We start from the raw sequence: 288,358 nt of genomic DNA on the forward strand, positions 1-288,358 counted from the left end.
GACCCACAAATGAGCTTGTTCTCTGAAGTCTTCATGAACTTTAATGTTAATAGTGCTGCTTAGTAACGATTTTGGAATGAAGAACAACACATACCATTGACTAAACCCCACATGTCATTTTTGACTACATTGTTGGTGGACAAAACCTTCAAAATCATTTTGACAGGTTGGACATAACACCCCAGTTTATCTTGAAAGGGTGGACAAAACATCCCAGATCATTTTGACATGGTGGACGAAACATCCAATATCATTTTGACAGGGTGGACAAAACCTCCCACATCCTTTTGACATGGTGGACAAAACATCTAAGACCATTTTGACAGGGTGGACAAAACCTCCCAGACCATTTGACATGGTGGACAAAACATCCCAGATAATTTTGACATGGTGGAAAAAAACATCCAAAATCATTTTGACAGGGTGGACAAAATCTTCAACATCATTTTGACATGGTGGACAAAACATCCAAAATCATTTTGACATGGTGGACAAAACATCCAAAATAATTTTGACATGGTAGACAAAACATCCCAGATCTTTTGGACATGGTGGACAAAACATCCAATGTCAATTTGACAGGGTGGAAAAACATCCAATGTCAATTTGACAGGGTGGACAAAACATCCCAGATAATTTTGACATGGTGGACAAAACATCCAAGATCATTTTGACAGGGTGTACAAAACCTTCAACAACATCATTTTGACATGGTGGACAAAACATCCAAAATCATTTTGACATGTAGGATAAAACATCCCAGAACATTTTGACATGGTAGACAAAACATCCAAGATCATTCTGAAACTCAAAGCTCATTAACAATTTGGAAACACTCATTTACATTGAGAAATAATTGAATTATTCTTAGAAACCACCCTTGTTCTGGTGATAAGTGTTTTCCATACTAACAGACATTTATTATGTCCAGGATGAGATGTTTTTTGAAAATGATTTAGGATGTTTTGTCCACCTAGTTAAAAATGACATGGAAGGTTTTGTCAATAATAAGTTTTGTACGGTTCCCACGATTTTGGCATCATTTTAAAGGTTCTTGTTTACTGATTATTTAAATGTAAAATAAATTACTGAAAAATACATCATGCATTAAGTTATTAAAAACAGTTTATGTATTTGCTGTTTATTTCAACTGCAATCGGATGCCCAAGAGCAAAAAACACACATTAATCCTTCCAAATGTTGCCCTTCCAAATGATGCCATAATAGTATGTGTTACAAAGCATCTAACATTCACATATTCGTGGGTCGAATACCTTAAGAGCGTATATACCAATAGCAATTACTGTGATTGCATGATGCCAATTTTGTACGATTTGCACTTTTAGCATACGCCGAAACAATGCGTTTTGCTGAATCCTATTAGTTGTTGTGTAACTTAAACAATAGAAAATACAGGGAAGTCCCAGTAGCCTGACATTAACCAAGGTCTTGTTTTAGGGCCTCAATGACCAAGGCCACAAGCAGCAAACAGGAGACACAGAACTATGACTCAACTGTTAACACACTGGCAATAGTAAATGTTTTTTTGACAATTTTCATTTGGATACAGTATGATTCTATACAACAAATCATGTATATATGTATGACACTTGCATGCTACTTTTATTGATATAAAGGAACTCGCCCATGTTTTTCTATCTCGAAAGAAAGAGTAGTAAATCATAGGGAGTGTTGGAACAAAGTTACTAGATACTGCCGACTGGAACCTTTCAACAAAAGTTGATATATGCTCAAATATTGTCTTTTTAGTTTACGATTTTTGATAGCGTTATTAACGCAATTCAACAAAACGCTTATAAGTTACATTATCCCTCGGCTTATGTACGAGTCCAAGGGAACGAGAGGTTGGTGCCTTTTTTTCTATGTTTCTTTCTTGACTGTACTGGCATGGGTTCGCTCCCCACTACAACTAGAGGTTTAATACTTTAATTTTATTTTTTTCCTGCTATTTCGGTATCAAAGAGGTAACTTGTTTAGTATTCGTGTTTTCAGAAGCATAAACATGAAAAGAATGGTCTTAAAACATGAGCTAGTCCCTCTAAAGTGGCTGTACAATTCAGTCTTTTGATGGACAGCTATAAAATAGTATACCAGAAGTAACTTTTAAACTTATTAAATCTATTCTAAATACAACCCCAGGCAAGCGTAATCAAGTGTTGTGAAGTAAAGTGAACTTCATTTCTAATAATCGAAAACGTAAACAAAGCTTTTGGGCATGAATACGGGCATAGATCCGTCAAGTAAACATTAACTCTTAAGATACCACCTGTCAAAATAGCGTCACATTAAGCCAAGCCTTAAATCTGACCAACGCTAGGCTATATCGTCGCTTCGAGGAGTTTTAAACTGTTTGCTGACATCTCAGTAGCCTCGTTGACGAAACCAAGAATAATATTTGTGATCGGCATTAGCAAGGTCAGCGTTGGGTAATCTTTGATGTTACTTTTTTGTTAAGGACATGAGACGATATGAGTAAGCGCCTTTCTCTCAGTCTTTCATGCCGACAAATGTGCTCTGTGTACCTTTCCCCAGTTGTATTTTACTACATGTATGTTGGCGTCCCCATTCTTTTTTCGTCATTAGGTTTCACGTTTGCGTCATTTTTGTCGGTATGTTTGCTAAAGCGGGGTCCTAGACGAGTCCACCGAAATGGCCGACAACGAGTCTTTTGGCGATTTTGTGACTGGCATATTCGAGACAGGGATACATAAGAAATGCAAAAAAAATAATAAAAAAGTATCCCTGAACTCTCATTATTGTAGCTAGGTCCTAGACTCGACTACAATACTAAAGTTAAAAATCATTTGGAAGCTAGACTCGACTTAGTTCAATATAGTTTTTAAAGTGACTCGCTCATGGTTTGTAAAATGCACTTTTTTGTTTACAAAATGAAGTGTGGCAAATCATAAGTGGCCATAAATTTCAGTTTTCTTTAAGCGTTATAAACAATATCGGACGTTAATATGAAAAACCTGCAATCGCACTGGTTTCCATACATTAACGCTAACATTTGGCTCATTCCAAGACCATAAATAAAAAAAGTTGTCAAAACGGTATAAGAAATGATTAGCAATTCCTAGTCCGAAATGATGCATTTTGGCGTATTTTATTACTTTATTTCTCCTACATAGAAATAAAAAGTAAACTTGGACGATTGGGGGGTGGGGGCGTATGCCGGGTGCGCTGGATCCGCTAGTGTTTTGATGGATGCCTTTCCTCTTAACTGGACCTTTATTGTTATCAACTGTGTAGTACTTAACGCGGTATGAAGCTGCAACAACTCTTAAGCATGTACAAAGCCATGATGGGATGCTATATAGTTCAATCTCCATTTAAATTGAACTTAATTTCACCGTTTTATTACAGAATAACATTCATCGATCTCTATCAAAAATGAGCCAACAGTTAGCCAAAGTGATCAAAATAGGTAATCAAATTCATTGCAGTGCACTGCCATGTAAAATCGCAATAAATACCCATGCACTTATTCGTCAATTGATTTCTTAATAGTGGAGTTACGGCTTGGTTCAGTCAATTGCTCATCAAGTTAACTCAAGAGACGTTAGTTAATATGGAAAGAGCCCTGTCAACGAGCCAAAGCATGTCAAAAGGCAATGCGTAGTTTCATTAAGTTGAAATATCATATTCTCACATGGTTGTGCACAATACCTTGACCGTTTGTTAAGCCATTGACCAGATGAAAACCGATATACAAGTTTATGGCTGTTGTAAGACGCCAAATATGCTAGTCGCGATATGTTGCTTCGATGTAAAACTCGTGTTCAGTATTTCTAGTTATGATATCTTAGACTGAAGTTATGATGGATAGCTACATATTCAGGCGCAATACATAAATACCCGTTTGCTGTACATACATTTTCACTCACTGTGGTTTATTATTAACGTCTCATATCCTGGTTCGAACTTGTAATGGCTAGTCCCTGCTTATTCAGGAGCAAAACGAATATGCCCGTCTGCTGCTTACCTTTTCACTCACTGTGATTTATTATTTACGTCTCCCATCCTAGTTCGAACATATTCAGAAGCAATACTTATATACCCGTCTGCTGCACAGTTACTTGGTATTTGGACTGCATTTTTTAGCCAGTCGAGCGATTGGTCCCTAGGGTGATCTCTTGGACTGAGAATAAAAAAAAATGTGTTTTAGTCCTTTATGATACACATAATAAACAAATAATCTACAATTGGTCGTTTATTTTTACATATTAAATATTTTAAAATTTCATACAATCTTTATCGTGAATGATAAAGATTGTATGAAATTTCGAAATATTTAATGTATAAAAATAAACGACCAAAACTTGATTACTTATTTATTATGTGTATCATAAAGTACTAAAACACATATTTTTATGATTCTCAGTCCAAGAGATCACCCTAGGGATCAATCGCACGACTGGCCAAAAAATGCAGTCCAAATACCAAGTAACTGTGGTCTGCTGTTTTTTAATATCGTTATACTGGTGAGTATTTATTTGGCTATTTCAGAGGTATGATGGTGTAATCAAATCATTCTGATGATTTAAACGTTGCTTAAAAAAGTCTTTCATGTTTTCCTACATAAGTATAACATCTGGTCAATTTTTCCTACATAAGTATAACATCTGGTCAATGCTACAAATGAACTAATGTTACAGTAGTTGAACGCTTGAAATATCATTGCTTTTAAAAAAATAGTATGAAAACTACAGGGACAAGCCGAGAAGTGAAATACTCAAATACATGAACAAGGGACGTACACGTACAATCGCAACATACACACGTGCAAACACCACAAATGGATCACACAGGCACCTTAATCCTTTTAACGAGTGCTATGAATGTTTGTCAGGGCTGGGACAGGGATAGACAAACTACAAATGGAGCAAGGACTTCCCTTTGTGTTCAAGGCATCAAACTCATTCGGATGTTTGCCCAATCAATCCTGGCCGGGACCAGTCGTTGCCTTATTAAGTCCATATATGCCTGCCGCCCAGGCGCTGTTCCAAGACACTAATAGGTGCATTGTTTTGGAGCTATATCGCATTGATCATTCGTTAATATCTTAAAGTTCTTCCAGTTCATGCGAACGTCTTATTGTTTTATTGCCACTGGACACTTTTCTGACCACTGTTTCTCCTATTGGATTGATCTTTTTTATTCGTTATTGAACGCTGGCCCTGATGAAATGGCGACGATTTTAAGTGTGAACAAGACATAGACACACCTATACGTAATGTTATTATATTGTCCCTACCATATTTTTCTGGGGCATATACATATGGAAATAACGCCTTAGCCTAAGAAACATATAATTGGTATTTCATTGTTTGTTTAATAACAAGTTCAGATATGTTTTTCTATCAAGGATTATAACATTATCATATGAAACTGCGTAATATATTCACTGCTTGAAAACTTGCCATTCTATTAAAATGTCCTTAAAGTGCACGTCTTACAAGGCATAGCATGTCTTAACTATACATCTGCAAAAAACACTTATGGCAAGATCTAAGCAGATCGCAAACAATTCCCACCATTTAAGAGATTTAAATCGTCTATTTCCATTTCTAAAGCTAGTCTTAGCTATTGCGAACAAACAATATTATATGAGTGAAAGAAATTCAAGTATCTATTGAAAAGAGCCCGGGCTTGTTTTCTGCATACCCTTTAATCTTAGAAGCAGCTTCTATGACGTGTCAATCAAAAGTCGACGCGGCTGTTTGTAAAAATAATTAAGTAACATTTTTGACGGCCGAAATAAATACGTTATGTTAATTCTGTCCCATTTTTATTTGCAAAATTTGCATTTATAAGACTTTAAAGCACAGCTCTTCTTTCGGCCACAATTATCACCTGTGTAAAAAGACCCCGCTTGTTGAAGTCAAAAGCTTAATGTTGTGCAAAGTTAATAACATATAATTAAATTTTAAGGTCGACAGACATTATATCACAATTACAACAAACGTCCCCATATTCTTCACTAATATATCAAACACATGTAATTTTAAACTTGCGCTCGTTATTTATTGCCAGTTACTGTCAATTTTGTAAACTTCTTATATATGTTTAACATCACCTTTTCTATACCTTAGTCATCATCAATGGAATACTGAAAACAACAACTACAGGGACATGCCCAGAAGTCAAACATTCACATATAAACTCTTTTTAGAGGCACAATATGAGCCTATATATACAGGGCTACCAATGAAATAATACAACGAAAACTTCAAGGACAAACTCAGTATAACAATCACATATTAGGTCGTTTGAGAGACACAAGGCAATGACGATCGATGTAATAATACAATGAAAACTACAGGGACAAGCCCAAAAGTAAAACAATCACGTATAAAGACGTTTTGGAGGCACAAGTCAATGATGACCAATGAAATAATACAATGAAAACTACAGGGACAAGCCCAAAAGTAAAACAATCACGTATAAAGACGTTTTGGAGGCACAAGTCAATGATGACCAATGAAATAATACAATGAAAACTACAGGGACAAGCCCAAAAGTAAAACAATCGCGTATAAAGACGTTGTGGACGCACAAGTCAATGATGACCAATGAAATAATACAATGAAAACTACAGGGACAAGCCCAGAAGTAAAACAATCACGTATAAAGACGTTTTGGAGGCACAAGACAATGATGACCAATGAAATAATACAATGGAAACTACAGGGACAAGCCCAAAAGTAAAACAATCGCGTATAAAGACGTTGTGGACGCACAAGTCAATGATGACCAATGAAATAATACAATGAAAACTACAGGGACAAGCCCAGAAGTAAAACAATCGCGTATAAAGACGTTTTGGAGGCACAAGACAATGATGACCAATGAAATAATACAATGAAAACTACAGGGACAAGCCCATAAGTAAAACAATCGCGTATAAAGACGTTGTGGACGCACAAGTCAATGATGACCAATGAAATAATACAATGAAAACTACAGGGACAAGCCCAGAAGTAAAACAATCGCGTATAAAGACGTTTTGGAGGCACAAGACAATGATGACCAATGAAATAATACAATGGAAACTACAGGGACAAGCCCAGAAGTAAAACAATCGCGTATAAAGACGTTGTGGACGCACAAGTCAATGATGACCAATGAAATAATACAATGAAAACTACAGGGACAAGCCCAGAAGTAAAACAATCGCGTATAAAGACGTTGTGGACGCACAAGTCAATGATGACCAATGAAATAATACAATGAAAACTACAGGGACAAGCCCAGAAGTAAAACAATCGCGTATAAAGACGTTGTGGACGCACAAGTCAATGATGACCAATGAAATAATACAATGAAAACTACAGGGACAAGCCCAGAAGTAAAACAATCGCGTATAAAGACGTTTTGGAGGCACAAGACAATGATGACCAATGAAATAATACAATGAAAACTACAGGGACAAGCCCAGAAGTAAAACAATCGCGTATAAAGACGTTGTGGAGGCACAAGACAATGATGACCAATGAAATAATACAATGAAAACTACAGGGACAAGCCCAGAAGTAAAACAATCGCGTATAAAGACGTTGTGGACGCACAAGTCAATGATGACCAATGAAATAATACAATGAAAACTACAGGGACAAGCCCAGAAGTAAAACAATCGCGTATAAAGACGTTGTGGACGCACAAGTCAATGATGACCAATGAAATAATACAATGAAAACTACAGGGACAAGCCCAGAAGTAAAACAATCGCGTATAAAGACGTTGTGGACGCACAAGTCAATGATGACCAATGAAATAATACAATGAAAACTACAGGGACAAGCCCAGAAGTAAAACAATCGCGTATAAAGACGTTTTGGAGGCACAAGACAATGATGACCAATGAAATAATACAATGAAAACTACAGGGACAAGCCCAGAAGTAAAACAATCGCGTATAAAGACGTTGTGGACGCACAAGTCAATGATGACCAATGAAATAATACAATGAAAACTACAGGGACAAGCCCGAAGTAAAACAATCGCGTATAAAGACGTTGTGGACGCACAAGACAATAATGACCAATGAAATAATACAATGAAAACTACAGGGACAAGCCCAGAAGTAAAACAATCACGTATAAAGACGTTTTGGAGGCACAAGACAATGATGACCAATGAAATAATACAATGAAAACTACAGGGACAAGCCCAAAAGTAAAACAATCACGTATAAAGACGTTTTGGAGGCACAAGACAATGATGACCAATGAAATAATACAATGAAAACTACAGGGACAAGCCCAGAAGTAAAAACTCACACATAAACTCTTTATAGGGGCACGAGACAATGATGACCAATGAAAATTTGAATAAAAACTACAGTGACAAGCCCAATAGCGGAACCATCTCATATAAATTCGTTTTAGAGGCAAAAGACAATGATGACCAATGAAATAAAACAATGGAGTCTACAGGGACAAGCCCAGAAGTAAAACAATCACATTTAAATTATTTTTAGAGGCGCAATACAATGGCGACTAATGAAATAATACAATGAAAATTACAGGGACACTATTTATGCGTAAAGCTACAGAAACAAGCTCAGCAGCAGAAAGTTTAAACATAAAGCCGGTTTAATGGCACTGGGTAAACGTCAAAGACATAGAACATAAAAACAAAAAATCACAAACAAGAAACATGGAAACAGCACAAAAGTCCACAAACAGCACATTCATACTATATATAAAAAAACTGGGTATGTTCAAAAATTCACATATAAAACCTTTTTTAGAGGCACAAGAGAAGGATGACCAACGAAATAATACAATGAAAAGTGTAGGGACAAGCCCAGAAGTAGTAAAACAAAAACATATACACCCTTTTTAGAGGCACAGGACAAGACAAGGGTCAAACCAACACCTAACTAGAGACAAAAACTCACTTACACCACACACACACGTACAAACATCACAGACAGAGCACACATGCACCACAATAGCTTTACCTATAAATTATACGATTAACGCGTTAAAATGGAACACGAGTTTACTTGGGGTTTAAACTAGTTTATATGGCCAAATCCTCACACTTATCCCAGCATTTATCGTGAATGTGGCGACAACTAGTTTATACGGCCAAATCCTCACACTTATCCCAGCATTTATCGTGAATGTGGCGACAACTAGTTTATACGGCCAAATCCTCACACTTATCCCAGCATTTATCGTGAATGTGGCGACAACTAGTTTATACGGCCAAATCCTCACACTTATCCCAGCATTTATCGTGAATGTGGCGACAGCTGCAAGGTATTTTCTGCTAAAGAAAGTGTTGGTGTCTTTTTCCAAAATCAAACAGTTACCGATACCAAAAACAAGCATAAGTCTAAAATTTAAACAGTCTTTGTAGTTTTGTCTTTTATTATTTTCTTTCAAATTAATTCACAATTGAAATGTTAAAGCGGTTGGACTGAATATGTATGGTTTAAGTAAGTTTTTACACACGCTGATTTATGTTCAAGAACTTGTTGGTGAAATAACAGCGAGTTAAACCTTTTATCAAGTACTCAACCTCACATACACTTCTGTTCAAACGCGTGTTGATGGAATAAATGCGGGCTAAACATGTTTACGAGTACTCAACTTCACACTCACCTCTATTAAAACACTTGTTGGTGAATTTACAGCGGGTTAAACCTCTCTTCGAGTAATCACACTCACACTGACCACTGTTAAAGCACGTGTTTGTGAAATAACAGCGGGTTTAACCTGATTACGAGTACTCATCCTCACACTTTCCTCTGTTACAGCACGTGCTGATGAAATTACAGCGGGTTCAACCTGTTGACGAGTACTCAACCTCACATTCACCTTTGTTAAAGCACGTGTTGATGATATAACAGCTGGTAAAACCAGTTTAAGAGTACTCATTTTCGCCTATGTTAGTCCTCGTGTTGATGGAATAACAGCGGGTTTTAACCTGTTTCGAATACTCAATCTAACACTAAAGCACATGTTGGTGAAATAACAGCGGGTAAAACTGTATTCGAGTAGTAAACTGACATTTTTCCCAAGTGATTTCTTTTTTAGGAACGCCTTGATTTCATTTCTTTAATTCGTTTTGTAATTGTTTGTTTTCTGGTACATTTGCTTCTATTTTAGTGTCTGCATCCATGTGTCTTTTATCAGGACCTTTGCTACTCGGCTTGTTCCTGTAGTTTCCTTTGTGAAATTTTGTGGATTTCAAATCCTGAGAGATGCAACCAGTATTTAAGATACAAAAACACACCACCAAGGTATTTTAAAGGTATATACAGACTGTAGCTTTGTGTTTAATTAACATCTTTCTTCACACCTGGTTGTGCCTAATGTGCTCGTCTAAATTTACGTTCGTTCCAATAAAACTAAGTTGACAGCCATGTCGTATATGCGTAGATAATTAATTCGAAGTGTAATTCTTATAAATGAATGTGTCATCAACCTTGCTATTTGTCATTGATGCAGAGACAACCAGAAGCATTTTCCTTTCACGCCTTTATTATGTTATTTTAACACTTATACGTTATTTATACGCGAATAATTATAAAGTGTATAGTATTATGTTTGATCTATATAACACTGATGTTGTAATAGAATACGGCTATCACTAGCGGATTCAGTGCACGCTCCTCCCCCCTTTCCGCTTAAAATAACCCCAGAGAACATTTCATGACATTATGGTAGATAAAATATGGCATGAAATGTATCATTCAAGACTATATTTGGCCAAACGCCTATTCATACTTATTGTATTCATATTGTACTATATAAATAGGCGTTTGGCTGTATTATAATACTCATAGACCATTTTTAGAGGATCATAAGGAAGGAGATGCATGTCCTTAGGTGCCCCCCCCTTTCCCCCCTCCCATCCTGTATAGTCAATTGCTGGACTGCCCCTGACTTTTCTTGGGTCGTTTACTCTATTTCACTATAAATGTGAAGCAGCACTATCAACATAGCGTCGCCTTCTATGGCAATACTCTGGTCTTATTTTGAGCTCCAAAAGGATCTTTCTTTCAGAAAAGTGTTATCATACCTAGCAGACCGCTCTTCTTGGAGCTTGTATATACGAATACAAAAGGCGAGCACGGGAAAATTGTTTGTCCGTTTTGTCTATTGTTGTCAGTTTTGTTTCATGTTAAGTAATAAGTGTTTGTCCGTTTCGTCTGTTTTTGTTTGTCCGTTTTGTCTCTTGTATTGTGTTTATACGTTTTGTCTCTCGTTTTGTGTTTGTCCGTTTGTCTCTTGGTTTGTGTTTGTCCGTTTTGTCACTTGTATTGCGTTTATCCGTTTTGTTTCTTGGTTTGTGTTTGTCCGTTTTGTCTCTTGTATTGCGTTAATCCGTTTTGTTTCTTGGTTTGTGTTTGTATATTTTGTCTCTTGTATTGAGTTTATCCGTTTTGTTTCTTGGTTTGTGTTTGTATATTTTGTCTCTTGTATTGAGTTTATCCGTTTTGTTCGTTGGTTTGTGTTTGTATATTTTGTCTCTTGTATTGAGTTTATCCGTTTTGTTTCTTGGTTTGTGTTTGTATATTTTGTCTCTTGTATTGAGTTTATCCGTTTTGTTTCTTGGTTTGTGTTTGTATATTTTGTCTCTTGTATTGAGTTTATCCGTTTTGTTTCTTGTTTTGTGTTTGTCCGCTTTGTCTCTTTTTTAGTGTTTGTCCGTTTTGTCTATTGTTTGTCCGTTTTGTCTCTTTTTAAGTGTTTGTCCGTTTTGTCTATGGTTTAGTGTTTGTCCGTCTTGTCTATTGTTTGTCCGTTTTGTCTCTTTTTTAGTGTTTGTCCGTTTTGTCTCTTTTTAAGTGTTTGTCCGTTTTGTCTATTGTTTGTCCGTTTTGTCCCTTTTTAGTGTTTGCCCGTTTTGTTTTATGTTTGTTTGGCCTTGATCCTTGTTCCTTTAAAAGGCTTTTGGTTAAATTTTAGTTTACTGAGTTTGTCCCTTAAAATTCATTTTCTTTCATACAAAATAAGGCCTTTTATATTTTTATATTTGTTTAACGAACCGCCAGGATTGAATATTTTCGTACGAGGAGAAAAAATCTTGTTTTTTTATGCCTGGCATGTCATTTAGTATTTCAAACCTTCCTTCTCGTTTATTTGCATTATCAACTTTTCGATAGCCACCTAATTTTGATATTCTTAGAGAGTGTTCGAAGGGGGAATCATTTTCGTTTATTTTGAAAAAATAATAGGCTTTATTTTACGTCCAAAGAATATCTTAACAGTACCAAAGTCGCCATATGTTTTCGAAAAAAGTTTGGGATTTCCATTTTTTTAAAAGGCATTTGTTTTGCTACGGGTTTGTTAAACGAACAAAAAAAACAATGGCCTTAGAAGTGACCGGTGCAGTTGTGCAAAATCGACGATTCGGTATAAAGCTAATATATATGCCTTTAAATAGAATAATTTAAATTATTTAGGCTCTCAGGTGCGTACGTGTCTCTATAGTTTCCTTTGTTTTATAAATGAACGCAAACAGCTTACAGAGTTAAATGAATATTTAACATAATTTATATATCTCTTTCTCTAATTACAGGGGCCCCACGGGGATGTCACAAAAAATGTGTGTTTTTGATTATACGATAATCCTAAAACATTGACACGCATGATCTTATCCAACCCGTTACTACACTTAAATCCCTCCTCGCAATAAAACAATTAACTCCAGTTCGTTTATGACCTTTTTTTATAAACTGTTGCTTTTGTACGCTAGAGTAAACATCGAAAGCATAAACTTGATTTTCTGACACGCAAAACAATTCATTTCGCCTGACATGAATATATGAATTATATCAATGTCAAACGATGTGATTTTTTTGTTTATTGTCCCCCAGGCTAAACACATTGTCGACATCATGAATTTTTTCAATTATCTGGCATGTACAGCAATTGTGAATCACCTTGAGTAATTAGAATTAAATGCTTGACGTTTATTATATTTATCTATTTGTTTAGCTGGATCCACGATTTTTTTCTTCTGTTTTTTTACGAAAAATGTGATATGTAGTGCAAGTTTTTGTGACAACGCAATTTAAGTTGTTGCCGTTGTTGCTGCTTTGTTGTCGTTTTTGTTGTTGTAAAATACTGTACTGAAAACCATACGCACACCGGTTAATATATCATAAAGTTTTAAATAATGTTAACCCCAAATGAGTGCATGCGTTTAATCCGACACATAAGCAAAGATCTTTGTTGTTGAATAGTGGGCTCTAAGTGTATGGTTGGGCGCTTGAAACCCAATTCAATCATTATTTTCGGTTTTGCCGACCACCCCAAGGCGTTGACCCATATCATGTTGTTTAACAAACGAGTTATTCGTGCGTGTGTTGCGTTGCATTACTTGTTGTGTGTCGATTTGGGTGTAGCGGTTTTTGGCCACTGTTCATTATTTTCAAAAAGGGATAAACAAACTTGACGTATCTCTGTACTAGTTTTCCTTGCGTAGGTATACGAGTTTCAGAACAAAGCTGCGCACTATTTGAGTACGATCATTTAAGCTAATTGTTTAAGTGCGATATGTGCAAGATGTCACCAGCCACTCAAAAGTACTTCATAACCGGAAAGTGTTCTCGCTTGTTGTTAGAAACGTCGCGAGACTCAACTCGCATTTCCGATGTTGAGATGTCATCTTTTTTCATGTATATAATTTTTATACACTTGAGTGTCATTTCCTGAACACACTTTGCTTTACTTATTTGTCATTTGAAATGATTCTTCAGTTATCACGTTACCAGGCTCTCCATAAAATAAATAAAGACACAAACAAACGCTAACTCTCGCCTGCTTCTTTCAGTCGAACAAGCGGCATAGCCAATCTGACTAAACGTTGCGATATCTTGCTTGCGCGAAGATCTGAACAACACGTAGTCATATGTATGTTCTGAATGAACTGAATTTCCTATATTACGTGATGATAATATTGTAATGGTTGTTGTTGTTGTTGTCAGGCTTAGGAATGAACTTAGTCGGCATCCTTTCAACATATTTTAACAACACATAATTTAACTAGGTATGCTTGACTTACAAAGTTTTCGGTTAAATGAATTTGTTACAAGAAAAGACACAAATATTGCCCGCGATTGAACTTGAAACTAACACGTTCAATCGCTTAACCGTGTGTGCTAGTTTGGTCTACACAAATAACTATATAAATGTTTGTTTAAACTATTAAATTCATTTCTCCCACCTCAGATAAGTAGATCCATAAATTTAACCATGCTAGATTTTCTTATCTTGCCCACGGGCAAAGATAAAATGCCCGTATGGAACTTCTTTTAATGGTCACCACATTGTAATTACATCCCTTGTTAAAGACTGTCGTCTGTAGCATCATGGAAACCTTGTCTTGTGGCAATATTTAGAACGCTTGTTAATTATTTCTCGCTTCAAATGTCACCAGAAGACAGTTTCCACGCACCTTTCAAGAAATAATGTTTCACTCTTCTTAGAACTATTTAAAGACCGATCAGACCATTTACATACTCTGAATCCCTGCGCGAATATCCATGGCAACCACGAATTATCGCATATCCGTACGCAATTATTTTCACTAAGCACAAAAGAGTTCCAGCAAAAAAATACATTTTTACTTAATTTTGTTTAACAGAGTTGGGAGAAAAGGCATCTACCATAGCCGCTCGTGTAAGATAGGTTCATCCCGACCCTCGCGCAGGGTGTTTTGCGGAAACTCGGTAAACCTCGTTTCCACAAAACACCCTACGCTCGGGTCGGAATTAACCTATCTTACACTCTCGGCCATGGAAGATACTTATAATCTTTGAAACAATCTTGGTATCCCAACTGATTATCGGATGCATTTAACTTCGTGGCTGACATACACTATAGTGGAAGGAAGCCTCTGATTGGCTTACGGAAAGGTCACCAGAAGATAACCTTTTCTCCCACCTCAGATAAGTAGATCAAAAAAAATAACCATGCTAGAAATTCTTATCTTGCCCACGGGCAAAGATAAAACGCCCGTATGGAACTCCTTTTTAATGGTAATCACATTGTAATCACCTCCCTTGTTGAAGACTGTCGTCTGTAGCATCATAGAAACCTTGTCTTGTTGCAATATTTAGAATCCTTATTAATTATTTCTCGATTCAAATGTCACCATAAAAAAAGTTTTCATGCGCCTTTCAAGAAAAAATGCTTCGCTCTCCTTAGAACTATTTAAAGACCGATTTCACTATTAACATGATCTGAATCACTGCGCGCATATCCATGACAACCACGAATTATCACATATCCATACGCATTTATTTCCACTACGCACAAAAGAGTTCCAGCAAAAATACATTGTTACTTAATTTTGTCAAACTGAGGTGGGAGAAAAATCATCTACCATAGCCACTCGTGTAAGATATGTTCATCCAAACCCTCGCGCAGGGTGTTTTGCGGAAACGAGGTTTACAGCGCTCGGGTCGGGATGAACCTATCTTACACTCTTGGCCAAGGAAGATAATTATACTCTGCGTGAACCTCAGATCCTTATACGGGGGGTATAATAAGGAACGATATCATTTTAATCAGATTGGGACATAGCTAGACAATTATTTATGCCAGAGTTATTGGTCTTGCTGTGTATTAGCGTATTGTCTCTGACAACGTGTGCACCGTGTGTTTTAAGTATCTTTAAACGGTAGATTAGTTATGACCACGGTTTAAGCTTTTACACGGCAACAACAACGCCTAAAACAACGGACCAAAAACCATACCTCACTTTTTCTTCGAAAAATGATATCCAAATAATTACAAAGATGACATAAATATTATGTGCAAATGTAATCATAAGGAATACCATGCACGATCTGAAACTGTTATATTTCCTGCTATTGATATTGCCATAGAAATATGACCTTGGCTAAGCTTTATATATGACCTTAATACAGCATGTTACTTTATCTATGGCCTCTGGCCTTGTGCAACATGAACTCACTAATCCGCGTAACATATGGTATGTGAATTATTATATATAGAATAGTTTACAATAATACTTCCTGAACATTTTACTTATTCACTACATACTTGTATACGAGTTAAAGGTCGACTGATTGTCGAAAAGGGTACGCACGTGGCCGAAGGCATTACGCACATGTATTACAGTGCACATAACTCTTGATTTAATAAGTATTGAGTCGCGCCCTTGTTTGACTTAATAAAAACAACAACAACAACAAATATATAAGAGCGTTGGCGATCGATCCGCGGCTTTATCGTTTTCAATTCACGTTCCCATAACAGTGTGTGTATACCACGTGATACATTACTTCATAAAGGCTACGTTGGAAGGCAATATTTTGCTTCAAATGAAGACTTTAAACAAAGATAACTTTACTATTTATTCACCAAATTAAATAAAACATGGCGCAGTCTACGCCGCTTAAATGCCCCGCATTCGGTCTTTTATTAGAGTTTGAGAGTTAAGTTTCTTAAAACACTTCGACAAACCTTTTCACGAAACCGCCGCCTAATGGACTATTGTCAAAACATTATTTTGGAAACAGGTTTGTCGAAGTGTTTTAGGAAACTAATCACCTAATAAAACGAAGGCAGGACTCTTTGAGTGGCATAGACTGCCCTTTGTTTTATTTAAAATGGTTAAGAAAAAAAGTTGTCTTTGTTTTAAGTCATCAACCGCAGCAAAATGTTGCCTTCCGACGTAGCATTTATGACGTTATTTATCACGTGGTAAACACACACTGCAATAGGAGCAGAAGTTATTCCTGTGTTTTTTTCTTTGCCGTATTTTAAAACCGCAAAAAACGAAAGAGCACAAAATGATTCTTTTATTTTCGTATTGAAGTTAATATGAATGTATTAGTGTTTGGGAAAGAGCAACATATACACTTATTTTTGTGTCGGACTTTTCCCTGGCCGTCTTAATACGGAACTCCCATTATTGATAAACCAACAATATATTAGTTGTTTTCATGTAAAGTTAAACTGTACATGATTTATTGAGTGTCGCTTGTCATCTCGTCTTCTTTTCCTAGAAAAATATATCAAGGTATTGTGGTTACCTTGTTGTTGTTGTTGTTGTTGTCGGCGCCGTCATCGTGCATAAACTGTAACCTTCGCCATAACAAAATAAACGTTTGGTTTTCAAACAAAACTTTGTATACGTATTGCCAAAAACGGTACGCTCATGTTTAGCCCATAACTCCGGCAATAATACGCACTGTGTTATGTCACTTGGTTCAACTGAGAAATAAACTAATACTCATGCCTCCGATTTTTTTTCTATTTAACAAGCGATTGTCGCTGTTCTTGTAAAATTTGCCATTGTTTTAAATAAAAATACATCTCTAAATGTAAACTACAAGTGCCTGTTGTCATTTTCTGATTCTATATAAGAATTGGCTTTGATTATTTATACACCCTCTTTACCCTTTTGTCCTATTTATCGCTTTGCACAGTATGATCGTTATGAACAATATAGTTTTTTTTACAACGTAATTATTTATTATTATCAAACTCAGCGTAACATGGTTGGTCTTGCCGCTTTCGCCGTTCGGTCATTTATCCGTTAATAAATGTTCAAGTTGTTGATTGCAACAATACTTACATTGATGCCAATTTTGGGCTTCATTGTGTGTTTTTTACCTTTTAAAAATAAAATAAAAGCAATCTGAGGTGTTTATTATTTCAACTGAGCGACATAAACTGTACAATGCGTGCAGTGAACGTTTCCTTGTTTGGCGCCTTGAAGCTGCCCGGTTGACAGGACTAGAGATAACACATCAGTTTTCCTCAAACAACAGTCGGCCTTGTGCTCGTCATGGGGACACAAAGGTTAGTTTTTGTTTGGTGTTTGATTGTCATGAGCTTGTATAATTATTATTGAGATTAATTGAGATCATTTTGCTTAATTCATTTTTTTCAAGTCGATGTTGGCTCTCGCAATGTTGTTTACCTGTTTTGTCCGGCATTATCAACACTCGATGCCCACCATTTTACATGTTGTTCGGAAATATTAATAAATGATGGGAGAGGTGGTTTTGGACACAGGATTAAATCTCCATTGTTTTAACCGGAATGCAAAGACGGTCGATAATCCAATTTTTTAGTTGCACTGCATTCGAAGCTGAAGCCTAGGGCCCTCGGTGTCGCTGTTTGTGGCGTTCTTGGCCATAGATAAATTATCGACCATAAGAATCAAATAAAAACTCTTACCAGAATCAAAACACACGCAAGCAAGGCCCGAACTATTTGCTTTGTTAATTATTGAGTTATTTCCCATGGTCGACTGAAAATACCAGACGAGCTCCCAGGGGCTCTTGTTATAACATGTGTTTGTTGCCCTTTGCGTCTCCTGTACAATAACAATAGACATTTTGCCTGTGACTCGTCTATGTAGACTCCGTTATATTATTCATACTTTGTATTGTTCTTGTACGCATATAAACAGTTATATTATACACCAGAAAGAACATTTTGAGGGAAATGGAGGTATATAGGTCTGCTGCTTTTGTCCGGACGATTTAAATACTATTTTGTACACATGTTTTTCCACATAAAATAAAACAGGTTCGAATTTTGTACAAACTATCAATTATCGGACTGAGTTATGGCCCCTATTTTTCAACTTTCTTGTTAACATTTTTACTGCAACTGCAGCTACTTTTAAATACCCATAAAAGTGACTTTCAGTTCTTTATTCTTCGGACTAGCCTTATTGTTTTTACAAAAATGTACTTTGCTATCGGGAGATAAACTCTTGTGAAACCCTGATTAAAGAAGTTAAACGTAGTATTTGACTAAGATCAATTTGATTAAAGTAAATATATCCTCTGTGTTAAGATGTTTTATGTATTATACCAGCTTAATCTTTCGCCAGACTTTCTAAATAAAGACGTGATTTCGTCTAGTGGTCCTTCGGGATCAATTATTGTAATTACTTTCTAACATTTTAAAGTGCAATTCGAGGATTTAGCGCAAGACTGCTGTAACACCTTCTATTTCTATAATGAGTCACGACGCTCTTGCACTTAGCCCATGAATTGTTCTGATAAATGCAAAAACAATGGACAAGTCCATGTTACACGTGTTTTGGAAAGTGATTGACTCTGTTAATAAAGGGAAGAAGAAGCTTAATAAGCTTTGTGTGAGCTTTATTAGCTAATCAATCTGATAACTCTAATTAACAGGAAGCAGTTTCTTGGTTTGCAAATCTCTGGTATTAAAGGCGCACAATATTGGTTGAAACATCTTTTATTATTTTCATTTTCATATTTAAATTATTTGACTTATATGAATTAAATGATTAAAACCAAAAGAAAGCATATCATTTAGGTACAGATTAAATTTTGTTTAAACCTTTATAGATGTCGGTTTTGTTTTTTAAAAGATACGTAGCCACACATTTCCCTGTTAAAATGCGCCGAATTATTTATATATTTTATCTGTACATAAATCATATGCCATTTTATATCTATCATTTAAGCCAAATGCATTTGACAAAATAATGGATTAAAATTTATTTAAAAAAAATTGCATCAACTTATACTGTGCGCCTTACACAGTACAAGTGGACGGTTGGCGTTTCGCGTGATCTTGGCCATTTCAAATATCAAGCCACGCTATGCGGCAATGCAACCAAGGCAGTATGCATGTAAAACTATCTACATGTCTCTGTATACAATAACAAGGAACGCAGGATTATGTAGACATTTAATATTTTTTCATCATATAAATAACAAAACAGTCTGTAACACAATTATCAATATACAATGAAACATTTGATGCCCTGATCTCGATATAAATGCTGAAATAGTTTACTCATAACATTATAAAACATGTATGACATTCACACTGAAAAATAAATTGACTTAAAGCATGAAACTAGCTAGGGACATGCAATGTACATTCTATTCATAACAGAAAGTAGAGTACGAATAAGGAAACATAACCACAAATAAGCTAGATCTCTTATAGCTCCATTAACAATAATATTTATTATTGACATTTACAATCATGTTAATTGTTGACATTAAAAATAATGTTAAATTTTGACATTAACAATAAAGTTGATTTTTGACATATGAATAATAATTTTTTGACAATGCTAATTTTAACAATAATTTAATTTATTTGTTGCCTGGTGAGCCCATATAATGTTGGTATCAAATGAAGGGTGTTTCTTACTGAATGAAACTATGTACAAAAATACCAAAAACCTCATACATCAAGTTATTACAGTTAGTTTATTTGCTCTATATATCTAGTGAAAATGGTCATAAAACGAAATGTTTTGCAATACTTCTATGCAAAACAAGCCTTTCTTGTTTTATTAGTTTTAGAAAAAAATGAATATTCTTTCTCAGCACATAAAACTCTTAAAATACCAACAAATAGGGTCACCAGGCAAAAACATATCATATGTACGCGTGTGTATCGAATACATTAATTCGTATACTAGTAACTAAATTAAAGTGAATGAAAATTTATAAAATGTTAGGAATAATGCTGATGTTGACATACGGCATGCTTAAGAAACGGGAGGTAAAGCTTTATTTAATGCCTTTAAGAAATAACGATAATTGCTTTAACAAACAGAGCCGGTTAATCTTAGCAATGAAAGGTGAACAAACGAAAAGGTAAACAAACCAAATGACTATGTAAACGTCAACATACTGATAAACAATTCTAAAGGGGAATTTGTCAGAGTATCGCTAACAGGTTCAATAATAGTGTATTGAAGCAATGCTTCTGAATGTGCAAATCCAAATTTATTTAGACAGGCTTTACTTTGTTAGATATACCGTAAATCTTCTGTACAGTTCACCCCTTATATACCAAAGCAAACATCGATTGAAACTGAAATGGAAGTATGAATTGATTCACTTATTATGGGTTAGGTTTGGCGTAGATTGTAGGAAATGCTGACAAGTGCTGCCATACCCCATAAATCTATAACTTTTACAAATAATTTAACACTATCGAACAAGCGAGTACAAATAAACAAAACGGTTTGTTCTTGGTTTTCTTAATACAATGGGAGAACATGAACAAAATCACTTCCTAATATAAAAGGAAATATAATATTAACATACCTTTACATGTTTAGCTTATTTATATTGAAATGTGGTAACATTAACAAACAAGTACAGAACAAGCAAGTTTCTATACTTTAAACCTGACATAGGTAACAGTTTTATTCAAGTATTATCCCATAAAGCGTCACAAAAATTTAATTACCATCATAATAGGGGAAGGTAATGAAATTGCACAGTTTTGTTTAAATCGCACTACTGAAATTTGAAGTCTTGACACTTTAAGATACATATCATACTTTTGTCGTTTAAATTCCTACCAACACAGGGCTTAAGTGTCGGATTTCGGTATTATACGCGCCGGAAAATTATGAATAACTTAAACAGAGTACATAAAAACACCAGAATAAATTAGACCTAATCTTCAAGATGTTAAAATGCGACAGATTGCGTAGCTATATTCATCTCTAAACTCTGCGTAATGCAGCAAGTTTTATTATATTACTTTAAGAACAGAAATAAAACTGTCATGTCTGCTTCGTGATGCTCTTTTGTTTGAAACGCTTATGTTTCCTTGTTTATATTTTATTCATTAACACAATTTCATAGATTAAACTGTTCAATTTAAACACAGCAATACGCATTCTTTGTTCAGTTTGATTCCGTAAAAAATACACATAAGAAGAAGTTAATCACGTAAAAAACAATACATTATGTATGCAAGACCATGTCAATTAAACTAATTAAGTCACTTATCATATGTATGAACATAAAGAATGTTAAACATTTCTCATCATACATACACACAGTATTTGTATACACCATGCTCTACATAAACGCTGTTATATTATATTACAAACGCTTGTTTAACGATAGTGAACAATTACCGACACAATTTTTAGACCGGAGCATTATTAAATGGTTAACTGAGAGTTCAAGTTCTACTGCTTGGAAAAAAACGCTTTAAAGAATGTTAATTTGACGCAGATTTGGAGAAAGGTTTCTAAACAAACTTCGAAAGAAAAATCAGGCTACCGCAGGAATGATATATAGAATTCGCGAGTAAAATGTCAGTTAAAAAGCAACCCGGCAGGGAACATTTACTGAGAATTTCCTCGGGAGAAGAAAACGTCGAAATTCTTGATAATTTCATGGAGAAAGATAAGATTAAAAGCCAAGAATAAACATATAAATTTAAAGCCGGTAATATCAGTGAAACATACCCCACCTCCAATGTGACAGGGCTCCTGTGAATCATGATCTCAAATGTCAAGAACATGTATTGATGTATTAAGAAAGCATGTTGATGCATGAATGTTTTTGTGTGGTATGTATGAATGTTGGGAGCTTCTATTCAAGTAAATACAAACAATACACGAGTACGATAAAAACAATTTTCGACAAAAATAGCAAAACAACTGCTGACTAGTATAACGACCAGCACTCTCAAATGTTTTTCTTTCTTTCTTATTATTCAAAACAGGCAGCAAAATAAAAACTAGTAAAACACACAAACGAGTTCATTTCACTGAGATTCGCAGGAGGTGGGAGTATATTTTGTTGGAAAGAACACATTAGAACTAAACGCCCGAGCTAATAGAAACTAACAATCAAAACAGAAAACAGACCGGTATCTGGGTAGTTGGAGCAATGAATCAAGACGTCTCTAAAACCACGGGGAGTTTCCTATCAGGGGTTCTGCTTAGTTACGTTGAAATACTATAACAATGTTATTGGTACTAGTACAGGTTTTTGGCAAGTGAAAAAAAACTGTCATGCTTTCTAATATTATGTTCGAAGTTTTAGAGGAGAAATTCAATTTCCGTTTTGCATTTCAAGTCTAGATAAGCACACATTGTAATCATTCAAGGTAAACCGAAGCAGGTAAATACACGAAAAGTATGAACAATATACCTAAACCAGGTGGTTAAGAAACAAACGTAAATGTGGTATACATGGCATTGCAAAACGTCAAGACAAACCAAGAAACATAAACCAGAGTTGCATAGGAAACGTTTACATGGTTTTAAAAACTGTTTATGATAAGAGTTAGATAATTTCATATTTCAAGATAAATTCCTTGGAGAACGAAATGCCATTAGCAAACACCAGACAAGAGGGAAGTAAAGTTTAACCCAAGAAAATTGGCCATGTGGCATATGCCAAATCGCAAAACCTAGTACAGCTCGCTTGATAACACATTTCATGATTTAAAGTTGAAATCTTTATGACGGCTTCATACTCAGTGACAGTCTTGAGAAATCTTTCTTTGTTTACAATAAATATGCAAATACCGCATTGAGTAGTTTCTCCTCATAGCTGGAGATAAAGATGATAACGTTGTTTGACAGATTCAGAACAATGTTTTATTTCTTAAATCCGCTAGTATAACGATAACACTGAGCATATTTATAATCATTCCCACTCCACAGCTGCGGATTTCACGGGTTAATCGACATAGTCAATATTCTAATCCCGCCCTACTTGCCAAACCAAAGGGCAGAACACGAATATGGAAGTCAGAGTACTACATAGTATACATACTGCACACACAGCCATCAGCAGTCACTCAAAATTAATCCGACCATAAATTGAGGCATCGCAATAATAATCTATCATGCTGTCAATAAAATAAACTGGCACTCTATCATTGCTAATTAATACCTCGTACAATAAAGCCATAGACAGTATCTGCGCTAATCCCAAGTATAAACGAAGTGCAATTTACCCTATTAGCGTGATGAGTATTCCTCACTTCATTCGGGATGCTTTCGAACGCCAATCAAGAGCGCACAAAGCAAAAGTTCTTAAGCTTAGTGTAGACAACACTAGTAATAAAACTAATAAAGTGCCGTTAGAAAAACATTCAGTAAAGATATCTGATGAATCTAGATCACAATAAATCCATCATTAATTTTGCTACGATCATTCATGCTAATAAAACACAACATGGGTGGTTCTTAATTGATTGCAAGGTTTTTATCTCTGATTAAAAAAGATAACCTGCATATTTCAATTAACAATAAATATTTAATTCAATTGTTATTGCAGAGAATTCGTTATTGATAGGCAAAAACAAGCTAGGTTTAGAGTGTCATTAGGACCTGACAGAAAAGGACACGAATCAATGTGAAATTGTGTGCAAACAATATACACAAAATTAAGTGAAATTGCGTATATATGATGAAACGGCAAGGCAATTAAAATACTTGACTTCATCGAAATGCTAATTTGCAAGTTTAAACCAGCCGATATGACAGGTAAAACAACGTGAAACGAGAGACAAATACATCACTTTATATTTGAAAACGCATCCATAGAAGGTATGCATTCAGAAAAGAAAATAATATAAGGGAACCATTATCCTCCATAAGCTATAAAGATTACCGTTCAAAGGAGCGTAGGATGGCAACAAAAATATTTTGTCCAAAAGATTCAAATGCATTCCTGACAGGAAATCGATTCATAGCCTTTGCAATCGATAAAGATTATGTCGATTTCAATGTAAAACCTTGAAGGGTATTGATCCCTTACGGTCGGCACTAAAAGTTCCAGACTTAAAAATGTCAGCAGATGCCGTAGCCTCCGACTCCCTATTAGATGGTAATTATGATAAATATACACAGATCAAATACGAGATAAATACGGGCTTTTGAATATCATCCATTTAAAATCCATGGAAAATCAATGAAATAGCCAATACAACGGTTCATGGCAATTACTCTGAAAAGGCAAATACCAATAACAGGGAAATCTCAGAAAATGTTGAACCGTTTATAATACGGCCTCGATGCAACTGCCAACCCCTAGTAAAGTGATGTAAAACAACGAAGTCCAAAAACACAAAAGAAATTGCTTGCTAACAGTCGAATGATTACTGGTAATTGAGAAACTGAAACCAATCGAAGCATGTATGAGGCAACCAAGAGATAATGTAACAACAGCGAGGTGCATGCCACCAAAAGAAGCAAGTGAAATATCAAGTTCGCAATTATAGCTAATGATATCCTTATATGCAGAGCTAATCATGAAGAGGAGCTTACACGCCCGGAAGAGTTTTATGAATATGAATATATGCGTGATTTAATAACACTGATTCCCTTAAGAATTATGCAATAAATATGGTTTTCCATAATGCCGAGATTTGTTTGGCGCGTTGAGAGTTATTTCTCGCCGAGGTACAATCACATTAATCCTAATGACCTGTAACTTTTTTTCCATCTGTCAACTCATCAATAGTTATTGATTTATGGAGCGAATGACAAATTTTAATGGCTATATATTTCTTTTCAATGTGATTGACAATAGTATGTTTTAAAAGAGTAAACAGCAGTAAGTGTTTCGCAGTTCAAAAAACGACCCATACAATTTGACATGGAATTTAAATTCTTTAGATATATTTGAATGAAAACGTATTTATCTATCCGCGAATGAATACTATACACTGTAGTACATAATTCTATAACAATTTCAAATTCACCAAATGATTATGGAATTTTTATGATAATGACTATGATTTATGTATTTTTAAAACTTGATTTCAATCCAAAAATAGAAGAATTAAGAAATATAATATTTGCAGCGTAGACTCTATAGAGCAGTACAAAAACGCAGCATTTCGCTTTATAACAAAGCATATCTTGACAAAACGGGGATCCATTGCTAACTAAACACTCTTTAATACCCTTCAACAAATTTTGTTGATTTTAAGAAAACTGGATAGAGATTGTATTTAAGCATATTGATAAAATTCCAAAGACTGAATTATTGTCAATAATTTCAATTGTTCTTATTGAAAGGAAAAAAAAAACTTGGTCTGAAAGCATTCATACATAAAAATATGGATTTGCACATTCTGAAGCTCGATGGATAAGAGAAAAATCAATGATAAGAAGAGGAAGGATAAAGCACCAATGGTACATGAATATAGATCGGTCAATAGAAATGAATATATGTGTCGATTCAGTTTTAAATATTCTTTGGTAAAATGTAAAATTGTTTCTAATAAGCGATCTATGTTCATTAAATAACGTTTGCAGAAATATACAAAACTAACATGAACAAAATACAAAATATTTGGGCACCTACATTTGATGAGGTTTTTTTAAAGTAATACAAAAATACAATAAGTAATACTTTTGAAATGTGTCAACATAACACTGGCAAATTTGTGCACTACACTACTGTACCATTACTTGTGTCAGACCGCTTGGATTTCTCGTGTCTGTGTGCTCGACAAATGTTTGATTTTGCTGGAATTTGTTGATAATGGTAAACTGGTATCGTATAAGATTTAGTGTGTTTTCTCTCGTCCCGACGAAAGCACTGTAATTTGTTGAAGAAATTTTGCCAAGAGGTGATCGTCTTCTGCGACCAAATCCACATTCCACTTGTAATTCCAACAACTAGGCTCATAAACACCTTTAACATAAACACAGCCATATTTGGTGAACTACTGCTTTTCGATAAATACCACGAATCTCTATTAAAATACTCATAGAATAAGCACCCTATTACACACATTGCCGGAACTGTATATAACACAGAAAATATGCCTATTCTAATCATTAGAACTTCTAGTTTATCTGTCCGTCCACCCTCTTTTCTTACCCGTCCCCGGATTTTAAACATTGCAACAATACCAGCGAGTATGAAGCTGGTCCCGACTACTAGGTACACCAACAACGGCGCTATGGCGAAACCAAGCAGGGTGTCATTATTTTGGTTTCCAACATAGCAAATGCCAGTAAGTTCATCAGCGTCGACATCACGCATTACCAGAATGGTAATTGTTTTAATGGCCGGGAGAGCCCAGGCGGCGGCATGGAAGAACGTGCTGTGGAGTTGAATTGCTTCATGACCCCATTTCAATCCCGCCGCAAGAAACCACGTTAATGTCAAAACAACCCACCATAATGAACTGGCGGTTCCAAAAAAGTACAACAATAAGAACACAATGGCACAGTCTGTATTTTCTAAACCCTCTTGAATAAGGATACTTGTCCTTCCGTGACTGTCAATGTTATCACAAGCAATAGATTCTCGTCCAGCTATTAAGCGAACAATGTATGCAATACTGTAAAAGTTGTAGCACATCGACAAGAAAATAATGGGTCGCTCGGGATATTTGAATCTTTGAGAATCTATGAGAAAAGTTAATACGGTAAACAATGTAGACACAAAACAAAGCCCAGCCCAGATGGACATCCATATGTCAGCAAAGTACTTGTCCTTTCCTGAAAAGGCTTCGTTTTTGTCACATTCAAGTGCACACCTTTGAGTTCTGTTTATATAGCGATAGTGGTCAGGATGACGGTACTGTCCACAAACCACTTGCTTTGGCTTTTCGATATCTATGTTTTTGTTTACATTTCCTTTGTTGAATTTTGAATTCACATAGCCTGGGGCGGGAGTTCCTTTCTTCGTATCATCTACTGTTTCCTCTGGACCTTTCATGCACATGTGATTTTGGTTATTCTCTTCCGGGAACTTGGAACAATTAAGGGCATCAGGCCATGGGAAACCGAAGTCTTCTAATACTGGTTTGCATTTACTTTTGACACCTTCACATAACGGTCGGCATGGGCCTATTGTTTCTTTGACCTTTTCCGTACACATCGGTAAATATGCTGAACACAAGAAGAACCGAAGTCTGCTGGAACACCCGTAATGAATGAGAGGCGAGAATGTCTGCATGATCAGCTCAGCATCTTTGACAGATTCGTGATTGGCAACATTTGGCATCCCCGTGACACTGTACTGCATGTCTTTGCACAGGTCCAGTTTGATGGGTTCACAACTACGTACAATACCGGTCCCCTCCTTTTTTTCCACTCGTGCACCTTGCGCCAAAAGCCATAAGGAGCCCATCAGCACTAGCACTACACTTACACCTGCACTGGCCATATTCTGTGCTCATCCGCTATAAATCAGTCATGAAATGGCAGTTAAGAATTGCCTTGCAAATCCTCTGAATACAATCACAGTTAGTGTACACATAAACATGGCATTAAGCCAGCTTCAGAACTACCTTCGTTAAATTCCATCCCGTCCATTACATTTGTAACACTGTGTTTAACGTGTCCATTGTCACTAGTTGTGTAACTACACAACACAACGTCTATGAGGAAACAACCGCCACAATAACAATGTATCAAGAATAAACTTATGTTTATATGCGAAACTTCACGTTAAACTCTCACAGTAAGATCTTATGTCGAGCGTAGCATTCAAGTATTATCTATCGTAAACCGTGTAAGCTGTATTAAAACTGCTCGGCATGCGGTGTTTCCTCTCTAGCGTGGATTTACCGTGCCTGTTTGCCAATAGTAGCAGCTCGTTGTTTTATTGCTCCGCCTACCGGTTTAACGCATTTAACCGCGTATTTCAATCAATCTTGTCAGCCGGTGTCAATCAAGCCCGGTGTCCATTTCGGCATTCATATCTCTACCACTGCGAGGATACGGCTGTATGCCATTCTATTATGTGTAATAATGCAGGCATTCAAGTCATTTGTTTGCATCAAATGATCCAAAACCCACCTCTTTCTTCTGTTTTATTCTGACTGTAGTTTAGTGTGATTATTTTAATAACTAACTCACAACCGGCTGAACCTTTGACAAAGAATTTCGACTACCGTGCACTAACTGAAAAAGACAAACTTTGTATTATTCTGAAATCCGATCTCTTGTCTTTTAAATCATGATTAATGGGAGATAGACAGAATCGCGGGGAATAAGTGATAGCAAGTGTTAAGAATTAAATTATATACGCGATAAAAATGGAAGTTGTCCTCATATTTCAATGCCCGTTTATGTGTTGCCCAAATTCACCTAGGCTATACCTAATCAGTTATTTTGTTCAATCGGTCGGTTAAATTATAGTCTCAAATTACAAATAATGGGTATAAGCGTAGCTTGTAGAAAGATCTACCACTTTACTTCCCAACCCACTTTCTGCCTTATCAAGATTTGGTAAAAAACTTCCCAGAGTGAAAGATATTGTAATCTAAAATCCCATCTCCACAGTAACATTTCTACAATTGCAAAGAACGCTTTGTTGGTGTATGTTTAATATCAATAAATCAAGAATTCCATTTTCTGATGTTGGTTATTACTTAGATTTTATTACTAGAAATAGTATACAAAATTAGCCTGGCCTGCCCTCAAATCAACTGAAACAAATACGGGTAATCAATTGAACAATTATCAAAGGGAAATAACTGGAAAGCACGCTCGTTGCTTTCGGCTATGCAGTTATCGAATCGACGCCCCTTCACGTATCTTAAATTAGCTTCTGTAAGAAATCTTCATTAGAATGTGCTGTTATTTCACCTGTTCGTAAATGCCATGCACCTGTGTGTGTTTTTTTGCACAGTTTTGTTAACTCTTGCTCAGTTATGGGTCCTGTGGATAGTAAACAATGGGGATTTCGGGGCTATCTAATCCGAAAAACTTGTTCGATTTTTCGCATTATTAATGCTTGGTCGTTACGGAATATATTTCGAAACATATAGTCAAACTGGAACTGTGAGACTGCGTATAGTCAAACTGGAACTGTGATACTACGTATAGTTAAACTGGAACTGTTACACTACGTGTAGTTAAACTGGAACTGTTAGACTACGTGTAGTTAAACTGGAACTGTTAGACTACGTATAGTTAAACTGGAACTGTGAGACTGCGTATAGTCAAACTGGAACTGTGATACTACGTATAGTTAAACTGGAACTGTTACACTACGTATAGTTAAACTGGAACTGTTAGACTACGTGTAGTTAAACTGGAGCTGTTACACTACGTATAGTTAAACTGGAGCTGTTAGACTACGTGTAGTTAAACTGGAGCTGTTACACTACGTGTAGTTAAACTGGAACTGTTAGACTACGTATAGTTAAACTGGAGCTGTTAGAATAAATATAGTCAAACTGGAACTGTGATACTACGTATAGTTAAACTGGAACTGTTACACTACGTATAGTTAAACTGGAACTGTTAGACTACGTGTAGTTAAACTGGAACTGTTAGACTACGTGTAGTTAAACTGGAACTGTTAGACTACGTATAGTTAAACTGGAACTGTTAGAATAAATGTAGTCAAACTGGAACTGTGATACTACGTATAGTTAAACTGGAACTGTTACACTACGTGTAGTTAAACTGGAACTGTTAGACTACGTGTAGTTAAACTGGAACTGTTAGACTAAGTATAGTTAAACTGGAACTGTTACACTACGTATAGTTAAACTGGAACTGTTAGACTACGTGTAGTTAAACTGGAACTGTTAGACTACGTGTAGTTAAACTGGAACTGTTAGAATAAATATAGTCAAACTGGAACTGTGATACTACGTATAGTTAAACTGGAACTGTTACACTACGTGTAGTTAAACTGGAACTGTTAGACTACGTGTAGTTTAACTGGAACTGTTAGACTAAGTATAGTTAAACTGGAACTGTTACACTACGTATAGTTAAACTGGAACTGTTAGACTACGTGTAGTTAAACTGGAACTGTTAGACTACGTGTAGTTAAACTGGAACTGTGAGACTGCGTATAGTCAAACTGGAACTGTGATACTACGTATAGTTAAACTGGAACTGTTACACTACGTGTAGTTAAACTGGAACTGTTAGACTACGTGTAGTTAAACTGGAACTGTAAGACTACGTGTAGTTAAACTGGAACTGTAAGACTGCGTATAGTCAAACTGGAACTGTGATACTACGTATAGTTAAACTGGAACTGTTACACTACGTGTAGTTAAACTGGAACTGTTAGACTGCGTATAGTTAAACTGGAACTGTTACACTACGTGTAGTTAAACTGGAACTGTTAGACTACGTGTAGTTAAACTTGAACTGTTAGACTACGTATAGTTAAACTGGAATTGTTAGACTACGTATAGTTAAACTGGAACTGTTAGACTACGTGTAGTTAAACTGGAACTGTTAGACTACGTGTAGTTAAACTGGAACTGTTAGAATAAATATAGTCAAACTGGAACTGTGATACTACGTATAGTTAAACTGGAACTGTTACACTACGTGTAGTTAAACTGGAACTGTTAGACTACGTGTAGTTTAACTGGAACTGTTAGACTAAGTATAGTTAAACTGGAACTGTTACACTACGTATAGTTAAACTGGAACTGTTAGACTACGTGTAGTTAAACTGGAACTGTTAGACTACGTGTAGTTAAACTGGAACTGTGAGACTGCGTATAGTCAAACTGGAACTGTGATACTACGTATAGTTAAACTGGAACTGTTACACTACGTGTAGTTAAACTGGAACTGTTAGACTACGTGTAGTTAAACTGGAACTGTAAGACTACGTGTAGTTAAACTGGAACTGTAAGACTGCGTATAGTCAAACTGGAACTGTGATACTACGTATAGTTAAACTGGAACTGTAAGACTACCTTTAGTCAAACTGGAAATGTTAGACTACGTATAGTTAAACTGGAACTGTTAGACTACGTATAGTCAAACTGGAACTGTTAGAATACGTATAGTTAAACCGGAACTGTTAGACTACGTATAATTAAATCGTTGGTGTAATACTACGTATGGTTAAACTGGAGCTGTTAGACTACGTATAGTTAAACTGGAGATGTAAGACTACGTATAGTTAAACTGAAGGTGTAAGACTACGTATAGTTAAACTGGAACTGTTAAACTACGTATAGTTAAGCTGGAATTGTTAGACTTCGTATAGTTAAACCGGAACTGTTGGGTCACGTATAGTAAAACTGGAACTGTTAGACTACGTCACGTACAGTTAAACTGGAATTGTAAGACTATGTACAGTTAAACTGGAACTGTTTGACTACGTACAGTTGAATTGGAACTGTTAGACTACGTATAGTTAAACTGGAGATGTAAGACTACGTATAGTTTAACTGGAACTGTTAGGCCACGTATAGTTAAACTGGAACTGTAAGGCCACGTATAGTCAAACAAGAACTGTAAGGCCACGTATAGTTAAACTGGAACTTTAAGGCCACGTATAGTTAAACTGGAACTGTTAGACTACGTATAGTTAAACTAGAACTATTAATCCACGTATAGCTAAACTGGAACTGTTAGACTACGTATAGTTCAACTAGAACTGTTAGACCACGTATAGCTAAACTGGAACTGCTAGACTACGTATAATTGAACTGGAACTGTTAGACTTCATATATTAATATAGTCAAACTGGAACTGTTAGACTACGTATAGTTAAACTGGAACTGTTAGACTACGTATAGTCAAACTGGAACTGTTAGACTACGTATAGTTAAACTGGAACTGTAGGACTACGTATAGTTAAACTGAAACTGTAAGACTTAGTATACTTTAACTGGAACTGTTAGACCACGTATAGTTACACTGGAACTGTTGGACCACGTATAGTAAAACATGAACTGTTAGATCACGTATAGTTAAACTGGAACTGTTAGACTACGTATAGTTCACATGAACTGTTAGACTACGTATAGTTAAACTGGAACTGTTAGACTAAGTATAGTTAAACTGAAACTGTAAGACATATAGGATCTGACACGAGTTGTCATTTAATACAAGATTTTATTAAACGAGTTCATGAAATTTGTTAGTAAGCGAGCCTCTGGCGAGCTTACTAACAACTTTCATGGACGAGTTTAATAAAAATCTTGTATAAAATGACAACGAGTGTCAGATCTTTTTTATCACATGCTTAAAACGGTGTTTTTATTACCAATTTTGTTTCACGTTCCACTTTCTAAACCCATTGTTTGACAGCCAAAGTACACTGAGTGGAATGTCAACGATGCGCCATATAAATAGTTCCAAATGAAAATGACAAAAACAGCTAGCAGTTATCAAGTTTTTATTCTGATAAAGCGCTGAACAAGTCACAAGTATAAACATGTGTAGTAAAATATCGAACAACATGAATAACGAACAATTTTAACCATTAAAACACAATAAGTACACAACTTGATGACGTCACACTGAGAGTACATGCTTTTACGCGGTTTATGTGACCTACATCGTCTGTCAAGTTTTACTGTGTGCACGGATTTAAAAGTTATTCGCTGTCGCTTTCTACGATGACTTTAAAGCGTTTTCTTAGTGGACATGGATTTTCACAACATACAGATGATTACGACGAAGCCTTACTCTGCACTGCATGGATGTTGATGTTGAAAAAGTTCCATCAAGAATGTTTCTAGAGAACAAGCTGTTCTTACCGTCTTGGGACGTACGTGTGATGAGAAACCTGTGCTGCGGAATTCGTATTTGTGTTTTGGTAACCGACAGCTGATTAAACTGGCAAGCAAATTTTATGGCATTGGTCGCATATTGCCTGTTAAGATGGAGATGTTTGAAATGTTCTCGTGTTGTTTATCACTAATGTGGCTGTATTTGTTGACTGATTGGATATTTCTGTGACTAGTAATCTGCATTATCTGGTTGGCGGAACATTGTTATCAGAAAGTTTTCGAACAAGATGCTTTCTGGCACTATGATTCGTAAGCCATTTGTCTCCCGGAAGTCCTTCCGCTTCATTATTGAGGTTAGTATTTGTTGGCGTTTAAACCATTTTGTTTACAAACAATGCGGAGGGATATCTAGGTCGCGTGTGATTAGTCTAGCCAATAGAAATGTCTGATATGTTATCTTACACATGTGTAAGATAAAAATATTCGTAATGGGTATATTACACGGAAAACAAGGGTAAGCATGTGATAAAAAGTAAAACTGGCACTGTTAGACTACGTATAGTAAAACTGGAACTGTTAGACTACGTATAGTTAAACTGGAATTGTTAGACTTAGTATAGTTAAACTGGAACTGTTAGACTACATATATTTAAACTGGAACTGTTGGACCACGTATAGTTAAACTGGAACTGTTAGACCACGTATAGTTCAACTGGAACTGTTAGACTACGTATAGAGCAACTGGAACTGTTAGACTTCGTATAGTTCAACTGGAACTGTGAGAATACGTATAGTTCAACTGGAACTGTTAGACTTCGTATATTTAAACTGGAACTGTTAGACTACATATAGTAAACCTGGAACTGTTAGACCACGTATAGTTAAACTGGAACTGTTAGACTACGTATAGTTCACATGAACTGTTAGACTACGTATAGTTTAACTGGAACTGTTAGACTAAGTATAGTGAAACTGAAACTGTAAGACTACGTATATTTAAACTGGAACTGTTGGACCACGTATATTTAAACTGGAACTGTTAGACTACGTATAGTTCAAATGGAACTGTTAGACTACGTATAGTTAAACTGGAATTGTTAGACTTAGTATAGTTAAACTGGAACTGTTAGACTACATATATTTAAACTGGAACTGTTGGACCACGTATAGTTAAACTGGAACTGTTAGACCACGTATAGTTCAACTGGAACTGTTAGACTACGTATAGTTCAACTGGAACTGTTAGACTTCGTATAGTTAAACTGGAACTGTTAGACTACGTATAGTTAAACTGGAACTGTTAGACTACATATGGTAAAACTGGAACTGTTAGACTACGTATAGTAAAACTGGAACTGTTAGACTACGTATAGTGAAACTGGAACTGTTAGACTTCGTATAGTTAACCTCGAACTGTTAGACAACGTATAGTTGAACTGGAACTGTTAGTCTACGTATAGTTAAACCGGAACTGTTAAACTACGTCTAGTTAAACTGGAACTGTTAGACCACGTCTAGTTAAACTTGAACTGTTAGACTACGTATAGTCAAACTGGAACTGTTAGACCACGTCTAGTTAAACCGGTTAAACTGGAACTGTTTTACTACGTATAGTTAAACTGGAACTGTAAGACCACGTTTAGTAAAACTAAAACTGTTAGACTACGAATAGTTTAACTGGACTGTGGGATTTTTGAATTTTAAATTTGATGTTTGCCACTTCTTTGTACTTTACTGCATATCCTTATATTAATTTATATTTTGTCGAACGTTCATCAAGTTTTGGATAGTTATAATATATGTCACAGTTCGAAGCAAGATTGAAACATGTTTTGACACTAATGATACTGTTATGTTTTCATCTGATGCCACATTACATCTATTTCAATATAAACTCTTTCTGAGTTGATTATCAATGAAAAACACAATAAAGATTCTGCTGTATTGGGTCAATAATCTTCGCTATGGTGACTAAGCTTTGCACCTTTGTTAAGAAAAAAAAATATTTTTGCAAATTCAACATCAAATAAGAACGCAACAAGTTTCCATTAAAAACTATGTTTGTTCAATTTGAATTTGTTAATAGTCGTTAGATAGTTAAAATAAAAATATAGTACATAACGAAATTAATACAAATAAATCGTTCAATACATAATATTTACACCTCAACTTCCGTTCCTTAAATGGACTGTCTTTCGGCAATTGCGTTCATCAATCGATGAACGCAACATCTTCGGATATGTTCGGATCGTAATTCATTGCATAACAATATACATGAAAGCTATTGATCTTGTTATTGGTTGTATTGTGTCTGCGGGTCCCGTAAAATATAGATCAACATTTTTAAAAGTGTAAGTTTATTATATTTTAAATATATATTGGTACCAGAAGTGTTTTAATTTTACGTTTTAAAGTGATTTCAAGTGGTTGATCTTTTCCCGCGTTATTGTGACGTCATTTGAAAAAAAATGTTTCCGGTTATAGTCGGGTCGTTCTATTTACAGAATGGGTAAGAACGGATTACTGAAAGGTTTTCTTAAATGAAAAGAAGTATTTTTTTAAAAATTCTTGAATGAAATAATGAACTATTGGTGTAAATATAAGGAATGAATTGCGGGGTTGATGTCAATATCGGGGATATGAACGCAATCGGGTTGGTCAAAGTACGCGTGGAGTCCTTCGGACTCCACACACATTCACCAACCCAATTGCGTTCATACCCCGATAATGACATCAACCCCGCAATTCATTCCTTAAATGCATCAGTTTTGAATAACAAATAAATGTCGTGCTGTTAACGACGAAAAGAACCAACACCTTCCATAGTATAATTTCGGTTTGGTATTTCTGACATTAACCCAACGATATATTGATGATAGCAGATGAGATATGTATATAAATATTTTGATGTTACGAACAACATATGTAATACATGTCGTCATTATAAGTATCTATCATGTGTTTCCATAGTATAATTTCGGTTTGGTATTTCTGACATTAACCCAACGATATATTGATGATAGCAGATGAGATATGTATATAAATATTTTGATGTTACGAACAACATATGTAATACATGTCGTCATTATAAGTATCTATCATGTGTTTCCGGTACGGATAGAAAAATCCGACCCGGGGGCACGTGCGTAAGCCAGTAACAAGGCTTACCGAGTTACCGGCCACGCAGCGTGCCCGAGGGTCGGATTTTTCGATCCGGACCGGAAAATCATGATTGATAATTTTTCTTACATATCTTAAATTATCAATTTGTGGAAAAAATGACGTTGAAAACGACATTTTGTACAATTACACCAAAAAGCGCGTGCGACGTTGTTTACTGACGTCATAGAGCGCAGTAACTAAAAACGGCGTTTTTTTACGATTATTTATTTTCGATTTTGATTAAAAGTCTTGCAAACATACATGTTTGATTGCTCTTTATTGAAATGGCATAATTTATTTTTCATAAACCATACAATAAATGAAAAAAGGAGTGGCGCGTTGTTGCGCGTGAATCATCTTACATGGGGTATGTAAGATGGGGTTTTTCCAGCACTGGTCACATGACCGGAAACACACGTCCGGTATGCAAGAAAATAGCGATCTATACATATCTCAATATGGGCGCTTATCATTTCGACATTTGAGGGCCAGTACCCTGTAGTGAAAATGGCGAAATGCCTGGTAATCGAGCCTAGTCGAGAAAATATGCCAATAAGAACTGCTGCCACCCTGTAGTGAAAATGGCGAAATGCCTGGTAATCGAGCCTAGCCGAGAAAATATGCCAATAAGAACTTCTGCCACCCTGTAGTGAACATGGCAAAATGCCTGGTAATCGAGCCTAGTCGAGAAAATATGCTAAGAACTGCTGCCAAGTTTTGTAATTATTTGAGAAAAAATGTCTAAGTTAGACAGTGGAATATAATTTGTGACACCGCGTACGCGGATGAGGACGATGGCGGACAAAATGATCCATGTGTCTTTCATGCTACGCCAGGGTCAGGGATAGAATAACGGACACGCTATAACAACCAAATGAATTTAAAAAATGTTTTATTCTCGAGAGATCGATCATAACAAGAATAAATATACAGTCATCGATATGCATAGATAAATAATATATCACAGTGAAAGAGTGTCTATTTAAAATAAACGAACAAACTAAATCTAGAGCCATTACACAAGAAAAATGTTGTTAAATATACTAGTAACAATATTCATAACAAAAATATATATAAAATAACAAAATTATCATTTCTAACTAAATTAATGAAAAAAGTTTCTTAAATATCGAAAATAGTTTAACAGATCGATTTTATTATGATAACCTATAAATAAACAACGCAATATAAAAACAAGTGATACTCTGAGAGCAAACAGAAATAACAATTAACAATATTTCATTGTATCGGTTACCGACTACCATTATTAAAATATGAAATAAAACGTATTTCGAAAATCATTTCTCCAAGTTTGAAGAAAAAAATAATATATAATTTTGCCATTAACCATAGGTAAATCCGTAACGTTCACGATTGTGAGAAGTAGGATGTGACATTTCCATGTGAAAACATTTGGTTATCTTCGACTTTTTCAAAAGAGAACATTCTCAGCCTGATTAACATCGCTGCTGTCAAAGTCCGCAACCCCAGAGGATTTGATGTTGTATTTTGCATTACGAAGAAAAAATCCCAAATCAGAACTGTCAGTCAGCCATACTAAAGAGTTTGCTGTTGTCCTTCAATGGTCTTTTCTTCAACGTTTCTTTCAGAAAAAAAGCCTCGCCTTTTCCAAAAGATGCGTTGTTAATATCGTCAAACTGTATAACAAGCTGACACTAGCTTTGAAATTGAATGACCGTTGCAAACGTATCTATGGATATTATTATTTTGTTAATAGAAAAATGCTTCGTCCTTTTCAAAACCGAAATTGTCAATGTCATTTACGCCAACGCGTAGCCCTGGCTTCCACATTGCAAAGCGACAGACAGTTTTTCGCGGGTGAGATCTTTGGTCGGGTAGTTGGGTAGTCTAAAAAAGTTGATGCTGAAAGAAAGATGGACACAATTCAATAAAACGTAACATACAAAGTTAGCCACTTGTGTCACGAAATGCTTCTGCTATAAGCTCGCTGATATTTTCATTAATATAAAATAAATCTATAGAGGATATTTGTTTATTTCAGTGTAAGATCGTATTTTATTTCACGAGTGTCATAGAAAAACATATTTTCACGAGTGGCGAAGCCACGAGTGAAAATGTAGTTTTTTTATGATCACGAGTGAAATTAAATACGATCTTACACTGAAATAAACAAATTTTCTGTTTCTTTTATGCTTATTTTCGGAGTTTTATTTGTTTTTTATTTATTTATGAATTACCCCCTTTTTTGAAAAGGGTGGGCTTTACGCCGCTACCCGTGGGGCGCCCCTCATGCATAATTATAGCTGTCAACTTTTCTACTTTCGGTTTGCTGAGAAATAGTTCTCTGCTATTCGTTCTTATTGCTTAATATTCGCTCGTTTTTTATTGCAAAGCTTTATGAAAAGTAAACATGAAGTATTATTAGTGCACTAATGTTCCAAAAAATAATGAAAACACTTTTTATTTTAACCAAATTACTACGCCGCTATTTATAGAATGAAAATTTGGAAGGTCAAATGTGTCAGCAAAACAAATGTGGATACTCATTGGATTTTAACCATTCTTCTTAATTTAAGACTGGATATACGCGTGTTTTTAAAGTAAGTTAATATTCAGTCATCTTACTGTCAGAGACCAGTCTGTTTCGCTTTAAAATGTTTGTTTTCCGGAAGAGTAAATGCCACGCTAGTTTGTTGACACATTTTGAGATGTGGGTGGGGTAAAAAATATCGGATCTATCTATAAATTGTTGTGTGAATTCTCCAGGAAGCTCATTTTACGTACTACAACGGTTAACAGTTCAAAATACATTTGAACGATGATATAAAATTTTATTTATGTTCGAACAGTTGTTTTTGTCTGTAATTTGTTTGGAATGAAAGCAAATGTTCGAACATTCGGCTTCAAAGATCAGTAAAATGTTTGATAAACGGGATAACCGGTAATAAACGGTACGTTGTTAATTTCCAATTATATATTTATTTAAATTTATAAAATATTTCTTTATTTTTTTAAACATTTTTTGACATAATTTACTGAAGTCCAGTGTTCTGTTTTGACGAAGGCAAGTACATGTAACAACAAAGGATTTTAAAAGTAGTTCTGAAAATTGATATTTTCACTCCTTATTTTGCAGTGAAAATATCAAATTGATATTTTCACTGTTGTTATTTCACTGTTAAAACCCCATATTTCATCGTAAAGCATGAAAGAAAGTTTCGTATTTTGGTATTATTTATCTTGGTAAGTATTGATGAAACCGTCCTACACATAAATGTGTTCATTTTCTTTGATCATTTAAAAGCAACAACATTTGGTATGAAGTTATAAGTCAACCATGTGCGCCAGTTTTCAACACAATAATCTATACTAAATAAAAGTAGGTTTTTAAACATTGTTCTTTACAGTACATTAATAATGTTTTGTATTTCCCTGTAAAAATACGGAAACATGACTTTCCATAGAGGGTACCAGAATAAATGCATTTTAAATTGTACTTAGCAATGCTTTAATACTTATTTTGCTCTAATAAATTTATACTAAATCCTTCCATACGGTTACAGATTTTGTCTTAAACAATTCTACTTATTTACAGAACCAAAAGTTGTGCCTTAGTAACGCTCAACTTTTTTCATCTGACTTAGTTTACTTCTTTCGTAAGTGGACCAAAATGGAAAAAAATACGGGATTCTTGTTAGCAAGTGTGACTAGTATGGAAAGGAAATACAGTATGATCAGGTGATAAAAAAATCTCCTTGAATAAACAGACTTGGTATTAAGTAACAGTATTGCTCTTTGTAATGATATAAATACATATATGACGCTCAAGGAACCCACCATGTGCTGGCAGACGGTAGGAGGTCATGTGTGTATGGCACAAGGCTGATAGAAAATTTCTGCGGGCCTCCTCCTCCAGCTAACTTGCTAAAACCACCAAACGGCAGCCTGGAACTGGAAATAATTAGGTGAAATGTATTCGTGATTTATAAATAAAGCGTTGATAATTGGTCAAATGTACGGCTGATGGATACTACGGACAACCAGCAACACGGTAGTTTGGGACAACCCATAATTAAGTAAAATGTATATGTAATCTATAAATAAAGCGTTCGTAATTAGTCAGATGTATGGCAGATGGCTGATGGAGACTTTGGACCTCCTTCTCCAACTAACTTACTAAAACACCAATAGGTTGCCTGGAACTTTATTTATACGTAATCTATAAATAAAGCGTTCATAATTGGTCAGATGTATGGCCGATGGCTGATGGAAACTACGGACCTCCTTCTCCAACTAACTTACTTAAACACCAATCGGTAGCTTGGAACTTGAAGGAGTACGTAATATATAAATAAAGCGTTCGTCATTGGTCAGGTAAATAGCTGATGGCTGATGGGTACTAGAGACATCATCTTCCCGCTTACTTGCAAAACCAACCAAACGGTAACTTGGAACTAGCCATAATTATGAAGAATGTGTATCATGCGTGATATTGTCTGATCAATTAATAAACCGTGCATGGTTGGCAAGATGAATGATAAAAGGCAAATGCAGATTTTGGTTGACCTCGTCCTCCTTGGAGGTTGCTAAAACCGTGATCTGAATGGAGTTTCTCACTGGGTACGCTTGAGTAAGTGATGACTTTTAAAAAGTGTATAATTGAATTAGAGATGATTTTTTTTTAAATCTGTCTTGAGTAAGCTTCGATTTAAAATATCTACGGACGCCGCAAATGAGGCTCAAGTATTTAAAAACGAATTATTTAAAAACGAATTGTCAAATTATTTAAAAAAAAACGTAGGCTTGATTATCGTATACATTTCATGAACAAGCCCAGTGCACATCAATATTTTGGCATGCTTGTGACACAGTGTAATTAGAACTGAAAGGTTACTCAGATATTTCGTACCTCAAAAAACAACAACACTTAAACAAAGGATGATATAGTTATTTCTTTGACAGAAATTGCACTTGCAAAAAAGCGGAACATTATGACGGAGACAAGTTAACGAAAGCCATTAAACAACATCATGATTATTTAAATCGTTCATAGTTTCGCAATAAAAAAAATTCTAGTAGTATTTCATTTTATAAAATCTAGTTACTCCACGTAATGAACAGATGAAAGCTTTGATTTTAAACACATAAATATCAGTAACATTTTCTCGGGTAATATCTGAAACAATGGAAGTAATGGCTGCATTTAAAGCTCAGCACATGCATGAATTAAAAACAGGACACTCTTTGGTTACCAAACAGCAGATACTAAACTCTTTGATCATGGCAAAGGCAACCTTTTATTTTCATTTACAGAAACAATTAAAACTGCGATGACGAGCATTGCTGACATTTCAACATTTTAAGTCATAGGGAATACAATTACAATATGTTTTATACCTTCCCGTGACAAACTGCAGCATTAGCACGCGCTCTTGTTCAGAAAATTCCGCCATCGACTCCCAAAACCACTGGAATAAAGAAGAAATACCCTTCTTTGATGTGAAGTAACATTAAAATGAAATGATGTCCTCTAATGTAAAATCGGGAATTGGTAAAGACGTTAACGATATTTCCATCGGAAAATATTGCAGCGATATCGCCCTTTGACGTAAAGTCTACCGTAATTTACGACAGTCGTCAAAGAAATCCATACTTTTAACCGATATACTTGATTTGCATGAGAAAATTTGAACCAGTGATAAAAGTTAATAATCAAAGGTTTCGGTAAAACTTCGGATGAACATATTTTATATACATCAGCAGTTGATACATGTTTATTATATATTTTTATATTTTTTATGATAGTGAATTATTATTTTCGTTTTAATTCAATGCATAACATTAAATGACAATATGAATTTATCCGGTATAAATGGAAGCGTTTTTTTATTATTTCTGACTAAGAAAGCAAAGCACAAGTAATGAACAAGTAATATCTAGGTAAAAGAAAGTAAGTTTTCACAATAATATGTGTCTATTTTTGTCTTCTTTTTAAAGTGATACTCTTATTCAAAATCATCATACACATGTATAACAGACATCAATTTTGACTGATAAACCTTTAACTACTTACTAAAGAATGCATTTATTGATAATATTAATTACTGATAACAAGATTGTAACCGTGTATTTAATAGCAGAAAGCGCAAAAATATTAAATGATTGGTGAATGCTTAAAGATTTACTGTAGTCTACTTTAGTCTCATAAGGTAAAAATACCGTGTATTATGCTCATTTCTTTCAAATAAAACTCGATATCCTTCTTAAGAACCATTTTGTTCAACATTTATTCATCCTTTTCGGAACATTAAAACAATATTATTAATTGTGGTAAATCTTATCTGGGAGTAAGAGCGCATCTTTAAATTGTTTCAAACCTAGTGGCATTAGCGTCATTACTAACTACGAGTTAAGTTATTTCACTTTATTTCCCCTTGGCTTGCAACAAACACCATGTCCAGTTCCAAAACAACTCATTATCACATTGGTTGTCAGTGTAATTTCATACCTGTACAACGGGCGTGTCAATATCACAGTCCACGTAGGTAGTATTTGCCTTCCAATCCGCCATGTCGATCTCTGGGATTCCTGAGAGAAGCAACTCCTTCAATATGGAAATGACATTTGCAATATTAAAATGAGACTTACACATAAGGAACATTGTCATATGTTTTTTTTGTTATTATTCTTAAATATAGAAGTGGAATTTGCAATATGAAAAAGAGACAAACAAGTTAAGAAACTTGTTTATGTGTCTTATTTGTTATTATTCTTAGATTTAGAAGTGACATTTGCAGAATGAAAATGAGACGAACAGGTTAAAAACTTTTTCACGTGTTCTATTGGTTATTACTCTTTTGTTATTATTCTTTAATATAGAAGAGGAATTTGTAATATGACAGTGAGACATACATTTTAGGAACTTTGCTACAAGATATTACATTGTGTGAGCCGTTAGCAAGAACATAGTTCATTGCATACAGGACAAGTGTTTCAAAGGCTAAAAAATAAATTGTAATTCCCATGGCTGAAGATGAGTCATGCGCAATAACGCTACAATTTGAAAAAAAAAATTGAATTATTTTATGCAATTTAATTTAAGACGTTTCAATTTTTTTTGAAACATTTGAAAGGAAAACGTCTAACTCAGTAAACTGCGACGTTCTTCGGACCATTTGAATATCAACTGTGATTCCAAATTACTGTGCGTCGATAAAGAATGACGCACGAGTGTTATTTTGAACTGTACAACACGGTATCTTATGTCAATCAGAAAACAATTTGAAAGTGAAAGGTTTGCATGAAAACAGTTTTAGGCATGTGCTTCAAGCACTAATGGGAAAATCCGATCCTCTGGCACGAAGCGTTACCGGCCTCGTCCGCCACTCTATCACATGAATTTTTGTGATAGGGGAATTTTGTTTTAAAAAAGCGTGTCCTTGTATTCATTCCATTGCCAGGTTATTCAATAATTTAGATAAATGGCAAAAATGTTCTAGCATTGCAATGACAACATTCTCGCACATTATTGTTTTCGGTCCATCATGCTACTACATGTATAATACGATGAAAACTAACGGGACAAACTCGGTGGACATAGCATTAACGACTATCCTGTTTGAGGTTACAAAGTCGACATGCGCTAAACGAGAGACGCGCAACGTACAAAACAACAAAGATTAAAGTTTATTTATTAATACATGTTGTAACTCACGTGGTATTTCAGTAATACAGCCAAATATGGCAAAATTAAATCAAGAACTCAATATCTGCTTTCAACTTCAATATGCAGTTTTTGAAGTGTTGCACCAGGGTGACAGAATATGTAATTAATAATTATGTAAACAATGCTCTATTAGTGTATGTGTTAAATACGGTATTGATAAATAAATATCCGTTTTAATATAATACTGTGTGCGGTAAAGTAGCTAACGTCTCAGATAAATTACAGAAGCTGTTTGAATCGACTAAGTCCCCATGCTGTCTTATTTTCGAAAGATGGTATTTTTCTGCCATTCAGATATTTTGATAATCATTTGTGACCAAAGAAAAATCATTTGGATCCCACAAACCAATTCATATTCGTCGAAAAGGCGCACGAGTTTCTGTGGAATGTACAGGTTAAAGCCTTCGAGGAAGCTGTCAATCTGCGGCTGGATGCCTCTCGTCATCCGTAGCTCCGTCACCAGTTGAACGTACTCGGTCTGGAAATAGTTTCGTAAATAACAGATTACACATTTAAATTAGTTATACGTAAAACGTCCGCTGTTGGGACAGATCAGGACATAAATACAATGAAAATTACAGGTTCACCCCCAGTAGGCATGACCTAATTTCACATTTAGTGTGAAAACTCATTTTTATTTACAATACAAATAAGCAAATTCATCACAGTCGCACTATTACAATCTTAAGTAATTTCGAAGGGGCCATCTGATCACGCGAACGTGTTGAATGATCTACTTTTCATCATAACATTTACTGATGGCTGCCGATATTATTTCAAAACAAAATAATGGTTTGGCAGAAAAGGTTCCAGTATGTTAAGTTGAATTTGCAAGTTGAAATTTTCAAATCGATTTCTGGCACTTGCGATTTAATAATCAACTGAATTCCTTGATCTAACAGATTTTGTCGTACGCGCATAAAAGAAAGACGCGGTAAAGAACGGATTGACGACGCTAACGTATACATGTACTCAATTTCCACATATAGTCGATATTTTAAATACTTATACCCTACTTAAATAAACCCCATCACAAGGTTAAACAAAACATCTGCTTTGTAAAAAGATGTTCGTAGTTTAAGCCTTTACTGCATTGTACAGGCTACATTACATATTTCTCTTGTTCCACAATACAGTTGCGCTTTTCAATCGGTCTAGGAGAATATTAGTATAAATGTATTGAGAAACTCCCACATTGGTACTGCGTCGCAAACACGGGACATTTCTATATATACTTTATTGTTGTCTGTGACGGGTATGCCCCTGCCCCCATGTTTGAGTTCCATCTCCTCCATGACCCCGAACACATCCGTCTCCACACTGAACGTCAGGTCAAGGCCAAGGTCACATATCTCGTGGTCCAGAATCCACTGCAAAAACACAGCACACAATTAAGTTGATAGCCGATCACCAACGATACATAGGTCACTGGGAAAAATAACATAATAATACTGCAGATATTTTCGATAGGTTACTGTTGTCATAACATTAGGTACGCTATAGGCAATGAATAGCAAATCATCGGATATAAAATAAGCAGCTTACTTGCAAGTTCTTCGCATACTCGGGGTCGATTGACGCAACATCAGTGTAGTTTACAGGAACACCTAAAAATGAAGATCTATGACATGCCAAATAGGAAATTTGGACTAGACAAAACTTGCTTTAATACAAATTGTTGGCTCTTGACTGTAATTATAAATGTTGTTACATGTTTCTGGTTTGTTGAGGTTTGTTTTGCTATTCTGTGTTATTGGCGTTGATCTGTGTTGAGCAACGGGGTTTTTGTTTAAACATTCGACAACTGGACTTGATTCTGTAGTTTTTCATATGATTATTGATGACTATTAAGTTAACTCCATATAAATATTGATGACTATTAAGTTAACTCCATATAAATATTGATGACTATTAAGTTAACTCCATATACATATTGATGACTATTAAGTAAACTCGATATAATTATTGATGACTATTAAGTTAACTCCATATAAATATTGATGACTATTAAGTTAACTCCATATAAATATTGATGACTATTAAGTTAACTCCATATACATATTGATGACTATTAAGTAAACTCGATATAATTATTGATGACTATTAAGTTAACTCCATATAAATATTGATGACTATTAAGTTAACTCCATATAAATATTGATGACTATAAAGTTAACTCCATATAAAGTTAACTCCATATAAATATTGATGACTATTAAGTTAACTCCATATAAATATTGATGACTATTAAGTTATCTCTTAAGCATCGAGTTAATTAGTAAGCAAAAATAAAAAATACACTTGAAAAGGAGTATAAATGTTTTGTCATTCAAAATACAAACATTCCACATTAGTTATCATTTTTTTATCTAAGACAAAGTGATTTTAAGAATTTGGTTTGATATTATAAAATTGAAATTCACCGAGGATATGTTTGTAGAAAGACCGTGTGAAGTAGGCATTGATGAGCTGCTGGTGGTAAAGGGCCAGGCCGAGACATTGGCCCGCAAACCGGAAATAGTTCAAGTGGTCTGGGTTCACCGCTGATTGGCTGTTCGGTTGAAATGTACAGCCTGGACAGAAATTAAAAGTGTTAATGATTAATACTGTTTACGGTTTTCAGTAATTTATGTTTGAATCATTTAAGATAAACAATCACATTTTAATGCATAGATCCTATCAAAAACAATGCAATTAGTCTACTGGATTGTACCCAATATCAGAACATATACAATACATTTAATCCAAAGACATTGAAATACTTATATCTAATTACAACATTTCAAACAAGACAGAACAGTCATACCATCAGCAGACTGTGTAAATAGTGCGTAGTCGGGATTGAGGATTTCTTTCGACAGCACGTTGAACCATTCTCTCACCACGCCTTGACCCTTACAACGTAAAACAAGTATAATTTTAGTTCTAAATATCGTAATCCAGTAATGTGGATATTTAGGTCGAATATAAAACCAATTTATGTTGGTAAATGTACATGTTGTGTATGTTTTTAGTATAAAATACACGACCAATTAAGCAATATATAGCCACCAAGACATTATTGGATTACATTTATTATGAAAATTTCAGCGAAATTGTAGGTATTTTATAGGTACTTTCCATATAAACTCATTCATTATAGTAAACATTCCTAATCAACCCTTTTACACCATATAACAAAACACAAGCCACAAATACCATTCCTTCCTCTCCCTGGAAACGTAAATTAAAGTTTCTTTTCAATCTATCCGGATTCATTTGTAGAACCTGGTCGCAACTGCTCTGAAACAAACTGTCTCTTTGAACGATAAGTAGGTCATCCTCATCTGGAGAGCTGGAGTTTGAATTGTCTCCCCTTGCTGCACTCTCCATCTCCTGTTCTTTTTTCAAATTTTCGTAAAACCATTGACGACGAGCTTCAAATGGCTGCAAAGGTAAATAAAGTGTATGTGCAAATCCACTTATAATAATAATCTATGTAGTTTTTATCCACTTATAATAATAATCTATGTAGTTTTCGGTGTATTTTAACATTTTTATAAAGCCATATCCTTGTTATATTCGTTTTTCTTCTAGTAATATTTTGTTAAGATCGATAATATTTTATGAATTGTACTACTTGAATTGCAGACGATGGTTTTAGATTCACCTAGAGGGGTCAAGCTACAATTATTCCCCAACTTAATTGTTAGTATTGAATTAAAAGAACAAACATTTTCAGTTATATACAATACCCATTTAAAGCTGCACTCTCACCGATTAACTGTTTGGCTACTTCTTATATTTTCTTTAATCTTGGAACAATCTTTGAGATCGGTCCATCTGTAAGGGTGCAGCTTTAATGATCTAATACAAATTAAGATTACCTGTTTCCTTATAATAGGTATAAAATGCGAGAACAGCTGGGGGATGTCCAGCAGAAAATGGAAGTGGTCAAATATAACAGTGGGATCTCTGAAAATAAAATAGTATTGAATAACACATGTAGGGATTTAGCAATGTATGACAACTAGTATAATGTATTTTCATAAGAATTTAATGATCTCAAATTAACAAATCGTTAAAGCAATTAACACGGCGCTTGTTGACATTCGACCATCCAACTGACTAATAAAGGAGTGATATTTCTTCTATATATAATAACCCATGGTTGAATCATCCAATGGATTACTTTGACCACCTCTAACAAACAACCTTTGACCATAGACTATATGTTGCTAAGCTCCCATGTGTGTTCATTTTTTTACATGTCAAGATCGCATGGCGTAGGTTTACCAGATAATCCATTGGATAATTTAAACATGGCTTTAATTTAGCTTATATATACTTTTAAATATAATGCTATTAATTATCAACTTGATTGTTTGGTTGATTACTGGCGACTGGTCAATTAGAAATTTAACCTTCAAATAGTCTAAAGGTTCTTGACTTGTTAAAAGGTAATATTACAACAAAATGGTATTTAGCAGAGACACCAGCATACCAGCTTAAATACGGTTCACCTCCCTTTATAAGGACAATAATTAATACCAACCCCTATTCATATATAGGATTGGATATCTTATAAGCAATACATAGAATGAACTTTCAAGAAAGTGTAAAGAAAGAAGCTCTGAACCTCTTCTCAGCTATTTTTGCTGCTCAATATGTCAACCATCAATACGCGTACATCAATATAGGAGTCCATCAAATAGTTCCATGCTTAATAGGTTTATAGAATTCAAATGTAGTTCAGACAAAACTTACCTTTGAACAAGAGACGTTAAAACATGTCCGTTTTTATTGACAAATTCTTCGAAAACTGTGGACACACTGTAATATAATACAGAACATGCACTGTCCATAAAAGAACACAAGAACTATGGAAAAATTGCAATCAGCCATCATACGTTTAAGCCAATGAGAATTGCGTATGTAAGACAATATATATCATTCATCGTCGTGAATAGTATTATGTATTTTAGTTTTACATCGTTACAAGATTTGATACCATTAATAATTAAATCATCTTCATAAAAGTTTCCGAAGTATCCAGGAAGCCAACACAACAACAACCTTACAACCAAGACTGTTAACGATCAACAAAACATCTTTAGCGATCAACAAAGATCAACAAAACATCTTTACCTGTCTCCTTTTTGCGTTGATGATGAACATACCACGTAAAATGCGTGTATAACGGCGCACAAACGAGGCGGCATCACCTCCAGCACATCGCGACTGTTCTCCGCCGCCTTGCTCAATGCGTGGCGTAAGGATGCACCAGAGTCTTTGTCCCTATTGCTAGTGACCTTTGATCCTGCTTACAAGTAAGAAAGATAATTGAATATATTATTTCATATTATGTTTCATTCGAGGTTTCATATAATCATTTTCATAGACAAAACGAAAGAAAAACAGAAAATACATTTTTGTGAATTTGATGTGTCGCCTGTAAGCAACGCCAAACTTACCAAATTGTATACATACATGTATTTTCAAACCATGACCTCGACCTTTGACCTCAAAATACATGTTGGTTATATTCTGGTTACGGTCAGTTATCTTATTACCCATGAGGATCAAGTGTCGTGTATATATAAAGCAAAACTCCAGAAAAGGTAACTGTCATTAACCTACTGATCCAAACTGTACATTGTTGTATTTACAAAGTTTGAATACTATTGAACAAATCATTCACAAGTAATTGGTATGAAACCTATTTCTTAATAAATGTCATCACGACCTTGACCTTTGACCTACTGGGCCCAAAAATAAAAAGGCGTTATTTACTGATCATGTGAAAACACAGTATGTGGACTCTAAATCAAGTCTCTCAAAAATGATTGATCGGAAAGTGACACCCACGACGATGCAGACGACAACGTAATCGCAATGTATCTGCCATGCGTCACAGGCGACAAAAATATAAGGAAACCCAAACAAAGAAACCATCCATAGCAACCAAAAGAAAATTATTAAAGTGATGTTGTTGTTTTTATCTGAAACCGCATCTTGCCTTCAGTTTCCTTATCCTCATGAATCTTCGTGGGGGGTAATGACTGTGTCCTTTCAACGTTGTCACATGTTCCGTCGATTCGCTCAGCCTCATTCTTGAAGTCCACTTCTAGCATAAGCATCCAGTTTCTTAACAACTCCCACAATTGGTTAAGTGGCTAAAAATGAAAAAGACTGACTGTCTTTAACAAATCAAATTTGGCACTAGCCTCGGCTTGAATGTAGTGGAGAACCCAAACAGTCTCTATCACTTTCTAATTTCTATGTAAACAACTGTAAGACATTATGAACACATGTAGAACAAACAGAAAATTTATAACACGATTGTAAGTTAATAGCAGAAAGTTCACTTATATCAAATGATCGGTGAATGCTAAAAGATTAACTTTGATCTTCTATCGTCTCATAAGGTAGAATAGTGGGTTTTCTGTACCTTTATTTCAAATTAAACTGGGTATCTTTCATTAGAACCATTGTTTCCGACATTTATTCATCTTTATGGTATATTAAAACAATTGTACTAAATATGGTAAATCTGATTTGAGAGTAAGAGTGCATCTTTAAAGAATAAGACACAGGCATGTATCACATTTTAATAATGCTTTTATTAATCCATTTCGTAAGAGTACAATACATTATTTAACAATACAATACACAATTTTATGGTATTTAATACAAAGTACACACAAGTTATTAAAGAAAGGAAACGTCTAGACAAAACTAAACATTTAATCTGATTTAAGAATTTGATTATTGAATATAAATAATAATCTCGTCATCAAAAGTTTATGTAAGGAGCATTAATGGAGATTCAGACAATATAAGAATGGTCCCATGGCTTGCATAACATTTTGGCACAATCGAAAATCAATGTTTTATATCAGGATCAGCTGGTTTTGGACTTGGCGATATCTAGTGGAGTCTGCATTTGCTCTCATTCTGTGCAGCCGCGCCGATATTCATAGCTTTACAAATTCGTTTCTGCATGTTTTTTGGACGGAAAGGATACTCTTGACATGTAACTGTAAAGATAGTTTGAGAGGCCATATTTTCAAATATTGTGTCCAGATCCTGGATAAACCAAGGTCCTTGGTGGAGCGAGTAAGATAGGGAAGACTTTTTATGATTTTTAAACAAAAATGATGGGTGACTTCGAAGTGCCAAAGATCTGTCAGAGACAAATTGTTCCATAAGTCACAAGCAGCGAATGCACGGGGCAACACGCCTTATGGATACAGACTGGTAGAGTGATGGGATTCGAGCATTTAAGCGTAGAAGTGGAGAATCCGAAGAGTGTACTTCGTGCCGAATGACGAACGGCGTCCAAATCAACTGGAGTTTTTTTTTTTATTTATGCTGTACACTTTCTAAATCTTTATGCGATGTAACTTTCAGTAGAAGCATTTTGAGTTCAAAGTTCTTTTACTATGCATTTAAGTATTGCGCGTTTCGATGCAACATATGAATAACGCCATTGTTTCGAATATCGCTGACATATTCTAAGTGGTGTGTTGGTGTGTGGATACAGAAGGACACTATCGTCAGCTTGGGTTAGAGCACACATATAAGAGTCATTGATACAGGATACATAATTTGAGATGTTGTTAAGCAGGTCGTTTACGAACACTGTGTAGAAAAACGGCGAACAAATGCTACCCTGGTGTGTTCCCTGTAATTATATGGAGAAAAACGTGGACATGTGTCCAAAGGCGTTGATGCGGCTCGTAGGGCCTAGTAACTAACCGTAAACAATCCTCAGACTCATTCCCTGTACCACTGGGTGATTCAACTTGTTTAGGAGACCGCTGGTCCATGCCCTATCAAACGCTTTCAAAGCATCCCAAAACTAGTTTACAAGGGGCTGCCCGTTCCAAGCAGTAGCCTTATGTTTACTGGTATAATATTTATACCGGTTTAAAGATTTGCCTTGTAGGAAGCACTAATGAAATGGATGAAACGTTTTTTTTTCAAAGCGCTTAAAAGACCATCTCGAATAAATTTGAAACCAAGGGGCAAAAGCGAATTGCTCTGAAGCTATCGAGGCTGTTTCTAGCTTTGCCATATACTTTGAGCAATGTCACAGTAATACTTTCTTTAAATTCCTTTAGTGTGTTTTTTTTTAAATTTCATTGAAGGTCATTCAATTACTTACTTGCCATTAAACTTCAAATGTTTATAAGTACTATTGTCAGTAGAACCACTTTCACCATTTGGCATACTGGAAACATTTTTTTCATTTTTTTTGACAACTCGTTAGATGTGACCGGGCTGATAATCCTTTTACAAAACATATTGTCCGACGAGTATTCAAGAAACTGTTCTAGCTCGTGTTCGACTTTTTCACAGACAACTTTATCAAGCTCATTCGGAACTCCACGGCCATTTTATCGAAAACAACCTCGGATGTATGCCGGTACATCTGTTGAAGTAGTTCGTAAAATTTTGAATTATATCATTAGTTAAATGTAGTGTTTTAGAGTTGTATTTATTGATCTAAGTTTAAATTTATTGTCATTGAATTGTATTATAGCAAACATAATGAAGAATCCCAAGAGTTAAGTCACAAAGTGTAACTGCTAAATAAAATTACTACGCGATCTACTTGCAGCGGACTTAAACGTACCACTTTTTGAGTGTGTAAACCATCCTTATACATCCGAGGTTGTTTTCGATAAAATGGCCGAGGAGCTCCGAATGTATCAAGCTGCGGGTTTTTTTTTCGAAACAGCATAGAGCGTGGCCGAGTACTGACTCCAACCGGTCGAAATATCGTCAGGGGAAGTAACTGTTTTTATTATTTAGCTTCATTTCAACAGGAGTTGTATTTCTTTTATTGGGTTTGCATTAACCAATTTAGTCCAACAATCAAATTCACTTCATTCGAACTCATTCGCCGCTCTTCGTAGGCGACAGTGTATGTACACGTCAACTTTTCGAGGACAACCAGCATTTGTCCAAACTGTTCGAGCGCCTTTCAAGGGAGAATAAAAAATCGCACTGCAGTATTCCAGTATGGAAACAATTGGCTGGTGCATAAGTGTGTGTTTACCACGAGACAAATTGCGTCATAAATGCAATGTCGGAAGGCAATATTATGCTTCGAATGAAAACTTTGAACAAAGATGACCTCACCATTTCTTCACTATTTAAAATGAAACATAGCGCAGTCTACGCCGCTTACGAAGCCCCGCCTACGGTCTTTTACCAGGGGCCGTAATAAAAAATCATCTTAGTGAATATTTTCAACTAAGTGAGAAATTTGTAATTTTGACAACGAATGTTATAAATACCCGCTCTTTTTCATCCGATTTATTCATATGCATAGCAAATAGCATAGACTGCCCCTTTTTCATTTAAAATGGTGTAGCAAAAGAAAAGTTATCTTTGTTTCAAGTCTTCATTTTAAGCATCATGTTGCCTTTCGAGGTAGCATACATGACGTAATTCATCACGTGGTATACACACACTGGTTATATGCATTTGACGAAAAAATCATGTATAGTTATTAAAGTAAGACAGACAGTTTGTAAATTGTTCATTTAAATATTCATTTATGCTTTATTTATTATATGCAATTCAGAAGTCAATGAGGAGGTCGATGAATTTTTCTATGATAATGAAAAGAAATACGGACATGTGTCTGTAAACATTTAGAGGTGTAGCACGTTCAATGAAGCAATCGCGGGCAGACGACACCATATTCTCGTCTACGATGGTGTGGCATTCAAACCAGTGATGAAGGTGAAGAAGCTTCAGGTATACATTTCACTGGTCATTTCTTACTTATCTTCGATATGTATGTGTTGCGGTTGCGTATAAAATAGGGTCCGATGGCGAAAGAGGATAAAAGTCGCACATTAAATAAGTCTTACTTCCGGTTTCGAATGTAGACAGCAAATCGTTTAGATGATCACTTAAATTTTGATAAAATCCATCGGGTCATTTGAGCAAGGAAAATACACTTCGCCCATATAGATGCTGCGAATGTAGTTTCATTTCAACGGCGCATGCGGTTGTAGTTTCATTTCAACGGCGCATGCGGTTGTAGTTTCATTTCAACGGCGCATGCGGTTGTAGTTTCATTTCAACGGCGCATGCGGTTGTAGTTTCATTTCAACGGCGCATGCGGTTGTAGTTTCATTTCAACGGCGCATGCGGTTGTAGTTTCATTTCAACGGCGCATGCGGTTGTAGTTTCATTTCAACGGCGCATGTGGTTGTAGTTTCATTTCAACGGCGCATGCGGTTGTAGTTTCATTTCAACGGCGCATGTGGTTGTAGTTTCATTTCAACGGCGCATGCGGTTGTAGAGATTAATTTTTATGGCGCATGTGGCTGTAGAGTTTAATTTCAACGGCGCTTGCAGTTATAGTTTCATTTTAACGGCGTATGCGATTAGAGAGTTAAATTTTAACGGCACATGCGGTTGTAGAGTTTAATTTTAATGATGCATGTGGTTGTAGATTAACTGTGCCTTCAAAGGCACTGCTTAAGATTTTAAGCACGTAGGAATAATGCCGTAAAAGCCAATGTTCAGACAAACTACATAAGAATACATATATGTGTCGAGCTTGGACTTAGTTCGACAAATATGGTATCAAGAAACCCAATCTGTATCAACTGTATCAACGTCAGAGTATTGTATTGTTGAGTGCTAATACTGTCGTCTGCCGAATTTCTGATATTGCATAAATCTACATTGTTTGTGAAGTTATTTTCTCTCTCTTGCGAAACGTATTTGCAGTTGTTGCTTCGTTTTTTTTGTCTACTAGCGCAATTCAAAGAAAGCCAACATGTTCATGTGTCAAAGTGAAACGCAATCTTAAAGGTACTTGTTTTTGGACCAAAAAATATTTTTTCCCTGTAATGCTTCTGAAAACACTTATCATTTTACTCTATGAAATCGAAATTGCCAAAAAAAATACAATTATAGTATAAAAAAGTAGTTTGGTTTAAGTAGGGTGCAAACCCACGAAGGTAAACCTAAAAGCCTAGAAAAATTTAGAAGTGATGGATATTTTGACCTTTTAACAATACATTGATAACATCACATGATGATGTCAATCAACCAATCAGGCAACTACGAAACTGTAATTAAGTGACCATTAGCGTTTGGTCTTCAGCATTTGCTAAAGGGTTCCAGCTTTCAGTATCTAAGTTATAAAATTCCAAATTATTAGCCAAACTTTATTTAGTCAAACAAAAAGCACATGTCAGAGCAAGTTCCTTTAAAACCAGCAACTTACAGTTGTGAAAATATTTTTGATGACAATTTATGGAGCATACCTCAAACACTTTTTCAAGCTGCTTGCCATTAATGGCACTTGGTGTTGATGAAACTGCAGCCTGGAGCATGGACATTACCTGAACACACCTCAACAAATTGCTCTCTTCAGATTTTGTGTCTGTAGAAATACTGAAACAGATAAATGTGGACTATTGCATAAATCCTCTTTTTTTCCTACTTTAAGTTTCACAGGGATGTCATTTGTCGGCGGATTCGCGGAATTCTGCGAATCTGATGGCCCAAGGGACCCCTTCCCCATAAAAAAATGTAAAAAATGTTTTTAGCTGATTAAAAAAGATACTAGTGTGCTTTTGGTTGTTAGAGTTGATATTCCAGTTTGCCTCAAATTTGAAGTCAGAAGAACCCTCAAAAGAGCTTCTAAAAAGGCAGTTTTTCTTCTACGGCAGTGTGCCTTTGACCCCAAAAGTACCCCAAGAACCCATGGCCGGAATGGGTTCAGCCCTCCAGCTGCCAGGTCAATCACATCCCTGTTTCATCATACCACAGACCTATAAACTTTGTTTTATAGGTCCAATATCATACTAGGGGTAATAAATTGTATTTGTTTTCGACACAAATCAGAAATCACTAAATGTTTTAAGAAAAATCATAGATCATTAAAATTATGAGATATGATGATCACCTTAGATTTAATTTATATAGAATATTTATTTCAACTAATAAAAGTAAGTACATATGGCGATCATACCTAGAAGAAAATGAACCCTGGACCAATCACAAACTACTCCCAGTTCGAACTAATAAAAAATATTGAGTATGATGATAACATTAAGTTCAATAAACATAGAACATTCATTCAAACTGATAAACTGTCCAGTAAATTTTGTTAAATTGATAAGCTGATCTTACTGAGAAAACTTCATGTATTTACAATATAAAATACCATACCTGAGCACAGAATGTCCGAAGTGTAAAGCAGACTGAGAGATGTTGGAGAGGAGTTTCACAGTCATTTGGTTACCATGGTGAACACAGAGGTATGTAAGCACCTTCAACACCTATATAACACATATGTAGTGAAATTAAAATTCAATATTTTTTAATTATATGGCAATTTTTCAACTGGCCCAATGTGACATTTATATTCTTTTTCATTCTTCAATGTACATTTAAACCATCAATTCAATGCAACACTTTATAACTATCAAATAACTTGTGTAGACATTATGTAGACATTAAATAATGAAATATTAATTATAGTGTGTTTTTTCAACAGCTAACAAAGCTTAATTATACTACAAAAACACAAGAGCGACGAGGAGTGACATGATTGTCTGTTTTGTTTTTTATCCTTTAAAAACAGGTATAACTGAACAAAAACTAAATTCAGAATTATGCGCCTTGCTGTATATAACCATATTGTCTCTGATAACAATCATTGTATACCAAGTTTCATTAATAATATCTGTCATGTGTTCTCGTTCCGGATAGGAAAATCCGACCCGAGGGCACCTGCGTTGCCAGGTAACGAGGCTTGCCGAGTTACCGGCTACGCAGCGTGCCCGAGGGTCGGATTTTTCTATCCGGAACAGACACACATGATAGATATTTTTTCTAGCATACCTTAAATTCTATTTTTGGTGAAGAAAATGCATAACGAAGCTCAGTTTTGTACATTTCACCAATAAGCGCGTGCGATGATGTTTACTGATGTCATGACGCGCAGTAATTTGTATTCACTGCATACGTCAATAAGTTCCTTCGATATCAAGTCTTTTAAGGGTTATTTTGTTTTGTTATGAAGATATATTTTTGTAAAGTTAATGTTTATGGCACTCATCTATTGAAACCTCATAATTATGGTTACTTAAAATATATAATAAAAGAAAAAAAAAGTATTACGTCACAGCGATTGACTCATCTGGCATGGGGGGGATGCCAGATGGAATTTTCCAGCACGGCTGACGTCACCGGATATGCCTATCTGGTGTGCTAGAATTGAATATCTGGAATGGTTTTTGAGTTATGGCAAAGGTAAATGTTTTTTGCAAACAGACGAAAAACAGACGTGCATATAATGAAACAAACACACTGCAATTGTGTTCTTTTCCTACCTTATTTTCAGGAATATTACTGGAAGTTAATATGCTGTAGAAATGTTGGTAAACATTTGGCCAGTATTGCAAAAGTAGATCACAAGTTTCACTGTAACCCCCTTCGAAACAGAGAACAAGCGGGGTCTTTGTGAGCATGTGACCCCTGGCTTCGCTCGCTCTCCTGCTTTCTGCTGTAAGGCTGGGGCTATCTGGTGTGAGGTTGGGGCTTCTATTTGGTGTTGTAGGGTGTGGGTTTTCCCCATCCGAGATCACTGCACCCCGATCTAACAAGCACTTGGCCGTCTCATGCTGGCCATGGCTACAGTTGGAAATACAAATTCCTTACTTATATATATGTATACAAGTTATACATTGACACACTGAGAAAGTTGATTCACCTACAAGTATGTTTACAGATATTATATGCATTTAATTATTCTACAATATTAATCTTCATTAAAATATATAAAGAAATTAGATGGTACATGTAGAACTTTATAGTAGATAAAATTTAGTCTCATGGTATAAATGATATATACTGACAAAAAAACAGATTAAAGGGAGGATGGGAAAACAATCAATTTTGGGGAAAGTTCTGAACAAACAGCCCAATATCTTTTATACCTGCAAGCAAAATGAAGTGGAGTCCACCCAAAGTTTGTCTGTCTGTTTATGTCGGCTTTGTAATCAAGAAGGCTTTGGACCATCTGAAGACACAAAATTATTATGTAAAAGTTTGATGACATGAATTAAAACCTTAATAATTAAGAATGGGCAGAGTGAGCGAACTGACTTAGAAAACAACCATATTGGCTGATACATTGTCAAAGTATAATCTGACGCAGGGATTGTGTATTAGATGAGTGACAGTGGGCGGACCTTTAAACACCCATGAAAGTTGAAATTCTTAATGAGTTAGCCTAGAACTTAATGATTGCCTATCTGCAATAACATTTGCTGTAAATGTAAGATGTACATTTAATACTCAGATAATTATAATAAACTACTGCCGAAAATCCTCTCGCATGTCACATGGATTAAATAAATAAACCATGATTAAAAAAAGATTTCAGCAAACAAAAATATGCTGACATCTGTGGTTTCAGTAAAAAGGCATTTGTAATTACATAGAAGATATTGATGTTACTGTTATACATACAGAAAGATGACCATTCTGAGAAGCCACATGCAAAGCTGTCTGGCCCTGAGCATCCTGAAATAGAAAACCTATCATTTATAGAACTGCCCTGTTATTTATTCAGCTGTACCATATTCAGACCTGTGCTTAAATCTTGCAGTCTGCAGACTTACAGGGAAAGTAATGTAGTATTAAGTTGTCAATAAGAATCAACATTATTCAGACTGACAATTGAAGTATTCCTCTGGGCTGCCGTTCCTTTTGGCTGTTTTGTCCACCCAGATATGTTTTTTTGGAAAACTTTTCAAAAATACCTTCTTTGATACATAATAACAGTTATGGCATTTTAAATAAATGCCCGTTTTTCATTCAAGCTGTGTTTGTTTTCCTTCACTCCATACTAGTTTGACTATGCCTATATACATGTAAGCTTGACCTTGGACAATACATAAATACAATGTATGTACTTATTTTCGCACCTTCAGGCCGTATGAACGCTAATTTGAAGCCTGTTAAACACATCTTGGGGAATTTGCAAAATCATGACTAAGCTTCATACTGCATGAACGCATGAAATTAAGAATCAATCCTTATATTGACAGTTTTTCTCTGTTTGTTTCAAATGTTATTAATATGAGATACAATGTATTTTCGGTATTAAGGAGAGAAAACTGTTATTGGCAATAAACAGTTTGCCATTTGTCAAATGACATTTCACATGTCTAATCAGATTATTGGAGTGCAACAATGAGGTACCTAATACACATATATATTGACGTTGTTTCATTGTTATTGTTATTGTCATTGTTATTGTTATTGTTATTGTTATTTGATATGTATGTTTTTTATTCATGTCGGAAAATAGCTCATTGAGCTAATGTTTCTTGTTAACACATACCCAACTTTAAATAAAGATTCTTGTATCTTGTATCTTGTACTGTTCAACTGACCTTTGATCAGGATGTGAGAACGGGCTAAAATTTCAAACAGTGAAAAGTTTCAAACTAATTTCACTGATAAATCTCTATAAACCACTGGAAAGTATATAATAAATATTGATGTTATTTCATGATTGTGATTGTGAAACCATTTATGATATAAAAAGATCTATAAAACTAAAAGCTAGAACTGACCTCGATGTCAATGTTGCCAATCAGTCTGTACACATCGCCAAGAATCTCTGTCCTCCCATTGGCTGCCAGCCAGTGTATCTGTAGCATTCAAAATCAAGCTACACATCACTTAAGCATACAAAATTACATTTCTAATGTCACCATTTAAAAAACAACCAAATACGTACATATCATATTCAGAGATATCATTTTAAGCAGAACATTAAAAAATACATTTAGTAATCTGCAATTATCACTGATTTTTTATAACGCCTAAATGTAACTCAAGTGCAATTGAAACAAACACCTGCAAGACTTTAACCTATTTATACATGCATTGAGCATTGAAACGTTTTTTGACGACAGAGACTGCCCTGTGTTTGACGACTGCATATCAAAAGTACATTGCGTGACGTTAAAGTCATTTTTTCTATTATATTTACTCAATTAAGATTTACCTGACGGGAACATACATTGCAGCAGTTTACTTAAATCATATTTTTATGACAGCAACAATCCTATATTGGCTTTGCCAGTAATTCTCAGGGTACGTATCAGCAATAATTGACCATTGCGTTGAATGGCCCAGATCAAATGACTAGCCATGACAGAAGTATGCCTTTGTGTTTACTTAATTAGAAATGTTAATTCCTATGCTATTTATAGGGAAAATAATTGTTCATTCATAAAAAGCTATCAGCATTACCTCCTATAAAAGTGCAAAGTTATTCATAGGTGAATGTTCTTAGCAGTTCAGGCCTTTTTCAAGCCATTCCATGGGTCAGATATTCCGACTCATTCGATATGACAATTTTTTTATAAAGTCATGCAGAATTCCCAATTTACACATGAGGTAGAAAATGTTTTTTTATTCCAAAATTAAGGGTTTTATTAAATGATAAATGTTCCCAAATATAGCTCAAAATGCCTTGAAAAAGCCAGGCAATTAAACAAATTTGGGGCATTAAAGAATCTAAAGTACCAACTTCAATTGTCTTAAATCTGTAATAATGTCAGGCCAGGCAATTAAACAAATTCAGGAGCATTAAAAAAATCTAAAGTACCAACTTAAAATGTCTTAAATCTGTAATAATGTCTTAAAAGTAAAAAAGTAGATTTTTTTTTTAATAATTCCCCAATTCTGTGTCAATTGTCTAATATTCGCCGGTTAAATTCCCACCACCATCACAGCTTATGTAAGAAATTAAGGAAAATATGATGCTAAGATCACTTAAGATCTTTCTTGAAAGGGGCCACACGCTTTAAAGCTGCGCTATCACAGATATACCATTTTTACAACCTTTTTTGTCTTGGAAGGAGCAAATTTTTGCGTAAATATCTGCAAACCAATGATATAAGATTGCTGACAAAAAATTAGATCGTAGATTTTCATATTTCCGTTCAAAAATTAATGTTTCATGGCTTTAACCGTTACTAACAGTTAAAGAAAAATGCATAAAACATCTTTTTTTATCTTAAATATAAAAATTTGTGATCTAATTTTTTGCCAGCAGTCTTAAATAACTGGTGTGCATGGATTTTTGCAAAAAATTGGCTCGTTCCAAGACAAAAAATAAAAATAGTTGTCAGAACGTTCAATCTGTGAGAGTGCAGCTTTAAGATTTTCTTAACCAGAAAAAACCTATCGACGTCTTACCATTGTAAATCCTTCATTATTTCGTATGTTTATGTTGGCCTTGTTTTCAAGAAGTCGCACTACACACCTCTTGTGCCTAAAAAGAATAGACATAAATTTGAAACATGTAAGGTTTATCTGGTTGTTTCATGCATTATATTTGAAATAATTCAGGTTTTCCAGTTTATGATTTGTTTATCTTGATTCTGTGATGTCTTTATGTTAACACTTGCTGCAAGCCCAGTCATCACAAACATAAACCCTTTTTAGAGGCACAAGTAGCCTGGGACCAGCGGACGGACAGGTACCTGGTCAAACGCAATGCAGGACAGGTCTCTACAAGGCAAGGGCCCAAATGACACTGAACTAGAGACACAAACATACAAAAATACATACACATGAACAAACACCATAAAATAGCTTCACTGATAAATGATGGGTTTTCGGTTTAGAACAGTCAGTTAAACTTCAGTTCACTGGAACACTTTAATGTCTATTTTATATTTCAGTATATAAGAATACCTCAAAAGTATCAGAGACATGACTGCCAATCCATTCTTTTTTTAACATAATTAGTGCGATTTTGGAATGTTTATAATATTATAAGTGTCACTGTGTGTGAGATAATTTAGGTTACATTTGATTTTTTCTTTAACATAGGTAGATTAGGCTATAAAATGTTTACACGTTCATGAGGAAGAAACCAGGCAGCATTACCCATTCCTGGCAGCGAGGTGGAGAGGGTTGTTGACAGACATGTCTTGGGTTGTTACCTTAGACCCTTTCCTTAACTTTGCTAAATTGTGGCTATTAAATCTTTACATATGAGGTAGAAACCAGGGAGCATTACCCATTCCTGGCAGCAAGGTGGAGAGGGGTGATGCCAGACATGTCTTGGGTTGTTACCTTAGACCCTTTCCTTAACATTGCTAAATTGTGGCTATTAAATCTTTACATGAGGTGGAAACCAGGGAGCATTACCCATTCCTGGCAGCAAGGTGGAGAGGGTTGTTGACAGACATGTCTTGGGTTGTTACCTTTGATCCTTTCCTTAACATTGCTAAATCGTGGCTATAGAATCTTTACATATGAGGTGGAAACCAGGGAGCATTACCCATTCCTGGCAGCGAGGTGGAGAGGGGTAATGCCAGACATGTCTTGGGTTGTTACCTTAGACCCTTTCCTTAACATTGCTAAATTGTGGCTATTAAATCTTTACATATGAGGTGGAAACCAGGGAGCATTACCCATTCCTGGCAGTGAGGTGGAGAGGGTTGTTGCCAGACATGTCTTGGGTTGTTACCTTAGACCCTTTCCTTAACATTGCTAAATTGTGGCTATTAAATCTTTACATATGGGGTAGAAACCAGGGAGCATTATCCATTCCTGGTAGCTAGTTTGAAAGGGGTGTTGCCAGAAATACCCTGGATTATGTAACATCTGACCCTTTCTGTAACATTTCAAAATTGTGGCTATAGAATCTTTACACAAGAGGTAGAAACCAGCATTACCCATTCCTGGCAGCAAGGTGGAGAGGGGTGTTGCCAGATGTGTCCTGTATGTTCACATCCGATCCCTTTTTTAACAACTGGCACAGACACTCGTATGATCCACAGCTGAAACACAACAACCAACATGTTACTGTAACAGTAGACAAAGAGCATAGGTGTCACAGTATTGGTCAGGGTTGGTATAATATTATTTATACATGATATTTATGATAATCATATATACTTTTTATTTCCATTTTTTTCATATAAAACTTATTTTTTTTTTTTAAAATGTCAAAACGGTCCATCTGTGAGAGTGGCCAGCTTTAAAAGAGTCCTACTCGGCAGCATGGTGTAAAAGGTTTTGAGTTGACAATCTTTTTTGGTCACTTAAAGTTTAATTACCTGGTACTTTAATTAACAGATTAAGCATAATCATCATTTATGAGTTAAGAAGAAAAGAAATCTACTTGGCAGCGTGGTGTAGGAGAGTCTTATGGGCCCGTAGACAGCAGTAATTTACATCAAATTTGGAGCTCGATAGAAGATCTGCGATGGACCTTTGAAACAATAAATACAATATGGAATATGTGATAGGAACTTTAATTTATGATATAAAATCTATTTACACAGAGAATATAAAGCCTCAAACATTTATAATTATATATTAGTGCATCACTTTAACACAGGTACAAAAGTTTAACCTTTTAATAAAAAGATAATTGAAGTAGAATAAAATTACAATGATTTCAGAAAAGTCAATGGCTTTATGGTAATTGTGACCTGTTATAAGGTATGATGAAATACATGCAGTTGTTTATATCAAGCATAAAAATTAAGATTATCCTGAATAAGCCCTAATTCTATTTATTCGTATAGTGATAAGGCTATAAGCTACAAGACTATGTATATAAACATAACAACACTTTTTTTTTTATATTAGCCCTGTCCTGCTTTGTTTACGGGCTTGTGCTTATTTTCAATCACTGTATACACTGTATATATAACTTACTTGTGTTGATTTCCTATAACCATTGACATCAGCATGTAGAATGCAGCCTTGTCATCTGAAAAGTAATATGTAACATACAATACTTGGATAAAAACAATTTTGGATAACAATATTCATTACTTAATGCTGTTCAACACTTCAAAAAAGCAAGACGACAAAGAACTATAGACCAACAGCTATACACATTTGTAGGTTCTGACCTATCAACAATGAGCATTCTGGTAAATCTTTCTGCCTTTTTCGTTCCTTACAACCAAGGACAAAAATCTTCAAAAACTCTTGTTAGCTTTAGGAAGCCCTATTTGAGACTATAATAAACAAAGCTGGCATCGTGAATGTATTTGTAGCCACAGCCTTCACAGTGCCGGAGATGATCATTACTTTACTTACAGCTAGGAGCCAATATTTTAAATAGAGATTGGACAGCAACTAAGTAAAATCTAAGTAAAATCGTAGACTTTGATGATTATACATGCATATTATGTACATGTTCATGTACAATAAAAAACAAAGCACATGTACTCGGGACTTGGCATGGTACTCAGGAAATCTAAATTTGGCATATAGTAAAAAAGTAATACTGTTTATTTTTAAGGAAAAGTGTGCCCCGTGTGGGGCTCGAACCCATGACTAAAAGAACACTAGCACAGCGCTCTATTAATAATAATAATAACTTTATTTAAAGAAGGTAACACATTAAGACAAAGGCATCATATTATGAAAAACATAACACACGTTTTATTTACAATGCGGCCTTCTGAAAGAACATACAGAGACAAACACACGCAAACACACACACACACAACTAAGCTAACCGGGCGGCTCATACACACTACACTCCTCCCCAATTCACTTTTCAGGCGGAACAAAGCACTCTCTCTTTTTACTGCTGACACCAGTAAGATAAACCTGGGAGGAAAAGTCCATCCAGTGTGGGGCCCGAACCCATGACTGCTGTAGCACATAGTCCAAATAATTGTACGTTGGCGGATTTTTTTTAGATTTTTGATATGGCAAATCCTTAGGGATTGGAAGAATCCCGTATAACACGTCTATTATTTTAGACTACTGTAGCACAGTGCTCTAATCAACTGATCTAATCGAGCGGCTGGTTCTGATCCACACACACTACACTTATTTGGTAAATGGTCTGCAGATTTGCAAAAAAGTTAAATATGATTTGTTACGAAAGATTCAGATAAAAAATGTCAAAATATTTGAAAGATAAGTTCATGAAAGTTACCTTCAGGAAGTTCCACAGTCCGGGCACTTTTTAGGCTTTTTCTAAGCCTTTGGATAAATGACATCATGGATAATCAAGTTAAAGGTATAATAATGGTCGTTCAGCTACGACTGACACAAAATTATACTTCGATTAGTCATTGCTATTTGTAGAAAAACTTAATCATAATAAACCTTCAAAATACACAATCTGTTTTCCTGTTTACAAAGGGAGATTACTCTAACGGTTCAACGGAACATTTTCTTTACTTCAGTTTTTTTTTCTTTGGGGCAATACACAGGAAAGTTCAAAGCGTCTGCAAGATGTCTAAGGTGATTTTTGTTTTCTAAGAAATATATATATTTAATTATAATTATTAAGACAGTGTGTCACTGACTTGTAAGAACAAATCCCAATACTGCCACCATTACAGAAATGCATTGCTTAAATCATTTGTAAATTGAAGTGGCATGCATCACATTTTTTGTTTTAAATATCAAAAAAGTAGACAGTAATTACAAATTATTTGTTATTTATTAAACGATCATTCCACAAACATGTCTACTGAAGTCTTAACAATCACTCAAACAAAATGTAACATGTTGCGACATTGCAATCTTTGCAACTAAATATTTTACGGCACCTGAATTTTATCTCAAATGCTGTCATCATCTAAAATTTGTGAATCTGAAATATTGATGTACCGAAAAAAATTCTGGGTTCCGGCAACTTCAGATTAACAGTGTTTAAATGAATGATAAATTATAATTATTAATACAAAGAAGCAACTAAATCGGGACTGAAAGATAAATTTGAAATAGCGATATTTTTGACAAAGTGATCGGAATAGCAGTGTTTAAATGTACATGTATAGTAATTTAGACTATTAGTTATAATCCCTATTTCAAGTTTTTTTCAGTCTAGCCTGTAGTGTAGATATTTACAGAAAAATATATTGTTATGATCATAAGTTTGTTTATTTGACATGGTTTTAGAAAATTAGAACGTTTTTGAACAAGTGATACTGTAGGCAGAAAGTATGACAACTAAAAAAATAAATAACAGACATGGGTCCGTGAAAACATGAAGGAACTTATTGGTTGAGAATGACATAAGATTGAGTTCAATTAAAAATAAAATAACAAGTGTAATTAAAGTAACAAACCTTCCTTATGTTTTCAAATTTAGACTTCAATATTTCCATTCTTTAAATAGTTCTTATTTTGCAATCATTTCAATTAGTGAGCACATCCGTAGTAACCACAGGGGACAGAAGCAAACTATTTTTTATGTAAATTCCTATCCTATATATACTATAAACACGCAAAATCTAAATCTAGGTCCAAGTTTTATAAGAATATAATAAAAAAAAAATTATGCTTGAATGGCTTATGATGGCCATTTTCTTGAATAATTTACAACACAAAAAGTAAAATATTTGTTTTCACAACTTTTCAACCTATGTGTACGCACAGTGAACTTAACCAGACATAAACTTCTAGTGAAAGTGTAAAAAACAGTTTAAATCCCATAAAACGGTTTCCTTGTGGGATAATCCAAAATTCACCCCTGACATGCCATGATTATTTCACAGGATGGAAATTTTACTATATATATATATGTATATATATAGTAATACCAGGATTTCCCCCAGTGCCTTATCGGTAGTCAAAGCATTAAATGGTCAGACATGCCTAATCCAGGCATGCGACATGTCAAAAAAGATATGCAATAAACTGTAAAACTGGCTCGATAAATAACAAATAAATAACTCCTCGTGAGCCAGTACCAACAGTCAATCTCAGGACGCAGTGTTGGACCAGTACATGCTCCTCACGACCACCATGGTGCATGACGAGACCTTGAGGAGGCTGAAATTTCACAGGAATGGTTGAAGAGGTCATTTAGGTCCATTCAAAGTAGGATGGGAGGACCTGGCTGTCATAGCTTCGATCAGCTTTCTGATCCCAGCATCTACTGCAGACAGTGAATGTGAATTTTTTGCGTTGAAACAAGTGAAGACATGCCTGCGAGGTCGCCTAAGCAACGACTTCCTGAACACTCTCTTTATGATCTCCATGGAGGGTGCTCACATGGAGAAATATGACTATGAAATGGCCTTGAAGTGGTGGGCACAAGGTTAGAATCGGTGGCTTTCTGTTTAACCATGACGTGTGTAAACTGATTTATTGACTTTCTTGCAACTGTATATCATAATATGTCCATATTATGTAAGATCTTTTTATTATGAATCTATTATAAGGAGGCATTTAATTCTACTTTTCAGTAAAACTGCGATCGCTCGAGGATGCCTGGGCCCAAACTAAAACCTCTAGTGACCTGATGTTTCGAACAACCAAAGTTTCCATTTAGATGCATATTTGCTATTAATATGCAACGACCTGAAATGAAATGTAATGAAGCGCTCATAGCTAGACATGAATTGCAGCCACCAGAGAATATGAAGTGCTTTCTTATAATGTACCATTGTGTAAGATTAGTTCTTAAAGTGCTCATTTTAGCACTTATTTTCTCATCTTAACATTAGCTGTCCTAATGGCATTTAATATATACTATAAAATTGATTTTGGCTCAATTTATGAAGACAGAATAAAGCTGTTCTGAATCAATTTCACTTTTGACTTAATTTTCTGTGTAGAAACAAGCACTGGTATCCCTTTTCAGAGACCATAATGAAGTACTCCTGATGGTGATAGGACCCTCTGGGGTGATGGGCAAACATCTTATTCTAAACCACTAGACCATTCTTAGCTACACCCATAATAGCCATTGGCATACTGCTTGATTTGATATATTCAAAATTGCTAATATGAATTATAATTAATTTTATGCACTGACATTGTTGAAGGCTGGGCCAAGATGGATCAGTGGAATATTGTGTACTGTGATTTTTTTCAGGTAATGTAATGTGAATTGATATTAGACCAAACAAAAACAAATCAGTTAATATCCCAACAATTACTAGGTAGGGAAGGTAGGATTTTTGTTATTTTATTAAAAAAGATGGGCAATTTTTTTAGAACATTGTAGCTAGCAGAATAAGCCACCAGTGTTTTATAGTAAGTATAAATACTAGTGATGGGCAATCGGCTTGGATTTTCATAATCGATTAATCGGAGACCCTGATCGATCGATTATCCGATCGATCGATTATCCGATTAATCAGCTGTAATCGGACAGTATCACAAAAGCATCATTTTCTGATATATATACCAATAAGGACCTTAGTTTTCATGTGTATTTCATTTCTTATGCTTCAGTCAGAAAACAGGTATTATTTCTGGCATATTGAATAATGGGGGGGGGGGGGGCTTGGTTACAATTGACTGGTGAATTAATTAAACCGGTTTTGAAAATTAAATTGAAAAAAATGAGACATAACACAATGGTTTTGGATGGCATTAGCTATTAAAAATAACGAGTAATTGGAAATTTAATAAGCAAAACTTTCTCACGTATTTTCGCAGTTGGACGGCAAACATTTCCAATTCTTCAAACAGTTTTTACATTGATCTTGACGTTCATTTCAATATGTGAGCACAGCTGGGGTCGATCAAGCCTAGTTTCATAAGAATCTGGGCTTGAATGACCCTAACCATTTCGCTGGAATAATTTGCACTTGTCCAGCACCTGGACAACCGATATCCAGGATAATCAAATATTTTTAGATCGATGTCCCCTCTGGCCGTCCGCCATCATAAAGCTATTTAAACGCAAAGAAAAACTAAATGAAAGTTTAAACTCAAAGTATTGGTTACTTCCCTTAGCTCTAAGTTACTGCGCTATATAAAGTTGGAAATTTACTGGATTCAAGCAAACTTTTTATTTCGATTATTCGCTTATGGAACGATGAGGTCGCCAATCGCCAAATTACGAATGTCTGCCGATATAATCGATTATCGACGATCATCCGCCCATCACTAATAAATACACAAAACTCCTCTTTCTGAGGATGATTTTTCAAATTTGAGGGGGTATATGTGGCGGAATGAATCCAGTCACTATTCGAGAAAGGATGTGGGCCTTTAAGATTTATTCTTTATCTTATTTTTAAATCAGACACAGACAAATCACTAGGGCAGTGGCTTTTAGAAGGTAGGGTTGGGTTACTCTGAACAAACATTTCTTTGGTATGCCTTTGAAATAAAGACAACTAAGAAGAGTGAAACAGGGTAAAAAAAACAACTTCCAGGTGGACTATTCATCTTCTTGGCCAAATTTTATACAATGGATCGGTCTGACGTTGCTGTGGCTAAGAAATGATGATTCCAAGGTCATTGTTTTTAGGATTTCTTGAGAGTTTACTTTTCAGAATCAGATGTAAAGAAAATACAAACACTTTGTATTCAGAAAGATATTGTCATCTGTTTTTATCTCACTGCGGAAAATGGTTGAATATACGGGAAAGAACGGTCCCGTACATCTTGAATATACGGGTGTGTTCGGACCCGTATATCCACATGTACAGACCCCGTATATTAATACGTATACAGAACACCACGTGTACGGACTTCCGTATATCCATTCTCTTATCTTTGGATATACAGAGATATTTGTCAAACTTAAGAGAGTGTAACTTTAATGATAGGGCATCTTTATTGCAACTCCCTCATACCAATGAATGGGTCAGAGTCAACCGCTATCAATGAAAATCATGCAAACTTGAAATTAATAATTATTGTTCTTGATTTTAATAAGTATTCAGTCTAATTTCTTCAAAAACAGATGCCTCTTATTTTATATATGACATCAGAGCGGATTTTATCAGCATTCTTCAAGTCAGTTGTCACAATTGTTTAAATACAATAATTAGTGAGATAAGGAAGCTGGCTATTTATATATGTATTTATTTTTCATTATTTCTATTAATATTTTATTCGGTAATTAAATTTCCCGCAGTCTGTCGAATTAATTAATAAGATTTAGAATTTGTGTGTTTTAGTTAATGCATACTTTGATAAGATTTATCTTTTGCGTTTTATCTTTATTAAGAATTGTTGGGATAAGAGTGAGGTTTGTGCACATAAACTGGTTAAAACCCCCAGTAAATTTACATTTTACTGACCGTTCCAAGGCGGTACCTAACAATTCTTGATAAACATACCAATTATTTATATATATATATATATATATAGTATTTATGCACTGTGCTGTTTGTTGAGTTGTGTGCTGTTCTATGTTTCTTGTTTGTGAATTTGTGTTCTATGTCTTTGGCGTTGCCACTAAACCGGGTTAATGTTTAAACTTTTTGCTACTGAGCATGTTTCTGTAGCTTTTTGCATATATATTAGTTGTATTTCGTATAGTTTTATGACCCTCTGGCCATGTGGTTTTTCAAAGCAAATGATCATGTCACTAATTGACATAACGCGCGCTGTCAGTCAAACTAGCCGGCCAATACCCGACCGACCAATCAGCGTCCAAATAAGGCGTGGCTTATCAGTCGCCCTTTGTTATCCGCCATGTCCTCCGACAATCTGCAGTTCAGCAGTATAATACTTTTTTTTTTCTAAATATTTATTACAAATGAGTTCTTTATGATTGAGAGAAAGATTAAACAAATAACGAGAGCCAAAAACACTGACATTAACACAATTACATTGATTTTGACTTCCTCTGCATTTCTTTTACATACATAATAATAAATGAGTATTAAAACTGCACTCTCACAGATTGACCGTTTTGACTACTTTTTTGTCTTGGAATGAGCCAATTTTGAGTAATATTCTGGAATTCAATGATATAAAACTGCTGACAAATGATCAGATCACAATTGTTCATATTTAGGTTTGAAAATTGATGTTTTATGGCTAAAAGCGTTACAATAATACTAACGTTTTAAAAAAACTAAATATTTCGGCAGTTTTCAAAACAGTTGAGATCTGTTATACTGTGAGGTGTCTTAAATGACTGAAATGAAGGCATTGATGCCAAATTCATCAGATGAGACCAAACTTAAAAAAATGTTAAAATTGTCAATCTTTAAAGAGCATCTTTATTTCAACTCCCTCATACTCCCTCATACCAATGAGAGGATTAGGGTAAACTGCTTTTAATGAAAAGGAAGTTCATAGTAGGAACCAAACTATGAAGAAAGTAAGCTAACAATTAGAGACATTTTCAATAAAATTAAGATTAAAACAAATCTGGTTTCTTCAAAATTATAACTTAATGCAATTTTAATAAAATGCAATTAGAAAACTTGAAATTGATGAATATTTTTGTTGTGTTTAATAAGTAATCGGTCTCTTTTGACGCCTTATCTTAGATATGATCTTCTTTTATCAGCATTCATCAAAGCAGATGTCACAGATAATATAAAATCGTTTGAATACAATTTTAAATGAGATAAACCTGCTGGATATTTATTTACTTATTTTATTCATTTATTTATTTATTTATTTATTTATTTATTTATTTACCATTATTCAATTCATGCATAATATGATAATAATATTTTCCGCAGCTTGTCGATGAAATTAATTAATAATTTTAATAATTTGTGTTTCGTAGATTTATGACCCACTGGCCATGTGGTTATGAAAACAAATGATCTCCGCGCGACATGCACTAATTGAAAAGGCCATAAAAGTACCCGAGAAAAAGACAGTGATGACACTAAAATCTTAATTATATTAGGTGCCACCTTTAAATATAAAAACAACATATATTAGTTATGCACCCAATTTCTTCGGTCACCCATAAATTGAAACAGTCGTCTGTGGACTTATCTGAAAAATGTATTAGTTAATTCCTACGATTTACTAGAAGTGATATAGCCTTATGTGTTTATATATACGAGGGAACCGATGTTTCAAACATACCAATTTTCAATTCTCCAGTTATGAAATATATTTCAATGTATTTTAAGTTTGAAGTCGTCTGTTTACTAAGACACCGATTATGTGTTGCGTTGTGGAAATCGCTTATATGTTCAAAGGCTGTCATATACTATATGTATACTAAATATAAATTTTAAAAGAAATATCAATAATAAATAGAAATTTTATTTTTACAAAATGGCCATATTGCAAAGCAAAGTGACAAGTAGGAATTATTGTCATAGATTCCCATGTTGGATCGACATGGTAGTGTTAATTCATAATCTTATTACTCATTTACATTTCTCACAATTAACTTCTCGTCATTAGCTTCTCATAATTATCATCTCAAATGCCCATATCAACTAATATCGGTCATGCGTTAACAGTAATAAACGGTGTTTCACACCTTATCAAATTGAGTTTCAACTGTAATTTTTACAACTTGCGAAAATTTTAACACCTAGCAAATGTTTGTTTATTTTGGAACACGCGTTCGGGAAAAAGTGTAAAATTAAGACCTGGAGGGAGCCATAAGGTTATGTGCACGATTTGTATACTTGGGACCGAGGATATTGCTCCACTGCTCGACATAATTAGGTTTTGATGCAGCGTGGGTATATTCTATATTCGGGAATTGTTACTTTTCCGTACACTCACCGTGTACGGGAACTTGTATATTTCCGTACATCCATAATATACGGGAATTGTACACGCCTGTATATTCATCATGTACGGGAATTGTTACTATTCCGTACACTCACCGTGTACGGGAACTTGTATATTTCCGTACATCCATAATATACGGGAATTGTACACGCCCATATATTCATCGTGTACGGGAATTGTTACTATTCCGTACACTCACCGTGTACGGGAACTTGTATATTTCCGTCCATCCATAATATACGGGAATTGTACACGCCCGTATATTCATCGTGTACGGGAATTGTTACTATTCCGTACACTCACCGTGTACGGGAACTTGTATATTTCTGTACATCCATAATATACGGGAATTGTACACGCCCGTATATTCATCGTGTACGGGAATTGTTACTATTCCGTACACTCACCGAGTACAGGAACTTGTATATTTCCGGACATCCATAATAAACGGGAATTGTACACGCCCGTATATTCATCGTGTACAGGAATTGTTACTATTCCGTACACTCACCGTGTACGGGAACTTGTATATTTCCGTACATCCATAATATACGGGAATTGTACACGCCCGTATATTCATCGTGTACGGGAATTGTTACTATTCCGTACACTCACCGTGTATGGGAACTTGTATATTTCCGTACATCCATAATATACGGGAATTGTACACGCCCGTATATTCATCGTGTACGGGAATTGTTACTATTCCGTACACTCACCGTGTACGGGAACTTGTATATTTCCGTACATCCATAATATACGGGAATTGTACATGCCCGTATATTCATCGTGTACGGGAATGGTATAATCCCGTATTTTTAAAGTGTATGGAGACCGTACATGCCTGTACACTCAAGGTATACGGAGATGTACGGTACCGTACATCCATCAAAATAGTAAAAGTACCTGTCGTTAGTCAAATCACTCAGGATTGTCGTATTTAATTATTTTTTAGTATTCAGACCTCTTTCTAAAGTAACAGGGAAAAATGTATACACGTCAATGGTATAAATGTTGTTCGTATAATATATGCTGTCAAATGATAACAAATTTCCAAACTTTTTTGCAACATGGGTGTACGGGAAAAAGTACATTTCCGTATATCAATAGTGTACCGGAATTGTTACTTTTCCGTACACTCACCGTGTACGGGAACTTGTATATTTCTGTACATCCATAATATACGGGAATTGTACACGCCCGTATATTCATCGTGTACGGGAATTGTTACTATTCCGTACACTCACCGAGTACAGGAACTTGTATATTTCCGGACATCCATAATAAACGGGAATTGTACACGCCCGTATATTCATCGTGTACGGGAATTGTTACTATTCCGTACACTCACCGTGTACGGGAACTTGTATATTTCCGTACATCCATAATATACGGGAATTGTACACGCCCATATATTCATCATGTACGGGAATTGTTACTATTCCGTACACTCACCGTGTATGGGAACTTGTATATTTCCGTACATCCATAATATACGGGAATTGTACACGCCCGTATATTCATCGTGTACGGGAATTGTTACTATTCCGTACACTCACCGTGTACGGGAACTTGTATATTTCCGTACATCCATAATATACGGGAATTGTACATGCCCGTATATTCATCGTGTACGGGAATGGTATAATCCCGTATTTTTAAAGTGTATGGAGACCGTACATGCCCGTACACTCAAGGTATACGGAGATGTACGGTACCGTACATCCATCAAAATAGTAAAAGTACCTGTCGTTAGTCAAATCACTCAGGATTGTCGTATTTAATTATTTTTTAGTATTCAGACCTCTTTCTAAAGTAACAGGGAAAAATGTATACACGTCAATGGTATAAATGTTGTTCGTATAATATATGCTGTCAAATGATAACAAATTTCCAAACTTTTTTGCAACATGGGTGTACGGGAAAAAGTACATTTCCGTATATCAATAGTGTACTGGAATTGTTACTTTTCCGTACACTCACCGTGTACGGGAACTTGTATATTTCTGTACATCCATAATATACGGGAATTGTACACGCCCGTATATTCATCGTGTACGGGAATGGCATAATTTGATTACAGAATTCATGTTTTTATTATGACATTGATGTACGGGTTAGTACACGCCCATACATCAAATCCTGTATACTCAAGATATAGGAGTTTTGTGAATATACGGGTCCCAACACTCCGGTATATTCAACATCCCGTACACTTACCGTACACAATGGATATACAGGTTTCAGTACATTCCCGTATATTTACCCATTTTCAGCAGTGTCTGTACTACATTTTGTCTTAATTAATACTTGGCATTTAAGCACTGGAAAATATGCTAGGCTATAAGTGGGGGAAATTTAAGGTGACTAGATTTCAAGCTCAATTATTCAAAATAAATTTAAGGCAGAGTTTTGTTGTCCATTTTGAGAAAAAGACCCAGTAGACCATTGGGAAACTTTACGCCGTAAAATTAACAAATTTTGGGAGAATTTCTGGCCTTTATTTGTCAATTTTGCGATTAAGTTCCTGCTAAAATTGAGATTGTTCGAGTCCTGTAATAATTGACGATATTTGGAATATAAATCATCATCAAAATAATCACTTTGGCCAATATTTCTCTGTGAAATTAGTGTATTTAAGAATGAATGTCACCCAAAAGTGCTGATAAATGTATTTATAATTGTACAATATGAAGAAATGTTCCAAATGAGTTTTTCCTGTGCTTAGAAACTCTGCGCCAGTAATTAAGGAACACAGTGTTCATGGAAAAGTCAGGCTTTTCGTGACAATGATTTTATCTCATTTGGGATTTCTTTCTTGAAATTGGGGAAAAATCATACATATTTGTCATTTGGAATGGGTTATACATTTTGACCCGTGACATGGCCAGAAAAGGGACTGTAGCGGAATATTGACATACACTTGACCAGTCGCCAGTCGTCATTCAAATAATCAGTTCACTTATCATACAATTATAATTTCTAAATTGATATTTGCACATGCTTGCATTATCCAACTGATTTACTGGTAAACATGTCACAGTAATTGCTTTGGCCACTGGTCCATTAGAAACAAACATGACTGTAACATCAGCACAAACAGTAATTTCAAGTTAATGATTTTTAATAATTTTGGGAAGCAAAAGTGATGTCTAAAAATTGGACAGGAAATATGCTTTTTCAACTTGGAAGTAGCGGAATTTCAACCTCTGCAATAGAAGGTCAAAAAGCTTGGAGATACCAAAATATTTTGTCTTGTCAGGATATGATGCATTGATCATACAACTTAAGAAGATACAAATGGTATTGACCGAGTATTTTGCAGAATCTAAAATGATGCCTAAAACTTATTGATTGACTCTTTGTAATCATCAACAAAATAAGCAGCTTTTGCAAAAAAAGCACAGAAAGTAATTAAGTATTTTGGTGGAGAATCCAGGAGAAGTTTATGTCTTTGTCAGATAAGAGGTTTTCATTATAACTTATATGGGGTTATTATTGACGTCTGTTGTGAAGTCTGGTACCAATAAACTATTTTTTTATTATTTAATAATTATTCATTGAATATAAAAGAATTTCATTAATTTCTAGGCAATATATGGAGAAGAAAACAACAGAGAAACAAAGACATCCTTACTGATATTTATACCAAAAGTGGATTATTTCTTTCCAAAATTGTTAATAAATTACTTAATTTCATTAAAGAAAACCTTACAGTAATTGTTTCTCACCCATGCAACAAATAAAATCACCTGACAGGTTTACATATTTTATTGCTACAGAAAAAAATATTCCCAAAATAAACCCACTTTTTATCTTAAATTGAAATGCTAATGAAAACAATATATAAATTTAACTAATCTGAAATAAACTCTTTTCAACATGTTGATTAAAAAAAAATTGTGGCCTGTTGACAGTCATCGAAATTAGACTTTTGGATGAGCAAGCCCGAATTTTTATTGTATTGCTTGGCATAAAAGTTTTGAACAAGTCCTGCTATATAAAATTCAGAATTTGAGCAAGCCCGGAAGACATTTCACCAGTGCAGGGCTTGCGGGCTTGTGCTAATTTCGACACTGTGTTGACAGAATACAAACTAAAGTTTTTGCTATTTATATTAATGCATGAATGTTAGTCGTCCAAGCATATCCAAAGATGTTGCGTTCATTGTAAAATAGTCGCAATTGCTTAAAGACGTTCAATGAAGGAATGAAAGTTAAGTTGTAAATATATAATAAAGGACATGCAAAGGGATTGAGTCACAAGTGTTTCCAACATCAGTTACAGCCCCTTTCCCAAAATATCACTTGAAAAGCAAAATAATTACTATGGTTCCAAGTTCCTGACATTTTGCTTTGTTGCGCTCGCAATGTCTTAAACTAGTTTTAACCCCAAGTGAACTCTTGTCTGTTCAAAGGCAGTTATCCCTCTATTAATTTATATTAAAGAGACACTCTTATTCAAAATCAATAAATACATGTACCGTATTATATCATGTATAGGACGCTAGCATAGATAGGACGCAGGCCTAAAAATAGTTGAGAAAACGGGTAAAACCCCTTAATATATAAGATAGGACGCAGCGGAAAAATGTCAAAATCGGAGCCGAAAAATTGAGGTTGGTAATGTATTTATAACATGTAAAACAAACAAAAAATTGTATATATGGCATATTTCGATAACTGTCTTGTGTATTTCGATAATTATCGTCGTATTTCGGTAATTTAGCGTACACAACAATGATATATGTCTTGACATTTTGAGAACATTCACGCATATTATAAGACTTATACAAATGCCGTAATAGTCCGGACACGCATTCTGACTGACAGTCAACCGTTGCAATAGTCTCAACATGCCTTCTGAATGCCAGTCAACCGTTGCAATCATTGCAATCGCAACAGAACTGTATTGTCAAGACTGATGATTGTTTTGTTAAAGCTTGTTGCTGCGCGGATTAAACTTTAAAGCATGTCGGCATAATTAATGCTTGTGGGTAATTATCCTTGCCAACGGAAGGCACGTCGGGTAAAGTGCGAACAAACAACCATACGGTATTACCGTCGCAGTAGTTTGTTCTTTTGATGTTTTTCTAATGACAGACAGCGGGTGTTTTTCGCACATTTGAAAAGATTTGATAGTGACAATAATGCTACTTTGCGTTATGCACATTCCTTTATTAATTTTTTAAAACAGTAACATACAACAAAATGTTTTGTAAAATATGAAACATTAAAATCATGAACAACGATTAATTGATATTTACCTCCTTTCCCGATTTTCCGTTGTTATAACTCAATCCAGTTAAAGTGCTGACTCACATCGAGTTTTTGTGAGTAGCGTCCCTTTTGTAAAAAGATAAACACTCGTGTTTGTTTTTAATTTATTTCTCAATAAATCATTTTAAAGTAAACATTCAATATATTTCTGCGTGTGTTAACTTGCGTGATTTTACCTATGTCAGTTGTTCTCTTCGGTCAGACGCAGTACAGATACTTACTATTACCACGTTCTTCACCGGTCCGATATTTTCGACCTGAAAGGGACTTGGAAAAAACTTAGATGAAATTCTAATAGCATAGAAAGGACGCAGGCAATTTTTAAGACGAGAATTGGGGGTAAAAAAGTGCGTCCTATGCATGATATAATACGGTATAACAAACATAAATTTTGTGTGATAAACCTTTAACTCCTTACTTAAAATAATGCATTTATGGAAAATATTAATTAATGATAACATGATTGTAACTGTGTATGTAATAGCTGAAAATGCAAAAATATTAAATGATTGGCGAGGGCTAAAAGATTTACTGTGTTCAACTATGTTTTCTGCACCTTTCTTTCAAATTTAACTCGGTATCCTTCATAAGAACCATTGTTTTCAACATTTATTTATCCTTTTTGGTATAATAAAACAATTGTATAAATTATGAGAAATCTTATTTGAGAGCAAAACTGCATCTTTAAAAGATCTTCTTATGCTTATTGTTAGTTTAGTTCCAATGCTTGAAAAGCCTTATGCCTAAGCCTCAACAGTTAATACCAGTCTCTTTGTTGTTTTGTGACATTTATGGGACAATTGTTCAAATTTTTATTACCGTAAAAGTTAAAAATTGTGTTTACCACATCATTTGAACTTCTAGATAAGTAACGTTTCAAGTAACAATGACAACGTTAACAATATTGTTAACTTTAAAAGTTCTGAACAATTGGCTCACTTTTCTTTGCATAATAATATACCACGCTCATCCAGGGAGATGAAATTATTACCAGTAAACACCAGTTAAGCACCATCTTCAATTTTCTCAAAACGGTTGTTCCTCAAATAGTCTTAAATAGATCGTAGTAATGGAACACAGGCCCTTGTAAAATTGACATATTAATAATTGATATTAATGGTACCAACAGATGTTTTATATTGAAATTGGTGCATTTTAAACAATATTTTTGCCGGATAAGACCGGTATCTGTAGCTTTGTTTCGCTTTAATGGATGTACAATGTGGTACTCACTCATAGCACATTTATTTAAAATGTTGTCATTTCCTAAGCAAAATTATTTCCTGCAAAGTGACAAATAGCCGCGTTGGTTGACATTGTTAATACATCTATAACATTGGTTGTTTTGTATTTGCGTGCAATGATTCAATCAAATAGACATCCAGGAAGTTTCATGGGGTGTGCTTTATCTTTAGGAAATTGCTTATATTGATTTAATATCGCTTGGGAACGTTTTTCTTTGAAGGGATGCTTTTATATTAGCTTATCTGTTTGAAAAATATAGGTTGAGGTTACATCGCCATCGTTGGGTGTTGTTGTCCACAGAAGATCATAATTATACTGCTAGTATTTGTTATTTTCTTCATCAGTTGGGAAATGGGGCCGAGACATACAGGTTGAGGTTACATTGCCATTGTTTGGTGTTGTTGTCCCGAGCAGATCATTATACTGCTAGTTTTTGTTATTTTCTTCATCAGTTGGGGAATGGGGCCAAGGCATATAGGTTGAGGTAACATTGCCATTGTTTGGTGTCGTTGTCCCGAGCAGATCATTATACTGCTAGTTTTTGTTATTGTCTTCATCATTTGGGAAATGGGGCCAAGGCATATAGGTTGAGGTTACATTGCCATCGTTTGGTGTCGTTGTCCCCAACAGATCATTATACTGCTAGTTTTTGTTATTTTCTTCATCATTTTGGGAATGGGATCAAGAAATATAATTTGAGGTTACATTGCCATCATTTGGTGTTGTTGTCCCGAGCAGATCATTATACTGCTAGTTTTTGTTATTTTATTCATCATTCGGGGAATGGGGCCAAGGCCTTACTGACTGGTTAAAGATGCCTCATTTATGGTAAAGCTATGACAACTTCTTCTTTTTTTGTGATCATACTTTTGCGCAAATGTCTGAGAACCAGTGACATAAGACTTCTGACAAAGAATCAGATCACAGTTTTTCATATTTACTTTCGGAAATAGATGTTTTTTGCAAAGCTTTCAGCCAAAAAACTTCAATTTTCAAACGTAACTTTCAAAAACTGTGATCTGTTATTTTGTCAACATTCTTATATCGCAGGTTTTCAGATATTTACGCAAAGATTCACAGGTTCATTCCAAGACAAAAAATAAAAAAAAGTTGTCAAAACAGTAAAACTGTGAAAATGCAGCTGGAAATTTAACCCATTTCTCCTTAGACATAAACAAGAATGGTTTAAAGGGACTATATGGTCATGTTTTGGCACCAAAAAAAATGAACAAGAATGTTTTAAAGGGACTCAGTCATGTTTTGGCACCAAAAAAAATGAACAAGAATGTTTTAAAGGGACTCAGTCATGTTTTGGCACCAAAAAAATGAACAAGAATGTTTTAAAGGGACTCAGTCATGTTTTGGCACCAAAAAAATGAACAAGAATGTTTTAAAGGGACTCAGTCATGTTTTGGCACCAAAAGAATTGAACAAGAATGTTTGAAAGGGACTTGATCATCATAAAATTTTGGCACCAAAAATAATTATCCTGTTATGCAGCTGAAAATTCTATTAAAATTATGTTACTCCTTTATTGTAAAATTGCAGAATTAAATACAATTTAATGCGTTAAAGGGACTGTACACCAGATTGGCACCAAAAAAAGTTTTTTTCTGTAACGAATCTGAGGACAATTATCTAATAGAATGTGTTACGCTTTGATATCATAATTGTAAAAAAAAGTACCAAAATTAAAAAAAAAATTGTGTCGGAGACCAGGTTCGAACCCGTGTCGCCAAAATTGCAGTCCAGCATTGTATCCACTGAGCTACAACGGCTTACTCTAGTTGGGTGACATAATTAAGCTATACACCTACCTCGGTAATATCACGTGATAACACTGACTAGCCACTGCGGGACCACCTGAAAGGTAAAAACACGGCCCATTTCCCCCACTATCCCCGGTATACCCTCAGGGCTGGGGGGGGGGGCGTGGTTTCAGTTGGCTCGTGCATAACACCCCTAATGATTTTCCACACTTTATTTCGTAATATTTTTTTAAATGAAAAGTGCATTTTACAAACCCTTTAAAAAGTACAGAGAAAATTATGTACATTTTATTAAAGTTTGTAATTTGGAAATTGGACAATGTGTGTATGTGCAAATCTTTATTGCCAAGTTTGACTATCATCCATGTTGCCCAATCACTTCAGAGTTATGGCCCTTGAATTGCTTAAATTTCATAAACGTTTTTAAACAATCAAAATTTTGACATGGGTATCTTGTTTGACACTTTCCCACTCTTGTTAAACTTCTCTTAAATCGCTTTCTGAAAATAAGCTAATGGCTATATTATTTACCTTTCTATTCATCTAAATATAAAATGTTATTGCTGCAAAGTGTTACATGTTTGTTTTTTTCTGCTTCAAAAGAAGCACTATTGACATATAGTAAAGTAATTGTAAAGGTGCATTTGGGATTTTATTGACTCCAGCGCTTTAAAGGGGAAATGTTTTCCCTGTGACAGGAAGGCCGATTTCTGGAAATATTGATGTGTTTAGCGTATGGATAGGAATAATTACGTCACTGTAACTATGGTGATGAGATGGGGGTTATTTTTGTCCATCTCCCACACAACAATGTCAACACACCGGGACTAATTTGCTTATGACGGCTACCTTTGGGAATTGGGGAATAATTACCCATTTTATCCTTTTCTGCAGGCGATGTTAACATTTTATCAAGATATATTTAATATACATTGTTTGATTTGGGAGAAAAAAAGATATATATAGAAGAATTCAATTTGTTTGTCTGTTTTTCAAAGATTTTTTTACAGATAATTCTCATATCTTAATCGCTGAGGGAAATTCGAAATATTGCCCGTTTGATAGTTTATTGCATTTGACATCAACATTTTTATTAAGGTTAATACATTGATTTTTTTATGGAAATAATCATAATCACCTCAGAAAATGATTTGCCTTTTGGGTTATAAACCATTTGAAAACAGCAAATAGCACAAACTCACAAGTCCTCAGAGCACCTGATTTCTGGATTTTGAATATCAGGGCTTGTTAAAATTTGTGTCAAGCAGTTTTATAAGTATTCACTCTAGATTAGTTATATAATGCATTCGCTCTAGTTCATTCACATTTGGATGACTGTGACTGTCTTTTTTGTCATATAATATTATGTAACTTAAAGACCAATATGATGTAATTGTTAAATTTTCATCCAGATTCTTTTTAAATGGGGGTGGGGGTGGGGGAGTCATTTTACTTTTCTTTTTTCTTGGATGACTGTTTCACCGCTGAATATATCTGTTGAATTAGGGACAATTTACATATGTTTCTAGACGAACCATAAAAGCGATTGTAAAAATTCCCCTTTTTTACATGTATGATTGTTATTGTACATCAACATCAACCTATATATAGGAAAATGAACGCATTTAACGGAAAGAACTGGACTAATACACAGACCCTTATTCAACATTTTTATTAGCTCCACTGGCCGAAGGCCATGGAGCTTATGTCGTCACAGATTGTCCGTCGTGAGTGCGTGCGTGCGTGCGTGCGTGCGTGCGTGCGTAAACTTTTACTTTAAACGACATCTCCTCTGAAACTGATAAGCGGATTTTGACAAAACTTCACAGGAATGTTCCTTTGGTGGTCCTTTACCAAAATTGCTCAAATGGTTCCGGTCCATTGCACAATATGGCCGCCAGAGCTAAAAATAGCAAAATCTTTAAACGACATCTTCTCTGAAACGGTTCGGCAGATTTTGATAAAACTTGACAGTAATGTTCCTTGGGTGGTCCTTTATTAAAATTGCTCAAATGGTTCTGGTCCATTGCACAATATGGCCGCCACAGCTAAAAATAGCAAAATCTTTAAACGACATCTCCTCTGAAACGGATAGGCAGATTTTGATGAAACTTGACAGAATTGTTCCTTGGGTGGTCCTTAACCAAAATTGCTCAAATGGTTCCGGTCCGCTGCACAACATGGCTGCCAGGGCAAAAAAATAGAAAAACCTTTAAAGAACATCTTCTCAGAAACCGATGATCAGATTTTGATGAAACTTAACAGAAATGTTCCTTGGATGGTCCTTTACCAAAATTGCTCAAATGGTTCCGGTCCATTGCACAATATGGCTGCCAGAGCTAAAAATAGCAAAATCTTTAAACGACATCTCCTCTGAAACGGTTCGGCAGATTTTGATGAAACTTGACAGTAATGTTCCTTGGGTGGTCCTTTATTAAAATTGCTCAAATGGTTCTGGTCCATTGCACAATATGGCCGCCACAGCTAAAAATAGCAAAATCTTTAAACGACATCTCCTCTGAAACGGATAGGCAGATTTTGATGAAACTTGACAGAATTGTTCCTTGGGTGGTCCTTAACCAAAATTGCTCAAATGGTTCCGGTCCGCTGCACAACATGGCTGCCAGGGCAAAAAAATAGAAAAACCTTTAAAGAACATCTTCTCAGAAACCGATGATCAGATTTTGATGAAACTTAACAGAAATGTTCCTTGGATGGTCATTAACCAAAATTTGTTAAATGGTTCCAGTCCACTGCACACCATGGCTGCCAGAGCTAAAAAATAAAAAAAACTTTATACGACTTGTCGTCGAAACCGATGACCTTTTTTCGATAAAACTTGACAGAAATGTTTGTTTGGTGCTCCTTTACTCAAATTGCCCAAATCATTTCGGTCCACTGCACAACATGGCAGCCAGAGCTATTAAAGTAAAAAAATTTTTTAAATAACTTCTCCTCAAAAATTGATGATTGTATTTGTATGAAACTTGACGAAAATGTTCGTTAGGTGGTCTTTGCTTGAACCTTTTGGCCAGTGGAGCACAGGCACTGATGTGCCTCTTGTTAATGAAATTTAAGGGTTAGCGGAAAAAAGAGGGGAGGGAAGGGGGGGGGGGCGGAGATGTAAAATCTAGCAATGAATTTATTGTCACCTATTATGGATCCTGTTTTTTTAAAGGTCATTTTTGTTTGACAAAATTCAGTGATTTTGGTTGGATAATGTTCAATTGAAACTAAAATGATTAGGTGTGACGTCACTGCCCAATATTTGAAATAGTGAAGTACACCAATAATCAAAATAGAGTGCACAAAATATTTGCTCTGAAGCGATGAACCATAAAAACTTGGTGATCATGCTAACAAATGCTGATATTTATGCACCCCTTAGAAGAAGAGGGGTTTATTACTTTCCACATGTCGGTCGACAATTCCTTGACAGATGATCATCAAACTTGACATGAAGATAGGGCCTGACCAGAAGATGAACCCTATTTATTTAGGGGTCATCGGGCCAAAGGTCAAGGTCACAGTGACCTTGAATGGTAAAAGGATTTTAAAGCTTGTCCAAGTGATAAATCAACAATGCCTAGACCATGGAGGCTAGGCCTGACAACTAGATGACCCCTATTGATTTTAGGGGTCATTGGGTCAAAGGTCAAGGTCAAAGTGACCTTGAATGATAAAAGGTTGTCCGATTGGTAATTTGACAATGCCTGCACCCATGGCTCTCAATCTTGACTTAGAGGCTGGGTCTGATCAGTAGATGACAGCTATTGATTTTGGGGTTTATCGGGTCAAAGGTCAAGGTCACATTGACCTTGAATGATAAAAATTGTTCGAGTGGTAACTCGACAATCCCTTCATCCATGACCCTCAAACTTGACTTGGAGGTTTGGCCTGACCAGTAGATGACCCCTGTTGATTTTGGGTTTCATTGGGTCAAAGGTCAAGGTCACAGTGACACGAAAAAGTTAGCAAAGCTTCTCCCAGTGATATCTCAACAAAGCCTGGACCTATGATCATCAGACTTGACTAGGGGGTTGGGCCTGACCTGTAGATGACCCCTTTTAATAAAGGGGTCATCGGGTCAAGGTCACAGTGACCTTGAACGCAAACAGCTTGTCTGTGTGATAACTTGTCACTGCTTGCTTGCACCCATGGCCCTAAAACTTGATTTGGAGGTCCATGCATATTTCATTCAATTGTCCATATAATCCTGACAACATGGCACTCGGGGGGGGGGGGGGGGGGGCTTGCTTTGCCTTTTTGGTAATATATGAGTTTATTTTTGTCATATAATGTACCAAGGGTGTAGCTAGCCCTCTATTCATGCTCAGAAAATTTTGAATACCATGCACAGTCTGGTGCAGCTGGGCGTTCTGAGGTGCTTTATTTAGTATTTTTTTACACATACTGCACTTCTGGCTGATTTTTTGTCAGAATCATGTGGATTCAGCCACATAAAGGCAGCTACCCGCCTGTGTACTAATGTCATCTTAGCTACATGGTGATTATCATATATTTAATAGCAATGTATATTTTTTTCAGAATGCGAACGACCAAAGGAGGATATGGGGATTTCTTACTTATTAAGTATGTGATGATATGACTTGGCCGCATTAGAATCCCTCCAATGCTGTGAAAAGGTAAGTAAATATATATTGCACTAAATTGTTAATAATGATTATCATAACAAGAAAGCAAATCTGCTATCTCTGTTGGGCAGTGAAAAAACATGTTTGTTTTGTTTTTTAATGCCCTGGAATAAAAGACTATGTAGGTCAGGATGTTTTATTTTTTTATAGGTAAAATTGTGTATGAATATTATTGTAACACTTGAAATCAGTGTCATATCATCTGGAATAATGTTTAATAATTAGAGAGCTCTAAAAACAACAGATTTGGACATGAACCCAAACCAAGAAACTACTTAAAAGAAAAGAAGAAAAAATGTAAAATCTTGCAGAAAAAAATGAGGGTATAAATCCGTAGTCAAACAAAAAAATGCTATGTATTTAGTATGTTGCGATCATGTTATTGAGATTTACTAATTAATCCATTGGAAAATGCAGCCATGTGCTTATATTTATTTACAAAATATAATGATGCTATTGTTGGTCAACTGATTTACCAGTTAATCCATTTGGATAATGCAGCCATATTCTTATATTTTATAATTAACAAAATATAATCCTTTTATTGGTCATCTTATTGTTTGATTGACAACTGGCGACTGGTCAATAAGCATGGCACTGGTAGATGTCATTTAAAGCTGCACTCTCACAGATTGAACGTTTTGACAACTTTTTTATTATTTTTCTTGGAATGAGCCAATTTTTGCCGAAAATGCATGGAAACCAGTTATGAAAGACTGCTGACAAAAAATAAGATTGCAGATTTTTACATTTAAGTTCAAAAGTTGATGTTTTATGCATTTTTCTTAAACCTTTACTAACAGTTTAAGCCATTAAACATTAATTTTTTAACAGAAATATGAAAATTTGCAATCAGATCTTTTGTCAGCCATCTTTTATCATTGGTTTGCAAAAAATTGTTCTTTCCAAGCCAAACAATAAAAAAGTTGTAAAAACTGTATAACAGTGAGAGTGCAGCTTTATAACCATTCAGTTGACAAATAAAGAGATTATTATGTGTTGATAGATAATTAGCCTATGATAATAGATTAACTATCCAATTCTATTGAATACTAGAAAACCTCTAAAAACAACAACCTCTGACAACTGTCACAATAAGTATCATGTTAATTGTTATTTTAAAACACTGCTGTTAGGCATACGTATATCACAGTTTATTAGCAGCGACATTTCAGCGGGGTTCCTATTGCGCAAAACGGCCCAGTATTGACCAAAAAGAGAAAAGCGCTCATGTGGCTGTTTTTCCCAATAAGTACTGCATAAGATAGCCTGAATTGTTCTCCATCAATATGACGTTACCCAGAATCCTCCACTGCTGCCGTATTGATTATCTTCTCGCAATCGGTTGGAAATAGAAAAGTGGGGAACTTAACCACAAAATGTTTGAATTGCTCTACAAGATGTGACCGCATTTGGAAAATATTTCGGAGAATTATTTTGTTGTTGCTTGTCCCAGATTTCTAAACTCAGGATATTTTACCGGATTTTACTTAATTAAGGTGAGTTTTCAGTTTGTTAACTCCAATATTGTCAGGGTTATTATTTTCTTATACTGCTTAGTGAAGACATTTTGAATTCTAATGTTATTATGGTCAGAACATAAGTTCTTTGGAAAAATCACATTACTGGCTTTTGAATGCCTAGAATTTGGATAAATGAATGTTATTATATTAAATGAAGTAAAATATAGTGAATATTTGTATACAAAGCCTGACTTGGCTTGATATAACATTTTCAAGCCTCTGAGGTACATTTTGAGGCATTTTTCTTCATTTTCCTCGTTATATAATGTTTATGAAATTATGTGCTGTACAATTTAGGGTTCTCAATAAGAACAAGCTGGCGTCCAAAATGGATGGGCTCAAATTAGTTTTTAGCGTGAATTTATATATTTTTTGAAAACAGTATCAAAACATTAGGGAACTGGCTGGTAACATTTCGTTTTGGAATGTTCAAGCCCAAAGTTATTGAGAACCCTGCAATTTATTATTGAAAGTCAAAACATACATATTTCATGAGTTAATTATGTCTCCTTTTTAAGTACACAGTTATTCCCCACAGAATAGAATCAAACTTAATGCATTTGTTCTAGTTCTTTTTCCATATCCTTTTAAGCCTTTCAGAAAGATCTTGAAATTCATATTTTAAAAATGCAATCAGATCTTACCATTTTACCCATACCCATTAGTTTTTCTATTCTAGCATTTATATAATTTTCATTAGAACTATCGCTTTTCATCTAGGTGTCCATTGGTCAATCTTGGTTTGGGTGCAGACAGGTTAGATTATACTAATTTATTGATTTGATTGTAAGTACAACTGAAAGTTGATATGAAAATGGCTGGAGTCTGTTTCCTTGGTAGACACTGGTCCAGTAGTGTGTTCTTTTTGAGGGGCCTTGAGACAGTACTGCTGTGGGGCTCAGATCAGCTACCTCTAGGCTGCATACAGGATAATCAAAGCAATGCTACTCTACAAAGAAAGACCATCTTCAGCATTTGTAACATGATTGAGCGAACATGGTGTTGAAATAAAGGGGAAAAAAGACCAATTACTTGTTTTTACAATCTGTATAATAATATAATAACTAAACTTATAATCTACTCTGTATCTTTCGTTAAATTAAAAGTTTTCATTCTGACTTGCATTATTTTTCAAAAGTTATTTCTTTGATAAAAAAAGTTTTAGTGTACCTCTCTTTGGAAACGTTATATGTATCAAATAGCATCAAAACAATATGCAAAAACAGATATTATTATTATTATTAATATAGAATTGTTATGACTTGACAGTAATGATGTCCATTGACTAGCAAACACAGCTGGTGCTTTCTGTCATGTAATATTATACAAAGTCATTTATTATCTCCAGCAGTGACTGTCATGGTATTGCTACTTTACAGAGTTATAATTAGCTTGGTTCAATGTTCTTAGCCTCGTTTAAAAAAAATAGAAAAATTGTAAGGCTTAAAGCTGCACTGTCACAGATTGGCCATTTTGACAGCTTATTTATATTTTGTCAGGGAAATTGAGCCAATTTTTGCGTAATTGTCTGGAAACTAGTGATATATTTTAGACTGCTGACAAAATATCAGCTCACAATTTACATAAAAATTATATACATTATGCTTGAAAATTAATATTTTTTGGCTAAAAGCATTATGAACACTAAGAAAAATGACTTTTTCGGCATAAACATCAATTTTCATAAATATGAAAGCCTGCGATCTGATCTTTTGTTAGCAGTGTCTTTTATCGCTGGTTTCCAGACATTTACGAAAAAATTGGCTGATTCCAAAACAAAAAATGTCAAAATGGTCAATCTGTGAGAGTGCAGCTTTAAGGGCATTTATCGCATAGATTCTGCCTGTACTTTACAGATGTACCTCAGTACTCTTAGGCAGCGTAAGGTGTACGACTAAGATATCTCATTGAAACGGCCATGAGAAGCATTATGTAATAATGACGTATATATTTCATACCAGGTAGTTTGGTCTAAAAATAAAATAGTTGTTTGGTTTAAGGGTTACATCCTTTTAAAAAAAAGGAAGGGTAGGTAGGGTTTTTTTTGTATTTTTTTTTATTAGGCTTTTTATAAGAATATCATTTACATCATTGGAGAATGGTGTTAAGTTATCTTCTGTATAAGCATTTAAGGTTTTAAGCTACATATTAAAAAGGATTTTTTATTTTTTTTATTTTTTATCAGACTGACTATAAAAAATGTAGGGTTGGCGCCTATTAAGTATGTGGGGGTAGGTAACCGGAACCAAATATATTTTTTTTAAGCCTTGTCTGTTTTGCTATTTGGCATGATACATGTTATGTCGAAGCAATTAATGCTCTTTGTATACCAACTGTTACCTGAATCTGTCTGTCTCTTGGCCATGCATTTTGTAACAGTAGCTGCACTTGCATTCCATTAGTTTAATATTATATACGCTTGCTTGAGGGCGAGTCAGTATTAATTTCAATCATGTGGGAAGTGGGCGAAGTAATTAGATTGTATTAAGTGTTGGGAATCTGTTTCCAGTTTGTCTATCGATAATCAGTTCCACTCAAGTTACCGATTATCGATAGTACAACCAGTTTTTGAGCTCAAAAGGAGAAAAATTGGTGGTAGTAATAACCGATCGCAAATAACAAGAAAAAAGAAGAAAAATAACACGCCGGTTGAACCAATGATCGATTATGACCAAATACAAACGATTTTTGCCAATTTTAGGCTCAACCAATCAATTTTCGATTTTAATCGATCATCAGAACATCACTACTGTTTTGAACAATGTTTTCAAGAACATTGGTTTAAAAACTTATTTATGTATTAGTGAATAGCGTTGTCATTTATCCACACGCTATTTATTGCATGGTTAAGCTCCACCTACTTGGCATCCAGGTTGATATGGAAATTAATGTATAGAGGAAAACAAAGAAACGTGGTACTAATAATGCTGAAGTGTTCGTGTTTGATTGCAATGACTCTGGTAAGGGTAAAGTAACATCATTTGTATGACATAACTCTAAACCTAAGCTATATAATCATTCAGTAATCTGTTTCTGTGATGCAGATTATCATCCAGATTTATGCAGATATTTAAGGTGTAAGGTCAAGGTCAATTCAGAAACATTTGGAAGCTGAATCGAAACTTAAATTTCATGGATATTGCGGTTGATTGTGGAATTATGTGTTATATGCTAATTGAACTGAAGTCGTATAAAGTCGATTAATGTAATCCATCAAAGCTTTGCATGTTATTGCTCAATATAATGACAAACGAAACTAAAAAAGTCAGAGTTCTATTATTATTGGCCTAAAGAGAGATACAAAGACATTAAATTAAATGCAGTACTGAAGCTGGAACTATATTTATTGCTCATTTTCTATGGCTTACCATTTGGTGCCTAGAACTTGTGTTTTTTTCCAACATTTTGGGAATCGGCCAGAGCTTTGTGATTAAGAATAATGCGTCAATTTGACTTTAATTGGGAATCCAATGTTCTTAGGAATGACCAAGCATGGGTTTGAAAATACACAGGAAAGTTTCAAGAATGTGAAAAAGTTTGTGTCTTTAAGGCGTTTTACCTTTTAAAAAAAGCAATAAAATTTTATATATTTTTTCGAATCGTAAAATTGGGAATTTTATTTTCTCATTTGGAAAAAGAGTATGTTGTAGCATTGGGAATAAAGCCAAATTTCTTCCCCAAATTTGCTAGAAATACCCCACTGTAAGGTGACTTTTGACCCAGATGGTACATCATAATTATCTATGACTGGTACTTAAGCACACTCTTGATCATGCCCTCTTGAAAATATAGGAATTTTTCATATACATCTCTGCGATTCATGTCTCTACATCAAACAGAAGGAGAAAATCAATGATTGGCCAATCATTAGCAGGGTTCACGTGGTCCGTTGAGGGGAAATGTACATTACTTATTGAATTATTGGACTTTCCAAATATGGCTGAATTGATTCCTGGAGTAGTTGGGGTTGATAACTACTCCTTGATCATCTTGTGCTTGACTAAGTTACTATATAATTAATGTAGCTTTATTTGTTTCCAATACATACTGCATGGAAACCATTTTTTTTCATCATCTATTGATATTTTTCACTGATAATTGCACAAGAAAGTTCCATGATCATAATAATGGTATGCTTTATGAGGCCTCAGTGAAATTGCAGAGTTTATTGATCAGCTGATTTTAAAATCAAACTAGCAGTATTAATGGAAATATCCTTTGAGAATTAAATAAAAGAAGGAAAAAACAAGTCACAGGGCCTCAAGTAAAACAATCAGTGATAGGAAAATTGCAGTTTATCCATGTTTTTGCAACAACATTGCCATGTGCCTTTAAGGCTTTCAGCTGGTCTATTTTTGGAAGAACAGTATTGTCATATGAAGCATTGGTGTCCTTGTCTGTAAAAATGTGGCATGGTCCTGCATATATTACTTTACACACATGGGATTTGGCATGAAAGGCCAATAACTCTTGCTTAGATCACTATCAATATTGAGTTATGCCCCTTTGCCAATTGAAAAAACATCACAATTTCCAATGACACTTTTTTACCTATTAAAATGTAAAGTAAAATTCCCAATTTGACTTCACAGTCACAGTTTTATTATGACCTTCTACGTCTATTTCTTATAATAGCATTGTATATTTTATAATTTTTACTAAATTTCCAGGACAAATTTTCAATTTCCCAAATTTAGTCAAAACGGAGCAATTTTCTCAACTCAAATCCTTAACTGACGGAAAACAAATCTAAATGGGTACTGTAAATGTCCAAATATAGGGAGGATTTTTTTTCCCCTAGAATTCCCAAGCAAAAAATGCCTGCTTTTTATCTACGGTATTAGGCCTCTGACTTTTTTATTCAATTTCAGGCCGAATTTGTGTCTTCAGAGAAATTAATTTTTGAAAAAAAGAGTTTGTTTAATGAATTTCAAAGGGACATAACTCACCGCCTCGAGGAAGTTATATAACCAGTAGAAAATCAGGATATGGCATGTGAAAAAAAAGTTAGTTATATAAAAAAAAATGGTATATGGTATGATGAGAATATATGCAAAATTATTTTGTATTCAAATAATAAATAAACATGCATAGTGTGAATCATAACATCATAGTGCACGGTCAATGTGGTTCTCAATGTGTGACAGTGTGAAAAACTCCCTCTGTGCATATAAGCAGAGGACAATGATCTATAGTACAAACTGTTTTGATTAGGACATTTACCCTAAAGATATAAATAACAAAATCAAAAAGTATTTACAAATATAAACCAGGATGCAAGTCAACCCATGCATGTAACTTTTGATAATATGAATGTTTCCCTGGTCCTCAGGGTATATGTATGATGTATATATTGATCTGGTGTGGTATATGATTGGTTAAGTGAAAAGAATTCATTATTTTAGTAGTTTAAAATGTACCAATAAAGTTATCAGTTTCTGTCATGTCCTATTCCAAATTAAAGCTGCACTCTCACAGATTGACTCTCTTGATATTTTTCTTCTTTTTTTGAGCGAATTTTTGTGTAAATGTCTTTGAACCAATGATACACTAAACTGCTGACAAAAGATCAGATTGCAGTTTTTCCTATTTACATTCGAAAAAATTGATGTTTTAAAAGGCCGAAAGTTTAATTTTTTTTTAAGAGTTACTTTTTATGCTTTTAGCATAAAAAGTAACTCTTAAAGAAAAATTAAACTTTCGGCAGTTTTCCAAACAACTTAGATCCAGCTGGCCTCAATTTCTCGAAATTCTAGTTAAATTACCGTAGATTTAGATAAATTAAAAAACGTTTATTGTGATTATCATAAAGATAATTCCTGTCTAAAATATGAACACTTTTAAAGAAGTAGATCTATATTAAGCAAATTATTGAAAAACTTAAAAAGTGAGCTTTAAATTAGCTTAATCCTGTTATAAGGGACTTAAAAAGTTTGGGGAAATTCGGGCCAGTGTTCTTATATGACTGTATTGATAACTAATTAAATCAGCTGATTCTACGACAAAAAAATATTTCAAAATGTTAAAACTGTCAATCTGTGAGAGTGCAGCTTTTAGGGCACAAATTTCGTGACACTATTTAAATACATTGGAATACGTCATTGTCATTTTATTCTAAATCTAGCTTAAACCCAATAATGATAAGTAGAAAGAAAAACTTCTTCTTTGTACGCAATTGAATAGAGCATTGGATGGGGTGTAAATAAATCAGTTCAGTTATGTTCAGTTATATTTGGTTTACAACGTATTTAAGGTACATGTAGTGTAAACGGATGTTTGGAGAATATTGTATTTAATTTCAGGATGGATAATGGTATACTTTTTTGCTTTTTCTGTAGCGTTAGAGGTGAAAATTAATGTTTTTGTTTGTTATTAAACTAAAATTTTGCTTTTAAAACAATTCATTATTCATCTTAGATAGTGGTCAACATATTGTATTATGTCAAACGAGAAGGCACTGTATTTCTCAAGTTTTCAAACAAATTTACTTCAGTAAATCAGCATTTAATCATTATTGACTCTAATAAGGTGAAGCAGTAGATTTAAAACAGTGGCTGACTCAGTTAATGGGTAGTTACTACAAACTTTTATTTTGACCACTAAAAACAACAGTCAGATATATTATGAAGTCAGAATAAGACATTAAATTATAATTATAAGTACTAGCAGTTCCATAAAAACCGTCTTCTATTCATGCATTGTCTGAACAAAGAAAGTTTTTATAAAACTGCTCATTCTATATATTTAATGTCTTTTTTATTCAGACTTCAGACTATACGCTGTTAAACCATCCATTTTTGTAAGCAGGGCTTTTTAAAACAAACTGTTTGGACTAATTTTGACTACGCCAGACTGATTTCAGTAACAGAAAATGGCCAAAAAATGGTTCATTTTTTTAATGGTTTTGAATCTCATTGGTCATAAAGGAATTTCAATCCATGCACAAACAATGTTTGTAATTAACATGTCAGGTCGAGGGTCCATACCAATTGAGATTTCAAAATTTTAGAAACCCTGTTTGTAAGTACTTATTAACTTAATCATTTATTACTTAATCTTGTTGCAAATAATAATATATTAAATATATTATAGTACTTAAATATGCTCATATGTTTTTCAATTACATATCGAAACATTTGACAATGTTACTGTTACTTTTCCAAAGGCCGTAGGGCAAATAATCCTTAAAAGAAAATCATTATCATCCTTTAGCATCAACATTTCCAGTGGAAAGTTGTAAAAACACTTAAGTTTTTAAAAATTAAATAATTTCAATCAAGTATAACAATTCAGTACTAACAATTTGCCTGGTTGGAAAAAAGCAAGTTATATATACAAAAACTAAATGAAAAAGCTGAAGGATTGACAGGGCCGAAACATTTCATGCTCGCTGTGGACAGTGGAAAGAGTTTAATTTTTAAGTTTTCTCAGTGCTAAATAAATGTACGGTACATCTAAAACTGGCCATTATTTTTATTTATAACCTTTTTGGTTCTGTTTATTAAGTGTGTTTCTCAGTTCTGTGTATTAAATGATTTCTCAGTTCTGTGTATTAAATGTGTTTCTCGGTTCTGTGTATTAAGTGTGTTTCTCGGTTCTGCGCATCAAGTCTGTTTCCCAGTTTTATACGCATCAAGTCTGTTTCTTTGTTTGGTGCATCAATTACGTCTGTATCTGGGTTCTGAGCATCAAGCCTGTATCTGGGTTTTGAGCATCAAGTCTGTATCTGGGTTCTGAGCATTAAGGCTGTATCTGGGTTCTGAGCATCACGCCTGTATCTGGGTTCTGATCATCAAGTATGTATCTGGGTTCTGAGCATCAAGCCTGTATCTGGGTTCTTTTCTGCACATCAAGATGGTTGCAGTTCTGTGCATCTGAAGCCTGTATCTTGGTTCTGCACATCAAGACGGCTTCTCATTTCTGCACATCAAGTCGGTTTCTCAGTTCTGTGCATCTGAAGCCTGTATCTGGGTTCTGCACATCAAGATAGTTTCTCAGTTCTGCACATCTAGTCGGTTTCTCAGTTCTATGCATCTGAAGCCTAGCTGTATCTGGGTTCTGCACATTGAGACAGTTTCTCAGTTCTGCACATCAAGTCGGTTTCTCAGTTCTATGCATCTGAAGCCTGTATCTGGGTTCTGCACATTGAGACAGTTTCTCAGTTCTGCACATCTAGTCGGTTTCTCAGTTCTATGCATCTGAAGCCTGTATCTGGGTTCTGCACATTGAGACAGTTTCTCAGTTCTGCACATCTAGTCGGTTTCTCAGTTCTATGCATCTGAAGCCTAGCTGTATCTGGGTTCTGCACATTGAGACAGTTTCTCATTTCTGCACATCGAGTCGGTTTCTCAGTTCTGTGCATCTAAAGCCTGTATCTGGGTTCCGCATGTCGAGATAGTTTCTCAGTTCTGCACATCAAGTCGGTTTCTCAGTTCTGTGCATCTGAAGCCTGTATCTGGGTTCTGCACATCGAGACGGTTTCTCAGTTCTGCACATCAAGTCGGTTTCTCAGTTCTGCACATCAAGTCGGTTTCTCAGTTCTGTGCATCTGAAGCCTGTATCTGGGTTCTGCACATCGAGACAGTTTCTCAATTCTGCACATCTGAAGCCTGTATCTGGGTTCTGCACATTGAGACGGTTTCTCAGTTCTGCACATCAAGTCGGTTTCTCAGTTCTGTGCATCTAAAGCCTGTATCTGGGTTCCGCATGTCGAGATAGTTTCTCAGTTCTGCACATCAAGTCAGTTTCTCAGTTCTGTGCATCTGAAGCCTGTATCTGGGTTCTGCACATCGAGACGGTTTCTCAGTTCTGCACATCAAGTCGGTTTCTCAGTTCTGTGCATCTGAAGCCTGTATCTGGGTTCTGCACATCGAGACAGTTTCTCAGTTCTGCACATCAAGTCGGTTTCTCAGTTCTGTACATCTGAAGCCTAGCTGTATCTGGGTTCTGCACATTGAGACAGTTTCTCAGTTCTGCACATTAAGTTGGTTTCTCAGTTCTGTGCATCTGAAGCCTGTATCTGGGTTCTGCACATCGAGACGGTTTCTCAGTTCTGCACATCAAGTCGGTTTCTCAGTTCTGTGCATCTGAAGCCTGTATCTGGGTTCTGCACATCGAGACAGTTTCTCAATTCTGCACATCTGAAGCCTGTATCTGCGTTCTGCACATCGAGACGGTTTCTCAGTTCTGCACATCAAGGTGGTTTCTCAGTTCTGTGCATCTGAAGCTGTATCTGGGTTCTGCACATCGAGAGGGTTTCTCATTTCTGCACATCAAGTCCATTTCTCAGTTCTATGCATATGAAGCCTGTATCTGGGTTCTGCACATCGAGACGGTTTCTTAGTTCTGATCATCAAGTCAGTTTCTTAGTTTTGAGCATCAAGTCAGTTTCTCAGTTCATAGTATCAAGTCAGTTCCTTTAAGTTCTATGTATCAAGTCGGTTTCTTAGTTCTGTGTATCACGTCTGAGTTTCTCAGTTCTGGGTATCAAGTTGGTTTCTTGGTTCTGCACATCAAGTTGGTTTCTCAGTTCTGAGTATCAAGTTGGTTTCTTGGTTCTGCACATCAAGTTGGTTTCTCAGTTCTGAGTATCAAGTTGGTTTCTTGGTTCTGCACATCAAGTTGTTTTCTCAGTTATGCATATCACGTCGGTTTCTTGGTTCTGCACATCCAGTTGGTTTCTGGTTCTGCACATCAAGTCTCAGTTTCTCAGTTCTGCACATCAAGCCGGTTTCTGGTTCTGCACATCAAGTCTGTTTCTCAGTTATGCATATCAAGTCCGTTTCTGGTTCTGCACATCAAGTTTGTTTCTGGGTCTGCACATCAAGTCAGTTTCTTAGTTCTGCTTATGAAGTGTGTTCTGGGTTCTGCACATCAAATCTGTTTCTGGTTCTGCACATCAAGTTGGTTTCTGGGTTCTGCACATCAAGTTGTTTCTGGTTCTGCACATCAAGTCAGGTTCTGGTTCGGCACATCAAGTCTGTTTCTGGGTTTTGCACATCAAGTCAGGTTCTGGTTCTGCACATCAAGACTGTTTCTGGGTTCTGCACATCAAGTCACTGGTTCTGCACATCAAGTCTGTTTCTGGTTCTGCACATCAATTCAGGTTCTGGTTCTGCACATCAAGTCTGTTTCTGGTTCTGCACATCAATTCAGGTTCTGGTTCTGCACATCAAGACTGTTTCTGGGTTCTGCACATCAAGTCACTGGTTCTGTACATCAAGTCTGTTTCTGGTTCTGCACATCAATTCAGGTTCTGGTTCTGCACATCAAGTCTGTTTCTGGTTCTGCACATCAATTCAGGTTCTGGTTCTGCACATCAAGACTGTTTCTGGGTTCTGCACATCAAGTCACTGGTTCTGCACATCAAGTCTGTTTCTGGTTCTGCACATCAATTCAGGTTCTGGTTCTGCACATCAAGTCTGTTTCTGGGTTCTGTGCATCTAATTGGTTTATGGGTACTACGCATGACATCTCACAAGCGTTCCATCATAGCAGACCATTCTTCCCAAATTTTGCAAGTGAAATTGTGCCAGGGTTATTGATGATAATGCCCTTATTTGGCAAAAACTGGAGCAGCAAATGTAATGTATTGATTTTGCTTGTTTAGGTGTTAACCACTCGCCTCCCTAAGGGTGCTGGGTTGGGGAAAATGTACCACAAATTGACTGTTTTGTGACAAAAGGGTATAACCTGTCTATATACTAAACAGCCTTCATCTAATATCCAGATCCAGCATTATATATATATTAAACCTTATATAAATGTGTCCCTTCTTCTTTTATATCATAAGTTATGGGGTTAGTAGGTGACCTGCTATGGGATATACGGGGCAATGGAGACCATATTCTTATGGTTTTCTGCGCCCGCTGTAACAGTATATCCCATGTCGGATCACCTTCTAACCACCCCGTAAAGTATATATCACTTTGACAACCTGTTTACATGTTTAAATGTTTCATTTCTTCATCGTAATATTCATCGGGATCAGAAAAAAGACACCTTTTGGTACGATATAAATTTGGTGACACATGATGGAAAAATATGGGGTCACCGCGTGTACAGTCCTTGATAAATAACCACGTTTTATGATGTCAGTTGTCCATATTATATTTTTGGCCGGTCCAGATCTCGCCAAAAATATAAGATGGACCACTGACATCATTAATTAAACACATGACTTTCGGCCATATGGCATTGTAAGGATCGGTCAGTCAGCCCCCCGAAGTTGAATGGTCCTCAGCTAACGGCCTTGGTCCATAATTATACACCTTCAGGGGCTGACTGGTTGGTCCTTATAATGCCATCATCATGATCCTCATTGGTGTGTAATATTTCTTAATTATAAATATTTTGAAGCAATTTTGAGAGTCTGCAGATTGAATTATGTGAAACTTTCAGTTTCTAAAAATGCTCTTAAAGTCCTGAAGAGTCATTAAAACCCCTTTGAAAACTTTTTACCAAAAAAGGGGGGTTATTTAAAATAGCCTCATTCAATTCAGACTGAATACGCAAATGAATTATAAATGTTGTAATGATTATAATGGCAGACAAAATTGTGGGATAATATTTCACAACGGAAAGAACTATTGATAGTTATCATAGTGAAATTCTCACTTGTGATTTATTGGAAGTTAACCACTTTTTCCATCTCGTTTGCCTGATTTTATTTCTAGGGTCCCTGGTAATCTCTCGATTTCCAGCTTAAATCAGAAAATTAATCAGGAAAATAAATTCTCTGATGAACAAGCTGAGTGCAGTATTAAGTCATTTAATTGATATCAATGCTTATTGTTAAATTATTAAAGTGACACTCTCATTCAAAATCAATACCCACACATGTTAAACAAACATCAACTTTGACTGATAAAACTTCAACTTGTTACTAAATAATGCATTTATAAAAAATATTAATTTCTGATAACAAGATTGTTACAGTGTACTTAAAAGCAGAAAGGGCAAAAATATGTTTTATGCTCATTTCTTTCAAATCAAACTCGGTATCTTTCATAAGAACCGTAATATTTTAGACATTTATTCATCCTTTTTTGAATATCTGGGAGTAAGAGTGCATCTTTAAGCATCTCAGACATTTTTTAATATAAAATATGAAACAAAATGTCCAAGCATTTTGTGGGAAAGTGGTCGTTATGAGATTGCACCGAGAATTATCATCGTTATAATCGTTATGGTGAGAAGAGAGAGAAATTCTTCACAACAAGACACTTATATTGATTGCTGGCAAATCTCTTTGACGTCAGTACGCTGAATTATCAATATCACGATTTCTCCTTCGTCATTTTTGTCACATTTTTTCTGTGTCATAGGATGTGGACTGGAACATCTGTCATATTGCGTATATATAAATGTTCTTGTCCCTATTCCTTATTCTATGATTTATTCACAGATTGGTTATCTTTGCAAAAATCAGCAATCTTGCGTTTGCATGTCTAGTATTAGAAAACAACCAGAATGAATAATTATTATAAATGCTGATTCATAGTTGAAACAAACAAACAAACACATTTTCAGGAAGTGTGGAGCTTTCCATACAAGTTTTAATACTAGCATTTTTTTTTTAGCTTGAATGCTGTTGTATTGTAAATAAATACATAATTTTAATAACTGGTTTTGTTGTATACACATGTGGCGCAAAAGTTTTTTGTTTTTTCTTATGCAATTTTTTCATGGTATTCAGTTTCAATTAATTTACATGAAACTTGGATTGCAATGTACATGGGTGGAAGTGGTCTAGTGGTATATGTGTCTGCCTTTCACCCTACATGAGGTTGTGGGTTTGATCGGACTCAAGAGTGACTTTATGAGCTATCAGCTTTCATCACAATCGAGCTAAATAAATATATATAAACTAAACTAAACAATCTACATAATATGTGAAGCAAGTCTTGCCACTCTGGGCACAGTAAACATGCTAATAGAGTTGTGTCCCTTGATCAGTAAAAGCGTACTCACAACGAAACCTTGGTGTTGCAATTTCCTTCTTATATTGATTCAACCGCATCTAGCAAGGAAAATCTGATCCAATTTAAAACTGGTAAATGTGCTAGTAGAGTTGTGTCCCTTGATCAGTGAAAACAAACTCACAAACCTTGGTGTTGTAATTTTGTTCTTAAATTGAATCAACCACATTTATCAAGGATAATGGGAGCCAATTTAAAACTCCGGAAAAATGCTAGTAGAGTTGTGTCCCTTGATCAGTGAAAACAAACTTACAAACCTTGTTGTTGTAATTTGGTGCTTAAATTGAATTAACCGCACCAAGACAGGATTATCGGGACCCGATGGGGAAACATGTGTTGCATTGTTGATGAGATTGTTGTTCAGATCATCGTGACATCTGTGCTTTTATTTACATGGAAGTAGAGTGCTTCTTATAATAAAAAAGATGAATCAAGATAATAAATGGTGCCATAAATTTTTTTCATTTAACATACCACAGTCAATCTGTTGCCATGAAATCCATACATCCAAAACAAAAGAGGTCTTCCCATAAAGCCTTCAAATCCCTGGCTTATTTATTGCTCTAGATACAGTCTATGGGTTGGAGAATGTGCTATACAAATTAGGACTAGGATGCTCTTAGTAAAGTATAAGGGTTAATGAAAGTGCTGAACAAATTAGGATTAGAACATTCTTTATAAAGTATTAGGGTTAATGAAAGTGCTGAACAAATTAAAGTATAAGGGTTAATGAAAGTGCTGAACAAATTAGGACTAAAACACTACATAAATGAAAGTGCCTAACAAATTAGGACTAGAAGACTCCATAAATGAAAGTGCTTAACAAATTAGGAGTAGAACACTCGATCATTATAAAGTATACAGGTTAATGAAAGTGCTAAACAAATTAGGACTAGAACACTCTTTATAAGGCATAATGGTTAATGAAAGTGCTAAACAAATTAGGACTAGAACACTCTTTAAAAAGTATACGGGTTAATGAAAGGGAGAAACAAATTAGGACTAGAACACTCTTTATAAAGTATACAGGTTAATAAAAGTGCTAACAAATTAGCACTAGAACACTCTTTATAAAATATGCATGTTAATGAAAGTGCTTAACAAATTAGGACTAGAACACACTCTATAAAGTATACAGGTTAATGCAAGTGCTTAACAAATTAGGACTAGAACACTCTTTATAAAGTAAATGGGTTAATGCAAGTGAGAAACAAATTAGGACTAGAACACTCTTTATAAAGTAAATAAATGGGTTAATGCAAGTGAGAAACAAATTAGGACTAGAACACTCTTTATAAAGTCAATGGGTTAATGCAAGTGAGAAACAAATTAGGACTAAAACACTCTTTATAAAGTAAATGGGTTAATGAAAGTGCTTAACAAATTAGGACTAGAACACTCTTTAGAAAGTAAATGGGTCAATGCAAGTGAGAAACAAATTAGGACTAGAACACTCTTTATAAAGTAAATGGGTTAATGCAAGTGAGAAACAAATTAGGACTAGAACACTCTTTATAAAGTAAATGGGTTAATGCAAGTGTTTAACAAATTAGGACTAGAACACTCTTTATAAAGTAAATGGGTTAATGAAAGTGCTTAACAAATTAGGACTAGAACACTCTTTATAAAGTAAATGGGTCAATGCAAGTGAGAAACAAATTAGGACTAGAACACTCTTTATAAAGTAAATGGGTTAATGCAAGTGTGAAACAAATTAGGACTAGAACACCTATATAAAGTATACAGGTTAATGAAAGTGTTAAACAAATTAGGACTAGAACCCTCTTTATACAATCCAAGGGTGAAGGAATATTGTGCTTATGAGGAATTAGATAATCTTTAGATACAGTCCAAGGGTAAAGATGTGCGTAAGGAATTAGGACTAGCTACTTTCTAGATACAGTCTTAGAGTGAAAGAATGTGCTTAAGAAATAAGGAATAAATAATCTCTAGATACAGTCAAAGGTAAAAGAATGTGCTTAAAGAATTAGGACAAGATAATCACTTGATACAGTCTACTGGTAAAAGAATGTGCATTTGGAATTAGGACTAGATAATCTCTAGATACAGTCTAAGGGTAAAGAATGGTCTTAAGGAATGAGACTAGATACTCTCTGGATACAGTATAAGTGTAAAAGAATGCGCTGAAGGAATTATGACAAGATAATCGCTAAATACAGTCTAAGAGTTAGATAATGTGTATAGGGAATTAGGACTAGAAACATTCTAGATACAGTCTAAGAGTAAAAGAATGTGTATAGGAAATAAGGACCTGAAACACTCTAGATACAGTCTAAGAGTACAAGAATGTGTATAGGGAATTAGGACTCAAAACACTCTAGATACAGTCTAAGAGTACAAGAATGTGTATAGGGAATTAGGACCAGAAACACTCTAGATACAGTCTAAGAGTTAAAGAATGTGTATAGGGAATAAGGACCTGAAACACTCTAGATACAGTCTAAGAGTAAAAGAATGTGTGTAGGGAATTAGGACCAGAAACACTCTAGATACAGTCTAAGAGTACAAGAATGTGTATAGGGAATTAGGACCAGAAACACTCTAGATACAGTCTAAGAGTAAAATAATTTGCATAGGAAATTAATTAGTACTAGAATAATTCTAGATACTGGTGTCTTAGGGTATACTTATGTGCAAAAAAAGGACTAAAAAACTCTGATACAATCTGGATGTTCATGCTGTCAGGAAATTAGATCTAGAAACACCATAGATAAAAAAGTGGTAGCTTAAGGAATAAGGATTTTTAAAATTCTAGATACAGTCTTAGGGTAAAATAATGTGCAAAAAAATTAGGACTAGAAAACTCTATATACAATGGACAAGCATTGGCAGTGGCTTGCCAGTTCCCTGATGTGATAGACAGATTGGCAGTCTTTATTCCCCTCTTTGTATCCCTCCATAGACTCACTGTTTAGAGATGGATCTCCTGGGATTGTTTGCATGATTGATTATTACAATGAACACTGTAAAACCGGTTTCTTTCATGCATATTGATGAGTTGGCCAGAATATTACTTCTTTTGTAAACGTTCTTTGAGCATAAAATTGGTATATGTTATAATGCCTATAAATGGGCTTTTTTCTATCATTTAATTGGTTGTCTTTATTTCAGAAATCTGTAAATGGAACATTCAAAATGAATTCTTACTCCCAAATAAGCAATACCTGACAATTAATACAAACTTTTTAATTGACCGAAAAGGATGAATTAATTTCAAAAGATATTGTTCTTATAAAGGAGTTACCGTGTATAATTTGAAAGAAAGTTGCATAAAACATGGTATTTCTACCTTATTCTAAAGAAGATTGATGACCTCCGTAAATCTTTTAGGACCCACCTGTCATTTAATATTTGTGGCATTTTCAGCTATTTAATACATGGTTACAATCTTGCTATCAGTAATTGAACTTCAGTTGTGGTAGTGGTATATCACTCAAATTTTATGTTTGTTATATTATTATAAAGATGAGTATCAGTTTAAATGTTAATTTGAGCCTGAAGCCTTTCATAAAAAATTGTAGACCCTGCATGATATGTAAAATATAAATTTTGAACAAGATTTTGGAGCCTATGAAAAGTATGTGCTAATTAAGGCCCTTGTGTTGTTTTTTAATCCATTAATTGTGTTTCATCATCATAGAGAGCTCGATTAGTACATTATATGCCAGAGATAAGTGGTATTTATTTTGTACTCTGTGACAAATTGATTCATCAATAATTTCTCTTTTCTGTTGTTAGCAGCAAGGCAGGTGATAATTTATTGTGAAGAACTGGAAGGACACTCTAGATATTGATAACAGATATTCTCCGGACATGATATCTGGATGTTACACAACAGTTTATTGTGAAAATTCCATCTATGATAAATGGCCGACTTGTGCTTATGATATTGTGTAGTTTGTGCCCTAAAAGAGAAATTAGGAATAAACTAAGAAATTTAGAAAGATCTGAAGAAGAAAGAATTTTTAGGAGGCTTGAAGTGAAATCAAGAATTTTAGGAAAATATACAAAACGTAAGAATTTTAAGGAGGCTTGAAGAGAAATAAGGAATTTTAGGAAAATATACAAAACGTAAGAATTTTAAGGAGGCTTGAAGAGAAATAAGGAATTTTAGGAAAATATACAAAACGTAAGAATTTTAAGGAGACTTGAAGAGAAATAAGGAATTTTAGGAAAATATACACATTTTAAAGGTGGCTTGCACCAGCTTGCACATAATTTTATTTTGATATTTTTCGTTTTTTAAAACAGGAATCTAACCAGTCTTTGATATATAAATAAAGGACAGCAGAAACTGTCCAAAACCCGGGGAATAAGTGTTTGTCACATTTGTTTGCTGACCGTACTTTGATGTGTGGATATTTTTTGTTTCGCAACCTTTTGTCATATTTTTGGGTGTGATGGGCCTTACTTTGCAGGCTGACTCAAAAGAGTTTGTCCTATTTCATCAATCAATCTTCTAAAGAGTGGATATTCTTTATTCTTCAGGCTGATTTCCAGCATCTAAGATGGACACGTTACTAAGGTTTCGACGCGAGGCGGAGAACCCTGGTCCACCAGACCTGGCCACCACTGTGTCCACAGTGAAGGCCTCTACATCGGGAACAAATCTTGACGCGAGTACGACAACTGAGGTTGCCAAAACAGGCATCCACAAGATCGAGGCTGAGGTGATGGAACAGATCAATAAATGTAAGATTGAATGTAACAGATTGATGTTATAAAGTCAGTGTGTTTTTTTCTGCACATTTTGAGGCAGGCCCAATTTCCCTCCTGAAAAAATATGTAATTTTCCCTCCTGAAAAAAATGTAATTTTCCCTCCTGAAAAAATATGTAATTTTCCCTGCCCAGGTAAAAGAAACCCTCTTTTTTTGAGGAGCATTGACCTCATAATATTTATTATTGTAGCAATATTAGAGAGCCGTATACCTTTTTTGCAAAAAGGACGCTATTTTGCCCTTAACAAAGGGCGGCTCGCCACCATATTCCCTTAAAAGTGGAAAACAACACTGAAAGTAATAGAGTTGAGATAGAGGCTGAAGTGAATAAGCAGAACCAGAAATGTAATATTTAATGTAACGGATTGATGTTATAATTTAATGACGTATTTAAGGCGAGTCAAGTGTTCAGAATTAAAACACTTGGGTTAAATCTGACGACTATTATCATGGAATACCAAATATAATTACCAGAAATGTAATCTTTTAATGCCACAAAGTGACCTTTAGGTTTGTAAGAGTTAAAAGAAGTGTCTAGTACAGAAACATTATCATCTATAACAAATATTGATCAAGCTTGGCAGTCTAACAAGTCAGATTTACTGACCATTTCCATGCCATGGCAAAAATCATTAAAATCATGCAATATTTCCATTTTGATTTGATTAGTTGCTGTGGAATTAGCATATTTATGAGTTAAGCAATACTTTTCTCTTAAATAATGATGCAATACCCGGTCCCAATATCGCAATTATGGTTCAAGCACATTCACAATCACAATTAATTTTACAATATAACATAAAAAGGTTATTCGTAATCAAATATGTTTTTACACTTCTTAGAAGTAAATCTTTGGTCAATTTCTCAATGAGAACTAGCTCTTAAGCAAAAATGTTTTAGAGTAATTGTTCAAAAACAATGAGTTGTACTCAATTACAATTTTTTAATTTTAGAATTGAATTTTCTTTGGATTCTTAATAAAAGTTTTAATTTACACAATTTTGAATCATACTTTGTTTCCTGGGGTTAAATAAGTTGAGATTAAGTTTGATTTGAGTATATTTTGTGAAATAGGCTGGCCAGCCTGCCTATTCTCTGATGATTGACATTCAAAATTAGTATTGTCTGCCCAGCCCGAACCTGGAAAGACACAGACCGTTCATTAAACCTACATCGTCCATATTATGAGCCTATTATTTTGATCGCCAAATCAATATAGAATAATGTGCACTCTTCTTTATGGACACGCATTAAAGACTGAAGATTAGTTCTTTCGAGTTGCATTTCAATAAAGATTGCAAGGCTTATTTATAGTCATAACTTTCTATGTGTAACTGACCCTTTTCGGAGTAAGCTTCATGCCATTAAAAAATCTTATTAGGAAATGAATCGCATATATTCCAGTGTGTGTATACAATGTGATAAATTGCGTCATACATGCTATGTCGGAAGGCAGCATTTTGCTTAAAATAAAGACTTAAATCAAAGAAAACTTTTCCTTTACTACACCATTTGAAATCAAAACAAAGGGCAGTCTATGCTGCTTAAAGAACCGCACCTTCGTTCTATAACCGAAGTTTGATAAGGTGATTAGTTTTATCAAACACTTCGACAAACTTGTTTCCAAAAAAATGTTTTGACAGTGCTCCATCAGACAGCCGTATTGTGAAAAGGTTTGTCAAAGTGTTTTAAGAAACTAAACTGTTAATCAAACTCGGGTAAAAGACGGAAGGTGGGGCTCCATAAGCTGCGTAGACTGTGCTATGTTTCATTTAAAATGGTGAAGAAATAGTGAAGTTATCTTTGTTTTAGGTCTTTATCCGAAGCAAAATATTGCCTTCCGACGTAGCATTTATGACGCAATTTATCATGTGGTATACACACATTGATTCTGCCTGTAACCTAACAGTGGAAACTGAGCAATCTTAAAGCAGCTGAAGGTTTACGACTAAGATATTTTATTGAAACGGGATGATGGTTCTCATGAAAGGAATGCTTCGAGACTCTTTGGCTTTCAATGGTGTTACAATAAAAAAACAACCTAAAAAGCAGTGTCTGGGACTCCAAGATCCTGGTAATAAATTTGTCCAAGAGAATCAATATCACCATAATTAATAAATTGCCCAGTGCAGAGAGATTGGGGAAAAAAGCACTTCCCTGCATAGCTTTGATAATTGTCTTAAAGCTGCACTTTCACAGATTGACCATTACGAGTTTTTTATTTTTTTGTTTTTGAATGAGCCAGTTTTTGCATGAATGTCTGGAAACCAATAATATAAGACTGCTGACAAAATATCAGAATAGGACTGCTGACAAAATATCAGATCACAACTTTTTTTATTTACGCTCGGAAATTGATGGCTGAAAGCGTTACTAAACTTAGAAAAATGAGTATTTTAGCAGTTTTCTAAACGTTTGAGATCTGTTCGTTCGTGTGTTTATTATCTTTATAACATGACTGCGTTGAAGGCTTTGGTACCAAATTCAGCTGATTCTGAGACAAAAAATAAAATTAAAGTCAAAACTGTCAATCAGTGAGAGTGCAGCTTTAACAGGATTGATGGTCTGACAGACAAATTTTTATCATTGTTTTGGTAAGATGTTTGTAACGCAACTACAATAGATATACAAATTTAAATTGTTTCTGTCTGGACTTAAAGCCAAATACCTATTATCATACATCAATGGATTGAAATGACATTACAGGAAACAGAAATCAAATTATATACAGCCTTTGGCATATTGATAGCAATTTATAATCGGCCATGGTCACAATACAGGAATATTCAATGTGGTCACAATTCAGGAATATTCAATGAAAATTATTGCCAAATGTAGGATATTTGCAGAAATAATGAAGAATTGGAGATCAATGGTGAAGCTGGTGCTCTAAGAATAAACAAATGTCTTCACTACATTCCTCTGGAGTAAGATCTGTCTTCCGGAGATTCTTGGTTTTCCGGCATTTTTTTTTTTTTTTTATTCTTAAAGCTGCACTCTCACAGACTGTAGGTATTGACTTTTTTTTATGTTTTTGTCTCAGAATTAGCTCATTTTGGCATCCGAGTGCCTTCAATTTAGTCATATGAGAAAACTCAAAATAGAACATAACTCAATTGTTTTGTAAACTGCTGAAAATTTCATTTGTAATGCTTTTTGTCATAAAATATCAATTTTCAAACGTAAATATGAACACCGCGTTCTGCCCCTTTGTCAGCAGTCTTAAATCACTGGTTTCCAGCATTTACATAAAATTTGGCTCAATTTCCAAGACAAAAAATAAAAAAAGCTGTCAAAACAATCAATCGGTGAGAGTGCAGCTTTAACAGGATTGATGGTCTGACAGACAATTTTTTTTTATCATTGTTTTGGTAAGATGTTTACCCAACTACAATAGATATAAGAACTCTTAATTGTTTCTGTCTGGACATACAGCCAAAAACATATAATCATTTATCATGGATAAAAATGAGATTGTAGGAAACAGTAATCAAATCATGCACAGCCTTCGGTGCATAGGAAGCAATTTTGTATTCGGCCATGGTCACAATACACGAATAGTCAGAGAAAATAATTGCCAAATGTTGCAAAAATGCTGAAAAATTGGAGGGCAATGGTGTCTGAAACTGATCTCAGTGGTTAAGCTGGTGCTGTAAGAATATACAAATGTCCCAGCTACATTCCTCTGGTGTAAGATGTCTGAAACTGATCTCAGTGGTGAAGCTGATGCTGTAAGAATATACAAATGTCCCAGCTACATTCCTCTGGTGTAAGATGTCTGAAACTGATCTCAGTGGTGAAGCTGGTGCTGTAAGAATATACAAATGTCCCAGCTACATTCCTCTGGTGTAAGATCTGTCCTCTGCAGATTCTTAGTTTTCCAGTATTGTTTTTTTTTAATTCTTAAAGCTGCACTCACACAAACTGACAGTTTGGACATTTTTTATCTCAGAATCATCTCATTTTGGCATCTACAGTGCCTTCAATTCAGTCATATGAGATAACTCACATTTTAACATATCTAAATTGTTCGTAAACTGCCGAAAATGTCATTTTCGCCATAAGACATCAATTTTCAAATGTACATATGAAAATTGCAATCTGCTCTTTTGTCAGCAGTCTTAAATCACTGGTTTCCAGCATTTACATAAAATTTGGCTCAATTTCCAAGACGAAAAATGAAAAAAATCTGTCAAAACAATCAATCAGTGAGAGTGCAGCTTTAACAGGATTTGTGGTCTGACAGACAATTATTTTTATCATTGTTTTGGTAAGATGTTTACCCAAATACAATAGATATAAGATCTCTTAATTGTTTCTGTCTGGACTTATAAAGCCAAAAACATATAATCATTTATCATGGAAAAAAATGAGATTGCAGCATACAGTAATCAAATCATGCGCAGCCTTGGGTGCATAGTGCAAGCAATTTGCTTTCGGCCATTGTTGAAACAGTCAAAGAAAATTATTGCCAAATGTTGCCAAAACAATGAAAAATTGGAAAGCGATGGGGGCTAAAACTGATCTGTGAAGCTGGTGCCGTAAGCATAAACAAATGTCTTAGCTACATTCCTCTGGTGTGAAAACTGTAGTCCGCAGGTTCTAGGTTTTCCGGGATTTTATTTTTCTCTCTAATTCTTAAAGGGATTGACACCAGATGGTCAAAAAATCGGCAAATACAGTAATTCATCAAAACAAGACTAGAATTGTCAATATGAGTTAGTATGAGGCTGATAATATATATCACTTTAAATGATTAAAATAATATTTTGTGGCTGTCTTCGCTGAGTTGACCTGTTCAAAAGTAGTGCATAATGGTTTCCCAGTTTATAGTGTGTATATCTAGCATGTGAAAGTCATGTGATTGGTACAGATTATTATATTGACGCTACTTTTAAATTAGCTTGGATTAATGGGGTGCACAGAAACATTGAAATTTGAATTGGAAAAATAGGCTTTGGCGATGTCTGTTAGCCCACTGGCCACCAGGCATAAAACTGGTCTCCTCCCTGTTTCCTCGAAGGTGCTGCCTGGACCGGCCATGGATCCTGACTTGGTCTACTGGCCCCCAGGCATAAAGCCGTGCCCCCAGGCATAAAGCCGTTCCCCTCCCTGTTTCCGCTGTAACTCCCACCAAGGCCCTGACTGGACCAGCTAAGGATATTGACTTGGCCCACTGGCCCCCAGGCATAAAGCTGTTCTCCTCCCTGTTCCCGCTGTTATGTACTTGGGTCCATATAATGCAGTCTTTAAATGTTTATTTTAGGCAATTGCAGATCAATGTCAGTTAAATTGTACTCAAGGCTTGGCTTCAGTTGAAATTTTTGTTCCTTTTAATATACAATGAAAAAAGTTCTCATACTGTTTATATTTGAAGAAATTCTCTGGAAAATGAAGTTTTCTTTGTTATTAATATTATATTAATTATTGTTCACACAAATCTAAGGGTATTAGAAGAGTCGTGAATAACCAGTTTACAATTGATACTTCCCTGAACACTTGATAGAAAGATAATAATGAATATCAATACCACTGTTTGCTGAGAATCAATTAATTATTCATTAGTGGTATTGTCAAAGGACTTAATTAAATCTATAATAACGAGAGAAACATATAAATCTATAAAATAATGAGAGAAACATATGACATTGGTCCTGTTTTAAAATCTCCAGTGCTTAAAAAAATCAATCTTAAATAATGTGGATATTATTTAAATTGCAAATATGGTGGTCCAAATTCCACTCCAGTGCAATATGCTGTATTTCACTCAACCAACGTCGTCATATGTCATGTCATAACAAAAAATTATGTGTTAAAGCTGCACTCTCACAGATTGAACGTTTTGACAACTTTTTTTTTTTTTGTCTTGGAACAAGCCAATTTTTGCAAGAATCCATTGAAACCAGTTACAGTGAAACTGCGGTCGTTCAAACAAGTGGTCGTTCGAGAACCGGCGTTCCCTCGAGGTCGGAGCTTGGTCCCGAACTTTTTTCCTTCTATTTTCATATAAAATATACCAACGCTGCATTGAAACCTAATTATGTCGAGGAGTCGAGCAATAGTCTCGGTCCCAAGTACACAAATCATGCACAAAACCTTATGGCTCCCTCGGGACATTTCCTCGAGGACTGTTTTTTAAAACAGTAACATACAACAAAATGTTTTGTAAAATATCGAAACATTAAAATCATGAACAACGATTAATTGATATTTACCACCTTTCCCGATTTTCCGTTGTCGTTATAACTCAATCCAGTTAAAGTGCTGACTCACATTGAGTTTTTGTGAGTAGCGTCCCTTTTGTAAAAAAGTAAACACTCGTGGTTTTTTTCAATTAATTTCTCAATAAATCATTTTAAAGTAAACATTCAATATATTTCTGAGTGTGTTAACTTGCGTGATTTTACCTATGACAGTTGGTCTCTTCGGTGACGCAGTACAGATACTTACTATTACCGCGTTCTTCCCCGGTCAGATATTTTCGACCTGAAATGGACTTGGAAAAAACCCAGATGAAATTCTAATAGCATAGAAAGGACGCAGACAATTTTTAAGACGAGAATTGGGGGTAAAAAAAGTGCGTCCTATGCATGATATAATACGGTACTTGAAATACACTGAAATATATTTCATAACAGACTGGAGAATTGAAAATCGGGTCGTTCGAAACATCGGTTCCCTTGAGGTTTATGCTCGGTCCCCTGCGAGCTCGAGCGATCGCAGTTTCACTGTATATAAGACTGCTGACAAAAAAAATGATCGCATATTTTTATATTTAAATTGATGTTTTATGCATTTTTCGTAAACCGTTAGTAACGATAGTTTAAGCCATAAAACATTGATTTTTCAAACCGAAATATGAAAATCTACGATCTGATTTTTTGTCAGCTATCTTATATTATTGGTTTGATGATATTTATGCAAAAATTTGCTCTTTCCAAGACAAAAAATAAACAAGTTGTAAAACTGGTATATCTGTGAGAGTGCAGCTTAAAAATGAAGTCAGAACACAAAATAGTGTTATAATCAGGCTTGCTAAAATTTTGAAAATGTAAATTGTAATTCATAAAAAAAAAAAAAATTAAGATATCTGTGAGAGTGCAGCTTTAAAATGAAGTCAGAACACAAAATAGTGTTATAATCAGGCTTGCTAAAATTTTGAAAATGTAAATTGTAATTCATAAAAAAATAGATTTAAGATGAGATTCTAATTCCCTGCTGCATTTCCTACGATGAACGCCGTTATCGCTATTCTTCGGCCTCAAATCCCATTGAAAGCGTACAGACCATAAACTAATTGTTATGGTCATGAAACTGGGTCTTACACTATGAGTATACTGTACATGACTCAGGGTTCCCGCTCTGATCACTACTGTCGCCATTTGCCACAAAAGGCAACAACGAGCTTTTCATAATAGTTTCTTAAAATGACGTAAGCGGCGCATAGAGGTCTTCTATGATTTGGATTCAGTCTCTGCAGTTAATCAAGCATGGCCTTGTTGATATCCTATAACTAGGGCATGACTGGGTTAATTAATTCAGAATTTTATGGCTTTTGTCGAATTACAATGACATCTTTTAATTATAATGGCCCTTCATAGCATAAGTGTGAAAATTGTTTACATGAGAAAAAAAACGTCATAGTCGCCTTATCTTTGAAGTTATCAAACAACGAAGTCAATTAAGACAGAGGGAAGTTATCGCACCTAAGGATGACCCCTGTCCATTTGGGGGATGTGTGAATGACAAACAATGTTTGTCCGGCGTGGTCAAAATTGGCCCAGAGCAGCAAATTGTCGGTTTTTAGAAGCCCGGGGCACAAGTTTATGTCCTGACTTGCGTCACGCTTTATGAGGCCATTATGAAATTCCCTTTTTGGTGAACTCATTTAAAAATTTGTACATCGACTAATAAAATAATTCTGAACACAAAAAATCACAAGATCTCAAAGGTGAAAGTTCGGGAATGGAAAAATGTGCAGCTAATTAATGGGGATAGACAACAGGGATACTTTCCTTTAACAGAAAATCCCAGACTGGAAAAATGAGTACTGGTACCCTTAAAATCCATTAGTATTTAAAATTTAATGTTTTAGAAAGCATGCAGACACAAAGCAATCATCATGACATTAGTAAATGGGAACTGCCATTGCTATGCACAATATGACAGCCTTGAAGAGACTGGAAAAAAAAACGGAATAAAATGTTGGCCTTGACTGTTCAGTACCGAGAACATAATTCTTGATAAACAGGAAAGCAGTAATAATCGGAGGCGGAATGGTTAGATTAATGGCTGCGTAGATGTTATATTTACTGTCCTGGGACTGGGATGATTTAATGCTGTCTAATTATTGTATCTTTATACAGTAACACAGAGTTAAATATGAGACATCCCATGTGAAATCATTACGTAGCTTATCATATTTCTTTGTATGCGGAATTCTACTCATCTGAAAAAAGCTATGGTTCAGTGGCAACTTTGTTTATTTGTCATTGTTTTGTTCAGTATCGACTGAAGCTATTAATGATATATAATTTTTTATGAATAAGTATGTTTTACTGTACATATTTAGCAAATCATGGATCTGCAACACAGTCAGGTATTTTCACCATCTTGGGAAATGGGAATTGGGCCTTTTATAATGATTGGAAATTTTGAATAAAATTGGGACTTAGATATGAACAAGAACACTTAAAACTACATAGATAAGATGAAATCATGTTTATTTCTTTAAAGCTGCACTCTCACAGATTGAACGTTTTGACAACTTTTTTATTTTTTGTATAGGAACGAGCCACTTTTTGCGAAAGTCCATGGGCACCAGTGATATAAGACTGCTGACAAAAAAATAGATCACAGATTTTAATATTTAAGTTAAAAAATTCATGTTTCATGCATTTTTCTTAACTGTTAGTAACGGTTTAAGCTATAAAACACTAATTTTCGAACGGAAATATGCAAATTGGTCCTCTGATCACAAAAATTTGCTCTTTCCATTAGACATAGAATGAAAAAGTTGTAAAAACAGTAAATCTGTGAGATTGCAGCTTGAAGAATATACCAACTCTTTCTTAAATAAACTGTTAAGCCGTCCCAAATTTCTTTATTAAAATGAGGCCAAATGTTGTTGTTGTTCAGGAATACAACACTTAAATGTCAAGTTTTCAGTTCTTGAAACAATATTGCAAGCATAAAATACTTCACCCACAATTTGTGGAATCTTTTTCAACCATTTTTGACCATAATAACTTGCAAAATAATTATAAGAATACTAGATATTTCAAAATTAATATGATTGAAGGAGAAATATTCTCATGTTACTATAATGTACATGAAATGTGGATGTCCTCAACGAAATAGTATTACCTTTAACTTTCCATTCCCTGACTTACATTTGAGGCCCTGTGTGTTGTTTTGTCAAGATTTATTTTATTAGTCAGTGTGAAAAGATAATCAATAGTTTGATTTTGAAATTAATTCATCAACAAAGAAATTTCATCGGGGCCTTACGAATTGTGTGGCAATTTTGATAATGGAGCTTCTGCATCTAACAATGAAAACTATGTATACAAACACTGTTTTCTTTTCATATAGAAGTAAAAACCATTCTTAGTGACTTAAATTCCGTACATGTTCTATTAAACGTGCATGGGTCTTTTTTCTGATTCTGTGACATGAACAATGAATATAGTCACCTTAACCACCCAAACCAAAACAGCAAGCTTAATTTTTGCAGCAAGGTTGTGGCAAGATTGCAATGAAGTGAGTTGCAATCTTATTTAAGCATGCAGCTTGATTGCGAAAGGTACATTCATGCATTTTTAGCACACAGAGTTCTCAAAAAGACACATGCAGGGCATGTTTATTAGGTCATATACGGTACACACCCGCACACAAATTAGTTCTTACGTTTTCAGCTAAGGTAGAGTCATGTCCTTTGGTACAAAAATAATATTGTGTCACAGCAGTTAAGTAAATATCAAAAAGTGGTGTCAGTAAATCTTTCTTTTCCTCTTTTTTAGAAATAGGTTAAAACAAACACTTAAAAATACCTTCTTCCTCAATATTTTCAGTGCCAGTCTGGGCGTTGGTCGCAATATGTGCGGGAGCCATCCTGTTCCTACTGTGCTGTACATACTGCATCTGCAAGCGGTGCTGCTGCAAGAAACGCAAGAAGAAGGAAGGCAAGAAGGGCCTCAAAGGAATTGTGGGCCTCGAAGATGTGAAAATACTTGGACACTCCATGAAAGAAAAGGTATGCATAATTAATGTAAAAATATTTTGTAAAAGGTTAAAAAATTTTATGAAATGTCAGAATGAATGGCCTCACAGGAATAGCGGGCCTCGAGGATGTGAAAATACTCAGACACTCCATGAAATAAAAGAAAAAAAGGTATATATGCATAGGAGTACATTTCTTCAAAGAGAGATGACCCTTGCTTTATTATATAACAGAAATATAGGCTATTGTTGGCATATATATCTTTTTGTGTTCTTCAGACGTTTTATTTAATAATCGAAAGGTTAAGAAATCAATTTAGACAATTTCGTGGTTATAATGCATATAATTTGACTATTACTGACATTTAGGCTATGAAAGATAGTTTTTAATATGTACCTGGTCCATTTATTTTTCAAAATACATATTAATGACTTTTATCCATTACTAAATGACTGTGTGATCTTTATACCCCCACAAACGAAGTTTGAGGGGGTATATAGGAGTAAGCTTGTCGGTCGGTCGGTCGGTCTGTCTGTCGGTTTTCATGGTTTCCGGACGATAACTCATGAAAGGCTTGACAGATTTGAAAATTTTTTTGGTACACAGGTGTAACATCAGAAGATACAGGTCAAGTTCGATATTGGGGCTGGTGGGGCCAAGGTCAAGGTCACTGTTACTAAAAATAGAAAAACGGTTTCCGGACGATATTTCATGAAAGGCTAGACAGATTTGAACAATTTTTGGTACACAGGTATAACATCAGAAGATACAGTTTGGTACACAGGTATAACATCAGAAGATACAGTTTGGTACACAGGTATAACATCAGAAGATACAGTTTGGTACACAGGTGTAACATCAGAAGATACAGTTTGGTACACAGGTGTAACATCAGAAGATACAGTTTGGTACACAGGTATAACATCAGAAGATACAGTTTGGTACACAGGTGTAACATCAGAAGATACAGGTCAAGTTCGATATTGGGGCTGGTGGGGCCAAGGTCAAGGTCACTGTTACTAAAAATAGAAAAACAGTTTCCGGACGATAACTCATGAAAGGCTAGTTTTTCTTGTCAGCAGTGTAACTTCTAAATTACTCAATAGATTTAAATAAAACAATACATGCATGATAAAAGAAGATGCAGTGTGCAGTGACCTTGGAGTTATGGCCTCTTTTCAAAGGAATGGTTTGCCATTCCTGTGTCCAGGCGGCATTTGGGGGTATTCGTCACTCCTGTGACAGCTCTAGTTTCATTTGCAAGTTTCAATTTGTGTGAATTATGTAAGTAGAGTATTACGAGATTTTTGGACATATCTAGCTCTTATCATATCAAATAACAAGCAGTAATATATAGCTTAAAATTTTAAGACACATTTTTATTTGTTTTAAATTTAAAGCTATAACATTTCAAATAACATATATTCTTGTGATATTTTTGTATGTCTGAAGTTAAATCGAAAAAAGGTAAACGTTCTGCTTGTGAGATAGCTATGAAACTTGAAAGTGGTATGCGATAACATTATATAATTACGAAACAATGTTCTAAACATAGTCAAGGTACAGTACATTTATAAAAGCAACTGAACAAAACCATGTGACTAAACAATACAGCATCAATATGGTTACATTTAAGCGTGAAGTAGTTAATGTTAACACATTACCCATCATACAATAGATATCTCTCTTAATTCCATGGCCTTATACACATAAATGGCAAGATTTCTGTTTACATTAACATTTTGCAAATTATATAATAAATTTAGGTTTATTTGGTGCCGAATAATAATATGTTTCAAGTGTCGCTTAATCTTAGATCTTAATACAATTGACATTCAGGAAAATATGAAATCTTATAAATTACATGCAAGACATTATTTTTTTTCACAGTGCAATATTGCAACTTGTTTGTACCATCTGCAGGTTTCTATTTTTAATCTATCTCTAATGTACATACAGATACTCATATTCTTGACAAAGCAGTCTTATATTTACTATATTAACATTTGACAAATAAGAATAAAATTTAAAATCTGCAAACATTATGTATGATCTAGCTATAAGTAGCAATACTTAACTCAGATATTCACATTTATCTAAATATATCAGTTATTTGTTGTTTGACTGCAGACATAAATAAATTAACACCTCCAACACCTTGGTTCATCCACACATGATTAAAGCCTAAGGATTGGAGTAAATGTCTTACCAAAAAAAAGCCCATGATTTAAAGTTTGGATTATCATCTTAATCACAATACATTTGATAATAAACTATTCTGACATAGTCACCATTTGCACAATTTTCATCCAATATATTATTACACTTGTAGAAAATTAAACTAAAATGTTGCTGTACCTAACTCTACCTATACAAAATTGTTCTAAGTTTGTGTTCTAACACATAATAAATCCTTACAAAAATTCAGGTGTACTCTTACTAATTGAATTATATTCTGTAAATCCCAAACATCTGAACCATAACTTAAAATCAGAAAAAAATGAGTTTATCAAACAGAAACAGATCTAGTCTGTGCTTAATTGACAAAGAAGGGTATTTAATTAAACATCTCTTCAGTTTAGATATCATTTAAAGAGCTTGTCCTGATATTGTATCAAATGTGGTTGAAAATGACCATTCAGGTGTAAAAACAATACCCAGATAAGTAAATTTATTATTAACTCTTGACCATAATACAAAAATGGTAAATTCATCCTCAATTTTCCTCCTTTTTTAAAAATCAAAACTTTAGTTTCACAGAATTTACACTTAACTTCCATCTACCACAATAAGCTTCTAATAATAGTACTTTTGTAGTCCTACCTCTGACTCAGAAAAAAATACAATATCATCTGCATACAGTAACAAGAACAACTTAAGAACACCCATATCAATGCCACCAAAATCATTTGTAATCATGTACTTTTCAATATAATTTAAATACATGGAAACTCAGAAATGAGATAATGATTCCCCTTGACATACACCAAAAAAATTATCAAAGCCTTCACTGATAACATTTATTACCACACTTATCATGCAATTTAACACTTGTATACATATATCCTATTATATCTAACATTTTTCCTCTTATTTCCAGCTTTATAAGTATATACCACAGGATGTCTCTCACAACATAATCAAAGGCTTTAGTAAAATCAATAAATGCCGTATATATTTTTTAATTATTACTGACAATCATGAAATAGTGCCTTAGCTGCAGGACAAATATATTATCAACAGTGCCCATATTCTTTCTAAAGCCAGCTTGTTCTATGTTAACATGATATTTTTCATCCCATTCATTTAATCTATTATTTAAAACCTTTGTAAACAATTTTCCAAACATACTTAAAAATGTTATCCCTCCATAATTTCTAGCATTGTTGACATCACCCTTTATATGAAGGGGTATAATATATCACTTGAAAGACTATTTTTTTCTTGGAAACAAGTCACTTCAAACAATTTACTAAATAAATTACATTATAAAATTTGTACAGTGTTCATTCATTGAACAATATTTGAACAATTCATTCAGAAGATAATCAGGTCCAGCAGCTTTTCCATTATTCAGTTTTCTACATGCTTTTCTTCTTTCATGTACTTGTATTGGAACATCATCAATTCAGTAAACATAACATCTATTTCTCCATTCAAGATATATACATAGAGTTCATTACATCCTTGTAACCTAATAGATATAAGCTGGGTTAATTACACACTTTGTTTGCCTAATAGAAATAGATTCATGCCATATTTATCTGCTCTACTTTATTAAGAGCAAACAAGGTAATTATACTATAACTTATTATGCTTATACATAAATAACTTACAAAAATCAGCTAGGTCAAGGCTGAAAATGTTCTAATTTAGTTACCCTGCGGGTCTAATGCAATTATGGGTGAATTCTGCTAAAAGCCTGTATAGAATTAAATTATTCATAGAAGCAAATGGAAAAGCTGACATGGTGCTTCATTATTGAGTAAATGATAGTTGACATCGTTCTTCATGGGGTTCTTTAACCAGAAACATGTCTCGACAAACTAAATATTACTGGTAGAAGGTCCCTTGCAGGTCAAGAGAGAAACCAAAATTGTTCTGAACATTTTAAGTTTATGCTCAGTTTTATTTTAGTTCTTTGTAAAGGAAGCTGATGGCTGAAATGGATCACTGTAGAGTCCGTTTCCTGGGTAGAAACCAGTTATGGAATTGTACTAAAGAATGCCATTTGTTGTACAAAAAAAAAGACCATTTGGCCATGAAACCTCTATGAGATAGATGTAGTGAATGCTCTGTGAGAAAGAGTTATTATTTAGAGTTATCTCTCATTACTGAGCCCTCAATATGTCCACTTCCAATCCAAGAGGGTTAAAGATTTGAATGTTAACAACAATGAAGTAAACAATGTTGTTAACGTAAACATAGTTCTGAACAATTGTCCCATTATGTATAAGTCTGAAACAAAATGTTTGATAAGGTACATAACTCTAGCTGTGAAAATTGTCTAGATAATATATTATTATGGAACCCTTGTTCAACTTAAAAATTCCCACAGATGTTCCCTCAATGGCAGCTTGTTTCATTTGAAAGGTGAATAAACTGCATAGATTGTATACCAAAAAAAAACATGCCAATGTTTGCCCCAAGGCCAATCATTTGTTTTGAAAGGTGAATAAACTGTGTAGATAAAATGTATACCAAAAAAAACAGCACTAACATTTCCTCCATGGCAGCTTGTTTGATTTGAAAGGTGAATCAATAAGTAGATTGTATACTAAAAAAAACATCAATGTTTGCAACGTGGCCGATAGTTTCATTTGGAAGGTGAAAAAACTGCGTAGATGTATACCAGATATTTGGATTGCATGTATTGTAAAGGCTGTATGAAGCTGCAAGAAGTGTTTACTCTGACTTGTTGTAAAAACAAATATCAATAACAGGTAATATCAGTCACTTGACATCATTCTATACTCAGATATCAATTAAATAAACATGGCCCAAAATAGAAATATCTGTCATTGAACTGTATTTGTTCTACAGCAACTATAGATTTTAATCTCATAATTCTTGTTTCCATAGTTAATCCCAAAAGAGTTAAAGCACCAAAGCTGAAGATAGGCAGAAGAGAAGAAAAAAGTGATTATGAAATGGCAAAGTCTTTGACGCTGATATAAACTCGAATGAAATATCCGAAAGTCGTTTTATACCATCCTTAATATCCTTTGTGTCATACGCCATTGCCCGTTATGTCTGAAGCCAATCCTGAAATTATCAAATCTTTGGCTGACTGATGTTTTCTCTTTGCCCATAGACATTCCCTTTTTTCCATTTTTGTCCATTCAGGTTTCTAGAAATTTCTTGACCTTCATAGAAAAGGATGGTTAATTTGACAAAATAAAAAGAAGTCCAATTACTTGGCTATGATGAAAAGCTTATTGCAAGATCTATTATAGCTCATGATGTTTGTTTGTAACATTAAGTTAATTGAAGATTCACCCTTGAAAAAGTATAAATATTTCGGAACAGACTTTTTCTTGCTCATTTTAAATCCAGTCTGAGTAGCTGAAAGTTAACGTTGAGGACACAATGAAGATGCGGAAAACACCGAAGTAAAAGTTGCTTGTGGCTTGTTTTAAGATTCCCCTACTACATTTCAGGTCCAGCCTGACCTTGATGAGCTGGAGGTCAACATGGAGGACAATGAGGACGCAGAGAGCACCAAGTCGGAGGTGAAGCTCGGAAAACTGCAATTCTCACTCGACTATGACTTCCAGAAAGGAGAGGTACAGTAAAATCCCTTCATGCGACCACCCTGTTTTCATGACCAATCTGCTAGTGAGACCAATTTTTTTTCAGAACCAATCTTTTTCCTCTAAAATTCAATGGTTGTTAACCTTGAAAATAAATATTGACATCCCTTTATTCAGTAGTTCGACCACTTAATCCAGTCTCTTTTAATTAATCAAATGTTAAATTGATCTGTTAATGCGACCTCAGGCAATTTATCAACAGGTTAACATGGAAGTAAATAATAAAAACTTACTTGTTTTTTTTAAATTGTCTCTATTTTGAAGAAAAAAGTAGGGATATTGTGATAGCTACGGTGCTGTTGTTGCTACCCGCATTGTCTTTGTGCAAACACTTTAACATTGGCCATTACTCAAAAAAAATAATATTAAACTGAAACTTGGTACACACGTTGCCAGAGACAATACTTATGTACAGCAATTCCCAATGCAATCAAACAAGAAACTGATGGAATAAAGCATGATTATAATAAAATGAATAATGTTTGCCCGAACTATTGGCATTTTACCATATCTGTGTACTGCAGACAGAAAATCAGGAATAGTGCAGATTTGCCTGCACAGGATATTAGAAAAATATTTAGACAAATCAAAACAGGAGACCAGATAACACATTCTACAGACTTTCAATCAACAAAGCAAGACTCCTTTCCTATTTTGTTCGTGTTTCTGAGAAAGGTACATGGAAATCAATGCCAGGAATATTCTCTGGAGAAATAGCTGCCTAATTAGGGTGTAGCCTTGTTTTCATATACAATCTTTATATCATGCAAACTGTATCTGACTTTCCTAATTTAACGCCTAGGAAGAAACAAAAAGAGGATAGGTTTCAGCCTTGTTGTTTTCAAAGTTGTCATTGGCATTGCTGATGTGCAAAGAATTAAAGTTTTGCCATAAATAAAAAAAACTTCTATAAGTTAAATGGAACTTGGTACCAATATTGCCAGAGACAATTGCCATATCTCAAAAAAAGTTATAGATATTCTAATGAAACTTGGTACCAATGTTGCCACAGGCAATTGCCGTATCTCAAATACCTTTATTGACATTTAAATGAAATTTGGTACACATGTTGCCACAGGCAATTGCCATATCTCAAAAACCGTTATTTAAATGAAACTTGGTAGCCATGTTGCCAGAGACAATTGCCATATCTCAAAAACAGTTCTAGATATTTAAATGAAACTTGGTAGCCATGTTGCCAGAGACAATTGCCATATCTCAAAAACAGTTCTAGATATTTAAATGAAACTTGGTAGCCATGTTACCAGAGACAATTGCCATATCTCAAAAACAGTTCTAGATGTAAAAATGAAACTTGGTAGACATATTGCCGGAGACAATTGCCATATCTCAAAAACAGTTCTAGATGTAAAAATGAAACTGGTAGCCATGTTGCCGGAGACAATTGCCATATATATCTCAAAAACAGTTCTAGATGTAAAAGTGAGACAATACACAAATGTACAGCAAGGCACACAACTCTAGCTGTATATATTGTTGAGTTCTGTCCCATTTTTTAACTGTAAAATTACAGACACGCACTGTTGTTTTCTCCATGGCGTTTTTTTTAGAAATAAATTTTGATTTTGTTTTTGTTGAAAAACATCCTATTTAGTGTAACATGATGTTAAGTTAATCCCAGATCTTAAATATTACAGATACTCGTGGTTTACCAAGTTTGAAGGTCATACTAAGTTGAACAAGATATTTTTGGAAGTAATTAATTATCTTTAGCAGATTCCAGGATCAAAATGTATAAGCTATCAATCTTTTATATTATTAAATAATGAGATACTTGTAATTATACAAATGGTTTCAAGACAGACCTACGGCAAATTAATATTGAGATTTATCTTAATTTTGTAAATACCGCACAATTTCCATAAGGACTTATTATATAAGTATGTTTACAGAAAATGTCAACTCTGTCAATCCATTAAGAAAATTGGTTTAACATTTTCAGCCAGTATTTTAACTGTGGCTTTACACAAAAAGATAAAGAGTCTGAGTGAGTGACGCCATCAAAGTAATTGTTTCAAAATTCACAAATCTTTGACCTATAAACATATGAAAGGTGAGGTAAATCATGGATAGAATCTAAGATGTTCCAAGATTTCTCTCCCCTGGTGTAATTTAGGCTGAAACTAGGGCATTTGGAACGCCTCGGCCATTTTCCATTGAAAACAGCCTCAGATATTTCCCCGTACATCTACAGAAGTAGTTTGTAACTTTCTAAATAATTGAATTATTTAATTGTAGTGATTAACGTGTATTTTGTATATCTAAGTTAAATTGATTGCCAATTAAGTGTTTTATTGCATAAATAATTAAGATTCATTACTCATTAAATTTATCTGCTAAATTGAAATTACGACCCGATCTACTTGCAGTGTTTTTAATGTTAAGATTTCTGACATTGTAAACTGCCCATATACATCCGAGTTTGTTTTCGATGGAAAATAGCCTTGTTGTTACAAATGGTTAAAGGTTAATTTCCATGAGGATACCCTTTTAAATTTCTTGTTTCAACATGAGATTATGGCGGGAGAGTTTGGAATGAAACTGGGGACCTGGGCCAGTATTCAATATTGATCTTATCCTTATCCTTAGACATGCCTCAGTGATTCCATTCAGCCTATTGGTCAGCTAAATATACTGGCAAATCAAAACACTTAAATCCTAATTTTAAATTTAAGTTCAATCTAAGTTGCTTATTGAATACGGCCTTAGAGGTATCGTAGCATCTCAGGACCCAAAATATATTATGCAGGTAGCATGGAACTTCACACACACTTAATACTTCAGCTGTCAGCCTTAGTCATCGAGGTTGATGACCTGCGTGTGTCAGGAACGGCTTGTCCCTGTCTGCTTAATGTTACATTTCTCTCTATATATAATCCAATTGTTGGTATGAGTGATTGAGGCAGTCAACTACCGGGCAAGGCCATGTTTGGATTGGAATGAGAGATTCAGGAATCATATATGCCTAGCATGGCCAGGTTGGGAAGATCACTTCTGACCTACAGGTCGTTTACCTCCTCTTATTAGAATTTACAACATCTATATTCCAACTATGGGATTAATCAAGGCTGCCAACCTACCAGGAATGGACATTTTGGGAACGTCGGCCCCTTCCATCAAGGTCTAACTCTATAACCTCACACTCGTCTGTTTTCCAGCTGTCTGAAGGAGCTATCTAAACAGCCGACAAGATACATGAACCTTTATTTAAAGTCGGATATTTGTAAACCAGAGACATTAGCTCAATGAGCTATTTTCTGACATACCATGGGTGGATATTTCTTGATTGTCAGACCCTAACTTAAGGGTCTTCCTGCTTCTTAAGTAACACCTTCTATATTCCAGCTGTCTGTAGGAGTGATCTAAACAGCAGACCTACCTGTGTCAGATATTTCATGACAGTCTTACCCTAACGTTAAGGTCTTCCCGCTGATTAAGTTACACCCTCTATATTCCAGCTGTCTGTCGGAGTGATCCAGGCAGCCGATCTACCGGGGATGGACATGTCAGGAACGTCAGACCCCTATGTCAAGGTCTACCTGCTCCCAGACAAGAAGAAAAAACATGAGACAAAGGTTCACAGGAAAACACTCAACCCCGTCTTTAATGAGACCTTCATCTTCAAGGTATGTTGAGGTAACCAGTCAGGTTGTGAGGAATGTTGAGGTAACCAATCAGGTTGTAAGGTATTTTGAGGTAACCAATCAGGATGTTAGGTAAGTTCAGGTAACCAATCAGGTTGTGAGGTATGTTGAGATAACCAATCAGGTTGTGAGGTATGTTGAGGTAACCAATCAGGATGTAAGGTTTGTTGAGGTAACCAGTCAGGTTGTGAGGTATGTTTAGGTAACCAGTCAGGTTGTGAGGTATGTTGAGGTAACCAATCAGGTTGTGAGGTAGTTTGAGGTAACCAATCAGGTTGTGAGGTATGTTGAGATAACCAATCAGGTTGTGAGGTATGTTGAGGTAGCCAATCAGGTTGTAAGGTATGTTGAGGTAACCAGTCAGGTTGTGAGGTATGTTGAGGTAACCAGCCAGGTTGTGAGTAATGTTGAGGTGACCAGTCAGGTTATGAGGTATGTTGAGGTAACCAGTCAGGTTGTAGGGTTTGTTGAGGTAACCAGTCAGGTTGTAAGGTTTGTTGAGGTAACCAGTCAGGTTAAAAGGTATGTTGAGGTAACAAGTTAGTTTGAAAGGTATGTTGAGGTAACCAATCAGGTTGTGAGGTATGTTGAGGAAACCGATTAGGATGTAAGGTATGTTGAGGTAACCAATCAGGTTGTGAGGTATGTTGAGGTAACAAGTCAGGTAGTTAGGTATATTGAGGTAACCAATCAGGTTGTAAGGTATGTTGAGGTAACAAGTCAGGTAGTTAGGTATGTTGAGGTAACCAATCAGGTTGTGAGGTATGTTGAGGTCACAAGTCAGGTAGTTAGGTATATTGAGGTAACCAATCAGGTTGTGAGGTATGTTGAGGTAACCATTCAGGTTGTGAGGTCTGTTGAGGTAACCATTCAGGTTGTGAGGTATGTTGAGGTAATCAACCAGGTTGTAAGGTATGTTGAGGTAATCAATCAGGTTGAAATGTATGTTGAAGTAATCAATCAGGTTGTAAGGTATGTCGAGGTAATCAATCAGGTTGTGAGGTATGTTGAGGTAACCAGTCAGGTTGTAAGACATGTTGAGGTAACCAGTCAGGTTTTAAGGTATGTTGAAGTAACCAATCAGGTTGTGAGGTATGTTTAGGTAACCAGTTAGGTTGAAAGATATGTTGTGGTAACCAGTCAGGTTGTGAGGTATGTTGAGGTAATCAGTTAGATTGAAAGGTAAGTTGATGTAACCAATCAGGTTGTAGGGTTTGTTGAGGTAACCAGTCAGGTTGTAAGGTTTGTTGAGGTAACCAGTCAGGTTGTAAGGTTTGTTGAGGTAACCAATCATGTTGAAAGGTATGTTGAGGTTACCGATTAGGATGTAAGGTATGTATAGGTAACAAGTTGGCATGAAAGTAAAAAAAAACAACTATATTTACAGGGACTTTAAAAGAGAAGAAAAAAAGAAGAAGTTTCTTTCTTCTTACGAAAGAGGCCTTGCAAGGCATCTGTTATTTGGTGGTAAGACGCCATGCTTGGCATGCGTAAATTGGTTCTGAAGGCTTTTCTGTCAACTTGTAGCATATCATTACTGTTTCAGAACCAGTAATTCTGTCTCTGATATTGTATTGAACATGCCCATTAAGATATACTTCTCAGCAGCGTTCATTGCTTTTTCAGGAAACATTAAAGGCTGAATCAATACTGCATCTAAGGCTTTTTACTATCAGCAATCGTTTTAAAGTTTCAACAGTTTTTTTTAAGTTCTTGAAGATACTACTGATTTTGTTTATCTTTTATGTAGAGTTGAGTTTACTGATCGTTTTTTCATATTGAGGATTGTATCCCAGGAGATTGAACTTGCATGTTTTGAAAATGAAATATTTCTTTTTTGTTCCAGCGATCTTTAAATGCAAATAACATTAGAAAATTGGATTTGTAAGAAATAATAATGTGTCTTTGAGCAGTTATTTACGTTATGTGATTATTTACGGAATTTTCCTGGGAGAACACTGTTTTTCATCTTTCTTTATTGTCTTTGATGTCGGCAGCGACATCATTCTTACACAAAATATCTTTGATATGTTTCTATTAAAGATATTAAAGATGCACTCTTACTCCCAAATAAGCAATACCAAAACTACAATAAGAAAGGTGTGTAAAACACAGTATTTCTTCCTTTTTTAAAACTTAAAGCTGCACTTTCACAGACTAACGGTTTAAGCCATAAAACATTAATTTTCGAATGAAAATCTGCAATCTGATCTTTTGTCAGCAATCTTCAATCATTGTTTTGCAGATATTTACACAAAAAATTTGCTCTTTCCAAGACATAAATTAAAAATGGTATATCTGTGAGAGTGCAGCTTTAATAGAGTCAGTCAATTTTCCAAATTGATCCTCAATTTTGTTCAAACAACCAATAAATATATATAATAATAAAAATTATAATCAAGATTTTGTGCTCTTGTAGGTTCCATTTGCTGAGGTGGCTTCAAAGACACTGGTGTTTGCTGTGTACGACTTTGACCGATTCTCGAAGCACGATCAGATTGGACAGGTGCAGGTTCCCCTGAACCAGGTCGACCTCGGGAAAACCCTTGAGGAGTGGCGCGATCTCGCTAGCCCGGAAAATGAGGAAAAGGTCGGTCACTCAAGATAAAAAGTTTGTTAGTCTGTTTTTGAAAGAAAATCAAAAATATTGTACATTATAACCTTGTTATCTATAATGGAGTTCTTTTTTCTTGTTGTATTGTGAAATCTGTAATGTTTGCTGCAATTTGAAAAATTGGTACAAAGACCTTCATGAAACTTGATATATTTGTTTCAATCAACAATATGCACATCTGTAGTAATTTAAACTATAGCATGTTGAAGTCTTTGTCAAATCATACAGCTTTATAAATGACCCAAACAATTACTAATGAGTGTTAGCAGTTGCATTTAGACATGTTAAGTTTTACATCAATAAGTGCTAGATGTTTTAAGCTCGACTTTTAAAAATAATAAGGAGGTTTTACTTCTCGCCCGGGCGTTGGAGTTTATGGAGGACTTCCATGGGATTGCATTATGTTTGTATAAGTCCTCAGATGACCTATTGGCATGGGTACGCACCCTACTAAAACCATAATACTTAATTATACTATCAAAGAGTTAAATAATTATAAAATAATTGTTTTCAGTTGCAATATCGGGAAAACTATTTTTTTGTCCAAAAAAATGAGCGAGTCCCTTTAAATGTTTCATTTAACAATATGATTTTTGCTTATTTATTTTCATATGTACATTTCTTCTGACTCGTGGTGGTAACAGATTGTTTAATTAATAACAATTTATGGATATGAACATTTGCATGACGTACATTATGATAATGATTCACTGTCACTTCACAAATGGTTTTAGCCAGGTTTTATAAAGGGCAGGCTGCTGCAGAAGAGGGACAGGGTGAAAAGGGCACGTTGTATAGGGCTGAGAAGAATTTGAACTTGATGAATTTGACATAAAATATTAGGAATTGTGTTTAGATAAATATAATTAGGATTTATCTGCGATATTTAAAAAAGAGTTTGTATGTATTTATTATCATAGTATGGGACTATAGGTTTTAAATAAAACAAAATTATTTGATTATTTGAAGCATTTGCATGAAGGCAAAAGGGTGCCAATGCTGGACCTCCATGATGGCAAAAGGGTGCTACCAAAAAGCCTGTAGGGTGAAACACCATTCCATAACTCGAACCAAAACCCTACTTCACATAAACATAAAGTAAAGTTGAAGAGTTAAGTCCCTTGTTGGAGAGTGTTTTTTTTGTTTCCAGTTGTACATTATTATTATATATAATAAACTCTCATATGACAATGGTTATGAGTGGGCAGAGCTTAGCCATGCTATAACTAGCATGTGGATAAGTTACAACACTATTCTTTAACACAAATGCTAGGTATTGAATGATGTCCTTGACGCTATGATACAATACTGTTCACATCCCACCACCCGATTGATTGAAATTAAACACTTGTGCTGACTATTAAAGCTGTACTCTCACAGATATACCATTTTCACAACTTTTTTTTTTGTCTTGGAAAGAGCAAATTTTTGCGTAAATATCTGCAAACCAATTATATATGATTGTTGACAAAAAATCAGAGATTACCATATTTCCTGATTGGTTACCTCAAAACAAAAAATAAAAAAGTTGTCAAAACGTCCAATCTGTGAGAGTACAGCTGCTTTTAATACCAAAACCATTGTTCACTTGAAAAATGCAAATGAACTTGCATGTTATATAACATTTGTTGATTTTGTGTGAATACCTTTTGATTTAGTTAATTTTAAGGTATACATGTTATGCGTAAAGACATTTTGTACAATTTTACCACTGCTTTGAGAGAATGCTATTTGAAATTGTGTGGTCTTAGATAAGAAAAAAAATCAATAAATTTTTTATTCTAAATGCATGCTTGATAGAATCACAAAACTGGGATTGCAAGGCATGTTTTGGGATTTACATGATATAATAAGACAAATCTAGCTGTTGCATGCCATAAAGAAGGCATTCATGACATTTCGCTTACTATGACACTTTGTCGAATAAGACAATTCTTTGAATTTAACGTTGCCGTTAAATATAGCAATATTTAATAAGAATTTCCATGTAAAAAATTATTTCACAGGTCGCTTCATCACAAGTGAAATATATTTTATTCTTACAATCAAGCCGTAATAGGGATTGCTATGATATTTTTATGAACTAATACGTGAATAAAGATGTGTAAGACCAGTGAAAAATAACAAAGCAGATCAATAAGCATAAATTAAACACTTCAGTTACAAACTGTGATACCAATTCTCTATTAAGATTGCTAGTTTTTAACCAGGTTTTCACATAGTGAAACCTGGTTAATAGAATGGCGAACGTCGTTGTTCGGGTGGGCGGGCTTCCGGGCGGCGTCAAACTCACCTATGAAACTGAATAACTTTAGTAAGGGTTGACATATCTTGACCAAACTTGGTCTATGGGAAGAGTTTATGGAGACCTTTCATGGGATCGCGTTTTGGGTCCCTAGGGTCAAGGTCAAGGTCACTGTTACTAAAAATAGAAAAACGTTTGAAACTGAATAACTTTAGTTAGGGATGACATATCTTGACCAAACTTTGTCTATAGGAAGAGTTTATGGAGACCTTTCATTGGATTGCATTTGGGGTCCCTAGTGTCCAGTCAAGGTCACTGTTACTAAAAATAGAAAAACGGTTGAAACTGAATAACTTTAGTTAGGGATGACCTAACTTGACCACACTTGGTCAATAGGAAGAGTTTATAGAGACCTTTCATGGGATTGTATTTGGGGCCCCTAGGGTCAAGGTCAAGGTCACTGTTACTAAAAATAGAAAAAAGGTTGAAACTGAATTACTTTAGATAGGGATGACATATCTTGACTAAACTTGGTCTATAGGAAGAGTTTATGGAGACCTTTCATGGGAATGCATTTGGGGTCCCTAGGGTCAAGGTCACTGTTACTAAAAATAGAAAAACGGTTGAAACTGAATAACTTTAGTTAGGGATGACATATCTTGACTAAACTTGGTCAATAGGAAGAGTTTATGGATACCTTTCATGGGATTGCGATTGGGGTCCCTAGGGTCAAGATCACTGTTACAAAAAATAGAAAAACAGACACAGGCCGAAGTTCTTCTGTCAATCATTAAAAACCTGGTTTCGTCGCATTGCGGTGTTTCTTGTATTATTAATACAACACTTTATTATCAATATCTGATGTTGTATTTGTGGAATCATTACCAGTTATCACCATAAGACCAAATATCGCAGTGTTAATTATTGTTTTCGACACTACTTTATACAATGACCAATAGTCATAATACAACTATTGTCTTATTTAACAAACTGTCAGATTTGGCAAAGTTTTATTATCTCATTAGTTTTCCAATTTTGAACTTGATTTGTTTAAAATATAAAACAACCTTGATATTATGAATAATGTTGGTAGTTTTTTATATGAAATATAGAATTTAAACATGAAAGATGTAGTAAGTTATGCTTTCCACAAAAGTATTATTTGCGGCTTTTAATTACATGTACATGTACTGTGTCGGTTCAAAGCCTGTATTTTCTTTGACCTGTTGCACTCTCTGGTGTTTTCTCCAAAAGATAAAATATTCTTGCATATTAGAGTGTGTTTCCGGTCATGTGACCAGTGCTGAAAAACCCCATCTTACATACCCCATGTTAGATGAGTCACGCGCAACAACGCGCCACTTCTTTTTTCATTTATTGTATGGTTTATGAACAATATATTATGCCATTTCAATAAAGCGTAATCAAATATATATGTTTGCATGACTTTTAATTAAAATTAAACATAAATAATCGCTATTTTTAGTTATTCAAAATTACTGCGCCTCATTACCGGCTTACGCATGTGCCCTCGGGTCTGATTTTTCTATCCGTACCGCAAACACATGATAGATACTTATAATCCTGTTAATATGTGTAGCAATGTTTAAAGGCTCAATGTCTTTCAAAACTGCAGATCTTACATTCACCCCTTATCTGCATCAGGGAGAGTCCTGCCTAGAATCTTGGAATTCAGTACTTGTTGCAACATATGTCAAAGAAATTCAGAGCTAAATATATCTTCAAATAGCTAAAAAAATGTTTCTCATTTTGATTTATTTAACATTGTTGTTGCTTTTTCTTTCACAGGAGAATAAACTGGGGGACATTTGTTTCTCCCTTCGATATGTTCCGACAGCGGGGAAGCTGACTGTTGTCATTCTAGAAGCCAAAAATCTCAAGAAAATGGACGTCGGTGGACTGTCAGGTGAGAAAATGGCTTACCCTCTTGTAAAATTAATAAATGATATTAATATTGTTGTAACCAGCTGAAACTTGGTGTAAGCTGTGCTTGAACATTTCCTGGCTTGGAATTAAAGTACTGGTGTCCTTTTTGAGAGGCGAACAAAAAAACAAGTTGGGCTCAAACCCATGATCTCTTGGGTGAGAGCTGGAATTAACCTTTACTACATCGCAAGATGAAAACTAATTATTAAGACTATTAAGGTATAATTATGCGTCCCCCTCTCAGAATAGTCTTTATTATACCCCTACAAACGAAGTTTGAGGGGGTATATAGGAGTGAGCTTGTCGGTCAGTCTGTCTGTCGGTCGGTCTGTCGGTTTTCATGGTTTCCGGACGATAGCTCATGAAAGGCTAGACAGATTTGAAAAATTTTTGGTACACAGGTGTAACATCAGAAGATACATGTCAAGTTCGATATTGGGGCTGGTGGGGCCAAGGTCAAGGTCACTGTTACTAAAAATAGAAAAACGGTTTCCGGACGATAACTCATGAAAGGCTAGACAGATTTGAACAATTTTTGGTACACAGGTGTAACATCAGAAGATACAGGTCAAGTTTAATATTGGGGCTGGTGGGGCCAAGGTCAAGGTCATTGTTACTAAAAATAAAAAACGGTTTCCGGACGATAACTCATGAAAGGCTTGACAAATTTGTGCAGTGTGCAGTAACCTTAGAGTTATGGCCTCTTTTCAAAGGAATGGTTTGCCATTCCTGTGTCCAGGTGGCATTTGGGGGTATTCGTCACTCCTGTGACAGCTCTAGTTTTATAGTTCCAACTGTTGACTAATCGATTACATACTATTAAATTGTTCCCAAATTACAGATTTATTAGTACTCAAACCATTGTAGATCAGGTCATCTGCTGACACAGCCCCAACATTTCGTAACTGATGATTTAATTTTCAGGAATTATAAGACAGATTGCTTTGAATACAGATTTCTACAGTATTTCAGACGCTGAGGAGATTTGCAAGCAGAAATAATGAATATTTAACAAAACAGTTGCACTTTCAGTTTGGCAACCAGCCAGACGGTCAATCCTACAACAGCAACTTAATTTGTCTGCTGTAATGGCTGAAAGAGTTACCAAAGATAATACTATGTTGTCTTATTGAGATTTTGTCTCCTTATAGATTCTAACACAATCCAGAGAACTCTGTTACCAGTAATTGATAGCAGCCAATCGTATAAAACTTTGTTAAGTTTCGTTGTCCACAGGTTTACACCTGATGGCTAGTTTGTATATTTAAATGATTTGATTGGTTAGTAGCCATTATTGGATAAATCTTGACCAATCAATAAGCAGTTGTGCTAACTTCAACCAATCAAAGGTTTAACTTGTTTTATACCATTGGCTGCAGATTTCCTTGCAAATGTATCATGTATAAAGTTTTGAAACAATAACGAATCAGTTTGTTGGTATTTTTTGAAGTGAAAGATTTAGTTTTTTAGCTGCATCCACAATGATTTATACTGTATTTTACCATAATTTTCAGTTGATAGAGAATTATTCTAAAATTATGCAATCGATTATTGGCAAACTAAATTTATAAACAATCGATAATCTACAATGCTAGATCATTGTTTTATTCCTAGCAAAAGTATTTCAATATTTTATATTATGACCTTTAAACTTTAAATTTTAACTTAGTCACTAGAATAGGTTCAGAATTTTCATTTGTATTGTAATACTATTGTAAGTCTAATAGTGTTAGTACGTTTTATAACAAATGCATATTTTTTGAAAATATTTTTTTATGACTGAATTTAATTAGCATTTTAGTTTCAGACTCAGTTTAAGCTTGTATGCCTTTTGAAGAAAAAAGTTTGGTCATAGAACAAATGCTGTTTTTGTGTTACTTAAATATGAAACTTGGTATATATTATCACTTAATAATTTCATACATACGTGAAAAGTAAGTGCCATAACTCTTGCTAAAATGGTGCACATATTTGTATTATGTGATGAGAGTAAAAAACCCCACTAAAACTGTGAAACCGATGCTGTTCTTGTGTTACTTAAATATGAAACTTGGTATACATTCGCGCTATTCTAATACACACATTAATAGTAAGTGCCATAACTCTTGCTAAAATATTTGAACAGTTATGTCCCTTTCAGAAAAATCAACACACTTGGGCGTCCCCTAACAGTGCTTAATTGTCAAAGCAGTTTTATGCCAAATATTGATTTTTTAGTATGACATGTTTTGTTAAATTTTGATATTTTAGAAAAAATATTTTCATTTCATGTTTTTATATTTTTGACACATACATTAATTCTACTACATCATCCATGCAGATCCGTATGTGAAAATAGCTCTGTATCAGGGGACTAAACGACTCAAGAAAAAGAAAACTACAATTAAGAAACGAACACTCAACCCCTACTTCAATGAGTCTTTTACGTTTGAAGTACCTTTTGAACAAATTCAGGTATTTTTTTATCACTGGTTTCAGGGTGTTTTGTTTCTTCGTATATTTTTCATATTTTTTTGTTTGGTTTTAGTTACATGATTATATTCTTTATTGCAACTTGGCACAAACTTTTGGGAGATATATTTTAATATATAACAAACCTTACAAAAAGCACTGCTCTGACTGATACTCTTAGCCATGTATGTAAAAACAATCATGTACAAAGCGATCATGTATAAAAAAAATAAATAGTGAAACAGACTCGATAAGTTTGTGCCAAGGTTTTCATTACGTTGTTATTTTAATAACTTGCTTATAACGGTTTTCAGGGTTCTTATTGCTAAAGCATGTAGATATTTATGCCTCAAGCTGGGCGATTTCTAACTCCGCAACTATGATCACCCGTATTTTCTAAAAGAACAAAAGCTTTGCTTAATTTTTCTCAGAGAATAAAAGCCCACAAATTTGAAGCATGATGAACTGTCCACATTCTTTAGCACGTTTTTTCGGGATTTGGATGTGAAAACGTTGTGGCCACTTTGAGCTAAACTACACTCCACGGGTGGGTTTAATGACAGAACATGAACTTTGTCAACAAATTGTTCTTGGCATCATAGACATGACCTTTAATATTGGAAATTGTTTTGTACCATAAAAATCATGGTGTAAATGGCAAGCACTTTCTAAATAAAATATCGCATGTTTTGGTGCAAGTTCTGTTATTAAACACTGTACAGTGGAAAACCGTTGGCTCGATATTCCAGGGACTCAGGCCAAAATACTTTGAGCCTCGAGAATATCGAGCCAAGCGGGATAGTGTTTACTGAATTTTTTTTTTGTTTTGTTTGGTTAAAGAAAGTCGTGTTTATCTTGAGCCAACAGATTTCAACTGTATATAATATCTTACACAAATGAGATACCTTGACCTCTAAATGGCCACAATGTTATTTTTTATTTTCAGTGCATGCAATTTATGATATTTATTATTGTTCTTTATTATGATCTCAATTCATTATCCGTGTACACATATTATATATTATCATATCTCTACTGACGTCTAGCGTGTTTTCTCTCTGCTTTCCACCAGATCCTTATGTTAAGATTTCGTTGATGCAAAACGGCAAACGAGTGAAGAAGAAGAAAACTACAATTAAAAAGTGCACACTCAATCCGTACTATAACGAGTCCTTTACGTTCGAGGTTCCGTTTGAACAGATACAGGTATTCTACGTGTGTGAAAAAATAAGGGGTGAAAGCGAAAAAGGTTCTAAATAGTTTAGACAATGGGCTGATTGTTCAGAACTTTGTTAAAGTTAACAACGTGATTAGCGACATCGTTGTTAACTTTTAAACGTGAAATATTTAATTATGTGTTAATATATTGAAATAAAACAAGTTCAGCTGAAACCGTTGGCTCAAATAGTGTGAAGAACATTGGAAGATCAAAACTGTATACATTAAATTTCCAGAGCAGTAACAATTTGAAAGTTAACAACCATGTCATCAATCACGTTGTTAAATTTAACAAAGTTCTGAATAATCAGGCAAATGATTGTGAAACAAGTTATTACAAGATAATATTATTTACTTTGGTGACGTGTCATATCAAGTGAGAGTTAAGTCTTGTGTTGTAAGAGTACCCAGAAGAAACCCGCTCGGCTCAGCGACCACCAAACAAACATATATATTGGCCAGGAATCGAACCCAGGATGCCTTAGTGATAAAAGAGTGGGCTTAAAGTATAGCCTCAAGTTCGAAGTGATTTTAAAAGTAGAAGTAGATGGACTATTTTCGCTTTTATCCCGTTTAATGGTCCCTTGACAACTGCAGAACCTACGCGGGCATGCGATTTTTAAGAAACATGAAAAAAATCTCATTGTGCTTTGAGAACTAATAGAGCAGCATTTGAACATAGCTTCTGTCAAATTTAGCATTTAAAAGCTGAAGTAGTAAACATGAACTTTAATGGAGGAAAGTATGATCTTAAAGTTCTGGAACACAGAATACAATACACTTAAAAATCCATAACTGTCTGTACACTAAAATGTTTGTATTATGAGATTTTCATTTTTTCTGCTTAATTACTCTGTCTATCTTTTGGTGCAGATTTTGACTGTTGTATTAAACATATTGATTGATGTAAATCAACAATCTAACTTATGATTCATTTACTTTGGAAAAAAAAATGAATTAATTATTATCTGGCTAAATTTTAATTTTCACGTTTATAAATATGGTACATGTATCCAACCATTTAAATCCAGCTTAATCACCAGAAACATTTTGTTACAAAATGGATATGCAAACAAAAATTTATCTTTCAACAAAACCTCTCAAAATATAAATTAGCCTAGCTGAAAAAGATGTTCTGCAGTTGGAAATTGACCATTTAGAATGAGACTTGAATGTTAATTCATGGTAACCCCCCTGATAACACCTCCCTTGGTTTTTGTTTCGTGCACAGTCGGTCTTGAAATAGCTAGAATGTGGATGTTGCTTTTGCAGTCTTTGTACTAACCGGATTAAAATACTTTTCCTGCAAGGTGCATGTTGCCTTTCATTTAGTGTACAGCTGGCAGTGGCTTATAATGACCATTTACAAGAACTGGATTGTTGTGAGGTCTTGTGTCTTTATTCTCACATTTCCAGTCTTTCCTATTCCTGTTTATTATTGCACCCATTTTTTTGTTTAAGTAGGGGTGGGGATGACATTTTATTTTTCATGGATGACTGTTTCACTGAGGAATACGTGTTCGTGCAGTTTCTTATTGCATAAATTAACTGACCACATACATGTGTTTCTGTACAAACCATGAACATGATCGTAACAATTCTATTATACATTGACACCATGCGTATAAACGCTGGTCCAGGGGCGCGAGAGAAAATAGAGGGGGAGAGCGGGTATGAAAATCTAGCAATTAATTCATAGTTGCCTTATAGTTACTGGGGTCATTTCATCAACGATTGTGTAATAAAATATTGTGAGATCAAGAATGACAGTTTAATACTAATTAAGCGACACAATTGAAATTAAGATTGAAATTTATATGAAGTTTTTCTTGGCAAAACATAACACGTTGCCTAACCTGACCAAATTAGCTTCTATTTTCGAAACAGAGGGTATTACCACTTAGAAATATTAATTCGAAAAAGTGATTATTGATAAAATGACCCCACTATCTTCCTTTAATTTGTCAAGCCTCAAAAAAATATTTGTTGTTATTTGTAATTTGTATATTATTCAAAGGGTAGCTGCACATGAAAGTAACTTATATATAGAAGGACTTACTGGTACTACAATTTTACAGGCTCCCCTCGATATGTTCACTATTATGATACCATTTCAAAGATATATCTTACAATTTACTATAAACATACTCTTAATAAGAACCTACATGTACATAGCATGCAAAATTATAATGTATGATTGTTAATTATTATTTAATCTGCCATGGTATCCATGTATGTCATTTATAAATATGTATGTTAAGGACTGCCAATTAATTTTCATTGTTATAAATTAAATCTCTCTTACATAGCTTATTGATCCCATATATGTCTTCTCTAAAATTTGACTTTTAAAAGTATTAAAGATACTAGACACCAGATGATACAATTGCGCTGCAAGAAAAAAAGAAAATTGTCAAATCTTAATCTTATTCACTGATGTGTCACACCGCTTACGACACACGTTTCGAAGTTAATGCATATTTTTCCAATTAGAAAATTCATTAGGTATGTTTACCATGTAAATCCCAGTCAATTTAAAAATAATGTTGGTATATATATTTGTTACTAATCACATGACCTTCACATGCTAAATATACACACTATATACTGGGAAAACATTATGTGCTATTTTTAACGGGTGATCTCAGCTGAGACAGTGACAAAATATTCTTTTAATCATGTAAAGTGGCGTATTATCACCTTCATACTAGTTTGTATTGACAACTCTAGGCTTGTTTTGAGGAAATACTGTATTTGTCAATTTTGGAACCATCTGGTGTCTAGTCGCTTTAATATGACTAATAGTGTTTCAAACTGTCCTTAAACTAATAACTTGTCTTAAAATTTAATTAAAGCTGTTAATGGCAAAAGGTATTATAAATCAATAGTATTATTAGTAAGTATTATATATGATAATAATATATGGTAAGGTTTTCGTATCTTCAGGCTTTATTCTCTTTGAGGTATGTTCACAATTTTGCAAAAGCTAAATTTCTAATCTTTGGCAAATTTATTGATTTTTTTTTGCATATATAGAAAGTGACGCTGATCATCACTGTCGTTGATTATGATCGTATCGGAACGTCGGAGCCAATTGGTCGTTGCATGCTGGGATGCAACTCAACAGGCACAGAGCTGCGTCACTGGAGCGACATGCTCGCCAACCCGCGACGCCCGATCGCCCAATGGCACACACTACAGGAGGTTCCAGAGAAGAGTTAAGGAGAACCAGTCTGGAGAAAGGGGATATTTGAGAGTGAAAAACTGTGTACCAGTCATGTTGATCTTAAAAAAAATGGTGAAGTGTAAATATGGATACACAGACTTTTCAAGGCCCATTTTACAATTGTGTAACAAAATATTTTAAGCTAGTATCATTATTGTAAGTAACTCACTTAAGACAAGAAGACTTAAGCTGTAACATTGGTTAATATTAGAAATATATCCATATACAAAATCTTCATGTAGATCTATTAAGTCATTGATTTTTTTTTATTATTTGAAGCTATAAAACTAAAGGCATTTTGCATCTTGTCATTTATTCTGAATGTAAACATATTTGTTTTAACAGATTTTGATGACATGTGATCATCAAAGATGTTGTCTTTTAGTTTTACGTCAGTTTTGAATCTTGTATGAACATAAAACTATGTAAGACCTTTGTGAATTACAACTGAGGTACACACCCCTAAATTGCTTTGAAAAGTTAGATATGAACTGGTTACTATTACCAACATTTCTTGGAAAAAGGTTGAATTATTATTTCTTTCTTTCGTGTTGATACTGGTCATTATGAAGTATTTATGTATTTCATTTATGTATAAATTCCATGGTACAGAGACTAATAAATGGTACCATATTCACAAACACCTCAAGTCGGAGACTGTAATTTTATTTTGATTGTATTATTATTTTTGCTGCAAGAAAAATATCAAATATGTAAAGAATAACAATTTTCACCTTATTCTTTAAATCATTAAACATCTCTTGTAAAGAAACGGGAATGATATATTGATATTTGGAATTTAGAATTTTTAAAAATTGGATTTGTTTTCTCAATAAGTCATGCAAAACATTATATAATGAATAAATTTCCAATTTGACTGAAAACTTGAGTGAATATGATTGGCCATTTTTGTATTTATGTATTCATATTACTTTATGCTATGGATTGTAAAAGTCTTTAACATAATTCAAGACAGACCAAATTCCAAATGAATCAAATATACTTTGCAAATTTTATTTTTAGACTTTTATAATATAGATTTTAACTTCTAGAAACCGAAAAACATCTCACCTCTTTACATAAACAATACTTCTAATTCATAAATTGAATTTTGAAAACAAAGTAAGAAAAGTTACATATTTACATACATTCATTCCTTTGTTAGTAATTCATGTGTTTAGGGATATGTTACCGGTAATAGGGAATTTTACGGATCTGGGCCAAGTTCATGAGAGAAAGTGGACATATTATGGAAGCATAATATCCCTTTGTAATACCCTTTTTCCTTGAAAAATTACTATCCTTTATATAAAGGTACTGTTTCTTGTTATATTTTCAATAATATCATATTTGTTTTCATTATAAGTGTCAATGAAATGCTTGGATGATGCTTATCGAAACAACTGAAATAATTTAATTAATTATACACATATTTTGTACATAAACAGATAAAAATTTACTTTTTGGCGATACCTATTTTGTTTTCAAACTATTTTGTATCAAATTATCCCTCAAAGAAAACATATTACTGGTAAAAAAAAATATTCTTAAATGTAGACATGAGCCATTTCAAAAATTGGTTTCAGAATTTTAGATATTTAGATATCATGGGTTGGATTCATTTTTGTGAGGTAAATCCATTATCAGTTAGTAAAATTGGATAATTTTTTGGGGTTAATCCATTACTACTAAAAATGTGAGGTTAACCCATTCTCTGTAAAAATGTTGGGTAGGTCCATTCTTAGTATTGTGGGGTTGAAATTCATTCATATAAAACTTGAATAAATGTGAAACTAGAGTCATCTACATGTTCTTACATTCTTGTCTTAAATTTGACATGTATGAAAAACATATGTTATGGTAACACACCTACGTAGCGTTGTACAGTCTGTTGTGCGAGTTACATGACCTGTGAGTATTATATCTCTTTAGTGTAATTGGTATTACGATATCGTGTTATATGAAATCATTCCATTTCTGAAAACATTTCATAGGCTCTGTATAATAATGTTGTCTTCATTTGTTGCTGTGTTGTTGTTGTTTTTCTTGAAACATATGGGCACACTTCTATGATGTATAAAATATTCATAAATTTTTCTTTGTTTTGACCAACATAAAAACAGGACATTGTTTTTATCACTCATTGGTAATGTCATCATTTTTTGGGAATGTTATTGGTTGAAAACATTTTGTTATATAAATAGCAAAAAAATGAACTTAGTATTCTTGTGGTTCATTGAATCATTTAATAACGAGCTATTACGAAGATCAACCTAACATCTTATTTGCAAAGAAACACAGAAATAAATCATTTTTAATTTCTATTCACTCAATTTGTAAAAACAAAAACAAAAATGTTGATAAAAATATATTTCTTTGAAATGTCGTCCTTACGAAATTGTTTGCTTGCGGTTTCCCAACCAAATAAGTAACTTATAATGCTTACAAGTATGACAGTATATTTATTATAAATGTTATTTATTTAATTACAATTGTAAAGAAAGTAGTATAAACTAATGCTAAAACACTCTAAATAGCAAGATGTTGCGCGAAATTGCCACTCTTTAGTACCAGGTGTAAATAAATATGTTTTTTTAAGCATATTGTTCTCTTGTTTAAGGACATTATGATAACATACATACCGATCCACTAAAAGAATACCTGGGTTAGGTACTGCCAACAAACAATTCTTAAGATTGGCCTTATGTAACTATTATTTCTTTGGTGCATTTACTGCACTGTTTACGGCACTCACTCTGCAGCATAATACACCTGGTGTGGTTGTTAGATGTACATGTACCGTATACATGCACATTATACATGTATCATATAATAGTGTGTATTTTGTCACGTACCAAATTGGTCAGTGATATTTTAACACATGTACATTATACATGTACTGTATAGCTGTACCATATAATAGTGTATGTTTTGTCACGGACCTATCGATCAGTGGTATTTTACACATGTACATTATACATGTACCGTATACCTGTAGCATATAATAGTGTGTGTTTTGTCACAGACCAATTGGTCAGTGGTACTGCATACATTCACATTATACATGTACCGTATACCTGTAGCATATAAAAAGTGTATGTACCGTATATATTCCATGTTGTTGTTGTAATTTTTATGAAGTTGGTTTGTTTTTGAGGTTGTTAAGGATTTTGAACCCTTCAGACTTGCATGCTTTTTTAAATGATAACTGGTTGTTATTTTGACTTCGATAATTTATAAACTTGTATTTGAGATCTTTGGCATAAAAAGTGACCAGTATGGAAAAGACAGTTATTGAAAAAGTAAGAAGTACTATGTCAGGTATGAATATTAATTCAATCTTTTAATGTATCACTAATAATAATTATTAGATTTTTGAATTACTGCTTATGCATATGTTTTTTTAACTTAAGACCAGTAATATATTTAATATTCTTAAAGACCATACTCGCAAAAGTTAATTTAAACTAAGTAAATCATTTGATGCAGTTATAAAGGCCAAAATCCTATAAAGTTTAGGTTTCTGTGATACGTTTTGTTTAATTTGTTAATTTGTTTATGTTTTTTTTAAATGCAGTTTTAACAAAAGAAAGTTCCTTATGCAGGTACTTTGAAATATTGATGTGAAATAAAATAGTTCCGGCTGGTTTTCGGAGTGAGAAATTATGAATTTTACAATGAAAACTACAGGGACAAGCCCAGTAGTCAGACATTCAAACATAAATTCCGTTTAGAGGCACAAGGTTAAAGGTGCACTCTCACAGATTGAATGTTTTGGCAGCTTTTTTTATTTTTTGTCTTGGAACGAGCCAAATTTTGCGAAAATCCATGGAAACCAGTTATATAAGACTGCTGACAAAAAAAATAGATCGCAGATTTTTATATTTGAGTGTTTTGTGCATTTTCCTAAACCGTTAGTAACAGTTAAAGCCATAAAACATTAATTTTCGAACGGAATCATGAAAATCTACGATCTGATTTTTTGTAAGCAATCTTATATCATTGGTTAGCAGATGTTAACGCAAAAATTTGCTCTTTCCAAGACAAAAATTTAAAAATTTGTAAAAATGGTACATCTGTGAGAGTGCAGCTTTAAGGCCAAAATGACACTTAAAGATATCAACTCGCATTCAGAAATCCGCAGCTTTTTTTTACGAAAACATCCTTGGTTGTATGCCGGTACATTATTAAAAGTAGTTCCTTACATTTTGAATTATATTATTCATTAACTGTAGTGTTTAAGCTTGTATTTGTAGATCTAAGTTTAAATTGATTGCCAGTGAAGTGTATACCTAATTAAGATTCTGAAGAGTTAGGTCATTAAATTTAACTACTAAATTGAAATTACTACGTGATCTACATGCAGCGTATATCAAGTGTACTGATTTCTGACATAGACAGTAAACCGTCCTTTATACATCCAAGGTTGTTTTCGATAAAAATGGCAGAGGAGCTCCGAACGATCAACTCGAGGAAATAAAACCAGCTGTAGTGAAAAGAAAAAAAAAATAGAATTAATTAGTTACAAAAAAATGTGTACTAGTAAAATGTAATGCTATTTTTAACTGGGTCTGTCAGTTAATATGAGTTTTTGTCAATGTTCATGACTGAATGGAGAAAAGTGATCATCTTCATTTGTTTATCATATCAAGTAGCCATGGTTTTGTTTCATTGTTTATTGACATCAGTTATGAAAGGCTGTCACATCAAACATATAGGTGTATGTTTCATTGTTTGGTACATGTACCTAAACTCACAGTGGCCAGTTTCAGCAAGAATTCTAGGAAATGTTTCGTTCTTAGTAGAGATTTTTGACACAAGTACTGCACTGTTAAAAATCTCTCTAAAAGCTGCACTCTCACAAATTAAAAATCTGTGAGAGTCAGCTTTAAGTTTGAAACTGATTCTAGAATTTTTGGTGAAAGGCCTCCTGATAGCTGAAGAATGTGGCTACTATTTCATTTTCTAAGACAATTCTGGTCATATTTTAAAGCTCCATCATTTCCATAGTTTCATCTACTTGTATGTCAGTCATACATGTTTTAAATCAATTTCTAACATTCCCCAACATCTTATGTGTTAGATGTAATATCATGCTAAATACTTTAAGTGAGGCCAAACAATTTGAAACGTTTGTTTCTGAGTTTACAGCCAAAAAAATCATAGAATAAGTGGTCAGGATTTTTGAAAAATAATAAAATAACTGTAAATCAAGCTCTGTCTTAATATCATTGTCACACTTCAAAGTCTTGTCATTGGTCCATCACCATCAGACACCAGCCATGGGTATTTTGATGATGCTTTTGGTCAGGATTAATGTTAAACAGAGCCCCTATGAAAACTATGAATTTGGGCATATTTTGAATTTAAAAAAAATACCACAAATTGGAAGCCCAGATAAAAAAATGTTTGATGGCAATTGGAAAATAAGGTTGAGCGAAAAATTTGGTTAGGTTAGGAAACTGGAAACATATATTGTTTTTGTTAAGCCTTACAATTGAAAACAATGAGGAAATCTTCAATCACTCACATCACCAACAACAGTAGAGGTTTAGAAACTGGTTCTTGTGGAATTTTCTTCTTTTTCTTTGTAGTTCACACCACCTGACAATAATATTTATGTCATGCAGTTGTTTTGTTGGTGAATAAAAGTCTTTTGTCCAAAACTGTGTTTGGTTTATACCTTTTTAAGCAAGGTTAATATATACTAGTTACATCTCAACCCAAGTCATATGGGGTCATATTCATAGTCATTTTCTAACTTATGTCGATTTCTTAAAAAATTCATAGCCATATTAAAAGAAAGGTGCAAGTGGATTTAACATTGAAGTATATTTTTTTCAATAAGGCAATGAAAATAATGTTATTTAGAAATTCTTAAGATTTGATATCATTTTCATATGATAAAAAAGAGATAATAAATATAGGAAAGTGGCATAAGTTAGCAAATGACTTACATGTAACAAGTTTTATGAATACCTCCCATTGTTATATTCAATATCCAACAAATGTACAACTTAAGTTGTTCTAATGGTCATACCTTATTCCCCTAATTCACACTATTGGTCAGTAATTAATAACAAGTTATCCCAATAGCTACATCGTTCTTTGATGACAACTAATCCGATTAGCTACATCGTTCTTAGATCCTATTTAGCCCAGGGGCAGTATTCAATATTAATCTTATCCTAAGATATCGCTCGGTGATTTTCAATCACCATGTAGTGGGTGACAGCACTGTTTTGTACCTTATTGTTTAGGATATTAATAACTGGCGTGTGTTATAAGTAAATTGTGTTGTACTTTATCCACTAGTTAGTTATTGAACGGTTAAGATCTGTGCACTCGTAACTGTTAAGATATTGGAGAAAACACTCTCAAATATGGTACAAGTAGTGGGGGGTCCGTGGTCTAAATTATCTTCTTCCGAGAGGGACATTTAATGGGGTTTCGGGATGACAGTGCTTAAAACTGGTGCATGTCAAAGAACCAGAGTAGCTCTTATCAGGGCTACATTTTGTCTGAGCACAATGCTCCAAAAACTGTATATGACTAACAATCTTATCAGAGCACTCGCCGAATGGGCCTTGCCCGAGTGCTAGTGCGAGTATGGATAAGCTTATGTTTATCCTGATGTTCTGTAATGGTAATGTAATCAGTCAGCATACCATACTACGGGACGACATAAGCAAATATGGTTATACTTCCGTTAAATCTTGTGCCACCTGGGAGGGTTCATACACTGCAGTATTAGGTATTAAGTCGGTAGTCTGCCCTTGGCCAAGGGATATTTTTTCAGCATTCGGAACTCCTCGGCCATTTCTTTCAAAAACAACCTCGGATGTATGCAGGTACATCAGTTGAAGTAGTTCGTAAAATTTTGAATTATATCATTAATTAAATGTAGTGTTTCAGAGTTGTATTATTGATCTAAGTTTAAATTGATTGCCATTGAATTGAATTATTGCAAACATAATTAAAACTTCCAAGAGTTAAGTCACAAAGTTGAACTGCTAAATAAAATTACTACGCGATCTACTTGCAGCGGACTTAAACGTACCACTTTTTGAGTATGTAAACCGTCCAAATACATCCGAGGTTGTTTTCAATAAAATGGCCGAGGAGCTCCGAATGATTTTTTCAGGTATTGTAAAAGTCGGAAAAGAAAACAAAGATAAGTTTATTTTTCTGGAGTGTCACCGTGTCATGTCGAATTCCCAAAAGAAAAAGCTGTAACGGCTCTAAATTTGCTGGCGTTTTTTTAAACAGATGTACATGATCGTGAATTGTTGGACTGTCCTGTTTCTGCATAAAACAGCAAACCTATAAACAGGTTGGTGTCAGTTTAATATATTTATTGAGGGAATTAAATGAAGAGACCATTAAACAGTGTCATTCAATTTATTAAGTAAAATATCAAGTCAATATACTGGAATATTACTAGTTTTGGTGAAAGTTGTTCAAGGTTACCATTAAAAAAAAATATTCTTGATTACAAATACTAACTAAGCCGTGTCTCTAACCTTATCGCATCTGTCACATAAATTTAAGTTGTTATACTAGATAAACATAAGTTTTCATTAGAATACAAAACAGGAACAATCTCATTTTATTTTTTGGTGAAATTCCCCGCGACCAAAACTGTGACTGTTCCCGGAAATGCGAGATGAGTCAAAATACCCGGCTATTAAACTTTGCGTGACCTCATAGTGACCTCATAGTCAAGATCATTAGATGCTTGAAGTTTACATTCATATTGCGTTATACGACTTGGACAAGACACGAGCACAATTTTTCGACATGTCATGCACAAAAGTGTACAGTCATAGACTTCTAATGATTTATTTCTTATTCAACCTCGGATGTATTTAGACGGTTTACATACTCAAAAAGAGGTACGTTTAAGTGCGCTGCAAGTAAATCGCGTAGTGATTTTATTTAGCAGTTAAACTTTATGACTTTACTCTTGGAAATCTGAATTATGTTTGCAATAATATACTTCAATGGCAATCAGTTTAAACTTATATAAATAAATACAATTATAAAACACTACATTACTAAAATGATTTAATTAAAAAAAATACGAACTACTTTAACTGATGTACCGGCATACATCCGAGGTTGTTTTTGGAAAAAAAATGGCCGAGGAGTTCCGAATGTCGATGTTTCTACAGCTCGTAAGTCACGCTTCACATTTTCATGATTTTATTTTTTATCACATTCGCTTTTCTGTGGCACATTATTTGTCTCTTCAATGTGCACCATTCGGAACAACTCGGCCATTTTCCATCGAAAACAACCCCGGATGTATATGGACGGATTACAATGTCAAAGATCTTTACATTTAACTACGCTGCAAGTACAAAAAGATCGCCTAGAGTAATTTCAATTTAGCAGGTAAATTAATGACTTTTCACTTGAAAATCTTATTTTTTATGCAAGGATACACTACGAGATCTACTTGCAGTGAAGTTCAATGTAAAGATTTCCGACATTGTTAACCTTACAATTACATTTACATCCGGGGTTCTTTATGATGGAAATGGCTGAGGAGTTTCGAATGCACATATCTTCTCTCTTCCGTGCGCATAGATGTCTGGTTTTCTCAGCACTCTGCAACAGCCTTTGCCTTTAAAACAAACATAGTTTATATCATAAAATAGCATTATGGAAAAAGGACCGACAAGCATTTAAATTGATGCTACCAATAAGAATTGAACAATAAAATTTGATATACAGTCAAAACTCGCTGTGTCGAACTCTTTTATCTCGATGTTCCGTTTATGTCGATTGTTTTGGGGTTTTTAAATTCATTCGAGGACCGGTTCATTGGATTCGACGTTAGAGGGGGCGTTACTTAGGGGCATACCCTATTGAATTGCGTCCGTCCCTCAGAAACGATTTTATTTGGTTTAAAGTGTTGGCAGGGGGGTTTGGGTCCTCCCCCAAGAAAATCAATTTCGGGTCCGAAATGGCGCATTTTGGGCGTATTTTATTTCTTTTCTTCTCCTTTATTGAAATAAAAAGTTAATTAGGACTAGTTAACTGAATCCGCTAGTGCATTATACATTATTGTAAATCAGATACATAAATCGCATTGACCTACCCAGTTATACAAAGATGCTATTGCTAGACTTTTTGCCTTGACGGAATCAAGGTCGTATTTTGACAATATTTCCAGCGCCATTTTCTTCTTTTTGTCAGGAACTTCGTCAGGGTCCAGCCCCTGAATCTGCAAAAAAAACGTATCACAAAGAAATGATACGAGATGTATATTTACTTAGAAAAATATGAATGATCATGCATGCTATGAAAGGATTGATCGCATTTTCTTGCGTTTATGCTGTATGAACGCAGTAGGGCACGCGACCAAATTCATGATTTACATTTCAAATAATTATTCAATACGATTGAAAAACAGCAGTTTCTTCTGTTATTTAGTACTTACTCTTAGAGAGATGTAACCGACAACATACATTTTTTATTTAACAGTAGTCTGAGCAACAGAAAGACAACATACCATAACATACAATATTTTTTTTAAAGTGACACTCTTATTCAAAATCAATACATACACATGTATAACAAACATCAATTTTGACTGATAAACCTTTAACTACTTACTTATAATGCATTTATTGAAAATTTTAATTACTGATAACAAGGTTGTAACCGTGTATTTAATATCAGAAAGCACAAAAATATTAAATGATTGGTGAATGCTAAAAGATTTACTGTGGTCTACTATAGTCTCATAAGGTAGATATGTCATTTTTCAGTACCTTTCTTTAAATTAAACTCGGTTTCCTTCATACGAACTATTGGTTTAGACATTTTTTCGTCCTTTTCGGTATATCAAAACAAGTGAATTAATTGTGGTAAGTCTTAGTTGGGAGTAAGAGTACATCTTTAACTTATTGTCATCATAAAGAAGACGCGCTAGAACATTTGCAAAGTATAACCACAGTAATTTAAGAGGAATGAACTCCTGCTTTGGTATTATATGTAAATTTACTAACATTTAACCTATATTCATATTTTTCTTCAAATTTATCAAAGGGATCACTTCTGCTAACGATCTTGCATGAATAACTATGAATTTATGCTGTTTAACAATGTTAGAAAATCTCGGAATGCCTAAATATCAGATAGTTAGGCATTTCGAGATTTTCTGACATTGTTAAAGGGTAGTTATTCATAGTTATCCTATGGCCTAAAAAATGTTTGGTTAGGGTTACATCCTTTTCAAAAATAGGTAGGGTAGGTAGGCTTTTTATTTTTTTATTTATTTTTTTATTAGGCTTTATATAAGAATGTCATATTCATCATTGGAGAATAGGGTTAAAGTTATCTCCTGTATAAGCATTTAAGGTTTTAACCTCCATATATAAAAACCAAAAAAAAACCAAAAAAAAAAAACTTTTTTTTTTTGAGTTTTTCAATTTTTTTTTTCAAACTGACTATAAAAACGGTAGGGTCGGCGCCTATTCCGTAGGTAGGGTCGGGTAACCCGAACCAAATGTATTTTTTTAGGCCTTAATGCAAGAAGTGTCCTTTTTGATAAAAAATAATAATGGTTAATTGTCACTAAATGTTTACAGGTCATATGACACAAAAGCCAATCAAATGACTGTGGATATAACCAAATGTTGTGGCTCCTATAATTCACCGCCATATTTAGTGTACTATACTCGCCATAGCTGCCATTTCGCTAAGGCCAAAAAAATAAATGTTTGTTTAGGGTAACCTTTCAAAAATTTCTAGGTAGGGTAGGTAGGTTTTTTTTTTCAAAATCTGTCGTAAGTTCAGAGTGTTTTCTTGCACATGGCAGTCTTTCCTACATTACTGTCATTGCCTGACTTTGTTTTATCATATAAACAATAATTCTGATTAAAATCTGCATTTATCCGCCCTTCGTAACTCTCTATTCGCTAACGATTTTTTTTTTGCTCAGAAACGGAAAAAAATAGTTAGGGTCGGCGCAATTTTATAGGTAGGGTCGGGTAACCCGAAACAGACATATTTTTTAGGCCTAATAATACATTTAAATGTATTTGGAAGTAGGAATTAATATGATTGCCATATACACACCCTCTTTAGCCACTCACTGGCGCCCATCGCTTTCCTAGCCTGGATCCATGTATCTCCACTAATCTTAAAAAAAGTGAAACATAAAATACAATGAAATTATAAAATGGATGGCCCTTTTAACTTGCGCTCCTACGTCAAAAGTTAAAAGTATTTGGTTTAAAGTATCTGCGTGGTGGGGTGGGGTGTTGGGGGGGGGGTGATCCCTCAAGAAAATTTTAACAATTTCTAGTCCGAAATGGTGCATTTTTGGTGTACTTTATTACGTTTTTCTCCTTTATTGAAATAAAAAGTAAACGACAAAGACGATATTAGGGGGGGGGGGGGCCGGGTGCACCCCCGATGGATCCGCTAGTGGACTATATTTGTTTTTCTTATGCTGACTTGTCGCCATATACATAGTCATGACGTTATCACTTTAATGTTCAAAAAGGACCAAAAGATATTTAAAAAATCATTATTTCGAAAAGTGCATTTAAAAGAGAAAAAAAAATCTGCATCGTAATCCGCTGGAAGCTAAGCGATCGGATGTCTATAATAACTTTAAATAGCAAAACAATTTTAGCTCCTTCTTATTTCAACGTAACTTTTAATGACCAACAAAACCCTTAAAAAGGACCAAAATGTAAAAATCATACAATTAATACAAAACCATCATCTTCAAGGACAAGAATTATCCTAACATATATGTAGGAAGTAAGTTGATCAGTTGAAAGACTAAGTCGTGAGAACTGTTTTACCTTATTTTCCCTATATAACTCTATATGCACTTTCGCTTCAGCGGATTTCTCCAAAGTTGGCAATGTATCAAAGGATACAGTTCAAATGCCATTCGGATCTCCTCGGCCATTTTTTTCAAAAACAACCTCGGATGTATTTGGACGGTTTACATACTCAAAAAGAGGTACGTTTAAGTCCGCTGCAAGTAGATCGCGTAGTAATTTTATTTAGCAGTTAAACTTTATGTCTTTACTCTTGAAAATCTTAATTATGTTTACAATAATACACTTCACTGGTAATCAATTTAAACTTAGATCAATTAATACAACTCTAAATCACTAAATTTAATTAACGATATAATTTAAAAAAAAATACGAACTACTTCAACTGATGTACCGGCATATGTCCGAGGTTGTTTTTGAAAAAAATGGCCGAGGAGTTCCGAATGTTCAAATGCGAGTTGAAATGGGTTGATCTAGTGAAAGTGTCTTATTTTCATTTAAACAAAAGTTTGCTTACAACATGCCTTTATAAGAGACTTATCTTTTAAGTAAATGTGTGTAAACACATATGATGTTTATTAAAATAACCAGAATCCATAAATCAACATCCGGTATCAAATGCGTTGCATCAGCCCATCACTAAAAAGAAACCAGCACAAGAAATACTTCTTGAAGCTAAAGGTCCTTATATCTTCAACTCTTATTAAGGTAGAAAAACTGTACATTTTCATTATCACCAACCAAGAAACAAGAGGTTCTTGCTTTTTTGTAACCATTAGAAGCACAAGGTCCTTATATATACGTAAACATTTAGTCTCAAAAGATCGGGGAGGGGGATAGGGGCACATTATGAACGAGAAACACCTTATGTATCCTGTAAGCATAAGCTATTCGCACATACAAGTAAATGTCTTTCGTTTTCTTTATCACCCAGCAAAAATCTTTCACACTAAATTTCACATCTATAGGAGCTAAAGATCCGTACCTTTTCACAGTCTCCAAGAAGCAAGAGACATGCGCTCAGAACATCTTTGATTGCTTGGGGCGGCTTTGCAAAGGATTTAACCTCTGTTAGATCCTTCTTCGGTGTGTCTGCGACCATCTGACTCATCTGAGACACCAGGGAGAGTTTGCTCATACTTCGCTCACAATCCGCCATGTTGAATCTGTAAAGTATCAGATACAAACATGTATATTTTGGATGGCTCTTGGCCGCATATCATTCATATATCAATTGAAAGCGATTTGAATGTTGACAAATAATGCGCATATAAAACAGAAAGTATAATTATAAACCAGATTAATTGATCTTCAAAGATGCAAAAATAGTTTTGCTCACGTCCGCTGTCAGTTGCAATCAAGAGCAAGAATACAAACTGCAAAAACATGTATATTGCAACTTCGGTCATTTTTTGCGTATGGGTGATTAAGTGGAAGTGCCAGCCGGCATCAAAAACCAGCATTTAGACAAATGAAGCTATAACGGAACTAGCGTTTAGTCGATACGGGTCGTATTATGATACATCCTAGGAACTATGCCAGAACTTGCGTTTAAGTCGATACGGGGCCGTATTATGATAAATCCTTGGATCTATCACAGAACTTGCATATTAGTCGATACGGGCCGTATTATGATAAATCCTTGGACCTATGCCAGAACTAGCGTTTAGTCAATACGGGGCCGTATTATGATACATCCTCGGACCTATGGCAGACCTAGCTTAAATGTCAATACGGGGCCGTATTATGATACATCCTTGGACCTATGACAGAACTAGCGTTTAGTCGATACGGGGCCGTATTATGATACATACTTAGACCTATGACAGAACTAGCGTTAAGTCGATACGGGGCCGTATTATGATACATACTTGGACCTAATACAGACCTAGCTTATAAGTCAATACGGGTTTGTATTATCATGCATCCTCGGATCCATGACAACCTAGCGTATAAGTCAATACGAGTTTGTATTATCATACATCCTTTGACCTATGACAGAACTAGCGTTTAGTCGATACGGGGCCGTATTATGATAAATACTTGGACCTATGGCAGACCTAGCTTATAAGTTAATACGGGTTTGTATTATGGTACATCCACGGATCCATGGGAGACCTAGCGTATAAGTCCATACGGGTTTGTATTATCATACATCCTCGGATCTATGGCAGAACTAGCGTTTAGTCGATACGGGGCCGTATTATGATACATCCTCGGACCTATGGCAGACCTAGCTTAAATGTCAATACGGGGCGGTATTATGATAAATCCTTGGATCTATCACAGAACTAGCGTTTAGTCGATACGGGGCCGTATTATGATAAATCTAAGGACCTATGACAGGACTACCGTATTAGTTGATACGGGGCCGTATTTTGATACATCCTCGGATCTATGGCAGACCTAGCGTATAAGTCAATACGGGCCGGATCATGTTAAGAATATCTCCTAGATACACAATCACCCCTAGTAGGATTTTTGACGGAACGGCTCCCTGATTCTTAACTGTCTAAACTTTTTTCTCTGAATGTAAAAACCCTAAAAAACTTAATGTTCAAAACCGCTTTTGTGGCGGTACCAATTGATTTTCTCTTCGTTGCAAAATTACATTGTGAAAATGTCTTGATTAACCGATTGAAGAGTACGCTTTGCTAAATTATTTGCACACAGTAGTAGATAATGACACGTACTAAAGTGCTGGTCAGTTAGCTGACGATATAGAACTAATACTGTTAACGATATTAGGTTAAAGGGGTTTGAAAAGTGCTGACCATATAGATAAAAGATAGGAAATTCTTACTACTGAAATGGAGAGTTATTTTACGATTTACCATGTACTCATTAAGGCCGGATGGTTTGTGGTTTGTGGTATTTTTTATATATTTTGTGACATATAACTTTCATTCATGCATTCATTCATCATCGGGCTAAACAATTTAACATTCATTATGATATCACCGGGTATCGTATACACTGACTTCTCTCACTCACTCACTCACTCACTCACTCACTCACTCACTCACTCACTCACTCACTCACTCACTCACTCACTCACTCACTCACTCACTCACTCACTCACTCACTCACTCACTCACTCACTCACTCAAAGTCATGTAAAATAACCCAAAATAATTTGATTTTAAAAGTAAAAAAAACCCATCTTTATCTATGTGGTCAGTACTTTTCAAAACATTGTCAGCAGTTTTCCTCTATTTATATATCGTCAGCTTATTTGTTAGTACTTCTCTTCTTGTTCTATATTAAATAAAATCCGCTTAAAGTCAACAAAGAAGTGTGGTGAACGCTTTATTTGTTTATTTCTATTCATAAGAAATAGGTCTTAAAAAAGGAACAACGAAAATATTAAACTATGCATTATGTTATAAATCAAAGACTCTTTTTCCTTCTTTTTTTAGCCAAAATAACCTTGACATTGATTGTACCTACACTTCACACAATCTAAACAAATCACAATATACTTACATGTATAGTCTACCAACATATGTTAACATAATTGCTCTACTAATAATAAATGAAGAATTAAATGAAGATTTCAAGTTGAATTTAGAGCCTCAAACTTACACTAAGGACGTTAGCGGTTTGTTCTCTAAGGTTATAATGTTTACAAGTTCATAATAATACATATTGTTTATTATCAATCTATTAATAATTCCTTAAACGTTAAAACTACTTACTACCTTAAATGAAAAACAGAATTTACTCAACTATTTACTATATACTTATTTTACTTACGTATACTTGTGCTTCTATCCGATTTTAAAATATTGGAAAATGAAGAACCTGTTCTTTATATATACTGAATCGATATTGACTTACGATCGACGTATATTAATGGGGATTTTTGCAAACTATAGAATGGCCTACGCATATTTTCAAATAACCATTTAAAAATACCCTGTCGTTTGACTCATCTGGTTTGTCTTGTTCTGTTAAATGTTCCCTAAAGCCGACTAACTGTTATTTTCGTGATATGATTAATTTCTCAAAGGGTCATGGTACTCGGATGTCTGCCTGGCCATTCTTAGTTATTCAAATTATTAATCATAATAAAAATGATATATTGCAGTGTTTGAACGTGTATTTTATTTTACTAAGTTGAAAATTATTCCCAGAGAAGTGTATTATGGCCAATATCATTTATGTAAAGTTTCTGACACTGGGAACCGCCCATATGCATCCGATGTTTTTTTCGAAGGAAAGTGGCTAAGGTCCTTCGATTGGTTTTTGGGTGTAATTCACGTCAGCATTCGGAACTCCTCGGGCATTTTTATCGAAAACGACCTCGGATGTATGCAGGGACACCAGTAGAAGTAGTTCGTAAAATTTTGAATTATATCATTAATCAAATGTAGCGTTTTAGCTTATATTTATTGTTTGCAAGTGAAGTGAATTATTGCAAACATAGTAAAGATTTCCAAAGTTAAGTCATTAAGTTTAACTGCTAAATTAATCAACTACATGATATACTTGCAGCGGACTAAAAAAAACCATTTCTGAGTATGTAAACCGCCCATAAACATCTATAGTTGTTTTCGATATAAATGGCCGAGGAGCTGGCCGAATGTCACGCCAGCCTTGTTGCCTGCTGTATGTTGAAGTGAACAAAATATGCTTCTTTTCCCATTCGGAACTCCTCTGCCATTTTTATCGAAAACAGCCTCGGATGTTTTTGGACGGTTCACGTACTCAAAAAGTGGTACGTTTAAGTCCGCTGCAAGTAGATCGCGTAGTAATTTTTGTTAGCAGTTAAACTTTATGACTTAACTCTTGGAAATCTTAATGATGTTTGCAATGATTCACTTAACTAACAATCAATTTAAACTTAGATCAATAAATACAACTCTAAAACACTACACTTAATTAATGTTATGATTCAAAAAATTATGAACTAATTCAACTAATGTACCTGCATACATCCGAGGTTGTTTTCGATAAAAATGGCCGAGGAGTTCCGAATGCTTCTTTTCCATGCGGTTTTCTCAGATGACGTTCCCATACCATTGTGACTGAGTTCATACGAACAGAGACGGCATTTGTCCTTTCATTTGACAAACGATCGGAATTAAGCCCAAACTGTACTCGTTTTTATTTCTGACGACATGGCTACTTGGGTGCTTAATAAAAGATGCATTTATTATACTACACGTATGTTGTGTTTATTCGACTGTGTGAAATGTATATACGGATACCGGGATAATCTACGAGCGGGCACCCAGGTTCAAAATGTATCCCTTTCGATGCCCTAATGATGACCTGATCCAGATTTCTAAACATATTTCAAAACTTTGTTCGAATTTAAAGCTGAACTCTCATAGATTGACAATTTTGATTTTTTTTAGTTTTTGTCTAAGAATAAGCTTATTTTGGCATCAGTGCCTTCAATATAGACATATAAAAAAAACTCACAATAGAACAGATCTCAATTGTTTGGAAAAACTTCCTGTTTTAAGCGTTAGTACCGCTTTTAGCCATAAAACATCAATTTTCGAGCGTAAATATGAACATCTGCGATCTTAAATCTTTTGTCAGCAGTCTAACTCTTATATAAATGGTTTCCAGAGATTTACTAAAAATGTTTCTCATTCCAAGTAAAAAAATAAAATTAAAATAAAAAAGTTGTCAAAATGGTCAAATTTAAGGGTACCGGTACTCATTTTTTCATTTCATTTTTTTATTATTATTTTATGTGAAATTTTGTTACATCATAACATGTATATATGTATCTTAAATTCGGTCCTTCATTGTTCCTGATCCGACCATTTGTATTGTTATCAGTGTGTGTGCGTGTGCGGGTGCGTGTGCGGGTGTGTGTACCACGTGATAAATTACGTCATATATGCTACGGCGGAAGGCAACATTTTGCTTAAAATGTAGACTTAAAACAAATATACTAAGAGTAACTAAAATATGGTAAAAGATTGAAGGCGGGGCTCCGTAGGCGGCGTACACTGCGCTATGATTCATTTAAAATGGCGAAATAATAGTGAAGTTACCTTTGTTTTAAGTCTTCATTTGAAGCGAAATGTTGCCAACTGACGTAGCATTTATGACGCAACTTGTCACGTGGTATACACACACTGGTTGTGTGTTTAATCATAGTTTCATCAACGTCCCCTATCATATTCGAGCACGTATTTGTCAAGATTTGTTTAGAATGTTCTAGAGTTTCTGTTTATTCCATGTACAGAAATTTTAGAATAAAAAAACTTAAGTTGTTAAAATGTGAATACGCCTTTATATAAGTTTTACCAGTGCCAAAACATTTCGAAAATCTTAAATTATTCTGTAATAATTACATATCAATCTTTTGAAACTGTTGTTTGATTTCATTATTACTGATATGGCGTGTTCAATATTTATTGTGTATTTATTCTGTGTAGATTCAAAAAATATAAGATATTTTGTAAAGTTTTGGACATTATTCTCTATTCCGGGTATAAAATTTCCTAGATAAAGAACTTCAGCGAACACGTTATATATTACCTTTTAGGGACGTGTTAGCTGAAAAGAACGCCGTATCCAAACCCAACCAGAATTCGTGACATTTTTATGCCTCGCTGTTATTTCCCTTGTATGCATTGTACATACAAAATAACTATATTATCAGGTAAATGAAGTAAAATGTAGTTCACAATTTCAAAACCAAAATTCGCTGATTTACATCATATTCAACCGCAGTGAACATCCAATTAAAATAGTTGTGTTCAAATTTAATCACGTGATAACAATATTTCAGAAAATATCCATGTGGCCTACATTTGACCTCACAAGTGTAAAGTTTATCTTCCTGTTATTTTTCTATTTTGAATGATTAGAAATCTAACAGATAACACATTTAGAATATATTAATTGTTTTTATTTATTAAAATTTATTTTCAATATAACTGCAATTGGTTTCAACTAAATAAACAATGTGAATCCGATGCTAAAATTAGAATCAATCGTCGTCATCACGGTCATGTGATTGTGAGTCATTTAATTAGATCATCGTAGTCAGTTGATTCTGGTTGACTTTGGTAGGGGGTTACTTTAATTTGTAGTAAACATGAAACAATTATCTACATTAAAGTTATGGAAGCCAGAACTATAAATTTCCACATTATTATCTTATTGAAAATTACTTTATTTGAGTTGACCGGTATCCCAATGAGCCAAACGATATAGGTTTGAATGTTATCATTTGCTCTCTTTTAGTGCAAATATTTTATAAACAGTTATCAATGAAGGTTTATAAGTGCATCTATGTTCCAAAAAAAATAACGAAAACACTTTTATTTTAAGCGGGGCATGAATACATAACCAAATTACAACGCCGCCATTTATTGAATGAAAGTTTGAAAGGTCGAACGTGTGAGCAAACCAATTGTGAATAATCATTGCATATAAAACATTTTTCATAGTTTTAGAGTGTGTTTCATGATACATGTTATTTAGTCATCTTACTGTCAGAGACCTGTCTGTTTTTCTTGAAGACAAAGTCGTGTTCCAGGTTATGATGAGGACCACGCTAGTTTCTTGACAAATTTTGAGGCGTGGGTGGGGAAAATAAAAAACGGCTAATCTGTAAATTGTTCTGTGAATTTTCCGGGAAGTTCTTATTACGTATTACAACGACAAACAGTTCAAAATACATTTGAACGATGATATTTTTGTTGTTTTCGTCTGTAATTTGTTTGATATGAAGGCAAATGTTCGAACATTCAGCTTCATGACCAAGAAAACGTTTTAAAAACGGGGTAACCATTTTTTTCTAATAAACGGAAAGTTGTTAATTTCCAAACATGACTTTATTTAAACTTATGTAACCTTTTTTTTATTTAAAAAATGGCCAACATTTCCTGGTTCAAAGTGAAGTGTTCTGTTCTCTGATCAAGGGGAAGTAATTATAATGGTTTTTAAAAGTAGTTCTGAAACTTGATAGTTTTACTCCTTATTTTGTAGTGAAAATATCAAATAGTTGTTATTTAACTGATAAAACTCCATATTTCATCGAAAAGCATCAAAGAATATACGTTTACTTCGAAAAGTTCTGCCATATTTACTATCTAGTTGTAAATGAAAGTCATTTTTATTAACCTCGTTTACGCTTGCTTCTTCTGATGGAAAGATAATTTGTGGAAATCGGCCTTCCTAATATCGGCATCCATCATACCGCCCCAAAAGGCACTGAATCCGTCATACCGCCCTTAAGCCCCAGAATCCGTTGTACCGCCCCAAAAGTCCCAGAATCCGTCGTACCACCCAGAAGGCCTGGAATCCGTCGTACCGCCCAGACAGGCCCGATATTCGTCGTACACAATGTACCGCCCAAAAAGGCAAAGAATCCGTCATACCACCCAAAAAGGTCCGGATTTCGTCGTACCGCCCAAAAAGGCACTGAATCCGTCGTACCGCCCAAAAAGGCACGGAATCCGTTGTACCGAAGGGTTTTGGGTTCTACCTGGGTGAAGGGCAACCTGCTTTAAAAGCCCACCTGCTTTATCGAGCCACAACGAATTCCCCGTACGCTTTTATTGTATAAAGTACGTGCATTAAGCGACAAACTGTGTAACGTGGCCGCGGTCACTATTTTTTGACCCCATGTAGTCAAAAATAATTTAAACAAAGGACCTGTTTAGATGCACAGCGTAAATGCGTTCGAGATATTAAACCAAATAATACTAATCACATTTACATTACTTCTATTTAAAGGGATTATTATGTTTTAAATATTCAATATTACTTGTACTTATAGTTCAAAGTAAACATAATATACATAACATGTCTGAACTATTCCAGAAAAGGCTTTAATTGCATCCTTAAATATAGAAAATTTCTAAATCTATTTCACACCCTTCAGTGATTTAATTATGCCTTGACACAATACTAATTTACACACACATTAATTTTAATTAAACTCAAAAAGGATAAGGAACGATTAGCAGCACGCCTTTTACAACCGCTTCTTTCAAGTGATTTACCATAAAGTTACATATCATAACCAAAAACTTGACCAAACGCATATTATAAGAAAACGACGTCACATTGTCGACGAGTTTATTCATACAAGACAGTTTATAACTATTGACAGGTTGGTTATCGATCACCTAGTAGATGTATGCTCCTAATACGTTTGACCTAGTTTCGTACAGCTAAGATTAGAATGGATAATTTCAGTGGAATCCGCACAACCCAATTCCGCCCATATTGCATCCAGTTATACGGGCGTATACGACACTAAGGGCGTTTTTGTTGGTAGTAAACTGGTTTCGGTTTTATATCGGTTTCACGAACTGTGTATTTGTTGTAACAGTTTCAAATACACCCAAAACCAGTTTTAATCGTTTCTTAACGAAAACCGAAACCGGTTTTTGAAACTATCGAAACTCCTACCGGAGGCGGTTTCATCGGTTCGTTCCATCCGAAAACTAGTTTACTTCGAAAACAACATGGCGGAAAGTGATCAACCACGTTTGTTGAAACTCAATCTTTTAGATAACAATGCCTTACAAAGGGCAAATGAGCTGAATGAAAAGGATTATGTTAGTAATTGTGTGGCTCAGTAGCTCCGCCATGTTATTGATAATGTACACAAAACCATGCACTTGTTACTTCAAGCAAAACTATCAAAACCGGTTTCGTAACTGCTGAAACCATTGAAACCAAAACTGAAACTGGTTTGGTATCAACAAAAACGCCCTAGATTAGGTGATGAATGGCGTAATCTTCTAAAAATTGATTTGCATACGTTGCTACGATAGATTTAGGTGAGAAAACATCAAAAAAGAAAGTCGGCGTACAGTATCTTTTTCACAAACGCATATATAGCACAACTATGTTGGAACACAGATGTCATTCTTAGTGTATTTTCATGTGGTTGAATAAAGTTTTCAAAACGGAACAACTCATATCTAGTTATTGAAATATGAATTTAGCGATGAACTTTACAAAATATCAAACATGTATAAAAAAAAACTAATGTTTCAAAGTCGACCGTATTATTGCCACCGTGCACATACGTTTTAGTATTTTACCGGGCAAAGAGGTGGCATTTACAAGATATAAATGAAAGTGAAAGGACAAAACCCATTGTCCAGAAATTGAAAGGACGGCTTGTTGTGCTTGAAATCGAGCTATAGACAGAGTCTTCGAGACAAATTCTAAAGCTTTTTCTTTCCTCTAAATCGTATTTCGTCGAGAACTCTTCTGAAAACAAAAGTTTTCCAGTGGTGTTGTCGTATAAAAGCTGGCCATTTTCAAACTGATAAACCTCATCTGACAACAGTTCAATTTGTTCGCAAAAGGAAAATCTAGTTATTTGAATGTTGGTTTGAGGCATTTGAAAATATTCTTTATTGCTAACCCACATTGAGAATTGGTGGTTGTTCAGAAGTCCACCAAATATCGTTTCTTCCGGCTTTAAGACATCTTCCAACGCAAATGGTATGAACGTTAAATTTCCTGGCGTTGAACTTTGACCCAAACTGAATGTAGAATAGCTGCTGAATTCTTGCCCAACAATAATTTCTTCGTCGCCATCGATAATCCACTGTGTTCTCATTGTATTTGCGGTATTTTCTAGAATCTTATGAAGCGCCACGCCGCGATTCCTTCTCGTCAAACTTACAACAAAGTAGACAACCATTTCCTTTTCAATATGGTAATAAACTTCATTCTTGACCTCCCAATACCTCGACCAAGGTGATCTGAAGTTGGCTGGAAAACGTTTATTTCTGTTGTCAACTTTCTCACACAGTTTTCTGAAGAGGCGTATTTCCATGCCTGGTGTTAAGGTAAAGTTCAGGTTTATTTCATAGTCTAGTCCTACCACGTCAACCACCGATGGTCCACACGTGCCGTCTGGCTGCTTTCGCTGCAAAACTGGACAGAACACAGGACGACATGTCTGAAACGAACATAACAATACAACTACCTGCCATTTTCGTTTTGATTTACGTACATTATTAAGATGCTCGAAGTTACCTCGAAGATAGAATTCAATTAGGAACTCAGAACCAGCTCTTCCAGACTTTAAGGGGCTGATGTGTTTGTTTGCTGACGGGGCTTATCACCCAAGGAAGACTGAAAGACTGTATATTGTCGAGATCGATATTCGATTCGCAGCTGGCTTCAGTGAGCTTCATTATGAAACTCTCTCACACATCCCCTAATGCTTGGTTTTTATATTTTGGAATATCGAGCTTCCAGCTCGATATTCGCAGCTAGCTTGATATTCGTATCATTGAAGGCACACTATCACTCCACCTCACGAATATCGATCGCAGAGCTGGCTTTGAGTTCCATGTTGAATTTCTATCTTCGAGCTAATTTCACGCACCTATATTATCAATATTTGGTAGGTTGCAAGACGCTATTTATACGTCCGTTTTTAATGATACGTCATTTAAGCGCATGAGCAGTTTTTAATATATTAAACATGTTGTCGATATTCAAAACGAATACAGGTATGAAAAAAGGCTTGCAAGGTTGAAGAATCTGTAAGCCCTCCTGTACATATGGAAAAGCTACTGACAAGACAAGGTCTATATACATAGTTACTTGTTAAGGTATTTAGTCTTCAAGATTCATGCACAAATATTATTTTGCAACCTGTTTATTGTCATTATATTAAAGCTGTACATAAAACTACTTTGTAATGAGCAGTTGAGTTAAGTTGAGTTGAGTGGTCTAAACAATGGCTTATTAATGTTACCAACACTTTTCATTGGAAACAACATTCTACTGCTTTGCGCATAGCATTTTTGGTAAAAGAGTTATCCGAAGAGGATTTCAATCGCAACATTAAAACAATCCAGACATAAACCTGAATTATCAGAAATTGTTAAATGTCAAAGCTGTGTCAAGCGTCAAAGTTGAAAACCTGAATAATCAGAGATAACTAATAGATAGCAAAATTGCAACTTTATACTTAACTGCCAAGCACCCACGCACGCACGCACGCACGCGTGTACGCACATTTTAGCAATTAATGTTACTTTAATTATTTTTGTAAGCGCATTGATACTCACAGAATGTTCTGTCTTTGTTGTGCACACCGACCTAACGTATTTCTGGCTATCAGATAGTTTCTCAGACGTCATAACCTCGTTATTGGATAAGAACATAATAAAAGAATCCTTTGGGCTCATTTGATCCAGTTGATTGTTCTCCATCGATGTGTATTCAAACGATGGGTGGCTACAATACTCAACAAATTTCATTCCATTGCAGTATGCACAAAACGCATTTCCAAACCACAAATATCTCTAGCCTACTCTGAAAATGTCTGGTACGAGCGGACCATTTCTGCACATATGTTCAATTTCATCCGAATTGCTAAACTCAAATGGTTGACATGTGCGTTTAACTTCAGGGAAACATTGGAGACTTCTTCTTGATACATTAATTGCCTCTTCTGGTAATGTAAAAGATACACTGCAGAAAGATTGTTCCTCAAACCTTGTCTCAATAGCAAGAAGCACCTCTTCAACCGTGATAGATATTCGGGCCGTGCTGGTTCGGCAAATAAAACTTGGCTTCAAATCAATAGCGTCCTCCACGTAATGGCATTGAGCACAGTGCTTTTCCTGTAAACTCGCTCTCGCTCTGGAGAGTAAACGGGGGCGAGGCTACCCCAGGCCGCAACATGATCTGATCCACAGTCCGTGTCATTCTTTTTCTGTTGATTATAATGACAGTAACATCATAATAACAATAATGTACATACAATAAAAATACATTTGTACTTAAATTTGAACTGCAAAAAGAAGCTCACAAACATAACAAACACTCACACGTGTACTAACAAGTATGTCCATGGACGTTTTGTTCTTACCGATTTTCAATAAAAACTTCTCAACCATTTCCGTACTTGGCCAGAAATGGACCTCAAAGGTAATTAAACTATCTCTTAAACTCTTAGTTCACCTATTAACTTGAAAATGACGAAATCATCGCCCTAGATATTTCTTATGGTTGAAGCCTTATTCCATTTTTTCTTTTTAATTTTCGTTCGCTTTAATTTATGCAATGATATATTCCTAGAATTATCAATTGTTTACGGAAGCATAAAGCGTGATCGGTTTCAGTCAGTTTATCAAAGTGGCGGATACGTTGTAGTAGTAATACACTTCACTTTCAACCACGAGCTTGCAGTTTCGATCCCGGCCTCACCACTTAAAGTACAAACCATCTTCCACAAGGGACGTTAAACGGGGATCTCGTATAACCGTATATGTTCGTTAAAGAACAAGGGTAGCTCTAACCAGAGTTACATTATGGTTGTACACAATGCCATACTACCTTACAAGGCAAATACTCTCACAACGTCCGTAGATAGACCAGATGCCTCGTCAAATAACCCTACCAATCGGTCACAATTGTTATTTGCGTCGGACAGTTTAAATTATGAAACTGTAGTTATAACAAATATATAATGTTTTGAATAACTAGATATCTTGGGTACGAACGAGACTGGCAAACCCGTGGCGCTTTCATTGCTGCCCTTAAGACTGTCAGCCCTCTAAATGAGATTAACGTTGCATTTAGCAGGACTACTACATTCCCTAGGAATGCTAATATAAAAGGAATTTTGTTTAAGGGTTATTGTTGCATACAAAAGGACAATACGGTATGTGATGACAGAGGCATAATTCCAATGTTACGGAAATGTTATACACAAAAAAGACAATACGGTATTTGGTAATCACAGGCATAATTAAAATGTTACAGTTACAGTTACAGTCGTGTTGATGTTTTCCGAATATATTTATTGATTTAGTTTTCAATAATTTTGTTGAATCTTATTAAGTCATTAACATAAAGACTGACAAACTGTTATCAATTTAATAAAAAGAAATGATACAGTTTTTTATACTTTATTTCTGTTAGGGCGTATACAGTTGTTGATCAGGCCTACGTTTCGTAAAAATATTTGCTATGTGATTTAGTAAATACGCGAAAATCGAAATATGCGTTTCGTTAAACTTGTCGTAAATTACTACAACCCATCGCTACATTTTGATGAATCGAACACTCGATGCGATAGGAAAATTGCGACGGTAGCAGCCTAAAACTGCGTGACTGTTGATGAAACAGTTTCCATGTCGGAACTTTGGGTTATTTGAATCAAACCGCATGGCTTTCTGGCTTAGCAACATTCCATCAACATTCCAAGTGCTGACGGAGCGTTATTTCTGTGCGTTGTAGGTTGAAGCTGTGCGAAGCTAGCCTATCCCTATCCCTATGACCATTAAGTAGCCTTTTGTCATTCTGTGTTATCTAAGGCGGTAAACCATTCGACAACGTGCAACTTATAAAGCTGAATGACCTTGCCCCAACATTTCTAGTTTAAGGGATAGCAAACGCGCCCATTTGGCGAAGACTTGTGCTAAAATTATACACCATGTCTTCAGAAATAAAATGTGACCTGGCGCAAAAAACACATTTTGTTTTTATTTTAAACACATAAAAGAGCAAAATCTGTTGACAAGTGTGCTGACTGGTAACCAGTTGAGATAACTATAATGTTCTTTACCAATATGACTTCTGTAATACTGGTTGAGATAAAATCTCATTTACTTATTCTGGTTTGTTTGTCACTTATTTTTCAAGACCTGTTTCTTAGTGTGCTAGGTAAGGTAGTTCTTATTACAGTACAAAAACTTGAACCATTAGACGTTTTGAGAACTGAAAAAGTCAAAGTCTCGAAAGCTAGTTTATGATTCAAGTTAGCACTCAGATACTTAACATATGAAGTGGGTCCAATAGCTGAGCCATAACATGTAACATAAAGGTTTGGATCCATCTTCAGTTTATGATTTGGGCAAAAACAGATATTTGTTTTACTTAGGTGAAGTGACAACTTATTGTCAATTAGCCATTGGCTCACTAGATCAAGATCAAATGTAAGCATCTTCTCAACATGGGTCTTATTTTTATCAGACACAGTTATACCAGAGTATTCGGCGTAAAGTAGAATGTTAATATAAATATAAACACTTGAATAATTTATTACTGATCCATCGACAAGTTGCTCCTCTTGCTGCGAGATATAACCTGAACCAACTCAAACGGTCATTTCCTAGACGTGATGCATGACGTTTCACAAAGAGCATTGAGCTTGCAACAGTATCAATCATCTTTTGCAAAATCCTACAGTCTTTGTTTTTATTTTAACTATTAGTTGCCCTGGTCATAAACAACACTTTAAAATACTTTTGGCACAATAGAGGTATAGAGGTATAGAGGTATAGACGTATATGTAGTCCGACCTTTCACATAATATACATTATGTCGCCCTTTGCACCACATGTTATAAGCGAAGACGATTCGAAAAGTTCTGCACCTTCTGAGGTTCTTCAGTGAGGAGATTGGGTAAAAATGCTAAGAGGTAGACGATTTCCTCTTTTTGATCCACCATTTTGTTGCACTTGATCATGTTTCGGACCGAAAACATGTTTCGCCTAGAGCTTTGTAATCAATGCATGTTTTCAAACGACTGTCACTTCACATCGGTATTTTTGTTACATCCACCACGCAGACGGGTTTGATAAACCAATCATTTATTTTGATTTATTCAGTACTTTTAATTATTTTCAAGTCATTTAACGACAATCAGTGCTGCGACGAGACAGAACGATTTTACTGGCTAAGCATTGATCCAGACGTTGCAAAGTGGGCCAAACAGTGCAATCGGCGTGTTCGCTGGAAGGCAGCTCAACCTATAGTAACTAATTTAGTTTCGACTGTTGACCGGCACACCATTAAAACGGCTTAGTGTATATGCTCACAACTGTGTCAAGTCGGATAATATCAATTTCACTAATTTCTTTCCGAAGAAGTTTTACAATTGCAACAAAAGTAAAAGCAAGGTGACGAATGTGTGAACGTTGGCACATGCCTACTATAACCAGCCAGTATTGTAAACGTGAACTTAAAATTCAAACAACAATTGGTCGTCGCATTACCTACCTTAGCCTCTGAAAATTCTTAACGGCCTTTGCATGCACATACCAATTTCTTATGCGGTCATCCATTGCTTCCTTTTTATCATTTTTCTTTCTTTGAACACACTTGTGCGTTAAGACTTGGGATGAGTATAAATGAGGGTATTTACTTACCGGGCATGAAGAAATCATGTAGACCCCTCTACGATTTGAGGCAGAATTTACTCCAACCATCATCTTTGTGCAAACGAGCCCTTCGTTTTCTGCTCTTTTGACAGTATCCATTTCATCAAAACAGCAATTCATGCGTTCACCACAATCAAGTGAGCAGCTGCAATCTAAATAGGAAGAATTATAACGTTCATTCACTGTTAAACGTGTTTAATTGTAGTAGATAGAAATAGACCTGTATCAAAGCACTGTGTAATTGTTTCGACAGCAAAACACAAAAAAATCACCTTTGTAGACACTACAAATAAAAGAAATGCCCAAAATATTCGACATATTGTCTGTTCAAAATTAAACACTAAAATACTGCAGCTTTTGTAGATTTGACAAGATATTCTGTGTTCGTTTGTTTTTCGTCCTAGTTTTGCACCGTTGATCTATTCGAAAATTACTTGACATCATGTGAAAATTGTACTCCAAATGCTAGAGACCGTATATCGCCGACTTAAGAAAAGAAAAGTAATTTGATTGGCCACTTTTGTTTGGTTTCTGATACATCCGTGCCTGCTTTAAATCGAAACTTTGCTGTTCACACCCCCACATGTGAATATGCATCTCGGCTGTAAATCTTTTATCTGCTAGCCAGTGGGAGTAACAAAATGTAAAGTTTGAACAACTTTTCCATGGTAATCCCCCTTTGGACCTTTATTTGTGGATGACCGCTGAACAATTTCCATGCATGTGTTTAGCCAACTAGATATTTTGTTTGTCATTTTTCAACCTATTTGGTTGCATTCAGGACTCCAAATAAATGCATGTCATGTATTAAATTTAAGCAGTTTTGTAAAATCAAGCTGAAATTTGAAAGTGTGACGTTCTTATTTCATGCTGATCGCAGCAGTCCAAGCAGCTTATCATGTCGAGTGTTTAGATAGAGCTAAGTTTCGAAAACGCTTTGCGTTATTTAGGTGTATATAGTCTTCTTATTGAAACTGGTAGACATTATGGATTACAGAAAGAATAACGCATGTGTCCTTACTGCCAGCCTTTTATCACAGACGAGTTCTTGTTTGTTAAGTTGTCCCCGCCATGTTGATTGCAGGAATGTTAATATTTCAAGATGCTATAGAAAAGTTCCCTCACTTTTAAATCTTAGAAACGGTTCATTATACGCAATTTAGCAATATATTAAAACTAATGTCTTCATTTCTTTTTGTGTATTACATTGATGTTCATGTCTGTGCCACATACTATCTTGTTGTTGTATTATATTTTTATTGATGTTTCAGTATGGGCCGGAGGCCTTTGTTCAATAAACTTTGAATGTTTATAATCTTAACAAGGAAATGGTATTTATTACTATAAATATCCTGAATTTGGTCGTTTTCACTTTTGCCGTTTTACTCATCAACCATACCAAAATAGCTTCAACCCATGGCCAACCAGCGATGGAGGTTGAGTCATTACGCGCAAGCGCAGTCAACTTAAACTGTAGCTGGTCTGGCGAAAGTGGTCCCATATTTAGAAACGTCAACATATTTTCTTAAATCATTCTCCAGCTTTAATCCTTGTTATATATTAAAGTGTTTTACAGGTGGTATGATCTAATTACTGAATCATATCTGAACAAACTTTCATTCACCTTATTTCAAATGCACATCTCTGTTATAAAAAAAACATGTACACATTTATTTGATTTAATTATCAAAGTTGGGAATGCTATGAATACACGCAAGACCTGTACAGGCTAACCTATTTAAGCCTTGATATCGGACAATATGTATTTTTCGCAGACTGGCATTGTGATTCGACTTTTTTTTTTTCGTTTTTCCCCATAGGTAATGAAGTATACAAAAAAAAATTGTCCGCGTTCAAGCATCTCGATTGGCCCCAACGACATATGCCGTCGCTACTATTGATCAGAATTCAAATCGGTACGATCTACAAAATATTAAATAGCATTACGGTGAAACAAGTTATTCTAATTAAACTTGACATATAAGTAGGTATGTAAGTAATATACTTACGTATCCATTTTATTTATGTTTGATTAAAATGCGATAACGAAGGTAAAAAGGGTAAATCATGAATATTTTTCGTACGAGCCTGTCGGCTAACGATGCGATTAGAATTTAACATTTTAGGAGCGGATCATGACAAAAGTTATAATAACGTTGACTATAGTTTGCGGATATAAAGTTTAAAAACTATATCGTATTGCAAAATTAATTGATGTAATAAGTATGCCTCTTTTACGGTACTTTACGGACGGCAGAGATGATCTAAAAGACAACCCAAGGGCTGGTCGGCCAATATTCAGCGACAAAGATGTTCGTGCTGTAACACGTGAAATTTCCGAGTCCGGGAACTTTACGTCTGGCCCTCGTACTTAACTGACGTAGCTGCTGTTTACTCTTATTTTATATTGAGGGTGTTGTTTGTCTGTACCTACAGAATTGCGAGGTTTTTTATATGTATACAGGCAAGCGAGGTTTACATACATACAGGAAAGCGAGTTTATATACATACAGGATAGGGAGGTTTATATACAGACAGGATAGGGAGTTTATATGCAAACAGGCAAGCGAGGTTTACATACACATAGGAAAGCGAGTTTATATACATACAGGATAGGAAGGTTTATATACATACAGGATAGGGAGGTTTATATACATACAGGATAGCGAGTGTATATACAGAGAGGAGAGCTAGTTTATATACGTAAGGAGAGCGAGTTTATATACGTAAAGGATAGCGAGGTTTATAACTTTATATACATACAGGATAGCGAGGATTATATACATACTTGAAAGCGATGTTAATACACAAACAGGATAGCGAGGTTATATGCATGTATACAGGATAGTTAGGATTTTATACATTCTGGATAGCAATTTTTTTGGCATGGTTTATAAATATGCACGAGAGCTAGGTATATAAATAAACTGGATAGCAAAGTTTATATACATACATGATAGCGAGGTTTATTTACAAACATGATAGCGAGGTGTATAAACATACAGGAGAGCAAGATTTATTTGCATACATGGTAGCCGAAAGGATATTTACGATAACAATATAGTATAGGATATAATATAATATATTATTATATTATATTATTATTTGTTATTGTAATTGTAATTGTAATGATGTATGAATAATAAGAAATATTTAACTCGTTTTTTGCAACTTTGATTGACATTTAACTATGGAAATTCGTTCCCGCAAAAATGATTTTCGTTTCCACCCATGAGTTTATCACGGCACGTCAGGGCGATGTAGAGGATTCGTCACTCGAGAAAATATAGTTTTTCTATGAGCACGAGTGGAATTAAATACAATCTTACACTGAAATAAACAAATTTTCTATTTCTTTTATGCTTGTTTTCGGAGTTTTATTAGTTTTTATAATTTATTTCTGAACTACCCCCTTTTTTGAAAAGGTGTTATTTACGCCGCTACCTGTGGAGCGCCCCTCACGCAAAAGTTATAGCTGTCAACTTTTCTATTTCCGGTTTGTTGAGAAAAAGATGTCTGCTGTTCTTTTTTATAGTTTATTATTCGCTCGTTTTTAATGCAAAGCTTTAATGAACAGTAATCAATGATGTTTTGTAAGTGCAAATATGTTCCAAAAAATAAAGAAAACACTTTTATTTTAAGCGGGGCAGGAAAACATAACCAAATTACTACGCCGCCTTTTAATGAATGAAAATTTGGAAGGTCAAATGTGTAAGCAAAACAAACGCGGATAATCATTGGATTTTATACATTTTTCTTAGCTTTAAACTGTGTTTCATGATACATGAATATTCAGTCATCTTTCTGTCAGGGACCAGTCTGTTTCGCTTAAAAACAGGTCTGTTTTCCAGGTTAAGAGTGAATGCTACGCTGGTTTGATGACAAATTTTGAGGCGTGGGTGGGGTAAAAAATATCAGATTATATGTAAATTATTGTGTGAATTTTCCACGAAGCTCGTTTTACGTATTACAACGACAAACAATTCAAAATACATTTGAACGATGAACTAAAATTATATTTATGTTTTAACAGTTGTTTTCGTCTGATTATTTGTTTGGTATGAAAGCAAATGTTCGAACATTCAGCTTCAAGTTCAAGAAAACGTTTGAAAAACGGGATAACCGGTAATAAACGGTAAGTTGTTAATTTCCAAATCTATATTTATTTAAATTTATAAAACATTTCTTTAAATTTTAAGCATTTTTTAGCCAACATTTTCTGGTTCAAAGTGAAGTGTTCTGTTTTGATCAAGGGGAAGTAACTACAAAGGATTCTAAAAGTAGTTCTGAAAGTTGATATTTCCACTCCTTATTTTGCACTGAAAATACCAAATTGAAATTTTCACTGTTGTTATTTCACTGATTATACCCCATATTTCATCAAAAAGCATGAAAGAAAATGACAGAATTGCCCGACGAAAACGAGAACGTGCACCATGACGTCATTTTCACGATTATAAATATGGCCGATGGATACAAGGTAGCCAAATACCGTCTCCGTGGTCTTGTGGTTAAGGCGTCCGCCTACGGAGCGGGAGGTCGTGATTTTGATCCCGGGCCGCGTCATACCGAAATACGTTAAAAGTTAATACAAGTAGCTCCCTTGCCTGGCGCTCGGCATTTAAAGGGTAATGCTTGGAAACGTGGTGTACTCAGTACTGGTTCAACCCAGGAAAGTTGTATTCCGTGTATCGGTGCTTTAAACCGAGCACGTTAAAGAACCAAGAGGTCTCTTCGCAAAGAGCTAGAGTATCGCACCCGGATCTCTTGTATCTCACTCAGTTTCTTCAAGTCTTTAAATGTCTGGATTTGATTGCGAATTGCTGTCACTTCTATCTCATTTCACTTATGACATTTAAATACAATTTAAGTCGTGATGGCGTCATGGCGGGGTCAAGCCAAAATGCAGCCAATGGGCGCGGGCAGACCTTGATAAACTCAAATAAACAAACAAGTAGCCAAATAAATTACGCAAGCAAAGCTTTTAAGAGAGATTTAAACGGTACTTTCGGTGTAGGGAAAGTGAAATTAGTTTCACCGTTTATGACACCTTCCTTGTTTATTTATAACAGTATAATAATTGCGGCATTGATGAATTACCGTATGACGTGGTGAAGAATCCGGCCGTTATAGGTACCCTGCAGCAATTATTTCAGCGGATTTTTGACACCAGTACAATACCATCAATATGGCGAAATCGGAGGAGGATCTTCAAACCATGCTGAATCAAGTGCATGACTGGTGTAAGCGATGGCGCGTGCTAATCAATGCCAGCAAATCAAAGTGCATGCACTTCCGGAAGGGCAGAAGTCAGCGCAGTAACTTTGTGTTCAGGATCGGAAATGATGTTCTAGAAACTATGGATCGTTATAGGTACCTTGGTGTGATTTTTCATGAAAAATGTGACTACGCATTTAATAGTGAAGCATTGGGGAAAGGGGCCGGCCGCGCACTAGGGTCCATTATTAGCAAAATACACAATCTTAAAGACTTTGGTTTCAAATCTTTTGAAAAGTTGTTTAACTCATGTGTCACGCCAGTCATGGACTACTGTTCTTCAGTATGGGGCCTTAGAAAGTACCAACATTTGGACAACGTACAGCACTGGGCAATGCGGTACTTCCTGGGCGTCCATAGGTTCACCCCCATCCTTGCCATGGCAGGAGATACGGGCTGGCTACCGAGCACCTATCGGCGATGGCGGTCTATGATTCGAATGTGGAACAGACTTAACCTGATGAGCGACGACAGAATTACTAAAAAAGTGTTTAACGTTGAATATGCTACACACAATACTAACAATAACTGGTCAAATGAAGTTAAACAAGTGATGGACGTCTTAGGCCTTAATGACTACTTCGAATCTAAGTCTACGGTTCATTTATCTAAGGTTGATGATCTTCTGAATGACTTTTACGGTAGAAAATGGCAAACGGATATACAACAGGTTCCCAAACTAAGAACATACAGAGTATTTAAGGGCACATTTAATGTTGAAAAGTATATCAGCTTAAACTTGTGAAAGAATAAACGATCTGTATTGTGTCAGTTCAGGTGTGGAATTTTACCACTTAGGATAGAAACAGGTCGGTTTGTCGGTGAACCTGTGGAACAAAGACTTTGTAGGCACTGTGAACTTTCGTCCATTGAAGACGAAAAGCATTTTCTGTTTGACTGCAGTCTTTATAGTGACTTGAGAAATACGCACTACAGCGATATTTTTAACCAGGACATCAACCTAAATGTGAATGAAAAACTAGTTCATGTGATGTCAAATTATCCACGTAGGCTTGCCAAATTCCTGGTACATGCCTTTTTGATAAGAAGAAATACTTTGTATAGATAGACTTATATAATGCATGACGTAGAATGTTGCTATATATTTCATAATACATCTCCATGATTAGTACTAGCGTTATCGCATTGATGTCTTATTTATTACTGTCTCTAACATCATAATTATTTTATTTTCAATTAGCTAATTTCCACGGCTAAACTATACTGAAATTCCAATAGTTGCTATTGTTATAATAGTGCACATCATATACTCATGATATCTGAATGTTTAATATTCATATATGTCTGTTTTGTATTAGTATGCATTCTCTGAATTATTGTAACTTTTTTCTAATTGGTGACCTATAGGCCCATTGCGCCGGGTGTTATCTGTTTGATACTTAACTATTGAATTTGTATTATGTTTATACACATGTCACGGTAATAAACAATTTACTTACTTACTTATAACGAGTACTACCGGAAACCATACCAGATGTTTACATTCGGTGATGGTCAAAAAGCACTGAGACAAGGAAATGTTTTGAAGAAACGTTTTTTTTTTTTTTAGAAATGTTAATTATTCCAGTAAAATGGCTGAGGTCATTCAATAGTTATGCGAAAAGCCCATGCAGAGTCTCTTAAACTGCTCTTATGCTTGATCGACCCTAGATGTGTTCACATATTTAATGAACGTCAAAATCAACCGACGTAAAAACAAGAAATATTTATAGAATGGAAATAATGCCGTCTTATTCCAAAAACACGTGTGAAAAGGTTTTCAATTTTAATTACACGTTATTTTTAATAGCTAATGCGATTCAAAACATTAGTTGTGTTTCATTTTTTTTTCCTTTCAGACATCCTGCTTATCGAGTCTGAGTTGTTCCAAAATTTATTTTATAAAACCAGTTAAAAAAATGCAATCATTGACAAACGACCAAACATATGTATTATACAGGATAATACATGGTTGACCATGGCCTTGGGTTCGTAATTGCCCCAGTGAAAAATAATTACTGTCGGGCTAATTAAGCATGCATTGATTGTTCTTCAAACAATATACTATATTTGTCCACAGGGGAATTATGTTTTGTAAATAAATCTTGAATCTATAAAAACTAATTTAAAAAAAATAAAGTATTAAAAATCTAGAATTATAAAGAAAACATAACCTTTGCATTGACACGTGCTTCCGTTGAGTGTACTGACGCTCCGATTGCAGTATTCTTGTAGCTTTTGTAGGCATTGTTCCTCCGTCATCGAGGGGATCAAGTCAAGGGCCGGTGATGCATGTGGTAGATTAATAAGCTGCAGGGTGAATATAACAAATATCCCACATGTATACATAGTGGAACAAAGTCAAACACTGATGTACCAAGAGGTTCGCAGTATGATTTCACTCAATGTGTTTTCACCTTAAATACCGTGTAGAATAATTAATGTAAATACTATTGACGTCAATAATATGGGATTCAATTTAAAATCATGGCATGGTACGGATTCGAATTAATTAAATTCTTATATATCAACGTGTTCGGGTCTGACGTTCCTTTTAAAAATCAAAGGAGCTCTAATTAATTCTCTGAAAATATAATATAAAATCAACAAAATACTATTTGGGACAAGTTCTTCAACCTTTGGTCTTATTTTTACCTTGTAAAATGGAAATGAATTCAATCAAGTCACGTATCCGTTCCGTCTTTTAAGATGTTAAGAAAGGTGTAATATTTCAAAGCGTGGCCTTATCACCACCTTGTTAATTAGATTTGTCCAGATCCCATGTAATTAAACGACTAATTTCCTCTAGCAAAAGATGAATGTTCCAGAATGATATGAGTATGATAATAGGGACACGCCCAACAGCTTTCATGTGAGGATGCTACTATTCTAAAGGAAACCAGACGTGTTTGCCTAACCACTGTTCAACATGGGGTCGGAAAATTGTTCTGCCACATCGTTTTCAATGATATTTGAACATTCCATGTGATCAACTTGAATACTCGTTAAATGGAGTCCGTAGTCTTTGATAAATTACCGACTTTACATCAATCATACCATTGACCCCTCGATATAAAATTTACAGATTATTTGAATAAACGCACATAATAGGGTAAGAAATATTGACATGGATCAAAGACTGGGGTTTTGAAGAAATCTAATAAGTAAATACATCGCAAATATATGATTATCGATTTTCACATCAGAATTTCGGTAACACTGCGTCTTTACGCAATATGTATGCGAAAAGCTACAGAAACAAGCTCAGTAGCCAAAAGTTAAAACATATGTAATCCCGGTTTAACAGGTTTGTAAGCATTTCATACTCATGAATAAATGCATTTTGTAATCTGATTAAAATGAAAGATAATAGATTTACATCTATATTAACTTATTCCTAAACGTTTTACATCGCTTAAATCCTTGGTGCCACTTAGTATTAAAAATAGTAAGAGAAAAAGTGCGCACATTACTTTGTTAGAGTCTTATATAATGTCTGATAAATTCCCCGATTCCACACGATGCTTTAGTAAAAAAGAAATGTTTGGGAAATAAAAACGAAATTCCAAAGTGAGTCACCGACACACTGTATTCTAATGAGGAAGAGACTGAGCAGTTGCCGGAATAGACTGGAGAAATACTGAAATTTTCAAATGAAATTTCACATAAAGAAATTAAGCTCCTATTTCTTATAAAAATGTGATGCAAGTATTTCCGAATGGACACATATCAATGTTGTCTAGTGAAAAATCGCGGATTGGTACTCCCTCATGTTTTTGTAAAAGTGTGGCAAACCATTAGAAGTGTTAAAACTAAGATACCAAAAGCTAAAACCTTTCAGCAGATGTTGATATTTGCTCAAATATCGTTTTTGAAGACTAGAATTTTCATATACTAGTAAGCGTAAGCAGCTTTGTTCTTGCGGAATTTGTTGATTGAAATTATATCACGTGATCTTATCAATTTATTGTTAACATGCCAAAATATCAAACAGTTATATAAAAGTCCCGGTAGGGTATTCTGTAATTGACTATACCGGTATGGGTTCGAACCCTACTAAAGTCAACTTTTTTTTTCTTGCACACCGGACGGGTGTTTAAGTCATGTAACCAGTGCTGGAAAAACCTGTCTTACACCCCCATGTAAGGTGAGTTACGTGCAACAACGCACCACTTCTAATTTCTTTTATTGTATGGTTTATGAACTGTATTTTATGCAATTTAAATAAAGCGCAATCAAATATATAAGTATGTAAGTAAGAATATTCCATAATTAACAAGGTAAGTGAATTTGTTATTTAGAACATAAACTTACCAGATGATGATAACTTTTTAATGTAAAATATAAAAAAATTTAGTGAGTTCAAATTGTTCTGCCTTCCCAGCTGCTGATAAGCATCGTCCTGAAATTCTTAGCTGCGGTAGCTACGTCGCCTCTCGTGTAGGGCTCATTAAGGGGTTATGGAGTGGATGAAATAGTGAGATTGTAATACACTATTTGTAACTAACCATACAAGTATTATGGTGCAGATGACCATAAAAGGCGTTCCCGAATAGTGTATAAATTGTATTTGATGTTGACCGACTCCCGCAGGAAACATTTTCATGATGATCTTGAATATATTGATATGCTCAAGCATATGCACTGTTAGTTTAGTCAATTCCCTTATGTGTATCATATATATTGTTGTTGGTTTTCGGTCAGTGGCAAAACACCCAAGAAACTTGCAACACCCTGGCATTACAGGCGCGCTAGCCCTGTTTGAGATTTGCATCTGCCGAATCATTCCACATTTTGATTAAAGGACTTCTCTTAACTTTTTTTTTACATTTTTGACATAAAAAATGCATTTATCGCAATTACAAAATGCAACAAATCCGTTAAGTTTATTCTCAATTTAGCACCCAATACTTTAATACGAAATTTGCATTTCACATGACATTCTGAATACCTAAAATTCTTAAATTTTAGTTATAGTATTACAAGTATCTATCATGTGTTTCCGGTACGGATAGAAAGATCCGACCCGAGGGCACGCGCGTAAGTCGGTAACGAGGCTTGCCGAGTTCCCGGCCACGCAGCGTGCCCGAGGGTCGATTTTTTTTCTTAGAGACAAAATGAATACTTTGCTCGTTGGCCAATGTTTTCACTATTGTCTCCCCCTCTAATGACTCTGTTACGGAAATACTTCGACATCTTAAACTGCAACCGCGTATAATTAAGCCAATAGCCCGGACGTCCTAAGGCAATATTTCTTACCCTTATTGCGTTTATTTAAAGATTCTATAAATCGAGGGGTCAATGATATGATTGATATAAAGTCAGTTATTTATCAAAGATAACGGACTTAATTTTACGAGTCTTCAAGTGGAACACATGGAATTTTTAAATATCATTGAAAAGGATGTGGAAAACCAGTTTTTCGACCCCATAAATTGAAATATGCTAAGGCAAACATTTTTCTTGAAATAGTAGCATCTTAACTAGTAAGCTGTTGGGCTTGTCCCTATAATATTATCATATTGTTCTGGAGCATTTATCTCTCGCCAGATGAAATAAGTCGTTTAACTTATTTTGATCTGGACAAATCTTAGTCTGAACACTTCTATTACAAATAACAAACACCTTTCCTGGTGAAGGACATGCGATTTATTGTTTAAACAGCGTGAGCAGTTCACTGGTATGGCACATACACACTCGTTCAACAATATACAAGATAAAGTCAAATTGATTTCTACGAAATATTTGCTTAAATTGTAGCATTCTGTTACACTTCAATCTATGTGCAAAGATATCATTGGTCAGATTAAAAACCAGACATAAACTTCTCCCCAAAATACAGTGTAAAATACTCTGGAAAACTGTTCCCATTATATCTCGCCATTTAATATACTTAACATACCACATACAATATGCGAATATAATTGTGTCATGCTTTAAAACAACATTGCATTATTATGTTACAAAATCATACCTAAAATTGTAAAACAACAACACTTGAATTTGATTACCCGCAAAGTTGACCGGTCAGATCGTTGTCGAGCGTAGAACTAATCGCCACGAACATTATCCCGCATAAACCGTCAACCAATAGCCATTGGTTACCTGACTTTTACACCCGATTCAACCGCGCACTTATATGTGCGCGCCAATATGTAAGACAAAAGTTTTACTCTGTTCTACACAACGCGCAGAACTAGTAATTAACAAGGTGATGGTGAGGCCACGCTTTGAAATATAACATCCCTTTTATCATCCTAAAAGGCTAAAAGTATACGTGGTTTAATGGGAATTATTTCCATTTTACCAGGTGGAAGTAAGGCCAAAAGTTGAATTACTTGTTTAAAATAGTTTTTTTGTTAATTCTATATTATATTGACAGTGAGCTTATTACAGCTCCTTTGATTTTCCAAAAGCAACGTCATACCCGAACGCGATGATAATGAAGATTTTAATGAATTCGTATCCGTACCATGCCAACATTTTAAATTGAATCACATATTATTGACGTCAATAGTAATAACATTAATTATTCTACACGGTATTTAAGACGTTGAGTGAAACTATACTGTGAACGTTTTGGTACCTCAGTGTTTGATTTTGTTCCACAATGTATACATGTGCGATATTTGTTATAATCACCCTGCAGCTTATAAATCTACCACATGCATCATCAGCCCTTGACTTGATCCCCTCGATGACGGAGGAACAATGCCTACAAAAGCTACAAGAATACTGCAATCGGAGCGTCAGTACACTCAACGGAAGCACGTGCCAATGCCAAGGTTATGTTTTCTTCATAATTCTAGATTTTTATACATTACTTTTTAACGTATTTTTATAAATTAAATATGTGTTGACAGCCTGAACATCATGGCCAATGTGGAAACATGCGTGGAAACAAAAGTATAGGATTTAAAAGATTAATCAATACATTTATTATGCGAATACAACACTTATAAGCAATGCTTTGTGTGAGTTGAATGTATCTTATTATTTATACATCATTACCATTATAAATAATGATATATTTATTTTGCTTTCATGAAAGTATAGAAATATCGCTATCCTGTATGTTTAAACTACTAGCTATTCTGTACGTTAATAAACCTCGCTATCTTGTATGTTTATAAACCTCGCTATCCGGTATGTTTATAACCCTCACTACCCGGTATGTTTGCATTCCCCGCTATCCTGTATGTTTTATAAACCTCGCTATCCGGTATGTTTATAAACCCCGTTATCCTGTATGTTTATAAACCTCGCTATCCGGTATGTTTATAAACCTCGCTATCCGGTATGTTTGCAAACGTCGCTATCTCGTATGTATATAAACCTCGCTATCCTGTATGTTTATGAACCTCGCTATCCTCTATGTATATTAACTTCGCTATCAGGTATGTTTATAAACCTCGCTATCCGGTATGTTTACAAACCCTCGCTATCCGTTATGTTTATGAACCTCGCTTTCCGGTATGTTAATTAACCCTCACTACCTAGTATGTTTATAAATCCCGCTATCCTGTATGTTTTATAAACCTCGATATCCGGTATGTTTATAAACCTCGCTATACTGTATGTATACTAACCTCGCTATCCGGTATGTTTATAAATCTCGCTATCCGGTATGTATATTAGCCTCGCTATCAGGTATGTTTATAAACCTCGCTATCCGGTATGTTTACAAACCTCGCTATCCTGTATGTTTAAAAACCTCGCTATCATGTATGTTTATAAACCTCGCTATCCGGTATGTAAATATACCTCGCTTCTGTGCATGTTTATAAACTTATGCGCACATACCTTGTATATTAACCTCACTTTCCGGTATAGATATAAACCCTCGCTATTCAGTATATATGTATATACCTCACTATCCAGTATATATCTATAGACAAATAACCTCCTAAATATAAAATAAGAGAATACATCAATCAATATAAAGATTTCAGTTTTATTTATTGGTTGTTCAAAGATAACATGAGTTAAGTTTGCACTACGATATAGTTCCTAAACTTTATATCAGCGAACAGTAGTGAACGAAATTAAAACTTTCGTAATGTTTCACTCTTTAAAATGTGAAATTCTAATCGCATCGTTTGCCGATAGGCCCATACGAAAACACTTTATGATTGATCCCTTTTACCTTCATTATCGTATTGTCATCAAACATAAATAATATGAATACTTGAGAAAATAATATTAATTACATACCTACGTATATGTCAAGTGTAATTAGAATAACTTGTTTCACCGTAATGCTATTAACTATTTTGTGTGGACCGCACCGATTTGAATTCTGATCAATAGTGGGGACGGCAGATGGCGTTGCGGCCAATCGAGATGCTTGAACGCGGACAAAAAAATGTGTATACTTCATTACCTCTGGGTAAAAACGAAAAAGATCGAATCACAATGCCAGTCTGCAAAAAAAGTATTAATTTTTAGCAGTTAAACTAAATGACTTAACTCTTTGAAATCTTGATTTTGTTTGTCATAATACATTTCAATGGCAATCAGTTTAAACTAAGATCAATAAATACAATCTAAAACTACATTTAATTAACTAAATAATTCAAAAAATTACGAACTACTTCTAATAATGTACCATCATACATCCGAGGTTGTAAAAAATACCCGAGGCGTCCCGAATGGGTACGCTGCTTAGACTGCTGCAATCAAGGTGACATAAGAAAGTCACATTTTTAAATTTTAGCATGGTTTTACAGAACTGCTTAAATTGAATATATTACATGCATGCATTTGTTATCCGGAATGCAAATAATAGAAGATTGAAAAGATGACAAACAAAATATCCACTTGACAACAAATTAAATCCCGGTAAACCAATTTGTTTTGATAGCTTTAAAAAAAACTCATGCATGGAAATTGTTCAGCGGCCATCCATAAATGTAGGTCCATAGGTGGATAACCATTGAAAAGTCGGTCAAACCGGCTAGCAGACAAAAGCTTTTCAGCGATGCATATTCAAAAGCTAAGGCGTGTCCAGCATAGTTTTATCATTCAGTGGTTAAATTAAAACAAATAATTTGTCAAATATTTTTAACATTTTTTCTTTATTTGCATGGTTTCTAAAAAGGTTTTTTTTTGTATTTGCTGTCGAAACGATTTGACAATGCTTTGATACAAATGTATATCGATGGACTACATTTATTCACGTTTAACAGAAAGCGAACGTAATAATTCCTCATATTTAGACTGCAGCTGCTCATCTGATTGTGGTGAACGCATGAATTGCTGTTTTGAAGAAATGGATACTGTCAAAAGAGCAGAAAACGAAGGGCTCGTTTGTACGAAGACGACTATACATGTGGCAGTAAATTCTGCCTTAAATCTTAAAGGACTCTACATGATTTCGTCATGCCCGGTAAGTAAATGCTTTCATGTATACTCAAGTTTTAACGCACTAGTATGTTCAAAAAATGAATAAAGATACAAAATAATCGATGGATGATCGCATAAAAAAATGTATGCGCATGTCAAACCCAATAACGAATTATTCATAGCTTAAGAAAGGAAGTGAGTATGTGCCCACGTTCACACACTCGTTATCTTGCATTTACTTTTGTTGCATTGCAAAGTTTCTTCGAAAAAAATCAGTGAAAATCGATATTACCCGACTATTTTTCTTTCGGAGTACCCTTCATGTAACAAACATGTTACAATCGGCGTTTAAGTGACGTAGCAATATAGATCGTGTTTGATAATTGGTTTTATTATTGAAAATTCGTCATGTTGCAAATAACAAACTATCGCCCTGGGTATGGCATTGTCTACCAGTACGTGTGTAACTTGCGCCCAGGGTATGACATTAATTTCCGTACGTATGTAACTTCCGCACTTGGCATGACATTAATTTCCTTACGTGTGTAAATAGCGCTCTGAGCATAACATTAATTCACGTACGTATGTTACTTGCATCCTGGGCATGACATTAATTCACGTACGTATGTAACTTGCATCCTGGGCATGACATTAATTCACGTACGTATGTAACTTGCATCCTGGGCATGACATTAATTCACGTACGTATGTAACTTGCATCCTGGGCATGACATTAATTCACGTACGTATGTAACTTGCATCCTGGGCATGACATTAATTCACGTACGTATGTAACTTGCATCCTGGGCATGACATTAATTCACGTACGTATGTAACTTGCATCCTGGGCATGACATTAATTCACGTACGTATGTAACTTGCATCCTGGGCATGACATTAATTCACGTACGTATGTAACTTGCATCCTGGGCATGACATTAATTCACGTACGTATGTAACTTGCATCCTGGGCATGACATTAATTCACGTACGTAAGTAACTAGCGCTCTGGGCATACCATTTATTCACGTACGTATGTTACTTGCATCCTGGGCATGACATGATTTCACGTACGTATGTAACTAGCGCTCTGGGCATAACATTAATTCACGAATGTATGACACTAGCACCTTGGGCATTACATTGATTCACTTACGTATGCTATTTGAATCCTGGGCATTACATTAATTCACATACGTATGTAACTAGCGCTCTGGGCATTACATTAATTCACGTACATATGTTACTAGCATCCTGGGCATTATATTTATTCACGTTTGTAATGTACTAGCACCCAGGACATAACATAAATTCACGTACAAATGTTACTAGCACCCTGGGCTTAACATTAATTCACGTACGTATGTTACTAGCATCCTGGGCATAACATTAATTCACGTACGTATATTACTAGCATCCTGGGCATAACATTAATTCACGTACGTATGTTACTAGCATCCTGGGCTTAACATTAATTCACATACGTATGTTACTAGCACCCTGGGCATAACATTAATTCACGTACGTATATTACTAGCATCCTGGGCATAACATTAATTCACGTACGTATATTACTAGCATCCTGGGCATAACATTAATTCACGTACGTATGTTACTAGCATCCTGGGCATGACATTTATTCACGTACGTATGTTACTAGCATCCTGGGCATGACATTAATTCACGTACGTATATTACTAGCATCCTGGGCTTAACATTAATTCACATACGTATGTTACTAGCACCCTGGGCATAACATTAATTCACGTACGTATATTACTAGCATCCTGGGCATAACATTAATTCACGTACGTATATTACTAGCATCCTGGGCATAACATTAATTCACGTACGTATGTTACTAGCATCCTGGGCATGACATTTATGTATCTTGCGCTCTGGGCATGACATTAATTCACGTACGTATGGTACTAGCGCCCTGGGCATGAATTTAATTCCCATACGTATGTTACTAGCAACCTGGGCATATCATTAATTCACGTACGTATGTTAATTGCGCTCTGGACATGAAAGTTATTTCCGTATGTATGGTACTAGCGCTCTGTGCATGAATTTAATTCCCGTACGTATGTTTCTAGCATCCTGGGCATTACATTAATTCACGTACGTATGTTACTGGGCATGAAAGTAGTTTCCGTACGTATATAACTTGCGCCCTGGACATGACATCAACTCCCGTACGTATGTTATTTGAGCCCTGGTTATGCTATTAATTCCGTACGTATGTTACTACCGACCTGTTTATAACATTAGTATATGTAGGTATGATATAAGCGCCCTGGTCATAACATTCATTCCCATTCGTATGATACACGGCTATTTTTTGCCCATTTAACTATTACTTATGACCCTTTAACAGCTCTGTTACCAAGATAAAGGTCGAACCACCAAAGCTAAGACGACATACTAAAGCAAAACCATGCTCATGACCTGCGCTAAATATAAATTATAATCTATGTCTAATTTTTACCAAACATCAGACTCTTGTGTAGGATCTCGCACATATACTCATATAACGACATTCTAAGAATATCTATGAATATCCAGCTCCTGTAAAACATTTGAACAATCTGCAAAGGCATTCCAAAATCATCATAGAACGCCAAACGCAAACTTCTGACCTTAATCAAGACGTGAACTACTGTAGCAATACATAGTAGACAGTCAAATTTTCACTGTTTAGACATACAATGAAAATGAAGACTAAATATACATTTTAATTACCCAATTCACAAGACACAACACACATGAGGTAAATATTCTGACTGCTCTACAACCATAAAGATTCGTTTCAAACACAAGAAAAAAATTGTTTTCTCATAATAATGTTTTGCTTTGTGAGCGCTTTCGCGAGATGATGCATTGGCAGTTGGAAAACGCAGTTATGAACATTATATACACCTAGTCGTTTTAATGGTGTGAAGGTCAACAGTCGAAACTAGATTAGTTACTAAAGGTTGAGCTGCCTTCCAGCGAACACGCCGATAACACTGTTTGGCCCACTTTGCAACGTCTGGATCAATGCTTAGCCAGTAAAACAGTAAAAACGTTCTGTCTCGTCGCAGCACTGATTGTTGTTAAATGACTTAAAAATAAAAGTACTGAATAAAGCAAAATAAATTACTGTTTTGTCTTACCCGACTGCGTTGTGGATGTGACAAAAATACTGCTCTGAGGTGACAGCCGTTTGAAAACACGCATTAATTTCAATGCTCCAGGCGAAACACGTTTTCGGTTCGAAACATGATCAAGTGCAACAAGATGGCGGGGCAATAAAAGGAAAACGTCTACCACTTGGCATTTTATCCAATCTCCTCACTGAAGAACCTTAGAAGGTGCAGAACTTTTCGAATCATCATCGCTAATAACATGTGGTGCAATAAAGGGCGTCATAATGTATATTATGTAAAAGGTCGGACTACGTATACCGTGAGCTGAAACAGTTTCACTTAGCAGCACTCATAAAATAGCAAGAGTTGCTATCTAAGAACAATAATAATTTTTTAGGCATCTATCGCCCTGTCTCCATTTTATGTATTGTGTTAAAAGTATTTCAACGAGTTTTTCATGACCCTGGAAACTAATAGTTAAAATAAAAACAATGCCTGTGTGTTTTTGCAAAAGGCCTTTGGTACTGTGGCTCGCTCAATGCTCTTCGTGAAACTTTATGCATCACCTCTAGGAAATGACAGTTTGAGTTGGTTCAGGCTATTACTCTCAGACAGACAGCAACTTGTCGATGTTTCAGTAATATATTCTTCAAGTGCTTATATTACGTGTGGTGATCCACAGGGGTTCATTCTTGGACCTGTTTTATTTTGGTATATGTCAATGACATGTCAGCTGTTGAAAAAATAAACTTTTGCTTTATGCTGAAGACTCATGTTAATCAGTTTCCTACAGATGATCTGAATCTAGTGAGTCGATGGCTAATTGACAATATGGTGTCACTACAGCTAAGTTAAACAAAGTCCATCTTTTTGGCTCAAATATTAACTGAAGTCGGATCCCAAACCTTGAGGTTATATAAAATTATTATGGCTCAACTCTTGAACCAAATTCATCTTTGAGGTGTATGTGTGGAACTTATTCTATGTATTGAGTTGTGACTTTTTTCAGTTCTCATAAATCGTTAAGCTAGGTTAAAATTTCTGTACCGTAGAAAGGACTACATTGGCAAGAATACTAAATAACTTTAAATAATAAAATGGATTAACCAGGTCTTGAATAAAAATCGTGTTCAACCTGATTTACAGAAGTCATATTGGTAAAGAACAGTTAAGTTCTCTCAAGTACTTACCAGTCAACAAACATGTCATACAGATTTTGCTGTTTTACGTGTTAAAAAAAAAAAATGTTAACATGGAGGAACATTTATTTTTCAAGACATGTTCATAATTATAGTGTAAGGCTTAGCTACAAGGGTCCCTTAAGTTAAAATTGTTTGGGCCAGGACTTCAGCTTTATAGGATGCACGTTGTGGAATGGGTAACCGCCATACAATTCAGAGATTGACTCAAAGCTTTTGAATGGTCATAGAGATAGGAATAGTGATAGGCCAGTTTCACACAGCTTCAGCCTACAGCGCTTCATCAGCATCTGGACGGTTGCCAGAATGTTGCAAAGGCCGAAAGCCATGCGGTTTGCTTAATTAATGCCGACCTGGAGTCTGTTTCATTATGTGTCACATCGCACTTTTGACTGTTATTGTCGCAATTTGCCAATCGCAGCGATTGGTACCTCAATATGTAGCGATGAGTTGTAGTCAATACGCAAAATTACTAAATAACATAGCAATATTTTGATTAAACGAGAAACCTCGTGTATACGCAATTACAAAAATATAGTATAAAACTGTATATCAAAGAGATTTCCATCATTGTTCAATATTCTTAAGATATGGAATTATACAGTTAAAATAATAATGTTGACTCCAGTACAACTTGTCGTGAATTACTACATATAGAATTCGCATATTTTTGTCTTTAATTACCTTATTTTAGCGACAGGCATCAACTACCGTATTGTTTTTGGCTACCACATTTTCGTGACATTTTCATTTTTGCCACCATATACCGGATGGTCCTTTTGAATGCAACAATCTCCGTAACACAAAACTATTCTTATATAATCATTCCCTGAGAATATAAGAGTCCTTCTAAATGCAATATTAGTCGCGTTCAGAGGACTGACAGTCTTAAGAAAAGCAGTGGAAGCGCCACGAGGTTGTTCTTGCATACCGGACGTGTGTTTCCGGTCATGTGAGCAGTGCTGAAAAAAACATCTTACATACCCCATGTAAGAAGGGTCACGCGCAACAACGCGCCACTTCTTATTTCATTTATTGTATGGTTTATAAACAATATATTATGCCATTTGAATAAAGCGCAATCAAAAATATGTGTTTGCAGGACTTTTAATTAAAATTGAACATAAATAATCGTTAAAAACTCTATTTTAGTTATTCAAAATTACTGTGCTCCATGACGTCGGGAAACAACGTCGCACGCGCTTTTTGGTGTAATTGTACATAATTTCGTTTTCAAAGTCATTGTTTCCACAAATTTATAAATTTAGATATGCAAGAAAAAAATATCAATCATGTTTATAACGTCACGGTTTAGGAATCCTTCTAAATGACAGAAACGTCACAATAGAGGATTGCCAGTCTCATTGGTACCCAAAAGCTCTAATGATTCAAAATATTTAATTATATATTTGTTAAAACTATAGTTTTCATAATTGTTACTGTCCGACGGAAAGAGCCAAATTGAGACCGACTGATATATAGGGTATATGATTACTTTATGACGCCACTACGGATATTGTGAGGGTATCTTTCTTGTAAGATTGTAGGGCATAAGAGCGACCCTGAAAGTCGTCAAATGAAAGCCAATGAAAGTATCCGCCATTTTGACAAACATTTGATACTTCTAGGAATATAACATTGCAAGAATTTAACCGAACGGAAATTAAAAAGTAAAAGCCTGAGGCGAAGATTTCGTCATTTACAAATTAATAGGTGAACTAAGAGATCTCCGGAATAATTCATTTACTTTTGATGTCCAATTCCGACTAAAATACGGAAATTGTCGAGAAGTTGTTATTGAAGATAGGTAAGAACCAAAAGAGCACACCTGGAAGTACACGTGTGAGTGTTTGTTAGCCTCTTATTGTAGTCCTAATTTAAGTTCAAAAGTAATTTCTTTGGTTATGTGCATTAAATATATAGTATTGTTATCATGGTTAACTCTCATTATTATCAACAGAAAAAGAATGACACGGACTGTGGATCAGAGCATGTGGCGGCCTGGGGTAGCCTCGCCCCCGTTTACTCTCCAGAGCGAGAGCGAGTTTACAGGAACAAGCACTGTGCTCAATGCCATTACGTGGAGGACGCTGTTGATTTGAAGCCAAGTTTTATCTGCCGAGCCAGCAATGCACGCATATCCATCACGGTCGAAGAGGTGCTTCTTGCTATTGAAACAAGGTTGGAGGAACAATCTTTCTGCAGTGCATTTTTTGAATTACCAGATGAGGCAATGAATGTATCAAGAAGAAGTCTCCAATGTTTCCCTGAAATTAAACGCACATGTCAACCATTTGAGTTTAGCGATCCGGGTGAAATTGAACATATGTGCAGAAATGGTCCCCTCGTGCCAACCTCTTACCGAGTAGACTCCAGGTATTGGTGGTTTGGAAATGCGTTTTGTGCATACTGCAATGGAATGAAATTTGTTAAGTACTGTTACCACCCATCGCTTGAATACACCTCGATGGAGAACAATCACATGGCTCAAATGAGTTCAACGGGTTCTTTTCTTATGTTCTTATCCAATAACGAGGTTATGACGTCTGATAGCCAGAAATACGCTAGGTCGGTGTGCACAACAAAGACAGAACATACTGTGAGTATTTATGCACTTAATGTAACATAATTATATGGTTGAAATTATTGTGTGTTTTTGGCAGTTAAGTATAAAGCTGCAATTTTTACCGTCCAATATTATCACTGATGATTCAGTGTTCAACTTTGACAAGTTTGTGCTGTTCTTCCATGTTTTTTGTTTGTGAAGTTGTGTTTTTGTGTTCTATATCTTTGGCGTTTTCCCAGTGCCATTAAACCGGGTTTTACTACTGAGCTTGTTTCTGTAGTTTTTTTACGTAACTAATGTAACATTTTCTGATAATTCAGGTTTCTGTCTGGATTGTTTTAAAGTTGCGAATGAAATTCTCTTCGGGTAAATAGTTTATGCACAAAAGAGTGGAATGCTGTTTCTAATGGTCCAGAAACGGAAAGTGTTGGTAACATTAATAAGCCATTGTTTAATCCACTCAACTCAACTTAACTGAACTTCTCATTACAAAGGAGTTTTATATACAACTGTAATATAATGACAATAAACAGGTTGCGAAACATTATTTATGCATGAGTTTTAAAGTATTAATACACTAACAAGTAAATATGTATATACCTTTTCAGTCTCTTTTCCATATGTAGAGGAGGACCCACAAATTCTTACTCGTGGTTTTGAATAACCTTGCACGTGTTTTTTTCATACCTGTATTCGTTTTTAATCTCTACAAAAGTTTAAACTTGCAAAGTGCACATGCGTTAAATGACGTATCATTAAAAATAGCGTCTTGCCACTTACAAACTATTGATAACATAGGTGCATGAAGTTAACTCGGATATCGAAATTCAACATGGAACTTAGAGCCAGCTCTGCGATATTCGTGGGGTGGAGTGATAGAGTTTGTTTGCTGAAGGGGCTTAGGAACCCAGGCGCATATCGACCTCTGATGAGAACCAAATGCGATTTTAGTGCCGCGCTGCGAATAGCGAGTTGTGTGTTCGAAATTAGAAAATATTAAATTGAGCTGCGAATATCGACCTCGACAATTTACAGTCTTTCAGTTAACATTGGGCGACATGCCCCGTCAGCTCCTGAAAGTTGAATTCTGTACACGGTCGAACATCGAACCCAGGACTTAACGTCACGTTTATAGATCTCAGAGCTGGCTCTGAGTTCGATCTTAAATTCGGTCTATGATGTAACTCCACACATCTTAATGATGTACTTCATCAAAGGTAAAATGTCAGGTGGTTGTACTGTTGTGTTCGTTTCAGACGTGTCGTCCTGTGTTCTGTCCAGTTTTGCAGCGAAGGCAGCCAGACGGCATGTGTGGACCGTCGGTGGTTGACGTGGTAGGACAAGACTATGAAATAAACCTGAACTTTACCTTAACACCAGGCATGGAAATACGCCTCTTCAGAAAACTGTGTGAGAAAGTTGACAACAGAAATAAAAGTTTTCCAGCCAACTTCAGATCACCTTGGGCGAGGTATTGGGAGGTCAAGAATAAAGTGTATTACCATATTGAAAAGGGAATGGTTGTATACTTTGTAACAAGTTTAGTGAGAAGGAATCGCGGCTTGGCGCTTCATAAGATTCTAGAAAATATCGCAAATACAATAAGAACAGAGTGGATTATCGATGGCGACGAAGAAATTATTGTTGGGCAAGACTTCAGCAGCTATTCTAGATTCAGTTTGGGTCAAAGTGCCACGCCAGGAAATTCAACGTTCATACCATTTGCTTTGAAAGATGTCTCAAAGCTGGAAGAAACGACATTTGGGGGACTTCAGAACAATCGCCAATTCTCAATGTGGGTTAGAAAAAAAGGGTATACAGCACTGCTTCGTACGAACATTCAAATAACTAGATTTTCCTTTTGTGAACAAATCGAACTGTTGTCGGATGAGGTTTGTCAGTTTGAAAATGGCCAGCTTTTATACGACAACACCACTGGAAAACTTTTGTTTTCAGAAGAGTTTTCGACGAAATACGATTTGGAGGGGGAAAAAAGCTTTAGAATTTGTCTCGAAGACTCTGTCTATAGCTCGATTTCAAGCACAACAAGCTGTCCTTTAAATTTCTGGAAAATGGGCCTTGTCTTTTTAACTTTCATTTACATCTTGTAAATGCCACTTTTTCCCGGTACAATACCAAAACGTATACGTACGGCAGAACTAATACGGTTCACTTTGAAACATTGCTTTTTTATAATTGTATGATATTTTGTAAAGTTCATCGCTAAATTCATATTTCATTAATAAGATTTGAAATGTTCCGTTTTGAATACCTTACACAACCACATGTATGCAAAGACGCTAAGAATGACATCAGTGTGCCAACTGCTATATATGCTATATATGCGTTTGTGAAGAAGATACATTACGTCAACTTTCTATACATGTTTGAAATTTTGAAAGTGCATCGATAAATTCATATTTCAATAACTAGATTTGAGTTGTTCCGGTTTGAAAACTTTATTCAACCACATGTAAAGACACTAAGAATGGCGTCAGTGTTCCAACTTATTTGTGCTATATACGCGTTTGTGAAGAACAAACTGCTTGAAGACTTTCTTTTTTGATGATTTCTCATCTATATTTATCGTAGCAACTTATGCAAATCAATCTTTAGAAGATAACGCTGTTCATCACCTAAAAGAGTGTCGTATAAGCCCGTATAACTGGATGCAATATGGGCGGAATTGGGTTGTGCGGATTCCACTGGAATTGTCCATTCTAATCTTAGCTGTACGAAACTAGATCAAACGTTTTTGGAGCATACATCTACTAGGAGATAACCAACCTGTCAATAGTTATAAATTGTATTGTATGGATAAACTCGTCGACAATGTGTCGTGGTTTTCTAACAATTTGCGTTTTAGTCAAGTTTTTGGTCATAATATGAAACTTATATAAGTATAAAAAGGTAAATCACTTGAAAAAAGCGGTTGTAAAAGGTGTGCTGCTAATCGTTCTTTATCCTTTTTGAGTTAATTAAAATTAATTTTTGTGTAAATTATTATTGTGTAAAGGCATAATTAAATCACTAAAGGCACTGGAGGGTGTGGAAGGGATTTACAATAATTTTATATTTAAAGATGCAATTAGAGCGTTTTCCGACATAGTTTAGACATTTTATGTATTTTCTGTCTACTTTGAACTATAAGTGCAAGTAATATTTAATATTAAAAGATAATAATCCCTTTAACAAGCAATAATTTGAATATGATTGATATTATTACGTTTAATATCTCGAACGCATTTAGCCTGTACATCTAAAGGTCCTTTGTTTTAATATTTTTTGACTACATGGGGTCAAAAATTAGTGACCGCGGCCACGTTACACAGTTTGCCGCTTAATGCGCGTACTTTATATAATAAAAGCGTACGGGAAATTTGGAGTGGCTCGATAAGGCAGGTGGTCGTTTAAAGCATGTTGCCCTTCAACCAGGTTGAACCCCAAACCCTTCGGTACGACGGATTCCGAGCCTTTTTGGGCGGTACATCGGATGCCGTGCCTTTCTGGGCGGTACGACGGATTCAGTGCCTTTTTGGGCGGTACGACGAATTCCGGGCCATTTTGGGCGGTACGACGAATTCCGGGCCTTTTGGGCGGTACGATGGATTCCAGTCCTTTTTGTGCGGTACGACAGATTCCAGGCCTTTTGGGGCGGTATGACGGATTCCGGGCATTTTGGGGCGGTATGACGGATTCCAGGCCTTTTTGTGCGGTACGACAGATTCCGGGCCTTTTGGGGCGGTATGACGGATTCCGGGCATTTTGGGGCGGTATGACGGATTCAAGGCCTTTTGGGGCGCTATGATGGATACCGATGTTAGGTAGACCGGTTTCCACAAATTGTCATTTCATTAGAAAATAAGCAGGCGTATACGAGGTTAATATAAATGACTTTCATTTACACTTTCGAAGTATACGTATATTCTTTCATGCTTTTCGATGAAATCAGGAGTTTTATCAGTAATACTTTCAGAACTACTTTTAAAATCCATTATATTTACTTCCCCTTGATCAAAACAGAGCACTTCACTTTGAACCAGAATAGTTGGCATTTTTTTAGATTTAAAAAAAATGTTACATAAGTTTAAATAAAGATATGTTTGGAAATTAACAACTTACCGTTTATTACAAAAATGGTTACCCCTTTTTTAAAAACGTTTTCTTGATCATGAAGTTCGAACATTTGCTTTCATACCAAACAAATTACAGACGAAAACAACTGTTCGAACATAAATATCATCGTTCAAATTTATTTTGAACTGTTTGTCGTTGTTGTACGTAATACGAACTTCCCGGAAATTCAAACAACAATTTACAGATTAACCGAATTTTTTTTATCCCACCCACGTCAACAAAGTAGCGTGGTCCTCATCATTACCTCGAACACGACTTTGTCTTCAAGCGAAACAGACAGGTCTCTTACAGTAAGATGACTGAATAACATGTATCATAAAACACACTCTAAAACTAAGAAAAATGTTTTATATCCAATGATTACCCGCACAATCGACCTTTCAAATTTGCATTCAATAAACCGCGGCGTAGTAATTTAGTTATGTATTTATGCCCCGCTTAAAATAAAAGTGTTTTCGTTATTTTTTGGAACATAGATGTACTTATAAAACTTCATTGATAACTGTTTATAAAAGCTTTGCTTTAAAGAACGAGCGAACAATAAACTATAAAAAGAATACCAGATAACTTTTTCTCAACAAACCGGAAATAGAAAATTGACAGCTACGTCACCAGCTATAATTTTACGTAAGGGTTGTCCGACCTGTAGCGGCGTAAATAACAGCCTTTTCAAAAAGGGGGGTTATTAAGCAAATAAAAGAAAATTTTATAAAACTCGGAATATAATAATAATAAAAGAAACAGAAAGTTTGTTTATTTCAGTGTAAGATCACATTTTATTTCACTCGTGACCATAGAATGACACTCGTGAAATAAAATACGACCTTACCACTGAAACAAACAAATATCCTCTATTTATTGTTCTCAAGGGAGAGCCCATTTAAACCTATATTGTTTGGCGCATTGGAATACCGGTCAACTCGAATAAAGTAATTTCAAATAAGTAAATAATATGGAAATTTAATTCCCGGAATAAGGAAAAATGTCCAAAACTTCACAGAATATCTTATATTTTTTAATATACACAGAAGTAAATTCACAATACATATTGAACGCGCCGTATCAGCAATAATGAAATCCAACATCAGTTTCAAAAGATTGAAATGTTATTATCACAGTATTATTAAAGATTTTCGAAATGTTTCGGCACTGGTGAAACTTTAAAGGCCCAGATCAGATAAGTCGATTTTTTTTTATTCTAAAATTTCTGTTCATGGAATAAACAGAAAATTTGGAACATTCTAAACAAATCTTGACAAATACGTGCTCAAATATCAGGGAAAAACACAGTGTATTTAATAAGTCTAGTTCACCATGCAAATGAAACTATGATTAAACACATAACCAGTGTATGTATACCACGTGACAAATTGCGTCATAAATACTACGTCGGAAGGCAACATTTTGCTTCGAATGAAGACTTTAAACAAAGGTTACTTCACTTTTTCTTCACCATTTTAAATGAAACATAGCGCAGTCTAGGCCGCCTACGGAGGCCAGCCTTTGGTCTTTTGCATATTTAGTTATATTTGTTTTACGTCTACATTTTAAGCAAAATGTTGCCGTAGCATATATGACGTATTTTTTCACGTGGCACGCACGCACGCACGTACGCACGCACGCACGCACGCACGCACGCACACACACACACACACAAAATATTAGATCGCAGATATTCATATTACGCTCGAAAATTTATGTTTTATGGCTGAAAGCGGTACTAAGTACTTTCTTCTTGTTAAGAAACAATTAGAATTTTCGAAAGTTTTCCAAATAATTGAGATCTGTTCTATTGTGAGTTATTTTGTATGTCTAAATTGAAGGCACTGATGCCAAAATTAGCTAGTTCTGAAAATAACAAAAAAATATCAAAATCGTCATGAGAGTGCAGCTATAAAATCGAGCAATGTTTTGGGATATGTTTAGAAATTTATTAGGGCATCGAAAGGGATACATTTTGGACCCGGTTGCCCGATGGTGAATTATCCGTAGGTAACCGGGTATCCGTATATACATTTTACACAGCCGAATTAACACAATATACATGTAGTTTAATAAATGCATTTTTATTAAGCACCCAAGTGTCAGAAATAAAAACGAGTACAGTTTGGGCTTAATTCCGATCGTTTGTCAAATGAAAAGACAAATGCCGTCTCTGCTCGTATGAACTCAGTGACAATGGTAAGGGAACGTCATCTGTGAAAATCGCATGGAACAGAAGCACCTTTTGTTCACTTCACCATGCAGCAGGCAACATTCGGAGCTCCTCGGCCATTTTTATCGAAAACAACCTCAGATGTAATGAACGGATTACATACTCAGAAATCAGTATTTTAAGTCCGCTGCAAGTAGATCGCGTAGTAATTTAATTTAGCAGTGAAACTTAATGACTTAACTCTTGGTACTCTTAGTTATGTTTGCGATGATACACGTCACTGGCACTCAATTTAAACTTAGATCAACAAATACAAGCTAAATCACTACATTTAATTAATGATATAATTGAAAAAATACGAACTACTTTGGCAGATGTACCGCCATACATCCGGCGTTGTTTTCGAGAAAAATGGCCGAGATAGCAAGACATTGAGATACTTAGGCGTTCACAGTATCATTTAACTAACTGTCTTAAATACCGTGTAGAATAATTAACGTAATTACTATTGACGTTGATCATATGGGATTCAACTTAAAATCATGGCATGGCACGGATTCGAATTACTTAAATTCTTCATTATCGCCGTGTTCGGGTATGACGTTGCTTTTTAAAAATCAAAGGAGCTCTAATAATATAGCTGAACATATAATATTAACGCAGCAAAATACTATTTGAGACAAATTCTTCGACTATTGACCTTACTTTCACCTGGTAAAATGGAAATACATTAAAGAACACTTTCCTCCTTTTAAGATGATAAATGGTACAATATTTCAAAGCATGGTCTCACCATCACCTCGATAATTAAATTTGTCCAAATGTCAAATGTATTTAAACGACTTATTTCCTCTGGTAAATGATAAATGCTCCAGAATGATATGATTATTATTATTTAAGGGACAAGCCCAAAAGCTTACATAGAGGATGCTACTATTTCAAGGGAAACCAGATGTGTTTCCTAACCACGATTCAATTCATGGGGTGGGGAAATTCTTTTTCCACATCTTTTTCAATGATATTTGAACATTCTATGTGATCAATATGAATACTCGTTAAAAGGAGTCCGTTATCTTTGATAAATAACCGACTGTTTATCAGTGATTTCATTGACCCCTCGATATGAGTTTACAGAATCTTTGAATTAATCTTACCTTATAGGGTAAGAAATATTGCTTTTGGTCGTCCGTTTTTGTCTCAATTATACACGGTCGCAATCTAAGTTATCGAAGTGTATCCGTTAAAGAGTCATTAGAGAGGAAGCCAAGAGCGAAAACATTGCCCAACGAGTAAAGTAAACACTTTGCCTCAGAGATGCTGTTGTTGCTTTTCAGGTTTTTTTTACCCACAATATTCATACAAATAGTTCAGTTACATAAGGAAGGTCATATATTAAATAACGTACTTACAACTATATTAACCTTTTCAGTGTCCCCCCTTAATGGATCGATTTTCTCGCCCATATATCAAACATATCAATAATATAATGAAGGAACTTTGCGTTACTCAACTATGCAATAAGCATGGCTATATCATTGTCTTATTACACTTTTTTTAAACAATATTAAGCATGTAATTTATTTGTCTTTACTAAAGATACCGGGACTGGGACTTTTAACATCATTTTTCAGAAGGCTTAAGCAATGAAAACATCTTTAAGTTCTAATATGATTTCGTGAATATGTCATTTTTTTTATTTTCTATTTATCGAAATTGTTTAAATTCACTTAAGATGCTTCTGTCGTATTGGCCCATTTGTTCTTCCCCTAAATACAGTAGTTTGTCTATTTAGAACATTGTTTTTGTTGCTTATAGTGGAATATATAATCATATGAATTTTATTTTAAATATTATAAACGCTCCTTTCTTATTATAAATACCATTAAATCTGTTATAATAACTTTGAATTGTATTACTCATATATGCTTCTGTTCTGATCATCATACCTGTTATAAACAGGAAGAATATAAAATTTCCCTTATTTATGCAAAGCCTGTGTCACACTTAACTCATAACAAAAAGCATTGAACCGTAAGTTTATAATTGTTAGTTTTCCAGCACCTTCCAGATTTTTATGCCACAAAAGGTGGCATTTAGTAATCCGTTCGTCTGTCCGTCCATCTGTCCGTCTCCACAGTTTCCGGTCGATATACTCTCAAGCCCAGGTTTTTAAACTTTCTAGGCAGGCTGGTCATGACCAGCAGAATTCGAGGTCAGTTGGTCAAAGGTCAATGTCGTGGTAACCTTAAGAGTACAATCAGCTGAAAATCGGTTTCCGGTCAATATATGAAGAACGCTAAGACCCAAGGACCTTAGACTTTCTAGGTATGTTGGTCACGACATTGGTAAACAACAAATATGACATTTTGGGTTTTAAAAAGTAAAACACTTAAATTGAGTACAACTACAAGCAACTGGTTATTGGGGATGAAATTACGTATCCTTAATGAAATATACCATTTACAAGCGTAAAATAAAGTGAAACATGAGCTGTCACAGTATGTGACGAATGCCCCCGAATGTGACATTGACCTACGAACAAGGTCAGTACATGAAAAGTTGATCTTGCCTTTACTTGTCAAATAAATATGGCAAGTTATTTTAAATTGCCTCTGAACATAAAAAATACCACCCATACTTGACAACCTACACTGTTATGTCCTTATATTCAGAATTCCCTTGTGAATAAACACTTAGTGTATCTTTCACCTTAGAGGTAGGGACATAGGTCTTGCACACGACACGTCATCTTCGTATGTGGAACACATGTAGCAAGTGATTTTAAAATCTGTCCATACAAGGGAAAGTTACAGCCCGGACACGACAACCTATACTCTATGTCCTTATATGCAGCACTCCATTGTGAATAAACACTAAGTGTGACCTTGACCTTTGAGGCAGGGACACGGGTCTTGCACGCGACACGTCGTCTTGGTATGTGGAACACATGTGGCAAGTTATTTTAAAATCTGTCCATACAAGGGAAAGTTACAGCCCGGACACGACAACCTATACTCTATGTCCTCATATGCAGCACTCCATTGTGAATAAACACTATGTGTGACCTTGACCTTTGAGGCAGGGACACGGGTCTTGCATGCGACACGTCGTCTTGGTATGTGGAACACATGTGGCAAGTTATTTTAAAATCTGTCCATACAAGAAAAAGTTAAAGCCCGGACACAACCTTTACTCTATGTCCTTATATGCAGCACTCCATTGTGAATAAAGACTAAGTGTGACCTTGACCTTTGAGGTAGGGACACGAGTCTTGCACGCCACACGTCGTCTTGGTACATGTATGTGGAACACATGTGGCAAGTTATTTTAAAATCTGTCCATACAAGGGAAAGTTACAGAGTCGGACGGACGGACGGTGCGATTTTAATATGCCCACCTTAGGGGGCATAAAAAATAAACCATATGTTACTTTAAATATGTATTATTATCAGTTGGTTTATAACATGACGTCTTCTCCCAATTATGAAAAACGCCTTCTTATATACTTAAATGGCCAATCGACCGAAAAACACTGTCGGTTGACCTAACCCAGATATATTGTGGACTCGACCGAAAATAACCAAGACCCAATACAAGATGGCGTCGTCATAGAAGAGCGTGAACTATGGTAAAAGTAGATGCCCGTCTCTTCACTAAACGCGTAAAAATATGCGAATATCGAGGTAAACACGCATAATTATGAATACTGCATTGACGTATCAATGATCTCGGCGACAAGAAATGTGTGTACAATCAAATATTGAAACGATCGCACAATAACTGAGCCACTGGGGTCGAACTTCAATACATACAATCTGACACGGATCAAAGACTGGATTTTCGAAGATAATATAAATAAGTTAAAACACATCGGAAATATATCGATATTCGCATCAGATTTTCGGTAACACTGCGTCTTTACGCAAGTTTAACAGGTTTGTAAGCAATCGATTCTCATAAATAAATGACTTATGAAATCTGAATAAATATGAATTTTAATGTATTTACTTATTTATCCTTAATTTTCCTACATTGCTTAAAGCCTTGGTGCCACTTAGTATTAAACAAGAGGCCCAAAAGGGCCTATGCTCTACTGGCATGGCTTTTGTGGTCATATCAATCCAGAGCATGTATGCATGGGTAAAAGGCAACAGACATATGGTTTATGTTTTGTGTTTGGCTTACCTGAAAACGTAGCACGTTCAACATCTGAGCCCAGAAAGTATTGTAAGCAGATTAGTTCCATGAACCATTTTAATATGTGCCAAGTAAAAGTCATCTGACAAAAAAAATGCTTTCAAAACTGTACTCATAGTAAAAATTTCTGTAGTTTTAAAAGTTAAAAAAAGTTGGTCAAAAGGTCAAAGTCAAGGGCATCCTAGGACAACATTGATCAATTTGAACAAACATTCACAATCAATTGTGCTGAGATGGATGCACAAACACACAAAAAGATTTTCAAACCTTTCCAGATTTATGTTTACCAAACCTGTGAACCCTGGGTGTGGCCAGTAATGACACCAGGTGCATAACTTAAACATTCACAACCAATTTTGTTAAGATGAATGCGCAAACTACAGAACTTAAAGCTAAAAAATGGCCTTTGGGCTTTCAACAAGAACAAGGCAGAGTAATTCACAAAATCAACTGCAGAAGCAAAAAGCAAATTGTCTCTCAAAATCCTAGACTTGCAAATTGTCTCCCTTAACTCTAGACTTGAATTTACATGTGCATGTAAACTTGGCTAAAGATAGAATTCGCTCATGCAGACCTGGCTAAAAATAGAGAGCATTTCTTTAAAACTTTCATGGCCCATAATCTAGGCATTCATGGGCGGATCTGGCTGGTTTTCGAAAGGAACCGAGCTCTAATGGATATCTAGATACTGTACAAGTTTCATTGAGATAAAATAAAAACTGAAGACTGTATCGTGTTCACAACCAATTGTTTACAACCAATTGTTTACACAATAGCATTTTTTTATACTATCAAGGGCCATAATCTAGGCATGCATGGGCGGATCTGGTTGGTTTTCGAAAGGAACCCAGCTCTAATGGATATCTAAATACTGTACAAGTTTCATCGAGATACAATCAAAACTGAAGACTGTATCGTGTTCACAAGCAATTGTTTACAGACGCACGAACGCACGACCGCACGGATGCACATACTACGTACACATTACCATCGCATAAGCTCTTCTGGCCTTTGGCCAGTAGAGCTAAAAATAATAGAAAAAGTGCGCATATAACTTTGATAGAGTCTTATATAATGTCTGGTAACTTCCCCGAGGTCCACTTGAAGCTTTAGTAAAAACAAATGTTTTGGAAATACAAACGAAAGTCCAAACTGAATCACTGACACACTATATGCTAATGAGAAAGATAAGTAGGCGGAGCATAGCGCTTTACAAACAGTACCTGAGCAGTTGCCGGAATAGACTGGAGAAATAATTAGAGAAATACTGAACATTTTCAAATGAAATTTCACATAAGGAAATAAAGCTCCTATTTCTTAAATAAATGTAATGCAAGGATTTTCGAATGAATAATTATCAATGTTGTTTTGTAAAAAAAAACGCAGATTGGCACTCGCTCATGTTTTTGTAAGTGTGGAGTAAATACTAAGATACAAAAAGCTTGAACCCTTCAGCAGATGTTGATATTTGCTCAAATATCGTTTTTGAAGATAACAATTTTAATATAAGCGTCAACCGCTCTGTTGTTGCGGAATTGGTTGGTTGACATTATCGCGTGATTTTATGTATAGTTAACATGCCAAAATATCACTTAGTTATATAAAAATCCCGGTGGTCCAGTGGTTCAGGTGTTCATTTGCTATGGTACTTGATTGACTACCGGCATGTTGTTTTTTTTCTTGCATACTGGATGTGTTTCCGGTCATGTGACCAGTGCTGGAAAACCCCGTCTTTAACAACCCCTATGTAAGAGTCATTAGCAACAAGGCGCCACTTATTTCTTTTATTGAATTGAATTTTTTTTTATTGAATTTATTGGTTTATGAAAAGTTTATTACGCCATTTCAGTAAAGCGCAATCAATTATATAATATGCAAAACTTAATTAAAATTGAAAAAAGAAGAAGTTAAAATGCAGTTTTTAGAGGAACTATTCAACGTTAATAGTGGTTTAAAATTACTGCGCTTTTTGACCTAGTAAACAATGTCGCATGCGCTTTTTGTCGAAATGTACGGAAGTGCGTTTTCTACGTCAATTTTTCCACAAATTGATAATTTTAGATATGCAAGAAAAAAATATTAATCATGTATTTCTCGTCCGGGTCGAAAACTCCGACCCTCGGGAACTCTGTGTGGCCGTTGACGAGGCAAACATCTTGTTTTAAAAAGTTAAGAAATAACAGGAATGTCTGAAATGTCTCACTCAGGCTTAGCTATTAAAACTAGTCTAGCTAAGCCTGTTGCATAAAGTGTATCTATAGCATAACATAATAAATGTGCTAAAATCCTAGGAAACATATGGACACAAAAAATAACTGTTTAAGTATAAGGAACCATTATGAAACCTTTCAGATGCAATAATTTTCATACCAAATAGCATATATATTTCATATGAATAAAAGATTTACATCTGAATAGCAGAAGAGGCAATATGTACATCTTACTTCTGGGACAAAAACATTAAGAACTATTAAACAAGAGCTGTCACAGTATGTGACGAATGCCCCCGAATGTGACATTGACCTACGAACAAGGTCAGTACATGCAAAGTTGATCTTGCCTTTACGTGTCAAATACATATGGCAAAATATTTTAATTTACCTCTGAACATAGAAATATACCACCCATACTTGACAACCTACACTGTTATGTCCTTATATACAGCATTCCATTGTGAATAAACACTGAGAGTATCTTTCAACTTAGAGGTAGGGACATGGGTCTTGTACGCGACACGTCGTCTTGGTATGTCAAACACATGTGGCAAGTTATTTTAAAATCTGTCCATACAAGAGAAAGGTACAGCCTGGACACGACAACCTATACTCTGTGTCCTTATATGCAGCATTCCATTGCAAATAAACACTAAGTGTGACCTTGAACTTTGAGGTATGGACATGGGTCTTGCACCCAACACGTGGTCTTGGTATGTAAAACACATATGGCAAGTCATTTTAAAATCTGTCCATACAAGAGAAAGTTACAGCCCGGACACCACAACGTATACTCTATGCCCTTATATATGCAGCTTTCCATTGTGAATGAACACCTAAGTGTGACCTTGATCTTAGAGGTAGGGACACGGGTCTTGCACACGACACGTCGTCTTGGTATGTGGAACACATGTAGCAAGCTATTTTAAAATCTGTCCATACAAGGGAAAGTTACAGCTCGGACACGACAACCTATACTGTATGTCTTTATATGCAGCACTCCATTGTGAATAAACACCTAAGTGTGACCTTGACCTGTCCATACAAGGGAAAGTTACAGCCAGGACACGACAACCTATACTCTATGTCATTATAACGGACGGATGGACGGTGTGATTTTAATATGCCCACCTTCGGGGGGGGGGGGGGGGCATAATAAAAGATAACAAATATATGAAGACACTTTATACACTATTCGCGAACGCCTTTTATGGTCATCTGCACCATAATACTTGTATGGTTAGTTACAAATAAAGTATCACAATCTCACTAGTTTTATGTCAGACTCATCAACAGTTTATATGTAGGGAGAATCAATTTTTAATACAAAATGTGTTCATGATTTATTTTCATAGTTAAAATATTAACTCTTTAGCCATATATCCAGTCACACATTGAATAGAAACAATTAACAATCTCTATCACCGTCAACAAACATAAGAAAAGACTAGTCTTACACTTAATGGATACAATTAACAATCTCTATCACAAAATGGAAGCAATCAACATAAGTCACTCACAGTTAACAAATATCGATATAGTAACATTTGTTGTTAAAATAACTTAACTTGCCTTACAGAATGCCTTAATTTCAGGTATTTTTAAATATTTGGCAAAAATCTTCTTTTTAATATCAAGATTTTTTTTATGCCCTACTTATTATAAATATATTAGATTTGTAAGTTTTGGTTCTCATGAATTAAATAGAGTTTTTTTTATAACTTGTAGATTTTTTCAAATCTTTTATGTATTTTTTATAAATTGTAGATTTTTTCAAATCTTTTATGTATTTGAAGACGTTTTAGGTGACAAAATAATACAAACTGGAGCCCTATTTCTTTTTATTTTCTATAAAATGTCATATTTTTAATCTCCTGCTGGAAGTTCTGTTTTATAATATCCAAAGGCAATAAAATCTCTAATCATATAAAACGTCATTTTACAATCTGAACAGTTTTCGGCTCAATATAAAGTTAGATACACTGAACAAATGATCAAGTTGGTAAACAAAATTTTACAGACTGTATACATTTTCACGTATTTCATCATAACACAAGCTAATAGGAGATGAAAAACTCATTAGATATATATTTAAAGAATCACTAACACAGTCAAGCTGGATTTATATTGATTGAGCACAATTAACATTTAAGGGGAAAATAACTAATGTAACTAAAGGTATCACATGATGTGCATGTTTCATAGCAATGTATGTGTTCATACAGCTCAACAGGAACAAATAAATAATATAATATAATTTAAAACAATAACAGACTGTTAAAAACATGGGACTATTAGTACTGGTATATCAAAATCACACATTTTTGTATATTCAACACTTTTTTTATAAATTATTTTAAAGCCTTTCGTGCTATCAACACTTCTGAAAGAAACTTTAATGTATTGCACTACGGATTGAAACACTTATTAACTCAACATCCATTAATGTTGTTAGTAGCACTTGATAAGTCTAATATAAAGTATATAATAAACAACAGACAAGCTGACAAAGATAATATTAAGTTTGTCATGTCAATAACAAACTTGCACTCTTCCCATATTTAAGTTGACTATTAACAGTTACAAGACCTTTTTACAGAAATAAAGCAATTATTTAAGATATGTGTTTGCATAGCTGACATTGTAAAGTAGGAAATAAGATTGAATAAAATAGTTAACATTCAAAACATGAGCACAACCAATATGAAAGTGTTCAACCACTATAAATTGTAGACTAGCACCATTAATAGCTCTTGAATCTTTAGTTACTTTATATTTTTCTGGTAACTAACAATAGAAAAACGCACAGCAATATTAATATGACATGACAAACTAATTTCTTCAAAAACAACAAGAAGAAGAAATAACTAGAAGCACCGCAATGCAACGAAACCAGGTTTTTGTTATGGGCAATCAGAAATTATAGCCAATTAATTTGTTGTATGACTTAATCTTTACTTTTATCAAAAAGAGACGCCCCCCTCAAAAGCAATCCCAAGCTAGCTCTTTACATAAGCTACCCACACACCAAGTTTAATCGATATCTATCAAAGCTATCAAAAGTTATTTGGCAAAAAACATTTTTCTATTTCAAGTAAAGTGACATTGACCGTAGCCCCTCCCCACTCAAAAGCAATCCCAAGCTAGCTCTTCTCATGCTACCTACACACTAAGTTTCGTCAATATCTATCAATCCTTACTTATGTTATTGGGCAGAAACCATTTTACTATTTTTAGTAACAGGCGACCTTGACCTTAGCTCCACCCCCCTCAAAAGCAATCCCAAGCTAGCTCTGTACATAAGCTACCTACACACCAAGTTTCATCAATATCGGTCAATGCTAACTAAAGTTATTGGGCAGAAACCATTTTTCTATTTTAAGTAACAGTGACCTTGACCATTTTTCTACTTAAAGTAATAGTGACCTTGACCTTAGCCCCCTCCCCACTCAAAAGCAATCCCAAGCTAGCTCTGTACATAAGCTACCTACACACCAAGTTTCATCAATATCGGTCAATGCTAACTAAAGTTATTGGGTAGGAACAATTTTTCTATTTTAAATAACAGTGACCTTGACCTTAGCATCTCCCCCCTCAATAGCAATCCCAAGCTAGCTCTTCACAAAAGCTACCTACACACCAACTTTCGTCAATATCTATCAATCCTAACTAAAGATATTGGGCAGAAACCATTTTTCTATTTTTAGTAACAGGCCACCTTGACCTTAGCCCCACTCCCCTCAAAAGCAATCCCAAGCTAGCTCTTCACATAAGCTACCTACACACCAAGTTTCATCAATATCTGTCAATGCTAACTAAAGTTATTGGGCAGAAACCATTTTTCTATTTTAAGTAACAGTGACCTTGACCATTTTTTCTATTTTAAGTAATAATGACCTTGACCTTAGCCCCTCCCCACTCAAAAGCAATCCCAAGCTAGCTCTTCACATAAGCAACTTACACACCAACTTTCGTCAATATCTATCAATGCTAACTAAAGTTATTGGGCAGAAACCATTTTTCTATTTTTAGTAACAGTGACCTTGACCTTAGCCCCACCCCCCTCAAAAGCAATCCCAAGCTAGCTCTTCCCATAAGCTACCTACACACCAATTTTCATCAATATCTATCAATGCTAACTAAAGTTATTGAACAGAAACCAATGTTTGACGCCCGCCCGCCCAACGACAACCTCATTCTAATAACCCGTTGTTTTTTTAAAAAAATAAATTAAAATAAATTAAAGCTAAAATATCATAATACTTATTTACAAAATAAATTAAAGCTAAAATCTCACAGTAAATATTTCAACAGATATGTCTCAATGTAAGGAGTGAATCCTGAATAGAACTCAACTTCAAAGGACAAATTAAGTTTCTTATACAAATCTATTTTTATAATAAAATATATATTTCTATATAAATATATTTTCAGGCATAACGTTTTGCAATGTTCGCCCAAAAATGCATTTTGTAAAAACTGTTAAATGTCTGACTAAAATGATGTCAAGAATTGTTGCTGGCTTAAAGTATTGTTGTCTGCTGTTGCTTTTGCACTATACTTATCCATAATACTTAAAAAATGAACAGTCCTGCTGCTTATTAAATTTCCAGGATTAAATGTTAAGAAATTATTTGAATATTGACAAGATTAATGATATTTTCACATATAAAAAAAACTTGTAAGATATAGTTCCATTCAAGATGCACTACAACTCCAAAATAATGTTGGCCACAATTTACACAATAAATCTCTCTACCATCACATAAAGATGCGGACCCTGTCCCAAATTTGAGCATCACATACTGGGCAACGGGTATACCTGTTTGCACACGTGATACACATTAAGTGATGGCAATCAAACAACAGCATCTCCAAAGGTTTCCTTTCACAGTTTTGGCACCAAGTCATTTTACGCAATCTGCGATTTTCTGCTTGTAGAGCTGGAAAAGGGGGAAAATACATTATTTAACAAAATGTTGCTCAAAAATAAAGAGTGTATATGTATAAAAACTGGATACTGATTTTCAAACTTCTGGCGCAATTCACTTCACCTTGATCTTTGAAGATCATTACTCTGGAGTGACTATGATGATGTGGCTGGTAATAAAACTTGCCCATACAAATTCTGACCATATTTGGTAATCATTGGACAATGGCTTCTAAAGTAATTGATCAAACAAGACCAGTTTTAGGTTAAACCTTATATTAAAGGATCACAACTCTTAAAGTGACTCACGCAATATGGCTGGTTAACAATTTTGTCTAAAATAAAATGTCCATAGACCTTTAGACCAAAGTTGCTGATTGGACAAAGCCCTCTACTGGCCAGACAAGAATGAATTTAGGTTATTGCTATAATTTTAGGGAGATAAGTCATAAGTGACTCGAGCGTTATGTTTGGCTATTTTTTATGCCCATACACATTCTGACCAAATTTGGCTATTTTTGGACAAATGCTTCTAAAGTTACTGAATGGACACCATAACAAACGCCGCCTGTCCGCCCGTATATCTCAGGTGAAACTATAATACGTCCTATTAAAAACGTGACAATTTCAATCAATTCATGGATAACCCTTAGGCAATTATACCTCTGGTCAAAATGTGTGCAATTGTGAAGAAATGAACAATGGAAACAAATATTGTAAATATTAGAATAAAAACATTTTTTGGCTACTACAGATTGAAAATATGTTTTCACGTCTGATTTCGATTAAAATGAAGCTTAAATATAAACATGGTTATATATTTGTGTAATACATACTTTTGTTTCATTTATTTAAGATATTAGTAATCCGCAAGAAAAAACCTGTGTCAAATGTTAATCATGGGGTCACCCAAATTGAATGAGAACCTTTAAGATGCACTCTTACTACCAAATAAGATTTACCACAATTAATACAAAACGATGAATACACAATGGTTCTTAGGAAGGATACTGAGTTTAATTTGTAAGAAAGGTGCAGAAAACATGGTACTTCTACCTTATGAACAATTATAGATCACAGTAAGTCTTATAGTACTCTAAGTAACTCACCAATCATTTAATATTTTTGAGTTTTCAGCTATTAAATACAGGGTTACAATCTTGTTATCAGTAATTAATATTTTCCATAAATGCATTATTAAGTAAGTAGTTAAAGGTTTATCACTGAAAGTGTATGTTAGTTACACACGTGGATGTATTGATTTTGAATAAGAGTGTCACTTTAATAAGACATGCCCATGCAGAGAGAGTCAGTTTAGTTGAATCTTGAAATAAACTTATAATTATGAACAAAGGAGAGTCAGAAAAAGTGACCCAACACATACCAGTATCAATATTATCACCAACACAGCAATTAAATGGGAATTGTTATTGATTGCAAGTAAGTTCATTATGAAATTTTAATTCCGCCAAATATTTAATTTTGTTTTAGAAATATTATGCAACTTGTATTCAGTTTCATAGCACTTCGTAAATATTTAGAACATCCTGACCTTATTATGTCCTTGTCCTCAAATTACACTTTTGCTTCAACTACATGTATAATTATTTGCATATAAACAGTCTACATTGTGATCAGGTGTTGTTGTTTTTTATCCATATCAATGTATGCAATTACCTTCTAGGCATAGGATTGCCTCTAGGTGGTCTCTTCTTAGATTATCGAGAGACTGGCCTGAAGAGATAATATAAAAAAAATCTTTTGAATATGAAAACGTTGTACATGAGGAAAAGAGACGTAGATCAAGAGCACATCCACTTTTGCCAGTTGGTCAAGAGGTATAATTCGACAAGTTGTCAAAGATTGAATGTGTGTAAACACTAACGTTTTAAACAGAATTAGACATTTCCAGTAATTGCATGGAATTAAAAAAGTTGAGGCATTTCAAAACAAAGAGCCAACATCAATGCTTCTGTTAAGTCATCAAGTCATCATTTCTATGTACCTCTTTTAACATATTCATGCATCGCTTTGTTGACTGCATCTTGAGAATAACCAAGACGATGAACCTCAACGAGAACTCCTTGGTAATGAGCTGAAAAAGAAGTGAATATATACAAGAGCGCCGCAGAACTATCTCCAATGCTTGCCTACTTTTTCAGCCCGACATTTTCAAAGCAGATTTATGGGCCTTACAGTTCTTGTGTGTATTAACATTGACAACATGTGTACCAAGTTTCATATGCATATCTTAAACATGTTTTTGGGATATGATGAAAGTTTTGATGCAGACAACACCACCACAGATATGACCATTATCTTGATATTTTGCATGTTTTAAAAAACAAACAGACAAGCTGAAATGAGATAGAATGCATTGCTTTTATGTTTCATTTGGTACACAATTTATTAATTTCAAGTGCACATTTTCAAAGAACAAGCTAACTTGAGAGACATGAATGTTTGTTTGTTCTTATATCATTTTAAAAAAGCATAACATAACACTTATTCATGTGCAGGTCTTGTTACTTAAAGTGTCGTGAGAATACTTTAGTATTTTTAGTTATTGCAAGGTTTTTGTCTGACAATATAGACGACATCAAGGCTATGATGACGCCTACATATTTACTTTGAAGAACAGAAGTGCAAAAAAAACCCTAAAAGCAATATACAATATATCCTCTAAAGTTAAACTAGAGCTATATGACTGAATGTGATTAATATACCCGAACTACGCCCTCATAGTGAAATATTTAGAAATACGACATAAAATTGACAATTATGTGGATTATAACAGTTATGGTTCTTGTACACTGCACTTCCTCTCATTGTGCTTTACCGTTGTATTATGCTACTGATGAGAAAATGTTACAAAGGGCAATAACTCTGTAATTAGCTAAATAGAGTTAAAGTTCCTGTCAGTGCAGTTTCTTTTCTTTTTACTCTGTTAAAAGCTGAGCTAGAGTTATGGTCTTTGTACATTGCACTTCCTGTCACTGTGCTTTACCATTGTATGAAGTTTAATTAAATTCTAATAAGTAGTTTTTAAGAAGGAAACTTAAAACAGACCGACTGACCAGCCAAGTTACAAAGGGCAATAAGTCTGTAATTAGCAAACATATAGTTATGACTCTTATTGTTTTTTTACCATTGAATGAAGTTTAATACCGGTAAATTTCATCCAATAGTTTTGAAGTAATGCTCAAGACAAGATTAGAAGAACAAGTAAGAAAAGGGCAGTTACTCCGTAATTAGCTCAAATAGAGTTATGGTCCTTGAACTTCGCACTTCCTTACATTGTGCTTGACCATCGTATAAAGTTTGATTAAATTAAAAAAAAATGTTTTCAAACTATGCTCTGGACAAGGAAAAACCCCAGGCCCTTCAAACTTGGTTTTTCTGAGGTATAATGATAGAGGTACATCTACTTACAGCTGCCAACCCTGGGACTGTGCATATCAATTTCAGGCAGTTCCTGCAAAAGAAAGAACATTCTAGACCAACAAACAAAAGCATGGCATTTGATGGAACATGGAAGTATTTATGAAGTTTTAAGGTGAACAGTTTCAGTGTTTTGGTTATTTGTTGTGTTATTTGGCTGATTGTATTGTCTTTATTAACCCTTTACTTCATAGATACGCAATTTTACTTATCTATCCATAGCTTCATAGATCTTAACGTTTTATCCATAGCTTCATAGATACGTAATCCTACGTATTCGTAATGTAGGGGCATTTATTTTCATACCTGATGCTTGTTATTCGCTATAAATTCATATTCATGAAGTATAAACATCGATAAATACAATGCACTAAAAAAAACATTATGTTACTATTTAAAGAATTTCGGAAAATCGCGAAATAAGGTCACTGGTATCAAAGATGCGTAAAACGTTGACTGCGCAGGTTTGTGGGCATTCGTTTCTCGTTTTCCTCGTGAAAAGTTACACAATACTGCAAGTTATAATTAACCACCAATAATAAAACTATATTTTATTGATCACGCGCCTGACGTCACAGGTCATGGTTCGAAAACGTGTCAAAATGTCGGCCATGTTGGATAAACAAAAAATCATCTGGCTTGTATAAACAAAGGCCATAAATCATTATATGGGACATATGTGTCACTTCTGTTTCGCTAATCCGGTCATAAAAATGCGCATCTGCTTCTACAAATTGAAAGTAAGTACAAATGTGTTATAAAATAATGAATATCCCTATTGTTAAACTTTGACATGACCCAATTTAACATCGATCAGCTGTTGAAACACGTGTTTTCGAATACACAAGAATGCAATGTAGAGCTAATTTCTGCCCTTGTTAACTTCAGTTTAAAACAACATTCCTGAATAATGTCATTTATATTTCAGTGTTTGACTGACGAATCGGAACATTCTGGCTTCGATTAAAATTAGTTTGAGTACGACGTCGAGATGGCGAATTCGGACCTCGGCGTCACGCACACGAGGATACGAGAAATGAGGATTTTTAAAATCAAACCCAAATGACAATACCTGGACATGCAATAAACGATATAAATTTAGAAAACAACAACATGCAGGCCTCATTTAGTAGTTGAATAATAACTTTATTTATTCATTGTATTGTTAAATAACCGAAAGTTATACGTACTGTGACTGTTGATCAACTTTTTTTTCATCGTTTCATATATATAAATATACCGTGCTTCTTTGTTGTGAATTATTTTTTAATTCTGTCCATCTTTGTTTCAATTCAGGTTGCATTAAATGAATTATAAAAATATGTTGTTTATATAATATTTTGTGTTATGTTTGATAAATAAAAGTGTAATAAAAATTAATTTTCATCAAATTTTACATATTTTTCTGTTTATTTATGAATAATATGCGTAAATAATTTAGATAACAAAATAAAATTTATATGACTGGATTGGAAATTTAATTCTCTATAAACTTTACATTGATGACTTATTGATTAAACCAAAAGAAATACTAAGAAAATAGGTTTGTAATACATGAGGGTTAAAATTCCAATAATATCAATAATCCCTACGAAGTAGGGGTACTGATATGAACTGATAAGCCATACACTGGCAGCCTGAAATGGCTTAGGTTTACATGAAGTAAAGGGTTAAGCGGACAACGCTTGCTAATCAAATTGGCCGACAGTCATCACGTGCAATAACTAGCCAATGAACAGCATTTACCATTGTTTCTTTGTCTTCCGCAACCTGACCATCGCAACTGAACATCATGTGAACCCATTTTTTTTTTGTATTTTGCAACTCCACATAAATATCAGATCCCATGGTCTACTGATAGTATATAAATAAAGTGTGTTGAGTCTGAACTTGAACCAGACCAACTGCGCAACTACATTTATATCCACAAAAATGACATCAATCACGCAATTAATTTATACTTCTATATACACAAATACTTCATTATTTCATTCCAAAATTGTTAAAAAGACACTTGATTTTTGTTTAATAAAACCCTAACAGTTGTTCTTTCTCACCTCTTCTGAATATAGAATGACCCAACCGTAACCTGAGACAGTTTATTACATGACGTCATTAATTACACATAAAACAAAAGTTGTCGTAAGACAGCGCGCTAGACCAAGCCGCTTTGTTTTAGAAGTGAAAACATTGATGTGATATGCGCCTGTCAAAAGCAATAAAAAGAATCAAATTAAAAAGTAAACAAGAACCCTGATGTGACAAAACCTCTTTTTTCAATGATTGGCAGAAGAGATTAAGCTTCAACTGCTTTCTCCTAATTTTTGTAACAGAGACCTTCATCCTAGCGGCCTCAAACGCAATCACATGAAAGGTCTCCATAAACTCTTCCTATATACCAAGTTTGGTCACTCTATGTCAAATCTAGCTAAAATTATTTGATACATAAGGTGACTTTGACGCTGCCCTCCCACCAGTCTGCCCAAACAATGACACAAGTCATTCTAATAAATAGTTTTCCCTTTGTGAAAACCTGGTTAAAAATATAAAAATGTGCCTGTCAAAAAAAATCAACAAACAAGAAACGCCTCAATGCAACAAAACCAGGTTTTCAATGATTGACAGAAGAAATTCAGCCTGTGTCTGTTTTTCTATTTTTTGTTATAGTGACCTTGACCATAGGGACCCCAAACGCAATCACATAAAAGGTATCCATAAACTCTTCCTTTATAACAAGTTTGGTCAAGGTATGTGGACCCTAACTTAAGTTATTCAGTTTCAACCGTTTTTTTATTTTTAGTAACAGTGACCTTGACCTTGAATCTAGGCATCCCAAAAGCAATCCCATGAAAGGTATCCATAAACTCTTCCTTTATACCATGTTTGGTCAATATATGTCAACCCTAACTAAAGTTATTAAGTTTCAACCGTTTTTCTATTTTTTGTAACAGTGACCTTGACCCTATGGACCCCAAACAAAATCCCATGAAAGCTATCCATAAACTCTTCCTTTAAACCAAGTTTGGCCAAGATACGTGGACCCTAACTGAAGTTATTCAGTTTCAACTGTTTTTCTATTTTTAGTAACAGTGACCTTGACCCTAGGCACCCCAAACGCAATCCCATGAAAGGTATCCATAAACTCTTCCTATAGAACAAGTTTGGTCAAGATATGTCAACTTTTACTGAAGATATTCAGTTTCTTAGGTGAGTTTGACGCCGTCTGGCCGCCCGAACAATGACGTTGGTCATTCTAATAACCAGGTTTCACTATGGTTAAAAAGAAAAAAAGTCAATGAAGGGTCATAATTTGTATTTAGGGATAAAATGGAGTTATGTAACTTTGTTGTAAGATGGTCGTCAATCATTCTGCGAACTAATAAGTTGATTGACTGAAGGGTATAGAAGTGTTTTTTTATTAAAATCCCAACTTGCCCTAAAACTAAAACCTTCCCATAAACTTTAACCTAAGTTCCTTAGTCAATCAGGGGCCATAACTTGTATTAAGGATAATATGGAGTTATGTAACCTAATTTTGTTATGGTCCCAAACAACTGTGTGAAGTATTAAGTCAATTGAATGAAGGATGAAGAAGTCATTAATAAATATCCCAGTCCGTCCTAAAACTTTAACCTAAGTTCCATAGTCAATCAGCGGCCATCATTTTTTATAAAGGATAATATGGAGTTATCTAATCTCATTATGTGATGACTCTGAACAACTGTGTGAAGTATTAAGTGAATTGAATGAAGGGTATTGGAGTTACAAGTGAAAATCCCAACTTGCCCTAAAACTTTCACCTGCCCTAAAATGTTAACCTAAGCTTCTAAGTCAATCAGGGGCCATAACCTGTATTAAGGATAATGTGAAGTATAAAGTCATTTGAATGAAGGATATAGAAATTATAAATAAAAATATCCCAACCTGCCCTAAAACCTTAACCTAAGTTCCATAGTCAATCAGGGGCCATAATATGTGTAAATGATGATATGGAGTTATCTAACCTCATTAACTGATGGCCCTGAACAACTGTGTGAAGTATTAAGTGAATGGAACGAAGGATAATTGGAGTCATAAGTGAAAATCCCAACTTGCCCTAAAACTTTTACTAGATGCCGACGCCGGGGTGAGTAGTAAAGCCCTCCTTATTCTTCGAATAGTTGCGCTAAAAATTGAACACTTCAGCGTTTGAATGTTAAATCACTTTTTAATGTAAAATTGAAAAACTATTATTTATTGGAAAATTAATGACACGAAATCATTTTCAATTTATATTAATAAGCAATGATTTGCTTTCCGTACATATCTGATGATGTTGCGAATTATGAAATATTCGCAATGGCCACATGGTTGTTCATTTAAGGAATGTAAATTGAGTGTAAATATCAATAAATGTTTAAAATATCCATTTTTAAATGATTTTTTGAGTTAAAATATTAACCTGTGATGCATGGGCGACACTGTGTCTTTCACGTAAGAAGTCACATTGTGGAGAATACTGTCTGTGAATGGTATGTGGGTTGTCTCCAGCCTGCCAACTCATCAATCCACAGCCACAATGGAAACAGCGAACAGCATCTGCATGACCTAGATGGAAAAGAAAACACATGCAGTCAATGCAAACTAATATTATACAGGACACTTGCAAGGACCAAAATATTGATGTAGCAATAGTTAATGTTTATTCAGCATTATGCTTATGATAGAGAGCGAAAAAGAAAGTGTGACACCTTATCTTAGGCATTAACATACAACATGAGACATATATGTGCTATGCTAGATCTAATAGGCAAAGGATAAAAAGCCGACTAGATTATTTAAATTTAAAGGAACATAACTGTAGTGTTGCTGGTACTCATACAAAAATAGAAGCACTAACCAGTATAGTAAAACCCACTTTCAGCAAGGGTGTTTGTGTCAATGAAGGCATATTCGCCAGGCCAGTTGTTGAATGTTTCATGGCGGACACGAACCAACCTATACCCTGGAAACTGTGGTGGTATTGGTAGCTGCAGCGAGGGTGAAGGAATGGTTGTATCCATACCTATCGGTTAAGAAACAAGAGATGTTTGTCATTTAGAACATTATGCCCCCCCCCCTCTCAGCGCCATGTTGTCAGGATTATATTGATAATTGATTGAAAAATGCATGGACCGACATGAAAGCTGATTTGTCACTGATGCCGTTGATGCAGTTTTAAGATTATGACAATTCAAAGTGTGAGGATAGAGTGTGTTATGACCATGACCTTTGACTCTATGACCTCAATATAAATAGGAGTCATCAGCTGGTCACCAAAAACCTGAATGTCAAGTTTGTGACCTTGCCCTTTGACCCAATGACATCTTAAATCATAAGGGGTCATCTACAGGTCAGATGCAACCCCAGTCAAGTTTGAGGGCCATGGGTGCAGGCATTGTCGAGTTAACACTCGAACAAATTTTCCCATTCAAGGTCACTGTATCCTTGACTTTGACCACTAAAATCAATAGGGGTCATCTACTGGTCAGAACCTACCACCAAGTCAGGTTTGAGGGCCATGGGAGCAGGCATTGTTGAGTCGGACAAGCTTTGGTCTAGCGATGGATCGACCTACCAACATGTGCAAAACAATATAGTCCTCTTCTTCAGTGGTCAAAATTAGCACAAGCCCGCAAGCCCTGCACTGGTAAATTGTCTTCCTTGCTTGCTCAAATTCTGAATATTATATAGCAGGGCTTGTTTAAAAATATGATTCCATGCAATAGTATAAGAATTCGGGCTTGTTCTAATTTCAATGACTGCTGGTTAGAAGACGGGTATAAATTCTTAAAAGCCAAGTCTAAGCCTTCTACAAGTGACCCCCCAATCCGTGTACAGTACACAGTAAAGTAAACCCAGTGTGGGGCTCGAGCCCACAAGCGCCGGAAGACTAGCACGGCGCTCTTAACCAACTGAGCTAAGCGAGCAGCTGGTACTAACCCACACACACTACAATACATTAAGCAATAATAAACATAATCGTCTCCGTTGCCAAGAGGTAAGGGTGCGGGAGGTAGTGGGTTCAATCCCTGGCCGCGTCATACCATAAGATGTTCAACGTTGGTACAAGTAGCTCTCTTGCCTGGCGCATCGCATTTAAAGGGTAGTGCTTGGAAAAGTGGTGTACTCAGTAATGGTTTAACCCAGCAAAGTTGTACCCCTTGTATAGATGCTTTACACCAAGCACGCAAAAGAACCAAGGGATCTCTCGAAAAAGAGCTAGCATATCGCACCCGGACTTCCTTGTATTCCACCCCACCACTGTCTCTTTCATGTGCTGTCCCTTCAGCAAAAACTTTCGCGTGCTGTCCCTTCAGCAAAAACAAAGGACCCTGTTGGAAATAAGTCGGTGCTTGCACTTTCAGGCAAGGTCTAGAGAAGTACATGTACACATAACAAATTAACTAATACATTACTACGTCAGGCTTGCCGCTGGCGGTCGCCATTGTCGACAAATTCGCAGAAGTGGTGACAAATTTTCAAATTTAGCAATCTATGGCAACAATGATTTTTTAAAAATTATTTTCTTAAAATGATGTAACCAAAGCGGTGCCCACGAGGCCTGCATGATAATCAATTCTGTCACTGTAATAAATCAAGGGCATCTGCTGGTGCAACAACCAATCCGATAATTAGGGCAAGAAGTCACGGCCCAGTCTACACCTCTCTAATTATTGCGGAGTTTTATAAGCAAACAATTTTAATATTTAGCTTAACAGCTTTGTTGTTGCGTAATTAACGTGTTAGTTTTAAAAATGCAAATCATATAATTTTAGGTTGTCAAAAAGCAAATTTCGTAATTACGTTTGCGAGCTAAAAATAATTTGCTTTCGGTTTTGTTGCAATTTGTAATTGCTACATGCTAAATGCAGCATTCTAGGGGGTTAAAAGGTGCTATAAAGATAAACATTTGGGTATGCTTACAAATAAATAAAATTACATCCCATTTGATTATGAAGGCTTTCAATAAGTTGGCAGGATTAAAGAGTAGACAATTTTTTATTAGGATAGTATGGCCATAGTTTGACATTGCACATTTGAGTTTCCATTATTTAATTTTATCTCGTAATTTCATTATTGTATTTTTAATTCTATGGTCGCATTTTTGGCAATATCTTTATTATCTTTGTTTGTTTATTTAATTGCCCATATATTTTGTCAATAGAATAACAATTTGGTAATACATTGTAGCTTGTGCTTCGTGTACAAAAAATATTATATTTTGCATGGCAATATGCTGATTAAATGCAATCTAATGCTCTTAAAATGCTTAAATCCCATGAGCTTCAGGGGGCAAACCTCTGAACCCCCACAAGGGTGCTGCCCTGGACCCGTAACAACCCCCGGCGAAAAAGTGGCAAAAACTATTTAGAACCCAGAGGGAACCCTGCTACATTAATTTGTCAATGAACCTTGCTTAATATAAATTATAATGATAATGTTATGCACCAGTCAATTGTAACCACGGCCCCTCAAGTTCCGGGGGTATACCCGGGATAGTCGGGGAAATGGGCCGTGTTTTTACTTCTCAATGGCCCTGCTGTGCCGGGTAAATGCAGTGGTTTTGTCTTTGCGCTAAATATAGCGGGGAATGGGCCTTACCAAGGGTCCCTGGGGTGCGGGGCGGCATTTGGTGGGGATTTAACCATCAGTTCGTCCTCGCGGGCCAGGGATATTACCCGGGATTGGCTGGACCGAAAGTCAAAGTCCCCTCTATTGCCCGAACCTGGGTGGGCAGTGGTTAGAATTGACTGGTGCATTAGATAATTTAAGTGGCCTTCGTTCAATAATATAAACAAAATAAACATATATAAAAAGAACAATACAAAAGCTATCACAATGTTAATACAATGCAACAGTAAAACAACAGTAAAACATACATGACAACAACATGACATTAATCTTACCAAGAAAATAATTTGAGGAATTGAATGTCTTGCACACTGTACCCTATGCTATCACTTCATGCTCTGGTATAACTGCTGTAAATAAACAGATTAAATATTATAATAACTGTGCTAGAAATGCAAGATAAATTGTTGCCATTTCAAGGGTCTCAAAAAGCATACCTGTAGGATGATTTTGGGTTCTGTATAAGGACTTGTGCCCTTTTTAAACCCCTCTTCGTCTAAACTTGTTTCGTCACGATCTATCTTCGGAGCTCATAAAATCTTATCGTGTAAAGGTTGTTGGTAACAGTTATGAGTATATATGATTAAATTACAGCTGTCCATAGAAAACGTAGATACAGGTCTCAAAACTGGTACAGCATGTCTCCTTGCCAGTGGCGGTCCAACCTTACTTTAAACGATTCTATATCTTCAGCATCTATCACATGTTGAGGCAAGTCATTCCACACTTGTATAACACGACGAGAAAACTGGTGCTGGCAGAAAGTGGTCCTAAATCTGGGTTTTTCAAGCTTTAAGTTATGCCCTCTTGTTGATGAAGCGTAGCAAAAGAATCTTTCAAAGTCACAATCATCGATACCTTTTACAATCTTAAAAGTCTGTATAGCGTCTCCACGCATTCTTCTATGAGCAAGAGTGGGTAATTTTAACTGCTTGAGCCTTTCTTCATATGACATATCTTTTAGAGATGGAATCAATTTTGTAGCCCTCTTTTGTAGTCTTTCTAAACTTTCAATATCTTTTCTCATATATGGGTGCCAAACCACATTCGCAAACTCAAGATGGGATCGGACCATAGCTGTATACAACTTCATGAAAGTGTACTTATCCATGAAATCTAAAGTTCTGTTGATTATAGATAATATACTGTTTGCCTTGTTTATTTTTGTAGATATGTGTTTATGAAATTTCAAGTCCCTTTCAAACAATACTCCTAAATCACTCTCTTCTGTAGCAGTGTGTGCGCATGCGCGAAAAAGTAAACATCGCGGAAAATAAAATGTGGAAAAAAATTAAATATTTATAGATCCTAGTGTCACCAGAGGACAGTTTCGATATATTTTGAATGTGTAAACCACAGTTTGTAAGTTTAGCCCTAAAAATGTCAATGTAAGTGTTCCCTACTTCGGTGCCGGTGCGTGTCTGGAAACCCCTTGTACCCCACCCACCTGCTCACACTTGGGCACGAAACACAGACCATGGAGCGTTACATTATGACCCTTGGACTCCTCACTGGCTTTGTCATGGCACTCTGCACAACCAAGACAAGAGACTGTTCGCCTCTCCTCCAGCTTCCATCCGTCCAAACTGGAATTTTTGCACGAATACTCCGTCATCGGTTCCACCTTGGGATTGATGAGCAAGCATCCCCCAGTAGAGCCTGCACGCTACTTACATGCCTACTACTTCTCTGTGGGGATATCGAGAGTAATCCAGGTCCAGCAAATACACCAGTCTACCCTTGCGGTCTTTGTGAAATGCCGGTTACATGGGAACACCACGATGGCCTATGCTGTGATGGTTGTGACATATGGCATCATAGATCATGCATTGAGCTGTGCTCAGCTGACTATGACCTACTCGCCAAACATAAAAGCGTCCAGTGGCTCTGCTGCAAGTGCGACAGCGTCAACATGACATCATTTACTTTTAGAAGTTTCGAGCTCAGTACTACAAATAGTTTCCATTGTCTTGCTGCACATGATTTGAATTCCACTGTTGATTCACTTGCTTCTAATCCTGTGTTCGACCCCAGCCACGTAAGCAGTCCCACCGACAGGCTAAGTACATCTCGCAGGCGTCAGTCATCCTCCCACAGCCAATCCAGTACGAATACTTCATCGCTCTTCTGTGTTTCAGAGAAGCGGAATCTTCGCATCATGAACGTCAACTGCCGCAGCCTAGGTGGTGGAAGGCATGCACATCTCGAAGCCGCCCTGAACTACATCAAACCTGATATAGTATGCGGAACAGAGTCATGGCTCAAGGGAGTCAAACCAGGTAAACCTCCTTCCCCTGACGCAACCAAATCCAGCGAAGTTTTTCCAACCCACTACCGTGCTTACCGTAATGACAGAGGTTCCCTTGGCGGAGGCGTGTTTGTATTGATACACGAAGACCTTGTAGCTGAGGAGAAACCAGAGCTAGTGACTGAATGCGAGCTTGAATGGGTCAAAGTGAAACTTAAAGGTCGGAAGGACCTTCTCGTAGCCTCATTCTACATGCCACACAGGAGAATGGAGGATGTGAATGAACTGAGGAAGTCGCTTGAGCTGCTAGACAAACAGAAGGATAAAGTTACCTTCCTGGCCGGAGACTTCAACTGCCCTGACATCAACTGGCAGAACCTCACAGTGGAGGACGGTGCCTCCGACAAGACAGTTCAACAGGCGGTACTAGACCTCTCCGTCGACTTCAACCTCACTCAGACCCATGATGAGCCCACCCGAGAAAACAGAATGTTGGACCTGACCTTTACTAACAACCCGTCTCTGATAAAATCAAGTACCACTGCTCCAGGGATAAGCGACCATGATATTGTCGTCGTGGATTCGAATACAAGACCCTACTACAGCAAACAGAAGCCAAGGCGATGCTTTATCTTCTCTAAAGCTAACTGGGATGACCTGAAGACGAACGTTGCCGCCATCTCAAGTAAAGTTGTACAACTTTATAAAGACGAAACATCAGTTCATCAACTATGGAACACATTTAAAGAAGACCTCCAATCAGCAATTTCCAAACATATCCCGTCAAAGATGAAAACACGAAAGAACTCAACACCCTGGATAACCAGATCCGTCAAACGCCATCTACGACGCAAAGCCAAACTTTACAAGAAGGCCAAGAAAACCAACAACTGGACCAAATATAGACAGTGCCAAAAGGACTGCAAGCGCCACCTACGGCAAGCCGAATGGACCCACATCAACAAAGTTATTGATGAAGGCCTGAAAGAAAACAACACCAAACCCTTTTGGCAGTACGTCAAATCCAAGAATGAAGACAACATAGGCATCGCACCTCTACGCAGTCAAGGTCATCTTGTCACTGACCCAAAAGGTAGGGCCGAGATCCTCGTCGAACAATTCCAATCCGTCTTCACCAAGGATGACGCAAACCAGAAGACTCCACCCTTGCCAAAACGAGTTGACAGCGAAACTCCACCACTCACAATTGAGGCTGAAGGAGTACTAAAACTCCTAAGAAACATCAAGGTCAACAAGGCGGCAGGACCAGATGAGCTACCAAACCGCGTTCTCCAGTCTTGTGCTGCGGAAGCCACACCTGCCATCACTGCCATATTCCAGCGCTCAGTTGACACCGGTGAGCTGCCATATGACTGGAGGAATGCCAACGTAGCGCCTGTCTACAAAAAGGGGGATCGTCACACTGCTGAGAACTACCGTCCTGTGTCTCTCACCTGCGTTGTCTCCAAACTACTGGAACACATCATTTGCCACCACATCCTCAACCATCTAGACAACAACAACGTTCTTACATCTCTGAACCACGGTTTCAGGTCGGGTTACTCGTGCGAATCCCAGCTCGTCGTCACTGCACATGATCTCCTTGGGCATTTCGATCGCAACAAGCAGGTGGATACCATCATACTGGACTTCAGCAAGGCGTTCGACACAGTGCCTCATCAACGACTGCTCCTCAAGCTAGAGAATTATGGAATTCGAGGACCACTACTGAAATGGATCTCCCACTTCCTGACTCTGCGAGAAATGTGTGTCGTCGTTGAAGGTGAGAAGTCCCGGCAAGTCCCCGTTGGATCCGGCGTCCCCCAAGGCACTGTGCTCGGACCCTTGCTGTTCCTCTGCCATATCAACGACTTGCCCGAGAGAGTGAAGTCCACCATCCGACTTTTTGCTGACGACTGCCTGCTATACCGGGCGATTAACTCGTTCCGAGACCACAAACAGCTGCAACAAGACCTAGACGCTCTACAACAATGGGCCAATGACTGGGGGATGAAGTTTAACGCGAAGAAGTGCTACCTTCTGAGCTCAAAGCACAAATCCAGCTTCTTCTACCAGATCAACAACTCCATACTACAACGTGTAGAAACCAACCCCTACCTCGGCATAACATTCTCCGAAGATATGAAGTGGAATAACCACATAACCAACATAGCAAAGAAGGCCAATTCAACCCTTGGATTTCTACGTCGCAACCTCCGGTACTGTCCAAAAGAATGCAGGAGGAACGCATACCTGGCTCTAGTTCGGTCCAAGCTCGAGTATGGCTGCGTCATTTGGGACCCCTACTCAACCAGTGACATCAACCGACTAGAGAAAATCCAGCGATCGGCAGCACGCTTCATCACTAGGGATTACCGCTCTCGACATGATGGTGCGGTCACAGAGATGCTGTCCCAACTAGACCTCCTCCCACTTCAAGAGAGACGTCGCCACCAGCGGTTGACCTTTCTGTACAAGATGGTGAAAGGGCACGTACCGGCCATCAATATTGAACACTATCTCACACCTTTGAGACCGAAACGAACAATTAGGGCTAAACGTTTTGAAAACTTTATCACCAAAAACATTGTGGAAAACTCAGTGAATAATAACAAACAGTGCTTTTCAAATATAGATAGTAGATCAGCCAATTTCAAGAACTCATTCTTCGTGAGAACTGTTCCAGAGTAGAATCAATTAAGTGACAGTGTGGTAGATTCATCAACCATAGATTGCTTCAAATCAGCTCTACTTACAGACAAATAAAAACTAATTTTATGCGCACACCCCCGTCAAGTGAAAGCCAGTATTGGTAGCTTTGACGTACCCATACAGATACAGATTCCAAAGGTATATTGTTCATTAAATACTTCTTTTCAGGATTATTATACCCATAGTGTATAATTTTGCACTTATCAACGTTGAATGTAAGCTCCCACTTATTAGCCCAATCACACAATCTGTTGTTGGGGCATACACTTTCGTGTCATCAGCAAACACCTTGATACTCGAGTTAACTACCTCTGTGAATGGAAGCCAGAACTTAGACGTTCGACACGCTTTTACAACACAAACAACCCATTGCTACCAATACAATACCTAAACAAACTTTAATAAAACAATACTTACCAAAACAAGCTTTCTAGCTTACTCAGGTTTTATAGTAAAGTTATACAAATCAAGAATTCACTAAATTTGACGTCTTGAGTTTGCCTGGCTTTACAGAATTGACGGATACTGGACTTACCGAATTACGCTAAATTATCGAAAGACGAAGATAATTTAGGAATGATTTGCAGGATTGATGTCATAATCGGGGTATGAACGCAATTGGGCTGACATCCATGACATTAATTACGCAATTCGTTACTTAAATTTCATGTATTAATTCAAAAATTGTTTAAAAATACTTTATTTCATTTAAAGAAAACTTACAATAATTCTTTATCACCCATTCTGTTAATAGAACGACCCGTTCGTAACCGGAAACAGTTTACAAAATGGCGCGGAAAAAAGTCAATCACTTCAAATGACTTTTATAAGTAAAATTGAAACACTGACGACATAATTATTTATCATATCATACAAATTGTACTCAAACACATGCTAATTTAAGATTTTCGGAGCCTTTTGACACAATAAAAACAATAACAAAATGACCCACGATTCGAACATATCCGAAGATGTTGCGTTCATCGGATGATAATCGCCATTGCCGAAAAGCAGTTTATTTAAGGAATGGAAGTTGAGGTGAAAATATTTACCGATGGCGATGTACGCAAGAAAGATACCGTAATACGCCTTCTATACAAACTCATTTATTGTTTTTACATTTATATTATATAAGTACCCTCCCAACCTAGATTTTAAAGAAAAAAAGAACGATAATGATATTGTAGGCATTTCAAAATTCAATTTTTTAGATCGAATTCCGTGTTCAGAATCATCAACTGAAAGACAGGTAAAAGCTACCGAAATACATTTTTTTTCCAATTAAAGCTGACCTGATAATACTCAAATAACTTAAACACACAAATAAAAAGGAAAATTTATAGAATATATTTACTTGTTCGTCAATTTGAATTTATACAATATGTCAGTGAAGTTTGTCTCCGGTCGCCACTCGTAACTACGACGTTTTAACGCGGCAGTTAAAATTAACTTCTAAGTTGTTTGATGATGAAAATATTAAGAAATTATTATTCAAAATGATTTTAATTATATTCTTATTTAAATACACAAGCTATGAAAATATTCGAAACCTTTTTGGGAAAACTTGAGGTCGAAGGCGTCATTAAAATCATTATTTTATTATTTTTTTTTATAAACTAACTTAAATCTATTTTATTATAATTAAGGTATTTCAAAACCGAAAAAAAATATTAAAATATTAAATATTAATATCAAAATTATTAAATTTAATAATTTTAATTAAATATTACAATTATTAATCAGGGAAGTATTCTTATTCCAGAGCGAGTGGTGTCACTTGATAACGGCGGACGTGTTCTTTGCTCAGGAACCGATTATAAACGAGTAAAATTTAACAATGGGTGTAGATATTGGAGTGAATAGAGCTCGCATTGGATGTTTTGTGATGCCGCATAAAGTGCGGCGTAAAATGAAGGGTATTATTGTAACTAGAATTGCATGTAGTGGAATATTTTGGCCTGGTGGGTGGAGACGTGGAACTCAATCCGGGACCTACCCCAGGGCCTGCCCAAGGGTCACAGCGGGCTACTCGACAGAGTACACTCTCGTTCGCTTCCAAAGCCGGTAGCCATAATATTGACCTCTCTCCGCCGAGGGGTCGGGGTAAGGAACCAAGTCAGGCCCGTCAGGCCAAGGCGGGAAGTGACAATGATGATGCTATGTCTTTCCTACGTACCATGAAAACAGAGATGAGAAGTGATTTAGAAATTAAATCAATTTTGAAGATCTTGACAATAAAAGTTGATAATGTTGAAGGGGCCTCACGCAGGAATACTCTACGTTTTATTGGTAACGACAGCGAAATGAATGAAAATTGGGAAAGCAAAGTCAGGAACTTTATCAAAAATGATTTATCTTTGACGAAGCTAGAAAAGGCTGAGATTGAATGGGCTCATAGGTGAAAGGGAAGGATAGAGATGAGTGCAGTATTATCTTGAAGTTCGTCAAGGAGAAGGACTTTTTAGATGTCATTTTGAACAAGGCCAGAACTTGACTCAATCGAGATTCAGGATACGCTGTGCACGAGGACTACACAGAACGTGCAATGCGCCATAGGCGAAAACTATCAAAACCTTTGGTTGCTTAGCGCAATGATAGACACAAGGCTTAGCTTCGACAAACTGATCATTGATGACAGCGTCTATAAATATGACGAGGGAAGTAAGCAAATAGAGCGCATCGACATTGCTCAAGTAGCCCGGTAAACCGGGCTCCAGATAAACGACCAATTACTTTTAGAGGCGACGAGCAACGAAACCGTGATGGGCGTCGAACTTCGTGGGATGACGATGAATCATCGGATGAAACCACTCTTGGCGCCATCGGGGGCGGAGGAATCGACTAGGGACGCGGCCGAAGCCCAGTGACAATACAAGACGATACAAACTTGTCTATTTGTACACGGAATATAATATGTGGATAACATAAATACACCATGAAATCCATAAATATATACAAAGCTTTGACATAATAGGATAAGTTGAAACATGGAGTAATTATACAAGAGAATTTGATAATTGTTTGCACAATTATTGTCACTTTGATCATATTAGAACAAATCAATCTAATTGTTTTCGAAATAATGAGGGCGTAAGTGTTTTTGTAAAATCGAGCTTAGTTGAATCGGTTCTTATTCGTCAAATATATAGTGATTTTTAAGACTTTTTTATTTAATGAAAGACGTGATTCTTTACATTGTATATTGTAACCACCTACGCATTCAAGGCAAACATCCTGAAACGTCAGGGAGATGTTGTAACACAACGAACACCGAGTTTAACGGTTAATAGTGTATTCTTGTATCTTCGAATCATGAACATCAAACACATGTATAGTTATCAGATAACAGTTTAAGTTGCATGAGCTCTCGCGTTTTCTATAGCTGATTACAATTAATTATCTATTGTAAAAATCAAATTATACTTTATGGGTGGTGAAATTACAAGACCTTACGTACGAATTTACGTAAGGTCAAACTACTAGACCAATAAGATTTACGGGTACTCTCAAGCCCTACCGATCGATCCGACGTCAAAAGTCAAGCTCAGACATACGGGTGTAACCTAACCCAAACGAGCTATACGAACTCAAAATTCAAGCTGCTGATCCCGAAAGGAACGCTGTTTATATAGAGAACAGGAGATGTCCACGAGATCCAAACTGACCAATGGCGACCGGACCGGTGAAACGTTCGACCAATCACCGGAGGAACGGTGAAACACTGACCAATCACCGAAGGACCGGAGAACCGCCCTGACAAAACAGAAGAACCGGTAGGGCGGTACTCAAAGTGCCCACCTAGTGGTCCGGCAATCATGACAGTTTGTTTACAATATTAAAAATACAAATTCAAGACATAAAATCAAGCAGTAAAGAAGTGGCTCAAAATGTAAATGATTATATTATAAAACAACTATGAATAAATAATGTTTATCTAATTACGAAGAAGGATGTCAAGTAAACATTCAGGTGAGTAACCTATATAATGACAGGATCATTACAATATACATCAGAGGTTGTTTTGATTAAATGGCAGAGGAGCTCCGAATGTAACGTCAGCCTTGTTGCCTGCTGCATATTGAAGTGAACAAAAGGTGCTTCTTTTCCATGCGGTTTTTACAGATGACGTTCCCTGACCATTGTCAATGAGTAAATACAAACAGAGACGGCATTCGTCTTTTCATTTGACAAACGATCGGAATTTAATAAATTAAAGCCCAAACTGTACTTGTTTTTATTTCTGACGACATGGCTACTTGGGTGCTTAATAAAAGATGCATTTACGTATTATACTACATGTAGGTTGTATTTATTCGGCTGCGTGAAATGTATATACGGATACCCGGGTACATACGGATAATTTACGATCGGGCACGCGGGTCCAAAATGTATACCCGCCGGTGCCCTATTGGTGACCTGATCCAGATTTCTAAACACATTTTAAAACCGTTCGAATTTAAAGCTGCACTTTCACAGATTGACAGTGATTTTTTTTTACATTTTCTTTCTAGTTTTTGTCTCAGAATCAGTTAATTTTTGGCATATTTAGACATATAAAATAACTCACAATAGAACAGATCTCGATTCTTGTTTGGAAAGCTGTCTTTTTTTATATAAGTTTTGTCTTCTCTGAGCATGGGTCTTTAGACAAGTTAAAGTTACGTTAAAATGTTAATACGCCTTTATAAAAGTTCCACCAGTGCTAAAACATTTCGAAATCTGAAATTAAACTGTGATAATTACACATCAATCTTTTGAAACTGTTGTTGGATTTCATTATTGCTGATATGGCGTGTTCAATATTTATTGTAGATTTAATTCTGTGTAGATTCCAAAAACATAAGATAATATGTGAAGTTTTGGATATTATTTTTTATTCCAGGTATTAAATTTCCACATTTTTTACCTAATTAAAATTAATTTTGAAAACGTATTATTAAATTTTGTTGTTTAAAGTTTCATTTTTGTTGCATTTGGTGATCGTAGAATTCGAGTTGACCACACCATGCGTATTTCAATGAGCCAAACAATATAGGTTAAAATATGCTCTACATTGAGAACAAAAATATATGTATACTTCGAAAGGTTTGCCATATCTAGTTGTAAATGCGTACGCTTATTTTCTTATGGAATGATAATTTGTGGAAACCGGCCTACCTAACATCGGCACCCGTCATATCGCCCCAAAACGCCCGGAAACCGTCCAAAAAGGCACGGAGTCCGTCGTTCCGCCTAAAAAGGCACGGAATCCGTAGTACAACTCAAAAAGGCACAGAATCCGTCGTACCACCCAAAGAGGCACGGAATTCGTCGTACCGCCCAAAAAGCCACGGAATCCGTCGTTCCGCCTAAAAAGGCACGGAATCCGTTGTTCCGAAGGGTTTGGTGTTCAGACTAGTTGAATGGCTACCTGCTTTAAAAGACCACCCGTATTATCGATCCACTTCAAATCCCCGTACGCTTGTTTATATAAAGTACTTGCATTTAACGGTCAACTGTGTAACTGGCCGCGGTTACAAATTTTGACCCCATGTAGTCAAAAATAATTAAAACAAAGGACCTGTTCAGATACACAGGGTAAATGCGTTCGAGATATTAAACGAAATAATATCAATCACATTTACAGTTTAACTTGTTAAAGGGATTATTATTATTGATAAATATTAAATAGTACTTGCATTTATAGTACAAATTAGACATTAAATACATAACATGTCTGAACTATTCCAGAACCGCTCTAATTGCATCCTTAAATATAAAATTATTTTAAATCCAATCCGCACCATTCTGACTGTACACATATATTAGACAAATGCAGTTCATTATATAGTAATTTCACACTGATGGGAGATCTAAACTTTGATACACTGTGTCAAGCTAAAAGCACAACTCTTAATGATGTATGTGATGTATTTGATCTGAAAAACCTTGTCAGAAAACCGACCTGTTTTTCCAAGAATTCTAAACCATCCCTTGTAGATGTCATTTTAACTAGTAACCACACCTCCTTTGGAAAGGTTTTTAATTTTAACTGTGGCCTCAGTGATGTTCATAATATGATTGGCTTCCAGTTGAAGGCTGAGGTCACAGCTAGTAAATCAAAGTGGTGTTCATATAGAAGCTATAAAAACTTCGATGCAAATGCTTTTAATTATGATTTACAAACACGTTTGGCTGCTCTAGATAGAGATACAAATGATATCAACAAGTCGTATAATGATTTTAGCATCGCTTTTGTAGACACTGCAAACAAATATGTTCCTGTAAAGCGTAAACGAAATATAGAAAAGTCAATTCCATATATGAATAAAACTCTCAAGCAAGCTATTTTCAAGAAACGCATGTTACAAAATATTTACAATAAGTACAGCACCAGTAAGAACTGGGAAAATTTCCGCAAACAAAGAAACCTAGTCACAAGCCTAAAAAGGAAATCTATGAACAAATATTTTCTAGAAAGATGCGTTGGAGGTTGCAAATCTAAATCTTTTTGGCAAACCGTAAAACCATTTTTAACCAACAAAGACACTGTAGTAAACAAAGATACACTTCTGTGTGAAAACAATGTGCTAATAAATAACCAAGAAGAGGTGTGTACCATTTTTAATGACTTCTTTGTGAACGTGGCTAAGGATATTGGTACAGAATCCATTGATATAGATGAAAACCACCCAAGCTTAACTTCAATATCATCAAATCTGACATGTAACGAGAAACTCAGCTTTAAACCCGTAGATACTTCTTTTATTAGCAAACAAATAGACAAACTATCTACCAAAAAGGCAACCGGCCATGATGGCATTCCTGCCAAACTACTTAAATACTCCAGAGATACAATTACTCAACCAATTACAGATATGGTTAACATGAGTTTTTCGTCTTCAGTCTTCCCAGAGACTCTAAAATTGGCCCAGGTGACTCCTATCCACAAAAAGAACAGCACATTAGACAAAGGCAATTACAGGTCAGTGAGTATACTCCCGATAATGTCAAAAATATTTGAAAGAGCCATAAACACTCAGCTAACGGAGTTCTTTGACCTACATTTTAATAGTTCACTTTCTGCCTTTAGACCGGGATATGGCTGTCAGAGTGCCCTCCTAAAAATTACTGAAGACTGGAAGAAGGCTCTTGATGATAACAAGTATGTGGCAGCGATTCTGATGGACCTTTCTAAGGCTTTCGATTGTCTGCCTCATAACTTATTACTGATGAAACTTGGTATTTATGGTGTCACTGATAGTGCACTAGAACTCATTTTTGATTACTTAAGCAATCGCAAACAATGTGTGAAACTTGGTACAGAAATAAGCCCACTGAAACATATCTTTAAAGGAGTACCGCAAGGATCTATTTTAGGTCCTGTGCTTTTTAATATATTTATCAACGATATTTTCAACTTTATACATAGAACCAATCTGTATAATTATGCTGATGATAATACTCTATCATATAACGACAAAAACATAGACAACGTTGTCCAAACTTTGGAGTCTGATAGTAATATATTAATACAATGGTTCTCAGATAATCATATGAAAGCCAACCCCGAAAAATTTCAAGCCATTGCAATAGGACAAAAAACTAAGGACCAAAATATAACCTTTAACTTGAAAGAGACAACTATAAAATGTGAAGACAGTGTCAAACTCTTGGGTGTCACAATAGACTTCAAACTTAAATTTGATGTCCATATTTCAAGCATTTGCAAGAAAGCCTCAAGACAGCTTAATGTTTTGAAGCGTATAGGTCATAACCTTTGTAAACTAGGAAAGTTAAACATATATTACTCATTTATCCTATCAAGTTTCAATTTCTGTCCAATTACTTGGCATTTTTGTGGCGAGGTGCATACTAAGAAGCTTGAAAAAGTACAAGAACGAGCCCTCAGATTTATATACAATGATTACACATCTGATTACCCAGCACTTTTATCTAAATCAATGTTGCCAACTCTTAAGCTTAGAAGGTTAAAGTCCATTGCTATCGAAACCCATAAAATTATCCACAAGCAGGGTCCAATGTATCTACATGACTTAGAGGTTATAAAAGAACATTCCTTTAACTTTAGATATAAGATGATGGCTGCTATCCCAACTGTAAGAACTACAACATATGGGTGCAATTCTTTCAGCTCCGGTGCCCCTAAACTCTGGAACTCCCGTCCGCAACATTTCAGGGAAGAAACTAATTTTAATCATTTCAAGAGTTTAGTCCGGGCATGGAGCGGAGATAACTGCAAATGCTCATTTTGCATATAAGAATGCTGTCATATATCATGCTGTAAAATGTCTTAATCAAAGATATGTTGGATGGGACCTAGCGAGCTTAGACTGCCTAGGCAGCTGGTCTCTTTCAATGTGTCTTTGATTTAAATAATGTTAATTAATTGTGACTTCTTTTGTTTTATTTCCATGCTAAATGCATTGTCGTATTACCTTGTGATTAGTATTTTCGATTAACTTATGCTTTAAATTATGCTAATTTACCTACATTTTATATACAGCCTAATGTCTATCAACTGCCAAATATGTTTTTGTGATTTTATTATAAGAATTATTTATTTGTTTCAAGTGTACATGCTGTACTGAATATTATTATTTGCATGCACTGATGTGTGTGATATATTAGTTACATAAATTATATTTTTTTATTATGTCGGTCAAAAGCTATTCATAGCTTATGTTAAACTGTTGATGATAGTACCCGACAATAAATACATATTGACTTGACTTGACTTGACCATTCAGTGTCTTTAGTGATTTAATTATGCCTTGACACAACAATAATTTACACAAAAAATAATATTAATACAAATTAAAAAAAAGGATCAGGAACGAATAGCCACCTTTACAACCGCTTCTTTCAATTGACATACCTTCCTTTAAAATAAAGTTACAAATTATTACCAAAAAATCGACTAAAACGAAAATTATTAAAAAACAACGTCACATTGTCGAAGAGTTTATTCATATTAGAAAATGTATAACTTTTGACAGGTTGGTTATCGATCTTCTAATAGATGTATGCTCCTAAGACGTTCGACCTAGTTTCGTACAGCTAATATTAGAATGGGCAACTTCAGTGGAATCCGCACAACCCGATTCCGCCCATATCGCATCCAGTTATACGGGCGTATACAACACTAAATTAGGTGATGAACAGCGTTCTCTCCTAAGAAAGAATTTGATTTGCATACGTTGCTACGATAAATTGAGATGAGAAAACATCAAAAAAGAAAGTCGTCGTGCAGTTTCTTCTTCACAAACGCGTATATAGCACAAATAATTTGGAACACTGATGCCATTCTTAGTGTCTTTACATGTGGTTGAACAAAGTTTTCAAAACGGAACAACTCAAATCTAGTTATTGAAATATGAATTTATCGATGCACTTAACAAAATTTCAAACATGAATAGAAAGTCGTCGTAATGTATCTTCTGCACAAACGCATATATAGCACAACTAAGTTGGAACACTGATGTCATTCTTAGTGTTTTTCTTTACATGTGGTTGAATAAAGTATTCAAAACGGAACAACTCATATCTAGTTATTGAAATATGAATTTAGCGATGAACTTTACTTTGAATATCATACAATTATAAAAAAGCAAGGTTTCAAAGTCAACCGTGTAAGGTCTGCCGTGCGCATACGTTTTTGGTATTTTACCAGGCAAATAGGTGGCATTTACAAGATGAAAATGAAAGTTGAAAGTGAAAGGACAAAGACCATTTTGTTGAGATTGTAAGGAAGGCATGTTGTGCTTGAAATCGAGCTATAGACAGAGTCTTCGAGACAAATTCTAAAGCTTTTTCTTTCCTCCAAATCGTATTTCGTCGAAAACTCTTCTGAAAACAAAAGTTTTCCAGTGGTGTTGTCGTATAAAAGCTGGCCATTTTCAAACTGATAAACCTCATCCGTAAACAGTTCGATTTGTTCACATAAGGAAAATCTAGTTATTTGAATGTTGATATGAAACAGTGGCATATATTCTTTATTTCTAACCCACATTGAGAATTGGTGATTGTTTAGAAGTCCGCCAAATATCGTTTCTTCCGGCTTTGAGACATCTTCCAAAGCGAATGGTATGAACGTTAAATTTCCTGGCGTGTGACTTTGACCCAATCTGAATGTAGAATATCTGCTGAAGTCTTGCCCAACATTAGTTTCTTCGCCGCCATCGATAATCCACTGTGTTCTCATTGTATTTGCGGTATTTTCTAGAATCTTATGAAGCGCCACGCCGCGATTCCTTCTCGTCAAACTTGTAACAAAGTATACAACCATTCCCTTTTCAATATGGTAATACACTTCATTCTTGACCGCCCAAAACCTCGACCAAGGTGATCTGAAGTTGGCTGGAAAACGTTTATTTCTTTTGTCAACTTTCTCACACAGCTTCTTGAATAGGGGTATTTCCATGCTTGGTGTTAAGGTAAAGTTCAGGTTTATTTCATAGTCTTGTCCTACCACGTCAACCACCGACGGTCCACACGTGCCGTCTGGCTGCCTTTGCTGCAAAACTGGACAGAACACAGGACGACACGTCTGAAACGAACACAACAATACAACCACCTGACATTTTAACTTTGATTAACGTACATCATTAAGATGCCTGAGGTTACCTCGAATATCGAGTTCAATATCTCAGAGCCAGCTCTATGATCTATATTTGTGACGTTGAGTTGTGAGTTCGATGCTCGACAATGTACAGAAATCAGACTTCCAGGGGCTGATGGGTGTGTTTCCTGATGGGGCTTAGCACCCAGGGAAGCCTGTATATATTCGAATATTGAACTCAAAGATCTATAAGCTGCTTGCTCGATATTCATATCGTGAAATAAGCTTCATTTTGAAACACCCTAACACATCGTCCTTAATGCTTGAGATTTTATATATTCGAATATCAAACTCACATCTTGATATTCGAAGCTAGCACGATATTCGCATTTAGTATTCATAGCTCAGAGCTCGATCTTCGCTTGGGGTCCTAAGACCCGTCAGCAAACAAACCCATCAGCCCCTGAAAGTCTGATTTTTGTACATTGTACAACATCAAACTTACAGCTCGAAATTCACAGATAGCTTGATATTCGCATCATTGAAGGCACTCTATCACTCAACCTCATGACTATTGATCGCAGAGCTGGGTCTGAGTTCGATATCGAATTTCAATCTTCGAACTAACTTCACGCACCTATATTATTAATAGTTGGTAGGTTGCAAGACGCTATTTTGATTGATATGTCATTAAAGCGCATGCGCACTTTGTAAAAGTTTTTGTTTAAACTTGTTGTCGATATTGAGAAAAAATACAGGTATGAAAAAAACGAGAGCAAGGTTATGCAAAACCACGAGGAAGAATTTGCGAGCCCTCCTTTACATGTGGAAAAGAGACTGACAATGTCTAAATACATATTAACTTGTCCAGGTATTTATACGTTAAGATGCATGCACAAATAGAGTTTCGCAACCTGTTTATTGTCATCATATTTAAGTTTTGCATACTAATACTTTTAAGGAGCAGTTGTCTAAACAATGGCTTATTAACGCTACCAACACTTACCATGTTTCTGGACTATTGGAAACAACATTCTACTCGATTGCGCATAACGTTTTTGGTAAAAGAGTTATCCGAAGAGGATTTCAATCGCAATATTAAAACAATCCAGACAAAAAAGTGGATTATCAGAAATTGTTAAATGTCAAAGTTGTGTCAAGCGTCAAAGTTGAAAACTGAATAATCAGAGATAAATATTGGATGACAAAAATTGTAGTTTTATACTTAACTGCCAAAACCACGATAATTTTAACAATATAATTATGTTACATCATTTATTTTTGTTAGTGCATCAATACTTACAGCATGTTCTGTCTTTGTTGCGCACACCGACCTAACGTATTTCTGGCTATCAGATAGTTTCTCAGACGTCAAAATCTCGTTATTGGATAAGAACATAATAAAAGAATCCATTGAACTCATAGGAGCCAGTTGATTGTTCACCATCGAGGTGTATTCAAACGATGGGTGGTAGCAATACTCAACAAATTCTATTCCATTGCAGTACGCACAAAACGCATTTCCAAACCACCAATACCTGGAGCCTACTCTGTAAGAGATTGGCACGAGCGGACCATTTCTGCACATATGGTCAATTTCACCCGGATCGCTAAACTCTAATGGTTGACATTTGCGTTCAATTTCAGGGAAACATTGGAGACTTCTCCTTGATACATTCATTGCCTCTTCTGGTAATGTAAAAGATACACTGCAGAAAGATTGTTCCTCAAACCTTGTCTCAATAGCAAGAAGCACCTCTTCGACCGTGATGGATTTGCGGGCCATGCCGGCTCGGCAGATAAAACTTGGCTTCAAATCAACAGCGTCCTCCACGTAATGGCATTGAGCACAGTGCTTGTTCCTGTAAACTCGCTCTCGCTCTGGAGAGTAAACGGGGGCGAGGCTACCCCAGGCCGCCACATGCTCTGATTCACAGTCCGTGTCATTATTTTTCTGTTGATAATAATGAGAGTAAAACCATGATATCAATAGTATACTTTTTATGCAATAAGAAGCTAACAAACAAAACAAACACTCACAAGTGTACTACCAGATGTGCCAGAAGACGTTTTGCCCTTACCTATCTTTAATAAGGACTTCTCGACAAGTTCCGTATTGATTCGGAAATGGACCCCAAAAGTAATACAGTTATTCTTGGGAACACCTAGTTCACCTATAACTTTAAAAATGACGAAACCATCGCCCAAAATAGTTCTTAAGGTTGCAGCTTTATTTAAATTTTCTTGTTTTAATTTGAAAAGAGTGATCGGTTTCAGTTAGTTTATCAAAATAGCGGATACGTTGTAGTAGTAATACACTTCACTTTCAACCACGAACTTGCAGTTTCGATCCCGGCCTCACCACTTAAAGTACTAACCATCTTCCAAAAGGAACGTTAAACGGGGATCTCGTATGACAGTATTTGCCCGTTAAAGAACCAGGGTACCTCTAACCAGGATTATATTATGGTTGTTCACACTGCCCTTCTACCTTACAAGCCAAATACTCTCACAACGTCCGTAGATAGACCAGTTGCGTCATCAAATAGCCCTACACCCTACCAGTCGGTCACAATTGCTTTTAACGTCATACAGTTAAATTATAAAACTGTAGTTAAAACAATTATGTAAACACGTATTTTGAATCACTAAAGATTTTGGGTACTGGCAATCCTCTACTGACATATAGCTCGTGGAACTTGGCAATGAGACTGTCAGGCCCCTTAATGCGACTAACGTTGTATTTAACAGGACCCCTACATTCACAGGGAATGATTATATAAGAAGAGTTTTGTGTTAGGGAAGATCATTGCATACAAAAGGACCATACGGTATTTGGTTATCATAGACATAATTCAAACATTACAGTAATGTTGTATCCAAAAAGACAATACGGTATTTGGTTATCACAGTCATAATTAAAATGTTACAGTATGTTGAATACTAAAAACAATACGGTATTTGGATATTACAGACAGTATTTAAATTGTTACAGTATGTTGTATTAAAAAAAACAATACGGTATTTGGTTATCACAGACATAATTCAAATTGTAGGCTGAAGCTGTGCGAAGCTGGCCAATCCCTATCCCTATGACCATTCAGTAGCTTTTTGTCAGTCTGTGTAAATAAGATGGTAACCCATTCCACAACATACAACCTATAAAGCTGAATGACTTGCCCCAACACTTTTAGTTTAAGGGACAGCAAACGCGCCCTTATGCTATAATTATACACAGTGTCTTCAGAAAAAATGTAACCTGGCGCAAAAACATTTATATTTTATTTTTTAATACATAACAAAGCATAATCTGTTGACAGGTTTGTTAACTGGTAACCAGTTGAGATAACTAAAATGTTCTTTACCAATATGACTTCGTTTATCTAGGTTGAGCACAAATCTCGTTAACCTATTCTGGTTTGTTTGTAATTTATTTTTCAAGACCTGGTCAAAACATTATACCATAAAAAGTTTCTAAGTGTGCTAGTTAAGATAGTTCTTATTACAGTACAGAAACTTAAACCTAACATTAGACTTCTTGAGAACTGAAAAATCCAAAGTCTCAAAAAATCCTTCCTCAGTTAATGTTTTGAGCCAAAAACAGATATAATTTGTTTTACTTAGGTGAAGTGACAATATATGGTCAATTAGCCATTGGCTCACTAGATTAAGATCATATGTAAGCATCTTCTCAACATGGGTCTTATTTTTTACCAGAAACAGGTATACCAGTGTCTTCGGCGTAAAGCAGAAGTTTAATTTTTCCATAGCACTTGTCATAGACATATACCAAAAAAGAGGTCCAAGAATGAACCCCTGTGGATTACCACAAGTAATATTAGACTTGAAGATTATATTACTGATACACCAAATTAATCTGTTATTTTCTAGATGTGATGCATGGAGTTTCACGAAGAGAATTGAGTAAGCCAAACTATCAAACGCCTTCTGCAGATCTAAAGGAATCTATTTCTAGCCATATAAAATCAGTCGTAAGAATCAAGCATGTGTCAGTTAAGAAACTTCTTAAACCTGCCGACAAAGCATTCAGTTATTGTTTTTCCTTAGATATTATTCGCTCTGATCATAAACAAGTCTTTCAAAGAATATTCGCACAATACCTAAAATGGAGACCGCGCGATAAATGCCAACACAAGTTGGGATCTCGGGAAATACTTAGATAATGAACGTTTGTTATCTCCGAAATACAAATAGTGTATAACTTAACCGAAAAAAAATCGACAAAAAATCGGCATAACCAAAACATCGAGAAAACAGAGTTCAACATAGCAAGTTTCAATTGTAGTTAATTAGTGACCTTATCTGTATGTTGTGAATTGAGCTATGGTAATGTATGTTTAGTGCTAATTTATATTGTCTGTTTGAAGAGTATACATTTGACTGTTTACTACAATTTGCTACAGTAGTTCACGTCTTGATTAACATCGGAATTTTGTGTTTTATGAAGGTTTTTGAATGCCTTTGATGATCGTTTAAATGTTTTTAAGTAGCTGGATATTCACAAATACGTTTAGAATGTCGTGATATGAGTATATGTGCGAGATACTGCACAAGAGTATGATGTTCGGTGATTTTTAAACCTAGATTTTAATTATATTTAGGTAGAGCAGGTCATGGGCATAGTTTATGTTTTGTATGTCGTCTTTGCCTTGGTGGTTCGACCTTGATCGCGGCAACAGTAAAAGGGTAATAAGCAATGGTTGCATGAGCAGCGAATCAACAAACTATTGCCGCGTTCGTACGTGATTTAATGCCATACCCATGGCGCTATTTTGTTATTTGCAACATGACAAATTTCCAATATATCTGAACAATAAAATCAAATGTCATAACGAACTATATGACACGTGGCTTAAACGCCGACTGTAACAGTTACATGAAGGGTACTCCGAAAGAAAAAAAGTTGGATAATATCGTTTTTCACTGATTTCTGTCCGAAGAAATTTTGCAATACAACAAAATGAAATGCAAGATAAACAGTGTATGAACGTGGGCACATACTCAATAAATTTCTGAGCTACTGAATAATTCGTAATTGGTTCTTGCATGCGCATACCTATTTCTTATGCGCTCATCCATCGATTGTTTTGGTATCATTTTTCTTTGAACATACAAGTGCGTTAAAACTTTGGGTGAGTGTAAATGAAAGCATTTACTTACAGGGCAGGAAGAAACCATGTAGAGTCCTTTACGATTTGAGGCAGAATTTACTCCAACAATCGTCCTTGTGCAAACGAGCCCTTCGTTTTCCGCTCTCTTGACAGTATCCATTTCTTCAAAACAGCAATTCATGCGTTCACCACAATCAAGTGAACAGCTGCAATCTAAAAAGGAAGAATTATAACGTTCATTCACTGTAAAACGTGAATAAATGTTGTCGATAGATATTCATCTGTTTCCAAAGCCTTGTCAAATTGTTCCGAGAGTATTACACAAATTCACCTTTTTAGAAACTATACAAATTAAAGAAATGATCAAAATATTTGACCCATCAGTCTATTTGAAAATACTTGACATCATTCGAAAGCTGTAGTGACTGTAAATCACCGACTTAAAGTGACACTCTTATTCAAAGTCAATACATACACATGTTTAACAAACATAAACTTTGAGTGATAAACCTTTAATTACTTACTTAATAATATATTTATGGAAAATTTTAATTACTTGTATATTTAAACAATTGTATCCATTGTGATAAATCTTATTGGAAGTAAGAGTGCATTTTTTTTAGAAAGGTTGTTTGATTGGCCACTTTTGTTAAGTATGTTTCAGCGAAATAATTATTAAAGCTGCTGGTTTTATTCGAAACTATGCTGTCCACATGTAAACATTTATTTAATTAATAATATCAAAGTTAGAAATTCTATGAATACAGACAAGATTTGTACAGGCGAATGTAATTTAGCCTTTATCTCGGACAGTTTGAATTGTACGCAGACTGGCATTGTGATTATATTTATTTAATGTTTTCCTTATTTGTTCCCAGTTTTTGTACAATGATGCTTTTTATTATGAAACTCTCTGATCACACAGTTTTAAACCTTTTGTTTTATGAGGCAGACTGTGTGGAATGTTTATAGTTTCAAACAATGACTGCATCGTATCTTTGAAAAGATTTTAAAATTAAGTGCTCTGAATTTTATCCCTCCGTCTGCAGATAAAGTTGGGATCTCTAATCATAGAAGTACTTGGATTTTACCTATACGTTTATTATTATTTATTTTTATTGATAAGTTTCCTCAAGTTAATGCATACTTTGATAAGATTTACCTTTTGCGTTTTATCTTTATTAAGGATTGTTGGGATAAGAGTGAGGTTTGTGCACATAAACTGGTTTAAATCCCCAGTTAATTAACATTTTACTGACCGTTCCAAGGCAATTATTGATAAACATTCCTATTTTTTTATAAATAGTATGTATGCACTGTGCTGTCTGTGGAGTTTTGTGCTGGTCTTCTATGTTTCTTGTTTGTGATTTGATGTTATAAGTCTTTGGCGTTTACCCCGTGCCACTAAATCGGGTTTATGTTTAAACTTTTTGCTACTGAGCTTGTTTCTGTAGCTTTTTGCATAAATATTGTAAGGGAATAACATACTAATAATAATATACAAGTTTGTTCCGCGTTTGCGTTTAATAACATCTCGATTAGCCGCAACGCCATCTGTTATCGACACAAGTCATCAAAATCTAAAAGGCTTACAAAAAAGTTAATAGCTTTACGCTCAAACAAGTTATACCAATTAAACTTCACATATTAGTGCGTCATGCTAGTAATAGACTTTTCGCAAGTATACTTTTGTTAATTTATGTTGATTAAAATACGGAAGTGATAACGACTGTTAAAAGGGTATTTCATGACTATTTTTTATGAGCCTGTTGGCTAACCATGCGATATGAAAACTCACATTTTAAGGAGGGGAACATGACAAAAGTTATAATTACGTTGACAAGATTTTGCAGATTCAAAGTTTCAGAAATATAGCGTATTGCAAAATTACTTCACATAAGAATTATATGCTCTTTTCGGACAACCAAAAAATAAATCTAAAAACGAAATATTTAGATTTACTTAACTGACGTTATTGCTCTTTTCTCATATTTCATATTTAGACTGTAGGTTTCCTATACATATAGGATAGCGATGTTTGTATACATTCAAGATAGTAAGGTTTACATACATACATGATTATAAGTATCTTCCATGGCCGAGAGTGTTAGATAGGTTCATTCCGGCCCGAGCGTAGGGTGTTTTGCGGAAACGAGGTTTACCGAGTTTCCGCAAAACACTCTGCGCGAGGGTCGGGTGAACCTACCTTACACGAGCGGCTATGGTAGATGCTTTTTCTCCCACCTCAGTTAAACAAAATTAAGTAAAAATGTATTTTTTTGCTGGAACTCTTTTGTGCTTAGTGAAAATAATTGCGGACGGATATGCGATAATTCATGGTTGTAATAGTTATTCGCGCCAATCTCGTTTCCGCAAAACACCCTACGTTCGGGTCGGAATGAACCTATCTTACACTTTCGGCCATGGAAGATACTTATATTCTAGCATGGTTAAATTAATGGATCTACTTATCTGAGGTGGGAGAAAGCGTGATATATATACATACTGGATATCAAGTTTGATATACATACAGGATAGCGAGGTATATATACATACTTGATAGAAATGTTTAAATACATACAGGTTAGCGAGTTGTATACACATACAGGATAGAGAGGTTTATAAACATTCAGAATAGAGAGGTTTATATTCATACAGGATATCGAGGTGCATATTCATACTGGATAGAGAGATGTATATACATACAGGATAGCGAGGTGCATATTCATACTGGATAGAGAGATGTATATACATACAGGGTAGAGAGGTGCATATAAATACAGGATAGCGAGGTTTATATACATACAGAATAGCGAGGTTTATATACATACACAATAGCGAGATTTATATACATACCGGATAGCGATGTTTATATGCATACCGAATACCGAGGTTTGTATACATACAGGATAGCGAGATTTATATACATACATGAGAGCGAGGTTTATATACATACAGGATAGCAAGGTTTATATACATACAGAATAGCGAGGTTAATATACATACAGAATAGCGAGATTTATAAACATACAGAATAGCGAGGTTTATATACATACAGCATAGCGAGGTTTGTATACATACAGGATAAAGAGGTTTATATAAATACAGGACAGCGAGGTTTATATACATACAGGACAGCGAGGCATATAAAAATACGGGATAGCAAGATTTATATACATACAGGATAGGAATGTTTATATACATACTGGACAGCGAGGTTTATTATACATACAGGATAGCGAGGTTTTTATACGTACACGATAGCGAGGTTTATATACATACAGGATAGCGAGGTTTATATACATACAGGATAGCGAGGCTAATATACATACGGTATAGCGAGGTTTATATACATACGGGATAGCGAGGTGTATATACATACAGGATAGCGAGGTTTATATACATACAGGATAGCAAGGCTTATTTACAAACAGGATAACGAGGTTTGTATACATACAGAAATAGCGAGGTTTGTATACATACAGAATAGCGAGGTTTGTATACATACAGAATAGCGAGGTTTGTATACATACAGAATAGCGATGTTTATATACACACATGAAAGCAAGGTTTATATGTATACTGAATAGCAAGGTTTATATAATACAGGATAGGGAGGTTTATATACATACAGGATAGCGAGGTTTATATGCATACATGATAGTAAGGGTTATATACATAGAGGATAGCCAGGTTTATATACATACAGGATAGCGAGGTTTATATGCATACTGGATAGCGAGGTTTATATACATACTGGATAGAAAAGTTTATAATTATACTGCATAGTGAGGTTACATACATACAGGATAGCGAATTATATTTACAAACATAAAAGCGAGGTGTATACACACACATGAGTGCAAGATTTATTTACATACAGAAGCCGAATACATATACTATTATTTCTTTCTGTAATTGTAATGAGGGATAAAAAATAAGATATATTGAACTCGCATTTTCAACATTGCTCACAATTGTTTATTCGATTTATACATGCATTTAATAATATTTTAAACCCTATACTAATCGTTTCCACAAGAGCCATGACGTTCAGTCTATAAAAATATTTAAATAAGTAATGTATTAAAAATCTAGAATTATGAAGAAAACATAACCTTGGCATTGGCACGTGCTTCCGTTGAGTGTACTGACGCTCCGATTGCAGTATTCTTGAAACTTTTGTTGGCATTGCTCTTCCGTAATCGTGGGGATCCTGTCTAGGGCCGATGATGCATGTGGTAGATGTATAAGCTGCAGGGTGATTATAACAAATGTCCCACATGTATACATTGTGGAACAAAATCAAACGCTGAGGTACCAAGACGTTCTCAGTATAATTTCACCCAACGTTTTTTCACCTTAAATACCATATAGAAAAAATAATGCACTTACTATTGACGTCAATAATAATGGGATTCAATTTGAAATAATGGCATTATACGGATACGAACTCATTAACATCTTCATTAACATCGTGTTCGGGTCTGACGTTGCTTTTGAAAAATGAAAGGAGCTTTAATTATCTCACTGAAAATATAATATAGAATTAACAAAAAAAAAACTATTTGAAACAAGTGATTCAACTTTTGGCCTCACTTTCACCTTGTAAAATGGAAATAATTACCATTAAACCAAGTATACTTTTAGCCTTTTAAGATGATAAAAGAGGTTTCAAAGCGTGACCTCACCATCACCTTGTTAATAACTAGTTGTAGAACTTTTGTCCATTCGGAACTCCTCGGCTATTTTTTATCGTAAACAACCCCGTTGTATGCCGGTAGATCAGTTTAAGTAGTTCGTATTTTTTTTAAATTATATCATTAATTAAATGCAGTGTTTTAGAGTTGTATTTATCGAACTAAGTTTAAATTGATTGCAAATGAAGTGTATTATTGCAAACATAATTCAGATTCCCAAGAGTGAAGTCATAAAGTTTAACTTCTAAATAAAATTACTACGCGATCTACTTGCAGCGGACTTAAACGTACCACTTTTTGAGTATGTAAACCGTCCAAATACATCCGAGGTTGTTTTCGATAAAAATGGCCGAGGAGTTCCGAACTCACTTTTGTCTTCACATTATGGCGTGCAAATATTAGTGCGCGTTTAAATCGGGTGTTAAAGTCAGGTGATCAATGGCTTTTGGTTGGCGGTTTAGGCGGGATAATGTTCGTGGCGATTAGTTCTACAACCGACAGCGATCTGAACGGTCAACTTTTCAGGCAATCAAATTCTAGTTTTGTTTTTTTACAATATTATATATGATTTTGTAAGAGAAATGTACAGATATAATGCAATGTTGTCTTAAAGCATGACACAATTTTATTCGCATATTGTATGTGTTATGGTTAGTATATTATATGGCGAAATATAATGGGAACAGTTTTCCAGAGTATTTTATTTATTGGGCGAAGTTTATCTCTGTTGTTTTTTTTAATCTGACCCATAATATCTTTGCAGATAGTTTAAGTTCAACAGAATGCTACAATTTAAGCAAATATTCTTGGTTATGAGCTGAAAATAAGTTAATATATACAAGATATCCAATGCTTGCCCAAAAGGGGCATAGCACAACATATTCAAAGCAGAGTTATAGGCCTTACACTTGTTGCGAGTATTTACATTGACAACCTGTGTACCAAGTTTCATATGCTTATCTTGAACATTTCTTTTGTATATGATAAAGGTTTAACACGTTAACCACAGACAACACCACCTTTTCTTTTCCCTTTCCCGCTTGAGATTGATTTTATCTATATCAACCAAAAAGGCATGACCATTGTTTCAACTTATTACAACATATTGCTTTTAAAAGCCTATACAATTATGTCGAAACTTACCATGTCCACAAAAAGATTAAATTTTAAGAAATCAAAGAATATGTATATCATTGAAATGCGATGTGTTCCGTCTGGAATTAAACATTTAGCTAGAATGTATGTGATTAACATTTTTTTACTAAGGGGGGGGGGGGTTATTTCATAAAATACCATATTCAATGCGTCTTTTCTGAAATCAATTTGGATTAGTACATTCAGTTTATTTTCATCATGACTATTGACTAAGGGATGATCTGCATCCATGCCCAAATTTCTCGAAGTCTATTATAAAAGGATTAAGCTATGCTTACTTAATTTGTTTTGGTCAAATTTGTGTTTTATTGACATTCTTTTTGACTTTTAAATGAAGTTATTTTTATGATTTAGTAAGAAGTATGTGGTAATGAAATAAGTAATTTAAACCAATTACGCTTTCGAGAAATTGGGGTCATTGTTCATTGTCTCTTTATTGAATAATATCGGTTTCTGTATATCGCCTAATCAAAATTAGCCTGCTCACGAATCTTTTTTCAAGGTGAGCAATCTCATATTTTCTTTTGTTAATATAAACTTGGTAAAAAAGTCAGAAAAAAAAGATAAAAAAAACTGAACAATTTTGTCCTTATTAAGCGAAACAAAACGCGGAACAATTATGTTCATCAAAGAAATCGTGACAATGATAAATGCTTCAACCGCAATTTAACCTCTAACAGAAAAAATATATGAGTATTACTATGAAAGAAATTAAACATAATTAAATTCTACAGAAGAAAAAAATGTTAGGATAAAAACGACAACAAAAGGTAAAAGATTGCAGTTATGTTATTATTCCATTTTCATGATTATTCATTTTATTTGTTTCATTATTATTGATTTACTTAATTCTGAGCTGAAGCCGAAAACTGTTGAAAGGGATAGAATGAAAGGTGAATACGTGGGTCAATAGTGCAAACATTCATTGGTGTTAAAAGATTGCAATTATGTTATTATTTTGTTTTCATCATTATTCTTATTATTTGTTTCATTATAATTAATTTACTTAATTCTGAGCTGAAGCCGAAAACTGCTGAAAGGAAAAGAATGAAAGGTTAATACATGGGTCAAAAGTTCAAACATTCATTGATGTTCATTGCTTTACGAAGTTATTCTTTAAAACTGATGAAAAGGAAGACAACCGAATATCGCCTGTTGGCGTTGTTTTTATCAGAGCAAAAACACCTTTGAAAATCTAAAAAAGCTTTGCAGCATAATATTTTAAAAGACTTATGTGACACAAAAAAACAACCTTTTGTCGGACTTATCGATACTATAGGCGTTTTTGTTGGCTACAAATAAACTAATTTTGGAATAATATTGGTTTCACGAATTGTGTTTTTGTTGCGGCAGTTTCAAGCAAAATGAAAACCAGTTTTATGGTTTGTTTTACAAAAATCGTAACGGATTTAAAACTATCAAAACCCCTCACCGGAGGAGGTTTCGTCGGTTTCGAACTATCCGAAAACTAGCCCACTTACAACAACAACATGGCGGACAGTGTTGAAACACCTTTGAGTTAAAACAGGCAAACGGCCGTCTGCGATATCATGGTTTTAAAGAGATTTAGAACTAATGGCTACTAGCAGAAGCTCCATCATATTATTGAAGCTGTACACAAAACCATGCATTTGTTACTTTAAGTAAAACATTCGCAACAGGTTTCCAAACCGCTGATACCCTTGAAACCAAAACTGAAACTAGTTTGATATGAACAAATGTGTTTGCGAAGTTCTTAAATAAGGGCATTCCAGTTCTAAAGATTATAATGTATTTGAAAACCGTGAGCCCCATCTAAGCATTGTTTTTGTCCAAAAAACAATCATCGAAACACCAAAATGTTAATGTTATTTTTTAATAATCTAGCCGCTCCTGTAAAAAATACCTTAGTTTACCTGGTTTACTTAGTTTACCTTGTTTACATTCACACTTGCATTTAAACACAAACTTGCTACAAGAACATGGGAATATCTTTAGGTAAATAATGTTTCTATTTAAAAAGATATTTGCATTATTGTTTATAAAAAAGAACACATTAATTACTGTATCCAACATATTTATAATTCCAAAATATTAAATCCAGGAACTTTGACACATGAGATTGTTAATTAAGTAGTCTCGATGCTTTTCTGACACTAAAGAATATTCATTTTGTCGCAATATCTTTTCCCATTGAAAGCAAAAGGTAGTTCAACAAATTTCTGATACGATATATTACATACACACCATTATAAATTTCAAAAAATCTTTACGATTGCAAACAGAATACCTATAAAACATAAAAAAGATATTCTAGGAAATACGAATTCTCCAAAATCATTGTTTTATTTATGAATTTATGAATGACATTAAAAGCGTTAGCATGGTTTTGTACTTAAAAATCTCGCACATTAAAGTTGATCCAATATATGTTTATTATTATTTATCCAATTTAAGGGCTGGAACACATTTATTTTCATATTGTGTTTAAGGTATATCAGTCTGGATGGATGTCACAAAGCTTGTTTGCTCGATTTTGAAACTTCACAGGAGTGCTATATACCAAGACTTGCTGTTTATTAACATCGATATGTTCTCCTCGGGTGTTTATATACAGAGTTATGGTCCATTTTGTGATCATAGAAATTCTTGTTTGCTCGTTATCTCAGGAACATGATCGTGTGGATTTCTCTCAACTTTGTTTTTTAACTTATTTAGGTTAATATGCGTTACATGAGAACTACAGTTTATCTTCATCTGTTGATCCTTGTCAGATATATTCGATATGTACAGGTACGTTGCGTTATATCCTATAGTTTTTATGACTGGCGGCCATATTATAATTTGCCTTCATTGTGTTTGTTTTTTTCCTAAAAAAACATATTTTTACCAACATAACTCAATTCATCCTCCAAGCATTTTTTCATTCGCATTAATTTTACAATGAGTTAATCTTGAATGACTCCCATTGTTCGCCGCACAATTTCTAAGCAACAGCTGCTCTAGAAGCATTGACACCTCAGAACAGTGAAAGTTTAATCAGTATTTATTTTAAAGAAAAATATATTTACATAATATCAAAATAAGATTGAGGAAAAGGCCTATGGCCTATATAGAACCTCATTTCTATATGAAAGATAAAACACTTGAACTATTTATATGATTTGTAGTGGATGGTTATCACATGCAGTTGTACGTATAGTCGGAACGTTCAGCTTGTATTTTTATTGAGTTACGACCCTTCACTCATATAGTGTACATAAATATTTTGCATATACTGATAATTGTTAGTTATGATATTTGGGACGTTTCTGTAAGGCTGGCATACTGGAGTGGTTGGGTAAGGAAGTATGAGACGTGAATAAGTACAACACTTATATTTTACTAGAAAAAAATCATGGTGTTTAGATAATCAGACAATATGCTTTCTTACGAATTCCTAAAATCAGACATGTTGAGTTTATGCATGGTTCTAGAATTGATAGAAAAGTTACAGGTTCGAATGTGGAAAGGTTTTAAGTTGGTCTTTATATTTTGTCAATCCGCCTGCATCCTTTAATTTAAACAAATACCAAAATAAAGAAAAACTTCTATAGATACTAGTCACTTTAGGATTAAGCATGCATCGTATATCCTTCACATTCTTCTATGTATATGTTAATAAGAATAAAAACAATTACAAACACAACGAATCATGGTATATTTGCGGGAACAGACCGCAATCGGTTTACATGTTTATAAAGTTAACCTTTATGTTCTGTTCAACCTTTAAGAAGTGATTTGATGATTTCACTTAAGGTTGTCAATGTACAATTACTTTGAACATATTGTGAAGACGGTTGAAAATTGATCAATTTAAAATAACATTTCCGTTGGTATAAAGATGCGCCTTGCGGGACCCAAACCAGCGACGTCTTAGTTTAAAGATCTTTACAGCTAAATTTCTTAACCACACCTTCTTCTAATATATCAAATAAATTTATAGTTGGTATGCAAATACAATTACGTGTTTTTACTGCTCGAATTAAACGTTATCTGGCTGATGGGTCATGGGTCTTCAAAAAATAATCAAATATTAACAGAGAAGATTGCGTTAATGAATCTTATAACTATATAAAAACATATCACTACCAAACATCATAAGTAATGATTGACAAAGATACATTAAAAAAATAAATATAAGTTTAAATATAAATATGAGTTTATCAGTGAAATAACAACAGTGAAAATATCAATTTGAAAATTAAAAATGGGTTGCATAAGAGTAAAAAAATGTTTTTTTGGAAATAAACAACTAACCGTTTATAAAACAATGGTCAGCCTGATTTCAAAACGCTTTCTTTAACTACGAAGCTGAATGTTATAACATTTGCATTTATACTAAGAGAATATAGACGAAAATAACTGCTAGAACATAAATACGGTGTTATATTATCTTTAAAATATCTCTTTCAAATTCAAACAACAATTAACAAATTGACTGATGATTTTTTTATCCCACCAACGCTTCAACATTTGTAAACAACCTTGTGTGGTCTTCAAGCGAATCAGACTGGTCTCTGAAAGTCATGGATGATTGAATACCTATGTATCATGAAACAAACTCTTACACCATGAAAAATGTTTTTATCCAATGATCATTCGCAATTGTTTTGCTAACCATTTTGTTCGACCTTTCAAATTTTCATTCAATAAATGACGGCGTATGTATTTACTCATGTAATCGTGCACCGGTTTGTTCAAAAGCGAGTTCGTGCATGAACGGTTATTATTTGGAACATAGATGCATAAATGAAAGTTCATTTATTCAATATCAAACTTATGTACAACGCCATAAGTCAATAAAATACTATACCTAAGATTCCAAAACAAACCTTTCAGTAATATAACGAATAAGCAAGTATATCAGATCTATATTTGTCAATTTTATGAAAAGCCATGTACCCATTGAGATTGACGGTTAAGGGCCAGCCACAATACAAAAGTGGGTGGGGAAGGTCAACAACTAAAACGTTTAAAAAGTTTATGTTTTATTTAGTTTTGAGGAACGATCTTTTTTTAGGAGTGAAACCTATATTCTTTGTAACATGTTTTGGGATAGTTAAACAATTTTTACAAAAAATATTTTATCCGATTTTGGATCAAAAAGCATTCACAATATTTCGGAAAAGTCTGTCGACATTTTTACTTTGTTTTTATGTCAAAATGCCACAGACTACCTATTCAACAATGTCTTGAAAGGTCTTGGTGATATATTGTCAAATAAAAAAGTTATTCAGACAAATACTGAAAAATAGTGGATTGAATTTATTTCCCGGTTACAAAAATACATATATCTTTTTTTTTAAATAGCTGCAATCAACACAAAGCCCCAAGACATTGTTGATTGGGCAGTTCAGCTAAATTTGACACATAAACATATTCTTTTTGTATTAAGACATTTCCGGGTAAACGTAAACACTTTTTGATTGGAAATCTGATAAAATATTATTTGGTAAAAACTACTCAACTCCTAAATACAGCTGTTCATGTTGCAAATGATATTTAAATCATGCTTGTTAAATATTTGATTTTTTAAACATTTTTAATTTTGGTCCTTCAATCGACTTTTGCATCTTTTTCGTCGTCTTCTGTACCAATCTCTATAAATCACCGGAACGCATTCAATTAAAGGAAGTAAAAGAATAATATAACAAAAACAATACCAAAAGAGAAGTCAAGTGAAACTTTAGAGCTCAGACAAGTAACTGAAACTGAATTTATGTTATACGTTTAAACAAACCGTATATCTCTAAAGCCGCGGACTCCCCGAATATAGTTTCTTATCAACTTACTTATATGCTCAGCCTTTGGCGTGAGACCACAGTTATTTTTACTATATGTTTCATATAGACACTAACCTGGCTTTTGACTTTATACACACACCAATTGAAAAACAAGGACATGGCATCTCTAGAACAATTCAAGACACAAAATATAATCACAAGAAAACACCATGTTGACCATTGACCCGACTGTCAAAATTGAGTTCAAATACATAACCCTTCCGCCAGGGAGTCAATCGGCTACAAACAACTAATTTTCAGACTTGCACAAGCTATGATTTTTCCAATATTTACATTGAAAACTATCAATTTCTGCAATAGAGTGTCAAATTCAGTCAAGTTCTCTGCAAAAAGAACATTTTTTGCTTCTTTTTCATTCAATTTTAATAAAATATTGATACTTGAACACAAGCACTCTTTGTTTCTGTATTCACATCCGGATCTTGGTCAACGGGGGGCAGATAACTGTGGTCTTGAGCCTATTTAAGCAACATTTTTTCAGAAACAGACTTCAAAACTCCTATAGTTCAGCTTCAGGCTATATGCAACACATACTGAAAGTTTGGCAATGATATATCAAACACTAAATGAATGAGACAAGTATTAGCACCTGTGGTATTTTCATAAAAAGCAGAAACAGCCATTTCCCTCAAATATTAAGCCGCAAACCTTTGAAGAGCCATTATTTCCTTATGCATTGGAATAATTTGACCAAGTAAAGTTTTCCTTGTAGCTTTTAATGGTGTCTATAGAACAGCACCACAAAACTGGCCTGCCTACTCTTTTAAGATTTTTTCTAAGCAAAATAAGGTTTTTCCACTTCATCGGCTTAGTGTTTTATATAAAAAATGACATAGAGCCCAACTGAAATGCCTCAACTTGTCAAAATTTTGCTTTTCTGGTCCACTTATACACAAAGATAACAGAACTGTTCAGTTTAACACAAGAAATTTAGTGATAATGTGTTAATAGACAGTCTAAACAACACTATATGCCAAATTGTTGGCTTCCGGGACAAATGGCGCAACAAAGGAAATGGCAAAAAACACACCAAAACTTAAAGATTCATGACAACTGCTAGTGTTTTCATGTATGAGGTGGCTACATGATGTAGAAAATGCAGAGATAGCATTATTATGCCCATTTTTAAAAAAAAATTACTTTAAGAATCTGTTTTGAAGGCTAGATTTGGCATTAAATTCAGAGTACAGCACTTCACTATTGTCTATAAGATGCTTATTTACACCTGATTTGCTATAAATCTCACTCATTGGAATCATTTACACACAAACAAGCACTACAGAGTTGACTAACATCTTCATTCTTCTGAAATATTGGATTCAGAGCTGCATCTCCTGGATTCAGATTGCAGGACTACCGCCAGGGGAAAAGGCCGCAGCTAACTGGAGCTTATTGGCACATCATGATCTGCAAGCAAGACACAAAAGCAATGTTTTACACAAATAAAACTATCTGCCACTACTGTTAAAGTTTGAAAAAGGCCTGTAAACACTCATTTGAGGCATACACAACCTTTAATATAGTCATAAATGTGATAAATATGCAGAAAAGTTCATGAATTCAAAGATTTTCAGGACAAATTTAATAGAATATATAGTCTTTTGGACATTTTGCAATCAGTTTTTAACAACTCAAAGGTAAACCTCATCTTATTGAGTACCCAGATGCATTTTGCAAGCATTCAAACCAGACATGCTTAGAATTTCTTCTTACTTGGAGATGGTATTCCTTTCTTGAAAATCCTTGCCGAGAGCCGGTATGGAAAACCACAGAGACCACAGTTTTACCAGCACTGGTTCTTGTCCTTGAAAATTCCTCTGTGGCTACAGCAACCAGGCTGGCTATTAAAATAAGCAATAAATTAGGGTTTTTAAAACATTTATACTGTATTAAGGTTGTGTTTTTTAATGCATTAAGGGAAAAGGCTCTATTCTTTATGAAAGCTGCTCACTTTTTATTTATTTTGCCTTGAGAAATGTCAAGTTTTTCAATGAATAAATTGAATAAATGAATGAATTAATGAATATATATGAATGATTGATAGAATGAATTAATGAATTAATGAAAGGTGGCATTATTTCTTTAAAATTGGGATCTCATTGTGTTGCTGTGATTGTTAAAGTATATGTTTTCTTGTCCATAAGCTGAAAATCATATGCACACTAAATAAAACATCATTCTGCATCCTATGTGCAGTAAGTTTTGTTTAATTGCTTATAGAATTTGCAATTATTGTAATGTTTGCTTAAAAGAGCAAACAAAATGTGTGAATAGATGCACAATACAGACCAAAGACTGATACAAGTCAGCAGTTTCATTAGAAAATAATATTATTATCAAAGCCACATCAGAAATGATTGACAACATGAAAGAAATTCATTTAGGAATGGAACAAACAGTCTCAATGGGCTTTTATGACCAAACTGTCTCACTTTGTACTTCAGTTTGGATACCATTTTTTAATATATTATCTTGAAGTACTTACAAATTACAGCATGTTGGCAAACACCAAGTACAGCTTGGCCTCTGGTGGGCAGCTTGGTGGGGGGGGGGGGGTCTTCAACAGACAGTTCCTCCTGGGTCTGCTTCCTATGTTAAAAAAATCCCTCCATTTATACTTTGGAATTGAAAGTGAGGCTTTCATTCATTAGTTACCATCATTTGGAACTATTTCCAAACATTAAATTGAAAGTGAAAGTAGTTTTTTTTAAAAAATGTCAAAAATATATAAGAAAATTATATATTATTAATTTATATTATGTAATATAAGATTTTCACATTTCATACTCAAACACCAATATTCTATGGCTAAGCACTGTCAACTGGCCAAATTTCAACCAGATAGCTGTATAAATTAAGAATTTATAACAATTTAAAATAGGCCACCCCTCCAAAAGCTTCCTCTATATCAGGCGTGAGACCACAGTTATTTTTACTATATGTTTCATATAGACACTAACCTGGCTTTTGACTTTATACACACACCAATTGAAAAACAAGGACATGGCATCTCTAGAACAATTCAAGACACAAAATATAATCACAAGAAAACACCATGTTGACCATTGACCCGACTGTCAAAATTGAGTTCAAATACATAACCCTTCCGCCAGGGAGTCAATCGGCTACAAACAACTAATTTTCAGACTTGCACAAGCTATGATTTTTCCAATATTTACATTGAAAACTATCAATTTCTGCAATAGAGTGTCAAATTCAGTCAAGTTCTCTGCAAAAAGAACATTTTTTGCTTCTTTTTCATTCAATTTTAATAAAATATTGATACTTGAACACAAGCACTCTTTGTTTCTGTATTCACATCCGGATCTTGGTCAACGGGGGGCAGATAACTGTGGTCTTGAGCCCTTTGTGTATTTCTTGAAACACTGAGTTGATTATTTGCATACCTAGGCTATATTTTCCTAGGCAGACCATGAATATTGTGTTTTTTAATTGTATCGTGCTATAAATTCAAATACAGCTGAATGTTCTAAATCAATTAAAAAATATATGTTTCCATAAGTGTCATGCTTAGATGTCATCAAGAACATATGTGAGCGTTTTTACATGAACATGTATTTTAGACAATATCTAGAGCACTGTACAAATGAGAGATATTCCTAGCAGATATTTTTGGCTCAGTAAGCTACATCTATTTCCGAATTACCTATGGAAGTTACTATGAGCCCACTATACGTACAGGGGGAGGAGGCGGGGATATTTCAGTGTATACCTGGATGTTTATTAATGTTAGTTACTTGCTCTGTTCATAAACATAAGCTTTATTATGTCTATGTTAACAGGCAGGAAAGGTATACATTTTAATTTATTGCTTGAAATGATGTATGCAATTGTTACCTAAGTAAAGATGTGCATGAAAAGAAATATACAAATGGGTTTATGACACAAAATAAAGCCGATTTTTTAAACAGTTTGATTATATATTATATCTTTTGATTTCATTAGTGAGGGAAAGTATGGTTTTATTGTATATTTTTTAATAGAAAATAGAAATACATCTTAAAGCAAGTCATAAAATTGATGTGTTGAACCGGTCCAGGAAAAATACAGTTCAAAATGCTAGAGGGGTATGTAGATCAAAGTCATTGTAAAATGTTCAAAATAGACTGCATTTACTTTGTTTAATTTAATCCCTCATGTCTGTAAAAGAATATGGATACTAATTCCAATTTTATTCAAGATACACATAATAAAAACATGTAAGTTTATTATGTTATTATAATACTCTAATGCTTTCATTTATGCTTGTATTTTTCTACAAAAAACAACAGACAATTAATATGAAAGTCATCAGTCAGTGTCTAAAACATGTTTAACACAGCAATCTGTCTACAGAGCTAGTTAATACAGATCTCAGTGAAGCCCGTTATGTTATGGTGAACTTCATGAATGCGACTCAAGATGGATGCCGTGGACAAGTAAGTAAGAGCCGGCTGGAAGCACAACAAACAGTACTATATCCATGCCATTGTAAAATTAAGCCAATCCTAGAATGGTGTGTCATCAATGCTCACAGGCATTCTCTTCAATACACGATCTCTGCTTATTTACGCAGCAACTTAAGTACATTTCATTTACAAAGTTTTCTTCTTGTTGATATTGCAGTATAGTCTTAACGTCTTGAAGCGAAGCGTAGCACGCATTAATGATAAAATTATCATCCATGCAACGCAACAGACTGGTTTTCATCATTGTTTTGTTTTTCTATCCGCACAATTATTGAAAGCTAGGTTTATTAATATTTCCGTAAAAAGGAGATATATTTTTCCGGATTCTATTTTTCATTTTATAGATGGAAAATTATTTTACAAAAAGTATGAGAATTATATTTGCATGTATGTATAGTTTTCACTGCATATAAACATATATCAAAGTGTATCGTTTTTTTTACCATATAATAATGATAGCAACACATCTGCTTAAGCTTTGGGGCACACAGCTAGTCTATACTGATCTCAGTGAAGCCACTTAATTCATGTTTAACTTCTGGACGGCGACTCAAAATGAGCGCCGTGGACAAGATGGTGCTGGTTAGAAAAACAACAAACAGTAATCTATCCATGACATAAGCCACATCTCGCCATTCCTGGAATGATGTGTCTTCAATAAACTCAGATCTCTGCTTAGTACGCAGCCACATAATCAGTTCATTTACAGACTTTTCCTTGTCATTGTAGTGGTTCAATATCGGGTCCAGATCAGCCAGCGTCGTTTCACCAGTGATAGTGATATTATGAAAACTTTCATCAGCATAGTTCATATCGTTTAACCCTTCCAAACCTTCAAATCGTTCTAAGCGTTCAAGTTCAATGTAATCATTCGTATTTTTACCATCCAATTTATTTTTCTTTTCATCCTCGATTTCGTTATCGTCGGTGGTTCCCGGTACTCCCGCGCTTACACGTCGGGAACCAGTCGACCTCAATTTGAGGCAAAGAGCAGGTGCGATGATTGAGAAGAAGACGAATTTGATGATTTTGGGGCAACGAAGAGGTTTGCCTCGCTGATGGTGGATACTCAGTATGTAGACGGAGAATAGGATGGACACACAGCTCATGGACAGGACCACCATCAGGTATATACCTGCAGAAATGCACTTTTGTTGTTAAAATCGAAAAAAAATATTGCATTTTGTAAAAATATTGTTTTGGTTTGTGCTTATAGCGCATTCGTCTCGGAGGAAAATCCGATTAACAATCTCAGTCCAAAATAACAGGATGTGGTCCAGGATACGCTCTCTATATTTAAGTTTGAGAAAAAAAAATCAGATAAATATAATTATAGATGTTATACTAAAAATTCAGTCCAATACCTGCACTGAAAGAGAAAAAAAATCAAAATTATCTCTAAGATGAAATATATTTTGCTGGAACTAGAATTTGCTGTCTTCCTGCCTGATGCAACATGGATTACTTGAAGAAGAAAAAAAGGTTCAAAACTACAAACTGAGTGAAATGTCTTATGAGAAAAGCTACATACTTTTCATTGTTTAAATCAGTTGAGTTTGAATTGATTTTTTATGAAGATGTATAATGAAACGCTTGAAAAATGTTCCAATCTTAAGTATTGTATTTTTGCATTGATGGTAAATGGAAATGTATTGGAAGTGTATAACCTGAAATATCATAATAAGTCTTATAAGTTGTGTTCGCCAATTACTGAAGTAGGACAATTTCACTAACATATGTTTCCTATCAATACTTCAGAGAGAAAAAACAACCACATTTCTATGCAAAATATTCAAAGTTGACAAAGTTTAACCTATCTCCTATTTGCTAAGTTTCCTTGTGAATAAAACTTATCGACAATATATATATATATGTAGACATTCAAGAATATTTTTCTCTGTAAATAATGTAGCTTGTATTGAGAGAGAAAATTGGGGAAAAATCATTAGTTCAAAGAATGTCGCAAATTTGTTGTCGTAAAAGACGGCAAACGTCCAAGACATATCTTTGTCATTTGTCTTGCAAACAGATTTATATGGAAATGGACTGCTTTGTATGCAAATAGCCAGAGATATTTGAGGTCAAACACTTCATAGGCGTCTTGCTTGTCAAATTGTTGTTCCTTGTGATTTGATTTTTTATGTAAACCTGATAGAGCATTTCAACGCTACATTTGTTTGTTTTTGTAATAAAAACAATGCATTTGTTGTAAACGAGATATGGCTATGATTTAGTTGGAAAATATAGTTTTGATTAAATTTTTAAAAGGTTGTCTGAGGTTGGTTTTATGGAAAACCGAAACTCTGATACAAGTCAAACAACATGAATTCTTTGCATTTGTTTCTATTTTTTCACAGGAAATATCGGTTTATTCTTTTAATACTTGTATAAAGGCACTAGATTATCATGTACAAGTCATACTTACAATACGGCATTCAATATGCTCTAATATAGGTCGTACTTTCATAACAGCACTCAAGAATCTCATATACAAGTCGTACTTTCATAACAGCACTCAAGAATCTCATGTACAAGTCATACTTACAATACGGCATTCAATATGCTCTAATATAGGTCGTACTTTCATAACAGCACTCAAGAATCTCATATACAAGTCGTACTTTCATAACAGCACTCAAGAACATCGTATGCAAGTCATACTTACAATACGGCATTCAATATGCTCTAATATAGGTCGTACTTTCATAACAGCACTCAAGAACCTCATATACAAGTCGTACTTTCATAACAGCACTCAAGAATCTCATATACAAGTCATACTTACAATACGGCATTCAATATGCTCTAATATAGGTCGTACTTTCATAACAGCACTCAAGAATCTCATATACAAGTCGTACTTTCATAACAGCACTCAAGAATCTCATATACAAGTCATACTTACAATATGGCATTTAATATGCTCAAATATAGGTCGTACTTTCATAACAGCACTCAAGAATCTCATATACAAGTCGTACTTTCATAACAGCACTCAAGAATCTCGTATACAAGTCGTACTTTCATAACAGCACTCAAGTATCTCATATACAAGTCATACTTACAATATGGCATTTAATATGCTCAAATATAGGTCGTACTTTCATAACAGCACTCAAGAATTTCATATACAAGTCGTACTTTCATAACAGCACTCAAGAATTTCGTATACAAGTCATACTTACAATACGGCATTCAATATGCTCAAATATAGGTCGTACTTTCATAACAGCACTCAAGAACCTCATATACAAGTCGTACTTTCATAACAGCACTCAAGTATCTCATATACAAGTCATACTTACAATACGGCATTCAATATGCTCTAATATAGGTCGTACTTTCATAACAGCACTCAAGAACCTCATATACAAGTCGTACTTTCATAACAGCACTCAAAAATCTCATATACAAGTCATATTTACAATACGGCATTCAATATGCTCTAATATAGGTCGTACTTTCATAACAGCACTCAAGAATCTCATATACAAGTCGTACTTTCATAACAGCACTCAAGTATCTCATATACAAGTCATACTTACAATACGGCATTCAATATGCTCTAATATAGGTCGTACTTTCATAACAGCACTCAAGAATCTCATATACAAGTCGTACTTTCATAACAGCACTCAAGAACATCGTATGCAAGTCATAAGTACAATACGGCATTCAATATGCTCTAATATAGGTCGTACTTTCATAACAGCACTCAAGAACCTCATATACAAGTCGTACTTTCATAACAGCACTCAAGAATCTCATATACAAGTCATACTTACAATACGGCATTCAATATGCTCTAATATAGGTCGTACTTTCATAACAGCACTCAAGAATCTCATATACAAGTCGTACTTTCATAACAGCACTCAAAAATCTCATATACAAGTCATACTTACAATACGGCATTCAATATGCTCTAATATAGGTCGTACTTTCATAACAGCACTCAAGAATCTCATATACAAGTCGTACTTTCATAACAGCACTCAAGAACCTCATATACAAGTCGTACTTACATCATGGTATTAAAGATTATATTATGTTAGTCGTTCTTACGTTACGGTACTAAAAAATCTCTTCTACAGGTCGTTTATATAATACTCTCTTATAAAAGTTGTACTTACATTACGGCTCTCCAGATTGCTATATACATGCTGTACTTACATCATGGTTCTAAAGGTAATCGTATGTAAGTCGTGACTTACGTTACGGCACTTAAATTCCACTTATATAAGTCGTACTTTTCTTACGGCAGCTAACATTTTCTCATATAAATCGTACTTACATAACGGCCCTTAAGATTCCCTTACATTAGTCGTAACGACTACTGCAGAGTGCAGACATATTTCCCCTAAAATATTTTTTTTTATATCGTGCTGACGTTTTATTAACTCTAACCCGTGTGAATGTTTTGTTCCAGAGCAATTAAAAATCGTACTTAATTTGTTAAATCTTCTTAGTTTTCATTCCTTTTTCCCTATTGAGATATCCTTTGTCTTTTTAAGAGTTGGCCAGTATTTGGCAACAGAATCTTATTATTATGATATGATTCTCCGCGAATATATGGCATATAACACGGGTTATACTATTCATAGCAGCATACTTATCAAAGGTTATTTGTATGCTATAATACGCATACATTATTCTCGACTTTAAATAGAATAAAAGCTTACTAATAAGGGAGACACTTTCTGAGGTCTGCGGCATCTTGTCGGCAACCATGAGCATGAAGACGGTGATTGTAAGGAGAACAGAGAGCCCTAGCGTCACCTTCTCGCCGCTCTCCGGAGGCAACAGGAATCTATTAACGACATATCACCATCGTACTAGAGAGTGTCCGTACAAGAATAAGGTAATAATGAAATAGAATGATAAATATATGGCACCTGTACACAGTTCTCCGGTTATAATCAATACTCTCAATGTCAACGCCTTACCAATTTTCACTGCACAATTCTTTAAGAATGTCTTACTTTTAACTGTACTTCGGAAATATGCCGTAGTAGTTCTTAGAAATATAAATAATAATATTAATAAATAGTAGTGTTAAACGTGTAATTTGTTTTACCAAGTTTAAATTGGTTACCAATGAAGTGTATAATTACATAAATAATTAAGATTTATTCCCTGATAAATTGAAATAACTACGCGATTTACTTGCAGCGTAGTTAAACTGTAAAGATTTCTGACATTGTAAACAGTTCATATACAGCCGAGGTTGTGTTCGATGGAAAATGGCAGAAAATATCCGAATGTAGCTGACGTTTATTCAAGAATAAAATAATGTAGAGAAAACATCTAAAGTACAAAGCATGACGGGTCTACACTTCTAATATATTGTGTTACGCAGGCCTTACTACGACCCTATAATTTCTCACCCTGCCAGACAAAGGAAAGAGAGGATGATGCAGGGAATGATGATATTCATGAAGTAGTACTTGACGCGCCTGCGCAAACGGATATAGAACATAACATCAGGAAATGGCTCCACACAGCAGTTGTAGATCACCGAGTTGCGAGTAACCTGTGGTAAATATTCAGAAAATAACCATTTTCACTATTTAGCCATTCAAAAAAACAACTGTAATTAAGTATTCAGACAATTATTCCAACAATCTAATTTAAATCATATCTTCGGTTGATTTCGTTACACTGTCAAATAGAGTAACGTCCTGAAGCTGATCTTAATGAGATTGAATACAATTGTTATTCCAAACTTTAAGTTTATGTTTTTGCAAGTTTGCATTTCAAAGTATGAGATACAATAACTCATCAGATACAGATGGTTCAATCTTAAAACATTTCGCCGACCTTTATTCAATATTTATGCAAAAAGCTACAGAAACATGCTCAGTAGCAAAACGTTTAAACATAAACCCGGTTTAGTGGCAATCAAAGAATTGTTTTAGCATTTTCGCGCTATTTTACACTATCTTTTGGCGTTGTTTGAGAGGTAAATAAGTAATAAGATGAATATTTATTGAAAGATAAAGCAAATTTCGGCGAACTTACATGCTTACATGCCATCCAAACAAAATAATCTTTTTTAGCGCTGCCATTTTGCATTACCTTGATACCTATCAGTTTCCACTCGCCGTTATCAACGTAGTTGGAAAGATCGATGGTGTTTGATCTATTGTTCACGTTCACTTGGAAACCGTTGTAGGCCCAGGAACCCAGCTTTAGGGAACACACCTATAATGCCATTAGCAATTAAATCAAGTTGAAAAGTCGGTTGTGTATGTCATAGTATTCACTTTCACTTGGTAACCGTTTAAGGCCAAGGAAAGCAGCTTCAGTGAGCACACCTCTAATGCTATTGACAATAAAATCTAGTTGAAATTGTTGTTGGTGTATAAACTATTGTTAATATCATCTTGTAACCGTTTCAAGCCAAGAAAATCAGCTTCAAGGCACACACCTTTAATGTCACTGGCAATTAAAAAAAGTTGAAAAGGTAGGTGGTGTATGACTTATTGTTCACTTTCACTTGGTAACCGTTTCAAGCCAAGGAACTTAGCTTTAGGGAACACACCTATAATATCATTAGCAATTAAATCTAGTTGAAAAAGTAGGTGGTGAATGACTTATTGTTCACTTTCACTTTGTTACTGTTTCAGGCCAAGGAATCCAGCTTCAGGGAACACACCTATGATGTCATTAGCAATTAAATCTAGTTGAAAAGGTAGGTGGTGTTTGACCTAGCGTTCACATTCACTTGATAACCATTTAAGGCCAAGGAAAGCCATTTCAGGGATCACGACTATAATTTCATTGGCAATTTAATCTAGTTGAAAATGTCGGTGGTGTATGCTTTATTGTTCAAATTCACTTTGTAACCGTTTCAGGCCAATGAAAGCAGCTTCAATGAATTCATCTTTAATGTCATTTGCAATTTAATCTAGTTGAATATTTCTCAATTTCACTTCTTAACCGTTTCAGACCAAGAGAAGGAACTTCAAGGCACACACCTTTAATGTCATTGGCAATTTGACCTATTGTTCAATCCCTTCGTTACCGCTTTAGCCTTTTGCCACGTTAAAACTTCATCTTATTGGATGAAAGCGAATCGTTTTGATCTGCTTCTTGTTTGAAAGCAACTAAGAACCATGTCGCATTCACCGCATTAATCGGAAAATAGCTGTTGAGCTTGTGTTGTAATTTATGTATATCCGATGTAAAATAAAAAAAATTGTATCTTGTAAGTCTTGTACCTCTCTTTCTGTTACCCGTTTTATGCACATTATCCAAGCAAAATGTCTTAATAATATCTGAATTATATTTTTGCTGACAATTTTATTAACACAAACGTTATGATGCTATTATATATAGCATAATATTTCTATAATAAAAGGACGCTTATTTTCTTGACATTCATTGTGCGATGTTTTCTTGGTACATATTATTTGGCGAATACATCGAAGTCCCGTTTAGTACAAAGTGAACGATCTTAATATCTAATAAAATGATGCCCATTGCAAGTATTTAAAAATAATGGGAGCATTATGGACAAACAATGGTACAATAGCTCTCAATGTTCGATGAACAGCGTTGATCTTATTTGAAACTATGAAACAAAACAATGTACAGTTTATGCAATTGAGAACTAAGTTTTAACTTTAAAATGTTTGTAGAGGAATTATACTGAAACATTTCAAATAAATCGATAATTTGAACCTGGTCGTCGAAAGGGAAGTACGTGGTGTCAATCTTGCAGGAGCTTCGGAACCTTACCACAGGACCCCAGAACACCCGACCGTCACTGTACACCATCGCCAGACTCGGCATGTACCCAGAGGTGTAGTCTTCTACACTGAAAACATATAATTTATGTACACCAAAACGTAAAGCATGTATCACGGTACAAACTCACACCGTCACTGTACACTATTGCTGAAATCGGTATTAGCAAGAGGTCAATCCGGAAACATAAATATGGAGCTTATGTTGACTGCCCTTTTGAACAATAAGGTTTTTTTTGCTTTATCAATTCACTTTATCCTTATGGAAACAGGAGTGTACAACCTCTGAAAGAGTCAATTATAAACAAAACCAATGACAGACTTCAAAGACAGTCAACACGAAAAATAAAAGCCAATACAGAGTTTTGATTGGTGTTGAACCTAAACAATGCAGAAATGTTGCATTTGGATTGGTGTGGAACCTGGACAATGCAGAAATGATGCATTTTGATTGGTTTGGAGCCAGGATAATGCAAAAATATTGCATTTTGATTGGTGTTGAACCTAAACAATGCAGAAATTATGCATTTTGATTTGTGTGGAACCTGAACAATGCAGAAATGATGCATTTTGATTGGTGTGAAACCTGGAAAATACAGAAATACAGAAATGTTGCATTTGTTTAGTTTTTAACTTGTCCAGCGCAGACATTGAATTTTGATAGGTTAACAACCATCATAAAACCGGAACTGTTGAATTTTGATTAGTTAAGAACCTTATCTTTAATAAATATGTTAACGTTTAAATAGTATTGTGACCTTGCCCTGAACATAAATTATACATTTATTGGTTTGAAAGCTGAACTAAAATAGAGCTTTTCGATATATTCGAAAAGCTGAACCAATGTATTTTAATTGATTTTTACAAACACATTGATTTATTCCATATATTAAAGATGTGCTCACCTGTTGTAGAGGACAATATCGGGCAGCCAGATTTTCCTACCGGGAATCCGGATGTTGTCCGTTCCCTCATAGTCAATCGCTGTCCACATTAATTTCTCGTCATGCCATTCCTAGGAAACAGAGAAAAGAGAAAAAACTCAGTCTTTGCAAGAGCGTTCGGGCATGAGAGTTCGTCTTTGTCACATCCTCTTTTTGGAGGTATCGTTAAAAGGTATCAACGATGTCAAATTCGGAACAGTACAAAGAAGATGCCAGACTTTGAATAGGTGGGCAGGATTAATGTATTCTCAATGTAGCATTTCATACATTGCATTTGAAAAGACTTTAACAGGAGTAAATCAATTATCTTTTCTTACCACTTCCATCCATACGTTGGTTGTTAGTACTTGGTTTTTCTCATCCTGAAAAATACAAAAAAATGCTCTCATAAAAACTTGTTTGTATTCATTCTTTGAATACGACAATGTGTTAAAACATAAAAAACGTTCCCATAGACATTATATATGTTGCTTTTTATAACATATTGACCACACACGAAAATTCATAAACTACATATTCACCAAATTTATCCTGTCATTGCATTAAAATCGACATTATAACAGTGTGCCTAATAAATGTTGCTTAAATTTAAATAGGTCAATTTGTCACGTGATTCTTATTTTCAGACAGCTTTATATTATGGATTGCGTAAGAAGTAAATAGAGGATATTTTAAACAATTGTTTTCTTTAAACAGTATATCTTAACTAAAGCAACGGTAAATATCAATTAGATACAATAATGTTAGTTAACCCATGATCTTTTCTACTATTTTATCTTCAATTTTGCATTGAGTTAATAGGTCAATAGCGTTCTTTTGATGACGCAGATATAAACAAAATATCAAAGTAAATGCGTTAATAGACAAATGATGTGTTGTTTATGCACGCTTTATGTTTGTTTGAAATGATTCGTATATTATGTCACCACGCAAACTATTTTGTTCTATTAATATTAATTTCGGAAGAAATATTGATAAAGTTGCATACATCAAAATGTTAAAATTTAATTTTCGTTGGTACGTTGTTGTGTGTGACTCATCTTGTATGGAAATTTCCAGACGTTTTTTCCATCTTTGCTACATTCACCGGAAATGGCTATCCGGTGTATACTGGAAATGCCTATTCGGTGTTTAAGAAAGTTGTATCAGGTTTGTCTGTGGAATATAACGTGTGGGACAAATCCACGGCACTTACCTATTATTCTCTATATAAGTAAGTTCTTTCATTTAGGGGACATGGTTTAATTGTTAATTACTTTTTCTTGTGTTTTGTTTATCCAAAAAAATTGACAATACAAATGTTTCTAATGATATACGGAAATATGACACAGCGCTTTTGTTCGATGGATGTCATCTCGCCGGTGTCCAATGAATTATATAATGTTCTATTGACCAAACAGTTTGTGTCCTGATTGCATGCATACCAACTAGTTAAAAGCTTAGGCGATCCTGTAAATAATTCGCTTCCGGATATTTGGTAAGCACGATCGTCGCTCGATTGCCTTATAATGACATTGGGGCATTTGGGACATTGCTTTATAGACAAGAGTTTAACGCGTACATGACAGATAAGGTATCACCATTGCCTTTATAGACAGGAGTTAAACGCGTACATGACAGATAAGGTATCACCATTGCCTTTATAGACAGGAGTTTAACGCGAACATGACAGATAAGGTATCACCATTGCCTTTATAGACAGGAGTTTAACGCGTACATGACAGATAAGGTATCACCATTGCCTTTATAGACAGGAGTTTAACGCGTACATGACAGATAAGGTATCACCATTGCCTTTATAGACAGGAGTTTAACGCGTACATGAAAGATAAGGTATCACCATTGCCTTTATAGACAGGAGTTTAACGCGTACATAAAAGATAAGGTATCACCATTGCCTTTATAGACAAGAGTTTAACACGTACATGAAAGATAGGGTATCACGATTGCCTTTATAGACAGGAGTTTAACGCGTACATGACAGATAAGGTATCACCATTGCTTTATAGACAGGAGTTTAACGCGTACATGACAGATAAGGTATCACCATTGCTTTATAGACAGGAGTTTAACGCGTACATGACAGATAAGGTATCACGATTGCCTTTATAGACAGGAGTTTAACGCGAACATGACTGATAAGGTATCACCATTGCCTTTATAGACAGGAGTTTAACGCGTACATGACAGATAAGGTATCACCATTGCCTTTATAGACAGGAGTTTAACGCGTACATGACAGATGAGGTATCACCATTGCCTTTATAGACAGGAGTTTAACGCGTACATGACAGATAAGGTATCACCATTGCCTTTATAGACAGGAGTTTAACGCGTACATGACAGATAAGGTATCACCATTGCCTTTATAGACAGGAGTTTAACGCGTACATGACAGATGAGGTATCACCATTGCCTTTATAGACAGGAGTTTAACGCGAACATGACTGATAAGGTATCACCATTGCCTTTATAGACAGGAGTTTAACGCGTACATGACAGATAAGGTATCACCATTGCCTTTATAGACAGGAGTTTAACGCGTACATGACAGATAAGGTATCACCATTGCCTTTATAGACAGGAGTTTAACGCGTACATGGCAGATAAGGTATCACGATTGCCTTTATAGACAGGAGTTTAACGCGTATATGGCAGATAAGGTATCGCCATTGCTTTATAGACAGGAGTTTAACGCGTACATGGCAGATAAGGTATCGCCATTGCTTTATAGACAGGAGTTTAACGCGTACATGACTGATAAGGTATCACCATTGCCTTTATAGACAGGAGTTTAACGCGTACATGACTGATAAGGTATCACCATTGCCTTTATAGACAGGAGTTTAACGCGTACATGACAGATAAGGCATCACCATTGCCTTTATAGACAGGAGTTTAACGCGTACATGACAGATAAGGTATCACCATTGCCTTTATAGACAGGAGTTTAACGCGTACATGACAGATAAGGTATCGCCATTGCCTTTATAGACAAGAGTTTAACGCGTACATGACAGATAAGGTATCACCATTGCTTTATAGACAGGAGTTTAACGCGTACATGACTGATAAGGTATCACCATTGCCTTTATAGACAGGAGTTTAACGCGTACATGACAGATAAGGTATCGCCATTGCTTTATAGACAGGAGTTTAACGCGTACATGACAGATAAGGTATCACCATTGCTTTATAGACAGGAGTTTAACGCGAACATGACAGATAAGGTATCACCATTGCCTTTATAGACAGGAGTTTAACGCGTACATGACAGATAAGGTATCACCATTGCCTTTATAGACAGGAGTTTAACGCGAACATGACAGATAAGGTATCACCATTGCCTTTATAGACAGGAGTTTAACGCGTACATGACAGATAAGGTATCACCATTGCCTTTATAGACAGGAGTTTAACGCGTACATGACAGATAAGGTATCACCATTGCCTTTATAGACAGGAGTTTAACGCGTACATGACAGATAAGGTATCACCATTGCCGTTATAGACAAGAGTTTAACGCGTACATGACAGATAAGGTATCACCATTGCTTTATAGACAGGAGTTTAACGCGTACATGACAGATAAGGTATCACCATTGCCTTTATAGACAGGAGTTTAACGCGTACATGACAGATAAGGTATCACCATTGCTTTATAGACAGGAGTTTAACGCGTACATGACAGATAAGGTATCACCATTGCCTTTATAGACAGGAGTTTAACGCGTACATGAAAGATAAGGTATCGACATTGCTTTATAGACAGGAGTTTAACGCGTACATGACAGATAAGGTATCGCCATTGCTTTTATAACTTTGTAAACTTTCCATATCTGATAGTTTGTCTGGATTTGATCAAGTCGTGTTATTTGTTCATAAATCAAACAGTGGGTCTTTGCAATTAATATTTATAAAAAAAACGCTCTGAAGCAACTAGCATGAACACTTAAAACCTTTTATATGAGGTTGTTCGAGACACAATTCACATTTTTAATCCTGCAGAGAACCCCATACAGTATAATGTTTCACATTTTTACCATGCGCCTATTATTAACATTTATGAGTTCGACATTCTTTTAACCCGGGATTATACAAGTTGATTTGGAGCATTTTTAGACACTCGGTAGAACAAAAGCATCAGTGCATGTATAACTGAAAGTGGTCCATGTATTGTAGGGATTAGTTGTCCTCAATTACGAAGTTGTGTTAAATGTCATTACCACTTTCAATGCGCAAAAGAAAAATAGTGTACGAGTAAATAGTTTTCATATTAGTTTAAATGTTAGAGAAATGAATGTGCAAGTACGCCTGATATATTCTGTTTGCAAGATGTGAAATATTTTACAACCGGGTAAGGCCATCCTCTGTTTCCGAACAGTACCATGTAGATTAGACTAGTCGCAAAAATAATCCCGGTCTGCGGTGATGATGATGATGATAATGATGATGATGCTGCTGCTGCTGATGATGATGATGACGTAGTAGTAGTAGTAGTAGTAGTAGTAGTAGTAGTAGTAGTAGTAGTAGTAGTAGTAGTAGTAGTAGTAGTAGTAGTAGTAGTAGTATAGTAGTAGTAGTAGTAGTAGTAGTAGTAGTAGTAGTAGTAGTAGTAGTAGTAGTAGTAGTAGTAGTAGTAGTAGTAGTAGTAGTAGTAGTAGTAGTAGTAGTAGTAGTAGTGGTAGTATTTATTATTATTGTTATTATTATTTAAATTATTATTTATTTATTTATTTATTTATTTATTTATTTATTTATTTATTTATTTATTTATTTATTTATTTATTTATTTATTTATTTATTTTTTTATTTATTTATTTATTTATTTATTTATTTATTTATTTATTTATTTTAAATCAGTGAATTGACCGTTGTCTTGGAAAACTTCCAAAACTTGCAACGACCTGAGCTGTTAATCGTATTCGTTAGGAAGTTCAAGGCTGGCGAGAGAAAAACTGGAGAGACAAATTTATGAGGACATTTCCCATCCAAGAAAATAATAACATTGCACATGCGAAAAATTGTCTTATCGACCGTAAATGAAACGTAATTTACGGGACTCTAGTAAAATGATTGGAAATAAACAGTACATGATAACTTTAGAAGAAAATATTCAGTCTGCCTTAAACTTGGGCTTAGGTTCTTGCTGATTTGCGTTTTGAAAATCAGAGAAATAATTGTGCGGACGAAAAACCTTGGATATGGGAGTGGAAGGAATATAGAAATGGAACATCAGGAATAATGAACATAGAAAGAAAGGTGTTGGAAATGAACTTTTATATGGCGAACTGTATAAAATGACCACGCATCAACAACTGACTTTTTCACCAATAGCTCGATAAAACAAAAAAAAACTTATTTTTACATCGGGTAGTCAATGACCTTAATACTTACAAGGTCGAGAATCTGGGTCAAGGTCAGACCTAGGGCAACTTCGACTGGCATGGATGAATTATAGACCGGTCGGACGGAGCTTTCATACTTCCATAGCAGATCATGCATGAGCCTCTGCTCGCTCGACACATTCTCAAGCTTTGGTGGTAAATCGTTACTGTAAAAACCTGCTAAAAGAAGAAAATATTATGTAAATAGTTAAAATACAGGTACAGTTGATTTTATTTTGTTTATTTGTTGGGTAAGACTAAATTTAAAGTTATTTCGGTAATATGCTAAAATCATTAAAATTAGGTTTTAAAGCGCCATTAATCTAAGGGACAAAGACGGAAAAAAATGCTATAGTTTAAAATAGTTCATAGGTTAAGGAATAAAGCTAATAGTTCTTTATTTGAGAGACATAATCAGTTGATATTTAAATAGATTTAAACATTTTTGTACACTAAATGTATTTTATCGAGAACTGAGTATGACTAGGAAACAAATTGTCGTTCTAATTGTGACTAGCTTCATCGAGGTGTTCTACAATTGACGTCACAAAAGGAGCGGTAAAATTAAATTATGAGTAACATTTCTGCACTAATGCCGTTGTTATTGTGGTAATATAGTCTAAATGATTCACTTTTCCCAATAGGTCTAGTAAGTTCAATATAATCATGAATAATTGCATCTTGTAGAACCATTAAAAGGAGTATATTCAGAAGTGCATAGTCACAACTAGAATATATTGAACGATTTCTAAGATATACAAAAAGGTTAACAGAACAAGAATACAATGGTGTATTTTTATTTATATTAAAAAGCTATTTTAAAAACAATCTTATTTTAAAAGCAATCTATTTACAAATATAACATATAAAAGGAAATATATGTGTTCAAAAGGCGTTTTCTTTTAATTTCAACCTCAGTATACACTAGCATACGAAAAAGAAACAATGACAACAGCGACACTAACAGCAATAAAAAGTTCAGACTTCACTTTTAATGAAGAACGATGGAATGACAACCTGAAGGGAGACTCAAATTAATCGCTTTGGTAAGTCCCCTATTCCGTGGTGCATTGTTCGGACCGTAATATTTTAAAATGCGCCTTATATACAGTTATCTTTAAATATATGGCTTATAATATTAACATGCATGTTATTCTACACGACAAAAAGGTGACATACAGTGAAATACAAACACCTTAATTTTCTTACCTGAAACGTTTGAGTAATAGGATCCATTAAAATAATACACATCATAATGCCCAGCATCGAATGAATAAGTTCCATCTGTCCTGTTGTCTATGTCACTAGAATTGTTTATACCATTCTGGTGAATGATGTTGCATTCACCAATATTAATATAACAACCAGAAATACCTAAAACAAAGCATATTAGATACAACATAATTGTTTAAAAAAGATGTATCCGTCTCGTATCCGTAAAAATGCTACAGAGACTTGAGGTCAAACGCTACCAATTTATATAACCGCTCTTGGGAGGATCTGTATGTCGACGACATATTGGCCATAGAAATATTCACAGCACAGGGGAATATCTCCTCGTATACACTTTCTATCAGAAACGTCAAGCGTCATGCTGCTCTAAAACCACCTTTGTCTGTAAGATGACGGAATTTCGGAACCGTTTAATGGAAAGACCGTAGATGACAATATCAATAAACATGGGGTTCTGTGAAATCTCGTAGATTCAATGCAAGGCACGGTTGTAACTTTATTCAGATACAACGCTTCTTTATGGTTGTAGTAAATATCTCAATATCTTCACAAAAAATGACCTTTGCCATTGACTTTCATTTACTTTTCAGTACGATATTCTGTGAGAAAGAAAAAATACATGAGTCACGGCAAATGAGTTATGTTATGCTGAGCAAGAACATCGTTTTATTAGCCTTTGCATTTTTTGTATGAATTACTACAAACTAGAGCTAAAAACTTTTCGGGCTATGGAAATATATTTAGAAATAGGGCTCTTTTATAAATTCCCTTCATATATGATCAATGTATATCTTGCACTTTTATGAAACCTCAAGAAGCTTTCAACGATACTATTAGGAAGATGTAGGTGTGTGTATGCGTGAATGAGCCATTAAGACCATTCTAAGATCTGTGTGACCCCGGTTTGAAGTCATGTATTCAAACCTAGAACAGAATCTGATCGACCACAGAAGAAACAACAAACGTTACAATCTATGATTAGATATTCACATGCGTCAATTATATTGGTATCTCAAGTAAACGCGAATTATCTTGAGCTTAATCAGGTTTCAACCGTGACTTTCTATCACACACTAGTATTTTATGATAATACTCGAAAGGTTATGAATTTTAAATGGTTTAGATTTCTCTATTTGTCTTGTTAATTCCATATTACCAGGAATATTTATTTCTAGTAAAACAACTTGACGAGTTTCGGGCTTAGGCGCACAGCCACAGTTAGAATACACTCAAGGTTCCTTTAGAACAATACACAACTAAATATCTAACAAATCAGAACAAAGACAAAACGTAAAAATAAAGGAAGTATTGATACCAAATCACAGCTTTAATAATATTAAGGAAAAAAATTGTATGTTCTACTCCTGAAAAAAGCAAAATTAAAATTTAAGATGTTTTAAATGTTATCCTTCAAACAAACTTTCTACTGTTGAAAGGTCATTAATAACAACCCGACAAGATACACAGAATAAACATTTTGATAACTTCTCAATTCTGAGAAACACTAAACAGTTACGTGGACCGGGTAAAACACATAAAACACATAGAGACGATTATAATACTCTTCAATTTTATACGCCAGTGTGGAGGGCTCATCACCTATGCGTATTATCTCTGGTAATAATGCGTTATATATTAAAGGGGCTGTCTCACGTATGATAAAATAGCGAAAAAATATTTATTTTTTACATTTTGGTACTTTTTTACAATTATGATATCAAAGCGTAACACATTCCATTAGATAATTGTCCTGAGATTCGTTACAGAAAAAAACTTTTTTGGTGCCAATCTGTGACACAGTCCCTTTAAGTGTACATATTTTGAACGATGTTAAGTTATGGCCAAGGTTAATGTCTTGGAACGATAACGCCGACACCAAATACAACAAGACTTACTATCACACTTCATTTGCAGTTTTTGCTTCAAAAACCTTAATTATAAGGGAGTTAACTCTAGTACCTCTAATACCTTTCATTCCTTTTCGGTAATTCTACGCTTGATTACCTGTATTTGGCGCTCACATTCCTTTTTAGAATTTAAGTCGCGGGGACGGTCGTCTAATATTTTTACCCTACCTCCCACCCTTCATGTACTGTATTAATATTGTAATTTATATAATTTATTTGTAATTACATGTATTGTGTTTATTCATATTTCCCCGATTAAAGGGTGATTTGGCTGCTATTGTTCTGTATCATATGTGTGAAATAATTATGCAGCCTTTTTTCGGCCAAAATAAAATATATTTTCATATCATGTGTTTTAAATATTCCCGACATAAATAATTAGCAAACACAACAGCAGTTTAGCTCAATGGAACTGAGTTTATAACACAAAATATTGGTACTATTAAAAACAAAAGGTAAAATACACGTTGACAATAACAATATGTATAACGATACAATGTAACACAAAAGCGTGGTGATGTAATCTGAATTTTTCAAATAATACTACCCATAGCAATTATGGCCTTTAAAGAAAAAATAAACCATTTCCAATACACCATGATTAAGTTGTACGTGTATCCAGCCCAAACTTTCAGACAGCACACTTTATCATATATGTCAGAGAATCAGAGGGCACAAAGAGCCTGAAGCCAACGTGCACTAGGGGATCTTACTAAAACGCCATGTAAATTATGACAAATTGACAGTATAACAATTATCGCAGACGATAGAAACATCTGTATTCAGCTCGGAAACGTCAAAACGTAATGCTGCTGTGAAACCACCTTGTATGGGAGTTGATGGGATTACATATTGGCTTAAAGCACAGGCCGTAGATGATACTTTCAATGAAGCTAGCTTGCAATCTCGGAGTTTCAAAGCAAGGCACGCATTTAATGTTACTTAATTACATTTTTGATAAATTATTTCGATTGATTTACACAAAATAACTTTAGAGACCGAAATCACTGTATAATTGGTTAATTATGTAGTTTGAGGGTGATCATGTTATTACAGGAAACACGTAGAATTAGTTATACTTTGATATGAATAAATGTGACAATATTTTTTTGTATTTTTTTTATCGGGCTTGGTATGTATTGAAAAAGAAGTAAGTCTATCAAATAACGAAGTAAACAAAAGTATGTGATGCATTTGTTGAGTCCATCATCTGCTCTCATGAAACTGAAAGCCTGCTATGAACTTTTGTATTCACATTTGTGAACTTTCGTGCACAATTTTATCATCTTGTGATGTCTACTCTTGACCGGCTAAGGCTGACTGCTGTAAGGAACAGTATACTAGCTACCCCAACACCGAGGGTGAAATGCGTCGATCGGTAACAGCTAAAAGGGTATTTTGTAATTATTTGTATATTCAGGTTTTAACTATGCACGAACTCTCTATACTAGTGTCAGTCAGTACACAATGTCAATGTTCTTATTATTATCCACCTAGCTTTTGTAATATTTTTGAAAATTATTAGAGTGGTCAATAACATGATTGTATTAAACATGCTAAGCATTTAATTATAATACTCATACTCTAAAATAATCTAACATGCTAGTTATTTTAACAAAAATGACATTTTATATGACAGTCATTAGTCATTATAAAGTTTACAAAAAGTTTATCAAAGTAACATCATATATATATGTTTGGTGACCAATAGCGATAGTCTGATCTCAGTAGAGCCAGTAAAAATTTGTTCAACTTCTGAATGGCGACTTAAAATGAACGTTATGGAAAAGACAATGCTGGCTAGAAACACAACAAGCAATACTCTGTCCATGACATGGAATGAAGGGTCTTCTCTTCACTGATATCTATGTTTCGTACGCAGCCAATATTTACTTCATTTATAGACTTTTCCTTGGTATTCCAAATTTTCAAGCGTCGTATCAGCAGTTATAGTGATATTATTAAAAAGTCCATTAACACAGTTCAAATCGATTAATCCTTTTAAACCTTTCATTCGTTCTAACTTTTTAAGATGAATGTAATCATCGGCCTTTTTACCATCCATTTCCTGCGCTTTCGCGTCGGAATCCATTTGACCTCAATTTGAGGCAAAGGACAGGTGCGATGATTTAAAAGAAGACGATGATTTTTGGACCTCGTTGATGGTGGATGCTCAGGATGTAGACGGAGAATAGGATAGACACGCAGCTCATGGACAGGACCCCCATCAGGTATATACCTGCAGAAATATGCTTTTGGTGTTAAAATGGAAACACAAAATACTATTTGAGATGGGCGAAGAGATCATTTTTGTCCATACTACTAAATTGTTTGTCTTGAAGGAAAATGAAACTTTTTTCAAAGTTAAATTATTCTTATTAATATGCTCGCGAATTTCATTTAAAGTATGTATTGAGTTGTACTATTAAAACAAGGTTTAGAAGATAAATAAGTTTAACTTTGCTCAATATACAATTTATCACGAGGATATAAATACGCCATGTAAAATGTATTACTCAGTAGTAAAATATGGTATCTTGTATCAAGTAGTAAAATATGGTATCTTGTATCAAGTAGTAAAGTATGGTATCTTGTATCAAGTAGTAAAATATGGTATCTTGTATCAAGTAGTAAAATATGGTATCTTGTATCAAGTAGTAAAATATGATATCTTGTATCAAGTAGTAAAATATGGTATCTTGTATCAAGTAGTAAAATATGGTATCTTGTATCAAGTAGTAAAATATGGTATCTTGTATCAAGTAGTAAAATATGGTATCTTGTATCAAGTAGTAAAATATGGTATCTTGTATCAAGTAGTAAAACATGGTATCTTGTATCAAGTAGTAAAACATGGTATCTTGTATCAAGTAGTAAAACATGGTATCTTGTATCAAGTAGTAAAATATGGTATCTTGTATCAAGTAGTAAAACATGGTATCTTGTATCAAGTAGTAAAACATGGTATCTTGTATCAAGTAGTAAAATATGGTATCTTGTATCAAGTAGTAAAACATGGTATCTTGTATCAAGTAGTAAAATATGGTATCTTGTATCAAGTAGTAAAATATGGTATCTTGTATCAAGTAGTAAAATATGGTATCTTGTATCAAGAGATAATACTGTAAATAATTCCTTTGTTCAAAGAACGCTGCCAATTTCTTGTCGTAAAAAAGACGGCAAACGGCCAAGTGATATATTTTATATTTGTCTGTGAACAGATTTATATCGAAATATACTGATGTTTATGCAAATAACCAGACAAAGGTTAGATCAAACACAACATAGGCGTCTTGTCAAATTGTTACCATCAGTTATTTGATTTGTTTGGCAAAAAAAGCGTATATCTTCGCTAAATTTGGGACTGTTTTACATAAACCATGCATTCGTTGTGTAGGAGATAGCGTTCGTTTTGTGGGAAAAGTAATCTTAACAATATGAAAAAGGTTATCAAGGGTGAGTTTTATCCGAAGCGACACTGTTCTACAAACATCGAGTCGAGCTTGCTACTGGTACCCGGATGTTGTCAGTGCCATCATAGTCGCTCCATATCCATATGATTTTCTCGTCATGACACTCTAGAAAACCAAGAATGAAAAACAAACTATCAAAGGCGTTGGGGCATGAGCGTTTGTTATTGAGACATGCTCTTTTCCGAGGTATCGTACACATATACGTTCTTGAGACAAGGTCAAGCATATGTAAAAGGTAAAATAAGCGGGTTGTGTTCAGGTTTTCTCAATTTAACAAACGTTATGTTGAACCGAAAGGGCAATTTTAGGATATAGTTCTAGAACTATTTTGAATTAGTGATCTCCCTCCATGTGAGTTTTACAAAAAAAATTATTAAAACAAATGTGTATTAATTCACTCACCACTTCCTTCCATACGTTGTTTGTAAGGTCTTGGTTTTTCTCACCCTGTGAAGGACAACAATTATGTGACAACTGTCGGTAAAATATGCACTGATACCGTTAATTCTCAAGCTTCACCATGCGATGTTGTCAGCAACGACACAAAATAGTGAACGTCCGAGCAAATTCTTTGAACCTAATAATATGCTGATATCTATGATATTTATTGTTGTTTTTATAGGGAAAATTAAAACTCAAACAAGGCAATACAATTAAGTTGACAACAAATTGTGCTTGAAACAAATATACACAAAATTCCATGACAGATGTATTTCTTTACTGCCGTAATGTTGATGGAATAATACGCATCAACACTATTGTGTCTAGTTTAGTCTCTTTGTGATTGTTGTTTTTGTTTTAATTTGTTACATGTAATATTACTATCTATCTTCTACATGGATACGTGGAATACGTAAATTAAATTGAGAACATTCGTATATATTCGTTAATTTGATGTATATATAGTTAACCGATTTAAAATCTAATGTTAATTGTAGACTCATGATGGAAAACTTGATTAAAATTGAGATAGGGCACAAAATGGGCCCATAAAATGAAACCTTCGAATATTGTAACGCCTATAAGACCATAGTTACAGTGGTTACACTGGTTTATTGTAAGGCGTGTATGCTGACAATTGTGTTACAACCGGTTACATCGAAGATTTTCAAAGTTCATCTACAAAAAATCGAGTTTTCAGGTCGACATATAATTAGAGTTATGCAGTTACATTAGTTACAATGCGTTAGGCAAAGTTTCTGAAAAGTTTGAAAAAGTGTTTTTTTTCTATCTGAAATAGCGGGTTACGCGGTTACATTGGTTACAACTAGTTACATCGGTTACATCAAAAATTTTCATCAAAAATCGAGTTTTCAGGTCGACATATGATCAGAGTTATGCAGTTACATTCTATTTGGGATAGAAAAAAAAACACTTTTTCAAACTGTTCAGAAATTTTGCTGTAACTCATTGTTACTAATGTAACTGCATAATTTGGCTGTAACCCATGTAACTATAGCGTGAGAAGGGTTACAAAATTCGAAGCTCTCATTTTATGGGCCGATTTTGGGCGCTAATTGTTAAAATTGCAGGGACTTGCGTTGGTATTTGTAGTCCTTTGAAAGTACAATACATGAACACGCAAAACAGGACAGACAGAGATATGAGGAGATTTCCCCTCCAAGAAAATTAATAACGTAAAAGCGTAAAATTGTTTAATCGACCGTACAGGAAACGTAATTTACGGGACCATTGAAAAATTAATGAAATAGTGCAAAACAAAATTGCAAAGACCTGATTTGGTAATCGTATTGTTTAGGAAGTTCAAGGCGTGCGCAAGCAAACTGGAGCGACACATTTATGAGGCCATTTCCCATCGCAGAAAAAATAACAATGCACATGCGTAAAATTGTCTAATCGACCGTACAACTGCGATTGGCATGGATGAATTATAGACTGGCCGGACGGAGCTCTCATACTTCCTCAACATATCGTGCACCGTGCAGCCTGTGCTCGCTCGACACATTCTCAAGCTTTGGTGTTACATCGTAACTGTATTAATCTGCCCCTCCCCCCCCCCCCCAAAAAAAAAAGAACAAATGTTTATGATAAAATGCAGGTAACGTTGATTTAATACTGATTATTTGTTGGATATGACCTAAATTAAAAGGTATTTATATAAGAAGCTTTAAAATCAATGGTGGGCATGGCAAACCTTTTGATATGAGGGACAAAGAATACTTATACATAAGTGTTCAAAATACTTCATAGATAAAGGAATAACTAATAGACGTATAGTTCAAATGCATTATCAGAAGCTATCGGAAGTCTTCATTGCACAAAATACATTTTATCGATAACCGTTTTTTGTCTAGGGACGGCCAAGAAGTATCGTTCTTATACTGAATAATATCACCGAAGTGTGCTAGAGTAAACGTCGTAAAATGAGCGGCAAAATACAACTATCGATAACCTTTCTGAACTCTTGGAGGTCTTTAAGATGACGATCTATTAACCATATACTATTCATAGCACAAGGAAACATCTCTATTCATTCACTTTCGTTCAGAAACGTCAAGCGTCATGCTGCTCTGAAACAATCTTTGTCTGTGAGATGAAAAATTATGAAGCCGTTGTAAAGAAAGGCCGTATATGACATTACCAATAAACATGGGGTTCCGTGGAAACTCGGAGATTCAATGCAGGGACGGCTGTAAAGTTATTCAGCTACAACTCTTTTTATGTTTGTAGTAAATATCTCAATATCTTCGCATAAAAAATGACCTTTGCCTTTGGCTTTCATTTACTTTTCAGAATGCGATAACAACAAAGCCACAGTAAGTCAGTAAGTGATCTATGTTTGGGCTAAACATGAACATCGTGTTCATAGCTTCTGAAACATTGTGATAAAGAACAAGAAAAAAGCTTTTCGGGATTGAAATATAATTTGAAATGGGGCTCTTTATAAATTTCCTTCATGTATGGTAAGTATGTATTGCACTTTTATAAAACCTCAAGATGTCTTCAACGATACCATTACGATATGCAGATGTGTGTATATTGGGATCATTTTATTATCTGTGTGACTCTGGTTCGAAAAGTCATGGAATCAGACCTAAAACAGAAACGGATCGTCCACTGCAGAAACCACTGACGTACCATGTATAATGAGAAATGCACATGCGCATGAGTGAATTCCATATATGTCTGATGTAAACCCGATTTTTTACTGGATGAAAGTTGTTAGCCCGGATGTAAGTTTATTGTATTATCTTGACATAATCAGGTTTCAACCATGAATTGTCTTTTCATACTTGGTCTGGTATTCTATGTTATTGCTCGAATGGTGATAAAAAAAATTATAACTATATAATTATACATTTTTCCTTTTATACACGCAGAGTTTTTGGCCTATGCAAAGTTTATCAGTTTATCCTGTTCAAAATGCATTTTCATTTGAACGCAAAAATGTATCTAGATTATGATTTTTCATTGTTTGATTAAATAACTTTCATACTTAATAAAAAAACACATCAAGAAGCGATACGATACTGTTTTCCATATTACCCGACTTGTTTGTACCGTTTCCGTAGGAAAGTTACATCAGCAAATATTAATATAACAACCGACTATACCAAAAATAAACCACATAGATACAACATAATTGTACGTGTATCCATCGCAAAGGTTTAGATATTTCTGACAGCACACATGATCATATTTTAAGAGGATCAGAAGCCACAAATAACTAGCTGAATTCAAAATGCAATGGTAGGATCAAATTGAAACGATTTGTAAGTATACCACAGTTTGGCCATATAATATTCACAGAAGAGAGAAACATCTCTGTTCAGCTCGGAAACGTGAAGCGTCGTGCTCCTCTGAAACCACCTTTGTCTGTGAGAGGATTACAAAGCGGCTTCAAGCACAGGCTGTAGATGATACTTTCAATGAAGCTGTCTTCCAATCTCGGAATTTTAACACCAAGCACGATTTTTACGTTATTTAATTTTATTTTTCTTGGCGTTTGTATCAAATATTAACTCAATCTTCTATACAGTGATCTCCCGTGAAAAGCAAAGTAGATCTCTACCACTATGAGCAAGTATAGCTGGATTTCAGCTATATAATCTTGTTTAAAATAAAAAAGGTTCTTGGGGGGGGGGGGCTAGTTTTACAGCATTTCAATTATTGAAGGTGAATTGAGGTTGAAATACGAAAAGTACATTCAAAATCAAAAAGAATTTACAAACTGAATCCATGTTTATTGTAATATCTAACCATGGCAATGTGATTTGCATGGTGGTTGTGATTACTGTTATGTAAGGAAAGTAGTATGCATCCCTCATTTGCAACTAGAATAATCTCTGAATGGTAATCATAAAGTGCTTCAATTATTTAAACTTTAAATATCATCAGCATAATAATAAAATCAGTTATACATATAATAATAATAATAATATGAGAATCATGGATATATACATTTAATGTTGGTCGGATTTAACGATATGTATGTATCCAACCATTCCTTGTACTGTTAAAATAATAATCGTAAGTCTTTACTTATAAGTTTTTAGAGGTTTACAAATGTTATTGGTAAATATTCTTCCAAAGGTCAACCAATGAAAGATATATAGCTCAGGCATTTTTCAAAGATATATGTATGTATAAACCAGGTTCTGAAAATATATTTAAAAGGAGATTTTTAGTGAAAATCACACATTTAATGAGCGGCATGATACAACAGCATATATACAGAATACATCAGATAAACATTTCCTTGTCCGAAATCGAGAACTATGTCCGTACTATCATATTAACTGATAATAAATTGTTTATAATAACAATACCGATTACCATGTTTCATTTAGTTTTAAATAATCATGATGGACGAAAGAAAAATTATTACAAGCAGAGCGTTAGCTACAGTTTTATTGTGCATATTAATGTCAAGTTCAGGATTAGCGGGTCCGTTTGGTCCGCCCTATCCGGTAACAGGGGCGTGGTTTAAGGATCGTTACAGTTACGAGGAATGGAATCAAACATTGCACCAGTTTTCCCTTCAGGGTGGGGACTCTGTAATCCTGCGAGCGCCACCTGTACAGCTGACGACCAGGCAGGAACTTGTGGATAATCCCAATTTTAAGGTATACCTTTTGAATGTAACGTTGCTGTAAAATGTCATTTCCGAAAGCTTTGACAACTGTAAAATATTACAAAATGGTTGATAAATTGGTCAGGTTAGGTCAACTGAAGTTAACTCTAGAAACTAATACCTAGATGTACAAGTACATGTACTACTCAAATTTGATAAGAATCACCTGCAATAGTTTTTATCAATATAATGGCATTAACAAGTTTTTTTTAACTTTTCTAGACATTCATTGATGAAAAGAAATGGTTCGTTTTTCAAAATAGAGTATCAACAAAACTGACATCAGCAATGACGTCAAGTCAATTTGAAACTTTTTGAATATGATAAAACGAAAAGAAACAATAACAATTTTGATAATTGTAAAATACACTAATATGTTACTAAATGTTAAGATAATCTTTATAATTTTATATTTCTTTTATTTCGTGATTCGTGATTTGTAGTCCTTGGCGTTATGCACTGATAAACAGATTATACTTTGTTAGCGTGTCTGCATTTATGCGTCATGTTTTATTTACAAATGACAAAATTACTCATGCATCTGTATCATTACCTTCCTCAATACTATTTTTTTCTAAGGATATCTTAGCAGTAGATTAAGAAAATCCTGGGCCAAGTTTCCAAGTATATGTAAATGTTCCAGTATTTGTCCAATCATATTTTTTTTTCTGGACAGTGGTGCGTCAAACGTCATGAAAACGGGAGCAGCAGCCACTGTGTTGATGACGCCTTCAGAGAACTCTCAGACCTTGACGTCAACGTGGTTACACTATTAACGTACCAGTATGAAGAACGCTTCGAAGCAGCGTCCATGTTAGCTTGTGAGCAATACGATAAAATGATCGTTGCTGACAGGATATACATGCGATTGGTTCTACCTCATAACAAAACGTACGTATCCATTGAACGTATTCAGAAGCATGTAATTAGTTTGAATGAAACTGCAATTTTTGCTTTAAAACTCTTAATTATAAGCGAGATAACTTTAGTACCACTAGAACATTTAATTCCTTTTCGGTAATTCTACGCTTGAATTCTTTTATTTGGCGCTCAAATTCATTGTTAGAATTTAAGTCGCGGGAACGATCTTAAAATGAAATATATTTTCATATCATGTGTTTTAAATATTCCCGACATAATTCTTTTAAAATTAAAAGAAAAAACATGTCCCATTTACGTCATGTGCTTAAATAACATTTAATTATCATATCAATTGGTTAAAAATATGATGGGAAGAATAACAACATTTTAAGTATCTAACCCTTTTCGCTGTATGTACCATTATCGTGTGCTTATAAAACTTAATAACCTAAAATGTAATAATTATATGAATTGCTCTTCAATTTGTTTTTCTGTCCATAAAACTGAATTTGTTTTATAGAAACAAGTGTGACTACAGGAACACGAACGTCACCGTCCTCTTTACTTCCTTCGCAGGGACAGATCCGCACGAACTACTTCTTGACGCGGCGCATGAATACAAAATGGCGGTGTATTTCGGTGTTCCAGGTTTGCCATCGTCTGCTATGAAAACCCAAAAACTTTCAAGTCAACCCATTTTCACATCTTATAGTCTGTTTCTTGAACGTGTTTTAGAATCACACAGTGTCAAATACAGTAATAGGTCTTTACTGAAGGGCTACTTTTTGTCGGACGATTTCAATATGCCAATGCCATCAAAAGGCGCACACTTCGACATTCTTAAATATACCTACCAGACAGTTAAAAAGCATAACAAACAATTTGGTGTAGATAATGTAGTCAACACGAACAAACTACTCGGCGGTAACCAACTTGGTGACATCATCAACTCATTCAGGGCTATTGCGACACAAAGTGACGTCATTTCTGTCAGAGACGGCCGGGGATCAGGATTAACGGCTTTATTTTGGGAGACACAGAGATCTCGGGACATCCAGTCCGTAGACCCCACCCTGTTTAACATACTGCAAAATAAGATTCCATCTCTGATTACAAACGCAACGACATTTCAAGATGTCTATAACAACAGTACAAGTGAGGTTGGTTCAACACAAATACACTAAGCCTTGCATGTAGTTTTTGTTCCAGAACCATAAACGTTAGTAAATGTATACGTCTCTTTGTTCATTTTTTTTTTTTTTTCTGACAGTTCTAAGATACTTTTTCTATTCATATCATGAATGACGTTCCAATCATGAAATATCGTCATTATCTAAAAAAAATTATATATAACTAGTGTAATAACTATCTTAAAAGTGTGACGTTACGTAGCGTTGAAAGTGGCTACGCTACATACCGACTTTTTATGTATTTTGCGCTGGAAATGGGCACAAAAGAATTTATGATTTAAATAGTAATTCATATTCGTGGTCATTCAATACGAAAAATACGAAATTTCTTAATCTTATTTACTTAATTAAAATTTTGTAAAAACACCCCTAACCAATGGTCGTTTTTTAAAATTTATTTTTCGAAAACTCGTTTTGCATTTCCTTATTACTAGTAAAACATCTATATCTATTTCAGGTATTCGATGCTCTTGCCAAGGAAAGGGATGACATTTCAAAGACTAGCAACTCTTCATTTGTCCTCTGGTTGAATATTGAAGCATATGATGAGCTGCACTCCGATGACCTATGTCTTCCGGTGGACAGGGCGGGGTCCGGGGTAGGCCGAATGTTAAACAAGATCACAAAACCACGTGTTGATCACGTGTTGACACACGCTGGAACCGCCGTTCAGAAAATCGTGTCTTTGGCCTGGGACCCTAGTTTTACCTGCACTACAAAGGATCACCCATACCCCTTACGAAGCCAGATTGTGTCAGATATGGGCAGGCCTATTATCTCACGATGCTTCTTTCACAGCAGTTTCAACCGATCTGTTGTCGTCATTGGTTACAACCTTGAAGGGGAAACACAAGGCTTTACAGTAATTAATTCGGAACAACTCGGCCATCTTCCATCAAAAATAACCTCGGATGTATTCCGGTGCATTAGAACAAGTAGTTCGTAAAATTTATATAAATAATGATTAATTGTAGAGTTTACGTGTATTTTTATTACTACGTTATAATTGATTCCAAACGAAGGTTTCTATTGCATAAATATTTAAGAATCCTATTATTATTTATAGTAAATTCTGTATGCTAAATTGAAATTACTTTGCGATCTACGTGCAGCGTAGTTAAATATACAGAATTCAAAGAGTGTAATCGAGGTTGGTTATGATGGAAATTGGCCGATGTGTTCCAGTTGACTGTTATTATGGTCCTGACATCAAACTATTTCAATAATAAGAATATTGTCCATTTTTAACCAATATGGAATTACTTTGGGAACTAAAATATACCATTATCCGGAAGTTAAGATGCTAGGTTAAGAAGTCAAGTAGCGCTCTCAGTACTCGCTGATTTAATGCACCAGTCAATTGTAACCACGCCCCCAGGTCCGGGGAATAGCGGGGACTTTGACTTTCGGTCCAGCCAACCCCGGGTAAAATCCACGCCCTGCGGGAACGAACTGATGGTAAAATCCCTGCCAAATGCCCCCGCACCCAGGGAGCCTAGGTCAGGCCCATTCCCCGCCATATGTTGCACGAATGCAAAGCCACTGCATTCACCCGGCACTGCTGGGCCACCGGAAAGGTAAAAACACTTCCACGGCTATCCCCGGTATACAGCCGGACCTAGGGGCCGTGGTTACAATAGACTAGTGCATAATCAAATGCAATTCGATGTGCATAATAAGTTGTTGTTTTGTTTTTATCACAGGTTGATTGGCCTAACGTCAACGGGCATCGAGTAAAGAATGACCGAGTGTATGGCTATTATTTCGAGTTGGATTGGGGACGCCAACATGGACGGATAGAATCTTTAGAATACGTGCAGATGTATGATCCTTATGACGTCATCAGTCTCGCGCCAAAGGGTTACGTCAACATAAAGGCTAATAACAGTTACAATGGCTGCTCTTTCGTGTATGACTTTACAAATAAATCCGATGAATCACTCAAGAATGATTCCAGAAAGCTTAGGAAGAATTTCGTTCGCGAGAAGCAAAAACCTGTTCGTAGAGTGGAGGCTCAGGACACGCCCTTCACCAGTAATTAGCTGCCTGTGGGTTCGATGCCTCGGTGATTGCTTTTTGTGTTATTGGTTTGGCAATACAGGGTCAAGGGTGACTCTCCATTGATAACCAAGATGATAACACTTTAAGGAATATCCCAGCCAGTTTTGAAACTAATAATTTTCTTTTACAAGAAATAAAATAAAAAGTGATCTTACATTGATTTTTTTTAATTTATTTATTCAATGCATTTCTCGTGCTTTATTTAAATTTGTTCCAGCTTGATACACCCTTGTTTAAAGATAGACCCTGTTTGGAGCCTCCTTTCTATTTTAACAGAAACAGCATCACGCTCATTGAGACTTTATGTCTCGAAATATATTTTATTTCAAATTTGATTAAAAATGTTATCCACAAAAGGATGGGAATTTTACATTTAAAGGCATTAAAAACAAACATATTTACAATTTCAAAATTATACAAGGCAGCGTTTATGGCTTAGAAATCCATTTGACATTGAAAACAAACATTCATATTTCAAAGACATAACTCAGTTCTGACATAGAAAATTAATCCTACTTCTGAAACGTGTTTAGGAATATAAAAAAACAGCATAAAGTCTACAGTTAAATGAGAAACATCGACAAAGAAATATTGCTGAAACAAGCTGATTTGTTTTTAAAAACTCATAAATCAAACAAATGAAAATGTAAATGTATGGATTACTTAATAAGAAAGTAGAAGCTTCCATATAATGTAATGTGGCTTGGCTTAATTCAGAAGTATGTGCATTGTCATTTTTATGGATGCATGTCAAAACCGGCAAAGTCCCAAAGATAAACAGAATCTAGAGTCGACCCCGTTGGTTCGAACTCGCTTGGCTCGAATTTGTCATTGGCTCGAAATTGATGTAAAGGACTGGATTCTTTATACTGAATGTAAGCATTCCCGCTTGGCTCGAATTTTCCGAGGCTCGAGGTACTTTCGCCAGTCCCCAGGTGTTCGAGCCATCGGGGTTCGACTGTATTAATGAAGAAGGGAAACAAGCTTCAATAATAAGAGGATGTCGATATAAGAGTGATTTAACCAAAATAACTCGCTTCTCACCAAGGCGACCAGGATTCGATTCCCGGCCTATGCGCATGTGAGTTTGGTTAGTGGTCACCAAGCCGGACAAGTGGGTTTTCTCCGGGTACTCCGGTTCTCCCCACAACACAAGACCACACTCTCGTGCAACATCGTGCCAACGAGAGCGATTCATATATGCTGCAATAGCTTGTTACACAATCGTTGTAAAATTAAATAAGTTTTAACTAAACTTATCAAAATGTCTTTATCATCGAAACACATGATTTCTGCACGCACACCCATAACTTTAAGATAAGTTATAACTTCAAGGTTATCAACTATTTCTATTAAGTAGTTCTGTTTATGCCAGATTGAAAATGATCAAATGTTTGCATTTCACTCCAGCCAGAATGAACAGATAAAGTTATCAATGACGATGACGATGATGATTATGATACTGCTGCTGCTGCTACTGCTACTGGTGATAATGATTATGATGACGATGATGATGATGATGATGATGATGATGATGATGATGATGATGATGATGATGATGATGATGGTGATACTGCTGCTAGTGCTGTTACTGATAATGATATAATGATGATGATGATGATGAGGAGGAGGAGGAGGAGGAGGAGGAGGAAGAGTTTGAGGAGGAGGATGAGGATGAGGATGAGGATAAGGATGATGATGATTATAATAATGCTGAAGATAATGATGATGATGATGATGATGATGATGATGATGATGATGATGATGATGATGATGATGATGATGATGATGATGATGATGATGATAAAACTCGTAATAAGCCTTGAGATCATAAAGCCATTTATTAAGTACGCCCTTGAATCTGGTTATAACGACTTTTTTTGCACTATAACCCCTTTTAAAGGCCTAGTTTAAGGAATGATTGGCATGATAATCCCCTGCTGTGCATCTCCTGCTAATTGCACTGGTGTCAGAGTAGGGGCCAATTTCCTGTGTATTCATTTATTGGCTCAGGGCCATTTAGGGTCCATTTCTATAATAAAACCTCCAAAACTGCACAGCAGGATACTCAGATCGAATATTTGATAAGAGGGATCAAGGCAAGTAGATTAAGATCAATACGCAGATGTTGTGTACTGTACATAGATTTGGGGGTGGGGGGGGGGGTCACTTAAAGAAGGCTTAAACAAGGCCTTTAATCCCTCACGAGCGTCTTTTAAAATGCGTCATAACGTCTTTGGAAATTCGTAATAATTTTTTGGTGTTATAACGAGTTTAAAATATCATTTTTGTTTTTCACTTGCCTTAATTCCATTAATACGCCGCAAAGGTGTTCTGTATATCGTTAGACTTACATACTTAAATGTCAAGGCGGCATATTAGAATTAAAGTATTAACCCCAATATAATATATTTACAATTGATATACGCGGTAGCATTGCTTTAAACTCCAACTAGGTTCTATATTGGAACAGAGATTAGTGTAGGAACAATTGAACATAATATTTGCCTTGGCGCTAGACCTTTGTGTAAAGATTGATGATTTAAGGTTGATATAATAGATATTGGATTTTAAAGCATACTATTAAAGGTTAGACTGAAGCAATCAATACTGATTCTATAATTATCAGTCTGAATTGGAATAGAAGTATGATCGGTAAGTTTAAGTCTTAATTTAAATATTCCATGTACTTTAAATAGTGTTTAATACATAAAATTTCTACTACAAACTATAAAAGCATGGGAGGTACAATTTTATACTGAATAAGGAGAACTTTATTTGTTTAGAATAACTAAACTTGTCATGTACATTAATTAAGATATGTAGTCACTACATGTTAGGAAATATAACTTCCAACGGAGAGAGTATAAGCTCTATTTTCGTTTTACTTCGCTTCAATATATCATATATAATATATATATATATATATATATATATATATATATATATATATATATATATATATATAAAGACATACAATGTTTCAATGTATAATATATTTATTGAATAATAAATAATATATGTTTAAACTAACAATCAACGGCTAGCCTTAAAACAAAAACATATTGAACATAGTTATCCAGTAGAAAATATTACGCTATATTCGTTATACTCAGCGTTGCTATATTGACGGTGTATTCCGTGGTTTATAAAGCTACTTGAGAATTCAATAACCAAGATTATTTTATCAGCAGGTTTGTATGCTTTAATATCTTCTTATTTACCAATGGCAGTATCATTCATATCTTGTTCGGTTATCTGCTGAGTATAAACATTAACGTCGCCTAAATTAGCATGTTGAATATTTAACACATTAAGTTTATACTTTATTAAGTATGCTTTTAGATTTAATCAGACGTATGCATTATACAAAACGAAAATAAACAGTTATATGTGATAAATATTGACATGCTTTTTGTTGAAGCATTATCTATTCCATGAAAATACATTATAAATGTCTTATACAGTTTATTTTGATCATCACAAGCACTAGCGGATCCGTTCGGAGGCGGGGGCACACCAGACGCCCCCCCCCCCTTAAATAGCCCAAGTTAACATTTCTTTCAATATAGGGAAAAAGAGTAAAGAAATACGCCCAAAATACACCATTTTGTCCTACAAAATGGTTCAAATGTTCAAGGGGGAGTACTCCCAACCCCCCGCCCCGTCAACTCTTTAAACCAAATTAATTTGGTTCTGAGGTAGGGGGAAAGACAAAAGGTTACGCCCCTAAGTTACGCTCCCTCTAACATGAAATACTGGATCCGCCCCTGACAAGAGTCAAGAAAATATGTCTTCATCACCAATGCATTTGTCAAAAAACATGACTAAGGTATCCGTTACTCATTTATGTCAATGTCTGTTGCCTCGTAACCCCATCTTGTTCCGGTGTCATTTAAAAGGGTTTTGTATACAGAAATAGAAAATGTTCAACGTGTGCCAAACTATATACATGTTATATTATGGTAAATCGACCTGTCAAAGAAATAACTTATTTGTGGGTTGGATCCATTAACTAGCAATTTCTGCCATCACTGTCAGCAACATCCTCTCTTAGTATTATTATAATCTATGCATTGCTATTTAGATGGTAGATAGAAGAAATCTAGTTTGCCAGACTTAATTCCCCCGTGCCACGCACCTCCCGTGTAATCCAAGATGGTGGACTTCCAGTCTCGCTTCCGGATGTACAGCTATGGGTTCACTAGCCCGGAACGAAAAATCCCTGTGGCGACAAGGAGAGAACTCTACCATGACACCGCCCCGCTAATCTTCAAACGAAGACCTCAAAGTATGTGATATGAGGTGTGATTAGTAGTGTTATGGTGGTATCATGCGCAGAAAGAAGTGTTGTGATGAATGTTATTAGAGAATGATAAGAAATGTTAAAATACGTTCATAAGAAGTGTTTTAAAGGTAGCCTATGTCTAGTTTTAAAGGTAGTATCAATAGTTTTATGAGACTGAGTATCGTAAAAAATGCTATTCTGGTGTCATCATAAGTAGTGTTATGAGGGTATCATAAGTAGTGTTATGAGGGTATCATAAGAAGTGTTTTGAGGGTATCATAAGTAGTGTTATGAGGGTATCATACTTAGTGTTATGAGGGTATCATAAGTAGTGTTATGAGGGTATAATAAGAAGTGTTATGAGGGTATTATAAGTAGTGGTATGAGGGTATCATACTTAGTGTTATGAGGGTATCATAAGTAGTGTTTTGAGGGTATCATAAGTAGTGTTATGAGGGTATTATAAGTAGTGGTATGAGGGTATCATAAGTAGTGTTATGAAGGTATCATAAGTAGTGGTATGAGGGTATCATAAATACTGTTATGAATGTATCATAAGAAGTGGTATGAGGGTATCATAAGTAGTGGTATGGGAGTATCATAGTAGTTTTAGGGTTTTATAAATAGTGTTATGATGGAAGCACAGATAGTTTTATGTGGTTAACATAAGTAGTGTTATGAGATTATTACAAGATGTATTAATAGGGTACCACAAGTAGTTTTATGAGGGTATCATAACTTGTGTTATGAGGGTACAATAAAAGTGTTATGTAAGTACCATAAGAAGCATTATAAGGCTTCTCAACTTAGTGTAATGATAATGCCATATGTAGGTCCTGTAAAGATACCATATGTAGGTCCTGTAAAGATACCATATGCAGGTCCTCTAAAGAGGCCATATGTAGGTCCTGTAAAGATACCAAATGAAGGTCATGTTAAAATACCATATGATCTGTAAAGATACTATAAGTAGGTCATGTTTAGAGAACATATGTAGGTCCTGTAAAACTATCATATGTAGGTCATGTTAAAATA

General features: G+C 35.0%; 7 protein-coding genes and 1 long non-coding RNA gene across 15 annotated transcripts in view; 3 read left to right on the forward strand and 5 right to left on the reverse strand.

The window, feature by feature from the left end:
• Positions 1 to 19,691: 19,691 nt before the first annotated feature.
• LOC128237314 (frizzled-4-like) lies at positions 19,692 to 28,310 on the reverse strand. The gene has a single exon (XM_052952710.1). It carries the CDS (start codon positions 27,929 to 27,931, stop codon positions 26,201 to 26,203), a length of 1,731 nt encoding a protein of 576 aa, XP_052808670.1. The 5' UTR covers positions 27,932 to 28,310; the 3' UTR covers positions 19,692 to 26,200.
• Positions 28,311 to 37,255: 8,945 nt separating this feature from the next.
• On the reverse strand, positions 37,256 to 65,251 carry LOC128239002 (E3 ubiquitin-protein ligase HACE1-like). 2 transcript variants are annotated; one of them, XM_052955401.1, is made up of 25 exons: positions 65,060 to 65,251; positions 63,817 to 63,871; positions 63,275 to 63,364; positions 62,826 to 62,930; positions 61,336 to 61,411; positions 59,700 to 59,777; positions 58,588 to 58,641; positions 58,053 to 58,135; positions 57,447 to 57,747; positions 56,281 to 56,390; positions 55,371 to 55,500; positions 50,087 to 50,243; positions 49,216 to 49,387; positions 48,835 to 48,900; positions 47,955 to 48,042; positions 47,287 to 47,514; positions 46,895 to 46,982; positions 46,512 to 46,661; positions 45,634 to 45,695; positions 45,324 to 45,458; positions 44,435 to 44,566; positions 42,871 to 42,966; positions 41,760 to 41,830; positions 40,200 to 40,313; positions 37,256 to 38,264 (listed from the first exon to the last, which is right to left on the reverse strand). In XM_052955401.1, the coding sequence occupies exons 1-25, from the start codon at positions 65,124 to 65,126 to the stop codon at positions 38,162 to 38,164; spliced, it is 2,811 nt and encodes a 936-aa protein (XP_052811361.1). In that variant the 5' UTR covers positions 65,127 to 65,251; the 3' UTR covers positions 37,256 to 38,161. The 2 variants fall into 2 exon arrangements, with proteins under 2 accessions (XP_052811361.1, XP_052811362.1); XM_052955402.1 differs by lacking the exons at positions 62,826 to 62,930; positions 63,275 to 63,364; positions 63,817 to 63,871; positions 65,060 to 65,251 and adding an exon at positions 62,165 to 62,186.
• A 20,215-nt stretch (positions 65,252 to 85,466) lies between these two features.
• On the forward strand, positions 85,467 to 143,807 carry LOC128237403 (synaptotagmin-1-like). Of its 6 annotated transcripts, none has more exons than XM_052952921.1 (9): positions 85,467 to 85,488; positions 104,510 to 104,713; positions 114,814 to 114,995; positions 120,623 to 120,748; positions 124,255 to 124,422; positions 126,860 to 127,030; positions 131,109 to 131,226; positions 134,770 to 134,903; positions 137,952 to 143,807. In XM_052952921.1, exons 2-9 carry the CDS (start codon positions 104,530 to 104,532, stop codon positions 138,135 to 138,137), a joined length of 1,269 nt encoding a protein of 422 aa, XP_052808881.1. In that variant the 5' UTR covers positions 85,467 to 85,488; positions 104,510 to 104,529; the 3' UTR covers positions 138,138 to 143,807. The 6 variants fall into 6 exon arrangements, with proteins under 6 accessions (XP_052808881.1, XP_052808877.1, XP_052808876.1 ...); XM_052952917.1 differs by lacking the exons at positions 85,467 to 85,488; positions 134,770 to 134,903 and adding exons at positions 86,815 to 86,996; positions 133,567 to 133,700; XM_052952916.1 differs by lacking the exon at positions 85,467 to 85,488 and adding an exon at positions 86,816 to 86,996.
• A 1,716-nt stretch (positions 143,808 to 145,523) lies between these two features.
• LOC128237084 (uncharacterized) lies at positions 145,524 to 153,836 on the reverse strand. Its single transcript, XM_052952289.1, has 5 exons — positions 153,708 to 153,836; positions 150,937 to 151,117; positions 149,233 to 149,295; positions 147,248 to 147,373; positions 145,524 to 146,770 (listed from the first exon to the last, which is right to left on the reverse strand). Exons 2-5 carry the CDS (start codon positions 151,108 to 151,110, stop codon positions 146,747 to 146,749), a joined length of 387 nt encoding a protein of 128 aa, XP_052808249.1. The 5' UTR covers positions 151,111 to 151,117; positions 153,708 to 153,836; the 3' UTR covers positions 145,524 to 146,746.
• Positions 153,837 to 249,798: 95,962 nt separating this feature from the next.
• LOC128237190 (uncharacterized) lies at positions 249,799 to 251,212 on the reverse strand. The gene is made up of 3 exons (XR_008261519.1): positions 251,150 to 251,212; positions 250,378 to 250,505; positions 249,799 to 250,071 (listed from the first exon to the last, which is right to left on the reverse strand). It is a non-coding gene; the product is annotated as an uncharacterized LOC128237190 (long non-coding RNA).
• A 2,412-nt stretch (positions 251,213 to 253,624) lies between these two features.
• Positions 253,625 to 268,808, reverse strand: LOC128237743 (neuronal acetylcholine receptor subunit alpha-10-like). The gene is made up of 9 exons (XM_052953326.1): positions 268,754 to 268,808; positions 267,226 to 267,392; positions 262,146 to 262,190; positions 261,790 to 261,899; positions 260,820 to 260,955; positions 259,212 to 259,337; positions 258,521 to 258,666; positions 257,816 to 257,943; positions 253,625 to 254,268 (listed from the first exon to the last, which is right to left on the reverse strand). Exons 1-9 carry the CDS (start codon positions 268,806 to 268,808, stop codon positions 253,625 to 253,627), a joined length of 1,557 nt encoding a protein of 518 aa, XP_052809286.1.
• A 9,906-nt stretch (positions 268,809 to 278,714) lies between these two features.
• LOC128237744 (uncharacterized) lies at positions 278,715 to 283,125 on the forward strand. The gene is made up of 5 exons (XM_052953328.1): positions 278,715 to 278,915; positions 279,600 to 279,814; positions 280,305 to 280,944; positions 281,432 to 281,836; positions 282,678 to 283,125. Exons 1-5 carry the CDS (start codon positions 278,715 to 278,717, stop codon positions 283,014 to 283,016), a joined length of 1,800 nt encoding a protein of 599 aa, XP_052809288.1. The 3' UTR covers positions 283,017 to 283,125.
• A 2,437-nt stretch (positions 283,126 to 285,562) lies between these two features.
• LOC128238958 (tripartite motif-containing protein 2-like) overlaps positions 285,563 to 288,358 on the forward strand; it is a 7,934-nt gene continuing 5,138 nt past the window's right edge. Inside the window, exons 1-2 of one of the 2 annotated variants that reach the window (XM_052955310.1) lie at positions 285,563 to 285,690; positions 287,123 to 287,326. In XM_052955310.1, the coding sequence (XP_052811270.1) occupies positions 287,194 to 287,326 (133 nt within the window). In that variant the 5' untranslated portion in view covers positions 285,563 to 285,690; positions 287,123 to 287,193. Of the gene's footprint in view, positions 285,691 to 286,216; positions 286,230 to 287,122; positions 287,327 to 288,358 lie in introns of those variants that run through there. The other variant, XM_052955311.1, reaches the window with a different exon arrangement.

This window comes from Mya arenaria, chromosome 6 (genome assembly GCF_026914265.1).
Source record: "Mya arenaria isolate MELC-2E11 chromosome 6, ASM2691426v1".
In the NCBI taxonomy this organism is placed as follows: Eukaryota; Metazoa; Mollusca; class Bivalvia; order Myida; family Myidae; genus Mya; species Mya arenaria.

Excerpts from the sequence above, each read along its gene's own strand:
- LOC128237403 (XM_052952921.1), top strand. The coding sequence starts at position 104,530 with ATGGACACGTTACTAAGGTTTCGACGCGAGGCGGAGAACCCTGGTCCA. Across the intron at positions 104,714-114,813 it reads GATGGAACAGATCAATAAAT|TGCCAGTCTGGGCGTTGGTC; the intron begins GTAAGATTGAAT and ends CAATATTTTCAG. Across the intron at positions 114,996-120,622 it reads GACACTCCATGAAAGAAAAG|GTCCAGCCTGACCTTGATGA; the intron begins GTATGCATAATT and ends ACTACATTTCAG.
- LOC128237084 (XM_052952289.1), bottom strand. The coding sequence starts at position 151,110 with ATGGCGGATTGTGAGCGAAGTATGAGCAAACTCTCCCTGGTGTCTCAG. Across the intron at positions 149,296-150,936 it reads TTCTTGGAGACTGTGAAAAG|ATTAGTGGAGATACATGGAT; the intron begins GTACGGATCTTT and ends ACTTTTTTTAAG. Across the intron at positions 147,374-149,232 it reads CCAGTGAGTGGCTAAAGAGG|ATTCAGGGGCTGGACCCTGA; the intron begins GTGTGTATATGG and ends TTTTTTTTGCAG.
- LOC128239002 (XM_052955401.1), bottom strand. The coding sequence starts at position 65,126 with ATGATGTCATTTATCCAAAGGCTTAGAAAAAGCCTAAAAAGTGCCCGG. Across the intron at positions 63,872-65,059 it reads GACTGTGGAACTTCCTGAAG|ATGACAAGGCTGCATTCTAC; the intron begins GTAACTTTCATG and ends ATTACTTTTCAG. Across the intron at positions 45,696-46,511 it reads TTTCTACAAACATATCCTCG|GTGTTCCTGTAAACTACACT; the intron begins GTGAATTTCAAT and ends CTTCATTTTTAG.
- LOC128237743 (XM_052953326.1), bottom strand. The coding sequence starts at position 268,808 with ATGACGCTTGACGTTTCTGATAGAAAGTGTATACGAGGAGATATTCCC. Across the intron at positions 261,900-262,145 it reads CCAACGTATGGATGGAAGTG|GAATGGCATGACGAGAAATT; the intron begins GTAAGAAAAGAT and ends TCTGTTTCCTAG. Across the intron at positions 254,269-257,815 it reads AGAAAGTGTCTCCCTTATTA|GTATATACCTGATGGTGGTC; the intron begins GTAAGCTTTTAT and ends GCATTTCTGCAG.
- LOC128237314 (XM_052952710.1), bottom strand. The coding sequence starts at position 27,931 with ATGGCCAGTGCAGGTGTAAGTGTAGTGCTAGTGCTGATGGGCTCCTTA.
- LOC128237744 (XM_052953328.1), top strand. The coding sequence starts at position 278,715 with ATGTCAAGTTCAGGATTAGCGGGTCCGTTTGGTCCGCCCTATCCGGTA. Across the intron at positions 279,815-280,304 it reads GTTCTACCTCATAACAAAAC|AAACAAGTGTGACTACAGGA; the intron begins GTACGTATCCAT and ends TTTGTTTTATAG. Across the intron at positions 280,945-281,431 it reads ATAACAACAGTACAAGTGAG|GTATTCGATGCTCTTGCCAA; the intron begins GTTGGTTCAACA and ends TATCTATTTCAG.